This window comes from Xenia sp. Carnegie-2017, unplaced genomic scaffold, assembly GCF_021976095.1.
Source record: "Xenia sp. Carnegie-2017 unplaced genomic scaffold, XeniaSp_v1 HiC_scaffold_24, whole genome shotgun sequence".
NCBI classification, from domain to species: domain Eukaryota; kingdom Metazoa; phylum Cnidaria; class Anthozoa; order Malacalcyonacea; family Xeniidae; genus Xenia; species Xenia sp. Carnegie-2017.
Window position 1 is genome coordinate 4,739,946 of NW_025813487.1, and position 287,648 is coordinate 5,027,593.

General features: G+C 35.4%; 25 protein-coding genes and 8 long non-coding RNA genes across 41 annotated transcripts; 20 read left to right on the forward strand and 13 right to left on the reverse strand.

Annotated features, from left to right (window-relative positions):
* Nucleotides 1–4,750: 4,750 nt before the first annotated feature.
* Nucleotides 4,751–9,117, reverse strand: LOC124450915. Its single transcript, XM_047001566.1, has 2 exons — nt 9,078–9,117; nt 4,751–8,844 (listed from the first exon to the last, which is right to left on the reverse strand). Exons 1-2 carry the CDS (start codon nt 9,114–9,116, stop codon nt 5,287–5,289), a joined length of 3,597 nt encoding a protein of 1,198 aa, XP_046857522.1. The 5' UTR covers nt 9,117; the 3' UTR covers nt 4,751–5,286.
* A 5,350-nt stretch (nt 9,118–14,467) lies between these two features.
* Nucleotides 14,468–37,024, reverse strand: LOC124450894. 4 transcript variants are annotated; one of them, XR_006950251.1, is made up of 5 exons: nt 36,940–37,024; nt 35,229–35,425; nt 33,679–33,875; nt 23,718–23,799; nt 14,468–15,365 (listed from the first exon to the last, which is right to left on the reverse strand). It is a non-coding gene; the product is annotated as an uncharacterized LOC124450894 (long non-coding RNA). The 4 variants fall into 4 exon arrangements; XR_006950253.1 differs by lacking the exon at nt 36,940–37,024 and adding an exon at nt 35,914–35,949; XR_006950252.1 differs by lacking the exon at nt 36,940–37,024 and adding an exon at nt 35,503–35,642.
* On the forward strand, nt 15,620–38,157 carry LOC124450895. 2 transcript variants are annotated; one of them, XR_006950254.1, is made up of 3 exons: nt 15,620–15,632; nt 24,941–24,945; nt 37,109–37,382. It is a non-coding gene; the product is annotated as an uncharacterized LOC124450895 (long non-coding RNA). The 2 variants fall into 2 exon arrangements; XR_006950255.1 differs by lacking the exon at nt 37,109–37,382 and adding an exon at nt 37,765–38,157 and having other exon boundaries at nt 15,622–15,632.
* Nucleotides 17,955–18,375, forward strand: LOC124450896. The gene is made up of 2 exons (XR_006950256.1): nt 17,955–18,125; nt 18,202–18,375. It is a non-coding gene; the product is annotated as an uncharacterized LOC124450896 (long non-coding RNA).
* A 21,460-nt stretch (nt 38,158–59,617) lies between the features above and the next one.
* On the reverse strand, nt 59,618–80,930 carry LOC124450718 (coiled-coil and C2 domain-containing protein 1-like). Its single transcript, XM_047001358.1, is given in 18 exon segments — nt 59,618–59,771; nt 61,057–61,083; nt 61,891–62,037; nt 62,437–62,527; nt 62,612–62,711; nt 63,281–63,332; nt 63,720–63,775; nt 64,011–64,084; nt 64,534–64,650; nt 64,717–64,775; nt 64,982–65,194; nt 65,678–65,911; nt 66,200–66,322; nt 66,391–66,431; nt 66,434–66,685; nt 66,838–66,922; nt 79,320–80,175; nt 80,788–80,930. Coding segments are annotated over 17 exon segments (2,427 nt in total). The 5' UTR covers nt 80,049–80,175; nt 80,788–80,930; the 3' UTR covers nt 59,618–59,744.
* Nucleotides 67,367–72,999, reverse strand: LOC124450720 (coiled-coil and C2 domain-containing protein 1-like). The gene is made up of 7 exons (XM_047001360.1): nt 72,880–72,999; nt 72,106–72,247; nt 71,879–71,976; nt 70,076–70,195; nt 68,229–68,342; nt 67,884–67,961; nt 67,367–67,657 (listed from the first exon to the last, which is right to left on the reverse strand). The coding sequence occupies exons 1-6, from the start codon at nt 72,943–72,945 to the stop codon at nt 67,890–67,892; spliced, it is 612 nt and encodes a 203-aa protein (XP_046857316.1). The 5' UTR covers nt 72,946–72,999; the 3' UTR covers nt 67,367–67,657; nt 67,884–67,889.
* LOC124450719 (protein enabled homolog) lies at nt 73,343–75,722 on the forward strand. Its single transcript, XM_047001359.1, has 3 exons — nt 73,343–73,934; nt 74,744–74,802; nt 74,907–75,722. Exons 1-3 carry the CDS (start codon nt 73,457–73,459, stop codon nt 75,579–75,581), a joined length of 1,212 nt encoding a protein of 403 aa, XP_046857315.1. The 5' UTR covers nt 73,343–73,456; the 3' UTR covers nt 75,582–75,722.
* Nucleotides 80,931–83,191: 2,261 nt separating the features above from the next.
* Nucleotides 83,192–88,068, forward strand: LOC124450783. The gene is made up of 2 exons (XM_047001430.1): nt 83,192–83,968; nt 85,202–88,068. The coding sequence occupies exons 1-2, from the start codon at nt 83,390–83,392 to the stop codon at nt 87,458–87,460; spliced, it is 2,838 nt and encodes a 945-aa protein (XP_046857386.1). The 5' UTR covers nt 83,192–83,389; the 3' UTR covers nt 87,461–88,068.
* A 1,165-nt stretch (nt 88,069–89,233) lies between these two features.
* Nucleotides 89,234–118,730, forward strand: LOC124450784 (transmembrane protein 68-like). Of its 2 annotated transcripts, none has more exons than XM_047001432.1 (8): nt 89,234–89,795; nt 90,963–91,130; nt 116,636–116,706; nt 116,778–116,900; nt 117,616–117,679; nt 117,751–117,829; nt 117,919–117,982; nt 118,279–118,730. In XM_047001432.1, exons 1-8 carry the CDS (start codon nt 89,654–89,656, stop codon nt 118,378–118,380), a joined length of 813 nt encoding a protein of 270 aa, XP_046857388.1. In that variant the 5' UTR covers nt 89,234–89,653; the 3' UTR covers nt 118,381–118,730. The 2 variants fall into 2 exon arrangements, with proteins under 2 accessions (XP_046857388.1, XP_046857387.1); XM_047001431.1 differs by lacking the exons at nt 89,234–89,795; nt 90,963–91,130 and adding exons at nt 114,153–114,511; nt 115,670–115,837.
* Nucleotides 99,079–105,243, forward strand: LOC124450786. Its single transcript, XM_047001435.1, has 2 exons — nt 99,079–99,930; nt 105,161–105,243. The coding sequence occupies exons 1-2, from the start codon at nt 99,379–99,381 to the stop codon at nt 105,215–105,217; spliced, it is 609 nt and encodes a 202-aa protein (XP_046857391.1). The 5' UTR covers nt 99,079–99,378; the 3' UTR covers nt 105,218–105,243.
* LOC124450787 lies at nt 104,542–105,251 on the reverse strand. The gene is made up of 3 exons (XR_006950202.1): nt 105,137–105,251; nt 104,718–104,938; nt 104,542–104,605 (listed from the first exon to the last, which is right to left on the reverse strand). It is a non-coding gene; the product is annotated as an uncharacterized LOC124450787 (long non-coding RNA).
* A 5,686-nt stretch (nt 118,731–124,416) lies between the features above and the next one.
* Nucleotides 124,417–126,717, forward strand: LOC124450392. Its single transcript, XM_047001049.1, has 3 exons — nt 124,417–125,000; nt 125,739–125,959; nt 126,309–126,717. Exons 1-3 carry the CDS (start codon nt 124,479–124,481, stop codon nt 126,529–126,531), a joined length of 966 nt encoding a protein of 321 aa, XP_046857005.1. The 5' UTR covers nt 124,417–124,478; the 3' UTR covers nt 126,532–126,717.
* A 681-nt stretch (nt 126,718–127,398) lies between these two features.
* LOC124450391 (mitochondrial fission regulator 2-like) lies at nt 127,399–132,193 on the reverse strand. Its single transcript, XM_047001048.1, has 8 exons — nt 131,924–132,193; nt 131,636–131,848; nt 131,191–131,458; nt 130,468–130,550; nt 129,088–129,197; nt 128,616–128,740; nt 128,415–128,506; nt 127,399–127,690 (listed from the first exon to the last, which is right to left on the reverse strand). Exons 1-8 carry the CDS (start codon nt 132,035–132,037, stop codon nt 127,634–127,636), a joined length of 1,062 nt encoding a protein of 353 aa, XP_046857004.1. The 5' UTR covers nt 132,038–132,193; the 3' UTR covers nt 127,399–127,633.
* LOC124450393 (armadillo repeat-containing protein 1-like) lies at nt 132,177–134,942 on the forward strand. Its single transcript, XM_047001050.1, has 8 exons — nt 132,177–132,362; nt 132,432–132,506; nt 132,755–132,846; nt 132,927–133,022; nt 133,135–133,213; nt 133,782–133,973; nt 134,261–134,381; nt 134,458–134,942. The coding sequence occupies exons 1-8, from the start codon at nt 132,288–132,290 to the stop codon at nt 134,574–134,576; spliced, it is 849 nt and encodes a 282-aa protein (XP_046857006.1). The 5' UTR covers nt 132,177–132,287; the 3' UTR covers nt 134,577–134,942.
* LOC124450397 lies at nt 134,899–143,912 on the reverse strand. Its single transcript, XR_006949958.1, has 6 exons — nt 143,893–143,912; nt 136,980–137,045; nt 136,327–136,392; nt 136,061–136,139; nt 135,125–135,196; nt 134,899–135,054 (listed from the first exon to the last, which is right to left on the reverse strand). It is a non-coding gene; the product is annotated as an uncharacterized LOC124450397 (long non-coding RNA).
* Nucleotides 143,913–147,944: 4,032 nt separating this feature from the next.
* On the reverse strand, nt 147,945–164,975 carry LOC124451993 (regulator of telomere elongation helicase 1-like). The gene is made up of 27 exons (XM_047002589.1): nt 164,779–164,975; nt 164,283–164,496; nt 163,743–163,830; nt 163,287–163,368; nt 163,027–163,090; nt 162,104–162,179; nt 161,929–162,013; nt 160,960–161,025; nt 158,721–158,868; nt 157,231–157,272; nt 156,974–157,049; nt 156,376–156,473; nt 155,534–155,595; nt 155,188–155,244; nt 154,706–154,783; nt 154,314–154,402; nt 152,723–152,789; nt 152,556–152,633; nt 151,620–151,706; nt 150,740–150,793; nt 150,537–150,652; nt 150,133–150,256; nt 149,406–149,598; nt 148,643–148,788; nt 148,165–148,197; nt 148,003–148,083; nt 147,945–147,950 (listed from the first exon to the last, which is right to left on the reverse strand). The coding sequence occupies exons 1-27, from the start codon at nt 164,878–164,880 to the stop codon at nt 147,945–147,947; spliced, it is 2,412 nt and encodes an 803-aa protein (XP_046858545.1). The 5' UTR covers nt 164,881–164,975.
* Nucleotides 164,976–166,004: 1,029 nt separating this feature from the next.
* On the reverse strand, nt 166,005–170,700 carry LOC124450396 (minor histocompatibility antigen H13-like). The gene is given in 13 exon segments (XM_047001052.1): nt 166,005–166,186; nt 167,147–167,347; nt 167,427–167,460; nt 167,588–167,671; nt 167,772–167,829; nt 167,938–167,992; nt 168,366–168,403; nt 168,405–168,451; nt 168,492–168,575; nt 169,013–169,101; nt 169,225–169,307; nt 169,626–169,724; nt 170,417–170,700. Coding segments are annotated over 13 exon segments (1,179 nt in total). The 5' UTR covers nt 170,594–170,700; the 3' UTR covers nt 166,005–166,056.
* Nucleotides 170,701–170,807: 107 nt separating this feature from the next.
* LOC124450395 (baculoviral IAP repeat-containing protein 5-like) lies at nt 170,808–172,618 on the forward strand. Its single transcript, XM_047001051.1, has 4 exons — nt 170,808–171,029; nt 171,099–171,208; nt 171,629–171,746; nt 172,063–172,618. Exons 1-4 carry the CDS (start codon nt 170,901–170,903, stop codon nt 172,147–172,149), a joined length of 444 nt encoding a protein of 147 aa, XP_046857007.1. The 5' UTR covers nt 170,808–170,900; the 3' UTR covers nt 172,150–172,618.
* Nucleotides 172,619–174,074: 1,456 nt separating this feature from the next.
* Nucleotides 174,075–189,121, forward strand: LOC124450672 (protein ECT2-like). The gene is made up of 16 exons (XM_047001308.1): nt 174,075–174,273; nt 175,047–175,146; nt 175,541–175,659; nt 176,032–176,094; nt 176,585–176,687; nt 176,812–176,972; nt 177,073–177,183; nt 177,812–177,880; nt 177,961–178,071; nt 178,158–178,254; nt 178,461–178,551; nt 178,665–178,752; nt 178,887–179,006; nt 187,722–187,851; nt 188,644–188,792; nt 188,865–189,121. Exons 2-16 carry the CDS (start codon nt 175,047–175,049, stop codon nt 188,925–188,927), a joined length of 1,575 nt encoding a protein of 524 aa, XP_046857264.1. The 5' UTR covers nt 174,075–174,273; the 3' UTR covers nt 188,928–189,121.
* On the forward strand, nt 180,319–181,546 carry LOC124450674. The gene is made up of 3 exons (XR_006950158.1): nt 180,319–180,873; nt 181,248–181,275; nt 181,514–181,546. It is a non-coding gene; the product is annotated as an uncharacterized LOC124450674 (long non-coding RNA).
* On the forward strand, nt 182,114–182,549 carry LOC124450673. Its single transcript, XR_006950156.1, has 3 exons — nt 182,114–182,159; nt 182,243–182,317; nt 182,454–182,549. It is a non-coding gene; the product is annotated as an uncharacterized LOC124450673 (long non-coding RNA).
* Nucleotides 189,122–191,327: 2,206 nt separating the features above from the next.
* Nucleotides 191,328–199,468, forward strand: LOC124450671 (protein ECT2-like). The gene is made up of 16 exons (XM_047001307.1): nt 191,328–192,112; nt 192,928–193,026; nt 193,420–193,538; nt 193,685–193,747; nt 193,814–194,012; nt 194,259–194,416; nt 195,110–195,229; nt 195,341–195,409; nt 195,474–195,584; nt 195,677–195,773; nt 196,012–196,102; nt 196,199–196,277; nt 196,423–196,542; nt 197,895–198,030; nt 198,726–198,868; nt 198,943–199,468. Exons 2-16 carry the CDS (start codon nt 193,002–193,004, stop codon nt 199,027–199,029), a joined length of 1,617 nt encoding a protein of 538 aa, XP_046857263.1. The 5' UTR covers nt 191,328–192,112; nt 192,928–193,001; the 3' UTR covers nt 199,030–199,468.
* Nucleotides 199,469–203,728: 4,260 nt separating this feature from the next.
* LOC124450833 lies at nt 203,729–205,890 on the forward strand. 3 transcript variants are annotated; one of them, XM_047001495.1, is made up of 3 exons: nt 203,729–203,906; nt 204,898–205,019; nt 205,718–205,890. In XM_047001495.1, the coding sequence occupies exons 1-3, from the start codon at nt 203,744–203,746 to the stop codon at nt 205,805–205,807; spliced, it is 375 nt and encodes a 124-aa protein (XP_046857451.1). In that variant the 5' UTR covers nt 203,729–203,743; the 3' UTR covers nt 205,808–205,890. The 3 variants fall into 3 exon arrangements, 1 of the variants encoding a protein (XP_046857451.1); XR_006950220.1 differs by lacking the exon at nt 203,729–203,906 and adding an exon at nt 204,160–204,560; XR_006950219.1 differs by lacking the exon at nt 203,729–203,906 and adding an exon at nt 204,161–204,344.
* A 2,615-nt stretch (nt 205,891–208,505) lies between these two features.
* On the forward strand, nt 208,506–216,621 carry LOC124451084 (serine/threonine-protein kinase ICK-like). The gene is given in 12 exon segments (XM_047001714.1): nt 208,506–208,838; nt 208,841–208,865; nt 209,882–210,058; nt 210,290–210,369; nt 211,309–211,441; nt 212,043–212,214; nt 212,640–212,699; nt 212,909–213,808; nt 215,037–215,074; nt 215,147–215,400; nt 215,741–215,867; nt 216,215–216,621. Coding segments are annotated over 12 exon segments (2,058 nt in total). The 5' UTR covers nt 208,506–208,765; the 3' UTR covers nt 216,234–216,621.
* A 20,010-nt stretch (nt 216,622–236,631) lies between these two features.
* Nucleotides 236,632–243,308, forward strand: LOC124450800 (ethanolaminephosphotransferase 1-like). 2 transcript variants are annotated; one of them, XM_047001450.1, is made up of 9 exons: nt 236,632–236,662; nt 237,560–237,628; nt 238,095–238,333; nt 239,370–239,592; nt 239,936–240,044; nt 240,290–240,338; nt 240,951–241,131; nt 241,669–241,845; nt 242,155–243,308. In XM_047001450.1, the coding sequence occupies exons 2-9, from the start codon at nt 237,599–237,601 to the stop codon at nt 242,212–242,214; spliced, it is 1,068 nt and encodes a 355-aa protein (XP_046857406.1). In that variant the 5' UTR covers nt 236,632–236,662; nt 237,560–237,598; the 3' UTR covers nt 242,215–243,308. The 2 variants fall into 2 exon arrangements, with proteins under 2 accessions (XP_046857406.1, XP_046857405.1); XM_047001449.1 differs by lacking the exon at nt 236,632–236,662 and adding an exon at nt 237,376–237,488.
* An 8,050-nt stretch (nt 243,309–251,358) lies between these two features.
* Nucleotides 251,359–259,832, reverse strand: LOC124451085 (probable protein phosphatase 2C 6). The gene is made up of 12 exons (XM_047001715.1): nt 259,667–259,832; nt 259,157–259,226; nt 258,179–258,315; nt 257,382–257,504; nt 256,901–256,967; nt 256,150–256,316; nt 255,507–255,611; nt 254,760–254,994; nt 254,098–254,188; nt 253,476–253,514; nt 253,216–253,315; nt 251,359–252,314 (listed from the first exon to the last, which is right to left on the reverse strand). Exons 1-12 carry the CDS (start codon nt 259,775–259,777, stop codon nt 252,144–252,146), a joined length of 1,416 nt encoding a protein of 471 aa, XP_046857671.1. The 5' UTR covers nt 259,778–259,832; the 3' UTR covers nt 251,359–252,143.
* Nucleotides 259,833–261,891: 2,059 nt separating this feature from the next.
* LOC124450916 lies at nt 261,892–263,684 on the forward strand. The gene is made up of 2 exons (XM_047001567.1): nt 261,892–262,082; nt 263,118–263,684. Exons 1-2 carry the CDS (start codon nt 261,921–261,923, stop codon nt 263,520–263,522), a joined length of 567 nt encoding a protein of 188 aa, XP_046857523.1. The 5' UTR covers nt 261,892–261,920; the 3' UTR covers nt 263,523–263,684.
* A 611-nt stretch (nt 263,685–264,295) lies between these two features.
* Nucleotides 264,296–272,808, forward strand: LOC124451348. The gene is made up of 2 exons (XR_006950420.1): nt 264,296–264,587; nt 272,704–272,808. It is a non-coding gene; the product is annotated as an uncharacterized LOC124451348 (long non-coding RNA).
* LOC124451347 lies at nt 264,537–266,113 on the reverse strand. Its single transcript, XM_047001958.1, has 2 exons — nt 265,940–266,113; nt 264,537–265,231 (listed from the first exon to the last, which is right to left on the reverse strand). The coding sequence occupies exons 1-2, from the start codon at nt 266,048–266,050 to the stop codon at nt 264,845–264,847; spliced, it is 498 nt and encodes a 165-aa protein (XP_046857914.1). The 5' UTR covers nt 266,051–266,113; the 3' UTR covers nt 264,537–264,844.
* On the forward strand, nt 270,454–272,168 carry LOC124451345. Its single transcript, XM_047001955.1, has 2 exons — nt 270,454–270,632; nt 271,675–272,168. The coding sequence occupies exons 1-2, from the start codon at nt 270,471–270,473 to the stop codon at nt 272,077–272,079; spliced, it is 567 nt and encodes a 188-aa protein (XP_046857911.1). The 5' UTR covers nt 270,454–270,470; the 3' UTR covers nt 272,080–272,168.
* Nucleotides 272,727–274,056, reverse strand: LOC124451346. Its single transcript, XM_047001957.1, has 2 exons — nt 273,859–274,056; nt 272,727–273,347 (listed from the first exon to the last, which is right to left on the reverse strand). Exons 1-2 carry the CDS (start codon nt 273,967–273,969, stop codon nt 272,961–272,963), a joined length of 498 nt encoding a protein of 165 aa, XP_046857913.1. The 5' UTR covers nt 273,970–274,056; the 3' UTR covers nt 272,727–272,960.
* A 1,678-nt stretch (nt 274,057–275,734) lies between these two features.
* On the reverse strand, nt 275,735–277,245 carry LOC124451144. Its single transcript, XM_047001772.1, has 2 exons — nt 277,062–277,245; nt 275,735–276,378 (listed from the first exon to the last, which is right to left on the reverse strand). Exons 1-2 carry the CDS (start codon nt 277,173–277,175, stop codon nt 275,965–275,967), a joined length of 528 nt encoding a protein of 175 aa, XP_046857728.1. The 5' UTR covers nt 277,176–277,245; the 3' UTR covers nt 275,735–275,964.
* A 4,893-nt stretch (nt 277,246–282,138) lies between these two features.
* LOC124451431 lies at nt 282,139–287,346 on the forward strand. The gene is made up of 5 exons (XM_047002046.1): nt 282,139–282,962; nt 283,800–284,123; nt 285,748–285,930; nt 286,013–286,168; nt 286,322–287,346. Exons 1-5 carry the CDS (start codon nt 282,219–282,221, stop codon nt 286,883–286,885), a joined length of 1,971 nt encoding a protein of 656 aa, XP_046858002.1. The 5' UTR covers nt 282,139–282,218; the 3' UTR covers nt 286,886–287,346.
* Nucleotides 287,347–287,648: the final 302 nt, after the last annotated feature.

The window sequence follows — 287,648 nt, forward strand, 5'->3', positions numbered from 1 at the left end:
CTTTTGGTTTTGGGAACATGGGAACACGTATGTCGTTTTATTTTATGATAGAGCACATGTTCGTTATTAATCTTAAGTATAGAGTACAGGTGTTCGTTATTAATTTTAAGTGATAGGATACATGTTTTCGTTATTAATTTTATGATAGAGTACATGTGTTCGTTATTAATTTTAAGTGATAGAGTACATGTGTTCGTTATTAATTTTAAGTGATAGAGTACATGTTTTCGTTATTAATTTTAAGTGATAGAGTACAGGTGTTCGCTATTAATTTTAAGTGATAGAGTACATGTGTTCGTTATTAATTTTAAGTGATAGAGCATGTGTTCGTTATTAATCTTAAGTGATAGAGTACAGGTGTTCGTTATTAATTTTAAGTGATAGAGTATACGTTTTCGTTATTAATTTTGGGTGATAGAGTACATGTGTTCGTTATTAATTTTATGATAGAGTACAGGTGTTCGTTATTAATTTTATGATAGAGTTATGTTTTCGTTATTAATTTTAAGTGATAGAGCATGTGTTCGTTATTAATTTTAAGTGATAGAGTACATAAATTGCTATTAATTTTATGATAGAGTATATATTTCGTTATTAATTTTAAGTGATAGAGTACAGGTGTTCGTTATTAATCTTTTAAGTGATAGAGCACCAGGTGTTCGTTACACCTTAAGTGATAGAGCATGTTTTCTCGTTATTAATTTTAAGTGATAGAGTACATGTTTCTCGCTATTAATTTTGCGATAGAGTACATGTGTTCGTTAATTTTAAGATAGAGTACATGTGTTCGTTATTAATCTTTTTGCTTATTGTGATACATGTTCGTTTACACCTTTATGATAGATACATGTTTTCGTTATTAATTCATGATAGAGTACATGCGTTCGTTATTAATTTTAAGTGATAGAGTACATGTTTCGTTATTAATTTTATGATATACATGTGTTCGTTATTAATTTCATGATATACATGTGTCTGCTACAATTTTATGATAGATACATGTGTTCGTTATTAATTTTAAGGATAGATACATGTTTCGTTATTGAATTTTAAGTGATAGAGTACATGTGTTCGTTATTAATCTTATGATAGAGTACATGTGTTCGTTATTTAATTTTATGATAGAGTATGTGTTCGTTATTAATTTTAAGGATAGAGTACATGTTCGTTATTAATTTTGGTGATAGATACATGTGTTCGTTATTAATTTTAAGTGATAGAGTACATGTGTTCGTTAATTTTAAGTGATAGAGTACATGTTTCGTTATTAATTTTAAGTGATAGAGCACATGTGTTCGTTATTAATTTTAAGTGATAGAGTACATGTGTTCGTTATTAATTTTAAGTGATAGAGTACATGTGTTCGTTATTAATTTTAAGTGATAGAGTACATGGGTTCGTTATTAATTTTATGATAGAGTACATGTTTTCGTTATTAATTTTAAGCATATACATGTTCGTTATTAATTTTAAGTGATAGAAAACATGTGTTCGTTATTAATTTTAATGATAGAGTACATGTGTTTGTTATTAATTTTAAGTGATACAGCAACATGTGTTTGTTATTACTTTAAGTGATAGAGCATAAAATTGTTATTAATTTTATGATAGAGTACATGTGTTCTGTTAATATTTTATGATAGAGTACATGTTCAAGTTATTTTAAGTGATAGAGTACATGTGTTCGTTATTAATTTTAAGTGATAGAGTACATGTGTTCATATTAATTTTATGATAGAGCACATGTTTTCGTTAGTTAATTTTAAGTGATAGAGTACATGTGTTTGTTATTAATTTTAAGTGATAGAGTACATGTGTTTGTTATTAATTTTAAGTGATAGAGTACAGGTGTTCGTTATTAATTTTATGATAGAGTACATGTGTTCTTTATTAATTTTAAGTGATAGGAGTACATGTTTTCGTTATTAATTTGAGGCTAGAGTACATGTGATTTATATTAATTTTGAGTGCAATATTAAATTTTTCTGATTTGTTTGTGGTGAGTTATTTTTAAATTTGTGAGCAATATGAATGTGTTTACTTCACAATAATATGTTATAAACGCCTTAGATTTTTATCTGTTTGTTATTCGAGATGCAATTGTAGGGTTACTACAGTCATTAGTATTTTCTATTTAGAGAATACTTATAAAGAAAATGAAAACAGAAAACAATATCCAAATCAGTATTCTCTATATAGGGAATACTAATGAGACTTAAAGAATACTAATGAGTTGCTATCCATTGTTTCCTCCATCTGTGCAGCATTTTCTAGAGCCTTAAAGAAGTCATACCAATTCATGATTTGTAGACACTATGAGATATAGAACATCAAACTACAGGATGCTGATTGACGAGGGTTTTGGCCATGTTGTAAAATAATGATAAACAATTTTCATTTTTGATTGGCTCTTCATGTTCATGTCTTCTTCAAAGATACATAATTAACTTTAATGTTTTGAACAAAAGAAATACTTTGTATTAAAACTTTTTACGTCCGTTTCAAACATCGAACCTTGCATGTGCTGAATGCATTTAAAACAAATGATAATGAGGAATTTTACATTATTTTCTTTGTCTTTGCACGTGTAAAGTTCTACATTTATAATAAGGCTCCGTTTACACTATACCGAAATGCTATCGTTACAGGTTGAATTTTCTATGTATTAATATCATTGATATCGTTCAATGTCAAAAAACAAAATTAAATTGACTAAATCTACTAACTTAATAAGCATTTACTCCAAACTGTTACAACTTTAAACAAATGAAGACGTCGCGATGAGCAAATCCTGTATATAATGCAAACACAGCCTAAGCCTCAAATTTTGCAAGTTAAACCTCAATGTAACATGATTATTCAATATACAATGATGGCTCTAGGGGAGAAGAGAGGAAGGGGCAGATTAACCTCCTCCTCCTAAATTTCTTATTTTGTCCTTAGTTATCTCCCTTTTGTACAGTAAGCAAAAAACTTAAAGATTTTAAAATTTTGAATTAAAGAAGCCCTTGTAAACACAATCACCATAAATTAATGTCAATATTTACTGTATATAGTTTATCTATATTTAAAATAAATTACCACCGCATCACATTACTATCATATATGTTATAACATATTAATAATATTGTCACTAATACTGAAGGTGACATCACGTGATGCTGAAACATGTTTAATTTGAAAACTCCAATGTTTATCTAAGCAGTTTACTAATCAGTAAAAATTAAAATGAGATATGATTCGCACTTAGCTGGACAATTTAAGCATCGTCTCTGTGACCTGAAAAATCAGGTGACTCAACGGGATTCGAACCCATGACCTCTGCGTGTGCCGGTGCAGGCTCTGACCACTGAGCTTGGGCGAATACAGTGGTGAGCAGGTCAATATTGTTGGGCCATGTTTTCTCGTGAATGACATATGTGAATACGTAGTATGGTGTTTTGAATTAAAATGATATGATCTATATCTCATTTAGATCATATCTCATTTAATTTCAAACACCGCACTGGCATAAAACATTCACAATCAGTAAAAGGTAACAAAATGTACGCATGTAAATCTTATTTATTAGACGCCCCAAACTTAGAACTAGAAAAATCTGTGGAGTGTTTAAAGCACAAGATCTTTAAAATCATTAGTAAAATGTTTCTTCAGAATAGTGACCAGTGATATACTAGGCGGAAAGCAAATTCTTATTATAAATATAAAGCCCAAGGATAAGTGGAATTCACAAGAAAACTCCATGTCTGTATATTTTGTGATTGTGTGTGTTTTGTTTCTTTCTGTGATTTACATTTTACTTCATACCATCTTATCCCACTTTTATTTTCATCTTTTTCATCCAACCATGTAATTTAAGATTATGTAAATAGCTATTATATATATAAATACCTTTATACTTGTAATTCAATACTGTCTGATGATGTCTTGAGAATTAAGACCAAACGTTACGCTACTAAATAAATATTCCTTTTTATACGTCATTTTTGTGTTGAATGGCTCTTTTAAAAGCACTTTGCTGAGCTTTAGTATTCATAATAAGTAAAATGTTTATTGTTATGTTTACAATTGTCAAAATTGAAACTGTACATTTAACGTTGTATCAACCCCAACATCATGATGATAAATTTTATTTTAACCATTGAAGACAGAAAGTGAGAATTAATATTTTTCAATAACAAGAAAAATATTATCCAAAAATTTAATTCCTCAATTGAAATGAACTTATGTCAAAAACATAAAAGTTTTATTTATTTTCTCACAGTTATTGACATGACATCATGATGATGTTTTTACATACGGGAATTGTTGACAGCATATAACATTTTCTGTCTTTAAGTTCATTCGTACATAATATACGAACAAAAATGATCTCTCACATTTTTCAACTGACCATAAAACTCGAGAGCTATGATCTATAAGAGCACAGACACACGGAATTGAGGTCACAGAAAATTCCTTGTTTTTAAATGACAAACGAATGGAGAATTTATTTGAATATTTACCTGAATATATCTCTGAATGGGCAAATAAAGAAATTAAAAATGCCCAGTTGAAGTATTGGACGCATTTGAGCAAAAAGAAAAGAAAAAACCCGGTTTTCAAACATTGATTTGCCCGGCGGCTCGTGGCCACTCAGTTTTTATCACAATGACGTCATACCCGTGTATCTATAACTGTATAGACAACTGTTATTAATCGTTTGTTATCAATTTGTTAAATAAAAATAACCAAATTATCTAACCATACATTTTTATTAAAAAGTAAATCATCAACATGAAATTTATTCAGAGATACAATACATAATAATAAGTTTGACAGAGCATCTTACAGTAGTAGTCAAATCTAGAGGATGCCCTGTTTAAATGACAATTCATTTATGAAGACTACAAGTAGAATCTTAGAAAGGAATAAACAAATATTCATGATCAATTAGTATAGACGCGCTCTTTTTAAATACAAGTCATTTGTGTTATAAAAAGCAATTATACATCGTTTCAGATTATTGCAAAACATAGATAATATTTTACATTCTTTAATAGCAGGAGGTAAGATATTCCAAGAAATAGTACCGATAAATTTAAAAAAACTTTTGCAAAATTGGTCCAAATTCATTTTTGGTAAATAGAGATAATTTCTTAAAGATTGCCTGGTAGAATAAGTATACTTCTTCTGTAGAAAACTATAGTAGGTGGAAACAAGCAATCATCCTTACGACCATCAACATCTATGTACAATTTTCTCAAAAGGTTTTTGAATTTACTGTTAAAGTTTGAGTTGATGTATTTATTCAGGAACATTAAGTTTTAAAAATTGAATACTGCAATGTAAAATGTCAACAATAGCAAAAGTTCCTGTATTGGAATGCATAATTATACGAGACAATTCATAACGTATTTCGTCAAATTCAGCGCACTTTTCGCCACTCTTTAAATCTACAGCAAGCAATGACCCCAAAGACACTCCAATGCAATACGATTTGTGTACAAATAGGTCGGAGCCCAAATAAAATTTACCAACATAATGCAAATTCTCATTCACATCACCACTCTCGTGAACATTAATTACATAAATGTTCATAATTTCGTTGTCTTTGCAAAATGCTATGACTGCTTGTTTACTATCACTTATACAGCAAGTGAACTCTAGATCATTTAAAGTTATCTGTTCTAGAAGAAAATCTTCAAAGACAGCTGTTATGGGTATTTCTGCAGTATGCCAAGGTTTCAAGTAAAGTTCATTGTTGTTATTTTCCCATTTCCATATTGTGTATTCTGTTTTGTTTACAGTTAAAATAACAGAATTATCAGGTGATACAGCTGCTGCTTTAACTTTTGAACTATTGACAGGAAGTCTTTTGTTGTATTGTATCTCGCCCTTGGTAATTCTAACAACTTGAACAAAATCTAGTTCGTCAATACAAACTAAGACATCAGCAAATGTTAAGATTTCTTTAGGTTTAAATCCAATGTTAACATACTTTGCTTGAGTGGAATGTACAAAATTTTCAGACGAAGTTGATATCTTCATAAGATGATCAGAACCATCCCATATCCACAGTAAACCATCTGACCACCAACATCCTAATGCATTCTTCAGTTGCATTGGTACAGTTTGAATAATAGTGCAACGTTCAATGCTCCAAATATGAATGTTGACGTCGTCACCAACAGCGAAAGCAGCCAAAAAAGATCCATCCGGTGAAAAACAACAACATTTAATTTTAAATTTCTCAAAGATAAATGAAGGTCTCCAAAGATGATCAGTTTTGAAAATTTTAAGCTTGGAAAAATACGGCACAACGTAAAATTCCTTAAACGAGATGGGAAGGACTTTTTTCAGATTCCTATAAACACATGGACACCTAACATCTGGTAAACCAAACTCGACTTCTCCTTGATCGTTGTATTTTTTCAACAGAGTGATTTCAGAAAGCCTTCCATTCTGGCTTCTATGATAAAAAATACAATCACGATAATTGTGTGTTATCATTGGATATGAAGGTAGTGTATCGTAATTTTCTCTTGAAAAAATATCGATCGCCTTTGGGAATTGAAAGACATGGGAAGTCTCGACGAATTCTGCAACAAGGAACTCTGAATATTTATCGGTGCTTTGTAGTTTTTGGTAATCAGCAACGCAGCGTCCATCGATTCTTTGCAAATTTAATAAATTCCATGCGGTGAACACATCTTCAGAATGAAATCCATCATATCTCGCTGTAATAAACAAACCAGAATCTGAGAAAGAGCAACGATTAACGACATCATCTGACTGTAAACATAATAAGAAACGTCCATTGTTAACGTCCCACAACTTTACTTCAGTAGATGTATCACTAGTTACCAGTCTATTACCGGTAGGTGAAAAGGAGCAACAGCAGATGTTTCCACGTAAAAAACGAAATTCGCTTGATGTTGAATAGTCATAGATGTTATACAGGGACATAAATGTGTTTTCATCATCCCACTTATCCAACCTTGAATCATCGAGTGCAGTACCTAGAGTACATCTTTCTGTAAATTCAGGAAGCTCAGAAATAGATATTTGACCATTTTCATATCCTACAGCAAGAAGTTCTTCATTTGACGACACACAAAGTGATGTAACGTTAGCACGCAAGGAGACAGTCAAATGATGATGGTTTGTTAAATATGTTGAGTCTAAATCCTCAAACCAAACAAGCTTTCCTTGTTTCAATAAATCCCTTGCCAATAATCTTTTTTCGTTACTGCAATCAATTCTGTTTGCAATAATTTGTAAATAAAAGAAGTTTTTATGAAACTTTCGCAACCCATATTTATGTGTCGTAAGCAAATAAATTAGTGCTTCTTCAAGTACATCTTTTTTCAAGAAAGTACGTCGTTTCTTAATGATTTCAAACAATTCTGACCTAATGGTATCCCTGTTAATATCTTCCACAACCATTAACCTCGCACAAACCACTTTGACATCTACTGCCCAACTAAAGTCAACATTTTCGCCACATTCTATCATATGATAAATTCCATTCTTCAAAGCATATTTAATCATAGCAGTGTTCATCTGATCTTCAAAAATGTTCATCGACTTGATTTGTTCAAACACTTTCTCACAAGCATGCCATAAGAGCTTATGTCCATTTTTTGGATCAACTGTAAACTCATGCTGTTCAGAACCATCTGATTTCAACCAATGAATTAGAGACTTGTGATAAACGGTCAAATAATCATCGTAAATTGGAAAAAATTGAGATAGCACTTCACGTATTTTAATATGATCTTTAAACTTCATGTCATCAGATAAACCTAAACATTGAAATAGAAAAGACAAAGGCAAAATACTTTGATAAGTCACCAAAACTTCAAGATATTCCGTAAAGCTTTTGTCGGAAATAACGGTTTCGTGTGTTGATAAAATTATTTCTTTCAATAATTTTTTCAATCTCTTGAATTGTTCCGTGTAAAATTTACTCAAACCAGTAAGAACCAATTGTTCAATATTCTCGACAGTTTGCTCAGTTTTTTCGTTGTTTAAACTCTCTTGTGCGTGGTAAGCGTACAGAAATGATCCCTCACATTTTTCAACTAATGACCATAGAACGTGGGGACCTTCCTGCACCCGATTATTCAACTGATGTCTCAAATACTTGCGCAGGTCTTCTTCGTTGTTTTCATCACTAGGATGAGTTGTAATTTCCACAGGATTCATGTCTTTCAACTCCTTTTGAACAGGAAGTTCTGGGCGACTGGTGATGAAGATTTTAATCCATTTAGGCAGTCGGTCAAACTCTTCAGCAATCAATTCCAACAATTCACTTTTGCCATCAACTTGGCTTTCATCTAAGGCATCAATAACCAAAAGCATTGGTTCATGATCTTCCAATAAATGCAATGGATTATTTAATAAAACAAGGAATTTATCGGTGATCGATTCGTGAGAATGGTTTCTCTGTAATTCTTCAGTCAGTTTACTTTTAAAATTTGATATTGTATCACACATGTTACTAGCCAATGATTCCATCAAAATTCGAGGATTTCTATACTCTGATCTATTATATCTGCAGAAATGAGAAGCAGCAAGTTTCTTCTTTTCAGAATATCGTCGACACACCTCAGTAGCAAACACACTTTTACCAACACCTGGACCGGCAATCAAAATCATGACATTAGCAGCATCTTCACTTCTATCGTTAAACCAAGTGTCGAGTTTTTCAAATAACCATTCTCTAGTACCTTCAAGGTATTTCTTGTTAAGATCTTTTATAAGACCGTTGAAATTACACTTTCCAAGTTTCTTCAGATCTGAACATGCTTTGACTTGCAACATGTCTTTTACTTCAGCTACATCAGCTTTTGTTGCCATCTCTTGTGTAATTTCAGCTACATCAGCTTTTGTTGACATTACTTGTGTAATTTCAGCTACATCAGCTTTTGTTGCCATCTCTTGTGTAATTTCAGCTACATCAGCTTTTGTTGCCATCTCTTGTGTAATTTCAGCTACATCAGCTTTTGTTGACATCACTTGTGTAATTTCAGCTACATCAGCTTTTGTTGCCATCTCTTGTGTAATTTCAGCTACATCAGCTTTGTTGACATCACTTGTGTAATTTCAGCTACATCAGCTTTTGTTGCCATCTCTTGTGTAATTTCAGCTACATCAGCTTTTGTTGCCATCTCTTGTGTAATTTCAGCTACATCAGCTTTTGTTGACATCACTTGTGTAATTTCAGCTACATCAGCTTTTGTTGCCATCTCTTGTGTAATTGTCAGCTACATCAGCTTTGTTGCCATCTCTTGTGTAATTTCAGCTACATCAGCTTTTGTTGACATCACTTGTGTAATTTCAGCTACATCAGCTTTGTTGACATCACTTGTGTAATTTCAGCTACATCAGCTTTTGTTGACATCTCTTGTAATTTCAGCTACATCAGCTTTTGTTGCCATCTCTTGTGTAATTTCAGCTACATCAGCTTTGTTGACATCACTTGTGTAATTTCAGCTACATCAGCTTTTGTTGACATCACTTGTGTAATTTCATCTACATCAGCTTTTGCTTTGCCATCTCTTGTGTAATTTCAGCTACATCAGCTTTTGTTGACATCACTTGTGTACTTTCAGCTACATCAGCTTTTGTTGCCATCTCTTTGTGTAACTTTCAGCCACATCAGCTTTTAATGTTACCCTTGTGTAATTTCAGCTACATCAGCTTCTTTTGTTGACATCACTTGTGTACTTTCAGCTACATCAGCTTTTGTTGCCATCTCTTTGTGTACTTTCAGCTATTATCAGCTTTTTGCTGACGCAATTTTTAATTTCTCAGCATCTGTAGACATCTTTGTTTAATATCTTCGACTGTATTTTTTATAGCCTGCAACTTTTTTAATTCCTTTTATATTTTCGTTGGTTTTCTCAGCAAACATCGATTAACTGTAGTTCTTCTTCATACCATCTTTTAACATTTCAAGATAATTTGTTTTCATGTACTGAGGGAGCTTTCTTTAATTCATCTATTTCAGTTTGTTGAATACCCAGACTAACCAATGCTTTTGAAATTTTTGCCACAAATACTCAAACTCACTATCGTCTACATTAGTTGTAGTCATGTGACCAAAAACTTGTTTCGATAAAACTTTATTCTTGCAATATTTGCTGAGATTGAAGTATTAAAACAGGAGGAAGATCATCCATCCACTATGTGGCTTGTTAGACTACATATGTTACGCATAAGACAATCAATAATGAAATATCAAAATTGCTGATTTCGGTGTACCATTTGAAGGGTAAAGAAGATCCATTGCCTTTGTTGACGACTTTTTCTTTTTTAATGATTCCAATTTCTTTCTGTGAAAACATCATTAAGTTTATCTTTTAAGTTTGATGATTGAAGCGCATAATGACTTGCAATGTTGTTTTAAGGCTCGGGTTCCTTTTATTAATTAAAAGTCACTAAACGAGATCCATTTTCGTCCATCTTTAATTTGTTAGGTTATGAAGCCATATTTTTATTCTAGAAATGAGGAATGAGTTTGTGAAAAAGGTATATTTAAAATGTACAAAATGTTCACAAAAGTTAAAGGATAAATTAAAAACAGTACTACAAGTCATTTATAAAGACTTGTAAGGCCATTTCTTTCTCTCGATAAAAAATTGTGTTCACTGCCCAGTGACATGACCCAGTATTACATCAAGGCATTAAAATAGTAGACTTGATACAATGAAAAACACTTAAAATGATATATTTTTCCAATCATATGAGAGGCAGCAAGTACTTGTGATAGTAACTCCTAGTTAATAAATAATATATCTTATTTTGTTCAACAATCGTGTGGTAAAGAGATACGTCGTTCTTTTTTAACAGGATATATCAAAATGGTTTGCGTTGTATGAATATTTGCTGATTAACATTTTGATAGGAATATATTGCTGATGATTCTGTTCAAATTTATACTTTTCTGACTGCAGTTTTAGCGTAACTGAAGCGCTTGTGAAAGCGGGCTCGTTTTGCTTGATTTTAATAGAGTTTGGGTCATGTCCAAGGTGTCCGCTAAACTGCAGTAGTTCCCCATAGGACCATAGCTTGACTTAATCATATATTTAAATTCTTCGCTATTTTTGACAATCTGTTAAATCCAAATCGTCATCATTACTAATTACAAAATAAAGAAAATTATCTCCTATCTCATTTACATTTTCCTTACCAAAACACGGAACACAGGGTGAGAGATAAATAACGTATTATATGAATAAAATAACAACAAAATAGAAGTACGGACTGCACTGAGTATCGCTCTTTGCATTTTGCCCAAACGAGATATATTTTGACTTCTGTAATCACCAGTAAAGCGTAAAAAATGAATGAGCATTTTTAGCTGCAAGCTTTTGACCATAGTCACTAAAATAAAGTGCAGATTATACGCTCTAAAGCATAGGCAATTGAAGAACAACATGAGTATTGACTTATTAGCAGTAGTTCACTTAACAATCTTTCGCTCATATGAAAATAGAATACAGCTCTAATTTTTCACGAAATTTAGTTTTCAATTCACTTAACTCGAGAATGCTCTAAAATGTGCGCATTTTGCCTCTTAGTCACGTTATTGTTAATAGCGTAAATTAAAGGAAGCAGTCGTGATCGTGCGGTGAGTTAACACATAAGATAAAATATACCAGCAGTAGAATATGATAAGATATCGTTGCATTTTATTTAAGTTTTACCATTTGCGCATGGACATGATTAAACGATTCCTCTCAGTGTTCGAGTTTCAGAAGCTAAAGTTTCAAACTACGAAATAGCAATCCATCACAGATGATTCACCATATGCTTATGAGCCGATTGAAACAGACTTCAAGACAGACGAAAGCCATGACGACTCGAGCCGTTGTAACACGAATGAAGATCAGCAATACTTGAGAATTCGCAGATACCCTGTTTTCTATCTGTTTAAATTATTAAATTATTCGCATGAAGAAATAAACAACACTGGCGGTTCAAGAGCGAAGAAGTGAATTTGAACATAAAGACAAAGACATGTGGTTATTAGTAAGTACCAATGATGGCGTTGAATGTATTAGCAAGGAAATTGCAGCACACTACCATCTGTTGTGCCAGCTGTACATTCGAAAGAAAATATTTCAATCACCGGTGTCTGAAGAGACTCGTTCATGAGGTTTTAAATCGCCGATTTAGCAATGGTAATGCAAATATTATAGCCATATTTATAAAAGTCAGTTAATGATGAATTATTAACAAATGTGTCGAAATTGGATTTAGTAAATGAATAATAAATAAATTATAATGGTTGTTAAACAATTCTTTTATTTAAAGAGGCAATATTTTGCGTTATTACTAGTGCTTTGTTAATGAATTGTGAGCAGCAAACAAAATTTTTGCTACTTTTACTATTAGAGATTCTCTTATTATTAATTATAAATATTGGTATATACATAACTGAGTTTAGATTGCTTATTCATTTTGATTTGTGTGTTAGAACACTTTGTTTGCTTTATAGATGCAATATTTTGAATAGCATGGTAAAGAATTACATATTTAAAATGAAGAGATAATTGCAAAAAGAATATGACTTACTCACCATACCGCCTACACCAATTTCTACTTTGGGAACACTCCATATTATATCACTTTTCCCTTCCTGCTTTCCATACATTGAACTTGTGCTGTTTTCTGCCAGTGCCACATTGTGGTCTACCGCAAACTTGGTTCTGGAAGCATACTCTTTATACCTAAAAGCACTTTTAATAAAGTACTTTCCTCCTTCCTCTTGTGCTTATGCGTTCCCAAAAGGGCTTGAAAATTTGGTAGCCGCTTTCAATTATGGTGAGTAAGTCATATTCTTTGTGCAAGGTATGATGGAAGATGTCTGCTGTTTTAATGTAAAATGTACATAACAAGATTTCTTTACCAGCAAACATTCCAAGAAATATTGACCAGAAAGCCAACAAAGAAAGTGTTTTACAAGCACACAAATCAAGAATGGGTAAACAGTCCCCAAAAAATAGTTATGTATATATCAATATTTATAATTAATAATAAGAGACTCTCTAATAGTAAAGTAGCACAATTTTTTGTTTTGCTATGCAAATTCATTAGCAAAGGCACTTTTTAATTATGTACACCAAAATCCTTGCATAGCACAAATAAAGAATTGGTTTGGCTTGGCCATTATAATTTGTATTTATTGTTCATTTACTAAATCCAATTTATATTTTTATTTATTAATAATTCATCATTAACGATACTTATAAATATGGCTATAATAGTTTACATTACCATTATTCATCAGCGAATTTAAAACCCTCATAGACAAAGTCCTCTTCTAGACCTGGTGGTTGAAATGTGCTCGAATGAAGCACAGCAAAAGATGGTAGTGGTAATTAATTTCTTGCCCAATACATTCCAACACCATCGAACCAGTTGCCTGTAAGCCACATGTCTTTGTCTTTTGTGTTCAGGTCCTTCTTCAGTTCTTGAACCATAGTGTTGTTTGTACTCACCCATGCCAGTCGAATACCCAATAATTTAAACAAAGATTTCGAAAACAGGATTATCTGTAATACAGTCCGGAGTATCTATTCCTCAAATTGTGCTGAGTCTTCATTCATTGTTACAACAGCTGAACTTCGTCGGAGTCGTCCATAGGCTCGTCGCTAGAGTCTGTTTCAATCGGCCTAAGCATATGGTTGAATCATGTTTTGATCGTTAATCATTTCTTCGTAGTTTGAAACACTGCTTCCATAATTACTAGAGGAATCGTTTGAGTAATCCGTATCCATTGCAAAAATAATTTAAAACTTAGAAAATAAAATGCAACGATGAATATGCTTATGCGTAATTTCTACTTTGCTAGTATATTTTGTCTTATGTTGACAACGATCACCGCGCAGTGACGTCACGACGAAAAACCGCTGCTGGACTGCGGCTTCGCTTGCATGTACACAATGGCGATCGAAAAATACACACATTTAAGGCAGTATTTCTCGAGTTAAATTTGAATTGGAAACCTAGGATTTCGCGAGAGAGGTAAGAACAATATATACTTTCATATGAGCGAAAGTTGTGTCAAGGTCAGACTACCCCTTTAAAACAATTCTATTCGTGATCGTTCGCATATGCGACTATCACCGATGACACAGCCAAGGATATCACGACGAACAAACACTGCCTGCCTCATTGCCTCCCTCAGACTTTTTTTCAGTATGGAATAGTGATTAGCGGCGCAAGCACAGCGGCTACCCACAAAAACTAACTAGTGATAAATTATATTTTTGTTATAATACAGTATAACTTGACGTCTACAACTGCTCCCCAAATTTCACATCCTAGCCACATGCCTGCTCATATTGATAACACATAAAGCGTGATTCCGTTTGAAGATGCTACAAGAATTTCTAAAAACTTAACAATTGATGAATATCTTCTGCATGATGAGATAACGTAAGAAAAGTACAAAGAATAACCAAATCATTCATTACTTTTTCTATAAACTTCAATTTTGCAATTTTCATGGGTCCAAATGGGGAGGCGCCGGCCCCTATTATATTACTGACACAAGGCAAAATGCCCCCTTGCCTAGGCCTGACAGTCAGTGAAATATCTCGACTATGTGTTGTTACACGATTTAATTCAAGTAACTAAACAAGTTAAACACGTTCGAAAACAAAACAAGTATCTTGATTTATGTTTCTCAGTGTACATGCTAAATCAAAGTTCATCTAAGACTAAATTACGTGCAAAGTGAATGATGATGAAATATGTACGTTATCTGACGTTCACTTTGACCACTTGAACGTAATCTTTACTTTACATTTATACATTGTATTGTTTACTAAAAAGTAATTATATTAAAAAATAATGATTGATGATAAAATATATACGTTATCATGAGTTCATTTTGACCCCTGGAACCTAATCTTTACTTCACATTTGTACATTGTACTGTTAACTTAAGTTTAATTTATATTAAAAAAATGTCACATGACGTGGCATGTGTGAATGTCAAGCGTATCACTGACTCAGAAGTATTTATTATTAAACCTTTCCTTCGTGTAAGAGCCGCAATTTTTATAGTGATAACTTGAAACAAACAATGAAACCTGCTTTCCAGTCGTTGTATTAAATATAGCTTTAAAAGTCACTTATAGAATCATTCAAACGATTTTCATTTGGAATGGAAATACACATGTGTTTGTTTATAGTTATACTTCATACTACGCAATGTTTCGTTATCAAATTTGTTAAGTTAGAAATGTAAATACAAAATCTCAGTTAACTTTCGTAAAATTACCTTTGTTTTAGAAATAAGACTTCATATACGACGATCATGTGGACAAAATTATGCTTGCTTTAGTTCTTTACATGTTACGTACCTAACAAAAGAAATTTAATATAAAAAACGCGACTACATACATATCAGTTAAAAATGGTGATCATAATTCATACATTATTGAAACATCAACTTTTTATCCATATAAATTTTGTTACATAAACACATTTAAATAACGAACGAAGATGAAGAGTGAGTGAGGATCTCCTTCAACAAACAGTATTATTCTATAACTAAGTATACATCACTGACTAAAAAGAACTGTTACAGAAATAAAAATACATAAATAAGAACCTCATGCAGAGTACATGTTAACATTGAGATTAGTCAAATTCCAAAGAAAAATTGTTAAATAATATAAAGTTTAACAAGTTTCAACTCAAGAATAAAGGGATCGCCTATCTAAAGTAGGATTTGAATGTGAATGATTAAGACACATTGTTTGAAACTTTAAATGGATTTTTTTACTTCGTTAATCAAAAATTCCATACATGTATATTATTGCAAAAGTTAGTTCATATTATAAAGAAGACCTTTGTTATTGAATAACCCATTGTAAATTATCAATACATTTTAATTATCAACTGCACGCAATTGTAATTACTAATGATCAATAAAAAACACTATACATATAACAGTAAAGGATGCAATGAAAGTAAACCTTAACACTGTTAAACTAGCATATGATCAAAAGTATAGTTTTGAAAGCTCACTGTGTTGCATAATTCCACATTTCACAAAAAATAGATTTGGTAGCGTTCTTCCTCTGTGTGTAAATAAATTCTTTCTGTGTTTAAAGTGCCCATGACATGTTTTCAAAAATATGATATTATAATAGTTTAGATGATTTTAAGAAGGTTTTCAATATACTTATAATTGAAAAATTTCATCTTCACGGACTTTGAGCACCTTGAATTTGCGGATTTTTAATATTTCTTCCTATTGACCGTGAGTATAAAAAGACTGGTAACAACAATGTAACTAATTGCATGTGTGACGTCACATCGGGAACACACTTGTGCTATTCGGTAACGTTTGTCTTAAAGCACCACAAAAAATATATTTTTTTAATACGTTTGCGAAAGAATTTTTTCGTGAAAATGCCACACAGATGTGTCGTGTTTGGATGTTCAAACACGTCAAATTTGAAGAAGGGGATTGCTCTCCATAGAATCCCATATGCGAATGACAAAAGATGTAATGTAATGGTGACATAAATAAAATTGTAGATTTTTGTTTAGTGCAGGTATGTAAAAATAATTTGAGATTACCTTTTCCAAAGCACTGATAATTTTTTTATACATTGTTGGATTCTTTTACCACTCTTAGAGAAATGAAGCTGGTAACAGCCCAGCAATGGAGTATCTAGCTTTCACAAAGGCACTGGAGAGGCTTTTAAAAGATGGCTTGAATGTGACAACTTTTATTTCGGATCGTCACACATCTATTTCAAAACACATGAAGGAGAAGCTTCCTAAAATTACCCACTACTTTGACTTGTGGCACTTGGCAAAAAGTAAGTAATAACTGTGTTTAGTGTTCTATGTGATTGGCTTAGCTTTAAAAGCGTTTACATTCTTTTTCTTATTTGTAAATCAGAAGTCAATAAAATTCTTAAAAAAATTGCGAAAGAGAAAGGTTGTCAGGAGCTTCTTCCTTGGGTGAAGCCATGTGTGAATCATTTGTATTGGAGTGCAATGTCAACTGAAGATGGTGATGGACAGGTCATATGGGCTAAGTTTTCATCATTCTTGGAACACATGGCCAAGGTTCATTCAAATCTTCCCAATCCCATTTTCAATGCCTGTGCTCATGGTGATGACATTGAGGAAAGGATGTGGCTTAATAAAGGTAAGACATTTGTATAGTGAACATAATTTGTGCTTAAAATGCTTTAGACGTGATGATGCAAGATACATTTATTTAAATTTTCTAGAGTCAGTTGTGTATGAGAAAACACAAGCTGCTCTTTTGAATAGCAATCTGAAAAGGGGTATCTCCCAAGTGTCACCACTTTCACAGACCAGCTGCCTGGAAGGTTTCCACTCAGTGTTAAACCATTTTTCTCCAAAAATGATTTCATACTCGTTTGCAGGGATGTATTGCAGGTACACAAGTAAATTAAGGCCAAATGAAAAAATAAATAATTTATACTTTGATTTTTACCTATCTAGACACATTTTGGCTGTTTTGCATTTTAACAATAACTTGAGGAGAGATGAGGTGATTGTGAAAGATAAGAAACAAGTTAAAGTGGTGTACCCTAAATTTAAAGTTAGAGTTCATCAAATTTTTGGTGAGATATGATTTCAATGACAACTTGTGTACGCAAGCACAGTTACAACAGACACTCATAGATGTTCAAAACACAATTTCTGTTCTTAAAATTGAACATCTGTGTGTAGATTATATTGATGAACTTTATCACACAATGATGAAGGCTACCAAAAAGCAATTTGAAAAGGCATCTGAAGAGTTGTCAAATATGTCTCCTGCACCAATGCATACAATGTTTGAGAGACAATCAAGAGCAAAGGCCATTAAAAAGAAGATCAACCGCCAGAAAATGGTAGTTGAAAATGTACCACCCACCAATGGTATGACTAAGACATTCTTTATTTAATACTTAAACTTATTGTCTACATGTCAATCACAAAAAATATAACATTTTAGTCCAACCAACAGTGTCAAATAACATCACCAGTGAAGAAAGAACTCGTCCACACTTCCAAGCATGTGGGAAAGCAATGAAAGGCCATCAATATGTCCTTGACTGTCCACGGAACAAGAATCCAAAATGAGGGTGAATATTGGCATACAAATACTAATTTATTCATCCTCAAGTTCATCATCATCATAACCTTGGAAATCTTTTCCAGGAAATTGAGTCCTTATTGAATGATAGGCACAAGCAGGCAGTGGTATCCTTTTCCTTCCTAAGTAACCATGCACCAGCTGGGTAAACTCTCGATAGGCAACACTTCTTAAATACCTATATTTACAAATTAAACAAATGTTTGTTTCACAATAATTAAATTTAACATAAGATGAAAGCACATAGGTATGTACGTACCTGTTCTCATCATCATGTTTCGCATATTTTCTTCCATCTATTTTCCTGAATTTTGGGCCTGCCATTCAATGACCAAATATCCAGACACACTGAATTGAATGCTGGATGAAGTGTAATACATTTAGGAACAACTTTCATTTCACCCAGCACCATTTCACTGTTTAAGGACTCTATGCATTCGTCAAGTTCTTGGCAACACTGACTCTCTTTTTCATTTTGAAGCATATTAGTCCTGCAATTACCACAAATGCACCTACAAATACAAAGAGCATGCATTTGTTCATGTTGTAATACAACTTGTAGTTTGAATTGATAATGTGAACAAAGAACGCTGCGCGACTGAGATAACGCTCATTGACTTCGCGTGAAGTGAATTATGGCCCTAACTTGTAAATATTTTAACAAATAAATCTACTCACCACTGCTCCAAAGGCACACGAATGTTGAATCTATCAAGCAGTGTTTCCGAAAAAAATTGACGTTCACGTAATCCGTCATGATAATTTTGAACCCATTCTTCATCAGCAACAGGCTCATCTTGATATGGCAACATTTGTGATTCAATGAAATGTTCAGACGCATCAATAGAGTCACTTAGGTGATCGACGATAACCAAACTTTCTTCGGCTCCCATCATGTACTTTGAAATCGAATCATTATCTGAATCATTTAGACTCTCAATTGAAAGCGAAGAGCTCGAAGACATCTTTAATTTTCAGGCTAATATAAAATTTAAAACTTATGGTTCTACTCAGAGTGTAATAAAATTGCGAATTTATAGCTGTGTCTTTAGTATAGTATTATGTCTTGTGTTTGATCGAGAAAAGCACTCAAAAGCGTGTTCCCGATTTGACGTCAGATCCGGCGTTATTTGTTTTTCTCGCCCTAGGCCTTTTGACATCACGAACAATCAAAAAATAACCAACTTTAAGGCATCCAAAGTCCATGAAGATGAAACTTTTCAATTATAAAATATATTTCAAATGTTCTAAAAATAATCTAAACTATCATAATATTGTGTTTTTGAAAACATGTCATGTGCACTTTAACATTTGCTTATTTTTCAAATTTTTACAGATGCCAATTTTTCCATAGACAAGTATAGTTTATAAAGAAAAATTCAGCGTCCTACATGTAGAAAATGTTCTCACGTTACTTCTCCTTTACCATGCAGCTTATTGTCAATAGTTAGAAAGTTGGTATATCAACTTAAATATGATTTCTCTTGAATGTTTAGTCATACATTATCGAGATGCTTTAGTAGCAAATTTTTTATATCAAGTTAGTAATATAGTTTCAGAATCTCGTTTTACTTTTGACAAATTAACTTCGTTTTAGAAATAATAGATTTGGTGGCGTTCTTCCTCTGTGTAAATACATTCTTCCTGTGTGTAACAATTTCTTATTTTGCCAATTTCCTTACTTTCAAATAAATGGTTTGTTCAATACAATCATCAACTATTTCAAGACACAGAGTTTAATCAAAAGTGGCGTCAGCAAAGAAGGGAGGTGATGTATAATTGTATATGTCCCCCCCTCTACATAAATTTTCATGTATTCCCATTATTTCTATAGACAAGTATAGTTTGTATAACTCCCGCACCATAAAAGTTCAGGCACCCACACGCAGTGGCGTAGCTAGCGGTCCCGCTACTCCCGCCCGGCGGGAGTAGAAATTTCCCAAAAAAATAATAAATATTCTATTTGGACATAAGATATACATTATTTCACGAACAATTTGTAATATTATGTTTTATTCGTTCATATTTACGCTTTTATTAGGTGGTTCGTAATCGTAATACAGCAAAATCTCAAGATTTGTTATGTAACCTAGCAACCGCCTTTTCTCGCACATTGCATACTCGCGCGATTCTCCACGTATTCCGCCCATCTTCAGAGGGCGGAACATACAATATAATTCTATATAAGAAGTTTTGAATTCTGGTTGGCTAAGGGACTTGACGCATGCTCAAATCTGCTGTTTTATAGTCGAACTCCCGCTATTTTAAATTGGCGGAGGTTGTAATTATTCGACCTTTTAATACGAGTACAGCGATTAGTGATTATCAAATTACGTGTCATTGTCGGTATTAATTTTCCATTGTGTTTACTCAAATTGCTATTTTGTATTTGTGTATGACACAATGGCTTCAAGTGCGACTGCGATTTGCTCAACTGATGTTGATTTAGTAAATAGCTTATTAGCTAAACCGTTCTCTGCTCGATCGTCGGTCGAACAGAATGTTATCGTTCATGAACGGCCTACTCCTGATTTAACTATCCAAAATAAGGGAAGAGCATTTCAGAGAGATTGGTATGAGGCGAAGGACTGGCTGTGTGGCAGTACAACCTTGCAGAAAGTGTTTTGTTGGCCATGTCTAATGTTTTCCCCAAAACATCGCCATCGTGGACTAAGAATGGCTACAACGATATGCGGAGTATTATGTCTGATGCTAAGAAGCATGAAAAATCTAAATCGCATTTGACTGCATTTAAGACATGGAAAACGTATGGAGCTAGTGAACGAATTGATTGTCTTATGTCCCTCGCTAGAAGAAATGAGATTCAGCGTCACAATGAGGAGGTAAGACAAAATCGAGAAATTTTAAAACTGTTACTGAGGCCGTGCTGTATTTGTCAAAGCAAGAGTTGCCATTTAGAGGTCACAATGAGTCCGAAGGTAGCTTGAACAAAGGTAATTATAGAGAGTTGCTCGAATGTTTTGCTAAGTTTGATTCTGTATTTGAGCGTCGACTGCACAGTAGACTAGCAGAATCTGATATAGTTGGTGACAGAAGATTTACTGGAGTCTCCCCAGAAATTCAAAATGGTCTTATCAGCTGTCTTGATTCAATTATTGAAGATGAAATCAGAAAGGAAATAAATGATTGCACATTTATGAGTATTCAGGTTGATGAAGCATCTGATGTCTCCACCAAAGAGCAGCTAAGTGTTATTGCTCGGTTTGACAAAGCAAGTGAAATTATGGAGAGGCAATTAGGATTTGTGGATGTAAGTATGAACAGAAATGCCACAGCAATATCACAAGTTGTCAAAGATAAACTTGGTGAGTATTCTAATATAAAAGAAAAACTGGTTTTACAAACATATGATGGTGCTTCTGTCATGTCTGGCCATATCAATGGTGTTCAAGCATTGGTTCGACAAGAGTATCCTTTGCTCATTTTGTTCATTGTGCAGCTCATAGATTGAACCTGGTCCTATGCCAGTCAGCCTCATCAATTTCTCCTGTTAAAATCTTTTTATTAATATAGCTACATTCAGCACATTTACAAGCAATGCCCCAAAAGAAAAGCTTTTCTCACATCTAACAACCTTGAGTTTCCTGCCCTGGTGAAACAAGATGGTATTATCGCTCTAGATTAATCAATGTATTGCACAAAACTATGAAAAACTTTTAGATATTTTGAGGGGTACTTGAACAACCAGCTGGGTGGGATGATGAGTCATTAAGTAAAATAAGTGGCTTACTGCATTATCTTGATAGCTTTCTATTTTGTTTTCTAGTGTGTGTTTTTTACAGGATTTTACAACAGTCCACAATTTTGTATTCCATTCTTCAAAATAGGGAAACATTTTAACTATGGCATAAGCAAGATTGACAATTTCAAGCAGTTTATTGTGTCACTCAAGACAGATCAAGCTTTCACCGAGTTTTACCAAACTGCACTAGAAAGTAGGCCCACCAGCAACCAGAGCAGATAGTAGATACAATTACAAACAGCTTTATTTTGAGATTATTGATTCATTAAAGGCATGTTAAGTGAACGATTTCAAGATATTAATCAGTTCGAGTTTTAGACCTTGTAAATCCTAAACTATTTACTACATGGAAGGGCATAGTTCCACAGGAGAAGATCAATCTTCTCAAAGATAAGTATAGTCCTCTTTTGACATCCAAACTTTGAGAGTCAACTTTCCTTCATTTACAACGACAAGGACTTTCACAAAGAGTGCAGTAATGAGGTTCTTAAATACATCTTCAAATTTAATCTCCAGTCGAGTTTAGGTCAAGTGGTAAATTTGTTAAAATTGAATGGTGTGTTGGCAGTGGCAAGTGCTTCAGTAGAGAGGTCGTTTTCTTGCTTAAAAGGGTAAAAAGCTATTTAAGAAATAGAATGGGTCAAGGTCGGCTTAGCTCTTTGTGTAGAATATCTATTCACAAAGATATCATTGAAAAGAAAGAGGAATCAGAGGTGTTGCATAACGAGGTGGTTGAAAATTTGTAGAAAACCCAGGAGGCTGGCCTTTCTTTATAAATGATGAGTATAGTATGTGTTTTGATATTTGTTCGTATAATACATGGTACTTCATTGAGAAAATTAAGCATAACTTTAAAGAATAAAGATCCCTGTCTACTTGCCCCAATCTAAACAAGTTTAAACTAACAAGTAGAATGCTAAGAAAATCTCTCTATGCACTTTAGAAGTGTCGTATACTATATTATTTTTTGCTAATACAAATTTCTTCTGTTTATGCAGGGCAGTGATGAGTAAATTATGTTTTAGGGGACAATTGTCTCCTGCGTAACGTTTCTCTGAGCCACCTTTAGTACCTTTTAACTAGTTGCAGTTTCAACGATTGCCACATTAAGAATGCAGCTAACAAAAATGGTTTTATAAATTATTGTACAACAAATAATTGCCCTCGAAATCGCAGGAAATGCTGTTTCCAAGGCTCTGATTTCAAATTTTCCGGGGAGAATGCCCTGACCCCTAGTGGGTCAGCCCGGCGCGAGATGGATTGGCGGGAGTGACTATTTTTCCTACCTACGCCACTGCCCACACGCAAGGTTTGGTATTATTGATAGTAGATGTCAACTAGATACATACAGAAAATGTACTTAGAATTAGATAGGAAATGAACAAACAACAAAAAAACAACGGAATATAAGTAAAGTATCATTACCGATTGTTCCCGTTTATATCCAGATCGCAATGATTCGTATATTTTCGATAAAGAGTTAGAAGTACTAATAGATTACGCGTTCTTAAGTTTACATTAACAACAGTATTGTTTGAATTTTGGGGGATTGGCACTAGTGTCAGTTACAGTTTATAAAGAAAAATTCAACATCCTACACAAAGAAAATACTCTCTTGTTATTCCGCCTTCCCCTATACTTTTGAACAAATTTTACTGTTCTTTACCATGCAGCTTATGGTCAATAGTTAAAAAGTTGAAATATAAACTTAGGTATGATTTCTCATGCATGTTTATTCATACTTCATCTAGATGCTTCTTTGGCAATTTGTTAAGTCGGTAATGCAGATAAAATCTCGCTTTACTTTTGTAAAATTACCTTTGTTTTACAAGTAACACTTCATATATGACAACCTCGTCGACCAAATTATGCTTGCTTTAGTTCTTTACATGTCACATACCTAACAAAAAATGAGAGATTTAATATAAAGAACGCGACCATATACATATCAGTCTAAAAATGGTGATCATAGTTCAAACCTTATTGTAACATCAATAATGTTCATTTGTTGAATGTGACAATGTGAGCAAAATAAGCTGTTCGTCAAAATCAAACTGATTTTCTAATTTCATGCAGCAAATGTTTAAAAATCTATCAAATGCCATCAAACAAAGCGATTGACACAAGTTGCTGTCCAAAGATAAAAACCGCACTTTTATTCAAAACAAATAAATATCTTATGTGTAAGAAATCCAAGCGTTTTTCTTTCTAACTTGATTCCTCTTTGATGATAAAATCCTGTGATTCTTGAAATCAGTGAATTAGTCGACTTCCATGTCAGGCATTTTTATACGAATTAAAGGATCATCAAAAAATGCAAAACACCAAAAGAAAAGGAAAACGTACAGTTTTTATGACAACGTGAACTGGCTTAAAAATTTTATCAATTTAAATAAATTTAATTGTGCATTATCATGAGAGTACTGCGTGTGCGATTGCATTTTAAATCTATTTTTACTCATCACTGTGGTAGTGTAAAATTGATGCAAATCGTTCGCGGTTGATATAAATATTATCCTATAGTCGTTTTGATAGGTAAACAGATCATTCGTGTTAACAAGATGATACGCAATTTACTAAACCAGGCATAAATATATATTATCGTATTTAAATATAAAACATAACGCCATTTAGCTTAAGCTTGAAACAATTGAGCTCCATAATAACTGGAGGGGGAAAGGGGCATGGACCCCGTGGTCAAAAACATGGCGGTAATGGCGGATTTTGGTTGTCAAAACCATTGAGTTCTATATACCTGGAGCGGCTAACTTTACTGGGGCGAGGACGCCAAAAAAATGGCGGCCAAAGGACGTATTTCCGCTGAAATGATCGCTTTGCAGAAAAATAATATTCTCGACCTCCCCTGGTGTCTATAGTAAATTATAAAGAATTTTCAAAACAACACGATATCACAGAATATGGATATCGTTAGTTCCATATTCTGTGACGATATCTTTTGGCATTTCTTTATAATGCCAACACTTCAATCGTTCAATTGTTGGATGTCGTAGTTTCCACAAAAGGAACATATCGCTTCACAGGTGAGGTAGTTGTTTGTTTTGTTAGTCCGTCAACGATTGAAAGCACTATACATGCACTTGAAAAGCCATAAATACATATTAAAGATCGTATTTTTAAGACTGACTTGAAGCCAAATATACTGATGTTTTCCTGTTTATGTTTATAAAATTTGCATACTTTTCTGTCATTTGTTAATGCATGAAATCGTAAATTTACCCATTTATTTGCTAAATAGTTTCCTAAAGCAAAAAGACCCTGCACACATTTTGCTCTGTGAGTAAGTATCAAAAGAAATGATCAGCCCCAACGGTACCCATGATTTGGAGCAGAGCTTGTTATGTTCTATTTGCTGACAACATGCAGGAAGATCAAGGAGTAAAGATGACTGGAAGATGTTATTGACCAGGCAGAGTCTTAAAAATGATAATGCTGTAAAGATAATTGATTTATTGTCTGCCCTATCCAGAGTTATTTAATTTGATCATGGGCAAATTCTATGGATGGAGATAATGGATTCACTAAGGATGCCTTGAATGCTTTGAAGTTAAAGTTCATGATCCAAAGAAAGATGGCAAGAAGGTTGTGTGTGTTTTGATGCTTAATGAAATGTCAATTCACAAACATGTAAAATGGAAGGCCATAAAGTTTGTGTCTATGTAAACATTTGTATGAGATTGATGATGACTCGATGCAGATGTGAAGCTTCAAACTGTATAAGCCATTGGGTTTTATATAACTTAATGTTTAAATCATGTCATATCTTTATCAAAATACTTTAGTTGAGTGTTGTTTAAATGTTACTAATATCTAATGCACTATACTGAAGCATTAAAGATTCAGTGATGAAACCTTTAAAGTTATTGTACTGTATATGTCTTATATATTTCTTATATTTTTTTAAGAAACAGTTTGAGCTTATTTACCTATTAGAGTACAGAATGGAGATTTATCATATTGCTGCTTTTTTAAAGAAAAGTTTTTCACTTTTCAAAGCTTTTCTACAAATTTTTGTTTATTTCTTGTCATGAGATTGATGATATAGAGGTAATATAATCCAATAACTTTCTAATTTCTAAAAAGCTTTTAAGCTTCTAGCATAAAAGTACACTATAGGTATGTAATTCATTTGGTTTTATTGCCTTGCTATGACATATCTACTTGCACTTCATCATTCTTGTATGAACAAAACACCAGATGTGGATACTCAGAGAACAAAATGCACTACCAACTGCTTATGAAATTTATTATTGAGGTGAAAACTGTGTTAATCATTCAAATTATAGTGCACTTTTATTGCAAATATAGGAAAAACAAAACAAAGTGAAAAAGAAAGGTAGAAGTATTAAAACTACAAATGAATTATAAACACCATTGGAAGCATAAGTGTTTTGATGATTATTTGCATTTTGCCCAATTCATATATCAATACAACAAAATCAAATGTGCTACAACTTTACAAGTATTTGATGCAGTTGCACTTCAGAACATCACAAAAGGTTACTTAAAGTAATTTCTATACAATATTGTTTGTTTTCATTTACCAAACCTATGCAGACTTGAGTCTTTTGAAATTTCATATGAAACTCAATTACAGAAAATCCGTAAATATCCAGAGATTTAATATGTACTTTTTAAAGAAACAAGTAAAAATCCTACAATGGCGAAAGCCATTGCCCATTGCATGAAAAGAAGCAAAATAGCAATGATAACAAATAAGCTAACTTCTCTCTCGCGAACCGTGGAGATGAACTATGATATACTTTTTTGTATAGACTAAAGAGTTTAATCGATCAAACAAGTTTGACGCTGGTAACAAAACGACGCACATCTGCATTCATACATGTGTAGCCGACATATAGGTCTTTGTCGACGATAGTTATAAATACATCCTCGTAGGAGCAGATGACTGACTACCACAGTTGACTCGCTGTTATGAATTTAAGGTTTTACCTTGATTTTCATCAAAAAATTGCTTGCCGAATCCCAAATACACAAATACATTTTCCTCACTCTTTCTTAAGGAGGGAGTGGGAAATTGTGAAATTTTCGGAAAAGCGGTCAATTTCGGTAAATCTCAGCGGCAAAGGACGAAATCCGCCATTTTTTTGGCGTCATCAGATATCTCCGCGCTTTGAGATAGCTGCCCAGTTATTATAGAACTATCGGTTAGGTCTTCTGATGGAGAAAATTAACATTGAAGTCCTAATTTCGGACTTCATTACGATGTTGATGAAATAAAATAATGCTTCAGGTTTTTGCCAGACAATGAGGTAAATCTACCGTAAATAACGCATATTTTGTCAGCAATGCTTAGCTATGTTAGAAATAACAATGCGTTATCTTCACACCGTCAATGTTGTTGTTAATGCATAATCCTACGCACAATACTTCGTGTTTTCGGGATCAGTTTGATGAATTGGTGCACCGTTTTTCTGAATAGACGGGCAAATCTTAAATAAATGTTCAAAATGAGTTAGAAAGTTAGCTATTCAACGACTAAATCTCCATGGTATATTGTTTAGGCATGTAATTTTTTGTTTTTGCAGATTCTTGGAAGCTTATAAGTCATTATGAATGATAACGAATGAGTATCCATGAAGAAAATAGAATTAGAGAAGTTAAAAGCATCCAAATTCAGAAATTTATAATTACAGTTGTTAGGTCTGCTCGTCAATATTTTAGAAACTGATTAAATATTGACAATCCTGATCATTGGATGAATGAGAACTGTATTATTCTTACATTTAGTAATACGAATTAGTATTGTTTTTCTGATAATTTTCGTTGTTGTATTTAGGTGTATAAATTTAACATTGATATCGTAGATGAAGATTTTAGCATGTTGTATAATTGTTATTGTACAGTATTATTTATAACATTATACATGTATGTATGTCAAGAAGAACATACAATCTCAAAAATGCCAACCTTCTTGCACTATTTTCTGTGTCCTTACAAATTACAGTACCTATACCAATTTTACTAAGGAGTCTCAAACAAATCCTGGACAAACTTCTTGAGGGCCTCTTAAATACTTTGGACTTTTTCTTATCTTTGTATTATAGTGATGACTTAAAATAAAGTTTGAAAATTCTATTTGGTACAAAGAAATCATATAATTTAAAATTGTTGAAGACAGATGTCAATTTTACCAGATTGCCATTGTTATTCTTTTTAATAATATCGTACTTTCATAAGATTGATAAAGCTCTTAAGCTATCGTCAAAATTTCTCTGACATTCATTGCAATAATGCATTTTATGTGAATTTTATCATTCCGGGAATTGAAATCGCATGATTTTGTTAGATGATGCAGCATCATACTAGCTTCATGCATATTATATTTTTTCTGAGCAAATATTTTCAAGGTAGAGCAAATTTGGATATTAACAAAAGTAGTTTTGATGTATTGGCTCCGTTATTAGGTCAGGCACTCATTTACAGAAACACAAGTAGCCCATTTAAAATTTTAGCATAAAGCAAGCTTCATCATCATCATGATTGTCCATAATTCGTCAATTGTGCTCAGCGCCAGTTGTTTAAGACAGGTATTTTTTATTGTACGCAGATAACAAGAGTTCATTAATAATTCAGCACTGCATTTCTGATTACAGCTCTGTTCCAATATTTGCTTAATACTCAAGAAAATATTTGTCCTCCATTTTCTGAAGGTGGGTCCTCAGTTGAAACAAGGAGTTTTAAGATATGAAGAATCTCGATAGAAAGACCAGTTGAAAGTTTTGCCAAAAGCTCAGCAAGCGATTACAGCAACAAATAAGGTTGGATAAACATAACTTAAATTATATTCAGGAGTAGCATTCACAAAATATATACATCACATTATGCAGTTGATTAAAATAAACACTGAACACTTAGCGAACATCTTACTTTGTTATCAAAGTCATGAAATGTTTCCTTTTCGTTCATTATTTACATTCAGACAAACAGCTTAGTAGCATGTTTTAAAGATAATGCTTTTTGTGCTTGGCATTGATAATTTATATAATCGCAATTGTGGTTGTCAAATCCGGGTGTGCGATAAAAATTTTATTTAAAAACATGGCGGATTTTGGTTGTCAAAGTCAGCGGAAAGACGCGGGCTCATAAAATAAAATTTTATCGCACACCCGGATTTGACAACCACAATTGCGATTATATAAATTATCAATGCCAAGCACAAAAACTTTTAGAAATTTTATCTTTAAAACATGCTGCAAACTTGTTTGGTATACGGATGCTGAAGTAATGTCAGAAAATGAAACATTTCATGATTACGGTAAGCAACGTAAGATTGTTTACCATTTAAAGTGTTCAGTGTTTTGTTTTAAGTCAATACTTGAAGTGTGATGGCTTATATTTTGTGAATGTTTTTACTCCTAAGTTATAATTTAAGTTATGTTTATCCAGTCTTATTTTTTCTTTACTTAATCGCTTGCTAGACGAGGCAAAGCAACCAATTCTTATCGAGATATGCATATATTAAAACTCCTTGTTTCAACTGAGTTTACCTTAAAGAAATGGAGGATGATATTTTCTGAAAATATGAAGCAAATATTATGAACAGAGCTGTATTAAAATCAAATGAAGTGCAGGATTAATTAATGAACTCTTTGGTACATGTCGTACAATAAAAAATACCTTTCTTAAACAGCTATCCTGGACAATTTGATAGATTATGGACAATCATAATGATGGTGTGTAAAGGTTTGCTTTATGCTAAAAATTTTATAAATGCCATCTGGTGTTTCTGTAAATGAATTGTTTGTTATAGTAAACCGGTTAGTACATCAAAACCAAGATAAAAACTACTTTGTTCAATAATGTGCCAAATTATGCTCCTACCTTGAAATATTTGCTCAAGAAAAGCTTATCATGACATGCATGAAACATTAATTATAGTACTGCATCATCTGACAAAATCCATATGTTTTTCAATTCCAGGTGATTAAAAATTCACATAAGATGCATTGGTTGCAATGAAGTTGAATGTGGAAGAAGCAAAAATTGATAGCAAAGAACTCTTTATGTCTTTTGAAGAATTACGATATCATTTGAAAAAATAAGAGTGGCAATCTAGTAAAATAAGCGACATCTGTCTTCAACATGAGACTTTTCCAATTATGTATAGTTTCTTTGTACAAAATACTATTTTAGATAAACTTTATTTTTAAGTCATTCACTGATGTTTTTACCAAAAGATGAAAAGAAAAATTCAAAGGCATAATGTAGTATAGGTAATAGTAATTTGTAAGGACACAAGATAAAAGTAGTACAAGAAGGTTGGCATTTTGGAGAATTAATAAGTTCTTCTTGACATACATTACACAAGGCCATAATATTATAAATAATGTCTGTACAATAATAATTATACAACATGCTAAATATCTTCACCTACATTTTAATTATTTAAACAGATTTGCCTTCATGCAGCAATAAGAAAAGTGTTATGTCAGAGAAACCAATGCACTTTAATTTAAGAAATAGTATTTTCAATGGGAAATTAATGTAGTTCTGTTCAGTAGTAGATCCATGGTTGTCAATGACAATCCAGTTTCTAATATCTTGGTTCAAAACAGAACCAACAACATGATTATAGAATTCCCGAATTTCGTTCTTTTGCTCTCCTAGTTCAAGATATTTTCTTCATAAGTTCTCAGTCGATTTATCAGAATATCATAATACCTTATAAGACACCCAGAATCAATCCTACCAAAAAAAACTCAAAAAAATTACATACCTACTTATAATATATTTCCAGTCGACTTAAGTCGTAGGGGTAAGCTAACTTTTTCTAACTCCTTTTTGGACATTTTAAGTAAGATTTACCCATCTATTCAAGAAAGACAGTTGCACCAAGCTGTTCACAAACAGTCAAAAACACAAGCAATGCGCATGGGATTATGCATTAAAGCTTAACGATACATTGACAGCGTAAAGAATGCCGTTTGATATTTATTTCTAATATAGCTAAAGCATTACTTGACAAAATATACGTTATTTTACAGTAGATTTACCTCATTTAAATGTGTGTGTCTATTTCACAAAAACCTGAAGCATTATTTTCAATATTTTATGCTTACGGTATCGTGGTTGTTTCGCTGGTTGTCATTAATACAAGCAGGAATAAAGATCCGGATTCAGGAGGGAGCGAATGTTAAAAATTTTTCTCAAAGTGGAAGTTTTGACAACTAAAATCCGCCATTGCCGCCATGTTTTTGACCACGGGGTCCAGGCCCCTCTGCCCCTTCAGGTCTTATAGAGCTCAATGGTTGAAACACACTAGGCAGTTGCTTCAGTCGCGCCTCCAAAGCGAATTGATGCGCACGCGTCAGTCGCTTGACAGCCAGAAACACACATGCAGGGACCATCGCGACATTTACCGTGGCGTCTATTGAACATGGCGGAGATTTCTGTTTGTTACAGACACAGACATAACTTAAACATTATATTTTGGCTTTTATTATAGCTAGTAATATATGAATATTTACTCAGTACAAACTACTATGTGGAGAAAAGAGAACAAGCCAGTTAAAACACGCCAATATGATCATAGCCCATTACGCGTATATCGTGGACAATCTTATTCTGTGCATTTAGGTTGTGCATTAGGGTTCCAGTTTGTAGCTCCTATTGTCCCTATTTGATAAGTAATATAAAAACTGAAAGATTCCAGTGTGAATTCACTATATATTGCCCTCGTTTTCCAAAGCATTATCTATAAATTCCGTATGATGCTTATGACAGGGAATATAATATGCATTTAGAAAATTAAAATGTATCGATTGGCCAATCAGTGTAAAGCGACCAAAGTCAAAAGTTCAACATGTTGAACTTTCAAAGCGACTAGATGACGTGACTACGCTACTAGCTTAGTAACCACGCAAAGCGGTAGTTTTAGGGCCTGTTTATATGGAGCCGAGTTACCCGGCTGAGCGAGTTACTCGCCTAGCCGGGTAAATCGGCCCTTATATAAAATGAATGCATTTCCCGGTGAATCGTTTATATGACACATCCGAGTAACTCGCCTTGCCGGGTAACTCGGCGAGGCGAGAAAATTGGCTCTGTTGGTACGCATGTGTACTAAGCCTTGTACTTGCAGCATTATTATACAAAAACATACACATATCATAATTTTCAATTTTATATTCACTCATTCCATTTTTGCTGCGAAACTGGGAGACCTTTTAAAATCTCGCGCCTTTACTCAAAGTTCCCATTGCCAAACTTCATTTAAGACAAATGAACGGAAGTACTAGCCGAGTTACCCGGTGCCATACAAATAGATCACTTTGTCAAACCAGGTTGAGCGAGTAACTCGCTCAGCCGGGTAACTCGGCTCCATATAAACAGGCCCTTAGACGAGAGACTAAAGCGACTGCCTAGTGTGTTTCAGCCTTTATAGTTTCGTTTAACGCTCATTTTTATTTTCTCGGAAGTTAGAATCATCTTGTAATGTATTAAATATAGTATAATATATGCTTTGTGTATCTGTGTATCTACTGAAAATGTGGATGCACAATCAATGAATCCAAGTGGACGAGTATTCTGCCATTTAGTCAAACCTTACATGTGTATCTGTGTATCTACTGAAAATGTGGATGAGCAGTCAATGAATCCAAGTGGACGAGTATTCTGCCATTTAGTCAAACCTTACATGTGTATCTGTGTATCTACTGAAAATGTGGATGAACAGTCAATGAATCCAAGTGAACGAGTATTCTGTCATTTAGTCAAACCTTACATGTGTATCTGTGTATCTACTGAAAATGTGCATGAACAGTCAATGAATCCAAGTGAACGAGTATTCTGTCATTTAGTCAAACCTTACATGTGTATCTGTGTATCTACTGAAAATGTGGATGAACAGTCAATGAATCCAAGTGAACGAGTATTCTGTCATTTAGTCAAACCTTGCATGTGTATCTGTGTATCTACTGAAAATGTGGATGAACAGTCAATGAATCCAAGTGAACGAGTATTCTGTCATTTAGTCAAACCTTACATGTGTATCTGTGTATCTACTGAAAATGTGGATGAACAGTCAATGAATCCAAGTGAACGAGTATTCTGTCATTTAGTCAAACCTTACATGTGTATCTGTGTATCTACTGAAAATGTGGATGAGCAGTCATTGAATCCAAGTGAACGAGTATTCTGCCATTTAGTCAAACCTTGCATGTGTATCTGTGTATCTACTGAAAATGTGGATGAACAGTCAATGAATCCAAGTGAACGAGTATTCTGTCATTTAGTCAAACCTTGCATGTGTATCTGTGTATCTACTGAAAATGTGGATGAACAGTCAATGAATCCAAGTGTACGAGTATTCTGCCATTTAGTCAAACCTTACATGTGTATCTGTGTATCTACTGAAAATGTGGATGAACGGTCAATAAATCCAAATGGACGAGTATTCTGTCATTTAATCAAACCTTACATGTGTATCTGTTTATCTTCTGAAAATGTGGATGAACAGTCAATGAATCCAAGTGGACGAGTATTCTGCCGTTTAGTCAAACCTTACATGTGTATCTGTGTATCTACTGAGAATGTGCATGAACAGTCAATGAATCCAAGTGAACGAGTATTCTGTCATTTAGTCAAACCTTACATGTGTATCTGTGTATCTACTGAAAATGTGGATGAACGGTCAATGAATCCGAGTGGACGAGTATTCTGCCATTAAGTCAAACCTTGCAATATAAGAGTGGCCAAACAATATTGCTTTAAAATCAATGTTTTACACAATTTTACTCACCAAATATGACCAAAACGACTATTTCTTCTTTTCCACACTTATTATTTCGTTCCACAACGTAGAGTCACAGTTTTATATTGAAATATTTCTTCAATTTTGTCTTTCTTCGTATTGTAATGTACACATCATTGAAATGTAAGGGATGGGCTCATCACGAGATCATTCTGATTCACTTCCGCACTTGTAACTGGATACAGCTGAAAAGTAGACAATAATCATGTTCATTGTTCATATATGGTTCTCACCAGATTTATGTTTTTACACAGACTATTAAAATAAATTACCAATGTAATTCCGAAAAATTATTAGAATAGAAAATTGGCCAAAATGTATCTAAATATCGATCCAAATGGCCATTTTTTATCACAGTTTGAGTTTCCAAACCAAAGATCAGCAGCTATAGTCAGACAATAGTTGGTACTACTTGAGTCAGTCATTTTCAAACGAATAAAAGGATAATTAAAAAAATACATAAATTATGTTGAATTCTTTGTGGCTATAACCATTTTGTGCTCATAAAAATTGGAAAAACTGAAAACAGCAAAAGAAATGAGCAACAGACAGTTTTTCTTTCAACGTGACCTGCTTGTCGTAAATTTTATCAATTTATCAATAATAATATGGACGATGTAAAACTTATCAGTATAAAATAGTATACGGGAAGAAATTTTCATAAATAATTAAAACAAGTGAAGTATCTTTCTCTTGCTGTAAGCATGAACATTACTAAAGAAGTAAGAGCATGGTAAAATGTGAACTATTTACGTTAAATTACGCACATGCATTTGTCATGGGAAGTTTAAAGCATTGAGTAGCTGAGGAAGACCTTCTTTCCAATCGTGGCAAAGAGGAAACTTTGTAATTTTATATTGTTGAATGTTTAGTATATATAGAGGCTGCAAACGCTGTTTCTGGTTGTTTCAATACGCATTTTTAATGGTCGCATTTTATCGACGCATTTGATTAATGCATTGTAACTCATTGAGTTGAAGTCTTGAAGAGACGAATTGGATAAGCATTTTTTGATTTTAATACTCGTGGTAATGAACCAACGTTTGTCGTCAAAAGAATCGTGATTTAGCATCCCGCACAACAGAAAGCTTAGGTTGTGCGACAATGGCACTATAAATCTATAATTACCTATCAATGTGGTAATGTATAATTGATGCAAATCGTTCGTGGTTGATTTAAATAATAAAATATAGTCGTTTTGGTTGATAAACAGATCATTTGTGTTTATATGATGAAACGCAATTTGATATACTTAGCATAAATATATATTATCGTGTTGTGCAATAGATGTCTACATCTATTGGACAACAGCACTATATAGCTTATAGTTTCGTTTCACGTTGATTTTTCTTTTCTCAGAAGTTAGAATCGTCTTATATACGGCATAATATCATCTGTGTATCTACTGAAAATGTGGATGAACAGTCAATGAATCCAAGTGGACGAGTATTATGCCATTTAGTCAAACCTTTGATACAATACAACGAGTAGCTAAACAATACGGCTTAAAAATCAATGTTTTACACAATTTTACTCACCAAATATGACCAAAGCGACTATTTCTTCATTCACACACTTATTTTTTCGTTTCACAACGTAGAGTCACAGTTTTATATTGAAATATTTCTTCAATTTTGCCTTTCTTCGTATTGTAATGTACACATCATTGAAATGCAAGGGATGGGCTCATCACGAGATCATTCTGATTCACTTCCGCACTTGTAGCTGGATACAGCTGAAAGGTAGACAATAATCATGTTCATTGTTCATATATGGTTCTCACCAGATTTACATTTTTTACAGAGACTTTACCAATAAATTACCAAAGAAGAGATCAGTTGCACGAAAGTCGAATAACGCTATCCATTAAACTGAGTAGCAACGTTTTTGAGCGCTTGAAAAATATCTTAAAAGGGAAAAATCAACAATTCGAACTGCACAATAAATGAAATACAATATTGGTTCTAGAATTACAAAGTTTCATCATCATAAACAAAATATAACCATGCACATTCACAAATTTAAAAAACTACTATCCAATGGATAACGCTATCCACGCTTCGTGCAACAGGCCCCAGTATAAATTTAAAAAAAATTTAAAGAGAATAAAAACCAAAAATTGTGCAAAAGGAAATGGCGAAACTATTTTTCCGAAATTCCAGGGTCAAAGATCAAGAGATGTATTGATGTAATAGGTACTAAGCACCGATCGGCATAACAGACCTTCATTTCTTATTGTCGTATTGTAAAGAATCTACGAAAATTTGACAAAACTTTTAGATTCAATAGATGATTAACTTCATTAAACTCCTTGAAAAATATGGGTATGTACCTCATACAGTTTTGATACATGGTTGGATACTCTTTTCTGTGATGATTTTTGTAAGTAATTTATAATAACTTCATAAAATAGGAAGTTTGATAAAGGCTTTAAAAATTAAATTAATGTCCTGTTTTTATAAAAGATCAAATTGTCTTCCGAGCATATTTTTTCTTACATTTATATAACAAGTAGCTCTTTCCCTTGAAAGAGACATCGTTCCTGCAAGTTCAATATAGTACGAGAATATTATTTATGAACTCTATGTTCTATCTGGTGTAGGTGACGTACAAGTCCAAGATTTTAAAACTTTACGGCAGGTTAATTTTAATGGAAGAATTCAAAAATTGTATCCACTCTGAAACACGAATTTTCCTTAACGAACAAAATCCTAAGACACTTAGTGAGCGGCCCGTCTTGCTGATAATTTTTCGCTTACTCATAAATTTGCAGTTAAAACTAACCCACATCCGTTTTCACAAAGAAACACTCAAAACACACTTGATGGAAAACAAACACATTCGTCACGATTTTCTTCGCGGTTTCCGAACAATTACGCACAAGGCAGACAAAACTTACAAGGCAACGGAAGTCAAACAAAACAAAATTTCCAAAGCATTGCAAAGGAAAGCAATATTAACCCGGTAATTCCCCATTTCGACAAGTAATTTGCGATTATTGCAAACGAAAAGGGCACAAAAAATCTGAATGTTATTTGTTGAAATCAAACCGACCACCATCAAGACCGACGGGAATTCTTTCAAGATCCGATCAAAATATAAACAACAAAAATAAATCTGTACACAACACCACTCGTAAGAATGCACAGGAGAATAAGAACAAAGCATTACCGCATGAAACACTACACCATAATATCACAACAACCAAGCACAAAGATTTCAGTGACAGTGATATGGAAACTTTTAAACCTTTTATTCATGATGGTAATGTCACAATCAACTCCAACCGTCAACCAGTTTACGTTCCAATTAAAATACTCCGAGATACAGGAGCTTCACAATCAGTAATATTGGGCAATACTTTGCCATTTTCCGTACAGTCATACTCAGGAAAGAATGTGTTAATTCGTGGCATAAGTTCCACTGAATACGAATCAATCCCCTTACACAATATTAAATTGCAATCTGATCTTATAAAAGGTGATGTTGTGATAGGTGTTATCAACACCTTGCCCTTTGCTGGAATTCATCTATTATTAGGCAACGATTTGGCAGGAGAAAAGGTACATGCAGGTCCGTTTTAAGCAACAAACCAGTTTTCACACAACAATCCAACCTCACTGAGCAAGTAATCCCTGATTTATATCCTTCATGTGCAATAACAAGAGCTTTAAAAAAACGACAAGAAGAAAGTCTTAAAAACACGGAAAATAATGACATGCAAATAGAAAACACGTTTCTTCACGATATTTTTGAAAACCAAAAACCTTCAAAAATTAGCTTTATAGAGCAAGGCAGTATATCTAAGTCAGATCTTATCGAGAAACAACAAAATGACCCCAACATTTCAACACTTTATCACAAGGCTTCGGAAGAAGCAGATGTCAAAAGCGATCCCGTTTGTTATTATATTAGGAATGGTTATTAGGAATGGTGTATTAATGAGGAAATGGCGACCACCACACACTTCGGTAAACGATGAATGGGCGTATCGATATCAGATAGTTGCACCTCAAGCATATCATCATGATATTCTTAGTCTAGCGCATGAAACCCCACTTTCAGGACATTTAGGGATAAATAAGACTTATAATAAAATCATAACACATTTTTATTGGCCAGGACTAAGGAAGGATGTTGCAGAGTTTTGTAAAACTTGCCATGTCTGTCAAGTAGTGGGTAAACCAAATCAAACTATTCCAAAAGCACCTTTACAGCCAATTCCAGCATTTGAAGAACCGTTCAGTCGAGTTCTCATTGATTGCGTAGGACCACTACCAAAAACCAAAAAGGGAAACGAATATCTATTAACTATTATGTGCGCTTCAACTAGATTTCCAGAAGCGATTCCTTTGCGAAATATTCGAGCTAAAACTATCGTACAAGCTTTGACCAAATTTTTTACGCTTGTTGGACTTCCAAAATCAATTCAGTCAGATCAAGGCTCAAATTTCATGTCTGGCTTATTCCAACCAGAGCCCTCTATTAGTAAGAGTTGGGACAAACGGTCTGGGGCGAGCGCGGAGCCGCCATTTTGGTTTCTACTTGCAAAGTTAAACTATAATAATACTATTGGAAATTGGGTTTATATGCAAAGGAAGAAGGCAATTTAAGCTTATTCCATGGTAGTATCAAATATATTAGGAATAATAGCAAGCTCTTTGCGTTTTTTTAACGATTTGCGGCAGACCTGATTTAATTTCATTGGTTTGAGCTTCGTTTGCGGTTTACTAGTTCGTGCTTCAAATTGATCGTGACCCATTGTAAGAAGTATTTTTCGTACGTGAACGTGTTTTCTCGGCTTAAGCTTGGTGGCAAGCGGCAATGTTATCCTGGCATCAGTGTTATCAAATACTTGGACAAGACTTTGTTCGAAACTTCGAATCATAGTAATTATGCAGTTTTGGTCCGGAGAGATTTGTGTTCAAGATTTGTAACAATTTAATGGTAGTGAGTGGTTTATGCCCCCCAATTTGATCCAAACATGACATTTTTTATTCTGAAAGATCACAAAATTTTCTTTCTCAGCAGAAAATGACAAACTTTACTTTTTAGTTATTGAAATATGCAATGATTTGACCTTAAACGATGAAAGATGCATTTGGCCTTAAACGTTTTATTCCTGTATATGAAGTTATTTCGCCTTTATCACTTTATAAAGTATTAAAGTTTATTTCTAATAAAGTTTGTTAGGGATTCTGCTGAAAATTTTGGTGAAGCATTTCTTTAAAATGAATGTATTATTTCTATAATATGAAACATTTCTGTTGTTGAAGAACAGTCTGTTTGCTATAAATGCTACTGTTTGTAGTCTTTTATACAGCATATGAGTCTGATCCAATCTTTAATTTAGCAAAGAGTTAAATTTATTGGTTGAGGAATGACAAAACTTCTATATGTGTTTAATGATCAAACAGGGGTGTGTTGGAGGGAGCTCAGCCCCGTTTGTTCAAATTCTATGCCTTGTATTGCCAGTGAAATATATATATCAAAAAGCTAGCAATATTTTAATTTATATGAGAAAGGCAGCAACAGTTGTAATATACATTAAAAAGCCCAAATAGCTGAAATTATGGAGATATGCCTCTGATCTTATAAACCAAAGCCTACAATTAAAATATCATCGACAAGTCTAGAAGAGAAGTAATGTTCTACTTTGAGCTACAGAAGTAGGGTACATTTGTACAATTCATTACCAAAAATATATTGTACTCAGCTGTTTCAGTGAATATCCTAATTATAATTACTTCGTTTTTAAATGATGAACTAAAAATAATAAATACAACATGGAAAATCATAAGAGTTTCTGTGATTTGGTGTAGTTGTTTCAGTGTGGAAGTGGCTGAGAATTGAGAGGTTTGTAGATTGACCAATTTCAGAACATAATGAGAAATCATCTTCGATTAAAAAACAAGCTTTGGAGTAAGAAAACTATTGAAACTGCATCAGCACGAACTTTTCAATGTTATTTGGCCCAAAAATGTTTCTCTACTTGAGTCAGTTAATTGAACCTTATATCAAAAGCAGTTCAGCACAACAATCACCATACGCAATCAAATTTCGTAAGTTCGACGAAAAGGCATTTCTTTAATTTTTTTCGTAATACTCGATTCTTGCGATATGTAATGACATTTAGTAGCCTTCAACAATCAGTTATTACACACTTATCCATAAAAAAACGCAATATTATCTCAAAATACTGTATTACTAGCAGCAATTGCTATATAAACACTAGCTGAAATTTCGAAACTAGGAACCAAAATGGCGGAAATTGATCAGGTGATCAATATTGCCCAATCAACGTAAGCTAAACGGATAACAATAGATGTCCCAACTCTTACTAATAGAGGGCTCTGATTCCAACAAGTTATGCATGAATTAAATATAACGCAATTCAAATCTAGTGCCTATCATCCGGAAAGTCAAGGAGCGTTAGAACGTTTTCATCAAACACTTAAGAATATGATTCGCATGTATTGTCAGGATAAAGAAAAGGATTGGGATGAAGGTGTTCATTTCCTTCTGTTTGCGGCTCGTGATTCCGTCCAAGAATCGTTAGGTTTCACCCCATTTGAACTTGTTTTCGGACACACGGTCAGAGGACCACTCAAACTTCTCAAGGAGAAACTCTTAACTGAGGAAAATAATCCAACGAATTTATTAACTTATGTTTCAGATTTCCGAAATAAGTTGACCACTGCATGCGAAATTGCTCGAACAAACCTTGAATCAGCTCAAAATTGCATGAAAGAAAAATACGATAAAAATTCAATTACGTGGAATTTCAAGGTTGGCGACAAAGTACTTGCGATACTGAAAATACAGGAACACCTCTTTAGGCTACATATTATTGTCTGTATGTTATTGAGAAGAAAGTGAGTGATTTAAATTATGTCATCATAACTCCAGATAGGCGTAAGAAAAATCAGCTATGCCATGTAAATATGTTAAAGCCTTATTTCGATAGAAAAAGAGAAAGGAAGGAGAATGTAGGAAGTGTAGTAAGTAATGTATCTGAGGAAGAAATTTCATCTTTAACTGACACTGCGAGTAAGCTGAGCAACTCTGAAATCTTGAAGAATATTCCTTCCAAACTCACTCATCTTAATCCAACACAGAAAGCTGAAATAGAAAATCTCCTCAACCAACATCTCAAGTTATTTCCTGATGTGCCTTCCCGAAGTCACCTTATTGTACATGATGTGGATGTAGGCGATGCAGTACCTATAAAACAGCACCCATACCGTCTTAATCCTACAAAAGAAAAATACCTCAATAAAGAAATCGACTATCTACTCGAGCACGATTTAATTGAACCCAGCCACAGCAGTTGGTGTTCACCATGTATTTTGGTTCCCAAACCTGATGGCACTTATAGAATGTGCACGGAATATAGAAAAGTAAACACTGTTACTAAAACCGATACCTTTCCCATTCCACGTATGGATGATTGTGTTGACAAAATTGGTAATGCAAAGTTTGTTTCCAAATTCGATCTTCTAAAAGGATTTTGGCAGATACCATTGAGCGACAGAGCAAAAGAAATATCTGCATTCGTTACACCCAAGGGACTTTTTCAGTATAAAGTCATGCCATTTGGTATGAAAAACTCTCCAGCGACATTCCAACGTTTGATTAATCACATAATAATGGACATCAAAGGATGTGAAGCGTATATCGATGATGTAATTATCTATAGTGATACATGGGAAGAACATCTGAAAATAATGCGGCAGTTTTTTCGAAGGTTATGTGAGGCTCGTCTCACCATCAATCTTGCGAAAAGCGAATTTGGATGTGGTCACGTGACATATCTCGGACATGTAGTCGGACAAGGTCAAGTAAAACCAGTCAATGCTAAGGTCGAAGCGATCTCCAAATTTCCTCAGCCTACTTCAAAGAAACACTTAATGCGTTTTCTCGGCATGGCTGGATATTATAGAAAATTTTGCCCAAACTTTTCAACAATAACCGAACCGTTGACCAATTTGCTACGGAAAAATGTCAATTTTACTTGGACAACCGCATGCCAGAACGCTTTTGACCAGCTAAAAGCCCTATTACAACATTCCCCGGTTTTGTCCGCTCCAGATTTTCAACGCCCCTTCAAACTTGCTGTCGATGCAAGTGATGTTGCAGCAGGAGCAGTTTTGTTACAGGAAGACAAGGATGGTGTCGATCACCCGGTATGTTATTTTTCAAGAAAATTTAATACTCATCAACAAAATTACTCCACTATTGAAAAGGAATGTTTAGCTCTAATCTTGGCCCTACAACACTTTGATGTCTATGTTTCTTCATGTGGAAATCCTCTCGAAGTTTTTAGCGATCACAACCCTCTCGTTTTCATCAGTAAAATGAAGAACAAGAATCAACGTTTGCTCCGTTGGAGTCTATTATTATCCGAATTTAACCTTGTTATCAAACACATTAAAGGTAGAGACAACCTCATCGCTGACTGTCTCTCACGACCTTAGAACATTATTATCTTAAAGAAAGCTTTTTCAATCTTTCTTTTTTTTAAGGGGAAGGGTGTTACATGATAATCCATAATCATGTACATTATACTTATTATTGTTATATACTTAAATATTATTAGTTAACTAATTAGTAAAATGCCTTACTTATACATGCATGTGTATGTTAACCACAATAACAGGAAAAGCTTACGTATAGGACGTGGTCAACCTACTGACCACAGACAACGTACAGGATACATGGTTAATCAACTGACCACAGTTTACGCACAAGCGGTTAATCGTACGTCATTGTGCAATCACATATAAGCCGAGAATCGAAAGTTGTAGTTATGTTGGTGCTTAGTAGAAGTCCACATCAGAAGAAAGCTCATGTAAAAGAAAACGAACTATTTATGAAGATAACCAAAGAGTACAGATATATATCCTATCCATCAACGAAAGAGTCACTGAAAGTCTGAAAGCAGTTGTCTTAATTAAGTTTGAACATTTAAACATTTATATTATAACGATTATATCAAAATTGTTAGTATATTAAATAAATATCTTAAGAATTGACAACAACTTCTCCACAAGATTTTACTCCTTTTGTTACGAGCAATTGAACCAAAAGCGGCCATTTAATTATTAGTCGGGACGTTCGTAACAATATATATATATATATATATTGATAAAAAGAAGAAAATACACAAAAACTACAATTTCATCCCGACAAGCCTGTTTCGTGATTGCTCACTCTTCAGGGGATTTAATGAATAAAATACTTAAATGCTTAATATATATATACAAGATGATGACGGAAGTTAGTGTATTAATGAAGGTGTATAGTTTCAAGTTAGATGACGGAAGTTAGAGTATTAATTAAGGTGTATGATTACAAATTACATAGGAGTGTTTTGGATCTATGGCGACAAGAGGAAACAAGTTCGTTGCGTTTATTGAGGGATGATTTGGATGGTTGGTAGAGGATGAAGAATTTTTCTTTGAGGCAAAGGTTGCATCTTTTACTGATGCTGTTGTATGGTTTGCTGTGTGTGATGATATTCCATGAGATGTCGTGGTCGATATTGCTGTCTTTAAGGGTCCAAATGTGCTTACTGAGCTCGGTCGAGTTTCGTAGTTTTTTGTGGCGGAAAGAGGCAGTGTGATTTCTATGTCTAGTCTTAAATTCGTTTTCTGTAAGTCCAATGTACGTCTCAGTTGTGTTATTGTCTTTGCGTTTTACGGTAGCTTGGTAAACAACGGATGACTGCAGGCAGTTTCCGTTAAGTGGGCAGTTTTGTTTTTGTCGGCAGTTGCATGTTTTTGTAAGTGTCTTTTTGTTCGTGGTGTTGTCGTTAGTTTTGTCTGATGTTCTCAGTATATGTTTGTTATGGTTGTTGATTATTTGTTCGATATTGTTCATGCAGCTGTAGCTGAGTTTGATGGTGTTACGGTTGAATATTTTCCTGAGTTTATGGTCTATGGGGAAGTGTTTGTCCATTAATGAAAGGAATTTGTGGTCAATGTTTGTGTAGACGTTTTGCTAAATGGAGGGTTGTACCAAAGTATATTTTGTCGAAGTCTGTTTTTCCGTTTGGTAGTAATGTCTGAGTCGAATTTTAGTGTGTATCGGTATCCGTTTTCGTCGAGTGCTTTTTGGTATGGTGCAGTTATTTGGTCAAATGATGCTTTGTCGGATGATAGTGAAGATAGACGTTTGTTGATGGCGTCGGGTATGTTCTTCGTTATGGTTGGTGGATGGTTGCTTTCGCTGTGGACGTATTGCAGAGAAGTGTTGGGTTTTGTGTAAGGGCGATAAGAAAAATTGTTAAGATTGAAGGTGATGTCAAGGAAGTCGATGATTTTTTTGTTTGCTTCAATAGTTATGCGTAGTCCATTGTTGTTGAATATCCGGCATATTTCCTTTTTAATGTTCTCTGTTTCTCGTGGTGTGGTGTTTGAAATGGCAAGTCCGTCGTCTCGATAAAGTCCTATGTCTGTTGTGATGTTTTGTAGTTGAGAAAGGAGGTAGCTTCCTACGAGTTCGCATGTCTCAGCTCCGTCGAAGCTACCCATTGTGACGTCGAATGTTGAGTTATATTTCTTTTGCCAGGGTTGTTGGTTGTGTATAAGGAATGAGTTCTTAGCGTGTATAATGATGTTTTTTTCGGCGTTTGTGATGTTGTCGTAGGTTGAGGCAAAATCCAGTGCTTTGTTTAGTAGGTCTTGATTAATGGATGGATAAAAGTCTACGATGTCGAAGGATATGAAGGTGACGTTTTTTTTGTGTTTGATAGATTTGAACCACTGGATAACAGATGATGAGTTTTTCCATTGGTTGTATGAGGTTGTTTTTATGATGTTGCTGTTAATTCTGTCCAGTATTTTCTTGCTGATTTTACCAACTTCAGATTTTGTTGGGTTGATAAGTCGGCAGGTTGGTTTATTCGTAAAGTTTGGTTTATGGTCTTTGAGTGTTATGAATGCATTTTTATGGGCAGTGGCTTCTACTCTGTCAGATATACCCAGTCGTGATGTGATATTTTTGTCTTCGGTGTGGATGGCTTTTATTGTGTCGGCGTTTGATTTCTTGTATGATTTTGTGATGTTTTGTTCAAGGAGGTCGTAGTATGCTGGCTTGTCTAGTTTGTAGAAATTTGTTGTTTTGTCGGCAGCGATTAGTAGCTTCGTTTCGTGTTTCATGGTAGTGGTGTGGTCTTTCATTTTGTTAAGGAATGTGCTGTTCACGTCTTTAAACTTTATCGATTGTTCACGTCTTTAAACGTCTGTTCACGTCTTTAAACTTTATCGATTAATCCTTATCATTATCATATATATATATATGATAATGATAAGGATTCTCTGGATTTGTTTTAAATTTTTTATTAAGCTTTCAACTCGGTGCTTCGAGCCTTCGTCAGAATGTGACAATATATTATTTACAAAGATTTTTGTAGGCGTTTGGAGCGTCTGATTGGTTGGTTAGTAGTTGAGTTGATATTATTGGATGGTATAAGATGCCAAAATCTTATAAATCTTTGTAAATAATATATTGTCACATTCTGACGAAGGCTCGAAGCACCGAGTTGAAAGCTTAATAAAAAATTTAAAACAAATCCAGAGAATCCTTATCATTATCATAATATGCTGTTACCAATTTTCAAATATATATATATATATACATATATTTGAAAATTATATTTATTATATATTGTATATACACTTTGTATATAGTTGATAAAAGAAAGAATATTGTTAAAATTGTTTCATTTGGATTGCAGCCAGAGCCACTTTTCAGGGATTAATGAATAAAATACAACGCTTAAAATACATACGAAGATGACACTGGCGTATAGTTGCGTATAAGCCAGATGATCGATATTCGGCGGTGAGCGATTACCAGCGAGCAGTGGAGTCTTTATCGGCAAAGGAAATAAGCATTGAGGACGATTTTGATGGTTGAGATGAAGAATTTTCGAGGCAAGGTCACATCGCCGGTTGCTTGTTGCAGATGATGTTCATGATGTCGTGGTCGATATTCAGCCACGGAAGGGTCTTCAAAGCGAGCAGTGATTTCAGGCGTTCAAGTTTTCGTGGGTTCATCGCATGTCAGTTAAAATGTTCAACTTTGGCTTTAGCGCAGGTGCTGTAACGGATGACGAGCAGCAGTGCTTTGCATCGAAGCTGCATGCAGCAGCGTTCTTTTGTCAGCGTGCTGTCGCTATTTTACACATACCAAGAACACCGCATCAAAACCAACGACAACACCGCGAACAAAAGACACTTACAAAAACACGCAACCGCCGACAAAACAAAACTGCCCACTTAACGGAAACTGCCTGCAGTCATCCGTTGTTTACCAAGCTACCGTAAAACGCAAAGACAATAACACAACTGAGACGTACATTGACTTACAGAAACGAATTTAAGACTAGACATAGAAATCACACTGCCTCTCTTTCCGCCACAAAACTACGAAACTCGACCGAGCTCAGTAAGCACATTTGGACCCTTAAAGACAGCAATATCGACCACGACATCTCATGGAACATCATCACACACAGCAAACCATACAACAGCACCAGTAAAGATGCAACCTTGGCTCCCCAAAGAAAAATTCTTCATCCTCTACCAACCATCCAAATCATCCTCAATAAACGCAACGAACTTGTTTCCTCTTGTCGCCATAGATCCAAACACCTCTATGTAATTTGTAATCATACACCTTAATTAATACTCTAACTTCCGTCATCTAACTTGAAACTATACACCTTGATTAATACACTAACTTCCGTCATCATCTTGTATATATATTTTAAGCATTTAACTATTTTATTCATTAAATCCCCTGAAGAGTGAGCAATCACGAAACAGGCTTGTTGGGATGAAATTGTAGTTTTTGTGTATTTTCTTCTTTTTATTTATTTAGCTTGCTCGGTATCGAGCACTGCTTATATGAAATCATAAATTATAAACTTCCTACACTTTGTATATATATATATATATATATAGGAAGTTTATAATTTATGATTTTCTGTATAAAACAGTGCTCAATGCCCGAGAGCAGAGCGTAAAAGATTAACGTTTATATATATAAAAGATTAACGTTTCTCCGGATTTTTAAATGATTTTTATTGAGCTTTCGACTCGTTGCTTCGACTCGTTGCTTCGTTGCTTTAAAAATCCGGAGAAACGTTAATCTTTTATATATTCAATGCCTGGATTACAAATTTTCAAACTTATATATATATATATATATATATATATATATATATATATATACAAAGTGTATAACAATGTGCCCTCCCGGCTATCACCATAGTAAAATGGTGACTCCTGCACTTGGGACACAGGACCATAGAATAGAGAATAATAGAAGCGCAACTCGCAGGTGAAACGCGTGGCATATTTTCTGTGCGCATGCGTTAGGTCCGCCATTACTCTGGCCAGTAACTTGACGCTGGCGTGCTATAAAATAATATTGGAAAAGTGTGATTTTGGGATAATAATCGCCTAAAACGCAAACTGTTTTGGAAGATCATAGAATTTTGTGACAAAACGTGAAAGAAATAAGGTGAGAGACCATTATTTAATTCCTAAAGTCCGTAAAGGTTTTTATTGGTAAAATTACATAGTTTCAATGTAGGGTGTTTATGTTACTGCCTATAGAGTCAGTATGTAAGGTGAATAGAAACCAGAAGTAAAATCTCTGCGTTTTCGTTCTTCTGAATTATAAATTTCAAACTTTGAGGTGTTATTATAAATGTATTATTTAAACACAAACTTGTCAGAGTTTTACTTGTACCAACGCTGTAATATTTCAGGTTGCAACTTGCCAACTTGCTGAACTATAAATCAAGTTAATCAACCAGCTAACCAAGTAATCCAATAATGATTCATGATGCTTGTGTGTGAATTATAACTGATAATAATTTGCAACATTCAGTTTCAAACCATGGAGGGTTTGTTTATCATTTTAAGCATGAGTGAAATGTTAATATGTTAATAGTTGGGCATTTTTAATACCAAATGTAGTTTTAGTGAGGTATACACTCTGTTTGCCTTATTTATAAATTTTGCCTTGTTGTGATTTGTGCTCTATTAGATTTATTGCAAATAGTTATGATTTATTTTCTGATATTTTTTTCCAGTTGTTATTTTGGCATTCAGTGCTCAAGTGAGGATTATGTTGCAAGTGTCTTGTGTTATGTAGTTTTAGTATGTTGGATTAGATTTTAGTGGCTGCTTGTTGCAGTAGCATGTTTAACTTTGTTTGTTAAATTCTATTACGTTTTTATTATGATTGGGTGGTTTTTGTAAGGGTGCTCTATTAAACATTGATCACAATTTCTTCAGCTTAATTGTTTAGTATAACCAATATTTATAGAGAAATTAGTGATTTCTTCTGCACCCCATCTAGCTTAAGCTAGAGGGCTGCACACCCCTCTCTTATATCCATCTCTGAATAAAGTTGTCATTAAATTTTAAATGTAAATATGTACTGAGTTGCTGTATTTTATTCTTGTATATTCTATTGCATGAAATGCAATATCTAAATTTAAATTGTTTTGTGTTAAAGATTTTGTGCACCATGTAAATCTTTAATGACAAAGACATGTTTTAGCCTTGTAACCATTAAGAAAATATAATATTTATTATATTGCTGTTATTTTGTACATATTTTTCACTCAGAAATGTCTTTATCAAAATAAGTTTCCAATGTTATTCAATTCTCAAGTCACCCAAAGCATTGTATATTGGGTTTGCTGTGGATCTTTCTCACGTGTGCGTCTCTACTGCAACTTTTTGATTCGAGATTATAAAGTTGTACTTTTTCCAAAACTATTTTTAACTGTTTTCGAATTACAAGGAGCCAAATGTTGCTACTAACATAATGAGGGAAAATGCCATTGCATATGTGTCTGGTTTAATCTAATGAAGAGTTTCAAACTCCACTCTTGTCTGAAATGCACCAATGCTCTTTCATCTACAGAACTGGATGATAGCAGAAAGTTCTTCTGCCACTTTAAAGCATTCGATGAAAAGAAATCTGATTTAGGAGGACTACAATCACCATCTTCTCCTTATCTGGAATACATCATCAAACTTGAAGACACATTGATTAAGACGTTTTCTGTCTACACAAAGAGCGAAGGTGTTGGTCGAAGTATATTAGACACCGTCAAGTCCATACCAAAGGAATTTGATTGCTGTACGGAATTCTATTTGAGTTCTTGCAGAAACTTTTGTAAGAATGCGTATTTATTACGCCATAAAATTAAGTGAACCGCATATTCGCAACAACTAAAAAGAAAGACACAGAGTACATTAAAGTCGCACACCTTTGAGGGCTTTGTGCATATAATTTTTGTCCTTTATAAAACTAAATTGAAAAACAAAAGCTTTTATATCACCAATATATTTAACATGTAATACATCCAAGTTCATTTAAGTCATCAAGACTTGTGAACCTCAGAACCTGTTCAAGCTTTCCGACTGAATTTCGCTATAAATATATTAAATAAATGCATTTGTTAAATGATATATACAAAATACTTGCCTTTTTATTTCAATTTCTTTCAAAAAGATGCCAAAAACAGCCAACAGCTCAAAAATCTACATTTTAACCCACTTTACGGCTTCCACTCCATTTTTTTCATAGTAAATGTTGTACACTTTACTGGCCAGAGTAATGGCGGCCGTCACATTTCCGGTATGCGCGAAACAAACTGCGCGCCACGCTTACATCAAAGGTTACCGACGCGAGTTGCGCTTCTATTATTCTCTATTCTATGACAGGACGTACGGTTACACATTGTATGGATTGTATTGTAGAGTCACCAGAGCGCTCAAACCTATATAGGTGAGCAATGCATAAAGCGAATGCGGTGAACGTCTCTTTATGAGACTCTCTACGCAATCCGAGAGCGCTCAAACTGCGCAAGCGTTAAATATATAGGAAGTTTATAATTTATGATTTTCCGTATAAAACAGTGCTCAATGCCCGAGAGCAGAGCGCAAATATTAATACGAAGAAAATAACAAAACTACAATTCATCCTGACAAGCCTGTTTCGTGATTGCCTACTCTCTCAGGGATTTAAATCACGAAACAGGCTTGTCGGGATGAAATTGTGGTTTTGTGTATTTTCTTCTTCCTCATCAATATATATAAATATATATATATGTAAAATATATAAATAATAATAATAATATATAATATATATATATATATAATATAATAAAATGAACTAAAATAAAATAAAAATAAAATGGACAATTGTTGCTGTCGCTACTCAGAGTTTCACGCCGTAGGGCGATCTTCAGGCAACCGATTAACTGACTTTACGCTCTTCTAATATATAGAATATTGAGCGCTCTTTATCCAGGAATATTATCCATAATAATAATATAAAATATATATATATATTTACTAATTATAATATATATATAATATATAATAATATATAATAATAATAATAATAATATATTATATATATTATATATAATAATATATATAATATATAATATATATATATATATATAAATTGAATAAACGAACTAAATGGACATTGTTTGCTGTCGCCATCAGAGCACGCCAGGGCGATCTTCAGGCAACTGACAGATAATATTGATTTGCTGACTATATAACATCGATTAAAGGTGAAGTTACATGACGGCATGCACAACAGAACGGGAACGTTCTTTTACGTCCTTCAGGATAAGTAGACTTTCTTCAAGCGGCAGGTTCTTTTGGTTTTGTGCCTGGAAGGTTGATGAAGTCCATTTAATGTTGTAGTTACGTTTGTTTTTTTCAGTGTCCACTTGAAAGTTCTGTCTCTGTGCGGTATTTAATGTTCGTAACTGATTTAATGTGGTTTGATATCGTGTCTAAAGCGCATGCAGCGGGTTTTGTTTTCATGCTTAGTCGTTGTCACGTCGGCTTTGTAAATCACGTTAAGCCGCAATTGTCGGGCATAGATGTTTCCGGCAGTTACATTTCGGTGTTCTGTTCTGGGTTGTCAGTTCTCGGCAACAACTGTTGTGTCTGGTTATGAAAGTCACGCCGCAGCTGTAGCTTACGCGTAGTTTCGGCATCTTGGCATTTGTCTGATTGCTGTGCGGGCATTTATTTTCACGTTTGCTGTATGGTGGGTCAACCAGCGACGTTACGCTTTCTGTTGTACGTGGTGCTTACTGAATATCGATGTACTGATGGATTAAAAGCTGCGGCGGCGTAAATAGCTTACATTGCGCACGAAGGTGCTTTGCAGATGAGAGGGTTGTCTGTTGTTGATGTGCGTTGGTTGGCGTCGATGGTACGATGGTGGTGGAGATCTGTGAATGGTCGTCGCCGGGGTTTTCATAAGGTGCGAATACAAAGTTACGTCTGGAATGGTGCGTTCCCGGGCGATCGCTTGATTTTTCCAAGCTCCAAATAGTGTGAGACTCGCATTTACATCGCAGTTCGTCACGGATCGCCGCTTCCGTATCGCCGTTGCTGGTCGAAAGAACAAACCCGCCAAGCCGGCCCCGATGGAGGAAGTTTGCGAGCTTGTAGGGCTATTCTTACTGACCAACTACAGCAGCGGTACGGAAGCAACGTCGGCTTATACCGTGACGATGGCCTTGCAGTCATAAATACGAAATCTGGAAGACTCTGCGACAAAGAAAGAAAACCTCTCACACCTATTTGACGAGCTTGGACTAAAAATCACAGCGATGACAAAACCATGAACGCACCAACTTCCTTGACGTAACATTTGACCTTAGCAACGACACCTACAAACCATATAGAAAACCCAACGACGAGCCCCTCTACATTCACAGATCTTCCAACCACCCACCATCAGTATTACGCCAACTACCCACATCCATCAACAACCGAATTAACACACTCTCATCTGACAAAGACACCTTCGAAAATGCCGCACCAATTTACAACCAAGCTCTTAAACAAAGCAACTTCACCACCCAACTCACCTTTAATCCATCAAACATCAATGTAAACACCACGTACAACAGAAAACGTAACGTCACTTGGTTTAACCCACCATACAGCAAAAACGTAAAAACTCACATCGCCCATGACTTCCTACAACTTATCGACAAACATTTCCCACCAAATACTATACTCTCCAAGATATTCAACCGACACACAATACGCGTAAGCTACAGCTGCGGCGAAAACATGAAAACTTTCATAACCAGACACAACAAGACTATTTTAAAAAGACTTAACCCAGACACAACCCAGAACAAGAACAACCCACCAAAGAAATGTAACTGCAGACAGAAACATCTATGCCCGACAAATGGCAATTGCCTGAAACCCAACGTGATTTACAAAGCCGACGTGACAACGACTGACAAAAACGAAACAAAAACTTACATAGGTGTTACTGCATGCGCTTTAAGACACGATATCGAAACCACATTAAATCAATTACGAACATTAAATACCGCAACGAGACAGAACTTTCTAAATACGTGGACACTGAAAGAAAACAAACGTAACTACAACATTAAATGGGACTTCATCAAACAACTTCCACCTCCGAACAAAAACCAAAGAACCTGCCGTCTTTGCCTTGAAGAAAGGCTACTTATCCTGAAAGGACGTAAAAAGAACATTTTAAATAAACGTTCCGATATGTTTAGTGCATGCCGTCATGTAACTTAACACCTTTTAGTCGATGTATATAGTCAGCAAATACAATATTATCTGTCAGTTGTTCGAAGATCGTTCTACGGCGTGAAACTCTGAGTAGCGACAGCAAACAATTGTCCATTTATTTTAGTTCATTTTATCTTACGCTCTTCTAATATATAGAATATTGAGCGCTCTTTATCCAGGAATATTATCCATAATAATATATATAAATATATATATATATATAAATATATATAGGAAGTTTTGTTTATTTGAATCTCCGTAAGTACAGTGCTCGATGCTTAAGAGCAGAGCGTAAATATTGATGAGAAGAAGAAAATACACAAAAACTACTTTTAATATTATCCCCTGAAGAGTGAGAAATCACGAAACAGGCTTGTCGGGATGAAATTGTAGTTTTTGTGTATTTTCTTCTTCTCATCAATATAAATATATATATATATATATAAATATATTTGAAAATTGGTAACCCAGGCATATTATGATAATGATAAGGATTCTCTGGATTTGTTTTAAATTTTATTAAGCTTTATGACGCTCACAACCGCTTACGAATCTACAGACGAAAATTAAACCAACATCGAGAAACTGTCACGAATCACATCACACAAACAGATGCCAAATCCATTGACGAAACTATCAAAGAAACAACAAACGCGTATCGAACAAAACGACACAACGAACTCCAACGAAAACTACAAAAATCGAGATCATTTAAGGAAATTAACACCGACACGCATTCATGGGTCAAGAACATATCAAGCAAACCACTCACCGTACAGCAGACTAAAATTTTAAGCAAAGGCTTAAATTACAACATCAAGGACGCCGACAAACTAGACTTCGTTGCCGATCTAGAATCATCACTAAAATTCACCAACTTAAATGATGAAATCAAAGAAGACATTCGCCACAAAGTAACAACAAACCTCTGCCTCAAAAGACCAGTCACGCTTAACAACGAAGAACAAAAGCTATCAGAAACTTACGAAACGACGAAGACATAGTCATACTACCAGCCGACAAAGGACGCAAAACTGTAATCATGGACAAATCAGACTACATCAACAAAGCGACGACCCTCTTACAAGACACCAACACGTATGAACCTCTACAAACAGACCCCAACAAACCACTACCAACCGCATCAACAAGAAATTAAAACAACTAATAGACAAAAGAAACTTAACGAAACCGTCTACAAAAGAATCCGACCCAACGACTCCTCCACCGCCAAATTCTATGGACTTCCAAAGATTCACAAAGAAAACAACCTGCTATGACCAATTGTATCTCTTCCTGGATCTCCCACGTATGAACTTTCAAAATATCTTTATAACATTCTGTATCCATTAGTCAAAAATTCACCTCACACCATCCGAAATGCCACCACTTTCCTCGCCAGTATTGAAAACATTAAACTACGACCAGACGAAATCATGATATCCTACGACGTGACATCACTCTTCACATCCATACCACTGGACATTGCCAAACAAATTACAAACGAACTACTCACAAACGACAAAACTTGGCAAGCTACAACACAACTAGACAAAAATGACATCCTAGACTTACTCAACCTTTGCCTCGCCACTGAATTCACCTTCCAAAACACATACTACAGACAAATTTCAGGTACACCAATGGGATCACCACTATCCACCTTCCTCGCTGAAGCTGTCATGCAACACCTCGAAACACAATCAGTCACAAACAACACAAACATCAAACTATGGAAAAGATATGTCGACGACATCTTTGCCATAGTCAAGAAAGACAAAACTGAACAAATCCTACACACCATAAACAATACCACAAAGAACATTACCTTTACTAAAGACGAAGAACACGACAAACAACTTACCTTCCTCGACATCCTACTAACGAGAACAGATGACAGTACACTAAACACACAAGTATACCGCAAACACACACACAGACCAAATACTCAACTTTAATAGCAATCACCCAACACAACACAAAATTAGTTGCATACGAACTCTCTTTAACAGGATTAAAACACACTGCAATACAGAAGAAGCCAAGAAGAATGAACGCAACTACTTATACTCTACATTCATAAACAACAATTACCCACGAAACTTTATCAACAAAGTATTAAACAAAATACACAACAAACCACAAACTGAAAAACCTAACGAAGATACAGACGAACCAATAAAAATAGTGACATTACCATATATAAACGGAACATCAGAAATGACATCAAGACTACTCCGACCATTCAAAATAAACATCGCACATAAACCAACACACAAACTCAAATCATACTTCACTAAACATAAAGACCGAACAACGACATTCGACACAACCAACGCGGTCTACATGATACCATGTAAAGATTGCCCCAACAGTACATAGGACAAACGTCCAAGAAAAATTGAAACAAGACTCACTGAACACAAGAATGCCATCAAACGACGCGACCCAAAATCACTACCAGCAGAACATACCTACGATACCAACCACACATTTGACTGGACAAAACACAACTTCTGGACGCGCACAGACAAAACACGCACGAGAATTCAAAGAGGCATGGTACAGCAAAGACAACAACACAATTAACAGACATATTGACATCCCCATCATCTATTCACAACTAAAGACAAAACCAAAACAACAAACTAATAACACAACGACTAAAATAAAACACTCGAATTTCATTAACGTAATCGATACACCCGAAACCATGACAACGCATCTTATACCATCCAATAATATCAACTCAACTACTAACCAACCAATCAGACGCTCCAAACGCCTACAAAATCTTTGTAAATAATATATTGTCACATTCTGACGAAGGCTCGAAGCACCGAGTTGAAAGCTTAATAAAAATTTAAAACAAATCCAGAGAATCCTTATCATTATCATATATAAATATATATATATATGTAATGGTTATATATATATATATATATAACCGTACGTCCTGTGTCCCAGTAGAGTCACCATTTTACTATGGTGATAGCCGGGAGGGCACATTGTTGTACACTTTGTATATATATATATAGTAATATAAAATACGTTATTACCAAGATTGTTAGAAGTCTTAGCAGTCAACAACATTGAATTCAATCATATGTTCTTCTGTGAAACATTGATCACATCAGCTCTTGTACTGCTAAATATTTTTCTACTTTCATATATGAAGAACTCAAATGATTCCTTTAAGGTAAAATCCTGTTGTATGTGTGCACTATTTAAACCATAAAGAGTGTTGTTGAAGATTGTGGTTAATATACTTCTGCTGGTTAAGCAATTGATTAGCTGTGAGATTATAAAGTAAATGGTTTGAACCAGGGAGAATCGTTACATGTTTGTAAATATAGATAGTCCAGGTTGGTATAGTCCTGAGAAGGACTGTTTTTGTTGTTGTTGATCACGTTTCGACCTTGGGTAGTCATCTTCAGAGTCAAATGAGGAGTACGTCAGGTTAGCCGTATTTGTTATCTGGTTCCCCACAGGAAATGTAAGTATTGTCATTGCAGTGTGGAAGTGTAATGAGTTGATCGTTTGTTTGTATTGTGAATACGTCGTTTGTAAGGTGCCGGTAATTGCTGTGATCTGTTCAGGGCGGTTTGTTCCAAGTTGGTATACCAACTTTCTAATGTAAGCCGTTGTCTATACTCAGTACTGTAAGTAATGCATTTTGCCGAGTCCCAGTTAATGTTGTGCTTTGTGATTCGGTGATGTTCGGCGATGTGATTAGTTTTGTCTTGTTTCTTAGTAGCTCGTTTGTGTTCAGTAAGTCTTATGTTTAAGTTCCTGCCAGTTTCCCCAATATAGGAGGCGTGGCAGTCGAAGCAGTTTATTTTGTAAACTGCACCTTGTCGTTCGTTGGGTTGTTCTTTGTCCTTTATGTTCGTTAGTACTTGTCGTAACGTTGTAATTGGTTTATGTGCGACACGTATGTTGTATGGTGGTAAGATACGCGAGACAGTCTCAGACGTACCTTTGATGTAAGGTATCGTTGCTGTTGTCACTGAGTTGTTCGTTTCGCTGGGTTCGTTGGGTTTGTAAGTGTTGCGTTTGATAAAATCAGAGTTATAGTTGTTTTTGTCAAAAACACGTTTGAGATAGTTGTTTTCGTTGTGTAGAGCTTCCGGTGAATCACATATGATCTGTCCACGTCTTGTTAATGTTATGATTGTGGTGGCTTTGTGTGATGTAGGGTTGTAAGATGATTGGTCTAGTAGTCGGTCAGTATGTGTTGGCTTGCGATAAACTGTTGTTCGTAGTTTTTGATTGTCATGTTTTACCAAACAGTCGAGAAAAGGAAGAGTTCCGTTTTCTTTGACATCTTTGGTAAATTGTATGTGGCTGTTCTGTGTGTTGATGTGAGTGTGAGTGTCAGTGAGTTTGTTGATGTGAGTGTGAGTGTGCTAACCTGACGTTTACTCCTCATTTGACTCTGAAGATGACTACCGCTAAGGTTGTCGAAACTTCAGTCAACAACAACAAAAACAGTCCTTCTCAGGACTATACCAACCTGTGATATTATGTCAAATTTTTAGATTTAGATAGCCAATGTTATTGAGAGAAGCTTATTTGAAGACATAAATGTATTTTTGAAGGTCTTGCAGCACCGGTCGGCATAATGAATCTTCACTTGGAAAGAATCTACGAAAATTTGACAAAACTTATTGATAATTGACTGGATAAAACTCTTTGAAAATTATGGGTATACGACATCATGGTTGGATAACTTTTTCTGTTGCGATTTTGGTAAGTTAATTACAAATATTAGAAGAAAGTCGAAATATCTACGTGGTATGGTAGTCCATTGTTACCATAGCAATTTTTATGACATATTTTTATAATGGCAAAAAAAATTATAATTTTGAATATAAATAAAAAACATAAAAAAGTTTAAACATAAATTTTTTAGCAATATTAAAAACATGTCTTAAAAATGCTTTGGTAACAATGGGATGGGCCACCATAGTTGACTCCATTTTTTGGTGTAGGTAATCCTGATTTTTTCATATATAGTATATATATTAATATAAAATATGTTATTACCAAGATTGTTAGAAGTCTGAGCGATCAACAACATTGAATTCAATCATATGTTCTTCTGTGAAACATTGATCACATCAGCTCTTGTACTGCTAAATATTTTTCTACCTTCATATATGAAGAACTCAAATGGTTCCTTTAAGGTAAAATCCTGTTGTATGTGTGCACTATTTAAACCTTAAAGAATGTTGTTGAAGATTGTGGTTAATATATTTCTGCTGGTTAAGCAAATGATAAGCTGTGAGATTATGTCAAATTTTTAGATTTAGACAGCCAATGTTACAGAGAGAAGCTTATTTGAAGACAACATTAATCACACATTTTATGGTTAGTATTGAACTATGATCTTTTATAATTACTTGACATAGAAATGAAACCAAGATGATTTTGTAGTGGACCTGTGCTCTAGTTTAGATAAGATATTGGTGGCAACTTGGTAGAGGTTGCCCTGCCACATCAGACTATTTATCTTAAACTTTGTAAGGAGGGGGGAGGTGTGGAAAGTGCATTTACTGTTATTTTGAGTGTAAATTATTGACAGCTTGTTGAACGCATGATGGTGGAAGTAGACAAGAATCAAAATCAAAATATAAGTTTATTTCACAGAATAGATTTACAGAAGCTCCATTTGCATGCACATGGTCAACGTAATTAATTATCAACTTGATACATAAATGATACTACTAGAACGGTCAAATGAAAATATCCTGTGACAAAATTCACCATTCAGTATAAATTAATGTTTATCCCAATGCAGCTAGTCAGCCGTACCAAGTTAGTGAGAAAACTCAAATTTTAAACTAGATGACTAATAAAATGACAAAAAAGATTTTGCGCATTAAGTTTTTTAAGAATTGCATCATGTTACAAGCACTAGGCTGGTCAAAATCACCTTCTTGCACAGTTGAACATAATGCTTTGAGGTAAAATATACTTTACTAGAAGTTACCACACATTGAGGTAAAATATACTTTACTTGACGTTACCACACATTGAGGTAAAATATACTTTACTAGAAGTTACCATAAACTGAGGTAAAATATACTTTACTAGAAGTAACCACACATTGAGGTAAAATATACTTTACTAGAAGTTACCACACATTGAGGTAAAATATACTTTACTAGAAGTTACCACACATTGAGGTAAAATATACTTTACTAGAAGTTACCACACATTGAGGTAAAATATACTTTACTAGAAGTTACCACACATTGAGGTAAAATATACTTTACTAGAAGTTACCACAAATTGAGGTAAAATATACATTACTAGAAGTAACAAAAATGACCATTAGCTGCTAATATTTAAACAATTTTAAATATTGTTGATATAGATGTAAGGGCACATTTGATTGTTTTCGCATTTCACCTTTGCAACAATATTATCTTTCTTCTGTTTTACTTCAATAGACTTACCATTGTTTTCTTTATCAATTTTCTTGAAAAGAGGGGTACATATAAGTGACAGGTGCACAGGAAAATTTCCCTGTGACGTTATAGGTCAGTCCCCCCCTGTTTACATTAAAAATGTTCAATTATCATACCATTAATTTTTTGGGAAATTTGTATTTCTATATTAACGTGCGACTTACGTGTAAAGTTTGTAGTGCATTATTTTATCATTAATACGTAGCTATAACAATTTTTTATTTTTAAAAACATTGAAACATTTGTTTGAAAATTTACATGCTAGTGTCAGAGACACAAATGTTGTTAATGATTACATGAGCTTTATTTTTACTACATTAACAACATATAATCGATTACATTCATTTCATGTAATCAACTACATTGAATAAATTGGCTGCATTAACTGTGGGTAATTGATTACATAAATTGACAAAATTTGACTGCATTTATTGAAATGTCGTTCATGCCATCTCTTATAAAATTACAACTCTTTTAAATATCGTTCTTGTTGTCTCTTATTAAATTACAACTTTTGGAAATGTCTACCTTTATGTCTACCTTTATGTCTACGTTTATGTCTACCTGCTGTTGTATTTGTTTCTGAGGTTGCAGTACATGAAGTTGCAATTACTACTGCTGTCCTAGTGTAAAATGCTGATTTTTTTATAGGTAAAGTTTCAAAACTGTACAGTGTCATTTTTTGTACAATTTATTTTAGAAAAAACCTTTCTCTGTCTTTCACATATGCACTCAACCTTAGAGCAAACAGAATTTAAGTACAAAAAGACACAAAATCTATTTCTTCTGTTGTATAATGACTCGATAACGTCAACATTTAAACTCTGAAAGTGTATTTATACATTTAAGTATAATATTTACAACTTTTTCAATATAGTAAATGTCAACTTTTAATGAAATTGTCTGTGAATTAATTTATAATCAAGGCGACAATAAATTCCTTTTAATACAACGAACGATGATTCACATTCTATAAAACGAATAATATTACTAAAAGTATAAAATGAACTTAAGGCCTGTTTCAAAGGTCGAACTTTACATAAACCAAACGCCTTAAAGACGAAAGAAAATGAGATGAACTTCCTCATAATTTTTTGTTTTAAATACGTTCGGCTCATGTAAAGTTGGACGTTTGAACTAGACCTTAGACTGTCTTAACTACTTTAGAGCATATTACAAAATCACGAGTTATTTATGTTGTGGATTTTAAATTAGTTACGAGGAAATAATCCAGATAAATATTCGACAATTTCATTTATGAGAGTTAATGTTGAAATGACACGAAATAAATATCGTAATAAATATCAAAATATAAAAAGTCTAAATTAGAAGATTTTTACACTTTGTTCATATTATTGAAATATATTAATTTTAAAAAGCATCTTTATTCAATTGTACAAACTTTAGATCTAAACAGAAAATGTGAGAAGAAAAATTTTGTTTAGTTATATTATAGTTTACTTTATAATTTAACTTTGTATTAAAAATTTTAGTTTAATCCTAAAAAATTTAGATTATTTCTGTGATAACTTGGAATCATATAGTGCCTAAAATAAAAGATAATTAATGCACTTACTGGTTTGAATTTTGCTTTTCTGCCATTTTCTGGATTTTTAAGCTGTAAAAACACATTTTGAATCATTTTAGAAACAATCCGAGTTTAAAAATAGTAAATTATTAACACAGAAAGACGCAGATCTTTCAAAGAAAAAAGGAAGATAGAAAACATTTTGTCATTAACTGATTGATACATTGATATGTATAATATATGGATAGTATTCATTGTTAAAAATTTAACGCGAAGTTGTGCAGAGTGTATTCCTCACATTTCTTTAAATATATATTGACGATGCGATCATTTTCTGCTTTCATGCGCTTTATATGTTTCCTATCGCTTTTGTTGATCTTGACATTAAAAACATGAAGTGATACTTCTAGTGAAAAATCAGATCTGATTCGTGTTCATACATAGCTACTGAAAGTGGGATGTATAAGTTTACAAGCCGAGAAAACATAACTTAAGGGTTCAAATTCTCTATCGGTCTTCCTGTAATTGATAAAAATTTTGCTTGAATCAATGCTTTGTAAAAGGAATAAAACGCGAAAACTGTGATTTTCTACTACAAAGTATAGTAAAGTGAGTCCTACAGCCCCCCACGAAGGTCATAGGCAAATGTCACACTTCCGGCTTCAATTTTCCTATATTTTATACATGATGCGCTATCCATATATTATACATATCAAAGGATTTATACCTTACTTGTTGACGAAGCACTGATTGGCTAAAAAATTAAGAAAGACAACCAATTGCAAAGTATTTTATAACAGCCAATACGCAGCGGTGAACATTTAACGAAATACGAAGGAGGGGAGAGAATGAGAAAACATGTGACTCAGTTATATGGAAAGGAAAAAATGTGCTTTTGAGTTTCTGTATCCAGAATATATATTTATCTATAGTTTAACTCATGTACTTCAAATGTTTTATAGATAAACTAAAACGTCCATTTCAATATAAGACAGTTTCATTGTTGCATACAGTACATATAACATTTTAATCAGTTTAAAAATCCACTATTCAGTGTAACGTAATTATGGTTTCGTGCTTTAAACCATTGAACTAAAATACATCTGGAGCGCTACCTGTAATAGAAGTCTAATAAATTCTTGAAGCTAAATTTTACACCCAGACACGTGTGTGTAGTGAATCAATTTTCAGAATCTCCAAACACTAGACACGCGTGTCTGGGTGTAAACTCGCGTGTCTGGGTGTAAGATTTGGCTTCAATTATTTGCTTCAATAACAAGGACAAGCAGACAATTTCAAATAATACAAAATAAAACAAATTCCGAAGAGGGACATCTCGTTTTCTTGATATTCAAGAAAAGCACATTATTTTGTAGCACATTATTTTGTTTCAAACTCTTGTAATATCTTGAATATCAAGAAAACGAGATGTCCCTCTTCGGAATTTGTTTTATTTTGTATTATTTGTTTCAGGTAACGTTCCATGTATTCTAAATCAATGCAACAAACACAACCCTGTGAAAACTATATATTTATACACAACTTAACTTTATATACTCACTCTATTTGTTGGTGCTACAAATGCATCTATGACCAACCATTTTTGCGTCAAGATTTCAACATCTTTATCTGTCAGAGGTTCACGAATACGTAATTTGACTTCAATCTTTCCACCAATTGCCTTGCGACCTTTCTCGGGATCCATAAGCTGCAATTGTAATTAAGTCCATTTACGACAGCAATCGTTCTTACGTACGTAAATTTTGAATCGAGATAACATGTATTTTAAGTGACATTACGTATGATGTGTTTATCAAATAATGGAGGTTTAACTAAAAACTAGTTCTAGTCCTTTTTCTGCCTTTACAGATCACGTGGCAGACATTAAGAAGATGGTGAAATCTGAAATGCTACATTGGGTAAACATGGCTATATTTGTACAAAGCTTATACTATACGCGTATAGTTCGGCATTTCAGCTTAACGAAATGTTGTCTTCAAATTTTAGCGTGTGTGTGGCCGTCCAGTTATATATAGTTCAATGGTTTAAACACAGCTTCTGCAATTATTAATTCATAAAGTTCAAAAAAATACCACACATTACTTACATTAAGACATTCGTGAATTTCACATCTATTATCAAACGGTGATAACTTAAGAGAAGCTTGACCCAGCGTCTTGTCACCTTTCAGAAATCCTCTAAAAGGTTTGAACATTTACTGACGATAAAAAATATTTCACATAATGTAAAACAATGAAACATCCATCTCACGTACGACAAACCTGTTGTATTTTATTTCAAATTTCACACTTTGTCGTCGAAATATTCTCGCCAACGATCGGTTTTTTCTGTCGATAGATATCTTAAACTTTTGATCAAATTCTATACGAAAAAACAGCGTAATTAATCATCGATGTAGAATAATGAATTTAATGAGGGGGGAAGGTTCTAGCATATCAAAATAGCTTACATCCACAACATTGGATATTATTTACGTCTCGAGAACTGAAGTATAAGGACCATTCTGTCTCTTGGAAAAATACTCCTCCCCAGTCCCCATTGCATATCCAATAACCACAACATAGGATATTAATGACGTCATGAGTACTTAAGTAACACGGCCATTCTGTCCATAGCATTGAACAAAAATACATGGAACGCTACCTGTAATACAAAACCTTAATAATTTTTGAAGCCGTGATTTTACCCCAGACACGCGAGACTTTACCCAAGACACGCGTATTATTATCATTCCGCGAGAGAATCTCGAAACACTAAACACGCGTGTCTGGGGTAAAATCTCGCGTGTCTGGCGTAAGATATGTATTCCACGTATTTTAGTTCAATGGTTCATAGTAAAGAAACTCCTCCCCAGTCTCCACTCACCCCTCAACACAAGATCATGCAGGGTCCAATGCTGTATGATATCATTCATTTCGAATAAAACTTACCAGGATTAATGTTGTGTTTGATGGTTTCCGTGAAGCCAGTTTGAGGTTGATCCTAAAGTTGAGTAATTTTAAAATTTAGTGCAAACAAATAATATTGATTTAAGAAAAAGTGAGAAAGTGAACAATCAAATCAATTAAAACAATTAATCAGTCAAAGAGAATTTGCAAATCTATCATGAATACATTTTAGAAAAAAAAATTAAAATGTTTGTCTTTTTAGCATTATTATTTTATAAAAGGAATAAAAAATGCTTTTCGTGTTTGCACAGGCTTATGCAAACCTCGGAGACGTTTGTGAGAACTCTCGAGCTTGTGCAACCCTCAACCTTCGGTCTCAGGCTTGCACTGATCTGCTCTAAAAGGTCTACTTGGTTTGCATAAACCTGTGCAAACACAGTAAATATCTTTTATTTCTTAAATGAAACATAAACCAACTTACGTTAGGAAAGGGAAATTCATAGGACACATACACTTTCATATCGTCTTTGTTGTAACCTTGAAGTATATTGAAATTTTTTAAAGATTGATTTTTAACGTTTATAGATGTATGTATCAGATCAAATATCCATTGTTTGACCTGACACTTATTAATCCTTTAGACACCTTATTAATCCTCTAGACACCTTACTAATCCTCTAGACACCATATTGATCCACTATATTTTATCCTAAATCCTTAAGCAAAAAGATTTTAATCCAATTCAACAATAAAGAAGAAAAGATATATTTACCTGAAGGAAGTGGAATATTGATGCATTTGACGATTCTTAATTCACAATCCTGGTCACCCAAATCTGTATTCGATCTATCAGGTTGAAAACAAAATAAACATAATACAGTAGCGTAGTCATTCTTCGAATTTAGTCACTCTAACCAAATGTTAGAACATTATTATTTGTGAACTAAATGTTGGGGTGTTGATGGTTTAAGTAGGTAAGAAAGAGTTGCACATGGTTTAGATAGGTGAGAAAGCGTTGCACACCATCACGATGACTCTTCTCCTTCCACACCCTAACAAATCCCTCACCTTAAATATTATCAAAACCCTATTTATCCTAACCCCACCCCACAGTGTCCAACACTGAAAGAAATTACGCCAAATTATGAAATCTCAATTGACATTAAGAGCCGAATGTAAAACGCTATTTCTAGTTCAAAATTTATTCAAAATCCACTCAAAATAAAAGAAAAGAGAAAATACATTCATTCAATGGTTTTTAAAGATTAAAATAAACACAGTAAGATAATAATCACCTGACGTTATGAAATGTTCTGTTTTCATAATGATAACGTGGAGGAGGATTACCATGTTTGAAAGAACTTTGTAAAGAATCGTAATCATGTCGACAGTTTATCGCCAATTTCTCAAACCTTAAATAAAAGTAAAAATAAGTACAAAATATCTTTTGGTCGAATACAAAATTTCCTTTTAAAAACCTTTTCGAGTTTTCGATATCGCCCATTTTTGAATAATGCTGAGTATTGTTCTTACACATCTGTAAAGATATCATAGATTAAGAATAAATATACATTCTTCATGAAGTCTTGATCTAATATCATTTTATGACCGCTGACCGGTATGTTCGTAGGTTGATGTTTATAACATAGATTAAGAATAAATATACATTCTTCATGAAGTCTTGATCTAATATCATTTTATGACCGCTGACCGGTATGTTCGTAGGTTTATGTTTTAACATACCTCGTATTGAGATTTAAGTGCTTTCTCAAGATCTCCAAATATTTCGTCACGGTCACGTGTCTCAGGGGTACAATCACTTTCATGTACGACTACAAAATCACCTGCAGCAGAGATTGATTCTGGAAGATGAGATGTCACAGTTGGAGGTTCTGGTATCTTTGACAGATCAACACGTAGTCCATTTCTAGCTGCTTCTATCATTGAATCAAATCCCTGTAATAAGAATGAGTTACTAACATCGAAAATATTTATTTACTTTTTCTGGAGTAACCTAATGTTGAAACTTGAGTCCTTGTACACTCCAGTCTAGTGTCTTCATCAGGAGTGATCTGATGTTAAAACTTGAGTTCTTATATACTCCAGTCTGGTGTCTTCATCAGGAGTGATCTGATGTTAAAACTTGAGTTCTTATATACTCCAGTCTGGTGTCTTCATCAGGAGTGATCTGATGTTAAAACTTGAGTAATAAAATACTCCAGTCTAGTTTCTTCATCAGGAGTGATCTGATATTGAAACTTGAGTCCTTATATACTCCAGTCTAGTGTCTTCATCAGGAGTATCTGATATTGAAACTTGAGTTCTTATATACTCCAGTCTAGCGTCTTCATCAGAAGTGATTTAATGTTGAGCTACATTTAACTAAAGAGTAAAATCTTCCTAAGGAGGAAATTCTATCATTATTATTGCCTTCCATACCTTGGATGTTCTAAGATGATTTCTAGCCGTATCAATATCGCCTTTTTTCTTTGCTTCAAGAGCAGCCTTTTGAAACTGTTTTTGTCGATCAAGTAAGAACTTCAATTCTTTTTCGTTTCTTCCCTTTGGAGGAGCAGGTTTTGGGGGTCCTTGCGAGATTGTAGGTCGTTGGACATCAGTCTTTGCAGCGGGTTGCGGTGGCCTGTGCGGGTTGCTGGCAGACTGAGCGGAGGCCTGGAACATAAGATTGAGAACTGATAAGTTAGTTCTATAAATGTGAATGATTTTTTATCATCAAAAACTTCTACAGTTGAGAAAGTCTACGCTAGAGAGACTGAAAGCACTGGAGAAGTGTTTCGTATAAATAGCCCCTCTCTACAAATTTCCGCTAACTCAATTCGATAACCCCCCGCCCCACAAGGCAGTTTGTTCTCAACAGGAAGGCAAAGACATATGAGTATGATTAGGTATAAATAAATAAAGATTTATAACTCAACTTTTTAATGAAAGAGAAACCCTTACCGCTGTTTGAGTAGAAACTTTAGGGGTATCAACAGGAAACGGAGGATAACCGGGGGGTGTTGGCAACTCATCAAGAGACACTGGTTTCTTGGCCTTGTGGTTGCGAATGGCATCTTGGTATTGCTAGAAAAGATGTTCAAAAGTATAGATCTACCATCAGTCAATACACATTCTTTATAAAATCATCTAACCTTGACTATTCTTTTCATTCTCCTTGCTTTGCTGGAATTCCTTCTTTCTCGGCATCGTTCACTCCAGATTGATACTTTTCAAGTCTCTGTTCAAGTGCCTCTAAGATAGTCTTTGGAGCAGATGGTTGGCCTGGTAATGAGCCTGATTCTTCAGATGTAGAGGAGGTCTGGGCACCAGATGGTTGAGGAGGTATGGAGGAGGTCTGGACATCAGATACTAGAAGAGCTGTGGAAGAGGTCTGGGCACGAGATACTTGAGGAGCTTTGGGATATGTTGACGTAACTGGCTGACCACCTAAATTTTACGTAACAGATCGGTCCTTCACTCGACATGGTAGATGAAATAAAATTTAAAGTTTATAGTAAAAAATTGCGTTGAAAGTTTTACATCAACCCAGAACAGAACTTTGAGCTTGTATATCAACCCCCCGGTTATCATTCTTGTACCTGGAAAGCCAGGGGGAGGTGGAGGGCATTGTGTGAGATCAACATCTTTACCATCCTTTACAGCTTGAATGACAGCATCGAAATCCTAAACAAAAGTTTTAATAAATCAATTATGCAATAAATAGAGCTCTAATTCAATCTCCAACATCACGGAAATAGCCTACTACAATGAGATTAAGGATTAGGCTTAGGGATTAGGATTAGGAATCAATTTCGCATATTTGTAGAACACCATAAAAAGACTCGTGGAGAATGCATGATAATGCTTCCACTTAAATTTCATTTCCTTTCCTTTAGAAATAACTCACCTTCGATATAATCAAATATTTTTTTGCATTTTCTTTGTCACCACTTCTGTTACAATTGCGAGCAGCCAATTTATACTGATCTCTCTTTAAAGTAAGTCCTTTTAATGTCTCTTCAAGTTTACTATCATTCTCACGCTGGGGTGGCATTGGAGAAACCGGTTGTGTTCTTGGAGGAACTGTTGGTGTTCTTGAAGGATCTGGGGGTGTTCTTGGAGGAACTGTTGGTGTTCTTGAAGGATCTGAGGGTGTTCTTGGAGGAACTGTTGGTGTTCTTGAAGGATCTGGGGGTGTCCTTGGAGGAACTAGGGGTGTTTTTGTAGGATCTGGGGGTGTTCTTGGAGGAACTAGAGGTGTAATTGGAGTACGTACTGGTTTAGATGGTACAGCTGGAGGTTGTTTAGGGTCATTGTTAGTAGCTTCACTAGGGACTCTGGAGGAGGTTGATCGAGGAGTGACCATAGGGGGTGTTTCAGATACACTGGATTGTGTTGGTGCTGCTGGTTTAGAACCACCTGAATAAAAAATCTCACGTCGATATGGCGCAGTGAAAAAGTTTAGAAAACAAAGGTATTTTGAAAGATGTACTATACAGTCACTATAAATATATAACAATTTCCGAGAAGAAAATTTGTTGGTGTGATAAACCATTTTGAATTTACTACTTTAGAGTATATTCAGTAAACACATACAATAAAACCATAAAGTTTAGTACATAACGTTAAAATGGAAAAACCATACCTGTTGCTACTTGTGGAGGCAGTTCGTCCATATTAACTTCTTTACCACTTTGAGCGCTTTTAACATTTTATCAATTGTCTACAAACAGAAATCGATATTACACATCCACAGTCAGTCGCGTAGCCAACCGCAAGGTTCGTCTTGTTACGTAGAAATTTCATAACATTAGCATATTTAATTTGTTTGAAACTTAATTATTTTTACAGTGAGAGAACAACAAAATATTTTCATCGACGACCAAGCTCACTGGCTGGCTACGCCGCATTCAAATGTATAAACTTTCAAAACACGAGAAGTTGAGCTTTCTTCCCGACTCTTCTTCCATTAAAATGTCATCTCACAAACCTTTAAACCTCTTTTAAATCTTCTAGCCTTCCCACCATCGCCAGCTTTCTCTGCATTAGCAATAGCAGTTTCGTACATTGCCTTACGTTCTGTGATTACAACTACATCACCACCCTAGAAATAAATAGAATGTAGAGCATGATTACGTATACAGTGATGGATTCAGGATGATTTTGTGTATGTGTGTGTGTGGGGGGGGGGTTAGATTTTGTTGACTCCTTTGTGGTGTCTTTATGTCATTCACATGTCAGATTTTTTGTAGGTTTGACTTGAGAACCTGGGAAATATGTAGTTTGACAGTTGCGTTAGCTTGATTGGTTGGTATAATAATATTTCGTTGGGAAGTGTGCACCCCCTGCACCCCTTCTAGCCGAGGTTAGAAATGGTGTGCACCCCCCCTCCGGACTCCTCCCTCCCTTACATCCCTATAATTACACAGTTGTTGTTTGAAGTGGTCATTAAAACAAAGGATATTAAAAATTAAAAGGATGAAGGCATTCGAGTTGTGGATCAGGAGAACTATGGAGAGAGAAAAGGTGGACAGACAGGGGGGGAAACGATGAGATGAAGATATTTTTCGTTGAAAAGAAAGAACTGTTGGAAAGAACTATTACAACGAAAAAGTGACGCATTATTTGTGCACATATCTTTTTTCTTTCAAAGAAGTAAATTCGGGGAAGAGTTATGGGTAAAGCCTCGTTCACACGAGTGAAATAAAGATAAGCACAAGCGCAGACAAAAGATAAAACAAAGATAATCAACGAAGAATGTGACATAAGCATCGACATAAGCGCAAGCATAAGGAGAAAATTCAAGCATAAGCTAAGAGAAGAACAAAAAGAAAATTTGACGAAAATCCCAATGTCTTTGTCTTTGTAAACCTCTAGAGCAACAAAAACAAAAGTCTCGACGTTTGCGCTTATTTTACTCATGTGAACCAGGCTTAAAAGAAAGCAGGGAAGAGATACGTAAGAAAGCTAAATGATTTGAAATAGGATGGTTATGGCGGCATGAAAAAAACAACTGAAAACAGAGAGACCTGGAGAAGATGGATGCCAAGAAAGACATCTCAGTAGAGAAAATACTCGACACAAGTAAATATTGCTCAAGGAACCATATGTTATTGTTTTGTACGATTCATCACAAGGTGCGAAATAACGACCAATTAACGAACATTTGTCCTGCAAAATGTTTCTGTGACGAAACTTTAGGTTCAAAAATATTTTGTACGTACTGCATCAGAAATGTCCTGGCAAAAAATGGTTTCCCGGTAACTCAGCCTGCCCCAGCCTGCGCACAGCAGGCTACAGGTAATCCTGGCCTCGTTCAATTTTTCGTGAACTATTAACATCTAGATTTTTTTGTATCTAACAAATATTCAAGTTTTATGAAAAGGACTTCGTCCAGGGACGGCGCTAGAACGATAATTGAGGGAGGGTGTATACAGTGCTGTAGAAGTGGGGAGGGGCGCTTGGGGAGGAGTGATTACCTTTGAAATGGGTAATTTTTCATAATTTTATGGCTTCAGTTTCGTCAAGAGAGCCCTCCATCTGATAAATTTAGTTCTACAGCACTGGGTGTATATTCATATATTCAGTTGTCGGCGAGTGATTTCTTTTGAAAGTGATTTGGTTTTCTAAAGAAATTAATAGGACACAACTGAATGTATGAATATACACCACTACCCCACCCCCCCCAACTAGCGTTCTATTGTAGTGTCGTCTCTAACTTCGTCCTATTAAAATAATAGACTTCATTACCAAACAACATTGCAAATTCTCATCTAGCTCCCCTCTAAGGCTAACGACATCAATAACACGTCATCCCATTAAATACAAAATGCTTACCGATTGTTTTGGCAGTTCTTTACCAGGAACTGCTTCCCTTCTTGCTTTAGTTGGAAGTAAAACAGGAGTGCCATCTAAAGATGGAGTACTCTCCAATGGAGTAAGGCTGTCAAGTTCTGCCTATGAGTAAAGAACTTTTATTAGTAGTGGTATAAAATAAAAACAATAAAACATGAGTGCTGATTTGTCTACAGTTGAGTTTGCATTAACCTGTGTGTATGTCGATCATCAAGCTTAATGAATGAATCAATTAATCAAATAGAATTTGCAAATCAACCATGAATACAATTTAGAGGATGAATTAAAACATATTATTTTTTTATCCTTGTTACTTTATAAAAGAAATAAAAGATGTTTTTCGCGTTTGCTCAGGCTTAAGCAAACCTCGAAGACATTTGTGAAAACTGCGAAGCATGCGCAAGCCTCGAACTTTGGTCTTGTGCTTGCTATGTTCTGCTCTCAATTCGCAACAGGTTTAATGAAGAAATGTGTTTATGAATATGTGTATGTAAATATGTGTATGTAAATATGTGTATGTAAATATGTGTATGGAAATATGTGTATGGAAATATGTGTATGGAAATATGTGTATGGAAATATGTGTATGGAAATATGTGTATGGAAATAGTCGGTGCAAAAGTTAGGAATTTCACTAAAAACGTTTTATGGAAAACTACAATTCCTAAAGACAAAAGTTAGGAATTTCACTAAAAATATTTTATGAAAAACTACTATTTCCTAAAGAAAAAAGTTAGGAATTTCACTAAAAACATTTTATGGAAAACTACTATTCCTAAAGACAAAAGTTAGGAATTTCACTAAAAATATTTTATGAAAACTACTGTTACCTAAAGCTAATAAAAGAAAACATATATATTCCAAAAAGCACCATCTTGTTCACACAACTGATTCAAATGTAACAAGACAAAAGATTTTCAATATTTAACTTGAGTAATCATCTCAATAATACAACTCAAATTTTTAGTTTACAAGATGATGAAATTTGAGGTATGCATCTTTTGTATTAAACATATTTCTTTTAAATTGTCAGCTGGAATCGTTCTTTTAAAGCTAATAATATGTTATTATAGTGATGTTATACAAATAATGAACAAAGTTGAATGCCTCTAGACAAAAAAATAAACTAATGCAATTTAACTAAGGAAATTATTAAGTCATTTTAAATGTTCTTTGAAATGTAATATAAAAACTTTGTAATAAATTATTAGGAATTATTCGATTGGAGTTTCGGTAAGCCATAGAAGCGTGAGGGTTGAGAACCTCTGGAGAAGATTTCATTGTAAACTTTGTTGTTGATAGAGTCTTTCTTTAGAAGCTTTCTTAACAGTCGTTGCAGTTTGGCTTCATGTGATAGTGTGACGTCTTCATTGAGTGGGGTAAACTTTGCTGTATTGTTAATGATTTTAAGACAGGAATCATTTTTAGGAAGGAATGACTTTAAGGAAGGCCTTAAAAATCATTTTAAGAAAAGAATGATTTTAAGGAAGGCCTTAAAAATCATTTTTAAGAAAAGAATGACTTTAAGGAAGGCCTTAAAAATCATTTTTAAGGAAGGAATGATTTTAAGGAAGGCCTTAAAAATCATTTTTAAGGAAGGAATGATTTTAAGGAAGGCCTTAAAATCATTAACAATACAGCAAAGTTTACCCCACTCAAAGAAGATGTCACACAATCACATGAAGCCAAACTGCAACGACTGTTAAGGAAGCTTCTGAAGAAAGACTTGATTAACAACAAAATTATTTGATTATTTTTCTGAGAAATGAAATAAATCTTACTTACCAGTAAATCAGGATCATTAATATCCTCATCTTCAGTGTAGTCAATGTCCTTCATACACTCGGCTGCCATCGCATCAATTGAGGATATATCCATAAGATCTAAAACACAGCATATGGCATTAAAACAGAACAAAAAGTCACAATTAAAATTTGGGTGAAATAATTTCCCATTGATCCATGATGCATTACAAAAAAACCACAAGACTATTGCCTTTGTGTCAAACTAACTTCTTTTTGGTCTTCTTTGTTTCTGCTGTGGCTGCCCACCCCGAAGAGCTGCTAACTCTGCTTCAAGATCATCGTCATTTTCATCTCCATCACCAAACATTGTCATTGGATCAATACCAACATTCATACCCAATCCACCTATCTGTATAAGTAAATAAAACCATCAGTCCAAACTGTTGGAAAACTAGGTATGAATAGTTGCAAGTGAAAATAATCATCTGTAACTACAACTTGTACTCCAAAATAAGCTGCGAGCTTTCTTCCACAATCAAAATTACATCAGTTCAATTACTGGTGGGATTCAAGTTTTGCTGCAGTTTGGCAAACAAAGCAAAGTTGAAATGCAAGATACAGCAATAAATTGTTGTGTAGCTTGAAAAGAGTGCAAGTTTTCCAAACCTGTGTCATAGTTATTAAGGCTGAAATGATTTCTTCAACACAAAGACCAATGACATAAATTTTCAGTTATGCAAAGAATTCAACGCGTATGAGGTAAGAAATTATGATGAAGTAGTGAATAAAACATTTGACTTCATCGGTTTACCCCGAGGACTGTTTGTTGACAAAAACTTTACAGGTGGTGTGGCCTAAACGGCCTAACTACTATGAAAATTTTGACGCTTTGTTTAAATTGTTAACTTAACAATGAATCGTCACATCGAAAATAAACTTTCGCAACAACAATGTCCTTCGTATGACAATAAACAACAGCCAACTTCCTTGCTTTGTCATAAAATTCATCGTGTAGAACTGAAATAAGCTTAATATTCTTACCATATCTAAATCGCGTTTTTTCGGCCCAGAACTTGGGCGAGAAGAAGACTTTTTTTGTTTAAACATCGCTGCTTAGTGCTAAACTGAAAAGTTGAAAACAGTCGTGATGTGTAAGATTGGGAAGGGGGGAGGGGGAACTAAGACAGAAATATACCACTACCCCGGGAATATACAATAAAGATTATATAAGAATGTTCTGTCAATTTCTGTGCAAAAAGACAGTGGTTTTGGTCGAAATTCAACTGAATACTAATATATAATATAGAAAATAAAGATAAAATTCAAAACGTCCGTCCAAATAAAGTTTTATGATTTTTTAGTTTCGATGTACTTGTGTTGATAACATGATAAAATATGTGAAGACCGTCAAAGAGATTGAATACAAATATGTCAAACTGATGGGGAAATTTACCACAATTTTTTAAAGAATGTAAATCAATTGACAATAATTTATTGCTAGAGTCGTAGAGTTGTACAACAGTTGTACTTTCTCATTAACATACCTTCCCCGGGAAGTTGAGAATATCGTGAATTGATAAGTTGACATAAAACTTTCTGCCAACTTTTGCTGTTAGAAATGCCAAGTTTAATTACGTATGAAAGAAAGAGTTTGACAGACTCTCAATATCATGCATTGGGAGTATATTTCACGAAGAAAAGACAACGAGAAAGAGAAAAGAAACGGGAAAACGAAAGCTCTTCACTGGAACAACCAACTACCTCAACTGAGACTACTGAGTTAAATGACGAAGAGAAAATTGACAGTCCTCCAAGTGCTAAGAAGCCAACTGCTAAGGAACGTCGTGAAGAGATACAAAAAGACCTAGACGACGTCGAAAAGCAGCTGGAGGAACTAGAAACAACACTGGCTTCTCTTGAGAAACAAAAACACGAACTGTTTGAGGAGTTAAAAGGCCTAGTACATAACAAAAAGCACGAAGAGAAAGAAAAACAATTCAGTACTGCACCTTCAGGACTTCCTACCTTCACCACACAACAGCCACCAGGCTTTCCTCCTGCTGGTGAAGGACTGCCAGCTGTGTCTTGTTCACAAGGTATTCAGCACATGAAGATATTGTTATTATATGGAGCAATTCATTGTTCAGCTGGCTCAGTTCAATGTATACATGATAAACATGTCAAATTAATGTTTCAGGCTAATATACATAGATCAGAACAACATCATTACTTGTTACAATCATGTCATGTGACTTCTTATCAACTCAATACACAAGGTCCAACTACAGTGACAGCACGTTAATACTTTGGGTTATAACTGTTCAAACCTCTTCATCATCATCATCATCTTGCGGCCTCAGCCAAGATTGAATGCATCACATCTTTCCAGTATTCTCTATCTTTCATAGCTGCTAACAGATTTTCCTTAGGAATTGTTGTGTCTCGTCTTATCCTATCTGGAAAGGTTAACTTGCATGATGTATTCTCAGATGATGGGTGTCTCCAAAGTACAAATGATGACACTAGTTCATCAGTTGCACGTGCACAATGGCCTGCGAACTGAACACATCTCGTACAAACTTCTTCTGCTGATCAGCAATGAGAGTTTCCTCCCTTGAGTTTTGTAATCACAATTTAAAGATTGAAATTGACAAGTCATTGTACCAATAACCTAGTCTCTGTTCACACCAGAAATAATCTAGCACAAATTGAAAAGGCATAGTACTAACTTTATTTAACTGCAGCTTATTTTTGTGAAAATGGTATCTCTAAAGACTTAAATGATATGTTGAACACAAATCTTCATCATAAACTTCCATTTTATCACATAATACCAAAGTTCAAAATCTTATTTTTGAAAATGCATGCCTAACTAATGATTATATTATGCAATTTTTACATCTAGCTCTACCAAAAACTATTAGTCGATACGAAAGTGCTTTACCAAACAATCAATTACCATTGGTATGTGTTCAATCATGTGTCAAATGTTTATTGAAAGTACCATATTATCATGTTCTCCAAATTTTACCTTTTCAAAATTCAAGTCGTTAATATTATTTTGACAGAATTTCCAACATCGTGATGTTCACCGTCATTTCATTGCTGGAACTCAAAGTAATCCATCACCCTATCCCTCTCAACCCTCTTTGAATCCATTTGTCCCTCATGATGTACCAAGAAATCGTCAACCATATCTAGCTTCTAATACTAACCCTGAAACACTACCCCCACCCCCACCACCACCACCATCAGGTCAACCACCACCTCCACCTTCTGGTCATCTACCCCCACCACCCCCTCCTTCAAATCAACCGCGACCTTCATTCTCTGGTCATCTACTTTCAAGTAAACCTCGACCCCTACTACCAAGATACCCAACATTACAACAAGCTTCACATACACCATCAAGTCTAGCACCACACATACAAGGTCAAGCTTCATCTTCTCATGGTACTCACTTCATACCATCCTCTAACAAACCCTGGCCTCTTCCCCTGGTTCATCCACCACCCCCACCATCAGGTCAACCACCTCCTTCTCTGTCTTCTCATTTTCGTCCGCCTCCTTCTGGTGTTTTCCATCCTCCACAATCAGTTCTCCCAAGTTATGGTCAGGAGCCTAGATCAACCCCTCCTGCAATACCTCAATCATCACGTTCGAATCAACCTCCGCCACCTCCATCTGGTCATCCACCAAGGAAGAAAGATATTTGGTCCACATCACGATCCAGATACCACTGATCTTTGTTACTACATTAGCAATGTAACGTGAAAGCGCATGCGTAAATTTCACTGAGACAATTACTTCTAAAGTTTATTTGAATTCTATAAAATTAAAATGTTCAAAGTCAGATTAATAATTAAAAGTGTGATCTTTGTTGACAATGCCTAAAATTGTTTCATTTCCATTTTCCTCTACATTATCCAATAATTTTCCACATAATCGGCCTTTTCACGTTTTTCTGTTTCCGTTTTTCTTTCTACTATTTCCGTTTGAATTTGAACCAAACACCGACTTTAGATATCTTTTCACGAAGCTTAACAAAATCACTAACCTTCCTCAGCCACTAATTATGACACTACTCGAACACATCTCAGCGATCATTATGAAATGATTACATCCAATCAATAAGGATACTTATTTAAAACTAAGGATAACATTATCAAACGAACCGAAATTGAGGTTAATCTCCAGTGCGTGGTCGACAAAATGAAGTGATTGAAGTCATGATTCATTGGATAATCTGCTCTGAGCTATCGCCTGTAGTGTTAAATAAATTGTCGTGCGTTCTTATGACCAAGTTTACTCTGATTGATGCCATATATAACTTTTTTTCCAAATTTAATCGGATGAACACTCACCCCCTATTCTGAACTACACGACTATGTAAAACAGGGGGAATGGGCTCATAAGACCAAATTTAAAAAAAATTTGCATGTATGGTACCATGGTCCAGTTGCTCAGTCACCATAATCGTAAACGAGGATATATAAAGTAGACTCCCAGCCTGCAAGTAAGGTCGTGCTATACCATTGCTATACAGGCTATACCTGAAACCATCCCGCAAGAAAATCGTGTTATACTGCGATGTAGATTTCAGATCAATAGTAGATATTATGTATCTCTTTAGAAATCTACTATTTTACATTAAATAAACACTCAAATACTTGCATTGCATGACCCAACTTGCGGTGGGCTGGCTACGTTTGAAGTACAAACTTACAATATTCGCTATGAACACAACTATGATTTCTTTAGGTTCAGTCAACACCATCAAGTTACTTGTACAAATTTTTATAACCTAGATCTTAGGACGCCAGCCACCGATAAAACGCATCAACTTGTTACAATGAAAACTAGTTACGTTTAAAGACTCCAGAGACTCCTTATCCATAGTAATCAACAATGATCCATCGATCATCTCTGCCTTAAACGTTTCAACATAATCCTTCATACCTAAATATGAGAGTAGACGACCGACATCACTTATCTTAAGATCAGACAAATCTTGAGGATATTTTGAAAGCGCTTCATATAATGCACTGTCTTCTTTTGGAGGGATATGACTGGGTAGAGGTGGCGGTGATGGATATTGATTTGCAGGCAAGGGTGGGAGAGGAGTATCTTTTATTGTGGGTTTATGTGACACCGATGGATGTTCATCAACAGGCAAGGGTGGCAGAGGTAAATCTTGGATTGTGGATTTAGAGGACACCAATGGATGCTGATCAACAGGCAAAGGTGGCAGAGGAGTACCTTGGATAGTACCTTCAGGGGACATCAATGGGTACTGATTTACAGGCAAGGGTGGCAGAGGAATATCTTGAATTGAAGATGCAGGACTTTTCTGTAAAGAGAAAATAAGCAAAAATTAAGAGCTATTTATATGAACGTTTAAAATGCAGTCAATACGCTCATGGATAAAAAAAATCAAATCACAGCCTTACTCGGACGTCGGTTGGCTTTAGACTGAAATTACATTGTTTACTTGTATAGTATGAATCAAAAATCACAGCCTTACCCGGACGTTGGTTGGCTTTAGACTGAAATAATATTGTTTACTTGTATAGTATGAATCAACAAATCACAGCCTTACCCGGACGTCGGTTGGCTTTAGACTGAAATAACATTGTTTACTTGTATAGTATGAATCAACAAATCACAGCCTTACCCGGACGTCGGTTGGCTTTAGACTGAAAAAACATTGTTTAGTTGTATAGTATGAATCAACAAATCACAGCCTTACCCGGACGTCGGTTGGCTTTAGAATGAAATAACATTGTTTACTTGTATAGTATGAATCAACAAATCACAGCCTTACCCGGACGTCGGTTGGCTTTAGACTGAAATAACATTGTTTAGTTGTATAGTATGAATCAAGGTCAGTGTAGTCTTCATAGTCATTTGAATCATCAGAGAGCGGTTCTTCGTAAACATCCTCCTTTTGCAAAATATTCTTGTATCTTCCATTCGATTGTTCTTGATGTTTTATGCTTTTGCGTTGCCCACTTGTGACGATTTAGCCGAATCATTAGAGTCCTTCTTGCCATGAAAAAATTTACCAAAGACACTCTCTTGTTTTGTCGTTTTCACAGTTTGCCGCTTCGGCGGACGTGGAGGAGGAGTCTGGGCAATAAAAAACAAATCTATTTTAGTACAACGCCAGTGCAACCGCTGCAAAACGGTTACAGATCAACATGAAAACTTTTCGCTAATTGTAAATCAGTATTGGTCATAATGACTAATTCTACCTTGACACTTGAGGGTGAACGATCAGGAAGTTTAGGCGGTTCTTCGTTTGTCACACTATTTTGAGACATTCGCTCACGAAGAAGCTCCATTGTTTCCAAAGATGCTTCCTCGATCATAGAGACACCAGCCGAGTTGTTTATTGTTTTCTGGACAGCGTCGATATGCTTATCCACATCCAGGTTTTTGAAAGCTGTAAGATCAGTCTGCTTGAACTGCTTGTCCAGAGTGTTTACGACACTTGCGTAGGTTTTGTTCCCCTCCAGAAAACCATTAGCGACAGTGACTTGTATATCAAGTTTTAAAGGAACCTTGAAGCAGACCTAATGATGTAAAATACAATTTTGGTGCAGATGAGATTGATGGTTGTGTTACACTAAAATAGGTGGATTCAAAAGTGATGAATGAACAACAAAGAACGAGAACAGTCTTTACACTATCTAATATATATAAGAAGTAAGATAACGTATGTTAGTGTAGGTAGTGATGAATGAACAACAAAGAACGAGAGCAGTCTTTACACTATGTAAAATATATAAGAAACAAGATAACGTATGTCAGTGTAGGTAGAGATGAATAACAACAAAGAACGAGAACAGTCTTTACACTATGTAAGATATATAAAAAATAAGATAACGTGTGTCAGTGTAGATAGTGATGAATGAACAACAAAGAACGAGAACAGTCTTTACACTATGTAAGATATATAAAAAATAAGATAACGTGTGTCAGCGTAGGTAGTGATGAATGAACAACAAAGAACGAGAACAGTATAATGAAATAAGTAAGAAGATGATGTGGAATGAACAACAAAGAACGAGAACAGTCTTTACACTATGTAAGATATATAAAAAATAAGATAACGTGTGTCAGCGTAGTTAGTGATGAATGAACAACAAAGAACGAGAACAGTCTTTACACTATCTAAATATATACGAAATAAGATAACGTGTCAGTGTAGGTAGTGATGAATGAACAACAAAGAACGAGAGCAGTCTTTAAACTATCTAAATATATACGAAATAAGATAACGTGTGTCAGTGTAGGTAGTGATGAATGAACAACAGAGAACAAGAACAGTCTTTGTACTATCTAAATATATAAGAAATAAGATAACGTGTGTCAGTGTAGGTAGTGATGAATGCACAATAAAGAACGAGAACAGTTCTACTGTCACCAAAAATGTATTTAAGAACTTTTTAAAATCAATTAGTTTATAATTTTCTTACCTTTTCTTCTTCTACGTTTGCACAAACCACAGTCACAATTATATCTTTTTCTTCGATTTCACCAATCACCGTCATTTGACCCAATCTCGTTAACTTTGCCGTAAATTGTTCTGAATCAGGCGGAAGATTTCCAATATTATTGTTTCTATCAACGAATCTTATCTTTGCGGGAAAACCATGCTTCGCTTTGATTCCAGCTAAAGTGTAGAGGTTTGGGTCCAACAATGCGACAAAAGTAGATGAGTCATGTGATGATATGTAAGAATCGTGATTGGCTGATAGATTTTTACATCTAATTCCCGCTGAATTCGACTCAATTTTCTTGATTTCAAGGACATCGTTTCTTTTGAACGACTTACTCCAATTTGCATCAACTTTCAAAGCACGCACATATTTGATGTGGCGATGCGTTTCAAGCAAATGTCGCACACTCAAAGTCATCTCGTGGCCTTCCAGCGGTAGCAATTCGGCCAGGGATGAACAGAATGTTGGCAAAAGGATGTTTTTTCTGTATTCAACTTGACAAACAACCTTTGGAGTAACCCAAAGTCGATGTAGTGTTAAAATTTGATCGCTGCTAAACGTGGTTCGTTCATCGTTGCCGCAGTAACCATCCTTCACTAAAACGACTTGAGGTAGTGGAAAGTTATCAACAAATTCCTTCAACTTATATTCTTGGTTGCTCCATATTAGTGTTTGGGCCAGTTTATACTCCGATGATTTGGTCATGTTAAATACGATAGTCGTTGAAATAAAGGACTTTTCGATTTCGTCTACAGTTGCAATCACTTTTGTAGGTTTCGATTTCTTTTTTTAAATGCAATGTTCTGCTTTCATTTCCTTTACATGGGATAACCTAATTAAATATTTCGAAATTGTCGGTGTCGTTCTTTTTGATGATTCGCTACAACCAGTTAATGATGTTTTTGTTAATTTAAATACCAACGCACGAGATTACTTCGAAACCAGAAACATCAAACAAACCGTGGACGTTGTTCGTATCAAGCGAGATCACAAAATCTGGTCTAGCATTTGACGAATGATTAAACAAACAATTGCTGATCTAGTGTTCATATTTACCCATGCTATGTTACTGTGTTCTTGACTGCGAGCATAATAGTTTATTATTTGAAACTTACTGAAAAGGATTAAAATTTACACGCTGGCCATTCAAATGTAAACAAGGTTACATTAAATAGAAAGTGTATTTCACAGCTAAGCGTGGTTATATTGTATTGTAATGTGTTTCCGGTCATTCTTGAAACAGTTTTCTCGTGTTTGGTCTTCTAGCCGAGGCTAATTAATGTAACAGGAGCTTTATATTGCTAGGATTTGATTATGGCATTAAAATTTCTGAAGACAAGTCATGCACTAAGCATGAAATTTGACTATATGACATACATACAAAGGTTAATCTTATTTGATCGCTATACACTCATAACAAAGAGCAACAGGTTTATTTACGTACCCTCTAAGATGTAGAACACCTTATTTCTGTCCTCAAACTATCAGAGATTCATCCTATTTGTGCCTGCCAGGTAAATTCTTTGATAATAACGAGCTCACCAACTTCCTTGTTGTCAAATAATTCGTGTGAATACAGTATTTGCATTTTCTTTGTGATGCAAAGATGCGTTTCAAAATAAGTGGCCTGGGCCCGGGAAGAATAAAGCGCTTTTATGTATTGCAGTATAGTTTCGAAAGAAGCCGCCCAAAATCTTTCGATTTCCAAATTAGTTGTCTCAAATGGAAGTTACTTCTGAGAGAGTGATTAGTTTCAAAGAATTCTTATTTCTAATAGTTGTTTTTAGCATTGGCTAAATTTTAATCCATGCAATATAATAGGTATTTTTTAATACAGTAAGTTGCATATATGGTTACGGCATAATTTTTTACAACTTTGAAAAGCTGTATTTTTGAGAGTTTCTAGGTAATTTGTTTGATAATTTCTCTTAAAATTTTTCTTTACTTATATATTCAGTTGTGCAACCTGGTTACGATTGATTTCTTTTGTAAAGACAATCACAAGTAGATTTCTTATGACTTAAATTCTTCAGAATTGTGACCAGGAATATACCGGGCGGAAAGCGAATTCTTAATATAAATATCAAAGCCCAGCAAAGTGCTTTAAAAGAGCCATTTAATACAAAAATAACATATAACAAGAAATATTTATTTAAAAGCGTAACGTTTCGTCTTGACTCTGAAGACATCATCAGACAGTATTAAACTACAAGTATAGAGGGATGTATATATATATTAGCTATTTACATAATATTAAATTACATGGTGGGATGAAAACGTGATAGTAAATATGGGATAAGATGGTATGACGTGCGATAAGTAGAAACACGAAAGAAACAAAAAAAACACAAACTTCTTTTTAAAAACTAAATTCTTTTCAAAAAAAAAATCAGAAAAGCACAACTGAATGTATGAACCTCTCCCTCAAGACGAAACGTGAGCCCTCAATGACCGACAGCTTTGCAAGCAATAACAACTGAGCATGACGACACCAGGACATCATTTCAGAAGAGGGGGGGAGGGGGACACCAAATTTTCAATACGTAAGCGCAATATAAACTTGTAGTAAAGCAACTTTTTAAAATTTGATTGGTTAGTGGTCTATATTTTGAGAGATGGTGTTACAACATATTTTTTAAGAAGTTTCTCTTCCTGTCACCCAATTTAGAAATGCCACTACGAGAAAAATCATTTGAAATGCGTAGACAGAAAAAAATCGGGGAAATTTCCCATCAAGATATCGGCTCAGCAAATAAAAAGATCATTACCGTGTAAATCACCAAAACTATGATAGAGTATTCCATCATTTTAACCGAAAATTTTAGTTAGATATTTAAATTAGAAACGTGTATGACTTTTAAGAAAATTATTGCTGACCTGCATTGTGACCAAAGTCAGTGTCATACACTAATAATAGCAAGCAATTCAACTGTATCTTGTCACCACCGAAAATAGTTCTCACGTAAACTCGTTATTTGCCAGGAAGATAAAGCAGCCTTCAAACTTAAAAAAGGCACACTTCTGAGATGAGCGTATTGAAGCTGGACGACGTAAAAGGTGGAAAAAAGCTCTTGTTTGGAAAGAAAAAGATCTGCTTATTGAATAGATGCTGTCGGATGAAATAGCTAGGTGGGCGATAAAGAATTAACAAGAAGGTGCGAAGGCGTTGTTACATACAGGAAACTACTGATAAACAAAGATTACAAACCTAGAAAGTAACAGAACAGAAACTACTCAACATATGAAGATTACAATTTAAAAATGACGTTTTCTGAAGAAACAAAGAAGAAGTTTGTGATGAACAAAACACCAATGAAATCTTGAACTGAAAAATAACTTGATGTGAGTCGTATGAACGACTATCACCTCAAAAATATCAACCTTTTTGAATAAGCGTTCAAGATATAAAAATATTGCATCCTCTAGAAGTCACATCAATGTACATAGTGAGGACTAAGCTATGGCTTTATGCCAGAAAGTAAAGATTTTGAAAGACTGAAAACAATCAAGTCAGCTATAATACTATTGGATAAAGCAATAATACATTGCTTTCAAAGATTAGAAAGTGAGAGACTTCGCGTGATGTCATTAACAAGAAGGTGTCATTGACAATTACTGTTTAACAAATTCCTTTAAACTCGCTCTCCCCAAAACAAACATCGTGCTTTAAATAGCATAACCCCTTCTCCCTTGACCGTGGAATAGTTTTGACATGCCATAAGAGAAAAGTTGTCGAAATTGCTTCAATGGATTTTCTTTCAAATTGTTCTTAAACAGTTTGAGATAGAAGTGAACTTGTTCTTTGATCATGAATAGACACTTTAAACACAAATCTCACAGCTCGAGGACCTTAACGTGGGAGCGCGACTTCGTCAAAACAAGAAGTGATAGTTCCGCCATGCGGATGCTCGTCGACCAGCCACTCGAGCGCTAAAACTTTATTACAAAAAAACACGTGACAGACAATCCTCTTGTCAGAGTCTCTGCATAACTAAATAAATAGAATTGTTCTTCAAGGTTATCTTGAACCTCAATCATCCATCCAAATGGCCGAACTTTTTGGTTGTAACATCATGGATGCATCTACATTGGCTGAAAATCTAACTTGGTCTCAATCAGCGCTTACGATTCGGGAATTTCTTGATGAGTTCGGTATTCCGAATGTGGTTCGCTTGCGGAATAGCCAAGATGATTATGGCCATAGCAGTTCCTCTAAAGAGGTACTCTTGCTAAATAAGCGCTTTACGAAACAATATTTCACCAGCAAGGACTCAAACGGTAAATCGATTTTAATTCCTCAAGATTGTCAAAAGATGTTACTTCTTCGTCCATTACCAGAGCAGTGTCAGTATGACGAACTGTTGGTAGAGCAGTTACCATACGTGTTTCCGCAAGTGAAATATCTTCGAGTTTTAAATACTGGAGCTGGAGGATCCGTTTCCCCGTGTTTAAAACCAGAATCCATCGTTGAAATGGAATTCGTGGATGCCGGAAAATCGTTGGTAAAATTCAAGGACATCGATAAACCGTTAATGTTTGGCTCATGCTTGGCTTTTCAACCTCTGTTGGATTTCAGAGAATATCTCATTGAAGATGCCGTGAGCAAATTTGGCTTGCCTTTAGCGGTACGTAAGACGTTCAATAGTTTGTCAGCAGTTGGGGTAGGGGAGTAAGAAACTGTTGATGTTTGTTTTGTTTTGATGAATAAACAAAAAGTAAGATCTTTTTGTATGGATAAGTTCTCTCGGCTAATATTTATGCGGTCAAGCTTTTCATTGTTCTCTTGCAGACATTGTCGGGACGTAATGCCAGGCCTTCGTAAATACTGTTTACAAAAATCTATGATGTTGCTTATAGCATAGTTTGCTTTCAAAATATTCAAGATCTGCATAACTGAGAAACTTGACAAGTGTCTTTGTGCATGATTTTCATGCATAATTTGAAACAGAGCTTGACACGTCAAGTGCTTCACAAACAAAGGATCGCTTTTCAGAGTGCAAATGTGACGCCTTGAAGGTGATGATTTACATGAAAGTCGCAGCAAAATGTTCAGTCATTCAAACGTGTTTTTCTAAACGAGAATTTTCACCTAAAAGTTCAAACATAGAGCTAGCAAAGCTTTGAAAAATTTATTTTCAAATTATTTTTGTAGACAGTTAATGCTTCACCCGGCTTTTATTAACTCGCAGAATGATAAAATTATTCGATAAAACTAATCACTTTATACAACTATTTGTATTTGTATTTTTCAAATCAATCAATTCAGGCAGATATCAACATGAGCATGAAAATTTGATATGAAATATACAGTTTTAGTTTGTTGTATCAAAGCATGAAAATTGTTGTGATAGGAATAATTTAATATGATTAAGGAAGTGTGTCAAGCAAGATGCTCATTCGCTCTTTTGTGTGTGATACGGTAACAAAGTGCACAAAATAACACAAGTTAAATGAAAAAAAATTCCTTGACTTTGCTACAAATTTCACGATAAACTATAAGCGTTAAAAAGCAGCGTGTTTTCCAATGTAGCTATTTCACGCCCGGTGAAATGGATCAATACCCACACGTCACGGTCAAAGACGGAAAAAAGCCAACTTTGAGGCCCAAAACATCTAGGAAGATTACATTTTTGTCTCATAAATTTTTTTCCAAATGTTCTTCAAATCGTGCACTATTTAAATCGATAATTTCTCTGTAGTTGATATAAACACTTTAAAGTTTAAAGTGTTACAAAAATTGTGTATATCACAGTGGCATGTGGGTAAGATATTGAGAAGAAGGCTGAGCATCCAAATTTAAAATACCTATTATCTATTTTGAACTTCCAACCGTTGAAAACATTATATCCTTTTTACAGGTGTATTTTACAAAGCGAGCGCAAAATTCCAACATATCTGCTCAGATTTCACTAGAAAATTCAAATTCAGACGATGAAAAGGTAATCATTGTCAATCATGAGATTCAACAAGAGTTTGTTGTAGGAATGAAAATGAACGATGATGCTTTGAATCTATCGAGAGACAACGTAAATTGTCGATTGATACCTTTGGACACCGATATCAAAGTATTCCCTCCATCGGAGTGCGTCGATAATGACTCGATATACGTCGTGAATATCAGAACTATGAACAAAACTTTTTTAGATAGATATGACTTTTCTGGTTTCGATGCGTCTGATGAGTTCGTTGTTGTGGGAAACGAAGCAACGAAAGAACTTCTTAACTACGTAGTGAATGCTAAACACCAGAACAAAACCAAACCAAAGCTTCCAGTCAAGAATACATCACTCCTTCACTACAAAAGAAACAATCTGCAAATGTGCAGGCTGCCGCGGGCACATGCCAAAATACCTGGTTTCTCACGTGACTACGAGAACGATGGAAGTTATGAGCGCACTGAGAACAGTTCAAAATCGTGTAAGAAAACAGAGGGTTACTGTCTCCTAAAATCTTCCCCAACAGAGAGAAAGGAAATCCTTGATTACATGCATTATCATGTTTACGAAAGCATAAGCGATAAAGAGTACGAGGAAATCGATGACGACGGCGATGTATTTATGACTCCTGAGAAACCAAAAAAAATCCAAGGTAAAATTGGTAAGACCACGAAAAACGATTGTTCAAGTTCATCGAAAGGGAACAACGGAACAGTTAGAGACAAACACAAATCTAATGGAAGAAAAGATGCTATTAAAACGAAGACTAATAAGAAAGTGGATTCTAGAATTTCTTTCTTCAATGGAACCGTTGACCAACATAAATTGAACAAGAAAGACAAAACTCGAAATGGTGGAAAAAATCCTCCGTTGTCGAAAGCAGATCAAGCAAGGTCAAACAAACATCCTACATTGCAGAAACCTTCCATTTCTTCACCAGAAAATCCCCCCGTTAGTCCTAAACCTACACTACGTGCTGTAAAATCTACTCCCGTCACGTCAAAATCGGATGGTGACGAAAGGAAAACATCTGTAATTGCTAACTATTCGAAAGCAAATCACTCGCAAAAATATCGACAACAAGACCACATTGTAAAAACGCCAAAGTTGCAAAAGCACAATGCCAGATTACATTCAGAAGAAAATGAAACTCGCGTCACGAAGAACGACAGCATTGGTGTTACAAATCATGAACGAACCAATCAAAAGGTTAGCCCCAGTTCTTCCGACGAAGAGTACGAATTTCCATTGCTGTATGTAACAACAGACGTCTCTCCAACTGACTTAGAAGATCCATTAGCGGACGAAGTGAATAATAAAGGTACATCTGAAAGAACTTCAGGGAGAGATATTACTTCATCAGATACTTCAACAGTTGTGAGGAATGCTACCGGAGCTCTGCCAGCAGACAAAGACGAAGGAGAAAAGGCTAAAGACGCGTCTAAGACAAGGAATCACCGTCAAACTTTAACCAATCGATTGCCTAGTTCCAGACCCACATTTAATGACGAGTTAATGCGTGAACTTTCAAAAGTTTCTTTAAATAAAGCTACAGCAGCTGCCCAAAGCTCACTCGCAGAATCAAAAGATGATGAAAATGACTACGAGAACATCGATTCGAAAACAGCCAATCAGCTCGCTAGTCTGAATCCCACCACAAACATAACTATACTTACCGTTAAATCTGAAACGGATTCTTTAATTTCCACCAATCACAAATCTCCGCGAGGAAATTCGAATGTTGCCAATACCATTTCTAGGAAAACGACATCTAAAAGCCTCGAAGAAACTTTTAAGAAGCCATCCACTCAGCTTGCTAGTTCCAGTACTTTGGACAACAAAGATCCGCGTCACAATTCGATTCCTGACGCTCCACGCGGTTCACTTACAAAATCGAAAGATGATTGTAATGACTATGAAAACGTAGATTCCAAAAAAGCCAATCAGCTCGCTAGTCTCAGACCAACCAAAAATAAAAGTACCGTTACCGTTAGACCAGGAGTTGATCCTTCAATTTCCACCAACGACAAATCTGCTGAAGATAATTCAAATGTAGCAAACATTGCATCTACAAAAGCAATATCAAAAGCCCCGATGAAACTTTCCCGAAACCACCCAATCAACTTGCTAGTTCCAGTACTAACGATGATGCACGTCACGATTCGATTCCAAAAGATCTAGCATCGCTAAGCGTGCAAGGCCTTGGCCAACTTTTAAATGCTTTAAACATGTCTTGTTACGTTGAAACATTTCGTCACGAGCAAATCGATGGTGAGATTTTAAAAGACCTAGATACGACAACATTGATGTCCTTAAACATGACTCCTTTTCATGCTTTAAAATTGTTGAAGGTCGTCAAAGGTTGGCGTCCTAATTTTTAAGATAAATCGTAAACATCGAATTAAATTTCTCGTTATATTTAATTTGGAGACTTTTTGACCGCGAGATTGACCTTTGCGTTACGTAACAATCGTGTTGTTTTGTCTATGTGACATTTAATGTTTGCAAAACAATATCTCCTAAAAACTGTTTTATTTTTCATAGCAAGCAAAAGTATACTATATTTTGTATATTTCAGCAGAATTCTCACTGTTTTCCAGTCCTCTGCATCGTCCTCATTTCGGCTTTATTTACTATTTAGCATTATTCATTCTTTATTACCCATTTTTGACGGCTAACGAATCGACTACTTAGTAATGTATAAAATGACGACCTGTAATCCGAACTTTTCCTAGTCTCTGTTCAATAAACATAATATGGATCTTATAGATTTTAGAGAAAGGTAAAAATAATGTCAAAGATGATGTGCATCTAGTGGCCTCGTGAGTTTCCCCACGTCTTTAGCGCGTGGACTCGACATTCGTTAAAAATACAGTACTAATCTCTTACAGTCCCGTGTGGAAACTAAAAATGACGAAGATGGCTTGTTCACCTTGAACAGTATAATAGGCACTCCTCTCTCACACCCTCCAATTCACAGAGAAACATATCACATTTTAGTAAAGTAATACGAAAATAGTCCTAAAGAGCGCTATCGAGCGCTTTCTATTCTTATTGCCATAATTTTTCAACACATAAACGAGACCCGTTTCAGGCCCGGTTCAAACGTCGCATTTTACATGCGCCGAATCAAATCTGAGTTTTAGTCGACTAAAATAGTTTTATGCGTAGTTTGATTCAGACGTCGAATTTAATAGTCGCATTTATTATAGTTATGCTTCCACTTTTTCATAGTTTATTCATTTTCTTGTACTAATTTCCTAAAATGGCGAACAGGAAAATGTTGAGTTTATGCATTTCAAACATGATTCGTGTTAATAGGAAAAGACAAATATTGATGCATGTTACAGTAAATAAACTATTAGAAACGAGACGGCAACTTCTGCAAATTTCCCATGTTTTTCTACCGTTAATTGGTCAAAAAAATGCCTTCATACGTAGCCCTCCTTATCGATCATGTCGAAGACAAGATAGAAATTCCGGCTGGTGGAAGAAAGTTTGGAGTATTTATTCTGATTCAAAAAACATTTCGTGTATCTCGAGGAAACTTTCCTTGTACATATAAATTTTTTGCACTTTAAACAAGTGTATTTTGTTAAACTTGTGCACGAAATACAAGGGCCATTACCATCACTCGCCGCCACCATGTTTTTACAACTTTGCGCATGGCATTTAGCATGGAAATAATTTATTTTTGCTTAGAAATATCTTAAAATAAATTATGCATTAAATTCGGCTCATGTAAAATGCGACGTTTGAATCAACATCGAATTTCCGTCGAATATTCGACTAACTCAGTCGAATATTCGACTAAAGTCGCATTAAATTAAAATCCGTCGAATTTAATTGATTCAAACGTCGCATTTTACATGCACATAATTCTCGCATTTGATTCGGCGCATGTAAAATGCGACGTTTGAACTGGGCCTCAAACGTCAAACTTTTTCAAAAGAAAGCCATAAAGACCAAAGAAAGCAAGTTTAGATTCATTATATATTTTCTTTGTTTTCAAATTGTTCGGCACATGAAAAGTTCGACCTTTTGAAACGGACCTGAAAGATTACACGTCAACACATGGGAAATAAGTTGACGGAGTTCCTCGTTGTGACCCTGACATTGCTTGCCGTTGCACACCGTGCTTTCCTTGTGTCATGGCATATCAAATGACAAACATCAAACCATTCTTCTGCAAAGTTCCTTTCCTAACGCGGGTCATAAAGCTTCCTTCCCCAAACTGAAGAGGACGAGGGAACGAGTACACGGTGGTTTCTGGAAGGACGAAATGGATCCTTACAATGCTATCACAGTTCTGGCACCGGTGCTTATATTTTATCCTCTCCTGATCGTATTCGCGTTCCCCTCACGCTTCTTGCCATGATGTACGCGACCGTTTTATTTCTGCATGTTTACAAACACCGACGACGAGAGATTTACGATGCCTACTCTGAAAACTTTTGGGACGGTGCAAAACAAACCGTCGCCTCTGTATTTGATGCTCAAGCTACGAATTGGAATGGTAAGTTTGTTTAAGCTTTAGCGCATGTGACAATTTTTCAATAAGAGAAAATGAGGGCGATTTGTCACCTTGACTGATAGGAGATTAGAGGCACTCCTTTTTTACACCTACAATTAACCCCCCCAAAATAGCGTTCTACAGTTTTGTTGCAGTTAATGTGTTATGACAGATGACAACTGCTTATCACAAATATTCATAGCAATTCTAGAAGGAACCCTTCTTCTATAAGGATAACTTCTGTCACAAACCTAACACTACATGATTAGCAGAACTAGATTAAGTACATTACTTCTGCTATACTGTAGTGGCCGCTCGTTCAGTAGTTTTTGGTATAAATCTATCAAAAACACTCTATAAGATAACTTTTAACAAGACAATAACTATCTTCTTTGTCACAAAGACTTAGTTGTGGTGACAAACCAGTATACTGTCTTGAAGAGCTCATTAGGTATGGTGAACGACAAGTTTAACCTAGATGGTTCTGAAAAGAACTGTTAAAATTTAAATTAAGAGCTATTCAGCGAAAGAATGCAGTTTACAGTTTAAAGTGACAACTTTACAGTTTAAAAAAACATAATTTCTGCGCTTTGGAGTGACGTCATTATTTCTTGTTTTGGTTATAAATATCAGAACATTCTTCGTTTTTGGTAAAACAGATGTAAGCACAAATTTAGAAGTGATATCAGCAATTTAATTATTTTCAGCATTTTCATGCATCGTCTCGTTTAGTTTGTCTTTATTTCATGTTTAATTCTTCATTTCAGAGCTATGCTAAGGTTATAGCATTTAACTTTTCTAAAGTACATGAAACGCTACCTGTGGTAGAAAAGCCTGATAAATTTTTGAAGCCAAATTTTACACCCAGACACGCGTGTGTTTCGATCAATTTTCAATCCGCGAGAGAATCTTGAAACATTACACACGCGTGTCTGGGTGTAATCTTTCATGTCTGAGTGCAATATTTGGCTTCAATTATTTTGCTTCAGATAGCGTTCCATGTATTTTTGTTCAATGGTTTATAATTGTCATAACTATAAAAAATAGCTCTTCAAAGCTGTTTTATCTCATTATGTAATTCAACCAAATGCAATACATTCCTTATGTGTACAAAAACTCCTTTGAATGGTCAAGCTCGCTTTACTTATTTTTTCAATATTTCTTTCCAAGAATATGAAGTCATTGGCTTGGACAAAATCCCGGACAAAGGAGCTGCATTATTGGTTTATTATCACGGTGCTTTGCCTATAGACATGTATTATATTATAGCTAAAATGCTGTTGTATAAGAAACGTTCGTTGAAAAATGTCGTAGCAACCTTTCTCTTCAGATTACCAGGTATAAACATGCTGCATCGTTTTGTATTTTCGCGCATGCGTACTGCCCGGATCCATCGTACGGTAAAGGAATGAAATTCTTTCAGATTCACCGCACTCAATGTTAAAAACAATAAAACGCTTGTTTTGATTGGTCTATACAGTAAAGTTTGCATTAGATCCGACCTGAGCTCAACCACTGGAGCTCAGTTGACGAAATCAAATAATAAGAATTTGCAAATCAATCATTAATACATGTTATAGGAAAATTAAAACAGTTGTTTTAAATTTACCAGTTCTGCAGTAATGCTCTTTTGAAAAAGAAATAAAAGATATTTTCCGTGTTTGCACAGGCTTATGCAAATCACGGAAATATTTGTGAGAACTCTTTATTCTTCCCAAAGGTATCATCAGTTTCTATATGCCTGTGCAAGCACAAGACAAAATCTTTTATTTCTTGCATCTCTTCCATAAAGCGGATATGTATCAAAGCGAGATCGTGACTAAAACACCACACGAGTACATACGAGTACATACGAGTAACATACGAGTACATACGAGTGACATACGAGTACATACGAACAACATACAAGTACATACTAGTAACATACGAGTACATACGAGTGACATACGACTATTTTCTGGTCAACAAATGAGAAACAACCATTGAGTTCTATAATAACTGGAGCGGCTATCTCAAGCGCGGCCTTAGATATCTAATGATGCCAAAAAAATGGCGGATTTCGTCCTTTGCCGCTGAGATTTACCGAAATTGACCGCTTTTCCAAAAATTTCACAATTTCCCACTCCCTCCTGAGAAAAGAGTGAGGAAAATGTATGTGTGTATTTGGGATTCGGCAAGCAATTTTTTGATGAAAATCAAGGTAAAAACCTTAAATTCATAACAGCAAGTCAACTGTGGTTGTCAGTTATCTACTCCTACGAGGATGCATTTATAACTATCGACGAAAGAGTTATATATCGGCTACACATGTATGGATGCAGATGTGCGTCGTTTTCTTACCAGCGTCAAACTTGTTTGATCGATTCAACTCTTTAGTCTATACAAAAAAAGTATATCAGTGTTCATCTCCACGGTTCACGAGAGAGAAGTTAGCTTATTTTTTATCATTGCTATTTTGCTTCTTTTCATGCAATGGGCAATGGCTTTTTTCGCCACAATTGTAGGATTTTTACTTGTTTCTTTAAAAAAGTACATATTAAATCTCTGGATATTTACGGATTTTCTGTAATTGAGTTTCACATGAAATTTCAAAAAGACTCAAGTCTGCATAGGTTTGGTAAATGAAAACAAACAATATTGTATAGAAATTACTTTAAGTAACCTTTTTGTGATGTTCTGAAGTGCAACTGCATCAAATACTTGTGAAGTTGTAGCACATTTTGATTTTGTTGTATTGATATATGAATTGGGCAAAATGCAAATAATCATCAAAACACTTATGCTTCCAATGGTGTTTATAATTCATTTGTAGTTTTAATACTTCTACCTTCCTTTTTCACTCTGTTTTGTTTTTCCTTTATTGGCAATAAAGTGCACTATAATTTGAATAATTAACACAGTTTTCACCTCAATAATAAATTTCATAAGCAGTTGGTAGTGCATTTTGTTCTCTGAGTATGACAGAAAAGTATGCAGAATTTTATAAACAAAAACAGGAAAACATCAGTATATTTGGCGTTCAAGTCAGTCTTAAAAAATACGATCTTTAATATGTATTTTATGGCTTTTCAAGTGCATGTATAATTGATTTTCAATCGTTGACGGACTAACAAAACAAACAACTACCTCACCTGTGAGAAGCGATATGTTCCTTTTTGTGGAAACTACGACATCCAATAATTGAACGATTGAAGTGTTGGCATTATAAAAGAAATGCCAAAAAAGAATCGTCACAGAATATGGAACTAACGATATCCATATTCTGTGATATCGTGTTTTTTTTTTGAAAAATTCTTTACAATTTACTATAAAAAACCAGGGGGAAGTCGAGAATATTATTTTTCTGCAAAGCGATCATTTCAGCGAAAATACGTCCTTTGGCCGCATTTCCGTTATAGTTATTATAGAACTCAATGGAAACAACACAATTTCTTCAATACATTGATATTTACGTTTATTTTTCCTTGTATTTGTGTGGACTTTAGGGCAACCATTTGATGGATTTAAATGCTGAAAAGGTATTTTACTTTCATACGACATTCATTTGTATGTTTTAGTTGAATTTGTTATAGATATGTTGTCGATGCGATTTGCCAGTATTTGAGCGCTTTTTGACACATGTAAACGTTTTACGTAAATGTTGATATTCAAGAAATAGCGTAAGATTTATTGTTTATAGCTATAGTTTAATTCAGTTTAAATATGGTAATATTTTTTTGGAAAAAAGTTCATTTTCATCGTTGATTTTATTTTAAAAAGTGTAGGAAGTAAAAATTGCAAAACAGATCGGAGTGAGTATTTACAATGGCAAAACAGTTAACTATACTTAGCCATTCGGTGAAATTCGTGCATTTTGGATCCTTATCTATAAAGTAAATGGTTTGAACCCGGGAGTATCGTTACATGTTTGTAAATGTAGATCGTCCAGGTTGGTATAGTCCTGAGAAGGACTGTTTTTGTTGTTGTTGACTGACGTTTCGACAACCTTAGCGGTAGTCATCTTTAGAGTCAAAATGAATGTATAATCGCTTTCATAAATATGTATTTCCTAGGTGAAAGTGTGTCAAAAAGCGCTCAAATACTGGCAAATCGCATCGACAAAATATCTATAACAAATTCAACTAAAACATACAAATGAATATAGCATGAAAGTAAAATACCTTTTCAGCATTTAAATCCATCAAATGGTTGCCCCAAAGTCCACACAAATACAAGGAAAAATAAACGCAAATATCAATGTATTGAAGAAATTGTGTTGTTTCTCATTTGACCAGAAAATAGTCGTATGTCACTCGTATGTACTCGTATGTCACTCGTATGTACTCGTATGTCACTCGTATGTACTTGTATGTTACTCGTATGTACTCGTATGTCACTCGTATGTACTCGTATGTTACTTGTATGTACTCGTATGTACTCGTATGTACTCGTGTGGTGTTTTAGTCACGATCATCTATATTCAACGAAGCTTTAAAGTATGGAGGATAATTGTGTTCAACTATTTTCATGTAGCAAATACACTGCAAATCATATACTTTTTGTCTTTAATAGTTAATACGTCAAACGTTGCAAAAGGAACGTAAATGCATGAAGCTAAAATGCTCCATATTAGTGTTTGGGCCAGTTTATACTCCGATGATTCGGTCATGTTAAATACGGTAGTCGTTGAAATAAAGTATTTTTTGATTTCGTCTACAGTTGTAATCACTTTTGTAGGTTTCGATTTCTTTTTTTAAATACAATGTTCTGCTTTCATTTCCTTTACATGGGATAACCTAATTAAATATTTCGAAATTGTTGGTGTCGTTCTTTTTGATGATTCGCTACAACCAATTAATGCTGTTTTTGTTAATTTAAATACCAACGCACGAGATTACTTTGAAACCAGAAACGTCAAACAAACCGTGGACGTTGTTCGTATCAAGCGAGATCACAAAATCTGGTCTAGCATTTGACGAATGATTAAACAAACAATTGCTGATCTAGTGTTCATATTTACCCATGCTATGTAACTGTGTTCCTGACTGCGAGCATAATGGTTTATTATTTGAAACTTACTGAAAAGGATTAAAATTTACACGCTGGCCATTCAAATGTAAACAAGGTTACATTAAACAGAAAGTGTATTTCACAGCTAAGCGTGGTTAGATTGTATTGTAATATGTGTTTCCGGTCATTCTTGAAACAGTTTTCTCGTGTTTGGTCTTCTAGCCGAGGATAATTAATGTAACAGGAGCTTTATATTGCTAGGATTTGATTACGGCATTCAAATTTCTGAAGACAAGTCATGCACTAAGCATGAAATTTGACTTTATGACATACCTACAAATGTTAATCTTATTTGATCGCTATACACTCATAAAGAGGAACAACAGGCTTATTTACTTACCCTCTAAGATGTAGAACACCTTATTTCTATCCTCAAACTGTCAGAGATTCATCCTATTTGTGCCTGCCAGGTAAATTCTTTGATAATAACTATGACTGGTGATCACCGCCAAAATTAAAACATGGCATTCGGCAATGCGAACATGACATTCGGCAATGCCAACATGGCATTCGGAAATGCCAACATGACATTTGGCAATGCCAACATGACATTCGGTAATGCGAACATGACATTCGGCAATGCGAACATGAGCCATATGAACACACGGTGATTATGTACAGCAGATATGCGTAACATGAGTAATGCGAACACAAAGTTCTTTGTGTCAGCTGTAATGGAGAAAGAACGATAAGATGCTACTTCATGTCCTGATTAAGAATAAAAATAAGTTGACGATAAAAATTGGAAACTTGGCTTCAAACACTATTGTAATACTTATTTTTCAGCTTTTCTGGTTGTTTTAGTGTCATTTAATTGCTCTAATTTTGTTGAATTTGACATTTTTGAAAATTTATTTGGCTATGGACATCCGCAATGCCTGCCCACCCGGATGAATATATTAATACAAATAGTTATAATTGGAAACTCGGAATCATTTTTATGAAATGGTAAGTTTGTATTTGTTAAATTAGCATTTGAAAATAATACAATTGATTAATACCATATTTATGTAATGTTTCATCTTTTACAGTGTTTTGTTCGGACTAAAATTTTACGTTTCTATTGAACAGGAAGATACTAGAAAGATAGTCGTTAATCATTTACAACAGTCTATGCGGAAAATTGAGCACATCTTAGAAAACAATTCTGAAGAGCTCCCGGACTACGATTGCTTATCGTTTAGAGTTGATTATCTTCGACATGTTTTAAATTATTGTTCTGATACAATAAGTATACCTGCTCAAGTTCATCAGTACTTAAGCATGGTTTTTGAAATACTGAAATCATTTGAAGATGGTGACAATGGTGAATATGTTGCACCAACTGTGAAAACTGGTGGGCGTGGACGCCCAGCATACTATATCACAAAGGATCAACTTCATTTTTTGATCTCATCAGGGTTCAATGTACCACAGATTGCGTCATTACTAAATGTTGGAAAACGAACTATAGAAAGAAGGCTTCACGAGTTCAACATTTCTTTGAACACTACATTTTCCTTAATAAGTAATGATGATTTAGACGCTGTTGTTAGAGATATTCTCAATGAATTTCCAAATGTGGGTAGCATACGACTTCAAGGTTTCCTAAGAGCAAGAGGATATAACATACAACATCAGCGTGTTAGAGTAGCACTGCGAAGAGTAGATCCTGAAGGTGTTTTATTACGAGCTATCGAATTGAATGTCATTAAAAGGAAACCGTATAATGTGAAGTCTCCTTTATCACTGTGGCACATCGATGGTTATCACAAACTGATCAGGTAAGAAATTAGTTATTAACACTCATACATTTAAGTATGTGATATTTTTAATGGTTTCTTTTAGGTGGAGATTTGTGATTCATGGAGGCATTGATGGATTTTCGAGAAAAATCGTTTACCTGGAATGCCATACAAATAATTATGCAAACACAGTTTTGAATGCGTTTCTTTCTGCTGTCCTTCATCATGGACTTCCTTCGCGCGTTAGATCTGATAAAGGAGGAGAGAATGTAGCTGTTCGCAATATTTACTGGAACATACTGAACGAGGAAGTGGAAGGGGGAGTATGATCACTGGAAAGAGTGTGCACAACCAGAGAATAGAACGTCTTTGGAGAGATCTCTTTTCTGGCTGTGTCCATATGTATTATAATTTGTTTTATAGCCTAGAAAAGTCTGGTATACTAAATCCTGATGATGACATCGATTTGTTTTGCTTACACTATGTATATTTGCCAAGAATAGCGCAGTCTCTCAAAACCTTTACTGAAGGATCGAATTTTCATCCGATAAGTACAGAAAGTAATCTTACTCCAAATCAGCTATGGATAAGTGGTCTTCTTCAAATAGCTAACAGTAGTAACAGAATTGCTCGAGATCTTTGGCAAACAGATGTACGTATTTTGTGATTATGATAAGCTGAATATTATGTTAGTACAATATTCTCAGTTTCACACATAACGAGCCAATTTTCGATTTAGGTTAGCATACCCCCTTTAGGCATATGTTGCGCGTTTGACAATTTTTCTTGCACTAAGGGTGGGGAATTTGATCATTAAAAACGGAATGAGGCACGCCGGGAAGGATGTTACAGATATGTTAAATGGTGCATAAGTAACTATATATTTAGTGTTAACCACAGTAAACTTGCGTTTAACCTAGATCCGAAGCTGATTCCAGTTTGTTCACTCCTATGGAATAGAAAGCTTTACGTTTTTGTTGTATAGGAATTTTATGGAGTCGACTGGAATGGCCCAATCTCAAGTGACTCAAATAATGTCATACTTGATGTTCCTCAAACAATGAACCCGTTATCTGATGTGGAGTTCAGTACTTTGACGAATGTGGTTGATCCTCTTCATTCGAGTAGTACTCTTGGAACAGATGTCTTTATGCAGTGCAAGCAGTATGTTCATGACAGAACAGATCTTTTGCCAACTGATGTCAAACATTGCATGATGTTAACGGTCTCTATAACAAAACTATGAAGGGAAATACGCTATGCAACACAATTTGTTGTCGAGAAAAGTGTACTTTTTGTCGTTTTCCCCCATTTTTTTAAATACATATTTACGCTCTGCTCATTCTGCACTGTGACACAGAATGAAAACAAACTTCCTTTAGATATCATGATGTTAAATGCGTGATGCAGAGTTTTTTGGAGAAGCAAAGAGTAATCTACGAACCAAAAATTATATAATGTGTCATTTTTGTTAAATTTTTATGAAAAAAGGTTTAAGACCGGACACTTCAGGAATAAAAGTGCTTTCAATCGCCACTGAAGAAGAGGAAAAGATATGGTTTGAGACTGATACAATATTCACATACAGCTTATTTGTAAATTCTTGGCAGTGTAGTTTTAAAACTATATTTGCTTTTTCACAGAATAATCTAATAACTGTTATTACGTTGGACGGATATGCAATTTTTGCCTTTTGTTAACATTACATGGAAGACATGAAACTTTTAATGAAATCGTATCACTTGAGCAAAAAATCAAAAATTTCAACCGTGAGAAAAAAAAGCAACGACGGTACCTAATATATAACTGGAACAATTAAAACCTTAGCAAAATTCTAACAAACAAAATGGTCAATTTGAACTACCTTGAACCAGCAAATGAGCACGATCCATGGCGCAAACTTGCAAACATGATATTATTAAACTTTTCATAATCTTCATATATAATCGTAAGTTTTAAATGATTGAAGCAGCTGTCGGAGTCAACCATAGTGAGATCTTCCTTGCCAAAGAGCACTTTTATTTTTGTTTTCAAACCAAGTGGGGGGTACACTAAGGTTGGATGTGCAAAACTTAAGAAGAAGATTAAGAACAGAGATTAAGAACACGAATCGCATCGACAAAATATCTGTAACAAATTCAACTAAAACATACAAATGAATGTAGTATGAAAGTAAAATACCTTTTCAGCATTTAAATCCATCAAATGGTTGCCCCAAAGTCCACACAAATACAAGGAAAAACAAACGCAAATATCAATGTATTGAAGAAATTGTGTTGTTTCTCATTTGTTGACCAGAAAATAGTCGTATGTCACTCGTATGTACTCGTATGTTACTCGTATGTACTTGTATGTTACTCGTATGTACTCGTATGTCACTCGTATGTTACTCGTATGTACTCGTATGTACTCGTATGTACTCGTGTGGTGTTTTAGTCACGATCTAGTTTAGACATGCCATAAGAGACAAGTTGTCAAAATTGCTTCAATGGATTTTCTTTCAAATTGTTCTTAAACAGGATGAGATAGAAGTGAACTTGTTCTTTGACCATGAATAGATACTTTAAACACAAATCTCACAGCTCGAGGACCTTATCGTGGGAGCGCGACTTCGTCAAACAAGAAGTGATAGTTCCGCCAAGCAGATGCTCGTCGACCAGCCACTTGAGCGCTAAAACTTTATTACAAAAAGACACGTGACAGACAATCCGCTTACCAGAGCTCGGCATAACTAAATAAATAGAATTGTTCTTCAAGGTTATCTTGAACCTCGATCATCCATCCAAATTGCCGAACTTTTTGGTTGTAACATCATGGATGCATCTACATTGGCTGAAAATCTAACTTGGTCTCAATCAGCGCTTACGATTCGGGAATTTCTTGATGAGTTCGGTATTCCGAATGTGGTTCGCTTGCGGAATAGCCAAGATGATTATGGCCATAGCAGTTCCTCTAAAGAGGTACTCTTGCTAAATAAGCGCTTTACGAAACAATATTTCACCAGCAAGGACTCAAACGGTAAATCGATTTTAATTCCTCAAGATTGTCAAAAGATGTTACTTCTTCGTCCATTACCAGAGCAGTGTCAGTATGACGAACTGTTGGTAGAGCAGTTACCATACGTGTCTCCGCAAGTGAAATATCTTCGAGTTTTAAATACTGGAGCTGAAGGATCCGTTTCCCGGTGTTTTAAGCCAGAATCCATCGTTGAAATCGAATTCGTGGATGCCGGAAAATCGTTGGTAAAATTCAAGGACATCGATAAACCGTTATTGTTTGGCTCATGCTTGGCTTTTCAACCTCTGTTGGATTTCAGAGAATATCTCATTGAAGATGCCGTAAGAAAATTTGGCTTGCCTTTAGCGGTACGTAAGACGTTCAATAGTTTGTCAGCAGTTGGGGTAGGGGAGTAAGAAACTGTTGATGTTTGTTTCGTTTTGATGAATAAACAAAAAATAAGATGTTTTTGTATGGATAAGTTCTCTCGGCTAATATTTATGCGGTCAAGCTTTTCATTGCTCTCTTGCAGACATTGTCGGGACGTAATGCCAGGCCTTCGTAAATACTGTTTACAATAATCTATGATATTGCTTATAGCATAGTTCGCTTTCAAAATATTCAAGATGCTTCACAAACAAAGGAACGCTTTTCGGAGTGCAAATGTGACGCCTTGAAGGTGATGATTTACATGAAAGTCGCAGCAAAATGTTCAGTTATTCAAACGTGTTGTTCTAAACGAGAATTTTCACCTAAAAGTTCGAACATAGAGCTTCCAAAGCTTTGACAAATTTATTTTCAAGTTATTTTTGTAGACAGTTAATTACGGTGGCCCGTATGTGCAATACACGAATAAATATATGAGCGCACTAACTAAAGTTGAAATGCATAAATAAATTTTTCAGTACAAAATTCAAAATATATTCTCGCATAAAGAAGTTTAAATGCACGAGAAAATTGGAAAATACACAACTAAATATTTCACAATATACCAACTCCTTTTATATAAACATTAACATAAATACTTTATGCACAAATATATTGTTCTCAATACATAACAAAATGTCGCATCTGTGAACATCAACGATCATAAGGGAACACTTTACGAATAGTCCTGTTACTGCCATTTATCAATAAAACGATTGCAAAACGAAGAAACTACTTAGATTAATTACAGTTACAGCGTATAATGCAGCGTTTTCGAGCGCATTTTATTTTGGAGAATGAATAGTCAGAGTCGCGCTGAAAATCTATCTTGCGAAGAGATTATAGAGCGTTACTTTAAACAAGGCTTTGATTACCAAAAGATACTTTGTTTTTTGTCTCAATACCATGGCATCAGAATTTCTTTGAGAACCTTAAATACAAAACTTCGCTATCTTGGGCTTAAACGAAAGAACATTGACTATAACTTAGACAGGGGCGGATCTAGAGTATGTCAAATCCGTCGCGCGACTGATGTTTGAAATTCAAAAATTACGAATTCATATTAATTAAAAATTCATTAATTATTCTTACTTTATTATCGCATTTACTTCGTGATAAAAATCCAGCTTTATTTATTATTGAAAACTAATGACTAATCCAATGAATATCTCGTTGGTAACCAGATCAGTTGAATTTTAATTGACCTGGAATAACCGACTGATAAGCGGGGTGGCTTGACTGGTTCAACTGATAAAGGAGTCTATGAACGCCAAAAACGCTTATTTCATTGGTCAATAGCCAGATCAGTGGACGATCTGGAATAATCTCGACCGATAAGCGGGTGGCCGGACCTATAAGGGAGTCCACTTGCTATCGTGTAATTGGTTCGTTTAAATTTTTGTCTTACTGTGATTGGTTTGACCGATTTCGACTGATAGCCAACTGAACTAACATAGTCAAGCTAACTAAATTAAATAAAGATATGATCTTCGCACTTTGCTGGACAATTTAAGCAATCGTCTCAGGACCTGAAAAAATCAGGTGACTCAACAGGATTCGAACCCATGACCTCTGCGGTGCCGGTGCAGTGCTCTGACCAACTGAGCTATGAAGTCACACAGTGGTGAGCAGGTCAATATTGTTGGGCTGATGTTTTCTCGTGAAAGGAATGTCGTATGAATATTATATGCAGTGCGGTGTTTGAAATTAAATGAAGATATGATCTTCGCACTTTGCTGGACAATTTAAGCAATCGTCTCAGGACCTGAAAAAATCAGGTGACTCAACGGGATTCGAACCCATGACCTCTCCAGCCCAACAATATTGACCTGCTCACCACTGTGTGACTTCATAGCTCCGTTGGTCAGAGCACTGCACCGGCACCGCAGAGGTCATGGGTTCGAATCCCGTTGAGTCACCTGATTTTTTCAGGTCCTGAGACGATTGCTTAAATTGTCCGGCAAAGTGCGAAGATCATATCTTCATTTAATTTCAAACACCGCACTGCATATAATATTCATAGTCAAGCTAACTGTCTGAATTGAATGTTTGATCGTTTCATAGTAATTTTCTAAAGCATGATAGAAACTAAACTACAATCAGATGGAATTTGTGGAAATCTTTTACAAATTCATATATTGACATGAATGCTGCTGTCCAAACTGGGAATTTTTTCAAGAGGGTGAAAAATTTATGGATGAATTGTAAATGCTTGGCAAAGACGATCTCGCGAGCGACATTTCAGTCATTGATGTTCAAATCAAGCCAACATTGTTTAGAGTTTTATCAGCAGAAATTTACATCCAAAATCGTAAGTAAAGGACAACTGAAGTGTATGCATGAATGTAATATATCAAAGTCAATTTATGCGAGTGTGTGATGCGATTTATGTTAATATGGCGTATGGTAAGCAGATTGATGCTTCTAAAATTGTTGTTGCCGAAGGACTTCTAGCTATGATTTCTTTAGTGCTTGGGGAATCGTGGCCGTTATATGGCAGCGAAATCCTACATTCCTGCAAATATATTTCAATGGACAAAAAATCTGTAGCCATAAGGCGCCATACTATTATTTACTTTATCATAAATGTTTGGGCTTTTCAGTTTATGATCATTGATAATTCAATCATTGGACAGTTATACTACATATTGTTTAAGATTTGAGAAAACTAACATTGATTACATGAGAAGCTGTTTACTATAACCTGTGATTTTGAGTCTTCTGATCCATGAAGCTTTTCATTTTGACAATTTGACTGGAATGGTATTAAGGTTATTTCAGATTTACATTTAAACGAGCTTTGATCATATGAAAAGATATTTATCATAACCAGTAAGCATGACACATGAACCAATTTTAACATTCATGTAATTATATAATTAATGACATGTTGGTTACATTCTGTTTGTATTTGATAATACAATGCTACTAGTGATTGCTATATAGCACACCTTGCAGAAGATAATAGTCTAGTGAAATGCCTAATAAACATTTATGGCATTAAGCTGTCTTTAACTGCAAATTTTCACTCTGATAATTTTTGCTTAATCTTTGGTAGAAAAAAATTTTGAGTTTTTTCTCAAAAAGTGAATTTGCTGGCAATGATGTGGAGATGGGTAAAGGGTTACAATAAACTTGCATGGTTTGAAGTCTGAACTTTTTTTTCTATATCTATGAACTGTCACTTGTAGTACCAAATTTCTAACTTAACTCATTACATAGAGGTTTGAATGGGGGTCTCTAGGGGGGTCTATGCCTGACAACTTGGTAGAAATTTTTAAAGACTATATCTGTTTTTGAATACCATTATTGTAAAATAAATTTTACCTTCCTAGACATGCTAATGAGCCATATATTTGGCTAATAATGAGCCTAAATATTTGGCAAAACATTCAAGTATTGTTGACTTCATTTTTTTTTTGAAAAAAACGTAAGCAAAATGTGTTGTTTTTACGCAAAAACGATGCCCATAAAATACATTTTGCATTGCTCTAAAACGCTGAAAATAGCATTTTCAAGGCTCTGAAATTCAAAATTTCTCCGGGGAGAATGCCTCAGACCCCCCCAGTTGCAGAGTGCCTTCGACGTTTTATGACTGATGTTTGAAAAATCCTAGATCCGCCCCTGAACTTAGATAATGTTAAAACTCGTATTCAGCAAGAGCTTGACGATCCTGGCTGTTCTGGCGGTTATCGCGCGGTTTGGCATACACTGCAAATTGAAGGTATGCAGGTTCCACGAGATGTCGTTAGAGTTATCCTAAAGGAACTTGATCCTCAAGGTGTACAACAAAGAAAGTCCAAAACTCTTCGTCGTCGAATTTATCACACCCCATGCCCAAACTATACATGGCACGTGGATGGATATGATAAATTAAAACCTTATGGTTTTCCAGTTCGTGGGTGCATTGATGGCTACAGCCGCAAGGTCCTGTGGTTTAAGGTCTGCAGAACTAACAATGATCCTGCAGTAATTGGACACTTTTTTTTAAATGCTGTGAAGGAGTTTGGAGGTTGTCCCACTGTACTTAGAACCGACAATGGAACTGAAAATACAATTTTGGCTGCCATTCAATCTTATTTTCAATGTGATGGGGATGATGAATTTGCTGGTGAGAAATCACACAGGTATGGCACTTCACCCTCTAATCAGCGTATTGAATGCTGGTGGTCCTACTTGCGCAAGAATCGTTCCAGTTGGTGGATGAATTTTTTTAAAGACCTTGTTGAAATTGGTCAACTTTGCCTATCAAATCAATTGCAGAAAAAGTGTCTGTGGTTCTGCTTCAGTGAACTTGTTCAGTCAGATTTTACATCAGTCCAACTACACTGGAACACACATTACATACGGAAGTCTAGGTTTGAAACTGTTGCTGGACGACCAGATGAAATGTTCTTTTTGCCAGAATGCACAGGTGTTCAAAATCATATTAAGTGTATTTCTGATGAAAAATTTCATGATATGTCAGAATATTGTAATTGATATATAGAGGAAAGCCTTTATCAGGAATACTTTGCAGAGATTGCACAACAACTCAGCTTTGCCAAACCAACCAAATTTCCATGCACATTCCTTCCACAAGTTGTCAAGTTCCACTTGGGATTTTGCTGAATTTAACTAAGAGTAAAATAAAGAAAGTGTTCAATGTGTTTGATAAACATTTAACTTTGATGGAATGAAATAGCTGATTAAAAATGTCCTAATTCTTTGTCGACACATAATTACACACCTCCTTTAGAGATGTTCGAATGTTGCTATTTGGAACTTCATCAACAATGGGAAATGCCTCATCAAACCCACCCTGAATATATTGACATACACCAGGGCCAAAGATTTGTGGTAACTCTCCTCCCTGTACAATCATAGTTGCCAACATCTTTCCAACCACAGCAAATGCACCACTTTGCAATGCCTTGAAATTAGCTCTTATAACATGGCCTTCTGGTGTATCTAAATCAAAAAATCTTGCTATCTAGTTAAGTTAATCATAAGTTGAATAATACAAAATATGCATAAAATTGCAAACAATGATGCATAAAATTTATGTTTAAATTTTGGCTATGGTAACAAAGCAGTTATGTACAACATACACACTGACAATTATATATGCCTGATGAATAAAAATTGTAAGCAATTCTTATGACGCACTTAACAAGGTGCCACTTTCTTTAGATATTGCACCAAGGAGCAGATGAAAAAACTCACGACGAGGACCACCATTATCGATAGCATCCTCTTGCTTCTCAAATGAAATGAAAGTGACACACAGGAAACTATACTTCTCCAGGAATTTTTTCCTTTCAAAATAAGGTTTTGCTGTATCCCACATGTTTAACCGGCTTACTACCACACTACGAGGTTCCCCATGAACAACTGCAGCTGAATGCTCCTTTATCAACCTAATAGCATGTTCATAGTCCAGGCCAACAGATTGATCATTCAGTGACACTATATCCTCATTACTTCCAAGTTGTTGGATGCTTTCATTTATAGCTTTTTGGACAGCCATGTTCTCATCTAAACCAACAGGCCTACAATAGAAATTTGGTTGAAACAAAAGTGAATTACTGAAAACATTACAAACTCAAACTAACATAAAAGGACAAGTACTCACAAGAAATCAGCAACTTCAAACAGTGGAACGGAATGATTACATTCAGCTTTGTTCAGATTAATCGATGGTTGATCAACATTTTCACTAGATTTGCCAATTACATTATTTGATGATGGTACATTGTTGCAGTCAATCCAGTCATCATCAGAATCACAGCCCATAGCTCTCTCTATCGCACGAATCTCATTTTCTTCATCACTTAACCAATTTGTAATAGGTAGCATACTGGTCTCTTTCTTTTAAGTTGCTGGACAAAGATACAGAGTAATTCGGCTATAGCTTTTAGCAAGGCCTTTCTTGTATTTTCTCAAAGTGAACTCTTCACAGCTGCCAGGTATCTTTTTAGCTATTTTTCCATCAGGAAAAACCAATACGTAACCCCAGTCTCGGCTGAAGCTTCTGTCATAGTCTTCCCACTTCTTCACTGATCTTTACCTTACTTCGTCATAGCTCATGTCTTTGGTCAACTTCACAGGAAAAGATTTGCCACGTTGTACTTTCGCCTCACCATACTCGTATTCCATTAAACCAACGTTGATAATGACCTCATCTTTTGACTTGCGTGTCCCTTCTGCCTGTCGATTTCTTTTATTAGGTTTAAAATGGGACTGCCTCTCAATCTCTTTTTGTTTTTTAAAATCGGCGAACGTGGCTGCTATTTATGGCGTCCCACTCGTGAATTGATTATTAGTACTGGAAGTAGAAGCTGAGCGATCTATCTCGGCGTCGGCACCACTTGTTTCACTTTTTTTTCGCCCACATGACGGGCAGTAGACAAAGCTGTCTTCTAATTTATGCCCACAAAAGCAACAATACATTTTGCGTGATTTTGTGGCGTCTGAAAGGAGTTAGCATGCAAGTTTGTCGGAAATGAGAATATCACTCAATGGAGAATACCCAGTGAACTCTACAGCAACTGAAAGGCTAACTCATTATAAAAAACCTAGACTTGTTTGATGCCAAATGGAAGCTGATTTGCCGCTTCGCGTGTATCTCGCGTGGACTGTTTTATTTGCGTGACGGATTGTTTTGCAAAAACTGCTAACTTGGGAATAGAATGCTAGCCTAAATGCTTTATTTTTTTCAAAACCGTTAGCAAAATTTTGTTATTAATGTGTTAAGATGCATTGTGGACGTTCCAAGACATGTTTTGTATACGTAACGCTGTATTATATAAAACATAAAAGGGAGAACACACTTCGAAATATGAATTTCTCATTTGTCGTCGAAAGACCAAAAATTTAAGATAAAACTGATAACAGGTAGTCTGTATCTTTGAATGCTGTGCAGAATACACACAATCCACTTAATATAACATGTTTCATAACAATTTTATTGCTTTCAAAGTTAGACTTGCTTTGTAAGAATTTCACATGCTCTTTTTGTAATGTGTGAAAGTGATGATTTGAAATTTTGAATTGTGGGTGATTGTTGGTTCTTGTCATTTACTTCTCCCACTTCTTAAGAACTGGTGGAAGATTTGACATGCATTCATATTTGTGTATTGAGCATTTTATCAGCAAGTTCATGCTTATAAATAAATAGCCAAGTGCACACTATGACAAGTATTGCTAATATAACCTGCTCTACATAAATGTCAAAAAGCAACCCTCATCCTCAGTGGTTTGAAACAGGTTTTTAAAATGATTATAAAGCAAGCAAAGCTATATCATATATCAAAATTTTATAGTATATCATATTGATTGTAAAATTAGTTCTTCCTTGTAATACAGATGATGATAAATGTATATGTAATATATTAAATTTTAGGATGTGTGTTTAAAATGTTTGGTCATATTTGTGAAAATATATGATTTTATAATATTAGACTAATAATCTTTTTCATACTTGTATTACATTACAATTTTTACTTAAGTGTTTCAAAAGTTATGAATATGGAGTGTCAATTGTGTTTTTGTCTTTTTTTAAGTGAGTATTGACTCTTCAATGGTGCAATTAATGATAACAAAATAATATGGCATAACAGTTTTTTTTTAAAACTAACTCAAAATATTTTTTTGCTAACTTTTTGAAATATTTTGCAAAGTGTTTTTCTTTTTGTTTATGCTCTGAACTTTCAAAAAGGACTGGGGCGAGCTAATTTTGCTCAAAAACACTTAAATTACCGAAAAACAGCGTTTTTTCAATAACAGCTTCATTTTCAAAAATTCAAACAATATTTTAAGGATAGACAAGTGTATTTTACATCCTTTTCATGAAAAAAAAACGAGGGGTGTCAGTTTTGTATTCAAGTTATAAGGCATGTTTTCACGTGCCAAAACAAAGTTCGCTTTTCATCCTTCTAAAAAGAAGCTTAAACATGTACAAATGTCGTTCAAACTTGTTTTATATTAAAGTCCAAACATTGTTTAAGATTTTTAGACATTAAGCTGGCTCGAAGACCACTGTTTTTTGCAAAAAATCCGGCAATTTCGAAGTGATGTATTTCGCCTCCGTACCCTCAATGGCGGCGCTCATGCAGGCTTCAAAGATGGCGTCCAAGTTAGCCTTCCAGTTGTTATCATTGAGCTCTATAAGACCTGGAGGGGCAAAGGGGCCTGGACCCCGTGGTCAAAAACATGGCGGTAATGGCGGATTGGTTAGCACTATTTTCCACCCAGCAAACCGCCCTTTACTTTGAAATATAATATTTTAAACAATATAATATTTTACACAATCTAATATTTTACACAATATAATATTTTATATAATATTTTACACAATCGTCGAAAAACGACATATTTTCCAGCCTGGATTATAAGTTTATAACTTAAGGTGGTTGCATGAAAATTTATACTGCAACATTTATCTGTAAATATTTAAATATGTTGATATTAAAAACTGTATTATAAAAATATAAAATTACTCGCCATCTCAAAACGACCTAGCACCAGTGCATGCATGGTTTCCTTTTAGCTTTTGGTTCTTTCCCATTAGCCGCCATCTTTAATTTATTGACGATTGTGTGAAGTAAAGGGCGGTTTGCTGGGTGGAAAATAGTGCTAACCTGGCGGATTTTGGTTGTCAAAACTTCCACTTTGAGAAAAATTTTTAACATTCGCTCCCTCCTGAATCCAGATCTTTATTCCTGCTTGTATTAATGACAACCAGCGAAAACAACCACGATACCGTAAGCATAAAATATTGAAAATAATGCTTCAGGTTTTTGTAAAATAGACACACACATTTAAATGAGGTAAATCTACTGTAAAATAACATATATTTTGCCAAGTAATGCTTTAGCTATATTAGAAATAAATATCAAACGGCATTCTTTACACTGTCAATGTGTCTTTAAGCTTTAATGCATAATCCCATGCGCATTGCTTGTGTTTTTGACTGTTTGTTAACAGCTTGGTGCAACTGTCTTTCTTAAATAGATGAGTAAATCTTAGTTAAAATGTCCAAAAAGGAGTTAGAAAAAGTTAGCTTACCCCTACGACTTAAGTCGACTGGAAATATATTATAAGTAGGTATGTAATTTTTTTGAGTTTTTTGGTAGGATTGATACTGGGTGTCTTATAAGGTATTATGATATTCTGATAAATCTACTGAGAAATTATGAAGAAAATATCTTGAACTAGAAGAGCAAACGAACGAAATTCAGAAATACTATAATCATGTTGCTGGTTCTGTTTTGAGTGAAGATACTAGAATTTGGATTGTCATTGACAACCATGGATCTACTACCGAACAGAACTACATTAATTTCCCATTGAAAATACTATTTCTTAAATGAAAGTGCATTGGTTTCTCTGACACAACACTTTTCTTATTGCTGCATGAAGGCAAATCTGTTTAAATAATTAAAATGTAAGTGAAGATATTTAGCATGTTGTATAATTATTATTGTACAGCCATTATTTATAATATTATGGCCTTGTGTAATGTATGTCAAGAAGAACTTATTAATTCTCCAAAATGCTAACCTTCTTGTACTACTTTTCTCTTGTGTCCTTACAAATTACTATTACCTATACTACATTATGCCTTTGAATTTTTCTTTTCATTTTTTGGTAAAAACATCAGTGAATGACTAAAAATCAAGTTTATCTAAAATAGTATTTTGTACAAAGAAACTATACATAATTAGAAAAGTCTCATGTTGAAGACAGATGTCGCTTATTTTACTAGATTGCTACTCTTATTTTTTCAAATGATATCGTAATTCTTCAAAAGACATAAAAAGTTCTTTGCCATCAATTTTTGCTTCTTCCACATTCAACTTCATTGCAACCAATGCATCTTATGTGAATTTTTAATCACCTGGAATTGAAAAACATATGGATTTTGTCAGATGATGCAGTAGTATATTTAATGTTTCATGCATGTCATCATAAGCTTTTCTCAAGCAAATATTTCAAGGTAGGAGCATAATTTGGCACATTATTGAACAAAGTAGTTTTTATTTTGGTTTTGATGTACTAACCTGTTTACTAGAACAAACAATTCATTTACAGAAACACCAGATGGCATTTATAAAACTTTTAGCATAAAGCAAACCTTTACACATCATCATTATGATTGTCCATAATCTATCAAATTGTCCAGGATAGCTGTTTAAGAAAGGTATTTTTTATTGTACGACATGTACCAAAGAGTTCATTAATTAATCCTGCACTGCATTTGATTTTAATACAGCTCTGTTCATAATATTTGCTTCATATTTTCAGAAAAATATCATGAAAACACCCTCCATTTCTTGAAGGTAAACTCAGTTGAAACAAGGAGTTTTAATATATGCATATCTCGATAAGAATTGGTTGCTTTGCCTCGTCTAGCAAGCGATTAAGTAAAGAAAAAATAAGACTGGATAAAACATAACTTAAATTATAACTTAGGAGTAAAAACATTCACAAAATATATGCCATCACACTTCAAGTATTGACTTAAAACAAAACACTGAACACTTTAAATGGCAAACAATCTTACGTTGCTTACCGTAGTCATGAAATGTTTCATTTTCTGACATTACTTCAGCATCCGTATACCAAACAAGTTTGCAGCATGTTTTAAAGATAAAATTTCTAAAAGTTTTTGTGCTTGGCATTGATATTTTATATAATCGCAATTGTGGTTGTCAAATCCGGGTGGGCGAAAAAAATTTTATTTTATGAGCCCGCGTCTTTCCGCTGACTTTGACAACCAAAATCCGCCATGTTTTTGACCTCGCGGCCGCGCGATAATAATTTATAGTAATTTTGTTGACGTTTCCCCTCCAGTTATTATAGAACTCAATGGTTGTTATGGAGTTCATTGAGAATACCAGAGAACACACGTGTGTGCTTTGGTTGTTGAAAGCAAGCCAAGTTGGGAACATGTGCCATTGACACCTAACGCCCCACATAATCCATAATCTTTCCACATGCAACTTTGTATTTTGTATTCAAAATATTTTAGTTGATTCTACATTTCACGCAAGTGAAAGATTTAGTAGTGTTTTTGACAGCTTTTTGTCGCGTATTATTCAATAATTAACACTTAATAAACCTTATTTACTTGTATCTAGTAGTTTGATTTGTGTTATGATTATTTTGTTGGAGATTTATAATTTTTTTACGCACTTACATATTTATTCGTGTATTGCACATACGGGCCACCGTAGTTAATGCTTTACCCTGCTTTTATTAACACGCAGAATGATAAAACTATTCGATAAAACTAATCACTTTATACAACTATTTGTATTTGTATTTTTCAAATCAATCAGCTTAGGCAGATATCAACATGAGCATGAAAATTTGATATGAAATATACAGATTTAGTTTGTTGTATCAAAGCATGAAAATTGTTGTCATAGGAATAATTTAATATGATTAAGGAAGTGTGTCAAGCAGGATGCTCATTCGCTCTTTTGTGTGTGATACGGTAACAAAGTGCATAAAAAATGAAAAATAAATTCCTTGACTTTGCTACAAATTTCACGATAAACTATAATCGTTAAAAAGCAGCGTGTTTTCCAATGTAGCTATTTCACGTCCGGTGAAATGGATCAATACCCACACGTCACGGTCAAAGACGGAAAAAAGCCGACTTTGAGGCCCAAAACATCAAGGAAGATTACATTTTTATCTTATAAATTATATTCCAAATTTTCTTCAAATCGTGCACTATATAAAATAGATAATTTCTCTGTGGGTGATATAAACACTTTATAGTGTTACAAAAATTGTTTATATCACAGTGGCATGTGGGTAAGATATTGAGAAGAAGGCTGAGTATCCAAATTTAAAAAACCTATTATCTATTTTGAACTTCCAACCGTTGAAAACATTATATCCTTTTTACAGATGTATTTTACACAGCGAGCGCAAAATTCCAACATATCTGCTCAGATTTCACTAGAAAATTCAATTTCACATGATGAAAAGGTAATCATTGTCAATCATGAGATTCAACAAGAATTTGTTGTCGGAGTGAAAATGAACGATGATGCTTTGAATCTATCGAGAGGCAGCGTAAATTGTCGATTGATACCATTAGACACCGATATCAAAGTATTCCCTCCATCGGAGTGCGTCGATAATGACTCGATATACGTCGTGAATATCAGAACTATGAACAAAACTTTTTTAGATAGATATGACTTTTCTGGTTTCGATGCGTCTGATGAGTTCGTTGTTGTGGGAAACGAAGCAACGAAAGAACTTCTTAACTACGTAGTGAATGCTAAACACCAGAACAAAACCAAACCAAAGCTTCCTGTCAAGAATACATCACTCCTTCACTACAAAAGAAACAATCTGCAAATGTGCAGGCTGCCGCGGGCACATGCCAAAATACCTGGTTTCTCACGTGACTACGAGAACGATGAAAGTTATGAGCGCACTGAGAACAGTTCAAAACCGTGTAAGAAAACAGAGGGTTACTGTCTCCCAAACACTTCCCCGACAGAGAGAAAGGAAATCCTTGATTACATGCATTATCATGTTTACGAAAGCATAAGCGATAAAGACTACGAGGAAATCGATGGCGATGGCGATGGCGATGTATTTATGACTCCTGAGAAACCGAAAAAAAGCCAAGGTAGTCAAGAACGAGCCAATGAAAAGGTTAGTCCCAGTTCTTCCGAAGAAGAGTATGAATTTCCATTGCTGTATGTAACAACAGACGTCTCTCCACCTTCATGTTCCCCATACGTTATAAGTCCCACTGACTTAGAAGATCCATTAGCGGACGAAATGAATAATAAAGGTACATCTGAAAGAATTTCAGGGAAAGATATTACTTCAGTTGATCCTTCAATTTCCACCAATCACAAATCTGCTGAAGATAATTCAAATGTAGCAAACATTACATCAACGAAAACAATATCAAAAAGCCCCGATGAAACTTTCACGAAACCACCCAATCAACTTGCTAGTTCCAGTACTAACGATGATGCACGTCACGATTCGATTCCAAAAGACCTAGCATCACTAAGCGTGCAAGGCCTTGGCCAGCTTTTAAATGCTTTAAACATGTCTTGTTACGTTGAAACATTTCGTCACGAGCAAATCGATGGTGAGATTTTAAAAGACTTAGATAAGACAACGTTGATGTCCTTAAACATGACTCCTTTTCATGCTTTAAAATTGTTGAAGGTCGTCAAAGGTTGGCGTCCTAATTTTTAAGATAAATCGTAAACATCGAATTAAATTTCTCGTTATATTTAATTTGGAGACTTTTTGACTGCGAGATTGACCTTTGCCTTACGTAACAATCGTGTTGTTTTGTCTATGTGACATTTAATGTTTGCAAAACAATATCTCCTAAAAACTGTTTTATTTTTCATAGCAAGCAAAAGTATACTATATTTTGTATATTTCAGCAGTATTCTCACTGTTTTCCAGTCCTCTGCATCGTCCTCATTTCGGCTTTATTTACTATTTAGCATTATTCATTCTTTATTACCCATTTTTGACGGCTAACGAATCGACTACTTAGTAATGTATAAAATGACGACCTGTAATCCGAACTTTTCCTAGTCTCTGTTCAATAAACATCCTATGGATCTTATAGATTTTAGAGAAAGGTAAAAATAATGTCAAAGTTGTGCATCTAGTTGCCTCGTGAGTTTCTCCACGTTTTTAGCGCGTGCACTCGACATTCGTTAAAAATACAGTACTAATCTCTTACAGTCCCGTGTGGAAACTAAAAATGACGAAGATGGCTTGTTCACCTTGAACAGTATAATAGGCACTCCTCTCTCACACCCTCCAATTCACAGAGAAACATATCACATTTTAGTAAAGTAATACGAAAATAGTCCTAAAGAGCGCTATTGAGCGCTTTCTATTCTTATTGCCATAATTTTTTCAACACTTCAACGAGACCCGTTTCAAACGTCAAACTTTTTCAAAATAAAGCCCGAAAGATAAAAGAAAGCAAGTTTAGATTCATTATATATTTTCGTTGTTTTCAAATTTTTCGGCACATGAAAAGTTCGACCTTTTGAAACGGACCTGAAAGACTACACGTCAACACATGGGAAATAAGTTGACGGAGTTCCTCATTGTGACCCTGACATTGCTTGCCGTTGCACACCGTGCTTTCCTTGTGTCATGGCATATCAAATGACAAACATCAAACCATTCTTCTGCAAAGTTCCTTTCCTAACGCGGGTCATAAAGCTTCCTTCCCCAAACTGAAGAGGACGAGGGAACGAGTACACGGTGGTTTGTGGAAGAACGAAATGGATCCTTACAATGCTATCACAGTTCTGGCACCGGTGCTTATATTTTATCCTCTCCTGATCGTATTCGCGTTCCCACTCACGCTCCTTGCTATGATGTACGCGACCGTTTTATTTCTGCATGTTTACAAACACCGACGACGAGAGATTTACGATGCCTACTCTGAAAACTTTTGGGACGGTGCAAAACAAACCGTTGCCTCTGTATTTGATGCTCAAGCTACGTATTGGAATGGTAAGTTTGTTTAAGCTTTAGCGCATGTGACAATTTTTCAATGAGAGAAAATGAGGGCAATGTGTCACCTTGACTGATAGGAGATTAGAGGCACTCCTTTTTTACACCTACAATTAACCCCCCAAAATAGCGTTCAACAGTTATATTGCAGTTAATGTGTTATGACAGATGACAACTGTTTATCACAAATATTCATAGCAATGCTAGAAGGAACCCTTCTTCTATAAGGATAACTTCTGTCACAAGCCTAACACTACATGATTAGCAGAACTAGATTAAGTACATTACTTCTGCTATACTGAAGTGGTCGCTCGTACAGTAGTTTTTGGTATAAATCTATCAAAAACACTCTATAAGATAACTTCTAACAAGACAATAACTATCTTCTTCGTCACAAAGACTTAGTTGTGCTGACAAACCAGTATACTGTCTTGAAGAGTTCATTAGGTATGGTGAACGACAAGTTTAACCTAGATGGTTCTGAAAAGAACTGTTAAAATTTAAAGTTAAGAGCTATTCAGCGAAAGAATGCAGTTGGTGACAACTTTACAGTTTAAAAAAACATAATTTCTGCGCTTTGGAGTGACGTCATTATCTCTTGTTTTGGTTATAAATATCAGAACATTCTTCGTTTTTGGTAAAACAGACGTAAGCACAAATTGAGAAGTGATATCAGCAATTTAATTATTTTCAGCATTTTCATGCATCGCCTCGTTTAGTTTGTCTTTATTTCATGTTTAATTCTTTATTTCAGAGCTATGCTAAGGTTATAGCATTGAACTTTTCTAAAATACATGAAACGCTACCTGTAATAGAAAAGCCTGATAAATTTTTTAAGCCAAATTTTACACCCAGACACGCGTGTGTAGTTCGATCAATTTTCAATCCGCGAGAGAATCTTGAAACACGACACACGCGTGTCTGGGTGTAATCTCGCATGTCTGAGTGCAATATTTGGCTTCAATTATTTGCTTCAGATAGCGTCCCATGTATTTTAGTTCAATGGTTTATAATCGTCATAACTATGACAAATAGCTCTTCAAAGCTGTTTTATCTCATTATGTAATTCAACCAAACGCAATACATTCCTTATGTGTGCAAAAACTGCTTTGAAGGATCAAGCATGCTTTACTTATTTTTTCAATATTTCTTTCCAAGGTTATGAAGTCATTGGCTTGGACAAAATCCCGGACAAAGGAGCTGCATTATTGGTTTATTATCACGGTGCTTTGCCTATAGACATGTATTATATTATAGCTAAAATGCTGTTGTATAAGAAACGTTCGTTGAAAAATGTCGTAGCAACCTTTCTTTTCAGATTACCAGGTATAAATATGCTGCATCGTTTTGTTTTTTTTTGCGCATGCGTACTGCCCGGATCCATAGTACGGTAAGGGAATGAAATTTATTCAGATTCACCGCACTCAATGTTAAAAACAATAAAACGCTTGTTTTGATTGGTCTATACAGCAAAGTTTGCATTAGATCCGACCTGAGCTAAACCACTGGAGCTCAGTTGACGAAATCAAATAATAAGAATTTGCAAATCAATCATTAATACATGTTCTATGAATAATTAAAACAGTTGTTTTAAATTTACCAGTTCTGCAGTAATGCTCTTTTGAAAAAGAAGTATAAGATATTTTTCGTGTTTGCACAGGCTTATGCAAATCACGGAAATATTTGTGAGAACTCTCTATTCTTCCCAAAGGTATCATCAGTTTCTATATGCCTGTGCAAACACAAGTCAAAATCTTTTATTTCTTTCATATCTTCCATAAAACGGAGATGTATCAAAGCAATCATATATATTCAACGAAGCTTTAAAGTATGGTTGTGTTCAACTATTTTCATGTAGCGAATACACTGCAAATCATATACTTTTTGTCTTTAATAGTTATTACACCCAGTAAATAAGAAGTTAAACGTTTCAAAAGGAACGTAAATGCACGAAGCTAAAATGTGAGCAAGGAAATGAACGTTACTTCAAAGAGAGCTAACAGACTTTCATTTTTGTGTAGAAAAACCCCCATTTTTTTGATGTGCTTGACATACTAACGATCCTGGAGACAGTATTATGATGACAACGTGTAATCATGGTTTTAACTTTTTATCTCTTTACAGGATTTAAGATATTGCTTGATGTGTTCGGGGCATCTTCACCTACAAGAGACGAATGTGTTAAAATGTTGAAGGTTTAAAATACTCAACACTATGGCGTTCATTCTTTTTATTGAAATAAACTACATGCTCTCATTTTTTCAAGAGAGGAGAACTTCTGGCCTTATCCCCAGGTGGCGTTCGTGAAGCCCTGTTTTCTGATGAGCATTATCAACTCGTATGGAATGGTAGACTTGGCTTCGCTAAAGTTGCTCACGAAGCAGAAGTGGTAAGAAATATGCTCATCAATGCATGCGTTTAAATAAAAAAGACAAGTTGACAACTCACTTTATCGTTCTTTTGAGCAGTCTGGTCTCAAGAGTGCTTACGGGGAAAAAAGGGAGGATATAAGATATTTTCGCACATGGGATAGAGAGGGAGGATGGGGGATATTTTCATACTAAGGGATAGAAGGAGAGGATGGGAGATATTTTCATACTAAGAGATAGAAGAGGAGGATGGGAGATATTTTCATAATAGGGGATAGAAGGGGAGGATGGGAGATAGAAATAAAGGATGGAAGATATTTCCCTTCCGACAGCAAATCTCCAGGCATTTTGAAGGGAAAGCTTTATAACTTTAGTTCATATTCTCTTTTGTGACAGCAAAAACTCTTTGTTGTACTAGTTGTTTCTACTATTTGCTACAGTTTTTTCACAAATCTGCATTAATCAGAGAAGGGCATGGAAAATTATTCAGTATTCAAATAATGAACGTCTTCGGACAAACATTGGCAAAATGAATTACTTCAACTTATTGATTGGTTGATATTAATTCTGTAGAAATTCATAACTAATTACTTTTGTACTTAAGGTATTTTATATTTAAAATTAGCGGTTGTTATTTGTTTTGCCTAACCCTGGATCCGCTACTGTCTACGAAATCTACCGACCATCCTCGATACTTTACAAATCTTAAAGTAATGAACGAAATTCCTTTTGCAGACAATCATACCTGTCTTCACCCAAAATGTACGTGAGATGTTTAGGACAATAAAAATGGGAAGAAGTAAGACAATATAATTCACCATTCAATTATCTAAAGTAAAAATATATTTAGCATGCAGCTTTTTTTTCTAGGAATATTACAACTGCTTTATGAATTTACGCGATGTCCATTGGCTGCTCCAATATACGGTGGTTTTCCAGTAAAAATGAGGTCAGTTGTGGCGTCTTTTTGTAGTTGCTTTTCATTTTAGAAAAAACATAATTTGTTGCTTTGCTTTATGATTATGCTGAATTTTTTAGAACTTATATCGGTGATCCAATACCACATGACTCGAGATTAACTCCAGAAGAATTGTCAGAAAAGGTGACTAAATACTGTATCTTAAATCTATTAATGAATAGTTTTCTCCTAATGGCGATAGTAGATTGGAGTGTCTAACGTTTGAAGCGATGAATCACTCTCGAAGAAAAAACAAGACTGGAGTATATAAGGGCTCAATTTTCAGCGTACGATCACAGCTGATAAAGACACTAGACTCTAGTATAAAAGATTTCAAGTTTTAATTCACATTAGATCACTCTTGATGAAGACACTAGAAAGCTTTAAGTTTATATCATATACATAGCATTTTGCTCATTTCAATTCGCACTTTTATCCAGGTTCAAATGGCGATAAAAAATCTCATCAAAAAGCATCAACGAGTTCCAGGTTCCATATTACTCGCTCTAGCAGACAGATTTTCCAGAAAGAAAGGAGTTTAGCAAAATTAAATCTAACACATATAACCAGGAGAAGATGGGATAGCGAATGTTATCTCTTTACAATGAGATCTCTCTATTTCTTCAGTAGGAGGGGTAATCTTTGGAAATATCAAAAATCCGTATAGTCAATGGATATGCATCGGAATCAAAGACTTGGGAGCACACGTCCGCTGTCTTTAAATCTATAACTGCCAAAATTCTTTACTGCACAATTGTATTCATATCAAAAGTTCCCATATTATCTGCTATGTACAATTATAACGCAGGCGCACTTTGCACTGTACTTTTGTTGCCGGCAATGTAATACGAGACGATTATGTCATCACAAATATAAAATGGCTAAATCTCGATATCGTTCTACATTTTGTAGTTGTACTAAAATGAAATTTGCCCGTTCACGACAACATTATACACTAATAAGGGTTTCAAACATGCATTGATATGAAGTTCATCACATCCAGTGAAAGATTTCTTTGATTTGACTAACGAACCGTATATTCTCTTAAGCCTGTATTGAAGCTATGTTAAGCTACTCCGTAGTAAATTTTAAATGATTTGATGGTCAATTCATGGTACAATTGAAAAGAATTAATGTTTATAAAATCCAGAACATAGTCAACCATTAAAATACTTTTGCATTGTTCTCCATGTGAACTGTGAAGTATGGTAACTATAGATCCTATATAATTTCGCTTATCCAAATCTATAGAGAAAATTGAATACGATTTAATGTCGTTTTTACTCTGCAGTCTGCACACTTAAAAAAAGCAGCTTGTAAAACAAACCTGTAAACGACCTGCCATCTTCCCTCTGTAGATATAATATTTCCAAGTTCTTAGACGCTAACAAAACAACATGTTGTATAATTTTGTTGAAATCTCACAATTCTCACTGTGCCATGCATGCATCATCTCTGACATCTCACAGTCTTTTCACATCAAGCTTGCTCGTAGAACTTGATTAATTCTTAATTTGCAACAAATCTCTTGATATTTACCAAACTATAGCATTCACAACAGCATTGATTAAATATTCTTTTACATGACATCTTGTTTTTAATCCCTCTCAACTCGTGCATAAAAATCGTACTCACCAACCATGATGTAATCTATTAATCTCATTAAAAACTCTAAGGGTTTTACAAATTCTAATATTTAAGTATTTCCATTGTTTAAAAGCATTGAAGGAAAGCATTGAAACTTTTTGGAAAGATGTCAAGCTTCCCGAGAGCCAATCACAAAGAAAAATATTTGTCATGACGTCAAGTGATGAGTGTAAAAGTATTTAAATTCGCGTGTTCGTACTCCAACCATAAGATATTGGGTCGTTTAAACGTTGTAAAGATGAACTCTGTCTGTTCAAAGAAGAAGTATGCGCTTGATTATAGATAACTAAAAACCTAAGTAAAACGGCATCTGTAAATTTGTGAAAAAATTGAGAAAAAGTTTCTGTGCTGATGATGAATTAAGAAAATCCTGGTTGATCTACATCAATTGTGAAGTTCCCCATGAACGAATGAAGAACGTTGGTGCATAAGTACGGAGTTTTCAAACGGAAATCAACAAGTTGGTCGCAGTGACTCGTTCTGCAAAGTCTAACTCAAAAACATTTCATTTACATTTTTTTCTTATTTCTTTGGTGACCTCCATGTTATGACAGCTTATAACCATCTGTGCCATTCACTTCAATTACTCTTACTTGTTTGTCAGCTTATAACCATCTGTGCCATTCACTTCAATTACTCTTACATGTGTCATGGTGATTCATGGCCAAAAATGTTCATTTGTAGTTTGGATTCTTTGTGGATGTCAGTTGTTTGTGCATATAATGATGATGGGCCCCATTGTTATATGTGCCCACTTTTGGGTTGTCAACTGACGTTCACATGGGATCGATTCTACAGAAAACATTCTTCGAGCGATTATTAAACTGGGGTAGTGAAATGTTTCCATTCCCATCTGGCTTTGCGTCAGTGGCAGTCATCACGTGAGTACGCTTTGAATTGTGAGCTTTTAATCACTGTATGTTTACAAGGACACGATAATTTAAGCACATAAAACAAGCAAAAAGAAGCTTTTGTTCAGAACTTAAAACTGTGTTTAACGAGAAATATGCTGCACAAACATGACTTGTAAAACTGTTTTACCCACGCTGGATAAATATCTTCGCGCGTTGATAAATCGAAGAATTTTCTTCTCTGTGTAAGATTGAGACGGATGGGAAAGTCTGCAAGCCTGTCTTAAGTCATCCTTTCCTATTGAGGTTTCTGCATGTATATTTTATACAAGATGTTTTATTTTAGAACCAAAACCGGTGCCATTTTATGAATTCCCGTATCGTCTGATCAATTTGACACCAAAATTCAAATATAGTCTACAGGGCATGTTCGAGAAAGAGATGTTAATAATATCTGTTCTTTATTGGTTATAAAGCAGTTCGATAATCTATGTATGGACAATAAATTGTATAAAGTTACTGAAAGAACGTTGTATGACAAAATCATGGTTGCGAAAGGACAGTTGGTGATATCTGTTTACTGGTTAAAGATGTTCGTTACTCCATGTGCGGAAAAGAACGTTGTGTAACAGCCTATGCGCGTGTATGGAAACATTCGCACTAGATCATGAAAACGGGCAGTACAGGACGAAGAGCTAAAGGAGGCCATTATGGAACAACATGATCGCGGTATTGTGGTTCGTAAGTTGAGTAGATAAGTGTTGAAGTTAGTGCGCATGAGTACGATTTTATGAAAAATGGATCCCGATGGTCTATTTTGACAATTGATTAACGAAAACAATTTCAACTCAAATATTAGGATTTTTGGGAGTGAATCTTTCCATTAACGTTTCTTATTTAAGGAGGTCACGCGTTGCGAGTAAATAGCTGGCTTTCACTCTTTACTATTTTGAAAAATGCATGCTAAAATGTTTCAGGATGTTGATCGTCGTTTTCAAACAGCATTCTTTAACATTTTGAGAGAAAAATGATCGATAAAGTTTTTAATACAAAAAAACAAACTAAAATCCACCAACTATCTAAGTCACCAGGGCTCAGATTAGTAAGGACAGCTTACGAATAACAGGTAATGCATTTTATTTGTATTTCAAATGCATTTAATTTGATTTCTACTCTAGCTCATTCACTATATTGACGTTTGTGACGTTTTTTTCGAGTATGTTTGTAGGCCCGCTTATAGGACGAAGGACATTTCAAGCTCGGAATTTGACTATCGATAAACAAGCATATTGGACAGAAACGCCTAGAAGAAAGCGTCCTTACTAAAAGAGTTTCTCTGTGACTTTCGTTAGGCAGAATGTGTAAATTTCCTTCTTAAATACTTTCGCTAAACATTTTGATAAAACCGATTTTTCACTAACGTTAAATTTTCTGAGAAAAATCACGAGTGAAAACCAGCTATTAACGATGCTCTAACTCAAAAAGATCTAGAAATTTTGAATAGAAGAAAGTCAAATTGCGACATCGAAGATGATTTTCGTTTTTGTCATGACGTCACTTCGGTTATTTAATTAAGTTATTTTGTGCTTTTGTATTTCGTAAATATGCATGTACGTTTTGTTTATTGTGTATATTACGGCATATAATTTGTTGTTACTTTCCTTTTTCGTTTGTTTGATCAATACAAAAGTCTGTTTAACATTATGCGCTGGTTTATTTCATATTCTCCATCGAAATTTTTTATGCATGTATCAACGCCAAAATTTGTGGGCAGGCGAAGTAAAAAAGAGTCTTTTCTTTTAAAAGACTCTCACGTGTAAGCTAGCTACGTTTTCGTACGCTAAAATAGATCATTGGGATCACAAAAACCAAAGACAACAAAAATCAAACATCAAAAACAGAAATGAAATTTCTTGAACTTTGGACTTTCTTTTGTTGGAGGGTTTTTTACTGGATCCGCCAGTTTTCCCTCAGTTTCGTTTCGAAGCAAAAAAAAACAGTATCCGTATTTGCAGTCAAGCAAACTATTATCATTTTTCCTAACATATAATTATCCTATGTTCGTAAATATGACAAAAATTGACCTTTCATTTCTAATTTAGTTTCTTGGCTTTCGGGTGTATCTCCCGAAACACTGTGTTAACAAGATACGAACAATGCACTTTTTTGGTCAGTGATCACATGTTTATTTAACTTGATTTAAGTTCTGCTTTGTTTTTTTTTTAATTTTTTAACGTTCAGTTTCCTTTTACAGTCAGAGTCATACGTCACAACTAATTTGTAACAGTCATCGTTATTTATCATCTATAATTTGCCACTCGTCGATATAAAATTTTTCGAGAGCAATTTTCAAATGTTTAACTAAAAGGAATTCTTTAATTTTTTTAGTAAAATTCCATTGTTTTTATCGGTATTATGAAAATGATAAAAATCTTTCGTTGATTTGAATTTAAATAACGTCAACACTATATTAAAATATTAACTGAAATTGTGGTGGATGTATAGAGAACCAATACATTTTCCAGCTTAGCAAAATGCTTTAAACTTGTGAAAACTTTCAAACCAAATATCTTGTACGCAGAGTTTACTTTGAAGTGACAACTTCCATATTCTATGTAGTGTGTTTGCATGTGACGTCAAGCGGCCATGTTGGGGGAGCACATCGAAGTGCCGATCGCGCAATGCTCAACAAAGCATGAAATTAACATAAATCTTTATAACATGGCGACTGATAAAAAACACTGTAGACGACCTGCATGTTTGGTTTTTTTGCTAGCCGGCAGACTAATCCGAAGAGAGGTTAACCATTCTTGATGGTGTTGTCCGAAAATAATTGACAAAACGGGCCTGCCAGCAAACCGTAAACAATGCAAGTCATCTATTTGAAATTCAACACCATATTGCATCTTTCGTCATTCTCCTTAAAAAGCCTAGGCCACACTATCGTCTATATTCACGAAAACGAAAACAAAACGAAAATTCGTGCACGAAAACATGCCAGACACGACGTAAAATTGCAAGCATATTTACAAAGATCAGCTAAAACGTAAACAGTATTATTGTTGGATGTGTCTTTGTAGTAGCCGTTGTGCAGTAACAAAACAAGGAAAAAAGAAATGGTGTCTTCCTCTTGCAAGAAGTTACTCCTTCTGAAGTTGAAAGGAAGCATTTAGCAAGACAATCAAAGGCCGATACTAGATTCACCCAATTAATAAACGACGTGATCGACTTGGATTATTTAACAATTTGATTAAAGAGTTACGAGAACAGAACAAAGAAAACAGACTCATAAAATACTTGCGAGTGACGACAAATTGTTTTTTCTCGCAACAGATTTATTAATACTTCACGCAACCCCGCCATCTTAGTGTAGTTAAGTTTTAGATTATAAGTCAATTGCATGCGTTTTCGTTAACGAAAAAGGTCAAAAGTTCAACTCTTCCTAATATGCACGAAAACGAAACTTTCGTTGCGTTTTCGTTCAAGATTTTCGTTGCGGCAGTTTTCGTTCTAATTTTTGCCGATATGGACGATAGTATGGCCTAGGCTTAACTGACCAAATATTGTGGGTTTATTTTAACATATATTCCATCAGATTTATAAATATTTTAAGGGTGTTATGATATTGATCCAAAAGAATATGTTGTTTTAGTTGGACAAACTAGAGCTAGAGTTAGCCTTAGAGTCGTAAACGCACTTGAATATGAATAATACATACGCATATTTCAGCTAGCTTTTTTGATTAAAGAGTTAACTAATAATCACGAAAATTTACCCGTGCATTTACAAGAACGTATTTTTTCGGAGCAAAATGTCTTAAATTGGCATCAGCTCTTCCTGCAATTGTTGCAGGATAATACTTGTGGTCGATTATCAGTGGGAATATTCTACAAAAAAGAAAATATTCGAGCTTTGTCATTTATTATACTTGAAGTAAAGAAAGCACCAGCGTTATCCCTTTAGCTATAAAATTATTTGCGTTGAAGACTTCCGCTTTCACGCAATCATGCAAATTACGGATTTTCGGATATGGTTTTGCAACAGTGACAATATAGCTGTATAGAAGGTAATTGTGATATTGAATTCTGTGCATCTTTCCAGACAGACGTGCTGAGAGCAACTTTATACTTCACTGAAAAATAATGGCACATTCTTATAAAGAAATAATTTTGCTTTTTCTTCTACAGACGTTACTTATCGATGTCTCCTTGTGCAACATCGTGAAACGAAAAGCGCCCGATGGAAAACTTTATGTATTTTCGAAAAGAGAGGGATGTGTTTCCGTACAAAGTGCAAGTCCTTGTACATTGAACTGGACATTGAATACGTACATCGCCAAAGTTTACCAACAGCGAAACGACATCGTTTCACAAGCACTCAATTTCTATCGCCAAACAGGTTATTTATTTCCATGTATAAATGCTCTTAAAGAAGCCTTATGTTCACAAGTGACCCCAAGATGTTCAGAAAGCGATTACAGTCGAAATTATGGTGATGTCAACAGGCTGTGTAACAAAGTTTACTCTCGTTGTCCTTCAACACTCGTCGATAGTTTGATGAAGAACAACTTTTGCCCAAAGTTAATAAAAGGGAAACGTTCAAACAGTCGATGTGTTGCAAATAATGCATACGTTAGAGGTGTTTGTCCACAGCCAATGTTTAAGGTATGTAACCACGTGTATGAATAATATATAGCTATTTGTGATCGTGCATTTGGAATTTACAAAAAAGGAATGAAAATTGTTTCTTTTCTTCTAATTCTCTGCTATAAATTATCTTCGTTCTAGAATAGGAACAGATCGATTGAGAAGAATTAAAAGACTTATAACTTCGTTCTTTCTAAAAACAAGAATTTTCGATATAGTTGTACTTTTTGAAAATAGACCATGAAAATTTTACCTTGAACTGAAAACATGTTCGTATGTATGTTTTTCATTTTTCTTACATGCCGTGACAATAGAATTTCTTGTATTATTACAAGACCGTTACATTCTTCCAAAGCCTATAATATAATTTATATATTCTCTGATGATGGGTTTGGAATAAAGTCGAAACACGGTGCCATCCAGTAAACTGCTATAGTGACGAGAATCTCTCGTCCATACGCAGTTTAAAAAGAGATTTGACTCGTTTCCCATCCCTGTGGGCTTGGTAGCTCAACAGGTAGAGCGGCGGACTAGTATTCCGAAGGTCGAGTTCAAACTCGTCCAAGTCACATGTTTTTCACGTGCATATAAAACCGTGTTAGGATTAATATATTATATATAGACCGCTACATGCAACACAAATTTCTTAAAATGATAAGTTAATGAAATTATTGAGACGATCAGTTTTAAACATCATCAGAAATTAATGTCATATTAGATACCGTTTCTGTAACGATATTTTCAACTTATTTTTAGATGCCAGCGGAGTTCCTTGACGATTATCAAAGAAGGTCTCTCACATATCAAACGTCAGTTTTGCGCAAAGCCCGATACAGCAATGGAAAAAGAATTCTTTCAGATGTTTGTGTTTCACAAATAGCTGAAATCCATTGTGAAGCAACATACTGTTCAGCAGACGAAACTGAGCTCTTGATAAAACTGGATAAACACGATTGCCATCAAGTAATCCATGACTGGTAAGTCATATTGATATATAAGTACTGTGCAACCATTTCCTTGAAGTGAAAGAACAATGAAATTTACACGTGACATTGGCTTTGTAAATGAGGAAAATGCTTTATTAAAATCATCCAGCATGGCAACCATTACATAATGTGCACACCAAGATTCTTTGATATTATAATTTATATATACATATTACAATAGTTTATTATTTTTTCATTAATGAAATCAGTTTCGGATGTATGGATTGAAATTCATTGAAGATTGTGAATTGTCATTCATAGTGACTCAGTTATTCTCATCCTCCCCTTCAACTGATTGTGCTGTCCACTTTTATAGTTGTTTGAAACTTTTATATTTCAGTCTTGACAAACCAATCCGTACATTGTCACACTCGTCTAATTGGAGGATTTTGAACACCGTGAGAAATCAACAACGATCGTGGTGTGACACCTATCCTTCGTCTTCGTCCGACCTGAGACCAGAACCCCCCCGGATTGCCACATACTCCTCATCAGGTCATAGATGTAATGGATTCTTGTCTATCGTCATATTTTCACTCTTGAATTTGTTTTTAATGCCTTAAGCTAGAAGCAGCAAATTGTGGACTTTTTGAATACTTATATACATGTAGAGAAAAAAAGATGCTCGCATATAAACAGACATACATCGTTTTTCATGTAAGAACACTATATCTTGGTTTCCAATGTTTCCATTCGTAATGAACTATAAGCTTATAATTAATAACTCAAATTTTTTGAACGTGGTAAAATCTTCAGTTTAGATAACGTCTTAAATCTATTAATGAATAGTTTTATTCTAATGGCGATAGCAGATTAGAGTGTATAAGGATTGAAGCGATAAAATCACTCCCGAAGAGAACAGTAGTGTATAACAACTCAAGTTTCAACATCAGATCACTTTTGATGAAGACACTAGACTGGAGTATATAAGAACTCAAGTTTCAACATCAGATCACTTTTGATGAAGACAATAGACTGGAATATATAAGAACTCAAGTTTCAACATCAGATCACTCCTAATGAAAACACTAGACTGGTCTATGTAATGGACTCGCGTTTCAGCATCAGATTTGATTCATTCAGACATTTTTGATAACATAACGACTCATGCTTGAAGACAAAACGTCTCATCAAAAAACATCAACGAGTTCCCGATTTCATATTCCTGGCTTAGGCAGACAGATTTTCCAGACAGAAGTTTAGCAAAATTAAATCTAACACATATAACCAGGAGAAAATGGCAATGCGAATGTCTATGATGAGAAATGTTTAATCGATTCACTAAAGTTGACGCAGTTGTCAGTCTTCATTATGATGGGATGATCTTTCAAAATATCCAAAGTCCGTATAATCAATGGATACGTACATGTATAAATGTCATAGACTATGGGACACACGTCTCTGATCTATAAATATATAACAGGCCAAAATTCTTTTACTGCACAATTGTATTTATATCAAAAGTTGCCAAATTATATGCTACGTATGTACAGTTATAACGCAGGCGCACTTTCCATCGTACTTGCGTGGCGCGCAACGTAAAATGCAGACTGTTATTTAACCATCAAGATAAAATGGCCAAATCTCGATATCGCTCTAGATTTTGTAGATGTATTAAAATGGAATTCCCTTCCTGTTCGCAATAATATTGCACGAAGAAGAATTTTAAACACGCATTGGTATGGAGTTCACCTCATCCAGTGAAAGATTTCTTTGATTTGGCTAAAAATAAATATTTATCACTGAATCCAACAATGAGATCTTTATTAACCCTCCCCTCAGTTGCAGTGGTGTGCACATAGTTGAGACGGAGTAATGATGTATTTTTCTAAAGCCCGAAACGTTGTTCAGTTAAAACTAAAACTCCGGTTGTGATTATATGCGAGAGTTGTGAGAGTTAAGTGAAACTCCTATTCAATAAATGTGTAAAAACTCCGACAAAAAGATAAAGAAAAAATCGGTAAATATTGTCGAAGATAAAAAGTAAAAACTTAGGTACTGCTACAATAACAAATGGCCGGTGTTGCACAATTCGCACTTCCAATATTTCGTTTCCTCCGTCATCAGATAAGACAATGAGAACCAAATTGTCATTATTAACCCAGACATTAGATAACGTAATTATCTAACATCTGAGAGCGTTTTTTCTCTGGCGGGAAAGTGAGGAGCAGTGTGTTAAAAGTTGAATTTTCGGACTTGAAAATTTTGTCGGAGCTGACGCTTGTTTTTATGGAGCCATAATTATTTTGAACGGAAGTGTGAGGGTATTTAGATTACATTTTGGTGGCTACTTCGGGAGGGTTGCCGTTCAATTTCAAAATTTTTCTAGGTTGAAAACACATACGTAGGCAATGAGTAGCATATTCGAGGCAAAATTTTTGTATATGTATGTCGTAAATGTAGAGAAAACCATTGAAGTAACTAACATGAAGTACATGTGACATACCTTGTTTGAAAGTGGTTTTTTGAATAACGGCTGTGGACTTGGTGTGTTGTTAAATGAATTTCCTGGACTGTTCATATTTTGGTTCTCCTTGTCTTAAAGCAAAAAAATTATCTCAACACATGAGCTCCATATTTAAGATACGATGTACTAACACATGAATTCAACATAAAACATAACGGCAAACAAAGAGGACAAAAATACCTGGTGAGTAGGTAGCCATTCTTGACTTGGCAAACTTGTTTTTCAAAGCATCGGCGATAATAGATGCTGGATCACTTTTCTTCACTTTAAGCGGGGCTCGACGTATAGGTGTACCCCCAGGTGATCTAAAATACAATGAACAACCTGTAATGTACGCATGCGCACACGACTTAAACTAATTGAAATGTATTTTTCGGTTCTACGTATAGGTGTACCCCAGATGATCTAAAATACAACGAACAACTTATAATGCACGCATGCGCACACAACTTAAACTAATTTAAATGTATTGTTTCGGCTAAATGTAAAAAAGTGAATGATCGTTAAAAAAAGAGAAGCGTTTCTCATCCATTTTTCGAAGTGACTCTGAGCTTAATCGATTAATGCAAAGAGGTCATTGGCCAATGAGTCGAAGATAAAGCCACAATCAATGCAGTATCTTAAAACACCGGTAGTAAATTTGAAAGTTTACCGTTCAACTGCTTTCAATTTCACTTGATTCAAATCTTTTAGTATCGTAGCCATGTTTAGGACACCCTTGTCTTTATTCTTACGGTTGTCAGAAATTTTCTCAACTGTGTTCTAAAATAAAACCAAAGAAATTTTACAATGATGCAGTGCCAGTGTTGCACTTTCAAAAAATATTTTTCATATATTTTTCATACAGACGTCAAGTATATATATATGTATATATATACACTTTGTATATGTTATATATATATATATATACACATGCAGTCAAAAAACTTCTTTTCAAGGAAAACTGCGTGGTACCACTTAACGTTTGTATACAAATAAAACCTGCTTCTTAAACTGGTTATATACATGCTCAACCAACAGTGACGTAGGTGGTGGTCATGGTCGACCAACGTTGACGTAGGTGGTGGTCATGGTCGACCAACAGTAACGTAGGTGGTGGTCATGCCCGACCAACAGTTAAGTTGGCGGTGATCATGGTCAAACAACAATGAAGAAGGTGGTGGTCATGGTCAACCAACAGTGAAGAAGGTGGTGGTCATGGTCAAACAACAATGAAGAAGGTGGTGGTCATGCCCGACCAACAGTTAAGTTGGCGGTGATCATGGTCAAACAACAATGAAGAAGGTGGTGGTCATGGTTGACCAACAGTGAAGAAGGTGGTGGTCATGGTCAACCAACAGTGAAGAAGGTGGTGGTCATGGTCAACCAACAGTGAAGAAGGTGGTGGTCATGGTCAACCAACATTTAAGTTGGCGGTGGTCATGGTCAACCAACAGTGAAGAAGGTGGTGGTCATGGTCAACCAACAGGTTAAGTTGGCGGTGGTCATGGTCAACCAACAGTGAAGAAGGTGGTGGTAATGGTCAGCCAACAGTGACGTAGGTGGTGGTCATGGTCAACCAACAGTGAAGAAGGTGGTGGTAATGGTCAGCCAACAGTGACGAGGTGGTGGTCATGGTCAACCAACAGTGAAGAAGGTGGTGGTAATGGTCAGCCAACAGTGATGTAGGTGGTGGTCATGGACGACCAAGAGTGACATAGGTGGTGGTCATGGTCAACTTACAGTGAAGGTGGTGGTGGTCATGGTCAACCAACATTTAAGTTGGTGGTGGTCATGGTCAACCAACAGTGAAGAAGGTGGTGGTCAGCATTAACAGTGCTGTGCCTAATGGTCATTGTAGACTGAGAGGGGTGCCGTAAATAGTTATTGTAAACCAACTTTGACACACCTAGAGATCATAATCTTCAAGCATTTGACCAAAAATTATATTCAACAATTTGGATATTTCATTCTACTGTAAAATATGTTTTTGTATGTCTAACACTTCTAAAAACAATAAATTAAAACTTTAAAAGACAATCATGCTCTGTACCTTTTGAGGAGTGGCTACTATGCTGGTGGAAGTTGGTGCAGGTGGAGGAGGTGGGGGTAGCGGAGGTGGTGGTGCCATGTTACCTATGAAATATAAAAAATGAAACATTAATAAAAGCTTATAGTGAAATGTAACTTTTGTTACAGCTAGCATGATGTTGAATGGTCATGTTGGAATAACGACCATCTTCAATAAAATAGTCAAGCAATGGTAGGTCAAACAACCCTTAATATTTTGACTGACATTAAAAGGACTAGGTCGAGTATAATCATGAAATGAAACAGTTGAAAAGGTCAAGGGTTTGACGAGCAACTCTAGGGAGGTCACATGGTCAATCATGTGTTTAACATTTGAGATAACATGTGCAACTCTAGGGAGGTCACATGGTCAAGTCATGTGTTCAACATTTGAGATAACATGTGCAACTCAAGGGAGGTCACATGGTCAAGTCATGTGTTTAACATTTGAGATAACATGTGCAACTCTAGGAAGGTCACATGGTCAAGTCATGTGTTTAACATTTGAGATAACATGTGCAACTCTAGGGAGGTCACATGGTCAAGTCATGTGTTTAACATTCAAGATAACATGTGCAACTTTAATGTATCATAAAAAGCAACACATGCAACAAATATTAAAGCAAATTCTGCAACTCAAGATTGCACATGACATTTTTTTAAGTACGACTATCATTTCTAAACATTTGAAACATAACTTTCATACCAGGAACATCATTTGCATCTTGTTTCAAAACAAAGCCAGCAATCTGTGCTCTCAATCGACTCAATTCATCTTCCAATGCTGTGATTTTCTGCACAGTATCATTAGAAATTGCGAAAGATACATGACGAGTATCTTCATGATCATCAACCATACTGTCCCATACGTCACAATCAGGAGTGATTAATGTATTACGACATGGCGTGCTGTGAATAAATCTTTCACTTTTTAAATTCATCCCATGTTGTCCCACACCAGCTTGATGAAGCATCTGTAATCAGAAATTTGGACATTATTGGACGTTTGGTGAAATTATTGAGTTGACATGATAAATTTGGCAAAATTGTTCATAAAATCAGACCTAATGTGCTGTAAACTGAAAGAAGTTTTACAAATTTAAAAATGCGAAAGTTTAAAATTAAAATGGCAAACTGACGCAATAACTCACATAAAAATATGGTCGTTTGCTGGGTTGAAGAGGTAGTCTCGTGGCAATTTTGCGAATGAAACTTTTCCTCGTCATCATGTGCGCCCGAATACTTCTTGAATAGGACCATAGCGGATCAAAGGCGAAGAAAATGGCAGCTGGTAGTTTATTGCTAACGTATCGTAACACGCTCTTTTTTTCACCATTTTTTCGAAGAAACAACGGTTTCCATCTCTGATAAATGGAGGATAACAATTCCATGAATGAAAGAATTTTAACATGTTATTAAGCAAAATAAAATATAAGTACCATAAATATAGTTTCCCCTTCGTCTGTTTGCCATAGCCGTCGAAGTATCTCGGATAAATGGTTTAAAATATGCAATATTTCCTCGCGAATATTCAAGTCACCTTCGGGTTCCATTGTGTTTGAATTTTCGTGGCTTTTGAAATTTGATGTGTGTACCGTTTGAAATCGTGCGTGGCGAGGGTGTTTTAATATTTCAACCAATCACAAATGCTATTTCTTTTCAACGACCAATCAAATCAAAGCGAGGTATATTCAATTTTCGTATGTCCGTTTGTTCATCACAGAGCAAAGAAAGCATTCATCATCTTTAAAAAATTTCGCTTTTTGAACAACTATTGTTGCCGAAATTACTTTATTAATTGAAATGGAAGCAAGAGCTCTCGTCGACCATTTGAAACAGTTGTCTGATGATCCTCAAAACAGATCAACGATTGTCAAGGTAAGGTGAATGAAAATGCAATGTTTATCTTTTCATTTAGACCGTATTACACTGTCTGTTATATTGTAGGACAGAGGCTGTCTTGCCGGTCTAGTGCTATTCCTTGATAACAGTGATACGTATGTGATTACAACAGCTTTACAGGTACTTGGATGTTAAACTGAGGGATGATGGTAGATGCATTTTCTCATGATAAATAATAAACTTGGTGTACAAACATGTCTTCACATACAAGCTCCACACAAGCAATTGTAATAATTCAGTCAAAAGATTTCTAGAAGTTCTTATTTATCTTGACTCACTACCAATTTCATGAAACTTTTACTAAAATAACTTCTATTTTGCCAGTTGAGCTAAAAAATTAACTTCATCAATTTTTAAAACATATCAAGGCTTTGAAGAATCTCTCTGAACACAAGCCTAACAGAAATGCTATGAAAAAAGAACTGGGAATGTTAGAAAGCTTGAGAGCCATCATGCACAGGTACAAAAGTATGAGGTTTTCAGTTTAAGCAAGCAATAAATTTTAAACTTTACCCATTGAATTTACCTGAATGTCTTCAGGAATGATGTTAAAGCCAAACAATTAGCCACAGAAATCTATGGCACCTTGAACCATTCACACCAACAGCAAGCACGACCCACAACCAACATTTCAAGGTAATTTAATGCAACAAATATTTGTTTGTAACCATAATGTGACCAGAACTGAAACCAATTTCTTTAAAGCATATCACAATTGACAGACAACTCTTCTTTCAACAATGTTTAGTCGTCCACCATCAGTCTTAGGGAACACGTCTCGAAGAACAAAAACATATACCATACAGATTAAAGGCCTCACAAGTCAGGTTGGTGCATTTGTTTATGTACAACAATTCACTCCATTACATGTTTGTAGATGTAGCTCGTCCAGGTTAGTAGAGTCCTGAGAAGGACTGTTGGTGTTCACTGATGTATAGACAACTGCAGTCATCTTCAGGGTAAAAAAAAAACACTCTTTGACTCTGAAGATGACTACCACTAAGGCTGTTGAAACGTCAGTCAACAACAACAAAAACAGTCCTTCTCAGGACTATACCAACCTGGACAATCTACATTTACAAACATGTAACGATACTCCCTGGTTCAAACCATTCACTTTACTTCACTCCATCTTGAAAATCGATCTTGAATATTAGAACAATGAAAAACGCTCAATTTTTAAATTGTTTAAACCTTGCCTCAGGCACTTATGTCTTTGTAAATTGTAATCATAAAGTGTGCTCAAGTTTCTATCCGAATTAAAATAAGGTCCAAAAGTAATCAGAGGTTTTTTCCAAACCCCCATTCAATTAAAACGTGAACCTCGATCGCAATTATATCGAAGAAAACGGAACGTAATATCGACTTATTTAATGTTATTTCGATATTAACTAGATAACGAAACGTATTTGCGAAGAACAATTGCTCACTGTCCGTGGCCTCGTGAGTTTTACCTTTGACATGACCAAATCACGTTGTATAGTTCGAGCAAGACCAGAGACAACAGCGGAGACAATTTGTCAGACCATAAATAAAACAAAATTACTCACAGCACAACAAATTGTGAAAAATGAACAAGGCGAAGAGGTAGGAGACTTGTAATATGTTTTGTCCATACTTAGTTCTTGCTTCTTTGAGAAGATAAACTATATTTTGTTGCCTAATTGAAGAATCAATCTGGATACAGTTAAACTTAGACGTATCGTTTTTACAAGTTATTTGACGAGAAACTGTGTTGAAAAACTGTATAGGTTGAAGTGCTTTCGAGGCACCATCCCCGATATACGTCGAGCTAATAAATTTCACCGACAATTTCTCAAAATTAGTTAAGGCTATCGAAGATGTTATGCTAAAGCCACCTTGTTTGATTTCAGATGAATTTGTGTTTCAAGTCGGTTAGTCACAACAAAAGCCAAAACAAAAGCTACGCTCTTGAGCAGTCAAAATCTTCCCGATTATCTTCCAGAAGACGACGAAGCTCCAGCAACCAAAACGGTATGGCGCGTAAATCGCCAAATCATAAATTTTTTAAACTAGATAAAAAATGCTCAGCAGGACCCTCGTTTTGCAGGCATTGGCTCGAGTAAAAAAATCGCAGGACAAAGAGAACCAAGGCTGGTTCGGTTCCGTCGGCAGTTTTATAAGCAAAACGCTTTATTGGTGAAATTCTTATGCTATGGAATTCCATAGCTACAAATCTATCAAGGAACATTGTAAATTTGTACTGCAAAGGTTAACACAAACCTAGTGTAAAGAGAAAGGTTTTATTGTTTATGTGGTGCCAATGCAACCGTTGATTCAACATTTTGTACAAAGGCAAATGTTCTAGGAAGCGTTTTGACAAAATGACAAAAAGCCATACTTCGTTGTAATTTCAAAAGTTTAGTTAAGCGTTTTCTTCGATGGCATGTATACAGATACACCGTTTATTTGAAACGGGCTTCAGAGGGCGAATCCCAAGCAATCTGTTGTATAGATTAGCCATTTTTTTGAACTATCTTTAGAAAGAGCATCACAGTATTTGAAATTCATTAAATCGCCTGAAAAATTCTCTCAGCTCGTGTACACGTATGTCAACTAAGTTTACGTATTTTTGTAGAAGAAACGTCCGGTTCAGGCTCTTGTGTAGGTTCAGATCTCTTTCTTTTTTCATATTCATCCGGTACAGCTGAAAATTTTTAGAAAGACAATTATCAATCGGACATAAGTTCAAACGTTGATGAAGACAGACATTTTACCTTCGCCAGTAATATCAGTGAATTTCTCAAGAAACTTTGCTCTGTTTGATCCCCTTAGATTCTCAGCAAAACCTAGAAGAAAATTAAGGCACAATTTTGTAGATGATTCGTGAAACGATTAAATTCTTAAGGTCAAATTGGTAGTATCCAAGTGTCTAAACAATATTGTTGGCAATAAAGTGCCAGGCGGGAAACGGATTCTCAATATAAATATTAGAGCACAACATATAATTTTAAACAAAGTCATAAACAATTTGGCTTTATGAATTTTATTAAAATAAAGACGTTTCGTCGTTACTCAAGACATCTTCAGACTAATAAGGAAGTTAAGAAGAATTATAGATCTATATATAGTTATTTACATAGCTTGAGGTATCAGATTACTGTGAATGTGTGATGTGATGTATTGTTAGGGTGAGGTGTTGAGACTAGAAAAGCTTAAGAGGGAAGGAGCTGCCTAGGGTGTTAAGTGAAGGTTTTAGTTTGGAGATGAGGAGACTTTCGTGGATCATGAGGTCGAATGTGTCGGAGCAGGATGAGATGATTCTAAAATCATCTCATCCTGCTCCGACAGGAGTGTCTAAACAATCTTAACACAAGCTCAAGGCCCTACCAAACATTTAACCATGTACAAACAACTGGCGTTTCACACATCATAAACGCTGTCATCACCTAATCAAGAGTTTGCACATTGCAAAAGCAATGAAATCTAAGCCTTTTCCAGGACATTTTTAAAAATTTAAGGACAAGGAAAACCTTGAATTGCACACAACGCACAACTAAAGCGGGAAATCATTAAAAACAACATAATTAAAACAACAGATCTTTTTCTCACGAGTCAATGGCAAATAATGTGTTCTCATCTCGACCTTGAGGTCTACTCTTGGTGTTATACGTACAAACAGAAATACTCACGTAGCTGTAATGATGTCTTACCCAAAAATAATTCATAAAACTTCTTTTCTTTGAGCAACATTGTCATCATAAAGAACAGAAATCTTTCAAAATCATTATTCTATATCGTCAAAATGAAAGAGAATAATTTAGTTGATTTGCGGGTTGATGTGGTTATGTTGGTGGTGACGTGTGTTGTCACCACCAACCTTGGGCAGGTTTGGTAAAGATCTTGTTAACGTGTTGCAAGATCTAAAAGTAAAATGAAAAGACTCCATCCCCCCGTAGAAACACACCAACAAACTTACCTGTTTAAATTGCTTTATAGCATCCGATAATTCGCTAAACTTTTCCGTTCCAAGAAGCTTTAATGCCTGTTGTAGAAGTTGATGTTTAGTACGAGACTAGGGGTAGATAATGATAGCAAGGTATAAACATAAGGACAAAGGATGAGCAATGAAATAAGCGTAAGGATACCGTTGGATAAACAGGAAGGAATAGAATAAACTCTTGGAAAGGAAAATATAAAAGCCTCCCGTTCACACGGGTTTGGTTGCTTGTTTAGACGGTCCGATAATTTTGTTGATGTATATATTCGTTTAGATATTTAAAGTCGTGTGAGCAACCGTTTGTGCTATCCAGTACATTTATCGATATATTTTTTGTATCTTTGTACTTGTTTCCAAGTCTTGTTTCAAAGTCTTTTTCAAATCTACGTAATTTCACTTGTCGGCTTCCTTTGATCTTGCTGGATGAAAATAGAGCAAATTCTATTTCTATGTGATCTATTTGATTGAAGAATCCGACTGTCGAAAGCTCACTTTATACGTGTTCAAACGATCTATTTTTTTCGGATCCGACAAAATGGGATCGTGTGAACGGGCCTTAACAAGTATGTATGACAAAAAAATGATTTTAACATCCCACCATGAAACGTTTTAACAATGAAGTGATTCGATACCTTTTTAAGATACGCTGTTTTCTCGGCAGCTTTCGATGATTTGCTAGAAGCAGTCGATGATCGATTCTAATCGTGGAGAAAAGCGGTTAATAAAACTTAAAATGGATGTAGGGGGTACAACAATTACACATTACATGAAATGCCACTCTCAAATATCACATTCTAATCGTGGAGAAAAGCGGTTGATAAAACTTAAAATGGATGTAGGAGGTACAACAATTACACATTATATGAAATGCCACTCTCAAACATCACATTCTAATCGTGGAGAAAAGCGGTTAATAAAACTTAAAATGGATGTAGGAGGTACAACAATTACACATTATATGAAATGCCACTCTCAAACATCACATTCTAGTCGTGGAGAAAAGCGGTTAATAAAACTTAAAATGGATGTAGGAGGTACAACAATTACACATTACATGAAATGCCACTCTCAAACATCACATTCTAATCGTGGAGAAAAGCGGTTGATAAAACTTAAAATGGATGTAGGGGTAAACAATTACACATTACATGAAATGCCACTCAAACATCACATTCTAATCGTGGAGAAAAGCGGTTGATAAAACTTAAAATGGATGTAGGGGGTACAACAATTACACATTACATGAAATGCCACTCTCAAATATCACATTCTAATCGTGGAGAAAAGCGGTTGATAAAACTTAAAATGGATGTAGGAGGTACAACAATTACACATTATATGAAATGCCCCTCTCAAATATCACTCAAATAGCGAAGCAAGCACATTAAAAAAATTGCACGACTTGGCGTTAAAAATGGCATGCATTCAGATCGGCTATCTCAGCAGACACTATAGGAATAAGATAAACTGCTGCCATTTGCTGTTCCAAAAAGTATCTAAAAATCAACCTTTCCCTCGGTAAACACACGCGTCAAAAATACGAGATCAATTCGGACAATCAAACGGTCGGACATAGTATTGTATATGTAGAATAGTGGCAATAAAATAGAAAGAAGATGCTCTTGGGGCGTTTGTAAATCATATTTTAGAAATCTACAACGACTAATTATAAAGGCAGAAGGTGTTAGAGTAAATAAAAACATCTCTAACGCTGTCACAGATATTGCAAGAGCCATAACAAAGTATTTATGGGTTTGATTTGCATTTGTCAAAACAAGCAAAAATAAATGATTGAAAACTTGATAAGCGCATCTAAAAGCGCTAATTTCAAATTAATTGAAAATGCATCTAAGCATCCGTAGTCAACTCCACCAACTCTCCATGTTCATGGTTATGGCAACGACTAATTGGATGTAGTAGCACCAATTAATGGAATAATTAGCTCGCTCAGTCAAAAAATTTTCAGATCAATCATCTGCGCATGCGCAGTTTTCTTGAGCAAGTGCAGTCCACTTGACTAGCTGCCCAAGTTCGTGGTCATGACCATTGAGTTCTATAAGACCTGGAGGGGAAACGTCAGCAAAATTACTATAAATTATCAGCGCGCAGCCGCGTGGTCAAAAACATGGCGGATTTTGGTGGTCAAAGTCAGCGGAGAGACGCGGGCTCATGAAATAAAATTTTTGTCGCCCACCCTGATTTGACCACCACAATTGCGAGTTTAGAAAATATCAAAACTATTTATTTTCCTAACATAAACACTTTATTAAAATTTTATTTATTAAACTGCCAACTTCTGTGGTTTGCGGATGCTGAAATAGCGACAGAAAAGGGAACATTTCTTGACTCCGGTAAGTAGCACAGTATTAGTTTTACTATTTTGTTTTTAACACGATACTTGAAGAGTGTTTCTACTACTAAGTTTTAATTTAAAGTTATTTTGGTCCAGTCTTGTTTGTTCTTCACTTAATCGCTCGCCAGACATGTCGAAGCTGTCAATTTTTATCGAGTTTTGCATCCATCTTGTATCATGTTCAAGGCATCAAGCTAAACTCTCCTGATTTGAATTGAGTTTACCTCCCAAAATGGGCATAATTTGTTCATGTTTTTGAAAAGATGAAGGGAAAGTTTACAACAGAGTTGTGTTGAAATTGAATGCAGTGCCATGCAAAATTAATGAGAACTATGGTATATGTTGTATAATAAAATAACTATTAAACTGTTTGCCTGCTCAATTTGACTGAATGTATAGTGTAGACAATTATAATGGGTTGGAAAGTTGGATTTATGCAAACAGTTTTAAAGTACTACTTAGCGTTTCTGTAAATGAAGTATTTATTGTTATAGTAAACTGGTTACTACTTCAAAACCAAGATAAAAGTAGTGTGTTGAGCAATGTGCTAAGATTTGTTGCATATTATGATTATATCAATATGCATGAAAAATTAAACATATTATTGTCTCATCTCATCAAATCCATACTTGTTATGATTCCAGGTGATCCACAAATTCACATCGGATGCATTGGTTACAATGAAGTTGGATGTAGAAGAAGCAAAAATAGATGGCAAAGAAATTCTTTGTGTCTTATGAAGAATTAGTAGAAATTTATAAAAAGAATTCTTTAAACAAATTGTAAACAAATTTAAATTTGCTCATGGTCAAGCAACCTAGTCAAAGAAGCAAAGTCTGTCTTCAACATGTGACCTTTCCAATTATTTAGTTTCTTTGTACAAAATACTATTTTCAAGAAACTTGATTTGTAAGTCTTTCATTAATATTTTTTTACCAAAAGATAAAAGGAACTAATTCAAAGGCTTGATGTAAAATACAAAGATTTAACAAGTTGTTTATCATTTAATTCCCAAATGTTAGTTTGTACATATAAATAATTAGTATTGGTAGCTGTAAGTTGTTTAAGCAAAACAGAAGAGTAGTAGTGCTCGAAGGGGTTAGCATTTTTGAAAAATTATATCTTGTTCATGACATATATTACACAATTCCAAAAAACTGTAAGTAATGCACAATAATATCTATAGAACTTGATAAATTTCTTCACCTACACTGTCAGATAACTATTTTGCCTTCATGCAGCAATAGACAGTGTTTTTGTCAGAGAAACCAATGCACTTTAGTTTCCAAGTTTGTAATTTCAATGGAAAATTAATGTAGTTCTGTTCAGTAATAGATCCAAGATTCTGCCAAGCTGTTTACAAAATACAAATTACCAAGCAACAGTGTCATGGTGTTTTGAATTTTTTTCTTTTTTGTAGCTCTTCTAGTTCAACATACTTTCTTTATGAGTTTTCAGTAGATTTATCAGGTAATGACAATACACTTATGATACTTAACCATGGTAAATTTTTAGTTGACTTATGTCGTAGGACTGAAGCAAACATTTTCTCGCTTCCTTAGGAGCATTTTTACACAGATTTATCCATTTGAAGCAAGAAAATAGGTGCACCAAACTGTTGACAAACAGTCAAACACACAAAAGCATGAAATAATGTATAAGTTTGACGAGATTGACAGGTCTAGTAAAGAATGCCGTTTGATTTTCACTTTTAAAAGGCTAAAATGTCATAAAATAACTTAAATGTTACATCCAAAATATGCGTTTCTCTACCGTCGATCTTCTTTATTTTGATGTGTCTGTACTGTGTTTTTCACGCAATGCTGAAGCATTATTTTCACATGATATGCTGTCGGTATCGTAATTGTTTTTTTTTCTCACTTGTTTTCGTCCATACAAACAGTATTAGAAATCAGGAGGGAGTGAATATTGAAAAAAATTTTTAAAGTGGAAGTTTTGACCACCAAAATCCGCCATTACCGCCATGTTTTTGACCACGAGGCCCAGGCCCCTTTGCCCCTCCAGGTCTTATAGAGCTCAATGGTCATGACAACGGACCAACTACATCTATTAGTACCAGTAAACTCTACAACAACTGGAAGGCTAACTCATTATAAACAAACCTAGTCATGTTTGAAGCCACATAGAAGCTGATTTGCCGCTTCGCGTGTATCTCGCGTGGACTGTTTTATTTGCGTGACGGATTGTTTTGCAAAAACTGCTTGCCTAAATGCTTTATTTTTTTCAAAACTGTTAGCAAAATTTGGTTATTAATGTGTTAAGATGCATTGTGGACGTTCCAAGACATGTTTTGTATACGTAACGCTGTATTATATAAAACATAAAAGGGAGAACTTGTTTCGAAATATGAATTTCTCATTTGTCGTCGAAAGACCAAAAATTTAAGATAAACTGATAACAGGTAGTCTGTATCTTTGAATGCTGTGCAAAATACACACAATCCACTTAATGTAACATGTTTCATAACAATTTTATTGCTTTCAAAGTTAGACTTGCTTTGTAAGAATTTCACATGCTCTTTTTGTAATGTGTGAAACTGATGATTTGAAATTTTGAATTGTGGATGATTGTTGGTTCTTGTCGTTTACTTCTCTCACTTCTTAAGAACTGGTGGAAGATTTGACATGCATCCATATTTATGTATTGAGCATTTTATCAGCAAGTTCATGTTTATAAATAAATAGCCAAGTGTACACTATGACAAGTATTGCTAATATAACCTGCTCTACATAAAGGCCAAAAATCAACCCTCATCCTCAGTGGTTTGAACCAGGGTTTTAAAATGATTATAAAGCAAGCAAAGCTATATCATGTATCATAGTATATTTTATAGTATATCATATTGAATATAAAATTAGTTTTTTCTTGTAATACATATGATGATAAATGTATATGTAATATATTAAATTTTAGGATGTGTGTTTAAAATGTTTGGTCATATTTGTGAAAATATATGATGATTCTATAATATTAGGCTAATAATCTTTTTAATACTTGAATTACATTACAATTTTTACTTAAGTGTTTCAAAAGTTATGAATATGGAGTGTCAATTGTGTTTTTGTCTTTTTTTTTTTAATTGGGTATTATCCCTTTCGACTCCTTAATGGTGCAATTAATAATAACACAATAATATGGCATAACAGTTTTTTTTAAAACGAACTCAAAATATTTTTTTGCTAACTTTATGAAATATTCTGCAAAGTGTTTTTCTTTTTGTTTACGCTCTGAACTTTCAAAAAGGACTGGGGCGAGCTAATTTTGCTCGGACACACAAAAATTACCAAAAAACAGCGTTTTTTTGCCCTGACAGCTTCATTTTCAAAGATTCAAGCAATATTACAAGGATAGACAAGTATGTTTTACATCCTTTTAATGAAAAAAATCGAGGGGTGTCAGTTTTGTATTCAAGTTATAAGGCATGCTTTCACGTGTCAAAACAAAGTTTGCTTTTCATCCTTCTAAAAAGAAGCTTAAACATGTACAAATGTCGTTCAAAATTGTTTTATATTAAAGTCCAAACATTGTTTAAGATTTTTAAACATTAAGCTGGCTTGAAGACCACTGTTTTTTGCAAAAAATCCGGCAATTTCGAAGTGATGTATTTCGCTTCCGTACCTTCAATGGCGGCGCTCATGCAGGCTTCAAAGATGGCGTCCAAGTTAGCCTTCCAGTTGTTGTAGACTTCATTGATTAGTACCGATTTTGAAGTAAATAGCATGCTTAGTAACAATTTAATAAAGAAATCATCTGCGCATGCGCTTGAGCGTGCGCAGTCAATTTGACTAATTGTTCATAGTCATGGAAACGACCAACTGTAACTACCTGCACTACCTTTGGGCTAAATTGCTTACTTAGTCGCAAATTATTAAAGAAATCATCTGGGCGTGCGCAGTAGTGACTTTAATAATACCACAACTATTGTGAGCCTTTGAATTTATGTAGATATATATAAAGCTAATATGTTATATAGTAGATGTCAACTAGCAGTGGAAGCTGGGTGCGATATAGTATGCAGTGGCTTAGGGGCCCAGACTTCGGTCGCGACCGCACTCTCCCTGCGTACCCCGAGCAAAGCCTATCGCAGGTGATCTCGGGGTCCGATGGGCGGAAGCTTGCTACGTATTGGCATCCCCAAGTAGGATAGCGCGGAGGGGCCGAAATCTCTTATCGAAACGTTAACATGCGGCGTTCTAGTGCCTTAGGCTTAAGAAGGTATCGGGAAGCATGGACCGAAAACGGGGTTTTTTGCTTTTGAATTTTATCTTTTTGTGTACAAGAGTTTCTTATAAAAGAAACTAGAGCATTCTAGCATACTGCAAAGTTTCAAACAATTTCTGCCTTTTTTACTTGTAATCTTTACAACGTAACTTTCTCATAACTCTCTCGTGATGAACGAGAGCCTCCTTATACAATATAACTCTCTCCTCATGAACGAAAGCACCCATAGACTTCATGAAAAAAAGGGAATGTCTACTTTTTCATAATAGTTTTTACAAAGATAACATTTAATAAGCCAAGCAATTCGTATCGCTTAAATAGAAGCTCGCTTTCAACCCTTATGTTACAAATTTTCATTCATTTTGGATAGTAAATTTCTTTTTTCTTACAATATTTTCATGATTCAATCTACAAAGTAATTTCTCTTCTCGAGTAATTCTGCAATTAAACAGTACACTTTTCGGATTCAAAAGAATTTTTTGATCGCATAGAGACAGCCGTCTAAATTTATCACGTACATGCATGTAGTATGCATTTCATTCCAAGATCTGATTTTAGCTGCTTCTAAAAGTCAGGCCTTAAAGGCCGTAACAATCCTTACAAAAAAGTCATTAGCGCGACAACATGCCAGTATTCAAGCTTTCCTTTGATCGTTATGTTTTTTAACGCAAAATAGTTCATGCTTACTGTTGTGCCTTATGCCTTTATAAATAATCGTTCTAAACAGCTGGAATCAAATTCACAAACAGCCCAAAACTCAAAAGCATCTCCTAACCATTTTACTGCCACCATTTTACATAAACAATACTATGACCGACCATTTGAATGTCCGAACTTTGCAGTTTCATCTCGTACTTTTGACACGTGTGTCTACCGTCGGAAAGGTGGTTTGGTGTATCCATTTAGCCTCATACATATAAAGTCACGTGACAACATTAGAATAAGCTAACCTTAGGTTCATTAGCTTCCTACGTGCCGTGAAAGTACCGTGAAAAACGTGCCCCAAGAACCACTCAAGTACTGAGAAAAACTTGCGACAACAACCACTCAAGTACTAAGAAAAACTTACGCCAGCAACCAATCAAGTACTGAGAAAAACTTGCGCCAACAACCAATCAAGTACTGAGAAAAACTTGCGCCAGCAACCAATCAAGTACTGCGAAAAACTTTCGACAACAACCACTCAAATACTGAGAAAAACTTGCGCCAGCAACCAATCAAGTACTGCGAAAAACTTACGCCAGCAACGAATCAAGCACTGAGAAAAACTTGCGCCAGCAACCAATCAAGTACTGAGAAAAACTTGCGCCAACAACCAATCAAGTACTGAGAAAAACTTGCGACAACAACCACTCAAAACTGAGAAAAACTTGCGACAACAACCACTCAAGTACTGAGAAAAACTTGCGCCAACAACCAATCAAGTACTGAGAAAAACTTGCGACAACAACCACTCAAAAACTAAGAAAAACTTGCGACAACAACCACTCAAGTACTGAGAAAAACTTGCGCCAACAACCACTCAAGTACTGAGAAAAACTTGCGCCAGCAACCAATCAAGTACTGAGAAAAACTTGCGCCAGCAACCAATCAAATACTGAGAAAAACTTGCGCCAGCAACCAATCAAGTACTGAGAAAAACTTGCGCCAGCAACCAATCAAGTACTGAGAAAAACTTTCGACAACATCCACTCAACTACTGAGAAAAACTTGCGCCAGCAACCAATCAAGTACTGAGAAAAACTTGCGTCAGCAACCAATCAAGTACTGAGAAAAACTTGCGCCAGCAACCAATCAAGTACTGAGAAAAACTTTCGACAACAACCACTCAAGTACTGAGAAAAACTTGCGCTAGCTACCAATCAAGTACTGCGAAAAACTTACGCCAGCAACGAATCAAGCACTGAGAAAAACTTGCGCCAGCAACCAATCAAGTACTGAGAAAAACTTGCGCTAGCTACCAATCAAGTACTGCGAAAAACTTACGCCAGCAACGAATCAAGCACTGAGAAAAACTTGCGCCAGCAACCAATCAAGTACTGAGAAAAACTTGCGCCAACAACCAATCAAGTACTGAGAAGAACTTACGCCAGCAACCAATCAAGTACTGAGAAAAACCTGCGCCAACAACCAATTAAGTACTGAGAAAAACTTGCGACAACAACCACTCAAGTACTGAGAAAAACTTGCGACAACAACCACTCAAGTACTAAGAAAAACTTACGCCAGCAACCAATCAAGTACTGAGAAAAACTTGCGCCAACAACCAATCAAGTACTGAGAAAAACTTGCGCCAGCAACCAATCAAGTACTGAGAAAACTTTCGACAACAACCACTCAAATACTGAGAAAAACTTGCGCCAGCAACCAATCACGTACGGAGAAAAACTTGCGCCAACAACCAATCAAGTACTGAGAAAAACTTGCGACAACAACCACTCAAAAACTAAGAAAAACTTGCGACAACAACCACTCAAGTACTGAGAAAAACTTGCGCCAACAACCACTCAAGTACTGAGAAAACTTGCGCCAGCAACCAATCTGGTACTGAGAAAAACTTGCGCCAGCAACCAATCAAATACTGAGAAAACTTGCGCCAGCAACCAATCAAGTACTGAGAAAAACTTGCGCCAGCAACCAATCAAGTACTGAGAAAACTTTCGACAACATCCACTCAACTACTGAGAAAAACTTGCGCCAGCAACCAATCAAGTACTGAGAAAAACTTGCGCCAGCAACCAATCAAGTACTGAGAAAAACTTGCGCCAGCAACCAATCAAGTATTGAGAAAAACTTGCGCCAGCAACCAATCAAGTACTGAGAAAAACTTTCGACAACAACCACTCAAGTACTGAGAAAACTTGCGCTAGCAACCAATCAATACTGCGAAAACTTACGCCAGCAACGAATCAAGCACTGAGAAAAACTTGCGCCAGCAACCAATCAAGTACTAAGAAAAACTTGCGCCAACAACCAATCAAGTACTGAGAAAAACTTGCGACAACAACCACTCAAATACTGAGAAAATCTTGCGCCAACAACCAATCAAGTACTGAGAAAAACTTGCGCCAGCAACCAATCAAGTACTGAGAAAAACTTGCGACAACAACCACTCAAGTACTGAGAAAAACTTGCGACAACAACCACTCAAGTACTGAGAAAACTTACGCCAGCAACCAATCAAGTACTGAGAAAAACTTGCGCCAGCAACCAATCAAGTACTGAGAAAAACTTGCGCCAACAACCAATCAAGTACTGAGAAACACTTACGCCAGCAACCAATCAAGTACTGAGAAAAACTTGCGCCAACAACCAATTAAGTACTGAGAAAAACTTGCGACAACAACCACTCAAGTACTGAGAAAAACTTACGCCAACAACCACTCAAGTACTGAGAAAAACTTGCGCCAGCAACCAATCAAGTACTGAGAAAAACTTGCTCCAACAACCAATCAAGTACTGAGAAAAACTTGCGACAACAACAACTCAAGTACTGAGAAAAACTTACGCCAGCAACCAATCAAGTACTGAGAAAAACTTGCGCCAGCAACCAATCAAGTACTGAGAAAAATTGCGCCAACAACCAATCAAGTACTAAGAAACACTTACGCAGCAACCAATCAAGTACTGAGAAAAACTTGCGCCAACAACCACCAAGTTCTGAGAAAAACTTGCGACAACAACCACTCAAGTACTGAGAAAAACTTGCGCCAACAACCACTCAAGTACTGAGAAAACTTGCGCCAGCAACCAATCAAGTACTGAGAAAAACTTGCGCCAGCAACCAATCAAGTACTGAGAAAAACTTGCGCCAGCAACCAATCAAGTACTGAGAAAAACTTGCGCCAGCAACCAATCAAGTACTGAGAAAACTTCGACAACAACATCCACTCAACTACTGAGAAAAACTTGCGCCAGCAACCACCAAGTACTGAGAAAACTTGCGCCAGCAACAAATGAAGTACTGAGAAAAACTTGCGCCAGCAACCAATCAAGTACTGAGAAAAACTTGCGCCAACAACCAATCAAGTACTGAGAAAACTTCGACAACAACCACTCAAGTACTGAGAAAAACTTGCGCCAGCAATCAAGTCAATTGCGGAAAACTTTACGCCAGCAACGAATCAAGCGACTGAGAAAATCCCAGCCAGCAAACCACTCAATTGAGAAAAACTTGCGTCAACAAACCAATCAAGTACTGAGAAAACTTGCGACAACAACCACTCAAATACTGAGAAACTTTGCGACAACAACCAATCAAGTATTGAGAAAAATTGCGCCAAACAACCAATCAATTGGAGAAAAAACTTGCATAACAACCAACCAGTCAAGTACGGAGAAAACATGCGACAGCAACCACTCAGCTCACTGAGGAAAACATGCGAGCAACCACTCAAGTACTGAGAAAAACTTGCGCCAGCAACCAATCAAGTACTGCGAAAAACTTGCTCCAACAACCAATCAAGTACGGAGAAAAACATGCGACAGCAACCACTCAAGTACTGAGAAAAACTTGCGCCAACAACCACTCAAGTAATTGAGAAAACTTGCGACAACAACCACCTAAGTAATTGAGGAAAACTTGCGCCAGCAACCAACTGGTACTGCGAAAAACTGTCTCAACAACCAATCAAGTACGTGGAAAACATGACAGCAAAACCACTCGGCACTGAGAAAAACTTGCGCCAACAACCAATCAAGTACTGAGAAAAACTTGCGCCAGCAACCAATCAAGTACTGTGAAAAACTTGCTCCAACAACCAATCAAGTACTGAGAAAAACATGCGACAGCAACCACTCAAGTACTGAGAAAAACTTGCGACAACAACCAATCAAGTACTGTGAAAAACTTTCGCCAACAACCAATCAAGTTCTGTGAAAAACTTGCTCCAACAACCAATCAAGTACTGAGAAAAACTTGCGACAACAACCAATCAAGTACCGAGAAAAACTTACCCCTACAATCAATCGGGTACGAGAAAAATTTGCCCCAACAACCAATCTACGACTACTGAGAAAAAATACCTTACATTTAAACTCATGCAAACTATAGATCTCACCTTTAATTTCTTTTTCATCACAGTCGGTTTTTTTACATCCGAAGAGGAAGCATACAGCTCTACATTTGAGCTCGAGGGAAGCTGGTAATGTGCATACGAAGAGTTCCTTTAAAAGTTTTTCAAGCACGCGAAAATACATAATCGAATATTTATTCGTCCTACCGTTTTTCTCACAGCTACGGTTGCTTTCTTCGCCTAAAATTCAAAAAAATATTCAATGATTCAGTTAATTGGTTTTATTGCCGCTCCACTCGTTTAAAACTATTATCTTCAACAAAATGTGGCTGTGGCTTCGGACTCTTTTGGAGACCTGAGGACAATATTTTTCATCGAAAAAGCAAAGCAATTTACATTATATGTTTCATCCTCCAAAAAAAATTTCGTTAGATGTTATGTTTGTTAATTTCAACTTCCAAAATGACAATTAAGATGAAATTTTACTGAAATAATAACAAAGTACATTTCGTCTGAGATTTTAAAATCCTTCAGTAGAGTTGTTCTTCTTAAAAATTTATAACATTGAAACCTTAATAACAAAAACATAAATTATGTTTTTGTATTATTACAATAAATTATGAACATAATACACATAATTTAAGCGTGAAATTCGGTTGCATGAGAACAAAGTAAATGGACATACCTCGTATTTTTGTAAGGAGTCAAAAAATCCATTCGACATCTCGCTAGTGTTTGAAGTCGTTTTCTTTGAAGTGTTTTCCTTCCCATCATTTGACGATGTAATTTCATATTGAATCTTAACGGGAGTTTCAGGTAATTCGTCAAGATCTATGGGAATATAAAAAAAAACACACAATTAAAGGACCTAAAATATCTAATATTTAGACGATATATTGTGGTTATATGGGTAAAAAAGATGCTGCCACAACTAGGGTAGTTTCCAGGCTCTTGGGTTAAGATACTGTGGGGGGAGGGAGGGGTGTATTTTGATAGGCAGGAGTTGTAGAGATAGTAGAACTTTACACTTATGTTTATAAAATGGTATTCTGCATTTCTGAATCATAGAGATTACGTTGCAGTAAACGCAATGGACTACATGATGGTAAAGAAATATACTTGAATTACAAGGATTTAAGGAAATCTTCCTATATTGGAGAGTTTGATGTAAACACAAAAGAATTGAACACTAAGATAAAAGAAGGACAAATAATGAGATGATAAAGATATTCTTTAGTCTATTTGTCTTTCATGTGTGTTAAACAAGGATTTAATGAAACCCTCTCATATAGAAGAGTTTGATGTAATCACAAGAAAATTGAACACAAAGACAAATAAATGACAAATAATGAGATGATAAAGATGGTCTTAAGCCTGTCTGTCTTTCATGTGTGTATGACCAGTACTTGAAGAAATCTTTATACTGTAACCATTGAGTGTACACTTACGAATTTTCGCACGATTTTTGTGAAATCGAGCTGGAGGAATGTTTCTCGGAAGAACTCCTGCTGAATGATGGCTGACAACAACGGGACGATATTTCTTTTGTAATGAAGCTGGATTGACATGAGATAAAGTCTCGACGTCATTTACAGTGACGTCATTGGTCTGTTTCTTCACTTTCATAGAGGACTCATCGCACTACAAACGATAAAATCAAACCTCAAAAGTAGGACAGAAAATGATAGGAAGAAAAACCTTGTAAAAAATGCGGCGAGTTGAATTTATTTGTTAACCCACAAGTCGTAGTAATCCAGTCTGCTCGCAAGTTTTGTACGGTCAGTGGCGTAGACAGCCCGATTATTTAGTCCTGTTATTTAATTTTATCACTTAATGTAGCTAGAAACAATAGATTTCTATGGAAATGAATAATGATAATGATTTGAAATTTACATAGCAAGACCAAAAACTTCTAAGTCTGGCTTCTTTACTGTGCCCATCAAGACAGGACTGGCCAAGCAGAAAGGGAAAGTTGATGGTAGTTCAATGCTCAGCTTGACAGATGATTTCTGTCAAGATGTAAGCCGCAATTTATAGGGAACACAAAGTATAAATACCATCGCGTTCTTGTAAACAAAGTAAATTTCTACAAAAAATGACAAATGTTGGCCCAAAGCTAAGCTACAAGCTGCTTTGAACAATTGAAGATAAAACTTTTACTGACTATACACTTACCAGTTCAACGGCTCGTCTGAAAAATGCCAGCAGCTCTTTAAGAATTGATCCGAAGTTTTCAAATCCACGAATATACGGCTTCATCCATTTGGGAAGTTCAGCCGTGTGCATGGGAAACGCGAATCTACAAATAACAAAAATGTATTTTAGTCTGAAAGCTATGAAATTAAGTAGTTTTATTTACAATTTCAAACTCCTTGTTTTTTAATTACCAAAACCTTGTCAGCTGTCAAAAGATTTTGTTATTTAAGACTATCTTTCGCTCCACTGACTAATCTAGTTCATTAAGCAACTTTAATACAATGACCAGAATGCTTTTCGAACGTGCAATTGTATTGCAAAGCATAATGGTAATTGCAATTCAGTAAATAGCATTAAGAAGATCGATTATATATATTTTCAACCTTTCATCGCAAAAGATAATGGCGCCAAAATCTTCCTTATGACGTAACACACGACCCACAGCCTGATTGACAGCCCGTGACGCCTGCTGTTGATACCACTGTCTGCCCGTCAGACCCTAAATGAAGGCAAAATACGTTGAAACACCCGGAAGTAAAAGCTGTAATCGAAAAGAAAAACGGACATTCAAAGTGAAACGACAAACCACAAATGATTTTTTGTTTTTAACTTCATCCAGAAATTGCTGCTTTAATTTTACCTACAATGATAAGTTAATTTAGTATGAACCAGGGTTCGTACAATGCTAAGATAGTGAAATTCAAGCACTTTTCAAGGATATATTTAAAAAAAATTAATGATGAGAAAGACCTTGCATTGCATATAAAGCACAACTACCGTAGGAAATCATTAAAAACAAAATTAAAATTAAACTTGCACATTTCCGTCATTACGTAACTGTTCAAACTATTTAAAATTTCCCTGGTTCCAGGTGCCCGTTCAATAATTTGAAAATTTGGTATACTTATCATAAACGTTGAAGTGAGAAGCTAAATTTGTGGGTGTTCTTCCTTTAAGGTACACCCTCACTACAAAATTGTAGGTGTTCTTTCTTTAAGGTACACCCTCACTACAAAATTGTGGGTCTTCTTCCTTTAAGGTACACCCTCACTACAAAATTGTGGGTGTTCTTCCTTTAAGGTACACCCTCACTACAAAAATTGTGGGTGTCCTTCCTTTAAGGTAGACCCACACTACAAAAACTGTGGGTGTTCTTCCTTTAAGGTAAACCCACACTACATAATTTGTGGGTGTCCTTCCTTTTTGGGCTGAAAGCTCGTTTTTAAACATTCGTGACGAAATTCAGCTTTAATAATACATGACTACAATGATTCTCACTTTAGGAGTGATAAGGAAAGAAGGAAACTTTTGGTAGACTTGGGTAATTTTTTTGACCATCAATTTATTTGGAAGGAAGATAGTTCAAACAGCCCAATTGATAAAGATACAGAAAATCTCATCATCATATCATAGCATCGCATCATCATATCATAGCAATGACAATGGTAATATATGTTAAAACTCACTCGGGCATCGTAAGCAGGGGGGTATGGTAGACCAGTTATGACAACCGCACGACCGTTGATGTCACTGAAATTGACACCTTCGCTGACCTACAACGACAAGAATTACGTTAAAATCCCGTTTACAAACGACTGAGATTTGTAGTTAGTACGTCGACTGAGACCTCTAGTTTCTTTCATATCTTAATATCACAGATAATAACATAACGTTGTTGTGATGTACTCTGGTATAGTAACAAGATAATTATTGTTTGAAATATTCTATCAACTAAACTACAAGATTATAAAAGACCATATAAGACCATGTATCTGTAGCAAACTAATACGCAAGGCCCACTTAGAAACATTTGATCTACCACATTTTATTAAACATACTGATCATGGATTTAAGATCAGAGTCATTAAACGAATGTGGAGCAATCGGTAAGGAGGGGAGAGGTGAGGAGTTTCTTGTTTGCAAGTAAAGGGAATCATACTTGCTATTATATTTAAATCAATGCCTTTAATGGCCTATTTGAAATCCATCATATCCGTGATTTCCGTTACCATGATATTTCAACACAGTTCTAGTTTCTTCATCTCGTATCATAGACATTAACATTACGTTGTGGATGTACTCGGTATAGCAACAAGATAATCATTCTCAACACCAACTGAACTAACAACACTCACATTGAATTATGATGATCTTTCAAAACACAGTTCTAGTTTCTTTCTATACTTTAATATCATAGATAATAACACAATGCTGTTGTATACCAGGTATAGTAACAAGATAATCATTACTGCAATGTTCTATCAACTTAAACTACAGGATTAACTTGATCATTGTCTTCAATGTTCGATCAACTAAACTGCAAGATTAACTGTGGACTATAATATTTATAAAGAAAGCTAGTGCTCCAAAACATTGTATCGGACAATATTTGCCTCACATACCTTTCCTCTGCATACAGCCAAAAACATCGCTCCTTTAAACTCGGTGCTTTTCACTTTTTCATAAAAGCCATCCATAGTCTGAAAATACAATATTAGAACTAATTATTAATATATTATAGCACATCTGAGACGATCTGAACAAATGAAAATCTATCACCTCCGCAAACCCAACATTTGTTCTGAGGTTCGACGAATATAGGTTTACGTTGTTCAGTCTTGACCACCATCTTTGGTCTGTAAGGTATAGATAAAGAAAAATGTATATGAGACGATGTGATCAATAATACATATGGATTTATGAAAAGCGATATTCAGGACCTTCCAGTTTTAAACAGCGACCTCAAGCGAGGTAGGGATGGAAAACACCAACATTCCATCAGACAATGTCCAGCAAAGTTTACTGAAGAAAAGAAAAATGTTAAAGTTAGAGTACTCTTCAACAGAGGGGCTACTAACTGTAGAAAACTTTACAAAAGAGGGTCTACTCCCTGTAGAAAACTTTACAGCAGAGAGGCTACTCTCTGTAGAAAACTTTACAACAGAGGGTCTACACCCTGTAGAAAACTTTACAACAGAGGGTCTACTCCCTGTAGAAAACTTTACAACAGAGGGTCTACTCCCTGTAGAAAACTTTACAACAGAGAGGCTACTCTCTGTAGAAAATCTTAGGTAAATACTTTACCCAATGCGTTGCCCAAACTAGAAAGGTATCTTTCATTGTTCCTATAAAAACATCACAAAGTTTTAAAAGATTTGAAACAGATAAAAAAAATCATTTTTGCTGAGGAAACTCAAATGATACAACATGAACATTGAACAATGCAACATACTACATCTCCTGCCCACTATACACCTGAATTGGTAAGTACCAAGGCATTGACCGTAATAAAAAGCACACCTGTTTTATAAGATGAATTTTCGAATTTGATAGAATCAGGTCCAACTTCTTCAGTACACCAACAAACATCTGATGTTTACTTATAATCGAGGATTTTCCAGTCCACAGGAATGTCTCTGTATAGATACAAGGAATTTTAGTTTGTCATGCAATACGCTGTTGGATGAATCATTTTATTCAGGATGAGAAAAAAATCTAAATGATCAAGCATCATGGTTGGTTGAAAACACTATGAAAAACAATACGCTATATGAATGTTAATGGCTGTAGTTTAACCCTGACGAAAATTTCACATTTGATTTCATATATGAAATGATACGTGAAACTTATGTGAAATTGAAACACTTCATACATGAAATGTGTCTATTTCATTTATGAAATCAAATGGGAAATTTTGATGGCACCGTGTTTCGACTTTATTTCAAAACCATCATATAAAAACCGTGTTAGGATTTATATCATGTATAACCTCTGATGGCTTTGGAATAAAGTCGAAACACGGTGCCATCCAGTAAACTGCTATGGCGAGAATCTCTCGTCCATAAGTAGTTTAAAAAGAAAGACTTGACTCAACTACATCTCCCGCAGGTAGTCAACAGGTAGAGCGGCGGACTATAATGCGAGTTTTTAAACCGTCTGCGTTTTTCGTGCAATAAAACCGTGTTAGAATTTATATTATGTAATACGTACGTAGGTATATGCTTTCTGGAAAACCTACCGTTTCTTCTAATGCGTGAATTTCTCAGTCTTTATTAATTTAATTTCTATAGTCAAGTTATTAAAAAAACGCAGAACAAAATATACACTTCAGATGCCAGCTGTTAATCTAGAGTATTCTAAATCTCTACTCGTATTCTTACATTTGTAGCTCGGCTTTGAATGATTTTAAAGGTGTCAATGTCCCGCTGGTTAAAATCATCGATCTTAGTTCGTGTTTCACCAAATCTTTCTACCGTCTACCAATGAGGAAAAAACACCAATATCCCAGAGAATAACTCCGCACGAATTGGGGTGAATGGCAATTTATATACAAAGACGTGGAGTGTACTAAATACACAACACAGGCTATAGGGATAATGGAGTTCAAATACCTTAAATATGCAACTAAAATAACGTGTCGGAAAAGAGTAAAGCGCCATAAAAATATATGGTGAACCAGAACACCAATTTCTTTGCGCCACACACGATTCGCTGTACGGGCAAAACCACAAGACAGGACAGGCCAACAAAATATGACAATGATCACCCTTTAAACGGATGTCTTACTAGTTGACCATACATCAATTTGATTTCTTCGGTAATTTAAAATCTCTCGAGATTGAATATGAACCTAAATAAACAAAGCACAAGATAAAATCTACTACTTAAACTGTCAGTTACAGAACTGTAAAACAAAGACTCGCATGGTTGTTGTTTACAAACATAAGTATTGCTTTGAGCAGCGTATTTGTCATGGTGAATGATAATCAAGTAGTTCTTTTGATAACCAAAATAAAGATAGCTATAAAATTACTTTCTCGTCGGAGTGATGTCAAAATAAAGATAGCTATAAAATTACCGAAAATGCATCGCGTCATTCTATTTTATAGCTACTTTTATTTTGGTTTTCAACAGTTCTTTCAAAAACTACTCAATTGTCATTTTACACCTTAATAATCTGGACAGAATAAAAAAGCTTTCACCTTAAACAAATCCCTCTATGGCACTGTAGGCGAAAATTTTAGTATAATCTACCTTATAATGACCGGAGGATTTACCCGAGTCACTTGGAGAACTTCCTTGGAAGATAATCTAAAGAGGACAAATGAAATTTCCGAATACTATTGTCTAAGCCCGATATATGATCGTGCCCACGAACATTCCGGACAGCGGCACATGTAAACATGAAAGCCGTAAGCTTTCATGTTTACTGGACTAAATGCACGGTTTGGACATTCATTAGTTTGGACGGTTGACCTGTTTTGTTGACCTCTTTGCTGAGCCCTCTGTCGTAGCCACCCTCCCCCTCGTTTTATTAACGTACACTACAAAGACGACATAGGAATATAATTTATTGACAAAACAACAATTTAAAACGTACTTTTAGAGCGTTGGAAAACTTGTCGAGTAAAAGTTGTTTTGGCTTCATACCGTTATTTCCATCTGAAATTTGATAAAATTTTAAGTAAGTTCATGAAAAGTGGAAAGTCACACCGGTTATAATTTGACCATGCAAAGCTGCATGTCTTCCCAGGACACATACATGTGAAAGAAGAACGGTGCTGGTAAGATGGGGGTTTTTTTTTAGGGGGGGAGGGGAGCGGAAATAGTAAAAAAGCCCACTTACATATTTTACTTAGACATTTCAATTGTACAAAATAAGGACCAAAGTATTGAAATATTATTATGAAGAAGAGATTGCCCAAGACGTTCACCTCTTGCCAGCGTAACTGAGCGAAAGGTGTTTACAAAAGGATTGTCTCGCCCTCGAAACATGCTATTTCCAACACTGTGCCTTAATTATTTACTTGTTTACAAAAGATTGTCTCGCCCTCGAAACATGCTATTTCCAACACTGTGTCTTAATTATTTACTTGTTTACAAAAGATTGTCTCGCCCTCGAAACATGCTATTTCCAACACTGTGCCTTAATTATTTACTTGTTTACAAAAGATTGTCTCGCCCTCGAAACATGCTATTTCCAACACTGTGCCTTAATTATTTACTTGTTTACAAAGATTGTCTCGCCCTCGAAACATGCTATTTCCAACAATGAGCCTTAATTATTTACTTGTTTACAAAAGATTCTCACGCCCTCGAAACATGCTATTTCCAACAATGAGCCTTAATTATTTACTTGTTTACAAAAGATTGTCACGCCCTCGAAACATGCTATTTCCAACACTGTGCCTTAATTATATACTTCGTTTCTTAGCTACGTACTTGCCACAAGAAATGTGCAAATTTTCTCGATCTGATCAACAACTTGACTTTGAGTGCCACGAGTTATCTTCACTTTTTCCAACAGTTCAAACATGTAACTGAAAATGTATGAAATATTTGTGAATTCATTTACAACTTGATAACGAATAGAAATATCATCTTCCACCTGACATATGATTCATCGAAACGTATCGAAACATTTTTAAATCAAAAGTTCTATCAACTTCTAAGTTAAAAGTTGAGTTTTTCTTTCCGATACACGAATCGACATGCGAGAATTTTTCGTTTTTCTGCCAGCCGAATTTCAAAATTGCCAGGTTGGGTAGCTGTACTTAGAAGGTTTGGTAACTCGACTTAGATTTGACTCCGAAGTCTCTGAAGATTACTACCGCTAAGGTTGTCGAAACGTCAGTCTACATCAACATCAACAGTCCCTCTCAGGACTATACTAACCTGGACGATCTACATCCACAAACATCTACTTAGATTTGTTAACTCTACCTGCCAGGTTTTGTGATGCCTTCAGCAGTCTCGGAAATTATTTGACTGAGTTCTTCCTATAGCATTAACAACATGCACTTAGATTTGTTAACTCTACCTGCCAGGTTTTGTGATGCCTTCGGCAGTCTTGGAAATTATTCCACTGAGTTCTTCCTCTAGCATTAACAACAGACCTTGATAACAAAAGATATTTATCAGCTTACACATGCAATAGATGTTGATTGTGTTGTTTAAGTTTTTCACGCTGACATCAATTTTTGAATCTCATGGTGTAGTTGATGTTGCCGAAATTCCTCTCAGAACCAACAAAATGCATTGAAAAACAAGTCTTAAAAATAAATTCGTCTGTATAACCTTTCATAAAGGCAATCTCCTTTTTATCCAATCCAACATCGTCTACAACAAAAGAAAAATATTTTAAAAAAATTGTGTATGTTAAAGACTAAATGACGCGAGCATCACAAAAGCAAACAATACAATGGTAGCTAAAACACGAATAAGACGGCTTGCAAACTTTAGTGAAAGTTCGAGCGTTAATGCTTTTATTTGTAGTTCACACAACAATTTCACGCAATAAAAATCGAATGCGAAAGTAAACAAGCCGATGTTCCGATAAGCGTACGAAACGGGAGCGTGGGGGTGAGCTGCCTTACAAGAAAGTTTGAAGATTGAAAAGTCGGATAAATTTTCTACCGTTAGTCAAATTTCAACTACAAAAAAGGAAGAAAGAAACTCTAACGAGCAATCTGAAATCAAAAAGAACAGTATTCCAATTTGAGTTGAAAATATAGTAGAACCTGTATTAAGCGGCACCGTATTAATGCAAAGTCCTGAAAATTTCATAGTATAAATACTATTAAAGTGATCTTTATTAAACGGTCACCTCTATTAAGCGGAGGCGGTCACTTTTTCCTATGTCCCAAACTTAATTTTTCATTGTTTTGAAACTGTAATTAACGGTCAGGTTAAGTAAATACATGCCATAATAAAATATATAATTAAATATTTTTTCTGGAACACGTCACTTATATTGTATACATGTCTTTATATGGTATTTATCTTCCGTAATGACTTAAAAGAGCGAACAATATTTTCTGTTTGTGTGGACGAATTACACCAGAAATTTAAACTTTTCTTACGTTCCTTCAGCCACTGACAAGAAAACATATCTCCAAGAAAGGGACATACACATGGAACTTATAAGTTACAAGCCACCTTCTCTGTTGACACGCTTGCCATTGATTATTTTTTAACAGTTTGAGCCCAGACATTTTTATGTATACTATTTTTAATTTCTAGTTCAAGCTAAGAAAAAATTGTTTTATATATAGTGTTGTTATTTGGCATATATGCTAAGGAACAATACCGATTGGTTCAACTTTAGTTGTATGAAATATTACACGTAGCTCGTCTGGAGACCTGTATTAAACGGTCAACCTGCATTAAACGGTCACACGAGAAATCCCCAAGGGTTACCGCTTAATACAAGTTCTACTGTATATTACTACCTGGCAGAAATGATAGCTACCGTAGCCTTAGGATGCTTCTAAACAACTCCACAACTCTAATACAATAACCGATAAGCAGAACTTAGAAGTCGGCAAAAATAAATTTTATGTGAATTTTTTGTTAAACTACAGCAGATCTTTTGAAAAATTGCAATCACAACTTTTATACATTTTTCTCTATCCCTGAATATCTACAAAAGCCATTTTTATATACGTATATTCAAGGATAGACAAATCGAGAAACCTATTTTATTTGCTTTTACCCTGCAATCTTCAATCAACCACATCTTATGATTAAAATTCACAACCCCACCGTTCATACGCAACACGTCTTACTTGAATTTCCGACGTCGTCAACTAATGCAAGGGTTCCGTCCTCTTCCATCTGAGTCAAGATGTCAAGACATCTATCTAGATCTTCAATACAACTCGCTATATCATAAGACGTTAGATCGAAAGACATCGCTTCCTCACATGATTGTTCCTGGGAAATTAAGAGATTATAAGATCTTGCTACATGTTAGGGGAAAGAATGTTCTTTGGATGTGTGGGAATTTAAAACATCAGTGAAAGCGACCGCTTTTAGATGACCAGTAAAATATTAACATGAGATTCATAAGCAAGGAGCCGCAGGCGGAGCTGGGTACGAGACCCCGTGTGGTTAGCACGCAGTATTTAGATAAAAGAATACAGCAAAAGGGAAGTCATTAGCGAAGTACGCTTGCAGTGAAAACAGATACATTTTTTCCTTTTTCACCTAATAATTCATGTGACCAGATGAACACTTGTAGGGGTCATGTTCTTAAGAAGTCAGTTAAAGGATGAACCTGAGCTCTAAAGGCTAATTTCCACGGAACTGCATTTTATGCATTGAGTAAAATGCTCGGGCGCATGTTGAAGGCTTTTTAACGTGGCGGAAATTGCACTGGTCCGCTTTTTGTTGAGAAAAGAAACATGGCTGCTGTCAATAAAAGATAGTTACTTCTCCAATGCTTGAAAACACCGTAATTTCTGTCTATTTACTTTGTTGAAGAAGAAGGGATAGGATTCCTATCAAAACAGGGATTTTGAATGAGAAAATCACCGCTTTATTGCAGTGATCTTGAAGGCTGGAGTTTGAGAGAGCAAAACAACGCATTCAAAAACAGAATGAATTCAACTTTGCTGGGTGCGATATAGTATGCAGTGGCTTAGGGGCCCACACTTCGGTGGCGACCGCACTCTCCCTGCGTACCCTGAGCAAAGCCTATCGCAGGTGATCTCAGTGTCTGATGGGCGGAAACTTGCTATTGGCATCTCCCAAGTAGGATAGCGTGGAGGGGCCGAAATCTCCTACCGAAACGTTAACATGCGGCGTTCTAGTACCTTACATATAAGAAGGTATCGGGAAGCATGGCCCGAAAACGGGGTTTTTTGCTTTCGAATTTTGTCTTTTTGTTTTCTTCTCATAAAACAAACCAAGCAATGTTTCAATTAACTTCTTATGACCCTGTGCCTTTTTCTGACATTTATAATTTAATACAACCTTAAACATGTTTTATACATTTTTGATTGGTTTATATCTTTCTTGTGTAACTCTCTCATTTACCGTTTCTCATGTATCACGAGCAAACCCTCCATGGGCTTCATGCCAGACAAGATTATCTGGTTCCCTTAATTAATATGAGACGCTCTAGTGCTCAACTATCTCGGGGTATCGGGAGGCATGGACCGAAAACGTGATATTTTGTTTTCAAATTTTGTCTTTTTTCGATTTATATCTTTTCGTTTACAAGAGTTCTTCTCATAAAAGAAACTAAAACATCCGAGGATACTGCAAAGGTTCGAACAACTTCTGCCTGTGGTGTATACGTTTTTAATTGTCACCTTTTACAATAAAAGTTCTCGTATGAACGAGAGCTTCCCATCATGAACGAAAGCATCCATGGGCTTCGTGGAAAAAAAGGATTATCTACTTTTTTATAATAGTTTTTACAAGCCATTTGTATCGTCTAAGTTGAACCCTTATGTCATAGAGACAGCTGTCTAATTTATCACGTACGTGCATGTAGTATGCAATTCATTCCAAGAATACCCAGATCCGATTTTAGCTGCATTTAAGTCAGGCCTTAAAAGCCCGTAACGATCCTTACGAAAAAACATTTGCACGACAACATACCAGTATTCAAGCTTTCCTTTGATAGCTATGCTTTTTTCTAACGCAAAATAGTTCATATTTACTGTTATGCCTTCTTTCAAAATTCACAGATACCCCAAAACTCAAAAGCATCTCTTAACCATTTTATTGCCACTATTCTACATAAACAATACTATGTCCGAATTTTGTGATTTGATCTCGTATTTTTGACCCGTGTGTCAACCGTCGGAAAGGTGGATTTAGTTCTAATCTAAGCAAAGCTAGACTATTTTGATCATAATCCTTAAACTTGAATAATTCTGCGGTGGTTATGATTTCGTATTAAAGGTTTGTCAAAATTTATAATCTAACCCATTGAAGTTTTGAAAGAGAAAGAAAAGCCGTGACAGACATATGTATATGTGTGGATGATGTATGCAAGGAAGAAAAACGTCTTACTATATTGTGAGCTTCGTCAAATAAAATAATGCTCTTGGATATTTCGATACCGTTCATGTTTCTAGCCTGAAATGAAAGAATCAAAGTATGAAATTCAATCCATTACAATCCCCACTGGTATCTATATATACCCCCAATTCTAACCAAGACGTTATCAATCTCAGAACATTATTACTTTTGATTTCATTAAAAATGTTGCTGTTCTCTATTCTCGAAGTAAGTGAGCGAATAATATGCACAGCGCGACTAAATAAACGGCTGGCTACGTCATTTAAGTATTTCGTTCCTCATGAACCCGAGTATAAACAAGAGTATAATAAATTCTTAACGTAAACAAGCTTTAGCTAACTTTAGTGATCATCTCGTGAAGTTACATCTTCAACTATCCACTGAACTATATACAACGAAAATCAACTTCAGATCACAATGTGAAGCCAAAACATGCAACCCACTCAGAAGATTTCATTAGATGATGAAAATGACATCTTGCTAAATTTTCATTATCTTTGCGCACCAAGACGCCCGATTAGTAAAGTGAATGGTTTGAGCCCGGGAATATCGTTAGTTACATGTTTCTTGTTGTAGATCGTCCAAGTTAGTCGAGTCTTTAGAAAGACTGTTGGTGTAGATGTTGACTGACGTTTCAACAATCTTAGCGGTAGTCATCTACAGAGTCAAGTGAGAAGCAAACGTCAGGTTAGCCGTATTTGTTGTCTAACCATACATTTACTCCTCACTCAACTCATGACTACCGCTAAGGTTGCCAAAACATCAGTCACCATCAACACCAACAGTCCTTCTCAGGACTGAAATAATCTGGAAAATCTACACCTAACAAACACCTAACGCCTGATTAGGGTGTACGAGGGCTGAGGTTGACGTCACACATGTATATAGTTCAGTGTCAACAGTTTACAAATGGTTTACAATGATGAAAAATAACACATTTGTTCAAAGTTAAAAACCAACCTTGCTATCAATTAAGTAATTATATGGCATAAATATTATATCAGCAGATTTCTTCTGTTGACGAGATAAATAATACGGACAGCAACTGTCAAGACATGTTGAATAAAGTTTTAAAGACAGTAATAATAAGGAAATGGTAAAGTCGAACTAAAAGAGAGTTTAATGACATAAATACCTTTGTTTTTTGCCTAGACTAACTAAATCTTCAATGTCCAATATATCTGAAAGATATTGTTTGCTATCGCTTTCCTCTACAGAAAAAATCAAAATTATGCGTTAAGAACAGTGAGCGAATTAGTTGAGAAAAAACGATGTGCAATTTTTTTTGACACAAGTGTTTCTTTAGAGGCATAATCAAATTTGGCTTCTTTTTCTCACGTTATCAAAATTCCCTTTAGTTTATTTTTCAAATTTGGCTTATTTAAGTCTTTTGTCGTCTTCTAAGAATCAAAATCAAAATATTTCCTGATTTTACTGAAAATACTCAAAATAGCTATGATGCCAAAAACAGTACGTAACGGTTTACAAAACAACGCAAATGCAAAAATTGACATTAATAATGTGTTACATCCCTATTGTCATAAGCATATAAGCACCATGTATGTTGACTGTTGACAGACTTCCAAGTCTCAAAGTGACAACGTCTTTGAATTTGATGACATTGTGCCAACATGGATTTTAATGTCGTGCAGCACACTCATAAAGTAAAGATCAGTAAAGATTAAGCTTGAAAACTTTTTTCAATTTATATGGTAGTAATAAATAAAGACGTTTTTTGCAAATCTTTTGAAAAAGTGATGTGCAATTGTTTTCATTTTAGCTAAAACGATGTGCAAATTGCACATTGCACACCGTTAACTCACACACTGGACTTATGAAGACAGTACAGTTCTAGTTTCTGTCATACCTTAATATCATCGTTAATAACATCACGTAGTTGTTATGTACTCAGGTATAGTAACAAGATAATCATTGTCTTCAATGTTCTACCAACTGAACTAGAAGTTCAACTGTGGACTATGATGATATTTTAAAACACAGTTCTACGTAGTTTCTTTTAGCCAAAAACTCTTTCATAGTTTCTTTTAATCTTTTTACCTTTTTCTAAATTATTATAGTAGTGACATTTCTTGCTTTCAACTTTAGCACGACACAACTGCATCTGAAAAGTTTGAAGAGATACAGAGAGTTGCACATTTAAGCATAATTCTTGGATACAGGCAGAGTGTCTTGATAAAACAAAGGTCAGATGGCCACAGTATCTTAATTGAGACATAAATGCTAATTAAATGTACATGGCAGTATTGAGAGTAAACTGAAATTAATAACCAACCTTGGACTACTAACTTTTAACTAACCTTAGCAGAATGGGTTTCTTGTTGTACAACTTGTGGATGAATGCAAAGTTGTTCTCTAGATCCCAAGACACAAACTTTAGGTCTAGAAAAGCAACAACTAATGAACATTTCATAAACTAAACATGTTTGTAAATGTAGATCATCCAGGTTAGTATAATCCTTCAAAGACTATTTTTGTTGGTGTTGACTGACGTTTCGACAACCTTTGCGGTAGTCATCTTCAGAGTCAAATGTAGAGTAAACGCCAGGTTAGCCGTATTTGTTATCTGCTTACCAACATGGACGATCTACATCTACAAACATGTAACAATACTCCCGGGTTCGAACCATTTACTTTATAAACTCAACAGTTAGACTGAATCATTCTATAGTTTCAAAATAAAACAAACAGAACCAAGATTTGGAAGTTCAGACATGATGCCTGACAAGAATGCATACAGGAAAATTGATACTCACTTATAAATGGTGTTTTTGAGTTCTTTAACCGCCTGTGTAAGCTGAGAATGTGTTCTTGAGGTATATATGATTTTTGGCACTTCGTAGTCTGAAAACAGGTTGAAATGTTGAAGGAAATGACTAAGGATACACAGAGTAAAACAGGTGAATTGTTATTTGTAAACATTGTCAAATTATACACAATACATGGTCACTTTGAGGTTATTTAGGCACCTTATCCCAAAAATTCCCATTTGTATAGGCTGTAATTTACCGCACACACATATATACATATCATTGTAATATAACGACAGGAACTTCAGCAATCAGCCATTTGTAAAAGTTGAAACTTTAAAAACCTTACGGTCATACAGACAGAAAGTTTGTAAACCGCACACCTGAGATTGAAAATGTGCACATGTAAAACTATTTTCTCAAAGTTGCACATTCTATGTGCCCAATACAAACCTTCCAGTCTAGATGGTCATTCAATATGAAGATCTTAATATGAATATGTCAAACTGGGAAAGTAAGAAAAATAACACAAACTAAAAAACCAACCTGGGTTTCCATCATCATCATCTGACCAACCAATAGCGGCTTGACCTAAGTTTTCCTTTAAGTTTTCATAAAACCTGCCATTTGCTTTTTTCTGTTGTACTTTGGTATTCAGTTGCAAATGTGCTTTGTATGTGTCACGCCAAGCCAATGTTGCACAGAGCAAGCACAGTGTTTTACCAGTACCAGTTGGAGATTCGAGAATGCCATTCTTACCCTGAAATCATTGAATTTGAATGAATACATGCAAGTCTGGAAAGTATGCCATTCTTTGACAAGATCTCCGGAGGGCACAATGAAATTATTGGTGTGCTGGTGTGAAAATTAAATTTCATGGTGCACACACAAAAACAATCAAAAAATTTATGATGAGCAATATATATGTGTTTGTGAAATACTTGAAATTTTGTCGTTGTTGACTCAATGTTTTCTCAGAAATCGTTTTTTACTCCAATAAATCATCGTTCATTACGTAATTACGACATTGTCAAACTTTTACCTCTTCCAAACACTGAATGACCTTTTCCATGTACTTTATTTGACAATCGTAAGGCTTAAACGGAAAAGTAATTTCCACACCACGAATATTTATCACTGACATTTCAAAAGCTAAATGAAAAGGCTCACATTTTCACATAAATACGGTTTGTATGTCTTCGACTACAAAGAGCTTCAAAATTTACCGCCATTTTGAAAAACACCAAAGTTAGGTCACGTGATGTGCTAAAATAATTTAACAAATTGATTTAAGCGCATTTAAACCATTGAATTAAATAGTTCTATTTAGTTCAATGACTTAAACACAATTAAATTGTAAAATAACCAGAAAACTGTTCGTTATATTTTGTAAAATAACCAGAAAACTGTTCGATAAGTCTTTCCCCATTTCCATCAATCCTGTTGAAACATTCTATCAGTATACGACCTTCAGAATAATTTATATAATGGATGACAATTTACTATAAAGGAATAACAATTTATACGTAGCAGTTGATATTAATAACGTATTAAATCTCACTTCATGGTAGAGTTTAGTTCATTCCCCAATTTGAGTGTCTAGTGTCTACCTATTTTTGCTGCGCACATGACATGGATGAGATGTTTTTTATCGGTTGACTTTTTTTTTGAAAAACACATACAGCGAAAAAAGTTATGTTGATTTCAAGGTTCTGTTGAGCATCGGTTCTTTAAAGTAACCTAACAAAATGGCCGCTTGGACGTTACATGAATGTTGAACGATTTTGAAAATAAGGATTTTCCTTATTTACAAAGGAAATTCTCATCCAACAAGGCAAAAATTCCATTGTTCTTCCACTCGCTACCCTCCCTATACATATACTTCCTAAAGCTGAGAAAAATGCATAGAGAAAATAGTTGTTTATCGGTATGGTCTGATCATAGGTGGCCCAAAAAATCACATAGCTAGCTAAATGGTATAAATAAACGATAACTCTCTCCCATTTCATTGCAACAGACCATAACATTGAAACAGAAGTTTGCGATGCGCGGTCTGTTACGATGAAATGAGGAGAGTTTAATGTATTTGTTTAAACTAAATGATTTTTTGAGACGCCTATGGTCTGATTGACCAATTGGAAAATCGGTCATATTACTAAGTACTATTTAGTGCCTGACTGCCCTCCACCCGCCTCATCTCACCCCCACCCAACGGTAAAATACTTTTGCATTACACAGATTATATCGTTTCAAATTTCAAACTCTATATTTTGCCATAGCATTATTTTCTGACTTTAATATTCCACGTGAGAAACATTATTTACAATGTTTTCTTTACAGAGCTTTCATCGTTACTTTCCAGCACATTGCTATCGGATTCTTTGCCATCTCTTTTACTGGCATCATCCTCAGTCTTTTCCTTTAACTTTTCTTCTGTATGATCTTGATAGATACAAAAAACAGATGATATAAATCATACAACAGCATAGATAAAGCAATTTTGCCCACGTAGAAGCCGAATCGTCAATACGCATTTAATAAACATGACAACGAATATTTCAACATCTTGTGATGTCATCTTCAGTACAGCTGAAAGGCTGGAAAAAATTGCTTTTGAGGGAACTATTTCCAGTTTTAGTAAAACACTACTAAAAATAGCACTTGAAGTTTAGAAAAAATATAAATAGTTTAAGTCACAATGAGCTACTTTAGCGGAAGATGAAACTTCGTAGTCACTCATAAAGCGACCCCACAAAGTGACGGACTAACGTTAACGTAGTTACGTACTTGCAAACAAAGTTATTCACAGCAATGAGTATTTAATGCGATGATATTACACATGATACTAGCTTTAAAGACGTATAATAAAATAAGAGGTTTAATAAAACATCTATTTTTAATTCATCTGTCTCGAATTACTGTTATTTTGTAAAAGAAATAAAAGATGTTTAATGTTACATGTTTGTAAATGTAGATCGTCCAGGTTAGTATAGTCCTGAGAAGGACTATTTTTGTTGTTGTTGACTGAAGTTTCGACAACCTTAGTATTTTCATTTGACTCTGAAGATGACTACCGCTAAGGTGGTCGAAACGTCAGTCAACATCAACAAAAACAGTCCTTCTCAGGACTATACCAACCTGGACGATCGACATTTACAAACATGTAACGATACTCGCGGATTCAAACCATTTACTTTATTAGATGTTTAATGTGTTTACACTGGCTTATGCAAATTGACGGGCGCTTGTGAAAACTCTGAAGCTTGTGCAAGCCGCGACCTTTGGTCTCAGATTTGCACTGATTTACAATCAAATTCTCCCAAAGCTCTCCTCGGTTTGCATAAGCCTGTGTAAACACAGTAAGTATCTTTTATTTCTTAACTATGATAGAGATCAAGGTTAAAACTTACAGAAAAAGATTTTTGATATCACCCCTGACAAATGCAAGGAAGAGTGGTGTTCCAAGGCATGCGGGCACAAGGTAGAGCAATGCAGGTTGTGCAGCCTTGAACACGTGCATTACAAGAACAGTTAATACCAAACGGAAAAAATACGCGATCATTGTCAGGTAGAAATACACAGGACTCTTGGATTCTTGGCTAACATTTCTAAAAGTTATAATATTTTCAAAAACATTAGATTTGATGAACATTTAGCTAAAATACAGTAAAGTAAAACAACACAACATTACGATCGAAACGTAAAAGTAATGCAATAAAAATTCCTATATAAAAAATTGACATGGACTTGTGACTTGAACTTTCAGAAAAAAACATCACTTTTCCAAAGGACCGGGGATCATTTGTTATTAAGGGGGGAGGGTAATTTTTTCCACTGATCTTTCAACCAGCCTGGACTAACAATGTCACCCAAGCCAAGCATTGCGAAATTCTTAGCTGCCAAACCACGTTCCAAAATATCCATTGGGAATATTACTGTCAATTTAAACAACAAAAAACAAGATTGAAGAAAGGAACTTCATGATATAAAGAACAATATCTTGCAATAATATAAAAATCAGTCAAAAATACAAACATTTAATTAGAGCTTCAATGGATTTTGCTACAGTGACCATTAAATCTGTACCAAAGACCTAAATTCAAACTTGAACACTTTTTAACCAATCAACTCTAAATGGCTGTATTATTTCGACGTACAAATATACACGTTAAGTTGTGGTCATTTTGACTAGTAATCTTACCTAGAATATGTCATATACAAACAAGCCACCAAGCAATATGCATCCAGTTAACACGCTACGGAAAAAATAGATCAGTTTCAGAATGTAATCATTATGCAACTTTGGATAAATTACTTAAAAAATCAACTAGAGACCATTTCAGTCTACGTACATGTTTACCGAATGAAAGGCATTACCCAACTCTGGATGTACATTCCCCCCCCCCCTAAACCAAAAGCATTTTCAATTTAAATGCTACCCCAACCATCCATTTCTACCTACAAACAAAAACTCCAAATACTTTGATCTTGAATGAGTTCTAAGGAAACTTTTCTATAGATGTGTAACTATCTAAGTATATTTGTTCGCCGCAAATACGGCTGCAGTTCTTTGGGCCATGATTTGAATTCTTTACTTAATTTGCAAAGAATTATTAAAACCCATTTGACCTATTTAGTTGAAGAATTTCAACTCCATTAACAGCAAATTCCCCCTCCTATCACATTGTTTGCAATCCAGTGCTAAAAGTAAAGGACTATTTATTAACACTAAAAATGCACAAAAGTTTTGTAGACAAAAGTCTTCATTCACAAACAAGCTCCTACGCACTTTTTGAATACATACCTGATCAATACGATCAAATTCAAAATTCATTATTTCTGATCAAAAAATATGAATAATTTCAGATGACATAAATCTTGTAAGAATGGTCACTTGAAATCAGTAATTGTTTGTTACTTTGTTAGTATAATGTGGTGATTGCAATGAATGGGTATGTGTAATTCTATATACATACACATGATAGCAAAACTAGCCAATATTTCTAGCCATTCCCTGTCAATTCCAGTTATCAATTCCAGATATCAATTATTTGCATACGTAAGTTTTGAAGCAAAAAAAACTGGCAAACCATGCCACTGTACACACAGAGTAAACCCAGTTGCATGCACTGGGTGAATTTTGCATTAGACCACCCATTGAGGAGTCATAAAGTCTTTGAACAATGATTTTTATCACTAATAATTACGTATTACAGAGCCTGCAACGATTTAAGTTCTGAACACATTGTTAGTGAAATCTAATACAAGCAGCTCACCAACTTTCTTGTCTCCAGTCCCCTCAGTGCATGTCAACTTGTAAGGTATATTGGGTACAAAAGGCAATAGCAATGGCTCAACATTGGGTCTATGAAAAGAATAATGTAAGGTGCCTACATTGGGAAAAAATGAAACAGCAATGGCTGAACATTGGTTTATGAAAGGAATTACAAGACCTAAGTCAGTCTAAAATTTTATGATCATTCAATACCTTAACAAGTGTGTCAACGCCAGGACACCAAGAACAAAGAAATATAGAGCCAATAAGAGATTAAGATAGTCTTTGTTAAAAATCTAAATGTAGAAAAAACCATCAAACTATGTAATAATTAACACCTGTATAGGGTAAAACATAGGCCAACAAATGAATACATCTTGAATTATTTTTTCATATAACTGATATCTTAAGTTTGCAATGTGTCTTTGTTTATCAGAATAAAGTAACATGTTATATTTTTTGAAAATCATCGGTTGGGAAAGGATTTTGAGCTACGTACATAAACAAATAAAGATAGCGCCTTGTTAAATATCGCATGAATTTAACCAAAAATAAAACAAGAGCTGGACAGCAAGAAATGGTGAGCAAACAAGCATATGTGTCATTTACATTACCTTAAAAACAATATACAATCCAAAAAGTGCTCCACTTGCAATAATTGGAAACATCATGGCATCCTTATGTGTCATGCTTTCTGGCTTTTCACCACTCTCCTATATCAAAAAAAATACATGAAGTATTAGAAAAACATTTGGCTTATTCCAAATTATCTTATTGACATGAAGTGGTTGCTATGCTACTTCCTAGAAAATCTTTTGATTTTTTAATAACTGTTTCCTAAAAAACCACCTCCAGAGGCCTATGGACAATGGTCCTACGTGTGTACAGCTTGGTAACTTCCCACTGTGCATGCAGTTCTAAAAATTTTTAGTGCTTAATTAAATACACCAAAGCCACTTGTCTATCCATCAAAAAGAAAGTTCTTTGAAGATGGTATTTACTTTCTTTGGTTGTAGATAACTGATGACAAACCGAGTATATTAATGTACATATTAAATACATTATTTTAATCATGATCAATATATCTGTATGGGACAGCTGTCTGCTGGGGGGCATTTCGATAAAAAATGCTCGCAGACAGGTGTATTAAACAGAAACTAAACAATTCTATCTAAGAGAAGCAAAAAGGACGCTCTACACATCATGTATGGCAGGATTTTCAAAGGAAATATTCTTAAATTATCAGTTGATTATATGCAAAAGTAAACACACGTGTGTGTCTTCAAATTACAAAAATATTTTACCGTTTACTCAAGATTTGAAAAAAATCTCAAGTAAAGACCTCGATTGATTATTGTTCTCATTTAATACACACAGTTTTCATATAACGACAAAACGAACTGACCTTCTGCTTACGATAGTGTAACACTGACCGAAAAGAGCCGAAAAATATCGGCAAAACAGCCATGATTATCAAACTTGAATATGCCACAAATAGGCCTTGTGTCGTTGCCGCTTCTCTGCCTGTCGCATTCTTTGCAGTCTCGTTTAACGTGCCGTTTACTGTAGTGATGTTCTCCATGATGAAAGGGATTTAAAAACTGCACTTGTGTATTTACAAACTCAATTTTTATTGTGTTTATTGTGTTGCAAGTTGCAAGATACAACAATTAAAAAGATCAGATTGTTGACGATGTCATCCGAAGCTTTGTTCTTGGCGAAAGCTCGGGACGTTATTGAACCAATCAGAATCCGACAAGTATTCCGGAGATTGCGCGGGATGAGACCGAGCTTTCACGGCAGATATTGCGTGATCCAACTTTATCATTTTCAACAGTTTGGAAATATTGATATTTTTTGGCGGTAGAATTCAAATTTCTTGTAGAAAAATGGCAGGTTTTACTCGATTAGACAATCCTGAACTTTCCAAAATGTGCTTGCAAAAGCATCGCCTGGCTTCCTTTCATAATTGGCCATTTCAAGATGAAGGACAAGAACATATATGTACAGCTCAGAAGGCAAATTTTTCATTAAAAGCGTGTTGTTATTTAAACCGTGCTGTAAAACAGACTTATGTATGATTTCAGATGGCCGAAGCTGGCTTTTACTCCTGTGCGACGGAAATTTCACCAGATTCCGTACGATGCTACGTTTGTTTCAAAGAACTTGAGGGTTGGGAACCTCATGATGATCCATGGTACTTCATTTCATTCTTCACCTACGAAGTTTATAAGAGTATGATTAACACCCTCCCCACGATCCCCAAATCTCATTTAGTTCATTATGGTACAAATAACAATGCCAACTTGCTAAACAACCTTCCCCCAACATAATTTGTGTATACTTTATTTTTGTACAATTGACAATGACAAATTGCTAAACAACCCCCTCCCCTCCTGAATCTAACTTCACTTTCCAGTCGGCCACACTTGCAAAGTCTCATTTAAATGGAAGATAAAATTGAAGAGCAAAGAATTTACCTAGCTGCCAAAATTTGGCACTTATGTACATCACAATTCACATCTTTACATTCTGTATTGTTCAACATTACAATGTAGAGACACATTCTTGTCTTAATCTTCACAAACAATACTCTTAATGACTCATATTTACCCAGGGAAGAACATCGAAGCCATTCACCAAACTGCTCATTTGCAAAGAAAGGAAAAGTTGAAGGAAAACTTACTGTGGAAGAATTTATCAAAATGGAAATGGAAAGTCAGCAAACAAGAGTGGTATGTAAGAGAAACAATGCTATAGAATTATTACTAAAGTATATTGCAATATATTTCCAATACTTTTCCTTAAAAGTGGCTGAAACATGCTTTCTTTCATTATACTTAATGGTTAATGAGGGAAAAATCTGTCTTAGTGCAGTGAAAGTAATGGAAAAGTTAATCATTGCAAGATTTTTTAATAAATAACCATAAAATAATTTGTATTAGGGATATCATGAATGTCCTACAGTATTTTTCATACATTTTAATCAAAGTTTGTCATTTTGATAAATTATTTTTTCACATTCCACAATTTGTTCATCTTTCAATGAAGGAGAAACTGATGTTGGAGAAATTGGAAGAGTCTGAAAAATTTTCCCAAGATGCCCTGGAGCAACTGAAAAAACTGCTGAAAGTGTAGATAATAGTGAATTGTCTTTTTTAATGGATGCTACACTCTTGAATCAATATCCTAGGAGGTTGTACCCTATGAGACTGTACACTAGGAGTTTGTACCTTAGGAGATTGTTCCCTAGGAGACGGAACCCTAGGAGACTGTAACCTAGGAGAATGTACCCTAGGAGAATGTACCCTAGGAGACTGTAGTCTAGTTTTGTAAACATATGCCTTAATTTCAATGCAAAATCTTTCGGAAATATGTGACCCACCCAAAGATAGTTTACAATTTTATTTTTTATCATGACTGATAACTGCGGCCATGTTTTATATCCAATTGTTCGTAAGTCAGTTGCGAAGTGTTGTTGTCGAATTATAATTTTCTTCTAGGCTTCTCAGTACTTCCATATTTTAACTGTTGTATATTAACTCTAGAGCATTTTGTAATATTTGAATGTATTTAGTTACTCAAGAAACCATTTGAATCTCGTCAATATTTTCATCCATTGCTGTGTTTGATAGCATTGCTTTCGGTCTTATGGCCATTTTTGTCGGCAAAAAAATCGAGAGTATTTACCATTTCTTTACGTTGTAGCCGCTTGGGACGGGGCGGGTGGCTGAATGGTTAATTTCGTGAACTGTAAGCCAGATGGCGCGGGTTCAATCCCGGCTCGTGGCACATTTGGCAATGTGTCTGTAAACCTAGCCCGGGTTGACCAAAGCCATGTGAGGGAAATTTGGTAGAGGAAGCTGTGTCCTCGGATGGATTGTATCTGCATCTGCAATGTTGCAGCCTTTGTATCAGCGTTGTGGTTGCGTGAAGGGTACGAGTGATTGTAGTCTGGTCAGCTGCCTTCACTATAAGAGACCCGGATGTTCCACTTTGTGGAACCCTCATACGTCGAAATCGACGGAGTCTCATCAATGTGTGCATATTTTTCAACTATAACTTCCTTGTTTAACTTTCAAATAACTTCATACTCTTTTGGCAGGTGTAAGGGGCCTGTCAAAAAATGAACAAATTGTCACGTCCCTGACCAGCCTGCTCCTAAACACTTCTTTAAGGAAGATATCAGATTTTGGCCATGGCTAATTCTACAGTTGTTTATATTGAGAAAGATAAGAAGGCAGCTACTGGCATAAAGCTTATTTCAGTCGTCAGATTTCTTCCAGGGCTTTTGTTGAACGTAGTTCGTCTTTATTGCAGAAAATTTTCGTTATTTAACTCCGGTGGAGTTTGATTTCACTTGGAATTTGAACAATTTGATTTGCATTGCAAAAATTTTGAAGCCGCGTTTCTGTTGCAAACTCGCAACAATGCTCTGTGACTTTGAACCATATCCTTTTCTCGTTTACAAACGAACGCTGAAACGTTCGTTTAAATGCTTGCCCTGAATGACGAAAAAAGCCAGAATCCATTTACTATGAACTAAATTTAGCGTTAAATGTGTAAATGCTACGTCAAGGAACTTTTAATCAACTAAAGCCATCAACTAAAGCCACCTGAACTGCTCGACATACAATGGAAATAAGAATGTCCTTATCAAAAGGTTTTTGCATTCACTAGATTTTAAGTACAACTTAAATCCGTGAGCAAAAACGCAAAGTTGTAAAATCTTGACAGATCTTACTAAGAACAGTCATATACTTAAAAACAAAACACTTTAGCTTTCTGGTTAATTACTTCAACAAATGCTGCGGGGGAGGGGAGGGGGGTAATTTCGCAACAACACGCAACAAGGAAAAGCGCTTAAATTTTATTGATCTCGACAAAATGACATCGCTTGCTCTTACTTTAGTAAAAGATGAAAAGATTATATTGGATGCTTTGAGAGTTATATAACTGCTGTAACATAATTCATTTACACACAGCATGCAATGCTAGAACAAAGACATTTTTTCCATATTTTACATGCATTTAATACGTAAACACAGTTAAAGATAGTTTGGAGAATGTTGTAATTCCACTCGTTCATTACTATTCTTATTGAGTCGTCGTTTACTTTGTATTTTGTAAGAACATAACTAGGGAAGAAACGTCTTTATACTTTATAAGATATAAACAAAGAACTCGATTAATAAAATCAACTCGATAAAACTTCCACAGCGCTACCTGGAAAAGTGATTCAGAAACAAGTAACGCGTCGAAGTAAGTATGTTCTTCATTTATAGTACTTTTGGTATAAAGTCAATCATGATGGTGGATGCTTTTAAATAAGATTCAATAAAATCTCTATTGATAAAGTTGTAACCTAATTGATATTTTCCCTTTAAACTGCTCTATCAAAAGCCTAATCAATGCTAATGCAAAGGTTTACAATGTTTTTCTACGAAACTCAAAATATTTCATCGCTCTTTGAATCGTCGCATAGTACGTAGTTGTCGTTTTAAAAAGTGCAAAAATTTCCGAATACCAAACAGCTCAACAACTCGAGCTCGGTTAACCTGACTTTCTCACAAACTCGAACGAATTTCAGATGTAATTCAAAATTTCCCCGTATATTGATACTTTGACGCAATCAAAAAATCTACTTCCGCGTCAATATTGATGCATGATTAGCACGTTACAGTGACGTAGCTAGCTGTACTTGCCAGTCATGCTAATAATGACTAAAAGTTTTCATTGAAGTTATTTAATCATTAATAATATAGTCATTTTAGATTGTTATGACTGATAGTCTTTTATACATTTACATAAAAAAACCATTTGATTTCGGACGAATTGCAACAAACAAAATGTGTTACGCGTGTGTTGTTTTTTATTTTACTTTATGTTGCCTCGCAACATCTTGTAACACATGCTCTAAGAAACTTCGTCGCTTAAAATATCTTTCATTTCGGCATCGTTGGTGTTCACCATTTCTTTTTACTTCTTGCTCACTTTCGTGTTTATTTTATATGAAAATTGTCACGTCTTTGCAGATGGAACAAAAACTTCCGCCATTTTCTAAGTGCTGCTTCACTTTTGTGGGATTTTCAGAGGAAGAGAAAGCTCGCATGGAGGAAAAGGCTATTCAACATGGTACCGATAAAAATTGCACAGCAAATATTTTGTTTCTATCAATTTGCCGATCACGTTCTTACCTACAAGCTACTCATGAATTTAATTTGTTCAACTAGTGTTAGATGAATTACTAATTATTTATACGTTTAAGTTTATAAACACGCATGATAATAGTGACACATTTTAGACTTATTTTGTGACTTTTTGTAACGGTGCATGAAGAGATCTATGCCATGACTAACTAACAGTCACATTTTCTCATTAAACACAACGAGAAAACACGGGTTGAAGAAAATGACGACGTTTTATCCAAAAATCGCCTGTTCTACAACACAAGAAAACACGAGGAAAGAAAATGTCGTATTTATGTGATTATTTAGTTGATTGAGTGTTTTTCATCCATATTCTTCAGGAGGGAAAATCTGCAATCTTGAAAGTAAGAAGTTTACGCATATTGTTGTGAAGGGTAGCGATAAAGAGATTCCTCAAGATGCGTTGGAAGTGAAGAATGTAAAAATTGTCAAACAAGAGGTAGTTCATTTATATATTTAGTCTCTATATATGCAGCAATTTGTTACCATGTCACCTACGTCCCGCCTCTCGGATTGCCTTTATGGGTGCATTTCACTTGAGTAAGGTGCACTCACTTTTTCGTACACGATACTCATGTTTTGAGTAAGCCTTACGTCCAAACTCATGAACAAACACTCTTCATTTTGAGTGGCGTTTAGTCAAAAATATGCGCATAAACAACGCTTATGTTTGAGTCAGAATAACGCAGAATCATGCAAGAGTCACTATGGGTGCTGCTGTGTACATTTACTCAGTATTTTGAGTCCCATACACTCAGAATTTCTTGCAGTGTAAGTAATGATTTTCAAATGTAGCTACTCCCTGTTTTAGTTGTTTCGGGCGAGCATTCAAGACGATGCACGTGGTGATTCGGGCTCGTCCCTTCTTAAAAAGGTAAAAATTTTATCTGTTTGAAATAATGTATGTGAATGGTTTGAACATGGGAGTATCGTACATGTTTGTAGATGTAGATGAAGCAAGAAGCAAGAAATAAACAAGTAGAACATGTTTAACAACTTTTTTAAACAATACAATCACATAAATTTTCATTTAAGTCAAACTTAGTTTGACATGAAACATTTGTCGTAGATCATGAAACATTTGTCGTTTTTGGCTGCCTCACTATTTAAATCGTCGTGAATCGATTGTGCGCTAAGTTTAGCAAGCTCATCTAGCAATTTTTTATCTTGCAAATTTGCAATAGGGATTCTTATTGTAGATCGTCCATATTAGTAGGTCTATACTAACTCAACTGTTCAAGTCAGTAAGACTTTACACTAACTTGGAGATCTGCATCTACTAACAAATGATTAATGCATGCGACGTTTAATTATATAAAACATGTCTCATTCAGTTAACCTCTGACACAACATCATTGATCTAGCGAAATAATCGAAAACGAAGTCGAGAAAAAGAAACAGAAGATTCTTCTTGTCACCCACCTAAAAAAAAGAGTAATGATATTTTATCAGAAAGTTCATACTCAGGTTTGTTACCTAAGCACACAATGGCATTTCTAGGTACACTACGTGAAGATATAGCAAGACAAAACAGAATTCTTCGTGAAAAACTGAGCCCTAAAGACTATGAGGTTTCTTGTGCATTTTCTAGGCATGATTTCTCCGCCAACAAATGAATTGGTGTCACAAAATAGACATGCTGCACCAGTGAAAGACGTTTCGCCTCCGAAACCCAAGACAATGCGCGAAAAAGTTGCTTTAGAATTGTTAAAAAATGAACAGGACTATGTGGAAACACTCGATACAATTATGGTACCTTAAAACTTTTGTTGCGCGGGATACTTTTGGTCTATTTCCCAGTAAGATAATTACACTCAGTCTTACACACTAATTATTATTCTGGGATTTTAAGAGTGCTTTGGAACAAAGAGATGCGACAGATGGAGCAATCTTGGCACAAGGGAAAATCGATAGAATACTTGGAAATTTACCCCATATCAAAAAAATTCATTATGAAATGATGGTTTGTATTATTTCCATAATTTCTTAAAAGCACTATATTGTCTATATATATCAGGTATTTCAAGTGAACGACAATTTTTGTAAACATGTTTCGGCATGCTTATGCCATCTTCAGTACAAGGAATTATTATGATATCTATTTACAATTTTATTTATATTATTTAAGTGAAAGTGTATTGAATTACTAGGTGATGAAATTATTTACAAGTTGAATATCGTGGTGATGTGATGTATTTGTTTATTGAGGTCGAGTTTGAGTTTTTTTTATGTAGAGGACTTCCTTGAGTTTCAAAGAGAAAGAAGAGTTAGCGGTGTCTAGGATGCGAAAACAAGAATGATTGTTATTGTTTTACATTGTGGGGAAGTGTGGAGGTGTTTATAAATATGTGAGTTTTTGTCGGAATGTGTGTGCTCTTTGATGCGTGTTGAGAGATGACGAGCTGTCTAACCTAACGGGAATTACATCCCGCACACGAATTTGTATGATATTATATTTACGTATTATATTTGCATTATATTTACGTAAATACAAAAATTTATTTTATCAGGTACATTGATTGCGATCATTATGTATATTTTAAGCAATATAAGTTCATGGCCACAGCTACGATAGATGTTTTCAATTGTAGGTTGAATTGCAAAATCTAATATCGTCTTGGACAGAAGATATGTGTATTGGAAATGTGATTTTGAAACATGTAATAAGCTTCTGAAGAAACAATTCAAGATAATGAATGATTCTAGTGGATATTTGCATTTATTGTATTTTACCTTTTAGGTTGTTGAGCTCAGGAATGCCTACCCTGAATATGTAAATTCCTTTCAAATGCGAAAAGAAACTGCTGTGAAATGTGACAAAGGAAATCAAAGATTTAAGGAATTTCAAAAGGTACTGTTCATTTGTTATATCATCGTTGTGTTTGTGCACAAAATTTGTTTGCATTTCTTTCACGACTTATCTTTAACGTATTTTAGATATGTCTCAGTCAACCAGAATTTGGTCGTCAGAAATTTCCAGAACTTCTTATCAAACCCGTTCAAAAACTACCGAGCATGAACCTCATTTTGAAAAGTAATTAATGCATACGCGTACACTATTTTGCTTATGTTATGGTACATGTGAAGGCATATACGTATAGCTATTTGCCAATGAAAATGTAGAGTTAAAGGAATGATAAAATTTCTATATTTGCTTTTACATCAACTGTACATTTCTTTTCATCATTAAAGAAATGACTACAGCTCATTGAAGTAGCTTTTTTGTTACTTTTTTTATAGGATTGCTCAAGGAAACAAGAAAAGCAAACTCAAATAATCCAGACATTGTTCATCTAGAAAAAGCGATTGAAGCTCTCGAAAGTGTCCTTACGTTAGTGAATTGTGTCTTTGGTGTAATAACTGTGTTTCACGAGGAACAAATCATGCTAACATTGAAGTTGAAAGTACATTTTTCCCATGTAACTGTTAATGTATTGTTTTTAGACATATTAATGAATGTAAAAAAGAGGCTGATAGTGAAGCCCAAATGTTCATTTTGTCTCAAATCATGCAAGACATTGAAAACTGCCCGGTAATATAAGAAAACATTATTTGATAAATCTCAAAATTAGCTTGACATTGCAATCTATCTGACAGTACAATACAACATACCTTTTTGTGTGTTTTCAATTTTTGTTTGACCTTCTCTGTTGTTATTCTATATAGCAAGACATTTCAAGTAATGGTCGGTCTTTTGTTGTAAAAATAGATGGATTCAGATTAAGTGATGAATTTGGTGAAAAAGCACAACCTGTAACATTGTTTTTGTTCAACGATAGTCTCGAGGTTTGTAAAACTATCTTCATGATTTGATTTAATGTTAAGAGATTACGTTATTTGTGTTTGAGTTCATGTAGTCATTGAAGTTAATGAGTTATAGCTACAATGTGTTTTATTTTACTTATCGATTCTGAATCTTTTATTCTGTATTTTATTTACACTCCACTAACGCAAGAAGCTGCGTTTTGCCATACTGAATTCACCTTAGCGTACGCCGAGGGTGTCTCCTGAATTTACGTTTTGAAGAAATTTTGTATGATTATTTTGCAATAAAATTTGCAATCTCACACCGCCCAATAAATCACTTAGCTAGCTAAATTGTATAAACAAACGATAACTCGCCCCATTCCATCGTAATAGACCGTGCGCCGCAAACTTTGTATTAATTGATTATATATATATCATATATATTTACCAAAGGTAGGCAACTATTATCGCAGTTACGAACACATATTTTTATATAAAGTAATAATACGTAAAAAAACAAACATGAACTCAAAATAATAATTATATCACACAAAAATAAGATAATTTTTCTACATGAATCCGTGCTTAGCTTTTAAAAAAGAGGATGAAATATCCGTCAAATACGCGTGAACTTTTCAACTTGTTTGAAAAAATTAAAAGATTAAATTAGCCAATTACAGTTGAGAGTCTTTTTGAAAATAATGGCGTATGCACCACTTCGATGCATCCAGCATGGAGACAGAAAAATTTTTCAAGCAAGTTGAAAAGTTCACGCATATATGTCGGGATTATCGTCCTCCTTTTTAAAAGCTAAGTATGGATTCATGTAGAAAAACTATCCTATTTTTAGTGATATAATTATTATTTTGAATTTATGTTTGTTTTTTAGGTATTATTACTTTATATAAAGATATGTGTTCGTAACTGCGATGATAGTTGCCTACCTTTGGTAAATATATATAACATATGTATAATCGTGGCCAGAGATTTGCCAGGCGGAAAGCGAATTTTCAATATGAACATAATAGCCCAACATAATACTTTTAAAAAAGCCATCACAATAATAAAATAGAGAAGGATTTATTAATTACGTTTCGTCTTTAACTTAAGACATCTTCAGATTAATGAGTTAATATATATACACGAGGTTTTAAATACAAGCATATAATATGGGGTGTTAAATTACATGTGAGAGGAGTAGGAAGTTTAGATGACGGAATTAAGTGAGAATGGCGGTATATTAAAGAAGGTGAAGGGGGATTGAGTTGCCTTGGGTGTTAAGAGAGGGTTTAAGTTTGGATATAAGAAGGCTTTCATGAATCATAAGGTCATAATTGTCGGAGGAGGAAGAGAGAATTGAGAAATCATTAAAATCGGCAGGGTGAGATGTATTTCTTATATGAGAAAGAACTGCAGATGGTGGTGGACATAAGGAAGGCTTCCCTATTAATTATATCTCCCTCCAGACTGGAAAGTATGTCTTGCGCAACCTAGATCTAGCTTGCGCAATTTCGGGAGAAATGCGCGTCCTGACGCGCAAATTTTAAAAAATTTCTTGTTCGCCGCGCATTTGTGAAATTTGCCGCGCAGCGCGAGAAATTATTGCGCAATATCAGCACATGTGCGCTGCAGCGCTGTTGTTTCCGTTGAAAAAAATTGTTGCCTGTTGAATGTCAATCTTACAAGCTGTTTTGACAGGCAAGTTCCGTTAATTGGTTGGTAAGCCAATAAGCGTTTGATGACTAGAAATATGATATCTGAGCAGATTAACTACACATTCTTTGCTTTCGTTTTCGAGCTTTCTCTTTTTAAGTGACTTCAAGGCAAACCATATCGATTCTTCGGTGTATTCTACGGTGATACGTGATATTTAATTAAACCAACTTGGGGTGTTCAAATTTGTAAGGTGAGTACACGTAATGGTTTAGTAAAATCAAAAGTACTGATACAAAATTACAAATGATAAAAATTCTGAAAGCATTAACGCTTCTAACACTAAACGCTCGGGAAACAAGTTATTATTTAACAGTTATGTTTTTTGTGTAACCTAAAAGTAGTGGTACGAAAGGATTTCTTGTATTACAAACTACAAAGCATGTTTTAATACATTTAAGGCAAATAAAATTCACAATCCTTACATAAAACATATTGATAAATGAAGCAATTTATAATTAAAACCGGTTTGCTAACGAACTAACAGGGCTTAGCTCGCTATTGTTTGGTGATAAAGCGAGATTTTTTGACAAACTTTTTATCTAATTGTTTATTTATTTTTACTAGATGGCTGAGATTCAAGCAGTTAAATCAGGTAAATTCACGCGTTACAATAGCCGAAAATTTTCCTAACAACAATATACACAATATATATCAGCCATTGGTTGATTGCAGGAGCTGATTCGGTGATTCCTCGACAATATTCACTTCTCACTAAGAGTACCAAACCAACATTTGTGTGTTGCTAAAACTAGTGCTGCTTGCCTTTGATACCAAAAACGTTCATTACATTATCTTAACTTATGTTTTCATTGTTGTTGCCTAATTACTAGTTTGCGTTTCATGCAAGAAGGAATGTGGAAGCCATTTTGCAAAGTTTGCAAAAACGTGCCACGCAATTCCGCCTTGCTCAACATCAGCAGGTGATGATGAAGGTTTTGGTGCCCAGGTCTTGTGTAGTGGCTGTGCAAAACTGAGACAGCAGCAGTGGCTAAAATAAGCAGCAAACACTGTCTAAGGAAGGTAACAGAACAATTATCTAGTGTTAGAATGTTAGTCGTGTGTAAGAGTGATCGTGTTTGCGTCACAAAGAAAAGTGGCATGACATTGTCAGTGGGTTTTATAAAAACAATAGTAAACAACCAAGATTGGCTATCGACACATTTGTAACCATAAAATTGTGTGTTATAGAGTTTCAGTTTGCCAACATGTTTAAAAGACATAGCAAGCAGCAGAAAACAGGACCAGAAGCAAAGCGAGCAAAGAGTGGACACGAGAAAACCCCAATGGGCTTTGCTTACTTTGTTTTAGGCAAGGCAAACGCAATTTTGGCTTGCTAGAGGGAACAAGTCCTCTCTAGCAAACCATTTAAAACTCACAGCGACAAGGGCGAAAAGACCTTAGCAAATGACGCTATTAGAGAAGATTCCCTCTTGCTAAATCTGCGCTACAGGCGTACAAAATGCTTAAATCGGCTAGGTAAATGAAAATCAAGTTCCCAATTCCCAAATTGAGAACTGCACTTACATTGTGTATGTTTTCTATGTTAATTGTATTTTCAGTACAAGCCAAGTGCAACAAAAGTGTGGTGGCGACGGAATGGGAGAACGGATAGAAATTATGGAAGTCGATGAAAGGTAGCTAAATTGCTCATTCCCCTGCGTGAACCATAAAATAACCGAATATCACAAACTGCATACATGTTATATAATACATTTCTTTTACATATACAGTGATAGCTTTTTTAAAATTATGAATATTAAATTGTTTCAGAGAGCTTGGTAAGGATACGGCTGGACATGCAACTGACGAACTTTCGTGCAAAATCGTTTCTGGTGTCAGTGAATCTGAAAGTTGGGAGGAAACCGATGAAAAAAGATGAGAGGTTTGTTAGTGAAATACGGCATTTTTCTTGCATTATAGTATCAGATTTTACGACATTTTGTCACGATATTTTGTGAAATTTATGCCATAGTGGTTGAAAGTGTTGACTTTTTAGTTCAAGGCTTCCAATAATTCACTTGTTCGGATAAGTAATTTCTACATTACAAATTTCTTAAGTCGTTTAATATTAACGATGAAATCATTAAGTATTTCAACGTCTTCTGTTGAATTTCTTAGTACATATACTTTTCACACAGTTTGCAAGAAAATTTTAATGTTGGCTTTTAACACTTTCATTGTTACAGCGAAGAGATTGTGAGAGTTAATGCAGTAAGTAAGACGAGTAAGGCTGCCTCTATTTCAAACACCAGCCGTCTTAGCTATCAAAGCTCGCTTGGAAGTTTTCTTCCTTCAATTTTATCAAGTGAGCAAGGCGACCTGCCATTTGATGTGGACGAACTTGCGGAAAAATTGCTACTAAGGTGGCACAAAAGTTGAGTGGTAACCCTAAATCAGCCCAATCAACAAGTTCAACAACTACATACAATCCCACATCGAGTACCGCACTTCGATCTTCCAATTTGATTGAGCTTGTGGATGAAGTGGAAGATTTTGAAATACTAAAAGAAGAGAACAGCTGGGTGCTGCAGTGTCGAACGTGTGTCGAATTTTAAACTCTTCCCGTGTTTCCTTTTCGTCATCTTTTAATCGACCTACTGGCAAAGCAGACGGATCTTTGGCATCTGGTTTACATATGTCAGATGCCTTGTATGAACAGCTAATTGCAGGCAAGTGTGAAAAATGGTACAGCCAAAAGCAAGCGTGTCATCGACATCTTCTTTCTTTGACCCACAAAACGCTGATGACCACATGAAGATGGTAAAGCAAGGGAGGTCAAGGGAAGTACTTGTTGCAAAGAATCAACTCCGTGCAGCTCTTGGTGTTGTGAAAACAAAGTCAGCTGCAGTTCATTATGAAGCACGAATTGCTGAGCTTCAAGCTGCTGGTGCGGATGTTGGTGATTTTTGTCATTCTCGAAAATTGTTTCCAGACATGATCAAAGCAGCATGTGCTTACATCGACATGAGAGCAGCCAATTTTCTTTCTACCCTCTTCCAAACACAGGAATGCCCCACATTTTATGTTACAGCTGATAAATCTACCAATCATCGCATCACTAATCAGGTTACTATCGTTTGTCCAGTTGTAAATGGTAGTCGCCGAGGCATTGTCCTTGACGCAAGGGAGGTTTACAGTAACTCTGATGCAACTGGTGGTACAGGTGATGCTCTAGCTGCATCCATTTTTAAAGATCTTGACGTGCATGTTGGTATTAAGGATAATCGGCTACTGCAAGTGCAAGGGCGAGTGATGGATGGACAATACGTCAACGAGCCGTTCATTGCAGGCATGAACGAGCCTGTATTTGAACTTTGCATGATGATCTGTCCTGCAAAGAAAGATTCTGGTGGCCTGTCCAATGGGACCCTGCCCATTGGTTAGATAAAGTATTTAGTCAGCTCAAGGACTCGCCTTTCGTTGATCGTTTGCTGAGAAGGATTGCACTTTATCATCAACTTTTAGTCGTGGTAAAATGCACAGCGTAGCGCGTCATACTGCTAAGGACTTGAATCTTCCGTTTCGAGTAACCAACGCATTTGCACATCAGCGGTTTTTGAGCTCCAGCTATCTATCTTTAAAGAATCTTGCAGATAGTTTGGAAGTGTACATCGAGACTTTCAAGGACCACGACAATAGAGAAGAGATGGGTTACAAGTTATGTGGTCAAGACTTTGTCCATGATTTGCTTGGTGTACTCGATTTGTTGTGGCCCTTGGTCGTCCTGATGCTGCAAGCGCAGGCTGAGTGGTATCCTGGTTGGAAGTTGTGCTCTCATGTTCCTTTGGTAAAACGACAGATGCAACGTTACATCGAGGAAGTATCTAAAATTGATCCTGATGACTTTGTTTGCCCAAGATTAAGCCAGCGAGTTCATGAAATTCGAGATTACCGCTTTGGGCAAAGTGAGTTGGAAACTGGTTGGTTTGTCGTTAGAGAAGGCGACGGTAAAGTGCCAGTGGATTGGGTAGCAAGAGAAATGCAGGACAGTGTTCATGATCTAGAGAAGCTGGCTGCGGATGTCATTAGTCAGATTGATGTTCGCTACACCAATAGCTTTTCTGACCTCAACAGAATGCTATCAAAGTGTTTTGACTTTGGACGACTTTTTCGTGGTTTATGCGGTTATCGTTCGGAAGAAAAAAGTCCAGTAAACAACAGGGAGTTTTCTGAACTTGAAGCTAAGGAGTTTAGACGATGTGTAAACTTTTCCTCACAGATGCCACATGTTTCTGAAAAGAATTTTGAGCTTTGTAGCGAGCTATCATCCACAGTGTTTTGGCGTCAAAAGAAAACACTCATTGCCGTTGTTTGGGGTGATATGCTACACACTCACTTCCTAATTTTTCAAGAAGATCTCTCTCGATGACGAAGGAATTTTTCCTTGCAGGATGTGGTTTTCGAGGAAGGAGTCTTTGTGACTAGGTTCCAAGAAGGTACACCAAGGCAGTTCACCCTTTCTGAGGTCTTCAAAGTGACGCTCAACAATGGTAAAATGATTGACGTTCTTTTAAAAAGAGGCCGTTATTGAATCTTTATATAACGATTCCTCATTTTATTCAGCTGTCGGCCAAGAGTTTTGTCTCGTCTTTGACATATTTTATGCGAAATGCGGAACTGAGGCTGTTGCCGAATCTTTTTACCGGGTGGTGGATAAGCAAGAAATGGATGGTGGGCAAAGCATAAAAGTGCTAATGAATCGTGCTAAAGTTGATTGAGTTTACCATCTGTACTTCAATGCGACGCAGCACTGAACGAAATGGCAAAACTTTACATCAATGGGGACAAGGAACGTGGTTTGTCCAGACATATGATTCCTGTTTTAGAGACCGACGAGCATGGCAAAACACGAAGGAGAGATGTCCAAGGTTTTGCAACGCATCATAACATCACGCCCTAAGCTACCTTTCCTCTTGTAACCTTAGTCAAGCGTCAACCAGTATGCTTCGTGCAGTTATAATCAAAAAGTTTTCAATCCAAATCTGGCAGCAGATCGTAATTGTTTATCAATTGAAAAGCTCCCTTGCTTACCATCTGCCTGCTGATTATAAACAATTATTAACTGAAAATCTTTTCTGTCCACAATCTGGCTGCTGATTATAAACAAAGATTAACTGAAAAATCTTTTTTGTCCACCACCTGCCTGCTGATTATAAACAAAGATTAACTGAAAACCTTTTTGTCCACCACCTGGCTACAGATTATGAACAAAGATTAACTGAAAACCTTTTTGTCCACCACCTGGCTACTGATTATAAACAATAATTAACTGAAAACCTTTTCGTCTAACACCTGGCTGCTGATGATAAACAATTATTAACTGAAAACCTTTTTGTCCACCATCTGCCTGCTGATTATAAACAATTAATTGAAAAACCTTTTTTGTCCACCATCTGGCTGCAGATTATAAATATTTATCAACTGAAAACCTCCCTTGCTTACCATCTACCTGCTGATTATAAACAATTATTAACTGAAAAACCTTTTTTGTCCACCATCTGGCTGCAGATTATAAATATTTATCAACTGAAAACCTCCCCTGCTTACCATCTGGCTGCTGATTATAAGCAATTAGTAACTGAAAAACCTTTTTTATCCACCATCTGCCTGCTGATTATAAACAATTATTAACTGAAAAACTTTCTACTCCACAATCTGGCTGCTGATTATAAACAATTATTAACTGAAAAACCTTCTACTCTACCATCTGGCTGCTGATTATAAGCAATTAGTAACTGAAAAACCTTTTTTGTCCACCATCTGCCTGCTGATTATAAACAGTTATTAACTGAAAAACCTTCTACTCCACAATCTGGCTGCTGATTATAAACAATTATTAACTGAAAACCTTTTTTGTCCACCATCTGCCTGCTGATTATAAACAATTATTGACTGAAAAACCTTCTACTCCACAATCTGGCTGCTGATTATACAAAAGATGGTTCCTGATTGATTTGTTTTTTTTTGACGACGTATTTGACGACGTCAGTAAATCAAATCTATTTGGTGCCTACCTTTTATCGTATCATACGCTGTGATGAAACGACGAAACAGATGAATGATAAACATACGTGGTACGTTGGTCGTTCGACTCGTTACATAATACCTAAGGTAAAGTGGCATTTTTTTGTGATTACACATGACACATCCTCACGTTGTAAAAGGAGAGTTGCAAGCTCCAACTTAAGGTAAGCTACAGCTATACACATGTATCATCTTTTATGTTATGTTTCATAACTATTTGCAATTGCAAACTATCAAAAATGGAGTGTGATACGGAAAAAATAAAACTGGCATCTCGCGAATATTTTATGGCTTCGCAGCGCAAAGTCGAAAATCCGCCGCGCAAAATTGAAAATCCGCCGCGCAAAATTTCTAAAAAAAATTGATCTAGCTTGCGCAGTTTGCATACTTTCCAGTCTGGATCTCCCTTATATCTTCCTTATGTCCACCACCATCTGCAGTTCTCTCTCATATAAGAAATACATCTCACCCTGCCGATTTTAATGATTTCTCAATTCTCTCTTCCTCCTCCGACAATTAATACCTTATGATTCATGAAAGCCTTCCTATATCCAAACTTAAACCCTCTCTTAACACCCAAGGCAACTCAATCCCCCTTCACCTTCTTTAATATACCGCCATTCTCACTTAATTCCGTCATCTAAACTTCCTACTCCTCTCACATGTAATTTAACACCCCATATTTTATGCTTGTATTTAAAACCTCGTGTATATATATTAACTCATTAATCTGAAGATGTCTTAAGTTAAAGACGAAACGTAATTAATAAATCCTTCTCTATTTTATTATTGTGATGGCTTTTTTAAAAGTATTGTGTTGGGCTATTATGTTCATATTGAAAATATGTATAATCAATTAATACAAAGTTTGCGGCGCACGATCTGTTACGATGGAATGGGGCGAGTTATCGTTTGTTTATACAATTTAGCTAGCTAAGTGATTTATTGGGCAGCCTATGGTGAAGCAGGCAAAACGACTCTCGTAAGTAACAGTCTGATATTTCTTAACTTTAGGTGACAAAACGCCGCAGTAAAGTCGCATCTTTCCGAATGAAAGGTTCAGTTCGCAGAAAGCCTTATGAACATTTGAAGTTTATTCGACTGTCAGAATTGTGTAAAGTCGTTGACATCACAGAGCAAGGCGGCAAGTATTTTTTTTCATCGTCAATTTTCTTTTCCAATGAACGTAAGATGTTTGCAAAATCGCTATTTTTACACTTTTTCGTACATGTTACGCAGTTCATGTTTTGAAATAAACTCAAACAGAACTGGTACACCCATCGCAAAAACACATAAACAAACACTGCGTTTTTGTTTTGTATGATACTGAAGTTGGCATTTTACCGTGACGTCCTTAGTCTATTGTATTTTATTTTGGGACCATTACAGGGGGGGAGTTCACCGTACTTATTATATCATTCTGTAGTGTGAATAACTGCTGTTGTAAGATCGCGGGCATCGACTTTATGCATGCATTTAATAAATGTATCAATAAAATATTTCTTCCACATGTGTCCAATTTTTGCCATCAAACTATTAACATTAGAAGGCAAATGTATATGCAAAAGTGCTTGTTCCATTGTTGTACCAACTAATCTCCAAAATATTTAAGTTCACACCTACGTTGTTTCAAATTGTTTTCTTTTACAACTCCTTACTCAATCAATTGAGAGATTTAGGAAACACGACGTATATTGTCTAAGACGCCGTGAAAATGGCGTAAATATGGCGTTGACCCAACCATATATGGGAATATCACGCCATTTTTATGACGTCTTAGACGATACGTCGTGCATGTTTGCTAAATCTCTCTAATGTCCCTAAGTAACATTTGGAGATGACAATAGAGAAAAATTTTTCGGTGGGAATGCTGTCAGGATTTCCACATTGTTGTTGCTGCGTAGAATGTGCTTAAAAGTGATTGTTTTCTGTTTAGAAAATCACAATCTATTTGGATTTATGTATTCATCAAGTGATGAGAAAAACTTTCCAAAATTTCGTCTCGAATCAAATGAAATCACAAAGGAAGAGTGGTTGGACAATTTTGTCACTTCCTTAGCTAACGTTGCTTCAGTTGCAAACAGAGTAAGGATAATTATAGCCAAAGTTAAGTGATAAATGTGATCGAATGATAACTGTTGGTTTTTTATGATATAGGACGAGTGTATTATCAAAAGGGATGCTAATGAATTGAAAATAAAGAAGAGTGATCTATCCTAGATGAAATAGTCAAAAATTGGTCGATATGTCAGTACATATGTCATTACAATTTAAAAACGTATGTGTGTAAGTGTTTTATGACACAGCTAATGCATCTTATGTGAGTACTGGATCATCTGGAATCATACCAAGTGTAGATTGTTGTCAGATAAGGCTAAATGCTAAATTAAACTTATCATGCGCTTAGTCATAAACTGTCTTCTTTTTAATTACTCGTGCTCTGAAGGGGCACGAATAGAGGTTTTGGCTTGCGGTGTCGAGAAATCGACTTTTTGACCCAGAATGCTTTGCGCTTTCACAAAAAGGGGGCTGCAAGGGGTGACAAAATATAATTCTTCGACAATACTAACAGTGAAGCCATCCTTTTCAAATAATGAAGGATGCGAAATCCATACGCACAAAAGGCAAAGCTCCGCCTCAACATAATGCATGGTGTGATATATAATTTTAAATTTCTGTATGAAAGCAACAAATATCATCGATATTCGGACTTTGTTGTTTACAACTTTTTACAGCTTCCTTTGCTTGAGAGATTATAGCACTGTAATTTAGCATTTAAGAGGATTTAGCTTTCATACTTTTGCTGATAGTACTTGTAACACTGCCTTCATGTTGATATTTAATAAAACTACTCACTGTTTCTCAGATGTGTGATCTCTTAAATGGCCGTTGGTTCGATCCAAGATAAGTTCAGTGTAAGAGATTTCATTCAAAATCCTCGTCTCTTGGTAATAATTTTGAGCTCTTTGTCCAACTTTCATGGCCCCAGGAAAGAGCAAAACTTAGCTTCTCTTTTTACTAATTGTGTTGAAGGGCATCAGAGCAAGTGCTATTGGCTGCAGTTTTATGAAAAACTATGGAAGTAAGCTTTACATCACAATCATCGTAAATATATTTGGTGCAAAGTCCCCGGATCTGCAGCTGAACTCTTAACCTCGTCAGTGGAAGCAAGTCTAGTCCGTCAGATTTTAAATTACTAAAGCTGGAAGTAGAACGAGCTCGCCACACACGACGATATAAAATCAACGCGCTTTTGATTCACCTTGGCCTGAGCCACTTTTAAATTTTTTTGCAGTGTTTGAAGATGATTTTCGTCTTCTTCTTCAACGAAGTGTCTCCTCTTAACCTTTAAAGAGCATGGTCTCATTACTCCTAAAATGACAAGATCAACAATTTGTCTCGTCCTTGGCCGCTTCCCGCACCCTTTGTAGGAGTATGTCAGATTAAAGGTATGCAGGCTTTTGTTTTTCTGTGGTCAACAACCAGATCCAAAAATTTCTATAGATATTGAGAAAGATAAGAAAGCAGCTAGTGGCAGCTAAAGTCGTCAGATTTCTTTATAGGTTTTAACTTGATGTAGTTGAGTAGTTCGTCGTTATTTTATAAATTTTCCTATTCAACTCAGGTGGAGTTCGATTTGTTAATTTGAACAATTTGATTACATTACAAAAATTTTGAAGCTGCCTTTCTGTTTTACGCAGCCCGGTGACGTAGACATATCGAGTTCATTCTCCAGAAGAATACTTAAACGGTGTTTGCGTGCCCTGAATGATGTTGCGTCCATTTGTTATGTCATCGTAAAATGCTACGATCAACTAAAGCCACCTGAACTGCTCGACATATAAAGCAAAATAAGAATGTCCTTATCAAAAGGTTTTTATCATCACTAGATTTAAAGAAGATCTTAGTCCATAAGCGACTTTTTTAATCTTTACAGTGAGATGATCCTCCGCACCATCATAGACATGGTCGGACTGAAGGTTGGCGGTGTGAATTTCAATAATCTTCGTTATGCAGATGACACTGTTTTGATTGCAACCACTGAAGAACAACTGCAAGCACTATTAGACCAGGTTGTGGAAGGAGCTGAAATGGGCCTGACTATCAATTGTGATAAAACCAAATCGATGGTAGTCAGCAAACTTGCAGAAAAGCCCCACTGTTACTTGAGAATTGGCAACGACCATATTGAGGAGAAGGAAAGCTTCAACTACCTTGGAAGTCTGCTGACGACCGATGTGAGATGCAAAAGGAAGTGAAGAAGAGAATTGCTGTTGCAAAATTGAAATTTCAAGACTTGCGATCCATCTTTGTCAACCGAAACTTATCAATGCCACTCAAAATACGATTACTCAAATGCTACATTTGGTCAATCTTGACTTACGGCTGTGAAGCCTGGACTCTAACTGCTGACCTGGAGAAAAACTTAGAAGCAGCAGAAATGTGGTTTTTGAGAAGGATGTTGAAAGTGTCATTTATTGATCACGTCTCAAATGAAGAGGTTATGAGAAGAGCCGGTGTGAAGAGAACTACTCTCCGTAATAATCGAGAGACAACTTCGTTTTCTTGGCCACGTAGTTCGGAAGGAAGGCCTGGAATGTGTTGCGCTGCAAGGAAAATCGAAGGAAAAGAGCACGAGGCCGTCAACGCATAACGTATTTGGACAGAGTTAAGAAAGTTACCGGAATCGCCAACACTGCAGAAATCTTTGCCTGTGCTCGTAACCGTCAACGTTGGAGAGACATGGTAGCCCAAGCATGCATCATGCATGGCACCTGAACAGAACAGTCCATAAGCAAAAACACAAAGTTGTAAAATCTTGATATATCGTACTAAGAACAGTCATATACTTTAAAACAAAACACTTTAGCTTTCAGGTTAATTAATTCAACAAATTATGCAATTTGGGAACCATTTAAGGAACGCTGAAACAACGACATTATATATATTGAGGGGGAAGGGGTAAGTTCGCAACAACACGCTATTAGGAAAAGCGGTTTAATTTTATTGATCTTAACAAAATGACATCGCTTGCTTTTACTTTAGTAAAACATGATAAGATTTATATGGATGCTTTGAGAATTATATGAATTGCCGTAACAAATTTCACTTACGCACAGCATGCAAAGCTGGAACAAAGGCATTTTTTTCTTTATTATAGATACACCTGCCTTCTATACACAATTAAAAGTATTTGGAGAAATACCTATCATTCATTACTATTCTTAAGCGTCGTTTATTTTGTATTTTGTAAGAACATAAATAGGAGGTTTCAAGAGAAAATGTCTTTATACTTTATAAGTTATAAAGAAAGAACTCGATCAATAAAATAAACTCCTTAAAACTTCCACAGCGCCAACTGGAAAACTAATTTAGAAACAATCAACGCGACGAATAAGACACAAGTAAGTATGTTCTTCTTTATTTATACTTTTGGCATGAAGTCATTAATGATGGCTGTGCTTATATAGATAAGATTCGATAAAATTTCATGTCTATTAAAGAAGATGTAACTTAATTGATATTTTCACTTTATATCCGCTCTATCAAAAGCCTAATCATTGCTAATGCCAAGATTCACAATATTTTTTCTACGAAATTCAAACTATTTCTTCGCTCTTTGAATTGTCGCGTAATACGTCGTTACGTTTTAAGTGTAAAAATTTTAAATAGTAAACAATCTTACAACTCGAGCTCGGTTAACCCGAATTTCACACTGAACTCGAACAAATTTCAGAGTTAACTCAAGTTTTCCCTGGTCAAATTTCTCTGTATATTGATACTTTGATGCGGTCGAAAAATCTACTTCCGCGTCTTTATTGCAGGTAGATGCTGAAAATTTGACAGTGGCGTAGCCAGTCATGCTAATCATGACTAAAAATCTTTATTGAAATTATTCAATCATTAAAAATATAGACATTTTACCTTTTTGTATGTTTACATGAAAGCATTTGATTTTGGACAAATTCTAACTAACAAAATGTCATGTTTCGTGTGTTGCTCCATATTTTACTCAGTGTTGCCTCGCAACATCTTACGACTAAATATTTTCTACGTACAAAGGCGCAACTCGCATGGTCATGCTCTAAGAAATTTTTTCGTCTTCAAAGATCTTTTCTTTTAGCAGCGTAGATGTTCGCCATTTTCATTACTTTTTACTTAATTTTCATGTTTTTCTGTGTTCGTACAATTTTACATGAAAATTGTAACGTCTTTTTAGATGGAACAAAAACTACCGCCATTTTCTGAGTGCTGCTTTGCTTTTGGGAATTTTCAGAGAAAGAGAAAGCTCGCATGGAGAAAACGGCTATTGAACATGGTAGAAATAAAAACTGTACTTTTATCAAATTGGCGTTCGGGTTCTTACCTACAAAAATTACTCCCAAACTTGATTCGTTCATTTATAGTATTATTGATGATATTATTGACTATTATTAGTATTATTGATGATTGACTAATTATTTATACATTAATCCGTGTGTAAATAGTGCATGATGACAGTGAGATGTTTTACCGTTATTTTTTGACTTTTTATACTGGTACATAAAGAGGTCTTCATTAAACACCACGAGAAAACACGAGTTAAAGAAAATGATGACGTCATAACAAAAAGTCACATGTTCTATCTACATTACGAGAAAACATGAGGAAAGAAAATGACGTCTTTATGTGATTATTTAGTTGATTTGGCGTTTTCATCCATATTCTTCAGGAGGGAAAATCTGCAATCTTGAAAGTAAGAAGTTGACGCATATTGTTGTGAAGTATAGCGATAAAGAGATTCCTCAAGATGCGTTGGAAGTGAAGAATGTAAAAGTTGTCAAACAAGAGGTAGTTCATTCATATACTTAGTCTCTATATGTGTAAAAATTTTCACGGTGTCACCTGCCGTTCAGCTTCCCTGATTTTCTTTATTGCCATGCCCCTCGTTCCCTACTATTTTTATAGACACAATAATTCTTAAATCCCTTTTTTAGTTGTTTTGGGCGAGCATTCAAGGCGATGCGCGTGGTGGTTCGGGCTCGTCCCTTCATAAACAGGTGCAAATTTGATCTGTATAAAATAATGTATGTGATGACTAATTTGTTCATACCAATCTCATTCAGTCAACCTCTAATACATCGTCACTGGTTAATCAAAATAGTCGAAAACGACGTCGAGACACAGACGAAGTCGATGAAATATTACCAGCAAATTCTCTTAGTCACGCACCAAAAAGAAAGAACAATGATATTTTATCAGAAAATTCATTTCCAGCCTCTTTACCTAAGTACACTATGACATTTCCTGGTACACGACGTGAAGGTATAACAAGACAAACATGGGCAAAGGAAGATCGAGCATTGGGAGGGGGTCTTACAATCATATATGCATGATATGCAGTGTTAAGTTCTTTTAAAATCTATTGTTTTCAAAGGATTATACCGTACATATATGAGTATTCCCCTCTCTCCCCATCATCGATCCTCTTGTACGCCATTGAAGACAAAATAAGGTTCTTTATGAGAAACTGAACACTACAAGAGCTATGATGGTTTTTTTATTTTCTAGACAGTTCTCGGCTAGAAGTACAATTAATGTCTCAAAATATGAAGGTTACACCAGTAACAGCGTTTTCACCTCCTAATGCCAAAACAGTGCGTGAACAAGTTGCCTCAGAATTGCTACAAACTGAGCAGAACTATGTGAAAAAAATTGACACAATTCTGGTTGGTTAAAGTTCTTGTTACGCTGGATCCTTTCGGTCTATTCCTCAATTAGATCCACGTAGAGTGATTTAGTGGGTGCACTTTATACAGGGTGTATAAAAAAACAACTAAACAGTTAGGAAAACGTTACTAAAGTCATCAGTTCGCAAGGTTTGCTAAAACTATTAGTGGGTATACTTAGTTGGACTTCCAATGATTTATCTGACAGCAAAAATGTAGCAAATAATAAAAATTTTTAGAATGAGAATTGTGTTACCGAGAATTACTTTTGATAGGTCGTGAACATAAACGAAGCTACTAAAAAGCAATTGCAACACATAGGGTAAAAATATGGCACACGTTGTTCAGATGGTTTTTAAAAATGGCATTAAAACAGAAAAATACAAAATTATCTGTGATTTGGATGCCAAGAATATGGCTGTACGCTTTAGCCAAATTTCTCGAAATTTTGCTAGCCCAAGCAAAATGTGCTATATATGTTACCATACTCTATGTTTTCCAATTGCAAAAATTTTACGTTGAATTGAAAAATATTGGAAGTCCAATTTACCTATTCCATTAAAGATGTTTTCTGATCTAGTGCGCTGGTAACTTTAGTGACGTTTCTTTAACTGTTCATTTTCTCTGGTAGATTTGCAGCACTGAATAAGACATCATTAAATAAACTCAGTCATACACTTGTTATTAATCTAGAATTTTAAGAGTCCTTTGGAGAAAATAGATGAGACGGATGGACCAATCTTGGAACCAGTGGAAATTAAAACAACATTTGGAAATTTACCTGATATCAAAAAAGTTCATCATGAAATAATGGTTTGTATTATAATTAAAAAAATTATATTATCAGGTATTTTTAGATCATTGTATATGTTGTATGCAGCATAATTTCATGGCCACACTTACGATAGATGCTTTCAATTGTAGGTCGAATTGCAGAATCTGTTACGGTTTTGGACAGAAGATAAGTGTATTGGAAAAGTGATTTTGAAATATGTAAGCTTCTGAGAAGTACAATTTATGTTAATGAATGATTGTCATCGGTGTTTACGTGTTTCAGACTGATGAGCTCAGGACCGTGTATCCTAAATACATAAATTTTTTTGATATGAGAAGAGAATCTGTAGTGCAATGTGACCAAAGAAAACCACGGTTTCACGCATTTCTTGAGGTATATTGTTCAATGTACAACTTTGTTGTTTTAATAGTGCGCAAAACTTGTTGATATTTCTTTCACGATGTCTTATATTTCACGTACTGCAGATATGTCGTAGTAAACATGAATGCGACCGTCAGACGTTAGCAGAACTTCTTATCTTACCTGTTCAAAGACTTCCTAGGATGAACCTACTTTTGAAAGGTAATCAATGCATACGCGCTCCTTAACAAAGATAATTTTCTTAAGTTATGATACATGTAAAAGCGAATAAGTAACTATCCCTTTATAGGCATGTAATTTTTTTCATGAAAGCACTTCTTTTCATGATTCAAAGGAATAAATAAAATTCCTATTTTTATTTTACATCAACTGTATATTTCTTTTTATCTTTTAAAAATTGACTGGAGCTCGTTAAACGTACTTTCTTACTATTTTATAGAATTGCTCAAAGAAACAAGAAAAGCAGACTTAAATAACCCAGACATTGCTCATTTAGAAAAAGCAATTGCAGCTCTGGAAAGTGTTATTACGTTGGTGAACTCAATCATTGTTGATAGTGTTGATTTTCACCTCGATTTTCACTAGGAAAAAAGTGAACATTACAGTTGAATATGCATTGTTTTTAGACATATTAATGAGTGTAAAAGAGAGTCTGATGGTCAAGTTCAAATGTTTGAAATCATGGGAGACATTGAAAACTGCCCGGTAATACAATTGGTTAATGTACATGATTTGATAGACTATCTTAAAATATAATAACTTGACATTGCATCTTTGTAACAGAACACCATGTCTTTTTGCTGTTATCAATTTTTGCTTTAACTACTTTCTCTTTTTTTATTCTATTTAGCCAAATATTTTAGCTGCTCATCGGTCTCTTGTTTTAAAAATTGATGGATTCGAAATAAGTGACGAATTTGGTAAAAAAGCACAACCTGTAACACTGTTTTTGTTCAACGATTGTCTTGAGGTTTGTAAAACTATACGTTGATATCAATGATTTGATGTTGAGAAATAAATTTTGTTGATAGGAACTATTTTATTTGTGTTTGAGTTCACATTAATTCGAATAATGTGTTATAGTTACTTTGTTTGAAGTCTTGTAATTTTTCCGAAAATAATTGTCGAAAATAAAAACAAACAGATTTAGAAACTCTTTTATTATGCAATATGCTTCTCAAGCAAAAATTTAGCTTCTAATGTTAAATCAACATCATGATTGTAAAGTTTTAATTTTTATGTCATTCAGCGTTTAGCTGAAAGATAAAATGTTTTAATAAACATTAAACATATTACATGATCTCAGCTAACAGGGATTCAGTAAAGCGTGAAACAATTTCGAAGACATACGAAGACTTATGACTTCAAGCGGCAAAATTACAACTGTTCGGCGCCACAAGTCATTCCAGTTAACGTTGTAATTCTCAAACTATGCCAAATTGGCCGTTTTCATTTTACATGTTTTGTGTATTTACAAAGTCAGAATATTGTGAAATTGCTCAAGAGACTTTTCATAAGAAACAGGGACATTGGAAGCGTGGGGGGAGGCAACAGGGGAGCTTAAGACCCCATTTTCCTTAGAAAAATGGCAGTGCCCTTCCACTTTGCATTCATATAGCAAAACTACAAAGAAAGCGATTGTTTACTAATTGTCTATTTTGACTATAAAACATATATATATCTACAATGCAGTGAGTGGACTCTAAAGAATCATGCAGGAAACTATCGCAATTTTGTTATTTGATTAGTTTATTACATGCACGATTAGGTGACAGGCTTTGCTAAAATTCAAAATAGCGTTTACTTCGCAACATGTAGTAGATTGGTACTCATCAATCAAAAAAGGCAATGCAATAAGATTGTACACGACGACACTTAGAAATTCTACACTTCTAGGTTCAGACAACATTTGTCGTTATCTTGTAAAAAGATTTTACTGCTTCTTCATTTTCGGAATAGTGAATTCAAATGGTTGATCTGTAGCCAAAAATATTTCCAGCAAAATACATCTGGGGCGGATGCACGAAGCCTGGATAGCGTTATCCACTAGATGGCAAAAATTGTCAAACTTGTAGAAAAGGTGTTATATTTTTTTTGCGACAAAAAAATTTTGTGATCTTCGAAACGATACTTTATTTCAGCGATTGCACAGTTCAAATCGTATACTTTTCTTTTATAAGAGACTTTTTAAACGTTCAGAAAAATTTGCTATCCAGTGGATAGCCCTGTCCGGCCTTCGTGCAACGGGCCACAGGCTGTTAAGTATTTCAATAGAGCATGCGTCATTACATTGCAACAAAAGAATTCATTTCTTAACTTTAGGTAACCAAACGCCACAGTAAAAGCAATGCCCTATCTTTCCTAAAGAGAGATTCAGATGGTAAAAAGCCCTATGATCATCTGGAGTTGATCCCATTGTCGCAATTGCAAAATATTTTGGACATCACAGAGCAAGACGGCAAGTATTTTTTCACCCTTGATTTTCTTTTGAATGAAGGACTTTTTAGTGTCGAAAGAAGAATGTTTGCCAAATCGCTATTTTTCCACTTTTGCTCAAACAAAGATTTCACACTAACTATACATTTTTCTTTTGTTTTCGAAAAGATTTGAATTTTACCTTAGTTTTGGGACCAGTACGGTGGGGTTCACAGTACTAAGCGCGCTCATAAGTCATTGGACACAGTTTTTCATGAACATTCTGCCTTGTAATGATTTTAAAGTGATAACAATGAGTGTCAAAAACTATTTTAGAGGAGAATTTCTTATGAAATGTTTCTGTATTCTATTAGATCACATATGGCATTTAATTTTTTTTACTCAAATACATTGTTTTTATCTGTCCAAAACTTAATAGCAGGCAATAAATTCGTTAAACATTTGACGTCTAATAACTTTTGAATTTACACTAGCAGTACAAGTGCAAACAGACCTCCTCATACATAGATGTGAATGAGGCGTCATTACCACTTGAATTTTTGGTTGACCATTCCACACCTTGGTTCTAAATGTCTTTTTTTACATCTTCGTAAAAAGGTCTTGCATTAATATTGACAATAAATTAAGATTTACTAGTCGGGATTTTTCAGGCCAATTTTTTAAGATTTTTGTTGCTGCATGAAAATATGCTTAGAACTGACATGGGTTTTTGTTTAGAAAACCATGATCTATTTGGATTTATGTATGAGTCAAGTGAAAAGATAAAATCTCCAAAATTTCGTCTCGATGGAATCACAAAGGAAATCTGCTTGGACAACTTTTTCAATGTGTTAGCTAAAGCTGGTAAAGTTGCAAACAGAGTAAGGATAATCATGCATAGTCTAGGTTGGTGATTGTTATAATTGACTGATAGCAGTTGTTTTTAATGATATAGGACGAGTGTATTGTTAAAGTGGATGCCGATAAATTGGGGATAAAGAAGAGTGATTTGTCCTTGACGAAGTCGATAATTCGTCGATAAGTCAGCATATGTGGAACTACATGCAGAGGCGTAACTAAAACGTTAATTGGGGGGGGGTGCATATTTATATATTGCGTTGTGCCCTACTGAACTTTTTTGAAAGTGAATTGATCAAAAGAAATCAGTAGGGCACAACTGATTATATGAATACACACCCTCCAATTATCGTTGTAGATACACCTCTGACTATATGTGTGTTATGACACAACTAATGCATCCGATGTAAATCTAAGATCATCTGGAATTATACCACGAGTGGATTTCTGTCCGAAGAGGCAATGCTAAATTAAACTTATCATGCATTGATGCACATAGTCATAAGCTTTTCTTTTATAAAAATAGGAACAAATTATGCCTAGTATTGCAGAAAGTGGTTCTTTGTCATGGTTTGGATGTTTATTAATCGATTTTATTTACTATATTAAAGAGAATGATTTGAGCCCGCGTGTATCAGTAGATGTTTGTAGATGTAGATGGTCCAGGTTAGTAGAGTCCTGAGAAAGACTGTTAGTGTTGAATGACGTTTTGATTTTCCTTAGCGATAGTCATATTCGAGAGCCAAGAGCATGAAGAATAGCTTTTTAACTCTTTAAGAACTCTCAATTTAGCAAGACTTATGTATATTATTTTGCCTTACATGGAATCAAGTATGAACAAAAAAATAATTTCTACGATGGAAAAATCTTTGTCCTGCAGGGTCACCTGTTTTCCCGGGTTCATCTTTACTCTTTCCAATATAAAACTGCTTAGGATTTTTATTTTATATCAATTCATATTCATTATTTCTCAGAGGTGTATTGCAAAATGTTTTAACAAGGGGCTCTCTAATATGTATTTCAAGTAGAAAACTTTTTTCAAATTCAAACAAGCCGCCGCCTCCAATCTTTTGCTGAATAGTTTACAATCCTGTTATAATATCATGGTTCAAGGTATTTAGAAACTTTCAATCAGCAATAGCATTATTTGATAGTATTTCAAATTCTGTTCTTTTTTGTACTTATTAAAGTTCGAGATATTGTCGTTACATGTACATAATAGAACTGCAAAAAGATGTTAGTAAAACACCAGCCAGCATCTTAAATTTCACTCGACGTTTAATGACTGAAAACCTGGTCAAGGTTTGTGTAGTAGTTGACTTGCATGTAGCTGTAGGACAAAAGTTAAACTTTTCAAACTTTTCAAGTGCATTTTCTCGTGTTTATGTAAATAAATAGTTTCTTTCCGTTGGATTTTCTTCATAGTAATGTGTGTACTTATACAGTTAAACATAAAATTGAATGGAAAACCTTATGATTTGGGATAGCAGTTTTCACTTGCTCTCTTTTGTATTGAAAATTTTTTTAGAAATCAGGGGGAGCGAATGTTAAAATTCATTTTCAAAGTGGAGGAATATCATTCGAAATTCCCTCAAAGTGAACTTCAATCTGTCAATGCAGTTGGTTCCGTCCAGAACTGAGCCCACCATATCTGGAGTTACAACTGAAGCAATGAATAATTTTTGTCTCCATTTTGTATGTGTTTAACATGTGCTTGATTACACTGTGATGGTTTGAATGTAATCATAAGTCATTGAAGATTGAAAGTTTGTGTGAAGGTCTTATTTTCTGTGAGCTTCTTACTCCATTACACTCCAAAATCTTCAATTGATATGCCATTTTGAGCTGCATTTGTCGTGACAAACGTGATGTATTCTTCGGCGATGTTGCGTTTGGGAGTCTGTAATTGTGGGTGTCTGGATAAGAAGTCTGCAGGGCTCGTGTCACCTGGTCTGTAAATGACTTGAAAATTGTATTGTTGAAGTCTCAATAACCATCGCTCAATCCTGGCGGGAGGTCTGGACCGAGGATTATTATAGATAAGTTGTAATGGTTTGTGATCAGTGATCAGGGTGAACGATGCCCCAAATAGGTAGATGTGAAAGTGTTCGATACCCCACACGATAGCAAGGGCCTCCTTTTCAGTTTGCGAATATCGTTGTTCTACTGAAGAAAGAGCCCGACTAGCATAGCAGATCACGTTATCGGCGTTTGTTTTAGGATCTCTTTGGGTTAATATGGCTGATAAGCCAACTGGGCTTGCATCCACTAATACCGACGTTTCTTTTGATGTATCAAAATGACTCATAACTGGACTGTTGGTTAGTGCATTTTTTAACTTGTCATAAGCTGCTTGGTGTTCCCACGTCCATGCAAAGCGCGCTCACTTACGTGTTAGTTTTCGAAGGGGTTCTGTAATGGTAGCATAATTTTGGATAAACTTAGAGCTGTAATTTGCCATCCCCAGTAAGCTTCTCACTTCGCTGACCGTTGTGGGTATTGTAGTTTTAACGAAAGTTTCTACCTTTTTTGGGTCCGGGCAGACCCCATGTTCTGAGAATAATAACCCAAAAAACTCAAGGTTCTTCTTCAGGAACTTGCACTTTTGGCAATTAAGTGTGAGATTGTGATCTTGTAATCGGGTAAGAACTTCATCCAGTGCACGGTCATGGTCTGCTCTATTACTTCCAAATACGATTATGTCGTCAGCAATGTTCTTGACCCCTTTAATTCCTAGCAATGTTCCTGCAGATTATGTTGAAATAATTCAGCTGCGGCATTAGTTCCATAGTTTAATTGCTTATAACGATAGAGACCGCAATGAGTTGAGAATGTTGTGATGCTGCGGGATGCTGGACATAGCTCTAGTTGGTGGTATGCTTGAGCAAGATCAAGCTTTGAAAATATACGTGCTCCATTGAGTTCCATGGATACAGCTTCCACAGTTGGTATTGGATGTCTGGTTCGTTTGATAGCCGTATTTGCTATCCGCATATCAACACACAATCGAATGTTACCATCACGCTTGGGAACAATTACCACCGGAGAGACCCAGTCAGTGGGCATGCCTTCAGGTATTTTCTCTATGATGTCATCGTTCTCTAATCTGTGTATTTCACTTTCCACTTTCAGGCGTAGGTGGAACGGTGTTCGTCCCTGTGGTTGTGCAACCGGGAGCACGGAGTCATCAATTGCTAGTCTAATTTGTTTATTTTTTAACTTCCCAAGTCCGTCAAAGACAGGTGCATGTTTGTCCAAAATGTGATGGAGCTTTGTATCCTTTGTTGTAAGTGTTGAGTTTTCTGGCGATGTGTTAATTTTGTTCAAGTTTATGCTTACAAGTCCAAGTTCTTGCGCTGTTTCCGAGCTGAGTAAACAGCCGCCATCGTCTGATGTCACATATATAGTAGCAACTGTGAACTTGTGTTTTGACTCCGCCAGAACACGAAACTTCCCTTCCATCTTGACTGGCGTTTTTGAGTTAAACGGGTATGCTTTCACGGATGTGGGTTCAAGCTCAGTATTTCGAAAGTTCCGGAAAGTCTTCTTGTCGATTATATTTATGCTTGAGCCAGTGTCAATTGTCATTCTGACATATAGTCCGTTGAGCGATATTGACGTTTCAGGACGTTTAGGCTTGTTGTTGTTACAAACCGCATAACAGTATTCCGAATTATTGTCGCTGCTGCTATCTTTCTCTTCATCAGCCTTTACCGGTGGTATGTCTTGGCGTGGTTTAGCGGGTGTTTTGATTTTCTGCAAGTTTCGGCTGGGACATTGGCTTGCAAAATGATTTAACTTCCCGCATTTGGCGCATGTTTTGTTCTTCGCTGGGCACGGTTTGTCTAAATGGGGGTAGTTACCTCCACAGTAAAAGCATATCTTCTGTGGTTTATCGGCTTGGGAGTTTTTATTTGTAGGTTTTTTTAGTGTATGTAAAACGTGGCTGTCCAAATGCTCTTCGATGTCCGCCGCTTGTACTTTACTTGTTTCTTCACGCCTTGCTTCAAGCAACAGATCTTTTAAGGTATATTTAGGATCTCTTAATGTTTGTTTTCGTACACGACTGGATCGTCCACCAATAATAATTTGAACCATTATTTCAAAATCTACATAAGCAAATTCACAATTTTAGATAATGAGCGCAGTCTTGTATGAAATTGGTCGATTGTTTTGGACTCTACTTGCTTTGCTTGTCGAAATTTGTAAACTTCATAAAACCAATTTTTCTGTGGTTCAAAATACTCCGTAAGAAGTATTTCCGCTTTAGCAAAATCATCATCTTCTCCCGGGTCTGGAAATTGTCGAAATATCTCTCGAATTCGGGGTCCTGCTTGATAAAGAAGTAAAGCCCGTTGCCGAGTTCTATTTGTTATATTACTGGCTGTTAAAAATGTTTTAAAATCTGCCAACCACGTGCGCCATCTATTTGCAATGTTTCTTCCGATTTCTTCATCCGGATTGAAATGTGGCATGGGAGATAAAAGTGTTGCCATGTTTGCGTTGATATTTTATTCCTCGTCGCCAATGTAATGTTTAGAATTCATCTTCTTCCTTTAGTATCTATCTATTGTGCTCTCTCTAATATCCGTTTTTCAACAACATTTCTCATTCCTATTTATATACATGTCATTGTCACTTTTAAGGGCGTGTCTACAACACTACACTTAATAAAATCTGATGGATTTTGTATAAAGGATCGTCCCCGAAAGCGTCGAAAATGTCCCCTGTAGGTTGGCACAGGAACACATATGCATATAGTTTGGTGTCATTATCACAGCAATCATGGGATTTCAGGCAAATAATTATCAATATGTTTCCTGAAATGAATTGGTGCCAGTAGACTTTCTTTGGAGAAACTTTGTTTACTATTGGTTCCCGAGAGCCTTGCAAGACGGATGTGGCTGAAGGTGAAAAAAATTGTCATTTCCTTTAAAGAAGCTAGTTACCATGATTTGCTGACACTCATCCGGCGGGGTTTGTTGAAACATCGTCGAAAGAGAAGACAGAAGTTCATTTTTTTCTTTTGCAATCATACCAAAGAGCATTTTGACTTAAAGGGTAAGCATTTTTATATTTTTATCTTGATAAAGTATGAGAAATAACTACGACACATGTGCTCGGCTTGCTGACCGAAAAAGTGCTTCAATTTCTCTTGGTATTGGAAAGATACTTTACAGTTGCATTTATTATTTATATCAATAATAAGCATAATATTTCAATAGGATTTACATAAAATTCACTCATACTGTTACCACCAAAGCAGAATTCACAGCAGGGCTGCATTGTTTAGGCTATAGCTATCTCGTGACACGCAATATCTACTTGAAAGTAGAAAGCATGCAAGATATAGCGTCTACGATGATGTAAAAGCTTTGCAATATGCACAGTAACATAGTAATGAAGACTTATGAAGAAGATATAACCATTATGTAACAAAATGGCGAAGCATGCTGCAATTATTTTACGAAGAACTCTGAGGAACCTTGTACAAAACATGTGAGGATTTCATGAAATATGGACACAACTTCAATTTGATTTCATACGGAAGAACAGTATGCGGCCAATGTGGACAACAAAATCGTTTCGATGTATTTCAGGGTATTGAATGTACTCGCTAACTAAGTTCATACAATACTCGCTGACATCTTCTCAAAAATGGCTACACATAAACCATATACTGCTATCGCTGAAGAAAACAAGTGCTTTGCTTTCGTAAGAAAAGACATCGTCATCAATTTTCGAAGCTTCCCACATAGCTGAACATTTTTCTTTAATAAAAAGTTTGAATACCTAGCAATTCTAAAGAAAATTTGCCACGGGAAACTGTATGTAATGTATTTTACAACATTAACAGCGGACAATAGATACAGTACAACTTGAATTGTACGGAAGAGGAAGACGTCATGGAAATGGCGAGCTGATGCTTGTGCTTTGGAAAATTGCGTGACCATTCATTACTTACATTTCCCTAAAGGCCAGATTATGTTTTTAACGATGGGATTTGAGTGGTTTGTTAAAGAAGAGCTCACAATCTATTATTTTCTTGTAGAAATGTCTCCTCGGAGAAATGTCTCCTTGGGAAACGAAGCGCATGGCTGCTTTCAATTAAGAGACAAGCAGGGACCACGTCCACATGGGCAGGAATGGTTCAAGCAGCAATTTTTGCATTTGGTAAGCTCGCTAGACTATTACTGTACACATTATAATGTAATTGCAAGTGTAACGAATGATTCTACGTATAGAGGACGAATTTAACTTAATATGTTGTGAATGAAAATTCTTACAAGACTGATTTTTTTTAAAGATATTCTTACAATATCACATATTTAAACAGTATCATATATGCTAACAATCAAGCACTAGCTAATAGGACGACTTTTAACAATCTATCGCTATAGTAAGATTAGACTGACCAAGATACTGGCAGTTGTATACATAGTGCCTATTTAAAGATAAAGTTTGTAGTTACAGTTAATCTGCATAAGCCTTTGCCTCCAAAATATAGCGACAAAGGCGATGTAATATCAATTAATTTTTAACATTGGTCCAACTACTATTGCCACTAATTTATTTCTCTTTGAAATGTGTCATTTATGATCTACAGAGTTATATTTAGTTTGTAAGAGATACTTAGCTTTAACACTGCATACATAAATGCCATGGTGAAATGTGTTCTAAATTCTGGATTACATAATATATAAAGAACAACTCTTCGCTTGGGTAGTTTCATAAAATGTCTTACTTTAGTTTTGCAGACATCTTTGATGATTTGCTTCTATTGTTGCTTAACTCAAACCTAAAATTGCCAAATTGAAAACACTTACTAATTCCAGCTACCATTTTAATTGTTTTTTGTTTACTTTTTTCAGTTGGTCATTCCACCAATCTTGGAAGCTAATTATGCCAGAAAAAATGTTGTTGTTCTGAATCGTTTGATTACCAATCCAAAGGAACTTTAAAACAGACAAACAAACATTTATATTTAATGTTTACAAAATATTGTTGTTGATGAAATTTTGATTAACAAACTTCCTTTGACAAATTCTTATTCTGAGTACATAATGCGAGAGTGAATTTGATATGCAATGAATTTAGTAGAGAGATTTCTTTCACAAATCCTAGTGTGCCGAATCAAGAAGTACTGATTCTGGTCTTAGACTCAAAACATTAATATCAAATGAGCAACCAGAAGATGTTGTCCAATGAGCAAAACTTAGCTTCTCTTCTTTGACTAAATTGGTTGAAGGGCATCAGAACGAGGGCTGTTGGCTCTAGTCTCTGTGGAAAAACTATGGAAAGTAAGCTTTGAAGCACGATCCACGTAAATATATTTGGTACAAGTTCCCGCATCTGTAGCTGAACATATGTAGGCTGCGTTTACACTATACTGGATTCGCTCTTCACGACATTTTCATTTACTTTAAAGGGGTAACTGTCCGGAGTAAAAGCTTATTAAGTTGATAGATTTAGTCTATAAAGTTGTTTCTGACAGTGAACAATTTAACCTGCTACGATAGCAATCCGGTATTGTGTAAACTGGGCATAAAGCTCCCCTGTGGAAGCAAATCCAGTTCGTCAGAGTTGAAATTAATAAAGCTGGAACTAAAACGAGAGCTCACCCCCCGTGACAATATAAAAGCAGCGTACTTTTGATCTACTTTTGTCTTAGCCACTTTTGCGTTGATTCTCTTGGTACTGAGTTCGAAAATGATTCATCGTCTTCTTCTTCACTTCACCTGTATTACACGACGACAAGTATGCAGTCCTGCCCTTTTTTGTACATCTTTATTTGTTGCCTCTAGTAAAGTACTTCATTTTACAAACTCTGTGTATACTTTATGATTCATCAAATGATGTGGCACAATGCAACGCACTACAAGACACCAGGGTCAAGAAACAATTAAAGCATGCCAATATTTTGCTAACTTTGAAGTTACATTTGAGTCACAAATATTTTATTGTGAGATGCGTCCGAGTATTTGCACTTATATCATGGCCAGTGCCTATTGAGCTCTAAAGTAATAGTATCTTGCAAATATTGATGCACTTTAATTACTTTTGAAAATTCAGACAAGAGTATGGAAAGGGCATTTTTAAGGCCCGTTCACACGATCCGATTTGTCGCATCCGATTTTCTCAGATCACAAAAAATGGATCGAGTGAACACATATAAAGTGATTTTCCGACAATCAGATTCGTCAATCCAAAAAATCGGATGGAAATAGAACTTGTTCTCTTTTCATCAGACAACATCAAAGGAAGCCGACTAATCAAATTACATAGATTTGAAAAACGCATGGAAACAAGAAAAAAATACAATAAATACATCAATAAATGTACTGGTTAGCACAAATGGCTGTTCAAACGAATATGCATATCAACAAAATTACCGGAGCGTCTGAACAAGCAACCGAAAGTCGGAACCGAAACAATCTGATCCGGCAAATCAGATCGTGTGAACGGGCCTTAAGACGGTTGCTGAAAGACATTTCTTCCATTTCTCCTTTAGAGAAATGTGGAACGTGGTCTACCCACTCATACAATGACTACAACTAATTGAACCAGAAGTCTCTTCTTTTACCCATCAAAGGGGCGTGGTCTCCTTACTCCTAAAATGACTACAACTAGATGAACCAGAAGTGGAAAAATTTTTTCAGAAGGAAACAGAGTTCTAGGTCATTTGAGTTCCGCTGCTAGTTTATACCGAAAACACGATAGTAGCCATAAATGTCAATTCAATGGTTTATTATGATAATTTATTTATCTACGTTCCGGTCACGTTACATTGTTGATTGTATTGAGATTTTGGCAGCAATATTTTTTCTGAAATTACAATTTTATCACATCATTAAAGTCAATTCAAGCTTCTTGACTTTTTCGCACACATTTACCCACAAACTAAGAAAGTTATAGATTAAATCGATAATTTAGAAAGAAAACATTCATGTGTGCGTGTCAAAGTATATAAAAAACATTGATTTCAAAAGAATACGGCAAAACACGTATGTAAATATACTTGCCCTGCCAATTGTCGCGATGCTTCATTACTTTTAGATCATACGAAGTCATTCACCACGTATTAATTCAAAAAACAAACGTTTTTTTCTTTCTTTATAACAAATTAAAGGTGATACTACATCCAGATCCAGACAAATACATCGATCAGTTGTTGACTATCAGTACACGAGTACACCTGCCTTCACGAATCACTGCCCCCCTCCTTGTCTCGCTCTTTGTAATGGAAATCGAACAGGAATTTGCTTTCAAGGCTTGCGAAATGTTTCAAAGTTATTTTTCGCACATGTGAAAATAGCAAAGAAATCAACATGTCGTAAAGACTACAATGTTTTTCATTCAAAAACAAGTTTCAAGTTACAGCTTTTACATGATTATACAACAATCTGAATAAATGCGAGACAGCTGACTACGCTGTCGTCCGTTGTTTTGTCGTTGCTAGGCAACAATGACCTGTCGTAGTGTGTATAAACAATTCGACGATCGCCATTTGCCGCTTTTCGTTCGTTTTACAAATAGAAGAGAAGCGTGAAGTTGTAGTCGTGTTTCTGCTCTTTTGTGCACACATTTTACCAAAGGAAAACCTAATAATGCAAGAGGTTTGTGTGGGAGAAGGCTTGCTTCCTACTATTTTAAATGCAAGTCATGTTTCAAACGTGTAATGTAAGAGTCTGATATTTTGGTCACTGTAGCCTTGACTGCCTTACAAGTAAAAGCGAAACTTATCATTCTTAATTTGTACGATCGAAGACTTGAAATGTTTCGGAGCTCATTGCGTTTTGCTTGGTTTTAGTGATGGCTTTCGTAAATTCTTTGGATTACACAAGAACTACAAAGAAATCGGGCTTCAAGTCGATCGACTTGGCTAAAGTGGATTGAATAGTATCCTTGTTAAACAAACAATGAAAAGGTATCAAACTATCAAAAATCTTGGCGATGGAACCTACGGTTCTGTGAGTTTGGCCAGGAATTGTGAAACGGAGAGAACGTCGCCATAAAACGGTACGTATTTTCATTATTTTGAGTACAAACGTTCCACGCTAAAAATATACCAAGACGTGCGCGTAAATGATTGAGTTTCTACCTGTCATTGCTAAGAAGATAAGTTGTTACAACTTGGCAGAGGAATATAAGTTTTTCCCACCTTGTTGTCGATAATTTGTTATGCACTTTGTGCAGCTTATTTAAAACTTAACAACGTCTATTTGTCAAATAGTTAAGTGCTATCGTCTACTGTTAAATGTAGCGCTGTAATATCGAGTAGCCGTGTATGTAAATAGCTCGTATTGTTTTAATACATTGAAGGCCTGACAGCTCATCGACAGATCGTTGGTTGCGAGAAAGGAACGAGGCTTCGTTAAAGGAGTTTATGCGTGAAATAAAATCACTTTAAGTGCATTATAAGTTATAAGCATTTTAAGTGAAAATTACCTCAAATGATTAATTGATTACATAGAGTCGAAGAACTGTCGCAATTCTCATTGGTTAGTGAGACATACGACGTATCTTGAACTCAGGGAAAATCGAGTAATCGACATACGAGTAAACAAATCTAGATCAAATGCTGTTGCATTATCATTTTTAAAGGCATTCATGTTTGTGTCAATGTTCTTAATATTTAAACAAATTCAAAACCTTTACATTGTTTGTGATTGAAGCAAATTTCTGATTACCGCTAAGGAAAATCCGACCTGGGTCATTTCATATATGCATGAAACAACATCAAGAAAGTTGATCAAATTGTACTGTATGTAAACAGTTTTTATTTCAAACTAAACTTCGCTTTCTTTTATATTATGTAATGATGAAAGTGTCCAAAAAATTACTTTGATTTGGTGCTGTAATACCCTTGCTCCAATCTGAAACATCATGTATTTGCCATTTCTATGAAGATTCACATCTTGGCCATTTTGCATGGCCTTTGGGTGAACTCACTGACTACATCGCTCAGACCGCAGTCTTTGCTTTGTTATTTAAAATTGTCTAACTACGACTGTAAGTTTCTTTGTTATTTTCAGAATGAAAAGGAAATATTACTCATGGGAAGAATGTGTTAATTTACGGGAAGTGAAATCGTTGCGGAAACTGAATCATGCGAACGTTGTAAAGTTGAAAGAAGTCATTCGCGAAAATGATCAATTGTATTTTGTTTTTGAATACATGAGGGAAAATCTTTACCAGATGATCAAAAACAGGTAGAAATATGTTTCTCCTCTCTATAGCAACGCTAAAAATATACGTAAGGAGTCGTATTTCAAGTGTAATTTTAGAAATGAGCGAGTTCTAGAAGGAAAAAAAATTGACCAAATTAATTTTTATCGTTTTCCTCGTAAAGCCAAAGATTGAAGTTTTTTAACCTCATACCCAGTCCCAAAAAGTATGCATTAGCTATATTTCATCACATTTTTCTCTTTCTCAACAAATAGAGATCGTTATCTGCCGGAGCAGACCGTAAGAAACATTATGTATCAGATTTTACAAGGAGTAACTTTTATGCATAAACATGGTAAGTTTCAAGAGGAACTGTTTAGATTCTGTGGGAATATTTTGTTTATCGTTTGTGGTTTGCGACGGGCGCGCTTTGTGTTGAACAAATAAAGTGCATCTGGCTATTTTTAACAGAAACAAACAAAAATATACGAAGCTTTTTGAGTGAAAAGCCGAAAAACGGATCTTGGTGATGTAGAAACCTATTCTACATTGCACCTGTTACGTAGTGTCCTAGTTTCAAATAAACTTTTATGTGTAATTAACTGATAAAGTGTGACAGATGATGGGTACTTTATGTTGTAATTACTGAAACGTTCTTCAAATGGTTTGAGTTTCGTTTTTTTCAATGATCATATAAATTATTTGCGAAAATTGCAACATTGTAAGAAATTTTTGCTTTTTCCGCTGCTAAATCGAAATCAAAGACGTTAATTAAAACGCATTTAAATATGTTGTTTATAATTGTTCCGTTCGTGTAGACGAAATGTCTGCTGATCGTAAAGATGATATCGCTTTCGTAGCATAAGATATGAAAAATAAACTTTCCTAACAAATACCAATATGGCGATTAAAAGAAACAAACAATAATTGTAATGTAGACGTTACAAAATTCGAATACAAAATTATTCAAAGAATTTCTTTTGTTTTTCCATAGCCATATATGTCATGCATTTTGTTCTAATTTTTCTTTTCTCTTTTCACAATATTTAGCTATGTTTTGATGAAACACCCACAGTCTCAATTTACGCACTCTTTGTCTTAAACTTACCATTATGAAATACTTAGAAATACTTAGTCTGTCGCTAAGTATTTCTATTCAACTAAACAACCTCCTCCGTACTTGCCCCCAGTTCCCCACGCGTATAAGCAAAGTCGTAAAATTTTAAAACTCCGCCGTATTCAAGTTTTAATGATATGTTTTTAACTAACGATATCCATCTCTACCTGTACGCAGGTTACTTTCATCGTGACATCAAACCTGAGAATTTGTTATGCAGCGGGCCTGAACAAGTAAAGATTGCCGATTTCGGATTAGCAAGAGAGATCAGATCTCGACCACCATTTACAGACTACGTATCAACTAGATGGTAAAAATTTCTTATTTTTCCGTCTCTAAGCAACATGAATAAATGGAATTTTTTTTGAAAAATTTCCTTATCCATAATAGAATAGACATTTTGCCGTGGTGACGAATCTGAAATTGTTTTAAAGATCGCAATTGCCATGGTGATTGGCAGAAATGACGTAATACTTCTGAAAAGAACTGTTTACAATGTGAATACTATTATCAGACGTTGACACCTGAGGAGTGTTCTGACGAAATGCGTCGTGTCTTTAATCTTTAAAGCAATTCATTTCAGAGCTATTTAGTTATTTGGGCCATTCACCATGGCATTTAGTACTTTTTAAATAATTTATCAGTAATCCCAAAAGTAAATCGCCAAATCTGAGCCAATCTGCACGTAATCTAATCCTATTTAAGCTGGTTATCGATCCTATTAAAGCTCCTTAATCCATTTGGGAGGTTGGAGACGAGAAAGACAATACAAATCTGTGCCAATCTGTACGTAATCCAATCTTAAGTTGGTTGTTAATCCTATTAAAGCTCCTTAATCCATTTGAGAGATTAGAGTCGTAAAAGACAATATTTTTCAGTTATACAATCACACCATCCACAATTCTTAACAGGTATCGTGCACCGGAAGTGTTGCTAAGATCAACCAATTACAGCTCGCCTATCGATATATGGGCATGCGGTTGCATCATGGCGGAAATCTACACCTTACGACCGCTGTTTCCTGGCAACAGCGAAATTGATGAAATATACAAGATCTGTTCGGTTTTAGGAACGCCCTCCAAGGTGCACAAGGATACATAGTTTGAAGTTTCTTTGATAGCGTTTGAAATCAATTTCAAAATATTTCAAATGTTTTGAGAACCGTCGATTATACCGATTGAATTGGTTTAGGTGATGGCCCTTTGATGACAACATTAACCCTAAGATCAGTACTAATACAACGCTTCATTTGGTTTAGATTATAGTCCTTATGGAAACTTTAATGAAAACACCAATTATAATCCTTTCACTGTTAGCCTTAATTCAAATCTTCATCCAAAATTTCATCATTTTTGCATTGCATGCTTCATATGTAGAGCGTTGAATTGATTGATGTGAGCAACCAGATCATATGTTTAGAACCAGGATTAGGGATTGAGTTTTGAGAAATCTGAGTTCTATAAAATCTTACCAGAGAAAGTACTAACTGCTTAACTTATACAATGTAGGAAAACTGGCCAGAAGGATATAAACTGGCTTCTTCGATGAACTTCAAATTTCCTACAATGGTAAGCATACATGTTTCAAAAAATCGTAAGAAGATTCAATAACTGCTAGGAAAGTCTTCAAATAATGTTATGTAGACCTTTGATTAGTGCTACGAACATCTTTCATCACTGCAAGGATGATCTTTCATTACTGCAAAGAATGTTTATTAAAGACAGCAATAAAGATTTGTATGTAAGTTATTATTGTTCTCTGTTATCCCTATTTGTAGGTCAGTACCCCCTTACGTCAAATCATTCCACATGCGACCACTGAAGGAATTCATTTAATTAAAGACATGTTACTTTGGAACCCACAAAAACGACCAAACGCTGCCCAGAGTCTTCGTTATCCATATTTCATGGTTGGTGTAGATTTACCACAGAATAAACCAAACCCAAAACCTGCCTCCGGAATAAAAATCGATGATATCCGACGAATGAGCGAAACAGGAAAACCTGCTAAACCAATCCCAAAAAAAGCAAATGCTTTAATTGAGAATTATGATTTTGATGCCGAGTCGAATCGACAACGACCGATGAATGACGGTTCTATACGACGCATCACCGATTCCGGGAAACCGGTGAATGCAGTTCAGAAAAAAACGAGTTCAATTTTTGACGATTTTGATCTTGATATGATCAAAGATGATATCCGTAGCAAGAAAACGATTGCTACGAAAAGACAATCGGACAAAGATCGGAGTATTCCGATCAAGAACGTTGAATCCGATAGCTTTTTAGATTATGGAGTTAAGAACTTTAGCAAATCTCGCCGCGATAGCAGTAAACGGATAAGCGGACTAGCAGATGACGAGGATGTAAAAAAAGTAATGAAACCCAAAGATTCGAAACTTTCCTTCTTGGAAAACGTTCCTGGAAATTCCAATAAACAAAATAATCTCAAAGGAAATCACGAACCCACGATTTCGAACAGAAACTTTGGACGTGAAAACTTTCACAGTAATATTGCCAGTAATAGTTTGACCAAAGCGACACAACAGAACGGAAGCACTGTTTTTGGTAATGAAAGAAGAAAATGGCAGACATCGTCAAAATGGTCGAGTAACGAAAACGTCTTTGACGATTTTATGGACGATATTGTAAATACCAATTATAAGACACCGTCAAAGGTAGGAAAATTTTGTTTATACATTGATGTTCAGTTAAAGCATGTGCCCGACTGAAGTTCATTTGTGTTGTGTTATTTTGGTGTTGTTTTCGTTTGTGTTAAATTCATGTTGTTTTGTTTCATGTTGTTTTACTCTGTATTGTTTTCATGTTGTTTTGCTTTGTGTTATTGTCACTTTGGAACAGTTTGGGTGGTCTTCTGTTGTTTTCATGTTGTTTGCCTAGTGTTATTGTCACTTCGGAACAGTTTGGGTGGTCTTCTGTTGTTTTCATGTTGTTTTGCTTTGTGTTATTGTCACTTTGGAACAGTTTGGGTGGTCTTCAGTTGTTTTCATGTTTTTTGCTTTGTGTTATTGTCACTTTGGAACAGTTTGGGTGGTCTTCTGTTGTTTTCATGTTGTTTTGCTTTGCTTTATTGTCACTTTGGAACAGTTTGGGTGGTCTTCTGTTGTTTCATGTTTTTGCTTTGTGTTATTGTCACTTTGGAACAGTTTGGGTGGTCTTCTGTTGTTTTCATGTTGTTTTGCTTTGTGTTATTGTCACTTTGGAACAGTTTGGGTGGTCTTCTGTTGTTTTCATGTTGTTTTGCTTTGTGTTATTGTCACTTTGGAACAGTTTGGGTGGTCTCTGTTGTTTTCATGTGTTTTGTTTTGTGTTATTGTCACTTTGGAACAGTTTGGGTGGTCTTCTGTTGTTTTCATGTTGTTTTGCTTTGTGTTATTGTCACTTTGGAACAGTTTGGGTGGTCTTCTGTTGTTTTCATGTGTTTTGCTTTGTGTTATTGTCACTTTGGAACAGTTTGGGTGGTCTTCTGTTGTTTTCATGTGTTTGCTTTGTGTTATTGTCACTTTGGAACAGTTTGGGTGGTCTCTGTTGTTTTCATGTGTTTTGCTTTGTGTTATTGTCACTTTGGAACAGTTTGGGTGGTCTTCTGTTGTTTTCATGTGTTTTGCTTTGTGTTATTGTCACTTTGGAACAGTTTGGGTGGTCTTCTGTTGTTTTCATGTGTTTTGCTTTGTGTTATTGTCACTTTGGAACAGTTTGGGTGGTCTTCTGTTGTTTTCATGTTTTTTGCTTTGTGTTATTTTTATGTTGTGTTGCTGTGTGTTATTTTAATGTTTCTCTTCTGTTTTGGAATAATTTTGGTTTACAAATTCTCTCCTCCCCCGAGTCCCTACCACACAATCTCCGCTTACTGCGTTGTGCTCTTAGAGTTCTATATTTTTGCAGAGTCAAGCAAAAAAACGTCGCGATAGTCACTTCGAAAAGTAAGTATTTTTCGCCGTATTTTTTCCTTCCGTATTTCCGTGTGAAAGTAAACAAACTTTGTTGACTTTCAGTGTTTTTGGTGGTACTTCGCTCAAAGAAACCGAATCACACCGCCGAAATCTCCCCAGCGCTAAAGAGCATTACATGAGGCAAGCGAGATACTTCCCCGGTCAAAGTCCGGCCTCAGCTGCCGGGAGCAAATTGCCGGTAACTAAACGATCTTCAATCGGAATGGGTTTAAGTCCATCCTACCTTTCACAGTTTCATAATCAGTCGAGACTTGGTGGCGGCATCTCACTTGCTGGAACTTCCGGTACTTCTGTAGGTACGTCATTTCCGTGAAAGTGTCTGCTAACATCATCGTGAAATTCTGTAAAATATCGAACATTAGAAATGTTTAAGATTAATTAGAATCACTTTCTTTTCCTTTTCTACATTATTGTGAATGCGTACTCCTTCTCAAACTAACATCAACTCGTCATTTTTCTTGACGAGTTTAGTTTGGGTGTGCGCAAAAATTCTTATATCACAATTGGTCTTGTTCAAAATTCACTTGCATCATCTTTTCAACAACTACGTCGTCGGTTAAACTCCAAAATTGGGTTCAAAGACTCCAAGGTGAACGGAATTATCCTTTAATGACTAACATTTTTCTATCGTTGTAGGGGTGGGAGGCTATTGGAAACCGTCTTTAGGTCGACAACCAAGCGGACCTGTGTACCAGCCACCTGGTGCAGCCAAGCCTGGAAAAGTTGGCGGCGCAGTACATGGTCGAACAGACTGGAGTCTAAAGTAACTCATTTTTTTCCCTTTGTTTACATTATAGTTAAATGGATAAAACCTTGTTATAGAATGTGCTTATTGAAATACATTTGTGTATATTATTATTCCGAATATCGACTTCAAATTGTAAAGCCATGTCTATTAGGGGAGGTGGTGCAGGCAAAAGAGACGATTTTTTCCCGGCTCACGGCGGAATGCGGTGTCTTAAATTGCTGAAGAGAGCTATGGGTATGAAAAGAGCCATGTACCCCCCCCCATAAAAGGAATTTGTCAGGGACAAAAAATGTCTCTAGTAGACATTCTGTGACACTGTTTGAGTAAAAAAAATTTTAAAAACTTTCTCGTTTTCCTTTTAGGTATGGTGGTGGTCGATAATTCCAATCTCAGCGGAATGACTCGTATAGAGACATGTCAATAACTTACTTCAATTCACTTGTACAAATACGTCATATAAATATAAATATAAATGATCACCACACATGACGAGCGAGTTGAACGCTGACTGCCCATCCACATTTCAAACTGACATTGTTAGAAAGTAAATATAGTCTATTTATATTTATTTATTTATTGCATATCCCGCGTTGGTTGCAATAAATGGTTTGGATGGATAGTCATTGACACTATCCCCAGTCCATTTTAATCACCACCCAACGTGGCACTTCTTTAGGTAACTTGTCCATTAGTTAAAATGAGTTTTCTACGTCACAATCCAATTTAGTAAAATTACATTGTATTGGATTCAATTATTGAATCATATTAAGAGGTGAAGTGAACATTTCATTTTGACCCGTCATTCCAACTAGCGCTTGCTGTAGAAACGGGGGAGGGACAATTGTCTTCAGGAATAATGGCCAATGATTTACTGCGGGTGGGAAAAAAATTCGTATTAAAAAGACAATTTTCTAGCATTATATTTAAAGCATAGCCAATTGAAAATCAAAAATTTTCAAGCAAGATATCGTTTATAAAAAACAAACAATCAGAAGAGAGAAGAGAGAAGTGCCTGGAGTGCATTGGAGAACTAGAATTTAAATAAAATCGATAACTGAAATAAATTTGAAATTATAATCAGTTTTAAATTGCAAAGAGTTCAAATGGACCTTGCTAAAACAAGTAGTTCCTCCCAAGATTATTAGTCTCTTTGTACGAATTCTTATTTTGCCCAACTTGATTCTTTAAACATTATTTAATACCAATTACTTTTTCTTTAATTCACAACAATATTTATAAGTCTTGCAAAACATCTTGACACTGTTTAAATGTTTTATTTCGTTGCAGCAATACACAGTGTTATGACAGAGAAGCAAAAACTCTTCGATTTCAAAAGTTGTAATTATAATAAAGAATAATTTCGATTCATGTAGGTCTACTCTGCAGCTTTTCAAGGATTGTACTAAATAGTTAACTATCCTATTGTAATATCTTGGTTGAAAAGTTTCCAACTTAAAACAGCATTATATCACACAGATTTAAGTTGAATTCTGTTCTTTTTGTGGTTCACCAAGTTCAAGGTATTTTCTTTACACGTACTCTGTAGAACTGCCAGAATATCTGAATAGACATAAGCCAGTATTGATAAAATTAACCCAAAATTTATCGATAGCCATAGGCCATACTTAAAAACTTTGTTGACTGTTGCCAAGATTCGAGAATAAAGTTTTAACAAGACGTCGGGGTTTTTCTCAGGTCATTGTGTGCATACTTTCTAACACTTGTAGATCTAATTGATAAATATATTTTTATCAAGCTCTTTACGAATACATATACTGATATGCAGAGAGCGAAGTTTGTATATAAACTTTAAGATATTTTATATTTATGGTCCCACTAAGGAAATCCTTCTACTGTTATTTTTAATCGAAATTGTTATTCGAGTATAGTTGAGGTTTCTTTACCGAAGATTTTCTTCGTATAATTGCGTGTGTTCTATAAAACGCTAAAGCATATCTTGGCATCGAAAGCATAATAGTTCTTGAGTTTTAAACACTGGTAGAATTTGATAAGTTTGTTAGAAATCAGGAGGGAGTGAATGGCGAAAAAAATTTCAAAGTGGAAGATTTTCATCCAAAATTTCCTATTCGCCGCCATGTTTTTCCAGGCCCCTTTTCCCCTCCAGGTAATTTAGTAGAACTCAATGATACTAAGCATTTTTTACGAAGGAGATAAATTATTAAAAAATGTTTCGAATGGTTTTATGTTACGTTTTAATTGTGCCAATCAAAGCGATGACGAATAGAAACATAAGCGCTCCCTTGTGGCAAAAAACAATGTTAAAGCCCGTATAAATTAGATCCACTGCATTAAATAAATGCTTTTCTATCATTATGACATCTATAAGCAACTGAGTTCCAAAGTTAGGGATCGCTGTCTATTTATGAATAAGAAAACACAACAGAAAATTTGTCTTTCCACCGTTAAATGCTCTATATATGCTTGCTTTTGGAACATTAATGGCGGACGCTACGCAGTTTTACTTCCGCCGTCCAGACTCTTTTAGTACAGGCTCTGCTCTCAATCTCTGTTGATAATAAAGCACAATCAACATGACGTACATCTCTAGATGTCTTGCCATGTTTACGTTTTGCTGGCAGACAGATTTGTTCGAGTGCATTTACACAATACGAGCAACAACGGTTAACCTCTCTTGGGATCAATCTCCCTGACAGCAAGTCAAGTCATACACCGCAAGTCATAACAACAGGGTGTATCAAAAAAATTCGAATTGAAATTTTGGGTTCAACGACGCAGAATACATTTGACAATGTCGTTTGGTTTTATCACCTTTGTTATCATATGTTAATTTATTTATCTTTCAAATGACATGTTGTACGAATCTTTCAGTTGCAAAATGAGGAGTATTTCTTCTAGATAAAGTTAATAAAATTCACAATTTTCTGCCAATCGGAATTGCAATTTTTTCTTTTAACTTTAGTCCCATAAGGCCTTAAAATGCTAATCATCACTGCAAACTAAACAGGGGCGGAACTAGAGTATGTCAAATCCGTCGCGCGACTGATGTTTGAAATTCAAAAATTATCTATTCATATTAATTAAAAATTCATTAATTATTCTTATTTTCTTATCGCATTTACTTCGTGATAAAAATCCCGCATTATTTATTATTGAAAACTAATGACTAATGCAATGAATATCTCCTTGGTAACCAGATCAGTTTAATTTTAATTGACCTGGAATAACCGACTGATATGCGGGGTGGCTTGACTGGTTCGACTGATAAAGGAGTCTATGAACGCCAGAAACGCTATTTTATTGGTCAATGGGCAGATCAGTGGACGATCTGGAATAATCTCGACCGATAAGCGGGGTGGCCGGACCTATAAGGGAGTCCACTTGCTATCGTGTAATTGGTTCGTTTAAATTTTTGTCTTACTGTGATTGGTATTTATGACACCAAATTTTACCATAATATGTTTTGATTGAATTTTAAAGGCAATTTAATATAACTTGATTACTTCTTTAAAAGAACTTTTTTAGAGATATGTAAATTTTTTTCAATATGCAAAGGACATCGTTATGACATCACATTGCATATTTGGCATTAGAATAGAGAATTTTTCTGACATTAAGCATCAAACTATTTATTTTTGGCGTCTTTACAAATAATTACGTACACGTGTTGTTTATATGGCAAGCGTCACTTCCGGCTAAATGATGCGCTTTGATTGGCTCAGAAACATTTTTGCCGGTCAATTATTTTCCCGTTATCGATTATGGTCCAAAACGCGTAATTTTACAGTGAAATGTAATCAAACTGTTTAAAGTAAACAGCAAAACCCAAAGTAAACAAAACAAAAAAACATTTACGAATGTGATTCGAAGGTAAAACACTTGGAAAACAGTTAAACTATCCAGACGATAAAATTTGAAACGATTTATATTTTATGGACGAAAACTAGAAAAGTAAAAGCCAACCCGTAAAAACAGCAAGGACGAGAAAGATGCCATATAATAAACCTTTTATAATCTCCGCTTTCTCGGTCTTTACTGAGAAATATCGGACCTCTGTCTGTGTACAAACCTCGTCCTACAGGCTCGGTCTGCACAAAAACACCTCGGTCCGTTATTTCTTCGTAAAGACCTCGCGATCGGTCATTAAGGGCTTAATAAAACATTTTAAGGATATAAAAATTGATGATTTTTAAATTTTCATTATACTCTGTGATGTCATAACAATGTCATTTGCATAAAAAAGGAATATCCCTTGAAAAAAGTACAATAATTTAATTTTTCTAAAGAGGTTATCAAGTTATTTTACATGCTCTTCCCAATGCAATTGAAAATAAATTATTACAAAATTTCTTGTCGTGAACACTTTTAGGAAATTATTAATAGTCAATTCTATAAACTCTTTGAAAAACAAAAATTTAATGAAGCATTCCTGGATAATTTTATGTCATATTTACAAAAAATATATAGGTTGTAATTCATATCGTACACTAATTAAAAGCCACTCCATCAGATTCTTTCAACATATTTATAAAAAAAAAAATTCATGAGACATTCGCCAAAATGTTAAATACTTTTTCTGAGTAAATTAATGTTGAAGATATTAATGCTCAAAGCGGATAACTCGCATTTGTCATAAAATTTACATCTTTAAAATAAAATTATTTTATATATATTTAGTCCTAAATGCGCGTTTCTATATTACACAAGTGTACACATTCAGATGTTTGTCACTTTAATGCAGCTAGCAAAGAAGAAAGATGTAATGGATCTCCATAACAAAAATTCAATCTCTTGCACGTGCAACAATGGGAAAGTACTTAATGTTATATATGATGTTGATAACAGTGCATTGGGAATCGAACCCAAAGACTGAACTGTACCGCTCTTTAAAGATAACCGAACCGGGCTGTTTTTTCAGATAGTTCAGAAAATTCTGGCTATTGAATATATTTTGGATTTTATATAGTTTCAAAATTTGATCTTTGTAGAATTTTTAGGCTCAAAGTTGGCAAGTTATTGCTTCGTAATAGAAAAAAACTGGTCAAAAGCCTTGTCGTTCAAATACACTTCACAATTTATTGTCACAAACAATAAACAATTGTCAGCTTTTTTATACTGCCGGTTCAACATTTAACTGCTAAAAAAGCGTAAGTGCTTACACATGACGCTGGTGTTTTACGGAATGTGAAAACGGCTGTAAACGTATATTATAGACTCTAAGCTAAGAATATATAAACTTCGAATTGAATTTTTGGTTCCATGGTTGTTTATAATATGAAGTAGTACAAGTTTAGTCTCACACCAAGGTCACTGTTTTTTTTGAAGACTTAACCGAAATAAAAAATCCCTAATGGAAAACCTGAACGGTATAAACTAAAACCGAACACAAAGGCACGAGAATTTGGAGAATACTGAACAGGAAAAAACCACCAGGGATTTCAGCCGAAGTTCCGCGCACCGGGGGACCCTCTAGAAACAATAAACTTTACATACCTTTGAAACGATGAAAATAGCCAAAAAATAGAAGAAACCGTCAAAACACGCACTCAAGTCCAAAAACTTTTTTAGTCTTTTTTTAAGACTCGCCATTTTATCGTACATATGTATTAAGCCATAGTAAACCGACAACCGAACTGAACAATTTTCTTGTTTGCACGAGAAAATTGTATAGTTGATGGGAATTTCTTGCAACGTGTGTTATTTTTATCTAATCCACAACCAACTCAGTCGCACCTAGCGCCACCTAAGCGTCCCTATTTTGCACCGTTTAATTCAGTGCTTTGCGCGCCCGGTGCCACTTAAGCTTAAAACTGGAGCAAGCGCTGACTGTATGACAAGGATTAGATTATAGGACTTCAAGATAGTTTGTACGGACAGACGTAATTTAATGTTCTTTGAAAATATCAATTTATTTTCAAGACAAAATTTTAACATCAACTACTTGAAGAAACACATGTTAAGTTTGGTTAACGAGGAAGTGGCGATAGTTGCCGGCAGCATATATATATAAGCCGGCAGCGCTTGATTTAAATTATGTTTTAGTTTGACGATTATCACATAGTTGACTTTAATAGGAACGCGACTGGTGTACATGGAAACCTTCATGTAACTTTTAAGTAAAATATGTGACAACATCTACGGGTTGTTATCATAATAACCATTATAAAAAACAAAACAATGTAACTTTTATCAAAACGATGTTTTCTTTTAGGTTATTGTGAAGTCATTCCGCATACATAGACCTGGTGTACTAATTTAGTTAAATGCCCGCTTTCGCTGTGGCTCTTGCAGCATTGAAATTCCCAGGAATGAAGTTTTCTTTAATAGAAATCAACATATCCCTTTACTCATTTACAGTACTTGCCACGCCGCCCCTAAACTGTAAATGTCTCAACAAAATAAATACTTTTCTCGAGTATCTATTTGTCCAATTAGGAATGACTGACAAGATTGAAAGTTTTCTTTCAACCACTTAAAATTCAGTCATTTCTCTTGATGTTGAGGTTTATCCTTTAAATTTAAAGGTACCAAAACCCCACGCTCGTCATCTGAACGTAGCAACTCCCCGACGAAAACTACAGCGCACGCCTAAGCTATCTAAAACTTCCTACCTGCGCATGACACCGGAATTCCGCCCTGAAAAGGAATGCCCCTTGAAGGAGGTAACCCATCATGCCCTTAACTTAACCTAACCTAGTGCATGTTGCACCTACGGATGACCTCCAACAGGGGTGGGTTGAACTACTCATGCATTATAGGGGATCCAAGAGTGCCTTAATAGTCACTGTAGAAAGCCGTTCATGAAATTGGCCAACTACAACGACTGCATGCTCTTACCGTACTAGGGGAGAGATATGTTTTCTTTCCACCAAAACCACCATCTTTCCTCGGTCTTCAATAGGTCTTGCTCGCTTGATCCAGTCTTCAAAGGTCTTCTTACAGATGCGATTTGCATCCTCTACGCTAAGGTACCATTTGTACCCACTAACCCCAAGTTGAAGTTGCCTTTCTTTGGCCAAACTTCACTTGCATTTCCGATTCTAAGCTATGGTCCTGTCTATCCTTCTGCGAAGCAACAGCCGCTGCGAGCATGCGTAGCTCCTTAAATCAGTATATTCACACAGAGGTATTTCGAAGGTAAATTATATAGAATAAACGCAATTGCATATCAGTCACAGACTTGAAACAGTTGATACAACTTCGCACTTACTAATATACAAATTTTAACACTTAAGCAACACCAAAAAACACAATTGGATTATTTCAACCATAAGAACACTTTTTTTGCCTCTTAATCAAGACTATTTTTGAAAATGCAGATACAAATTTCTTTAAATATGTTTATTTGCTCTCCTGCATTAAGAAAAATCGCCTTACAGTGGAATATACTGAGCACCAGGATTTGTTGTGGCTATTGCTCGAATTTTATTGAAGATATGACCTGTTAACAGGCTTAACTAAGTAAAAGATGTATTATTATTACACTCACGGTTTTCGACGAATCCTTGGCAGTTCGACGAGAGACTCTTATTAACGACGAATCCCTTGCCAATGATGAAGGTGAGATGATCGGACGCTGAGCACGGACAGCCACAAAAAAGCCCAAAATAATATTTTGAAAAATTAGAAAATTGATGGTGAAACCATCGTATCCAATTTTCAGGCTACCTGACAAACATTTCCGGTTTCATGTCGACGACGGCAAGCAGAGAAGCAAGATTGGCCATTTCTTACAACTGTGTATGTCGTCTACGGCATAAAATCGGAAATATCGACAGTCAGTCGGAAAACTAGGATTTTTGGGTTTTGTATTTTCATTTTACAGAAATTCCATGTTTTTAATACCAAAAATTTTTAATTCAAAAATGTTGAAATTTGGGCGTTCCACGTGTATTAGAAACGGCCATAATATTGATTTTTCCATGTAAACAGATGTTAGGCTGATGGATGGATTGCTCAAGAATAGTGTTTCGTGTTTGCATTCTTTGTAGAGATGGCCTTTAGGACAACAGACGTCACGAATCTTTCAGCTTCATCAAATATATTGTCCATTTTGACCATTGTTCAGAGGATTTCATCAAAGTATATTGTTCATTTTTGATCATTGTTGAGAGGGCTTCATTAAGGTATATTGTTCATTCTTGATCATTGTTCAGAGGATTTCATTAAAGTATATTGTTTAATCTTCATCATTGTTCAGAGGACTTCGTCAAAGTATATTTTCATTTATGGTCATTGTTCAGAAAACTTCATCATTCTTGATCATTTTCCCAACGTGATCACTGTTCAGAGGAAGGATATTTCATTAAAGTATATTGTCCACTCTTGTTCAGAAGCTTTCTACATAGAATAAAATTGAAGCCAATGTCAGTTCACGCTATACTTCCATAAATGACAAACATTGATAGCATAAAGTAAATGGTTTGAACCCATTTACAAACATGTAATGATAGCATACTTACATTGAACATTTTAATCATTTGTAAAGTACTCCATGAGAAAAAGCATTTCAACCGAATAACAGATTTGTATTGCACAAATTGTTTATTCTTATGTTTAGATGGGCGTCGAAGGAATGGTCAACTACAGCCACAATTGTCTTCAACCGCCGTGAACAATGACCACTTTCTTCAATTATCGGATCTACCATTATGGTGAATACACCAACATTTGTTCGTTGTTTCTCAATCTCATTTGATGACTATTTGTCGTTTGAGAGAAGAACGTTCGTGTCTAAAATCAAGCATAGAGGAAACATAAGTTAGCTACAAAGAGGACAACTTTATGGAAAGGCCGCACCGCACTTTGCATGAATGAACATCACAAGCAGTGTCCAAATTCAATGTATATTTAGTGAAAAAGAACATGAAAGAACACACTTACCTGAACATTTTTTAAAGCACTTTAAGAGATACTTAACCGATCGATAATTTCAACTTCGGCTAACTATTCTTCGTGCATCTACCGACTTACACGTTTAAATGGCATGTTCTTTCGTAGTCTTAAACTATGGCCCAAGTTTCATGTGCGTGTTGTGTTCTGATTGGTCAGTGACTAGGTGTGTCGTAAGCATTTTGTGTTCTGATTGGTCATTTGCTAGGTGTGTCGTCAATTGTACATTATGCCTATGCAGAGTGCCTCAAAAAAGTTGTTCATCTTTGAAACCAGCCGAGATATAGAATTTGCATGATTCATCATTTAGAAATAATTAATCCACATTAAGCGGTAAATGCAATTGAATACAATATAAAGAATTACGTATTCTGGACTTGAAATTCAGCCATGTCGGTAGTGTTATACAAAAAAACATTTTATCAGTGTTATTGTTGGCACCATCCGACGTGCGCGAGCAACATTTTTTGTAAATCTCAAGAGAATGATTGCAAGTCAAGAATATTTCAGCTACTTTAAATAGCAAATCCCAAACATTTAGGCATCTCTTGGTGAGCAACTACAGTTGAATCATGCTAATTCTAAATATCGACTGCTATTAAAAATGATTTGAAAAACCCTGAAGTTTGTTAATTGCATCTCACATTAACGATAACATTTAATTCCTTTTGATTAACATTCTACAAGGTGTACATAAAAAATAGTTTTTGGCAATTAAGGCCCCGTTTACACTATACCGGATTGCTATTGTAGCAGGTTGAATATTCTTTATATTAAAAGGCAGTGAAATTGCTCAACGTCAGAAACACAATCAACTAGAATAAATGTATCAGCTTAATAAGCTTTTACTCCGAACAATTAACCCTTTAAAGCAAATGAAGATGTCGTGATGAGCGAATCCGGAATAGTGTGAATGCAGCCTAAACTCTTGTAAAATTTCAAAGGCCGATCACTGTGCTAATATCAAACGTGCATTATATTTCCAATGGGGGAAAGATTTTGTGCTTGCATCAACGTACTAGTAGTTTCGTATGGTATTCACACCTCCATGTGTGTCTCATGAAGCCAGCAGAGATTGGAGGTGTGGTTCTGAGAGTTCAACATCGACGTTCACGACTACAACGTGATGATCCAGGCGCAGGGGATCAACGTACTAACAATATCTTATGTACCTTTGGGCTTGGTGACATACATTGAAATTATACAAAAGTCTTCAAAGGTAAATGAAGGCTGACCAGCTAGTTTTGCAAACATAAATTTAAACCTAAAAACTCAAAGGAATGAATCGGACAGAAAAATATTATTACAATGCATTGTTCTATTTTCCATTCAACTATCAGCCGGTATTATATGTTGTCTCTTTTAAAGAATTTTTAATCTTCATGCAACAATACATTTTCAAGGTAACTATTTGTTCCGAATCTTTCCAAATTTTACCACTTCAAATCTTCACTTGAAATCTTACCAATTTTCAAATCTTACCCTCTTCACTACTCAAGAGTCGTTGCATACTCTCAACATTTCATTTATTATATGTAATCTTCTTTTCGAAAATTCATGAACAAAAAAAAATTAAAAAATGAAATGACATCAAACGCTCTCATGGTGACCCCAGTCGACAAAATTCAACGCTATTTACAATAAAAACTTTAAATAAATGCGCATTCCTTTCTCCTCTCTCAACAATTCTTGGTTTAAAGTAAATGGTTTGAGCCCGGGAGTATCGTTACTTGTTTGTAAATGTAGATCGTCCTGGTTAACGGCTAAACTGACGTTTACTCCTCATTTGACTCTGAAGATGACTACCGCTAGGGTTGTCGAAACGTCAGTAAACAACAACAAAAATAGTCCTTCTCAGGACTATACCAACCTGGACGATCTACATTTACAAACATGTAATTCTTGGTTTGCAAGGTACGTCATAGCCGCCATGTTGGATGATTTTAACAAACATGGCGAGCATTCTATTGTTCTCTAACTCCCAATGGGATTGTTGCAACCCACCAATTGTAACAGCCCCTACACGTAGCTGCAACAAAAAAAATTAAAATATTATTCGATTCTGTAATCTAATATTATCTTTTCGGTATTTTAAATGTCGTTAATGTTGACTTTTATACTAATGAAAAATGTCCTTTATGTTCTCAATGCGTTTTGTATTAAATCTTTGAAATAAATATCTTAGTATAAAAACACTTTAAATTTAAAACTAATTTTCACTAGAAGGTCGAAATTCTTGCGTGAGACCAAGAAATGCTCGAGAATGTTCCAAGAGGGGAACGTCTCTCAAAGTTTCCAACAACTTGAGGAGGTATTACGTCACTAGAAGGTCGAAATTCTTGCGTGAGACCAAGAAATGCTCGAGAATGTTCCAAGAGGGGAACGTCTCTCAAAGTATCCAACACCTTGAGGAGGTATTACGTCACTAGAAGGTCGAAATTCTTGCGTGAGACCAAGAAATGCTCGAGAATGTTCCAAGATGGGAACGTCTCTCAAAGTTTCCAACACCTTGAGGAGGTAACACGTCACTAGAAGGTCGAAATTCTTGCGTGAGACCAAGAAATGCTCGAGAATGTTCCAAGATGGGAACGTCTCTCAAAGTTTCCAACACCTTGAGGAGGTAACACGTCACTAGAAGGTCGAAATTCTTGCGTGAGACCAAGAAATGCTCGAGAATGTTCCAAGAGGGGAACGTCTCTCAAAGTTTCCAACACCTTGAGGAGGTATTACGTCGCTAGAAGGTCGAAATTCTTGCGTGAGACCAAGAAATGCTCGAGAATGTTCCAAGAGGGGAACGTCTCTCAAAGTTTCCAACACCTTGAGGAGGTATTACGTCACTAGAAGGTCGAAATTCTTGCGTGAGACCAAGAAATGCTCGAGAATGTTCCAAGATGGGAACGTCTCTCAAAGTTTCCAACACCTTGAGGAGGTAACACGTCACTAGAAGTTCGAAATTCTTGCGTGAGACCAAGAAATGCTCGAGAATGTTCCAAGATGGGAACGTCTCTCAAAGTTTCCAACACCTTGAGGAGGTAACACGTCACTAGAAGGTCGAAATTCTTGCGTGAGACCAAGAAATGATCGAAAATGTTCCAAGATGGGAACGTCTCTCAAAGTTTCCAACACCTTGAGGAGGTATTACGTCACTAGAAGGTCGAAATTCTTGCGTGAGACCAAGAAATGCTCGAGAATGTTCCAAGAGGGGAACGTCTCTAAAAGTTTCCAACAACTTGAGGAGGTATTACGTCACTAGAAGGTCGAAATTCTTGCGTGAGACCAAGAAATGCTCGAGAATGTTCCAAGATGGGAACGTCTCTCAAAGTTTCCAACACCTTGAGGAGGTAACACGTCACTAGAAGGTCGAAATTCTTGCGTGAGACCAAGAAATGCTCGAGAATGTTCCAAGAGGGAACGTCTCTCAAAGTTTCCAACACCTTGAGGAGGTAACACGTCACTAGAAGGTCGAAATTCTTGCGTGAGACCAAGAAATGCTCGAGAATGTTCCAAGAGGGGAACGTCTCTCAAAGTTTCCAACAACTTGAGGAGGTATTACGTCAATAGAAGGTCGAAATTCTTGCGTGAGACCAAGAAATGCTCGAGAATGTTCCAAGATGGGAACGTCTCTCAAAGTTTCCAACACCTTGAGGAGGTAACACGTCACTAGAAGGTCGAAATTCTTGCGTGAGACCAAGAAATGCTCGAGAATGTTCCAAGATGGGAACGTCTCTCAAAGTTTCCAACACCTTGAGGAGGTAACACGTCACTAGAAGGTCGAAATTCTTGCGTGAGACCAAGAAATGCTCGAGAATGTTCCAAGAGGGGAACGTCTCTCAAAGTTTCCAACACCTTGAGGAGGTATTACGTCGCTAGAAGGTCGAAATTCTTGCGTGAGACCAAGAAATGCTCGAGAATGTTCCAAGAGGGGAACGTCTCTCAAAGTTTCCAACACCTTGAGGAGGTATTACGTCACTAGAAGGTCGAAATTCTTGCGTGAGACCAAGAAATGCTCGAAATGTTCCAAGATGGGAACGTCTCTCAAAGTTTCCAACACCTTGAGGAGGTAACACGTCACTAGAAGGTCGAAATTCTTGCGTGAGACCAAGAAATGCTCGAGAATGTTCCAAGAGGGGAACGTCTCTCAAAGTTTCCAACACCTTGAGGAGGTATTACGTCACTAGAAGGTCGAAATTCTTGCGTGAGACCAAGAAATGCTCGAAAATGTTCCAAGATGGGAACGTCTCTCAAAGTTTCCAACACCTTGAGGAGGTAACACGTCACTAGAAGGTCGAAATTCTTGCGTGAGACCAAGAAATGCTCGAGAATGTTCCAAGAGGGGAACGTCTCTCAAAGTTTCCAACACCTTGAGGAGGTAACACGTCGCTAGAAGGTCGAAATTCTTGCGTGAGACCAAGAAATGCTCGAGAATGTTCCAAGAGGGGAACGTCTCTCAAAGTTTCCAACAACTTGAGGAGGTATTACGTCAATAGAAGGTCGAAATTCTTGCGTGAGACCAAGAAATGCTCGAGAATGTTCCAAGAGGGGAACGTCTCTCAAAGTTTCCAACACCTTGAGGAGGTAACACGTCGCTAGAAGGTCGAAATTCTTGCGTGAGACCAAGAAATGCTCGAGAATGTTCCAAGAGGGGAACGTCACTCAAAGTATCCAACACCTTGAGGAGGTATTACGTCACTAGAAGGTCGAAATTCTTGCGTGAGACCAAGAAATGCTCGAGAATGTTCCAAGAGGGGAACGTCTCTCAAAGTTTCCAACACCTTGAGGAGGTATTACGTCACTAGAAGGTCGAAATTCTTGCGTGAGACCAAGAAATGCTCGAGAATGTTCCAAGAGGGGAACGTCTCTCAAAGTTTCCAACACCTTGAGGAGGTATTACGTCACTAGAAGGTCGAAATTCTTGCGTGAGACCAAGAAATGCTCGAGAATGTTCCAAGAGGGGAACGTCTCTCAAAGTTTCCAACACCTTGAGGAGGTACGTCACTAGAAGGTCGAAATTCTTGCGTGAGACCAAGAAATGCTCGAGAATGTTCCAAGATGGGAACGTCTCTCAAAGTTTCCAACACCTTGAGGAGGTAACACGTCACTAGAAGGTCGAAATTCTTGCGTGAGACCAAGAAATGCTCGAGAATGTTCCAAGAGGGGAACGTCTCTCAAAGTTTCCAACACCTTGAGGAGGTAACACGTCGCTAGAAGGTCGAAATTCTTGCGTGAGACCAAGAAATGCTCGAGAATGTTCCAAGAGGGGAACGTCTCTCAAAGTTTCCAACACCTTGAGGAGGTATTACGTCACTAGAAGGTCGAAATTCTTGCGTGAGACCAAGAAATGCTCGAGAATGTTCCAAGATGGGAACGTCTCTCAAAGTTTCCAACACCTTGAGGAGGTAACACGTCACTAGAAGGTCGAAATTCTTGCGTGAGACCAAGAAATGCTCGAGAATGTTCCAAGAGGGGAACGTCTCTCAAAGTTTCCAACACCTTGAGGAGGTATTACGTCACTAGAAGGTCGAAATTCTTGCGTGAGACCGAGAAATGCTCGAGAATGTTCCAAGAGGGAACGTCACTCAAAGTTTCCAACACCTTGAGGAGGTATTACGTCACTAGAAGGTCGAAATTCTTGCGTGAGACCAAGAAATGCTCGAGAATGTTCCAAGAGGGGAACGTCTCTCAAAGTTTCCAACACCTTGAGGAGGTATTACGTCACTAGAAGGTCGAAATTCTTGCGTGAGACCAAGAAATGCTCGAGAATGTTCCAAGATGGGAACGTCTCTCAAAGTTTCCAACACCTTGAGGAGGTAACACGTCACTAGAAGGTCGAAATTCTTGCGTGAGACCAAGAAATGCTCGAGAATGTTCCAAGAGGGGAACGTCTCTCAAAGTTTCCAACACCTTGAGGAGGTATTACGTCACTAGAAGGTCGAAATTCTGCGTGAGACCAAGAAATGCTCGAGAATGTTCCAAGAGGGGAACGTCTCTCAAAGTTTCCAACAACTTGAGGAGGTATTACGTCAATAGAAGGTCGAAATTCTTGCGTGAGACCAAGAAATGCTCGAGAATGTTCCAAGAGGGGAACGTCTCAAAAGTTTCCAACACCTTGAGGAGGTATTACGTCACTAGAAGGTCGAAATTCTTGCGTGAGACCAAGAAATGCTCGAGAATGTTCCAAGAGGGGAACGTCACTCAAAGTTTCCAACACCTTGAGGAGGTATTACGTCACTAGAAGGTCGAAATTCTTGCGTGAGACCAAGAAATGCTCGAGAATGTTCCAAGAGGGGAACGTCTCTCAAAGTTTCCAACACCTTGAGGAGGTAACACGTCACTAGAAGGTCGAAATTCTTGCGTGAGACCAAGAAATGCTCGAGAATGTTCCAAGAGGGGAACGTCACTCAAAGTATCCAACACCTTGAGGAGGTATTACGTCACTAGAAGGTCGAAATTCTTGCGTGAGACCAAGAAATGCTCGAGAATGTTCCAAGAGGGGAACGTCACTTAAAGTTTCCAACACCTTGAGGAGGTATTACGTCACTAGAAGGTCGAAATTCGTGCGTGAGACCAAGAAATGCTCGAGAATGTTCCAAGAGGGGAACGTCTCTCAAAGTTTCCAACACCTTGAGGAGGTATTACGTCACTAGAAGGTCGAAATTCTTGCGTGAGACCAAGAAATGCTCGAAAATGTTCCAAGATGGGAACGTCTCTCAAAGTTTCCAACACCTTGAGGAGGTAACACGTCACTAGAAGGTCGAAATTCTTGCGTGAGACCAAGAAATGCTCGAGAATGTTCCAAGAGGGGAACGTCTCTCAAAGTTTCCAACACCTTGAGGAGGTAACACGTCGCTAGAAGGTCGAAATTCTTGCGTGAGACCAAGAAATGCTCGAGAATGTTCCAAGAGGGGAACGTCTCTCAAAGTTTCCAACAACTTGAGGAGGTATTACGTCAATAGAAGGTCGAAATTCTTGCGTGAGACCAAGAAATGCTCGAGAATGTTCCAAGAGGGGAACGTCTCTCAAAGTTTCCAACACCTTGAGGAGGTATTACGTCACTAGAAGGTCGAAATTCTTGCGTGAGACCAAGAAATGCTCGAGAATGTTCCAAGAGGGAACGTCTCTCAAAGTTTCCAACACCTTGAGGAGGTATTACGTCACTAGAAGGTCGAAATTCTTGCGTGAGACCAAGAAATGCTCGAGAATGTTCCAAGAGGGGAACGTCTCTCAAAGTATCCAACACCTTGAGGAGGTATTACGTCACTAGAAGGTCGAAATTCTTGCGTGAGACCAAGAAATGCTCGAGAATGTTCCAAGATGGGAACGTCTCTCAAAGTTTCCAACAACTTGAGGAGGTATTACGTCAATAGAAGGTCGAAATTCTTGCGTGAGACCAAGAAATGCTCGAGAATGTTCCAAGAGGGGAACGTCTCTCAAAGTTTCCAACACCTTGAGGAGGTAACACGTCACTAGAAGTTCGAAATTCTTGCGTGAGACCGAGAAATGCTCGAGAATGTTCCAAGAGGGGAACGTCACTCAAAGTTTCCAACACCTTGAGGAGGTATTACGTCACTAGAAGGTCGAAATTCTTGCGTGAGACCAAGAAATGCTCGAGAATGTTCCAAGAGGGAACGTCTCTCAAAGTTTCCAACACCTTGAGGAGGTATTACGTCACTAGAAGTTCGAAATTCTTGCGTGAGACCAAGAAATGCTCGAGAATGTTCCAAGAGGGGAACGTCACTTAAAGTTTCCAACACCTTGAGGAGGTATTACGTCACTAGAAGGTCGAAATTCTTGCGTGAGACCAAGAAATGCTCGAGAATGTTCCAAGAGGGGAACGTCTCTCAAAGTTTCCAACACCTTGAGGAGGTATTACGTCGCTAGAAGGTCGAAATTCTTGCGTGAGACCAAGAAATGCTCGAGAATGTTCCAAGAGGGAACGTCTCTCAAAGTTTCCAACACCTTGAGGAGGTAACACGTCGCTAGAAGGTCGAAATTCTAGCGTGAGACCAAGAAATGCTCGAGAATGTTCCAAGAGGGGAACGTCTCTCAAAGTTTCCAACAACTTGAGGAGGTATTACGTCAATAGAAGGTCGAAATTCTTTCGTGAGACCAAGAAATGCTCGAGAATGTTCCAAGAGGGGAACGTCTCTCAAAGTTTCCAACACCTTGAGGAGGTAACACGTCGCTAGAAGGTCGAAATTCTTGCGTGAGACCAAGAAAGGCTCGAGAATGTTCCAAGAGGGAACGTCACTCAAAGTATCCAACACCTTGAGGAGGTATTACGTCACTAGAAGGTCGAAATTCTTGCGTGAGACCAAGAAATGCTCGAGAATGTTCCAAGAGGGAACGTCTCTCAAAGTTTCCAACACCTTGAGGAGGTAACACGTCGCTAGAAGGTCGAAATTCTTGCGTGAGACCAAGAAAGGCTCGAGAATGTTCCAAGAGGGGAACGTCACTCAAAGTATCCAACACCTTGAGGAGGTATTACGTCACTAGAAGGTCGAAATTCTTGCGTGAGACCGAGAAATGCTCGAGAATGTTCCAAGAGGGAACGTCACTTAAAGTTTCCAACACCTTGAGGAGGTATTACGTCACTAGAAGGTCGAAATTCGTGCGTGAGACCAAGAAATGCTCGAGAATGTTCCAAGAGGGGAACGTCTCTCAAAGTATCCAACACCTTGAGGAGGTATTACGTCACTAGAAGGTCGAAATTCTTGCGTGAGACCAAGAAATGATCGAAAATGTTCCAAGATGCGAACGTCTCTCAAAGTTTCCAACACCTTGAGGAGGTAACACGTCACTAGAAGGTCGAAATTCTTGCGTGAGACCAAGAAATGCTCGAGAATGTTCCAAGAGGGGAACGTCTCTCAAAGTTTCCAACACCTTGAGGAGGTAACACGTCGCTAGAAGGTCGAAATTCTTGCGTGAGACCAAGAAATGCTCGAGAATGTTCCAAGAGGGAACGTCTCTCAAAGTTTCCAACAACTTGAGGAGGTATTACGTCAATAGAAGGTCGAAATTCTTGCGTGAGACCAAGAAATGCTCGAGAATGTTCCAAGAGGGGAACGTCTCTCAAAGTTTCCAACACCTTGAGGAGGTATTACGTCACTAGAAGGTCGAAATTCTTGCGTGAGACCGAGAAATGCTCGAGAATGTTCCAAGAGGGGAACGTCACTTAAAGTTTCCAACACCTTGAGGAGGTATTACGTCACTAGAAGGTCGAAATTCTTGCGTGAGACCAAGAAATGCTCGAGAATGTTCCAAGAGGGGAACGTCTCTCAAATTATCCAACACCTTGAGGAGGTATTACGTCACTAGAAGGTCGAAATTCTTGCGTGAGACCGAGAAATGCTCGAGAATGTTCCAAGATGGGAACGTCTCTCAAAGTTTCCAACAACTTGAGGTATTACGTCAATAGAAGGTCGAAATTCTTGCGTGAGACCAAGAAATGCTCGAGAAATTTCCAAGAGGGGAACGTCTCTCAAAGTTTCCAACACCTTGAGGAGGTAACACGTCACTAGAAGTTCGAAATTCTTGCGTGAGACCGAGAAATGCTCGAGAATATTCCAAGAGGGGAACGTCACTTAAAGTTTCCAACACCTTGAGGAGGTATTACGTCACTAGAAGGTCGAAATTCTTGCGTGAGACCAAGAAATGCTCGAGAATGTTCCAAGAGGGGAACGTCTCTCAAAGTTTCCAACACCTTGAGGAGGTAACACGTCGCTAGAAGGTCGAAATTCTTGCGTGAGACCAAGAAATGCTCGAGAATGTTCCAAGAGGGGAACGTCTCTCAAAGTTTCCAACACCTTGAGGAGGTAACACGTCGCTAGAAGGTCGAAATTCTAGCGTGAGACCAAGAAATGCTCGAGAATGTTCCAAGAGGGGAACGTCTCAAAGTTTCCAACAACTTGAGGAGGTATTACGTCAATAGAAGGTCGAAATTCTTTCGTGAGACCAAGAAATGCTCGAGAATGTTCCAAGAGGGGAACGTCTCTCAAAGTTTCCAACACCTTGAGGAGGTAACACGTCGCTAGAAGGTCGAAATTCTTGCGTGAGACCAAGAAAGGCTCGAGAATGTTCCAAGAGGGGAACGTCACTCAAAGTATCCAACACCTTGAGGAGGTATTACGTCACTAGAAGGTCGAAATTCTTGCGTGAGACCAAGAAATGCTCGAGAATGTTCCAAGAGGGGAACGTCTCTCAAAGTTTCCAACACCTTGAGGAGGTAACACGTCGCTAGAAGGTCGAAATTCTTGCGTGAGACCAAGAAAGGCTCGAGAATGTTCCAAGAGGGGAACGTCACTCAAAGTATCCAACACCTTGAGGAGGTATTACGTCACTAGAAGGTCGAAATTCTTGCGTGAGACCGAGAAATGCTCGAGAATGTTCCAAGAGGGGAACGTCACTTAAAGTTTCCAACACCTTGAGGAGGTATTACGTCACTAGAAGGTCGAAATTCGTGCGTGAGACCAAGAAATGCTCGAGAATGTTCCAAGAGGGGAACGTCTCTCAAAGTTTCCAACACCTTGAGGAGGTATTACGTCACTAGAAGGTCGAAATTCTTGCGTGAGACCAAGAAATGATCGAAAATGTTCCAAGATGCGAACGTCTCTCAAAGTTTCCAACACCTTGAGGAGGTAACACGTCACTAGAAGGTCGAAATTCTTGCGTGAGACCAAGAAATGCTCGAGAATGTTCCAAGAGGGAACGTCTCTCAAAGTTTCCAACACCTTGAGGAGGTAACACGTCGCTAGAAGGTCGAAATTCTTGCGTGAGACCAAGAAATGCTCGAGAATGTTCCAAGAGGGAACGTCTCTCAAAGTTTCCAACAACTTGAGGAGGTATTACGTCAATAGAAGGTCGAAATTCTTGCGTGAGACCAAGAAATGCTCGAGAATGTTCCAAGAGGGAACGTCTCTCAAAGTTTCCAACACCTTGAGGAGGTATTACGTCACTAGAAGGTCGAAATTCTTGCGTGAGACCGAGAAATGCTCGAGAATGTTCCAAGATGGGAACGTCTCTCAAAGTTTCCAACAACTTGAGGAGGTATTACGTCAATAGAAGGTCGAAATTCTTGCGTGAGACCAAGAAATGCTCGAGAAATTTCCAAGAGGGGAACGTCTCTCAAAGTTTCCAACACCTTGAGGAGGTAACACGTCGCTAGAAGTTCGAAATTCTTGCGTGAGACCGAGAAATTCTCGAGAATATTCCAAGAGGGGAACGTCTCTCAAAGTTTCCAACAACTTGAGGAGGTATTACGTCAATAGAAGGTCGAAATTCTTGCGTGAGACCAAGAAATGCTCGAGAATGTTCCAAGAGGGGAACGTCTCTCAAAGTATCCAACACCTTGAGGAGGTATTACGTCACTAGAAGGTCGAAATTCTTGCGTGAGACCGAGAAATGCTCGAGAATGTTCCAAGATGGGAACGTCTCTCAAAGTTTCCAACAACTTGAGGAGGTATTACGTCAATAGAAGGTCGAAATTCTTGCGTGAGACCAAGAAATGCTCGAGAATGTTCCAAGAGGGAACGTCTCTCAAAGTTTCCAACACCTTGAGGAGGTATTACGTCACTAGAAGGTCGAAATTCTTGCGTGAGACCAAGAAATGCTCGAGAATGTTCCAAGAGGGGAACGTCACTTAAAGTTTCCAACACCTTGAGGAGGTATTACGTCACTAGAAGGTCGAAATTCTTGCATGAGACCAAGAAATGCTCGAAAATGTTCCAAGATGGGAACGTCTCTCAAAGTTTCCAACACCTTGAGGAGGTATTACGTCACTAGAAGGTCAAAATTCTTGCGTGAGACCAAGAAATGCTCGAGAATGTTCCAAGAGGGGAACGTCTCTCAAAGTTTCCAACACCTTGAGGAGGTATTACGCGCTCATTATTTGGACTGTATACTAGCTGAGAAGAAAATACTCGATTACTGAATCATATTAAAAGGTAAACCGAACAGTTCATTTTGACCCGTCATACCAACTAGCGCCAGTAGTGGAAACTTTGAGAGGAGGGAAGAGGGTGTAGACAAGGCTTTTCCAATATTCCTTAAAACAACAGTCTTCAGGAATAATAGCCCGTGATTAGCCGCGGATGAAACCGATTCGTATTAAAAAGACAATTGCCCAACATAATATTATTGATATTAACTAGTCTCGTTGACCACATATTAACAAATGCACCAGATAAAGTATAGCATAGCTAATTGATATTGAAAGAGTTTCATTCAAACACTTCGACTTAAAACACGGCATCATCATTAAAAAAGAACGAATGACGTGTAACAGACTGGTGAGCCGCTACCCAGCCCCCTTCAGAAGATACGCGCCATGGTTCTGACTTAAACGTGATTACCAAATGATGTTCATATTTTCATATTTTTGACAGTGGTCATCTGAAAAATTTTAGTGAGGGGAGGGGGCGAGTTTGTAACAAAGTGACCTTCGACAAAGTAAAGACCTAAATTTAGACGCAGTCTGGTAGTGTAGCCACCGAAGGTAATGTAGAAAGTTGAAACATTGCCTAGAATAGAAGCGAAATGTCTCGCTTCCGCCTTAAAAATAGAAGCGAAATGCTTCGCTTTCGCCGCCTAGGAGCATTTTGTAGCCACCGGTGATAGAGGACCGGAGAATTTACCCTTATTGCGAAATACGTCATTACTGTAGTGATCAGTTTACGGAAAACGGGGAAGAAAATAATAAATAAATCCTTGGAAAATATGAGCGGTTCTTATTTAACGAAAGAACAACGAGATGGATTTCAAAAATACAAAGTAAAGCTGCTCACGCAAAGTTGATAAATTAAATCCCACACAGTGCTAAAAAAATCTCTTTGTTTGTATAGTACGCATCTAGAGATACGAGCCCATTGGCAGTATATTTGATGCATCCTTTTTGGAACAGAGCTGTGAAGGTACGTCAATTTAGTCATCATTTTTACGACATTTGGATTTGTCACTACTGAGCAAATTGTACTATGGAGAACTTCTATCTCGGTAATCTTCAATGTTAAAGTGGCGTGATTTTGCATGCTGGAGTTCACATAGTACTACAACCGAAGGATCAAATATCAGTAAATAGAATGAAAGTGCTTTTTTATATTCTCCTTTCGGTTTTTGGTATTATGTTGAATCACTTCCAAGATGCACTAGAAATTTTAGAGTATGTCTTTAAACGATTTTTTTAAACGATCTTTAAGAATACGTGAGAAATCAACCTATTAATTATTAACACGCACCAAAGATCAAGTAAAAACTTCCTACTACAGAGAGTACTTTACGCTTGTTTTTCATGTAAGCACAAAACACTGTCCTTAATACACCGAATCATGTATCTCAAACTAGTTTAGCTTTTTTCCTCAAGCAATATTTTTTCCTTAGGTATTTCCAATGTGGCTTGCCCCCAATGTCATGACCTTCGTAGGATGGGTGCTCACTGTGGCAATCTTCCTTGTACTGACGTTTTATGATCCATTCTTGGTTGCGGCAGGTTCAGATGATAAGTCACATGAGAAATATAACATACCACAGTGGATATGGATTTTTATAGCTATAGCACACTTTGTTGCTCATACACTAGATGGCTGTGATGGTAAACAAGCTCGAAGGACAAACAGCAGGTGAATTCAATGTTTACTACAACACTGTTTCTCCAATCAACTTGCATTATTGTACATAGCACCATCATCAAGACATGTTCAAGCATTATCAATATACAACAAATATGAGTTGACAATCAAACTTTCCTTAACTTGAATGCAAAAGATATTGAACTATCTTCAAAAGGAAGTCTTACTTACCAATACATAAAATCAAAAGTTATATGATGATCATTTTCAAGTGTTTTGCTTGGTTCATCCAATTTCTTATTGAGGCATATTTTTGCAACAAACTTCTCTGTAAATCAGTTGGGTTTAAATATGCCATCTGGTGTATTGGGTTTGGGCATGGCATCTGGTAGATTGGAGGGAATTGCATCTGGTGAATTGGAGGGGATTGCATCTGGTGTATTGGGGTTGGGGAAGGCATCTAGTGGATTGGAGGGATTGCATCTGGTGTATTGGGGTTGGGGGAAGGCATCTAGTGGATTGGAGGGATTGCATCTGGTGTATTGGGGTTGGGGGAAGGCAACTAGTGGATTGGAGGGATTGCATCTGGTGTATTGGGGTTGGGGGATGGCATCTGGTGTATTGGGGTTGGGGATGGCATCTGGTGGGTTGGGGTTGGGGATGGCATCTGGTGGGTTGGGGTTGGGAATGACATCTGGTGAATTGGAGGGGATTGTATCTGGTGTCTTGGGGTTGGGGGATGGCATCTGGTGGATTTAAGGAGATTGCATTTGCTGGATTGGTGGGGATGCAGTGCCATATTTGCTAGACCATTAATTATGATTGTTTATTCAGTTACACCCAACTGATTTATTTTGAAAATGATTTGGCTATCTGAATAAGTCAGTCAAGCACAAATAAATATACCAATAAACACCCCATCCCAAATAGACAATTTAGCCACAGTCCTGAAAGAATGGCACCTAGTTCATCAGGGTGGGGGAGCTTTTTTCAACATATAGCTTCTATTTCCATGCACACAACAAAAATCAGATGCTTAGTCTTGCAAATCTCATCATGTATTTTGACATTTCTATCAACTTTTCAGTTCACCTTTGGGAGAGTTGTTTGATCATGGAATAGACAGTATGGCAATATGGTTGATAACTGTTTGCGCTTACTCCTTATTTGGTCAGGGTCCAATGTCACTCACAGTATGGGATTATCATTGGATAATGATTGTCGTTCTATTGGGTTTTTATATGGCTCACTGGGAGAAGTATATAACTGGAGTGTTATTTCTTCCATGGGCTTATGATTTTAGTCAATTGGTAAGAAAATGGTTGTTTTGGATGTCAATAATTTGCATAATTATGACTTGTCTGCATTTGTCTCTGAAGATGACTACCGCTAAGGTTGTCCAAACGTCAGTCAACAACAACAAAAACAGTCCTTCTCAGGACTATACCAACCTGGACGATCTACATTTACAAACATGTAACTATTATTCATTGTATTATGGTTGGTCAATGTGATCGTAATATAATGTGCAACGGGCATGCGTAAGTAGGTACGTCACTGATCGCAATACCAAACTGGATGTTTTGGGCTGATGGATAAGTATAGATAGGTTTACAATCCATACCAATCATGTGAATATTTCTTTCATTGCAGATACTACTTGGAATCTATTTGTTCGTGTATATATTTGGTCTAGAGTTTTTGAAATTTCCTCTTTATAAAGATATCCGTCTAACACATTTTTTTAAATGGACGACGCATTGTAAGTTGAACCGTAGATAGTTCTTCTCTTGTGAACGCGCATTTAAAACACCGAATAAAAATGCATAAAGGTTATTTCCGGTGATTTTTTGTGTTTAGAGGTAAATTTTTGAATTTATCTGTGGGAAGGGGGATTGTCAAAAATCAATGGAGACCACCTTTTGTATGTTAGCATTCTGTGATTATAACAAGCACATTCCATTATTTTGTGCCATATCTAATCAATTTAATGTCTTTCCATTTCAGTATGTTTTTTCTGTATCTTTTTCCCTTTATCCTTACGCAACATATACAAGTAAGATTTCTTTAGTTGTTTTTATCTAATAACCGTTGCAAGTATGACGCCACGCAATGCATTTTGGACCGTCAAAAAATTGAGCCACGTCAATAGGTAGATTTGGCAAGCAAATGTTTCAGTTTGTTGCCAAGCAATCGCGTCATCAGATCAGTCGTTTTCCTAGTTACTACTGTTCTACAAGGTGACCAAGCTTGTAAACTATGTATTTAGATGAATTCAATGGTTACGATTAGAAGCAAATGTTAGCGCCAATTTTGTCTACATCCAGGTTAAAACTACCGTAATTTAGTATTGTTTTATATTCTAGTATAGTTTCAAATATACAAGGAACACCTCGATTAAACAACAGATTGCTTTAAGGAGTTAAATCTTTAGTTATGCTTTGCAACAACATCATCATCATCACTGGTTCAGGCTGTGACAATATTGTTAAAAATTTTTGTTTTTGGTTCAGAAACAGCCTAAAAATTACTCTACGCGTGATTTACATTAACTCGTTCAATCATGCATTGCGTGACGTCATCTTTTTCCCTTATTGCGTCAACTATAATTAAATATTGGAATGCCTTACAAAAACTTGGTCTTTTCTTCATTTTTTCTTAACAACAGATCTAAAGTAGAGAAGACTGATCGTGGGTTATCATTGGTCGAAGCTTTGAAGCCTGGTGTACCGTTATTTAGCTGTTTTGCATTATTCACAATCTGGGCTTATTACTCATCAAGTAATATCCTACAGATCAACCCTAGATTATTTTTCACGTCGTTTGGTATAGTTTTTTCAAATATTACGGTAAGATCTAGAGCTATTTGCATACATATTACAGTAAGTTACAGCTTTCTCGAATGTTACGGTGCGGTATACGGTTGTAAATACTGATGACATGCCAAATCAATCGCTTAATGTATAGATAGCAGCGCTTTTGATGGCGCCTGCTTTTCCTATATGCATTAAGCGTAAGGTTTATCTGCAGTTCTCCATAAGAAATCGCAAAAGCAACAAGAAATGCAATATTTGCTTTGCCATATGGGTTGGCTTTAACCTTGAGCAAAAATCATACATGTGTCAACTATGACAACAGTACTGCATCACTGTCTTTAAAACGGCCAAGGTTCTATTGTTGCTGAAAAACCTTATTTTTTCAACTGCTCACTTTGACGTGTTTATGATTTCCACTCGAAGTTAAAACCAGTTAATCATCCAGAATTTTTCCTACATCCAACGAAATAACTCCAAACCCTGATTTGCCTTTCGGCTTTGCTTGGTTGCCTAAAAAGAAATGCCGATGTATTGTTCAATGTGTCAAGTGAAATTTTTACTTTATTTTAGTGCAGTCTAATTGTGAACACGATGAGTCATCAAAAATGTAAAGTATTCAACAAAATGTTCATTCCTCTAATAATTATCGATGTTGCACTACTGGTGTTTCGTTTCAACGAAGTGTACGTCCTAGCTGTTTATACGTTCGTCATTGGTTGTATTCATGTGGATTACGGTATTGGTGTGGTAAGTCACGTGGGTTTTTTCTTATTTGTCAGTGTGTTTGAGATTGGGTAGTCGGGATGTGATGTATGAAGCATGAAACCTTGTTTTAATTGAGTAAAACTCGTGATAACAGTTCATCCTTCATATCTTTATTAGACATTTTGCTAGAATTACTTTCAATCTAGTATTGGTATGTTTACTTCATGAACCGCGAGACAATTTTCGCACCATTAACCGTTTCACCACTTTAAGAATATATGAAATTCTCTATTTGAGATGAAAGCGTTGTTAATTTAGTAAGAGTATTGATCAGTTTTTTTTCCATTTTAGGTTAACGAAATGTGTGATATGTTGAAAATACGTTGTTTTTCGCTGGCGCCTTTAAATTAGATTAAAATAAACACACAGTGTTCCAAATAGACCAGTTTATCCTCTGCTATATCCACAAGTCCCTTTGTCACATAAAATGTTTGATAAGTATGAACAGTTTGAACGTCACTACACACGACAATACCCAGTTTTTTGTGTGAAAAATAATCCATTTGTTCACTTGGCATTCCAAAAAACGTATTTGTCAAAGCACGACAGTAAAAATTATGCACTTGCCAACTTTTTACGGATTAGCTGTCGTATTTGATCAATCGAATAACAAGCCTTTCAAAACAAAACGATCTTCGGGACTTTAAAATAAAGTTTTGAAACTGACAGTGAAATCAATGTTCGAGCACAATTTGAACATCTTTTAAAGTTAAATAGTGATTTTTCTTTACTCTGTAATAATGTCCACTTGCATCAAACACTTTTCACGAGAAAAGGATTTGTGAAAATGTCAACTAAATTATTCATTTAGCTGTTGTATTGTTCACCAAAGCACCAATCAAAATAATTGTTTACAGAACCGTTTTTCTCATTTTTAACTGGATTTTAGTTGTCGTTTTTTGTCTGAAGCACTTCACAATAAATAAATTTATTGCTCATAAGAGGATAATGAATTATTGCATTTTATATATGAGCCCTGTATTGTACATCAACAACCACCAACGACCTCCTACTACGTGTACCCTGTATTGTACATCAACTACCAACGACATCCTACTACGTGAAGTGTGTTAATTCCGTGTAGCTACTGCAAATACGTGAAATTGATCCCCAATCCTAGCTTATAATCTCATAGTACTTGGCTGGAGGCGACATACTGGTTAAAGATTGGTTCAGGGATCAATTTTGCGTCTTGTGGAATACAGATTTATAATCAGAAAATTCTGAGTAACAAAGTCATCGCGCTCTTTTAACTACGCATGCGTAGTAGCAGTCATAATATGGTTATAAATTATGCAAATTTTCTTTAAATTCCAATCGATTTCAAACATCGACTCTTTGTGACCTGCTCGCGAGAAGATATTTATACCGAATTTAATTGTGAATAATTGGTAAAACAATTGATGTAATATTTTTCCAAAATTAAATGTTTTACCACCAATGTATTTCAAGATTGTTGTTGATGCAATTATTTGAATATTTACCTAGATGTATTCGTTAATGGACAAACGAACATATTAAAAAGATCATATTCTAGCTCGTGACTCAAGCTAACCAATCGCATTTCTTTAATCCTACAGATCATATACACGTGATAGTTACAAAATCTCGACATTTTCAATTTTGCGGTGTTGGGGAAAATAAAAACTTGTCCGCCAAATCGGATAGTTCAGGCTACTTTAATGATATATTTGTGATATATTTTATAGTACGAAAGTATGATGGATTTTTGGCACTCGTAGTTGAAAAATTTACCATTTTCATTGTTAGACCGCCGCTCGTGTAATTCCAAAACGTCCTTTATAGACCCCTCTTCGTCTTCATCAATTTCATTGTGTTTTTTAAGTTCATTTTCACGCATTTTAGGACGCAATGACGTCGCTCCTCCTCGTGGTTCTTGTAATTCCAAAACATCATTTATAGACCCCTCCTCATCAGCATCATGAGTCTCAATTGAATTATCTGCAGTCACAGTTAAATTTAGGAATTTTTTTCGATTTCATTATATAAAATAAACAAATTATATTTCACCGTTTTCTGTTCAGTTTTACATTAACGATTAAGACGTGATTTGTGATGTGAACTAAAAAAGTAATTAGTGACATAAGTTACTGCTCATTGTCATTATTGTTGGTCATCTGTTCCTTAAAACTTATGACTAACTTTGGAGTTTAACCACAGAATAAGAATGTACAGAAGAGTCACTTGTATCGGAACCTTTTGATGTTTTTGTCCTCGCGCATGTCGTGTCGCGCATGGTGGCCGCCATTATTCCAGCCAGATGATTATGGTTTTTGACTTTTTGCCAACCTTTAAAATATACTTGAATCATTATTAAATATTGACGTCATGTAATTTTAACGGTAGGAAATAAGTGAGAAATCCTAATCATCTGGCTGGAGTAATGGCCGACATGAGGACGCGTTGTACACCTGAGTGACCATTTTGTATAATCATTATTCTGTGGTTTAACCATGAATAGCATATTGCTGCTACCTATGACTGAGGAAAATATCAAACTTAAGTTTTATTGTAAAAAAATACGTGTAAAAGCATGCGAAGCTTCTCGAATGATTAATTCGTGCTCGTATATATAGCAGTTGCTTGGTTGAGTTTTTACCAGGCCAGCGAAACGTAATGCCAGCGGTAATATTTTAAAATGGCGACTTTGTTTTACTCAAACAACTTTAAAAAATCAGCCGTCTGAAGATTTAAATCAAGCTCAGTTGTAAGATATTGTGAATATTGAATAGAAATAGAACAAAATTCGCTATACTATCACAAATATGAAATGACAACTTCTCTTATTCTTCAACTCCATCCCATCATTGTACTTCTCTTATTACCAACTTCATTCCATCATTGTACTTCTCTTATTATCAACTTCATTCCATCATTGTACTTCTCTTATATCAACTCCATTCCATCATTGTATTCTTCTTACATCAATCCATTCCATCATTGTTCTCTTCCATCAACTCCATTCCATCATTGTACATTCCATCAACTACATCCCATTCATTCCTCTTAAATCTTCATCCATCCATCATTCTTCCTTATTCTTTCATTCCATCATTCATACTTCTCTTCTTTATCCTTCATTCCATCATTGTACTTCCATATCAACTCCATTCCATCATTGTACTTCTCTTATCATCTACATCCCATGATTGTACATCTTAAATCAACTCCATTCCATCATTGTACTTCTCTTACATCAACTACATCCCATGATTGTACATCTCTTAAATCAACTTCATTCCATCATTGTACTTCTCTTACATCAACTACATCCCATGATTGTACATCTCTTAAATCAACTTCATTCCATCATTGTACTTCTCTTATATCAACTACATTCCATCATTATACTTCTCTTATATCAACTACATCCCATCATTGTACATCTCTTATATCAACTACATCCCATCATTGTACTTCTCTTATATCAACTCCATCCCATCAATGTACTTCTCTTATATTGAGCCTTATCACCGTAGACTACATTATGCAATGATTTGTTATTGATTATTTGAAAGGAGGACACGTTTCAATAATAGCAAGGAACTGAAATATCTATCAATTGTTAAATTTTAAATGAATTGAGCCTAGTTACAGAATGAAAGTTATTCGCAACTTAATATCCCACGCGACGCTTCCATGTACTGCCAGCAGTATTTTATACATTCTGTTTTACTTAATTTTTGTTTAGTTCTTGTCCAAAACATTAAACTGTTAGATAATGTAAATATCATATAGAAATGGCATAAAATTCGCAATATTATCACAAATACACACACATTAAGTACAAAATGTACACAAACGCTCTGATTGGTTGAAACCAAAATACCTCCCTTGTCGAGCATCGATAGTTCATTGGTTATCAATCATGTGACAATGGTTTTCTTGGAAACAAATAGCGAAACGAAAGATGCTGAGTCAACCTGAGCGGCTATGCTTTACTGATAAAAAACAGTCAGCAAACACTTCGTTAACATCAAGCAGCCTTTGTGCAGTTTCAAGCGTACGTAGGAAAGAACGACAACGACAAATGGCTAGTAAACTTCAACATATCGAAAAAAGTGACATAGAACGAAGTGAGGACCCACCACCGACTAATTTTACAGCAAGAGCTAAAGTTGTTAAAGTCAACGACGGCGATACTTGCGACTTAGTTTTTACAAAGAACCGACGTCTTATGCGATACAAATGTCGCCTAGCAGGGATTAACACACCAGAATTAAGTGAACGGAAAGGTCTAAAAGCTAGAGATTTCCTGGTATGGCTATGTACTGGGAATGATGCGGAGGATTTCAATCGTAGGACCAAGCCATATGACAAAGAGACCATTCAAGATATGTTAGACCAAAGCCAAAATATTGTAAAAGCTGAATTTGGAGATGTGGGTTACTACGGTAGACCATTGGTGACCTTATCGAACGGTACAGGTGAACCTACCTTCAACGATCAACTTATACGTAGTGGTTATGCAAGCGTTTACTAAAGATAATCGAACAATTAACAATGTAACGTTTCACAACACAGATTATCGCGATGATGTAGCGTATCTTTAGAAACAATGAAATATGTACATTTTAACTGTAAGCTCGAAATTATATTGTTATCGTAACAAACGAGGGAAGTGATTTGGGGGTCTCGATATGACATTTTGTATCGTGTTGTCTGAATATGTTCAGTAATGTAATTAGTGTAGTGACTATAATAATAGTAACGGCTTCAATGATGAGGAATTTGAAGATTGATCGATACTTAAATCATGAAAGAGTAAGTCGAATTAATCTTATCGAGTACTGTCAACAAAAATTAACAAAACATGGCGTGTGATATGATTAGATAAATGTTCAACATCACTGACCTTTGTCTTTAAACTTTCTCAGCTTAACAATCATAGTAAATTTAGGCCCGTTTACACTATACCGGGGATTGCTATCGTAACAGGTTTAATATTCTTTGTATTAAAAAGTACTTCTCTTATATCAACTACATCCCATCATTGTACTTCTCTTATATCAACTACATCCCATCATTGTACTTCTCTTATACCAACTCCATCCCATCATTGTACTTCTCTTATATCAACTACATCCCATCATTGTACTTCTCTTATATCAACTACATCCCATCATTGTACTTCTCTTATATTGAGCCTTATCACCGTACACTACATTATGAAATGATTTGCTATTGATTATTTATTTGAAGGGAGGACACGTTTTAATAATAGCAAGAAACTGAAATATCTATCAATTGCTAAATTTCAAATTTCAAATAAAATATTGCTCTTGGTGCCAGCGTGAATTGAGACTTGTTACACAATGAAAGTCATTTGTAACTTAATATCCCACGTGACACGCTCATTCATGAAAAATTAATTTAAAACAACGCTTATTCCTGGAAAACGAGTCGAGCTAAAAACGAAAGTTGCTGAGTCACAAAATTCAAATTTTAAAACTACCCACCGCTAAACAACATTACGTCATTGCTCATTATCACATTATAGAAGCAGTTTTGAACTGACGGTAAATAATAAAAATATCGAAATGAGTTGGAAACGTCTTCAAGACATAACGATTAACGACGTACCGCGAAGTACTGAATCACCTCCAACATATTTTACAGCGACAGCAAAAGTTATCAGTATTCATGATGGCGATACTCTTGACTTAGTGTTCAACAAGAACGGACAATTTCAACGCTACAAATGTCGTTTGCTAGGAGTACAAGCACCTGAACTAAGCACAGGAAGACGAAGACCTTTAAAAGCAAGAGATTTCCTTAAATGGTTATGTATTGGTAAAAGTGCAGCGTCCTTCCCATCTCAAACCCCGCCATTAACAGTACCAGAGATTCAAAACCATCTTAATTACAGCAAGAACTTGGTAAATGCACAATTTCATAATATCGGTTACTACGGTAGACCATTGGTGACCTTGTCGAACGGTACAGGTGGACCTACCTTCAACGATCAACTTATAAGTAGTGGTTATGCAAGCGTTTACCAAAGATAATCGAACAATTAACAACAATGTAAAGTTAAACAACACAAATTATCGCCATGATGTAGCGTATATTTAGAAACAGTGAGATATGTACATTTTAACTGTAAGCACGAAATTATATTGTTATCGTAACAAACGAGGGAAGTGATTTGGGGATCTCGATTTGACATTTTGTATCGTGTTGTCTGACTATGTTCAATAATGTAATTAGTGTAGTGGCTATAATAATTGTGACGGCATCAATGATGAGGAAGTAGAAGATTGATCGATACTTAAATCATGAAAGAGTAAGTCGAATTAATCTTATCGAGTACTGTCGACAAAAATTAAACAAAACATGGCGTGTGATATGATTAGATAATGTTCAACATCACTGACCTTTGTCTTTAAACTTTCTCAGCTTAATAATCATAGTAAATTTAGGCCCGTTTACACTATACCGGGGATTGCTATCGTAGCAGGTTGAATATTCTTTGTATTAAGAAGTACTTCTCTTATATCAACTACATCCCATCATCGTACTTCTCTTATATCAACTCCATTCCATCATTGTACTTCTCTTATATTGAGCCTTATCACCGTACACTACATTATGAAATGATTTGCTATTGATTATTTATTTGAAGGGAGGACACGTTTTAATAATAGCAAGAAACTGAAATATCTATCAATTGCTAAATTTCAAATTTCAAATAAAATATTGCTCTTGGTGCCAGCGTGAATTGAGACTTGTTACACAATGAAAGTCATCTGTAACTTAATATCCCACGTGACGCTCATTCATGAAAAATTAATTTAAAACAACGCTTATTCCTGGAAAACGAGTCGAGCTAAAAACGAAAGTTGCTGAGTCGCAAAATTCAAATTTTAAAACTACCCACCGCTAAACAACATTACGTCATTGTTCAGTATCACATTATAGAAGCAGTTTTGAACTGACAGTAAATAATAAAAATATCGAAATGAGTTGGAAACGTCTTCAAGACATAACGATTAACGACGTACCACGAAGTACTGAATCACCTCCAACATATTTTACAGCGACAGCAAAAGTTATCAGTATTCATGATGGCGATACTCTTGACTTAGTGTTCAACAAGAACGGACAATTTCAACGCTACAAATGTCGTTTGCTAGGAGTACAAGCACCTGAACTAAGCACAGGAAGACGAAGACCTTTAAAAGCAAGAGATTTCCTTAAATGGTTATGTATTGGTAAAAGTGCAGCGTCCTTCCCATCTCAAACCCCGCCATTAACAGTACCAGAGATTCAAAACCATCTTAATTACAGCAAGAACTTGGTAAATGCACAATTTCATAATATCGGTTACTACGGTAGACCATTGGTGACCTTGTCGAACGGTACAGGTGGACCTACCTTCAACGATCAACTTATAAGTAGTGGTTATGCAAGCGTTTACCAAAGATAATCGAACAATTAACAACAATGTAAAGTTAAACAACACAAATTATCGCCATGATGTAGCGTATATTTAGAAACAGTGAAATATGTACATTTTAACTGTAAGCACGAAATTATATTGTTATCGTAACAAACGAGGGAAGTGATTTGGGGATCTCGATTTGACATTTTGTATCGTGTTGTCTGACTATGTTCAATAATGTAATTAGTGTAGTGACTATAATAATTGTGACGGCATCAATGATGAGGAAGTAGAAGATTGATCGATACTTAAATCATGAAAGAGTAAGTCAAATTAATCTTATCGAGTACTGTCGACAAAAATTAAACAAAACATGGCGTGTGATATGATTAGATAAAGTTCAACATCACTGACCTTTGTCTTTAAACTTTCTCAGCTTAATAATCATGGTAAATTTAGGCCCCGTTTACACTATACCGGATTGCTATCGTAGCAGGTTGAATATTCTTTGTATTAAAAAGCAGTGAAATTGTTCAACGTCAAAAACACAATCAAATAGACTAAATCTATCAGTTTAATAAGCTTTTACTATGAACAGTTAACCCTTTAAAACAAATGAAGATATCGTGACGAGCGAAACCGGTAAAGTGTAAACGCAGCCTAAGTTTGAGCACCGACATATTAAAATACCGCCAATAACGACGCTAGAAGTTTGGATGTATGTTTTTATTGTTTGTGAGCATGATAACTCAAAAGATACCAAACACGTACATACAAAGTTTTGTGAATTCGTTTAACACCAGTCAAGGAAAAAAGGATTACAATTTGACTGTATTTGGGTTAAAAATTGAAGAAGGATTTAACGAAATAGTTTTCGCTTTTCTCGATCAAATAAGCAAACTCACTTAATGCGTAATAACGTCGTGTTTAATTTGGTTTGTTTATTGCTGTACGTACCAGGTTAAAAGATTTCATCTCGCTAATTTATTGCGGAGATATGAAGTTGCCGACTGCTTTCAAGAAGAACCGATTATCAAAAAGAGTGCAGTCTGATATAGTATTGTCCTGCAATGACGCCATGTTGTGATAAAAATCAAATAATGTAGTTTTGAATAAATTAACCGTCGAACACATCAACCAATCACTTTTCAATTAATGTAAGCGCTTTGAAATGAATTGTAACTGTATTTACTTAAAGAACGGATATTAATAATAGATAGTGATGTCTACAAACTGTTACGATTTTGAAATTCAACTAACACTGTTTTTCATGATGGTTATCAAACTCCACTAAACCAGAAAGGGAGACAAGTTTCAAATGAAAGTTATCGCACGTCAATCGTTTGTATATTACAAAAATTAACGAAAAACAAAGACATTCCTTTAAAATGAATTGAGAAATAAAGAAGCATGCTGAGTTGAAAAAATGTAAATTCCTTAGCTACCTGTGTAGCATAGCGACAAAGGCCTTCTATAATATCGAAGTATTAAGTTCGAGAGAGCTATTGCATCAAAATAAACAATACATAGAAATGAGTTTGAAACGTCTTCAAGATTTAACAATCACAGATGTACCGCAGACCACTGAATCCCCGCCAACATATTTCACAGCAACAGCAAAAGTAGTTAGAGTTCACAATGGCGATACTCTTGACTTAGTATTCAAGAGAAACGGACAATTTCAACGCTACAAATGTCGTTTAGCAGGTGTACAAGCACCAGAATTAGACACGGGAGGACGAGTAGCTTTAAAAGCGAGAGATTTCTTACAATGGTTATGTATTGGTAAAAGTGCAGCGACCTTTCAATCTCAAACCTCGCCATTAACAGCATCAGAGATTCAAAATCAACTTAATTACAGTAAGAATTTGGTGAATGCTCAATTTCAAAATGTCGATTTCTTTGATAGAATACTTGTGATATTGTCGAATGGTACAGGTGAAGCGTCCTTCAACGATCAACTTATTAACTACGACATTGCAAGTGTTTAGTAATAAGAATAATTATGTAACATAGTAATAATAACATGAAGTATCATATGATGTAGAGCACATTAAAATAATTTAAAATAAAAGCACACAAAACACACGTTAGTACATTTTTAACATGTTTAAGATATGCACAGATTTACCAATTGTGAAAAGCTTTGTATTTAACATATTTTGTACAGTGATGTCTGAAAGGCAAGATGCGCTATTACTTGAAGTGTAATATTTGAGATCTCGATTCGAGATTTTGTATAGTGTTGTCTGAGTTCCCATATTAATCGACTGCACACATAATTCAATAACCAAACCTGATCATTGCATCTATTCATGTGCTAACTGGAGTAATGATTCCAGTGTTATGAGCGCATCAGTGATGACAAGATTGAAGACTAATCGATAATCATAGATAATCATAGATAATTATAGACAATCAAAGTCTGTCAATCATTATCGAATGTTGTCCCACAAATCAAATCAAAGATGGTAGGAAAAATGATTACGTAGTTATTGTTCATTGTTACTGACTTCCATCCTTCAAATTTTTTTTGCCTCCCACTCAAAAAAACTTGAGTAAGACAACCGACATTTTTAAAATTAGCGGCGCTTTTGATAACACGCATGCGTGGTCGAATACATTCCGAATGTTCAGTTGTGGCAAGCTCATAATATGGCACTGGGTCAAAAGATACGAATTGACGTACCTTTCACAAAACTCAATTCCCACTTTTCTCTTCACGGAGAACCTTTTGAGCGATGTAAAATAGCAAAAGTACGAAACAACACTTGACGTTGCCGTGAAAATAACGCGATCTTAAGGACTTCGCATCGCTCAAACTGTTATTAAAAAAATAGAACACCTAACGTTTACTGATATGGCTTACCGCGCACTACTCGCTTTTCAATTTCTTTACTTCGGAAGTCTCCGACGCATGCTCGGCTTTTCGTTTCCCCTTGTGAATAAAGTTCTTAGCGTCAGACAGCAGCACGATAATCGCAGTCATGTTATCACAACCGGTCCCATCTCCTGAAGTATCGCTTGCCAAACAACTGTCCAGCAACTAAAGATAACATTACGCATATTATAATTATATACAACGACTCACAATACAAATGATTAAGCCTTTAATGACCGAAGGCGAGGTCTTTTTTGGAGAAATAACGGACCGAGCCGTAGGGCGAGGTTTGTACAAAAAGACAGAGGTCCGATATTTCTCAGTAAAGACCGAGAAAGCGAGGTTATTAAAACGATTATTATATGGCATTATTTGACCTGAAACGAAGTTTGCTTTCTTTCTCGTTCTTGCTGTTTTTACGGGTTGATTTTCTAGTTTTCGTCCATAAAAAATAAACTTGTATCAAATTGTATCGTCTGGACAGTCAAACTGTTTTCCAAGTGTTTTTCCTTCGAATCACATTCGTAAATAGTTTTTTGTTTCGTTTATTTTGCGTTTTGCTGTTTGCTTTACGAATATGTTTACATTTGACAGTAAAATTACACGTTTTGGACCGTGGTCGATTACGGGAAAATAATGGACTGGCAAAAATGTTTCTGAGCCAATCAAAACGTGCCATTTTGCAGGAGGTGACGCTTGTCATATAATAAATATAAATTAATACTTTTATGTAGGTAACATTAGATAAGGATTTCAATGTGTGACTGAGGGGTTGTAAGCATATGGTTGTAACCAGTTCCAATGAACCAAAATACTTCAAGTAGGTGTACATAGATTTGATGAACATCTAAGATTAAGTAGGTTTCATGCAGGATCTCATAGTAATTGTGTCCCCTTTACGTATCATTTTGGCAAACATGTTCTCGTCGACTTTTGAAAGTCATGCATCTTCATGTTACCTTTATAGGCAACAGTAGACTTTTATACAGCCACTTTTGCATTATTTTCATAGGTTTTTTCATTGTTACAGATAAAACGAAAGATCAAAATGACTAAATCTATCTACCTCTTCACAAATTGCCGATAATGATACGTTTTCCGAGTCACTTTGAGCCTCCAGTCTTTCAGAAACAAAATCCACAACCTCCTGACTGGTTAAGACATTCCTAAGAAGAAAATGACAATCGTAAGTCAACGAAAAATGAGAGATGATGCTTAAGAAGAGTCTTAACAGAAGAATTTGAAGTCTATAATTTTAGGTATTAACTTTTTTCTTCAGTAGAGCGAATCTTGCAAAACAGAGCCAATAGTCTAACGTTTACGTACCAAATTCCGTCACAAGCCAAAACCATAAACTTGTCTGCGCTACAAATTCAACCAAATGACAAAATATTAACAACAGAGTGCATGCAAAAATTGATGAGACACGTAATGTTTAACATCACGGAGTTGTATGTTTCATATAAGACCATGTATCTGTAGCAAACTAAAACACAAGGCCCACTTAGAGACAATTGATCTACCACATTTTATTAAACATACTGATCATGGACTTACGACCAGAGTCATTGAACGAATGTGGAACAATCGGTAAGGAGAGGGGAGGAGGGGGAAAGTCTGGTTTGCTATTTATACTTCAATTAACACTGCTGTAATGTCTTATATCATAGATGAAGACATCAAGTTGTTGTAATATACGTACTCAGATATACGTAGTAAGAAGATAATCACTTTCCCTAATGTTCTACCAACTAAACTAAAAGATCAACTGTGAACTAACATCAAACTGTTATGAAGTTCTAAAGTACGCTAATAAAGTAATCATTGAGTTAAACGTTAAACAGATATTTATCCTAAGCTAAGAGTTCACGACCACTAATCACGATGAATAAAATTACTAAGATATAACTCAATATAAAAATTTTATCGACATTGAATGCAGACTTACTCGCTAATTTCCGTTTCTTTGACATCAGGAAATGCCGTAATCTGTTGTTCATCTGGACCAAGATCAGCTTTACCTTTATACCTATGATCACCTACAAAAACATAAACACATTGTCACACAGGAGCCATTGGCATTAGAGCTTTAACTTGCACCCAAACCTTTGCTAAATAAGCAATTTTAAAAGTTGCTTTAAACCCGAGTTACAAAATGCTACGTATCACTGGAATCATTAAAAATATTTTCTCGCATCCAGCAGGAATAAAGCGCTAGCTGTAAACCGCTAGCCTGACTTTATTCTATAATATAAAGAACTGAAGCGGCGTACTCATATAATGTATTTATGACATAAGATATAAAGCAACAAAACTGTTCACTGTAGAGCATATTTACGTACAAACAATTGATATGGTTGGCGGGAAATAGCACATTATAGCTTGAGAAAGCAGCAACTAAATATTCTGCCAGCAAGCTTAAACATTTCCCCAAAAAAAAACACTTCGATAGGAAACATTAAATAATTCGACAAGACAACTTGAACATTGCGGTACAAAAAATCAAAACATTTGAGTCTTAAAACTTCAATACGAAAACTTTAACATTTCTGTGAAAATGTAAACATGTCGCCGAACTAAATCTACCTATGCATGTACGTACGTACGTACCAAAAGCTCTAGAAAGATTCAAACCACCGTTTACTCTTCCTTCAGCCGTAACTTTCCCGCCGGCATTTTGTATCCTCTTCAATTCCTTCTCATCGTCGGGTTTGTGGTCCACAGACATATCAATAGCAATCCCATTACGACACAGAACACACCTGGAGTCCCCTACATTCGCCACGATAAGTTTGTTCTTGTTCAGTAAAGCAACAATGGCAGTCGTACCGCTGTCATAACCAACCTAATGTACGTACAATAATTGAATGTCGTATTTTCATCCTTAAAATCCGTGAAAAATTAACTTTCAATAAAGTAAAACTATGGATTCGAGGATAAAAAACACTGCGCTTTGAATCGTGGAGTAAAGAAATAAAATGTTTCATACATTTTCCCCCTTTACTCCATTAGCTTAAACGAAGATAAAACATACTTAATTATATGTTTGAATACTTAGATTGATCAGCCCAGGTTTGTGGAGTTCTTTGGACTGTTGGTGATAGTGTTGACTGACGTTTGGTCATCCTTAGCGGTAGTCATCTTCAGATGTTGACTCTCGAATATCAAGACTCTTGACACAGAAAATGACTACCGCTAAGGTTGTCGAAACGTCAGTCAACAACAACAAAAACAGTCCTTCTCAGGACTATACCAACCTGGACGATCTACATCTACAAACATGTAACGATACTCCCGGGGTCCAACCATTTACCTTAAAACTTACTTGACAAAATAAAACTATATAAAAAAACTCACCTCGTCACCATCATGACACTGGTTCTCCTCTTCATCTTCATCGTCATCATTCTCATTTTCATCGCTATTTTCCTCATCATCATCATCCTCCTCCTCTTCTTCATCCTGGAAAGATGATACTTCATTTAAGATAAAAATAAAAACATAACTGCTTCAGACTGCAACGCAATCAAACTACGCACGTCATGATAAGCATGTTACGTATACAGTGTGGCCATACTTATATGCAATTTTTCCAGTATGAGAAACATGGACTCTTCCCCCACCTGTTTTATATAGTTGAAATATTCAGAACAGGGGGGAGTGCTTACTCTCATCAACCAAATCTTGTAAAAACAATTGTATAACATATATATCCACTTATATTATAAGCGCCGAGCAAAAACACAAATGATTATTTTAATCTCCATAAAACCAAATTTCATCACGATTTTTTGAAAATGGAGCAAAAACTTCACCCAATTATTTTTTGTGCAAATGCTACTTTGTAATGCTTGCCAATAAAGGATGACAAACTTGCTGAGGTTATTTATATTTTCACATTCTAAAAGTGGGCGAAAAAAATGAGATGGATGAATTTTTCTGAATTAAAAAAATTCTCTTCACCCCCTTGTTATAAATAAAGACTGGTTCCCAGGCTCACCTGATCATCAGCACCATTTTCAACATCATCTTTACTCTCGCCATTTACTGTTGATTCCTTTTCAATTTTCTCCTGTGAAACTTTCACTGATTTTTTTGCAGCTTTCTTCTCAATTTCTTTGCCTTTTTCTTCATCTTTACCAACACTTGAACATTCTGCATTTTCATCTAAAGCACAAATAGTCATCACAAACCATAACTTGAGGTGATAACTGTTTACGTATCTTGTGAAAAAAGCATCTGTTTTAGTGTGTATTGAGAAAACCATATTTTTAAACATGAAAGTGTTATAATTAACGGTCTTGTCATGAGTTTTATACCAATGATAAAGGCAATTCGAACATTAAACATATTTTTCATTGACTGAAATGCTCAGCTGTGCACAAATCTTCCATATTTTAGCTGATAACAATGACCTGGGTCATTAAAAAATGTGGTTAAAAATCATACAAGATTTACTTCCAGTATACAAGACAACATATGTGCAAAAAGGGAAGGAAGTTTTCCACAAAAGAGGATGAGAGTTGTAGAGAATACAGAGGGATGTGGTGTAGGTGCACGTAGTGGTGTTGTGGGGTAATGCACGACTCAGGGGCATGGGGTGATGTGTAGTGCATATGAGTATAACATGGGAAGGGAAGGACTGAAACTTAATAATTTAATTGAGTTGACTGGATGTTTGTAGTAAGGAAAAAATCAGCATTCATAAAATAACTGAAAAGTAAAAAAACTGAAAAGTAAAAATATTTTACCAATTTCAGGTTTATACTCTTCATCATCATCTTCAACATCATCAATATTTGTGACACTGTAACCTCCCTGGAAAAAGATGAAGAATGAAGTAACCCCCCTGGAAGAAGATAAAGAATGCTGCAATTCCCATGGAAGAAGATGAAGAATGCTGCAATTCCCATGGAAGAAGATGAAGAATGCTGTACCACCCTGGAAGATAAAGAATGCAGCAATTCCATGGGAGAAGATGAAGAATGCTGTAACCCTCCTGGAAGAAGATAAAGAATGAACTAACCCCCCTGGAAGAAGATGAAGAATGCTGCAATTCCCATGGAAGAAGATGAAAAATGAAGTAACCCTCCTGGAAGAAAATAAAGAATGCTGCAATTACCATGGGAGAAGATGAAGAATGCTATAATCCCCTGGAAGAAGATGAAGAACGAAGGTTGGAAATATCTATTAACAAGCTTTGCCAATCGATCAAAATTTATTTCATAAAACCTGTTGTAGTTTTGCCTTTAATTCCTCAATGGGTATTTCTGCTTCATCGCGCAATGCACAGATCTCGCTGTCATTTGGATTGCTTTCATTCATACCAGCCATTTCACGGAGTTTATCAAGAACCTGAAGTTAAATTAAATAAATCTTGCATCATTGTTAAAAGTATATCTCAATAAATAACAAAATGTGTTTAAGTTACTTAAAATTCAAGGTAAGGGAGCAATGGGTGATTCTATCTCTGATATTTATTTCACAAAAGAAAACCTATTTAAACATGAAATAAACATAACCATAGAGTCTCAAAAGTAGCCTCCCCTTCAAAAGTATGTAAGCGCTTTTATAATTCCTGCTTCAATTGTCAAACTTTACATGCACAGAACACAATAAAGAAAATAGAAAATGAGATAAATTTCCTCATTATCTTTTGTTTTAAATGTGTTTGGTTCATGTAAAGTTCGATGTTTGAAATGGGCCTAAAACTGACAAAAGAATTGTGAAAGTAACAATCCTCTTTTTAAGACGTTTAACAGCTATACAACATTAATACTTTTTCCAAATAAAATATTTATGTAGATTTGGGCCAGCATAGCCACAACCTTACACAAAGTTGAATCAAAATGGGATTTAACAGCAAATGCTAGTAACTTTATGGACCAATTATATAAAATTTATGAACCATGCTTCTCGGTGCTACACAGCAAAAAAATTTCCAAACAATGTGAACAAAATTAATAAATAAAGCAAATAACAAGGGGGCCAAGAACATTCTACATAATAATAGTTCTTCAAGATTGTACCTCGTCGGAGATAAGTTTTTCATCAAACTGAAGAAATCCATTAAGAAGGCAATCCTTAAGATTGCCATTTTTGTATTCATCCATGGTCTTTAAAAACTGTGGAAGGTTTTCTGCAGCATATGTTGAAACTTCAGCCCCTAAATTTTACGAGTAAGCTCAATGAACTAGTCCTTTGATAATTTAAGTGAGTCATAGACTTTTAGTTTATGCTTAATTATTGAAAATCTTTGTCATTAAAGGAAATATTTAAACACATCTACAAGGCTGTTGCGGTGTATCGAAATATCGATAAATATCAGGTTTTTTAATTATCGATGTATCAATATTGTTTTTTTTGGTATAACAAAATATAAATACATCGAATTCGAAAATATAAATATATTGAATCAAAAATATCGAAAAAATACTTAAGTATTCGGTGTTATGATATATTTAGTTATTATAGACAGTTTTTAATGATTTTTTAAGGGTTTTTTTAATAGCTTTATAGCGGTTTTTACATGGCTTTGTACACAATCTTGATCCCAATCTTAATCACTGTACGATCTTGTGCATGAGATAGTGCATGAAATGCATCTGAAATCATGATTTGCGAAGATCTTGGAGATGAAAAGCTGAAAAACATGAAACCAGTGCTGACTCAGGGATGCAAATGCACTTAAACATCTTAGTTTCTGTTACATTTTTTGTTTTTCCTATAACAACTTGAGGGGTACTAAAACTTGTTTCTTGACAAATTCAGGGGGCATAATTACCCTCCTCTGCAGTCTGTTATCAAGCAAAAGGTAGATTGTGATTTCTTCAAATACTCATCCTTTGGAAAGGCTAAATTATCAAGTTTGATGTAAGGATATACTTTAGTTATATAAGTTAATAAGTATATACATTTACTTTATTAATAAGTATAGTTATTTAATTGCTACATTTAGGTCAAAAGATTTTAAAATACATGAAAATATCCACAAGGGAAGTCCTTACCTCCATGTCCATCAAACACGGCGAACAAAGACAGATTATCATCGTAGTCCAACGTACAAGAATGAGCATCCTATATCAAAAACAACACATTAGAATAACGACCATTGTCATGAAAATTTATAACATTTTAAATGGAGAAGAGAAAAACTCAAACACGATTATACAAACAACGACTTCACTTTACGAAGTCTTTGTGTGTATGATCTCTGAAACTAAGTTAGCGCTGTATGAAGCACAGCACTATCCTAATTTCAGAGACAACGTCTTTGAAATATTGAAATAATTCGTCGCCTTTAGATTGCGAAATCTTTGAATACAGAAATATTCAGAGCAATTGACTCTCTGATTTCAACATCCAAAGGATATCATACGAAATTTTTAAACACTAATCCCAAAAACTGATAACTGAAGCTATAACTTCAATAAATTTCGTCGACAAAAAGCCAAGGCAAGTCATACAATTTTAAGACACGTTATCACTTCTCGCGTGGTCATTCAAAAACTCAATACCTCCATCGACACACGCCATCCTTGCATTTCTGACACGCCAACCTTTACAACATCATTATTTTTATCGTAAGATGTCTTTTTGGTTTCGGGTTTTGCTAAATAAGCGCCCATCTTCGGGAAAAAGTAATTGTTTAAGCGTCGTTACTTAAACTCAAGAACTATCGCCATGTGCGAACAAACCAGGAGGGGGTAATCGCTTCAGCATTTCTATAATTAGAATACCGGGGGAGTGGACTTTGGCATTCTGAGGTCTGAACGAGGTTCTGATTCTGAGAGTTCTGATTCTGAGTCTGATAGTTTCTCTCTCAAAAGCTGGTATTTGCTATACGCTAGAAAATTGAGTCGTATACAGTTGGAGGAAAACGTTGGAAATATAACGCAGAATAACACTAAGCATTTACAATTGGAAATGTGTTATGAAATTCAACACTATACGTAATTTAATGGGTGCAAAAAACTGCTACATCAAACAGTATAATACAATTTTTTGTCAGAGCGTGATAATCTAGGTCATACGTATAGCTGTAATTCTCTGGGCGATGAAGGTCTGCAACAATTACATGCAACTATATGTGAACAGGCGTTGTAATTGCTGTAGTTAAATCGCAGACAAATCGAGATCTGTTGTAGAAGTTGAATCCGGTTCAATTTCCACAACAATTACAACATTAAATTAAATGTAGATATGATCTTCGCACTTTTGCTGGACAATTTAAGCAATTGTCTCGTAAACCTGTAAAATTCAGGTGACTCAACGGGATTCGAACTCATGACCTCTGCGGTGCCGGTGCAGTGTTCTGACCAACTGAGCTATGAAGTCACACAGTTCAACATAAAACATTCTTTCAATTACAACATTAGCCGACATGAGAAATTCATGTGGGAACGCTCATCGGCGATGGTAATTTATCTTTTCTTTCAATTTCTTACGCAATTTTGGCAATGAGGAAGCTTGTCACACAAACCTAACGCAAGATTGTTTTATCAAATATTATTATCAAATATCAACGATAAGACACACATGATTTTAGTACTAGTATGCAAGTATCTTCTGAATTACAACAATTACAACTATATGGGAACGTGGTGTTGTAAATAGGTCGGTTAGTGTCGCCGATGAAGGTCTACAACAAGTACAACTAAATGGAAACTAGGCTTTACAGTTTAACTTTTCTTAACAGACGCTGAGGATGGGGAGTGGGGTGTGCGTGTTAATGATCAGTTAGCGAAATGATTTGTGTCCAAGGTTGGCAGTACTTTACAAATGGCTAGGAAATATCATTTGCTTCGAATCATATTCAAATGAATAATTACTGCATTTTCAAATGAATAATTAAAGATACCACATATATCAAAATATTTAAATAAAGTATGTTAAGTGCCATTTCCATACAGAGAACAAAGATCTTTTTGAGGAAATTTTTATTCGTGGAACTCATGAATATTATAAAATATAAAAAACGAGATATACAAACTTTAAACATTAAAAAAATACTTGTAAATGTAAAATCATCAACACTGGAGCAACAAAATTTCAGTTTGTAAACGTCGTCATTTCTAAAGCAATACTGGCTCTTTTAGATTTAGATTTATAAGGAAAGGAAATTTGACTGATTACTTTAGATAATTGTTCGCGAATCAAAACAGCTTTAAACCTAGAAAATAGAGATTGATCAACGTAGTTTTTACAAAAAAAATTCAATTCAAATTATCATTACCAAATCTCTCTTAAACCTTTTTTTACAACAGTGGGTTATAGAAAAATTTCCTGTGACAATTTTCATAACTCAATATCATAGATAATAACATCATGCTCATGTGATATACACGTGTATAGCAACAAGACAATTATTGTCTTGAACTAAAACATCATTAGTGAATTACTATGATGCTTCTGACACAGTTCTAGTTTCTTCAAGCATATCTACACAGTGACTAAATAGTTTGAGTATCAAACCAGATATTCTAAAAACAGCAAATGAGATGCTATTTTCTTATTGACAACCATTCCCAAATTAGAATCCATCTTTTTATAGAGCAACCATGCATGTCAAGAGGTTAGCTGGCTTTTCCTTAGACCGTTTTCTGCCGTTCGACAAGAATTTGTTTTCATGAGTTTTAAGAGTAACAATAGAGATCACATATTGAGTCTCCTAACGAGTCAGCGACAATAACATGACACACCTATGCATCAAACAAACAAAGCAGCGGGAATTCTATGTAAATAATGTGAAAGACATATTTCTTTTATTTTATGTTCACTAACAATAGCCACAATCATCTCGAAAAAAGCAACTTTAAAATGGCTTTAGCCTTTCAGAGAGAACAACTTGGCGTACAGTTAAAAGGAGATACTGTCAGTGTTCCCGACGATCCTAAAGCTAAACTGATGTATTATCTCAATTGCATTTCTACGGTAAGTGGACTCACTGCAGCATGAAAATATGTTTGAATCTGAAGCTAAAATATGTTTAATTCTAAGTTTTTGTTAAAGCTGGTTCGTCGATGCTTTGCTAAGCGAGCAGTTTTATAGCTCAATTCTGTCTTGTCTGATATTTTTGTTAGAAAAGCAGCGTATAGGCAAGTTCAGCATCTTGTGTTGGAGGTATTAATTAATTTGATCTTAGGAATGTTCTTTCTAAACGATTATTACAAAACACACAATTGCTAAACGTTTTTTATTACATGAATGTCCATCATGAAATAGAAATGACACTTCTTTTCTTTGAAATACACTTTTAATATTTTGTTAAACTTGCGTTCGTTAATGCCTTGCGGTAAAAAAAGGGAAATTTTATGATGTCCACAGAGTCAGTTAGTTGCTTTACTGTTTAGAAATATAAGCTTTGTTGAGTTGACGAATTATTTATCTGACTGATATTTCTACTGAATGAAGCAGCTATGAATTTCAAGAAATCAATAGATTCAATTGCTGGATTGTGTCTCTGCTATTTGTCGTTTGTTAAAAGAATGTTCAAAACTTTCGTTTTCAATTTTCGTGGAAGTGAACTCGAGGAAACGCAGAAGTCGACGCAATTTTAGTATATATATATGATTTATAAACAATTTTTGAACGGAATATTTTTAGTCGTTATCTTCCTTTTAAAAAATTTGCATATATTTTATTGTATCATTCATTTTAGCTATATGTTGCAAATGGTTTCGTTTTTCTACATTTGCCAAGTCAGCGGGATGCTCGTTGCGAAATGAATTTTTTCATTTTCTTTGAAAACTGTCTTAATACAGCACCAACTAAACACAAAGAATTCTTTTTCGTCACTCAAAACAATTTTGTTAGTAAAAATCAATTTTTGCGTCGTTTTTCTATGGTATTCATCTTTCGTTCTTCTATGAAAACGAAACTGTTTCTTTCAATAATTTATGATACACCTTGCTGTAAAACTAAGACCTATAAATATTGGTTTAACAGATAAGTTAATTGTTATTGCAGGTGCTAGAGTTGGATGACATGCCTAGTGAACTGACAGATTTTGCGTATTACTACAGACTTACTGAAGTCCAGACAGATGTCCTTCTTGAACTCTGTTTACTTCTTAAGCCGGACCTTTTGGACGACAAGTGCATTTTTGAGAGAAGTGATTTACCAAATGGGGCTTACAATAAATTTTTAGAGTTATCTTCGATTAAAACTACGATGGTTGCGACGTCTAATGTCATGATGGGTGGACGAAATGTTCGTGTCCTAAAAATCATGTTGTACAAACCAATATGGCGTCGAATCAACTTTGACGAACCAATGGCTGCAATGGCTCGAAGACTAGGCTCGCGCAAAGGCTCGCGCAAAGCCATTACGTCTGGCCGTAGACAAAAAAGTGGAGGGTGTATCATATCATAATAACCATAAGCCACAGCGTTTCTTATATATACATATGTGTCATGTAGCCTAATGTAATAAATAATTAAAGGCATTTGAACCTTAATCATCAATATTCTTGTAGAGTGTGATGAAAACATCTTTCAAAAACTACATCATTTAATTAAAAGAGTGTATATCAAAGATTGTTTATTTAGAATGTTTTATTGGTCGAAGGAAAGGTTTTCATTTTGATCACTATAACAGTACAATGGTTTTTTTAACTTTAAACCTGTGATCTTACTTTTTAAAATTAAAACAATAAAACGCGTGCTGTGATTGGTCTAAAGCCGTGTTTGCATTAGCCTGTGCAGAACACATCTGAGCTCAACCAATCAAATCAATCAAAACAATCAATCAGTCAAAGAGAATTTCGATCATGAATACATTTCAGAAGAAAAATTAAAATGTTTGTCTTATTTGCATTATTGTTATTTTACAAGAGAAACAAAAGGTTTTTTCGTGCTTGCACTGCCTTATGCAAGCCTCGGAGACGTTTGTGAGAACTCTCGAGCATGTGCAACCATCGACCTTTAGTCTCAGGCTTGCACTGATCTGGTATCGAGTTCTCCCAAAGGTCTCCTCGGTTTGCATAAGCCTTTCAAAAACTGTAAGCATCTTTTATTTCTTAAATGATCCTATTATCACCCATAATAAAGTGAGAGTCCTGAGTAAGAAGAACGAAGCTTACTGAAATTTAATTCGTTTTCATTCATTTCACTTTGCTGCGTGTCCCGTATATTTTGGATAAAAAACAAGAAATTCAAACATCAATTTTGAGAAGTCGTCTGAGGACTTCAATTTTTTAACGCTGAAGACTAAGGGTTGAATTTGCTCATTTTGGTGCTTTTGCAATCACATTGGTGGTGATGATGGGATTAAGAAGGTTGCTCAGGGAGGAATAAAAGAATCGTGATCAGGGAAAACTCCTAAGGCAAATGAAGAAATGTAAAATATTTGTTGGTAAAATACTACTGGTAATCGAAAAACACATTATTTGACACATAGAAATTTGTATGCAGATGTTTACTTTAGATTGTTATTCAGGTGATTTGTGATATACAAAAACATTTACTTTATTTCACATTGTATCTTTATTGATGAGAATGAACACTTACAAAATTTAAATGATTAAAATTATATCTAACATTACTCCAAGTGCTTTTTTAGTAGGATAACATGTTTTGGAACTACCTTTCCATCACACTTATAACATGAATGGTGATAGTAAAAGTGCATAGATTTAATTATTCATTATTATATAATCCATAAAATAAAAAGACTGTGGTTGGTGATTGGATCATTCATGATATGACACATCGACTCCTTTCTCTACGAATGCCCAAACTTGAGGCTTGGCGAGAGGTCAGTTGTCGTAACATCGCAGCCATTGGTTCGTCAAAGTTGTTGCGACGCCATGATGGTTGGTACAGCATGATTTTTGCGACTCGAACATTTCTTCCACCCATCATGATACCAGCCGCTGCAACCATCGTCGTTTTCATTGAAGACAGCTCCACAAACTTATTACTGCTGGGCAAATCATTTGCCTCGAAAATGCATTTTCCGTCCAAAAGCTCCGGGTTAAGAAGTAGACAAAATTTGAGAAGGATTGTTGTCTTATCTTCACCCAGCCTATGGTAGTTGTGGTAATCTGTCATTTCACGCGGCATATCGTCCAATTCTAACAACTGTAACACCAATGAAGAAGTGTTTAGCTGACGTGTAAGGTTTCAGTTTTTAATATGTTTTAGTGTGTGCTTCTGTTATATCAGAGCAAAATAAAGTTTTGTTTTTTTGAAAATGCTCTGACAAAAAAAAAACACTTATAAATTCGTTAGCAGCAAAATATTAGCATATTAGAGTTGCATGCATTCAATTTTATTGAGAATCTAACATTCAGCATCCAGCTGACACATGTAATATCCAGTTAACTGTATGTGAATTTAAGGTGAACAAGGACTAAATATACGCAAATAATTTGTCAATAAACCATTTACAAACCACGCATCGACATTTGTTTCGTCCAGTTCCGCGAAAAATGAAAACGAAAGTTCTGAACTTTCTTTTAATAAACAACGTAGCACTTTTTTGTCATCCTGTATTAAGACAAACATTCAAAATTCAATTCATAAATCCGAATGGAAGATTTAGCTACAATTTGTCTAGATGTATTGCTTCTTTTAGTAAAAATATTGAATAACTCAAACAAGTCTGAATAGTCATGACACGACGCAATACATATATTTCTATCTAACTGCTTGAAAACACAACAAAATTGCTGGCTTAGCAAGGAAATATATAATAAGCACAATTTTAACTTAATAGAAATAAATTGTAATGAAATGATCATGTCAATATTAGAACATATATATTTATGCTGCACTGAATCCACTTACCGAAGACATACAACCAAGATAATACATCAATTTAGCTTTAGGAACATCAGGAACACTGGCGCTAGTTCCAGTAAGCTTAATACCTACCTGCTCTCTTTGGAATAACGCCATTTTGAAGTTTCCTTTTTGAGGATTGATGTAGCTAGTTTAGAGCAGTGTAGCAAGTGAAAATGAAATGACTAAGAATATTTGTTATTGCATAATTTATGTAGAAACCCCACCGCTTCATATACGAATTAAGTGGAATGTCACGCTATCTTTATCGAAAGTGGGAATAAAAAATGAATAATCGCCATTGTGACTTAAGAAAGACAGAAAAATGCCGGACAAGTATGAAATTAACTGCTTCTTTAAAAAATTGCTAAACTTGTGATTGAACGATTTATTTCATGCATAGAATATTCAAATAATATTATTTAAAGTAACTAAAACTTTCACCAGTAATTATCTAAAGTAATCAGTCGGATCTCCTTTCTTTACATTCAAACTAAAAGTGTTGTATTCTTGTATTAGAGATGACGACGTTTATGAACAAAAATATTTTAGATTATATTTTGTTCCAAACCTTCTTTTAATGTTGTAAAATTAAACTCGTCTTTACTTCTAATTCATAATATTCAAGTTCCAAGAAAAGATATCGTTAATAAAAGGATTTTTATCTACATTATGTAAATCATTCATTGACGTTTGCATTGTAAATAAGGAAAAATCATCCAGAATGATTGCAAGGATGTAGCTTGCACACTAAGCCTTGAATTTAATGTCGGTTGCATTTGATATATTTCATTAACTACAAACGTTAAAATTGAGTACACACAGGAGCAAAAATAAACCTAGCTATCTTACTTTGAAAGATTACAATAACTTGAACAATTCAATTATGAATGCTGAATCTATTTTCCATTTCAAATCTTTACTAAAGCCAAGCAGTAAGTCAAACAAAATATATATAATGTTTGGATGTACATGTGTTCATCAATATCAGTAGATATTAATGGGTATTGTGGGTATTTTTAGAATTTTAGAACGCAGGATCCCATTGAAAATCACTCAAGTGATGTTGGTATCCCAAATAAATATAAATACCTCATATGTTAAATTTAAACAACTCGTTATTCCCAATGACAGAAAGTATTTACGCATATTTTCAACCCCTAATTCATTAACAAACCAGTTTATGACTTAAGAAGAGTGAAATTTCATACCATAATTACTTTAATCAGGGCTTGGTTGATTTCATCGTGTTTTCTTTTGTTTATACCTGTTCAGATTATTGTTCAAGCGATGCGATACCCTTAAACTGAGGAAAAATCATTTACCAAATCTTTATTGATGAAAACAAATGTATTCTTATAGTTAATTATTACAATTTAACGTTACTTGAAGTGCTTGTTTCTATAAGATATGCTAAGATATACATTTCCATCTTTTTGCTTGTGTACATTAATGATATAAATGTGCAAATTATTCCAATGAGTCTATATATTTATACAAAAAGGCTGTGATCTATAATTGCATCTTTCATAATACAATACACCCTCCACTTCTTTCTCTACGGCCAGAAGTGATGGCTGGACGCGAGGCTTGGCGTGAGGCTGGACGCGAGGCTTGGCGTGAGGCTGGACGCGAGGCTTGGCGTGAGGCTTGACGCGAGGCTTGACGTGAGGCTAGTCGTCTTGTCATCGCAGCCAATGGTTCGTCAAAGTTGTTGCGACGCCATGATGGTTTGTACAGCATAATTTTTGCGACTCGAACATTTCTTCCACCAATCATTACACCGGATGCTGCAACCATTGTAGTTCTCGTCGAAGATAGCTCTAAAAACTCATTCGAATAATTCGGCAAATCACTCGCTTGGAAAATGCACTTTCCGTCCAAAAGATCGGGGTTAAGAAGTAAACAAAATTTGAGAAGGATTTCTGTCTTGTCATCATTCAGTGAGCGGTAGTTCCTGTAATTTCTTAGTTCGCTCGGCAAATCATCCAATTCTAATACCTGAAACAAACAAGAACAACTTTTAACGGGCATTTTAGGTTCCCGTCTTCATTACAAATAAAATGTTTGTTTTCTCAACTATATAAAACGGTGAACGCTTTGAAGAAAAAACGATGTAGCTAAAATTTTGTGTTAGCCAACAAGATTGAATGTTAAGAGTGACGAAAAGAAAAAATTTGTCTGATCTTGAGTCGCATTCCGATAATTTTGAAAAAGAGTTTGTAGCAGGCAACATTGTTTTTTTTATGATGATGCAGTCACTTTCAATGACACAGAAATTATCTATAGAAACTATCTTACAGACATTCTTTACGCAGCAGAATCCGACTGATTTACAAAAGGCATAAGAACGAAACAACTTCATGTAGAGAACACGTTCACTCCATAGCTAAATATGCTAACCTTATGTTAAAAAGGACAATTTATAAACCATAATTTATAACCTTTTTATAAATCATACATCGACTTTTTGGTTTTGTTGAGTTAAGCTCCGCGAAAGTAGAAAACGAAAGTCAGGAATTTTTTGACAAACAACACATAGCATTGCTTATAATGCAACTAACCATTATAGACACCATAAAATTTCTCGTTTAGGCATGCTTTAAAAGATTATTAATGTTTTAAAAAATGATAATGTCATATTTTCATACTGCACTGAATCCACTTACCGTAGCAATACAGTCTAGATAATACATCAGTTTTGCTTTAGGATCATCAGGAACAGTTGCAGGTGTTGATGTAATAACCTTAACACCAACTTGTTCTCTTTGAAAAGCTAAAGCCATTTCGAAGTTTGCTATCGACGACTGTTGTAGGATTGTAAGTGAAAATGAAAACAAATATTTAGTCTACGCTATTTATGAAACAATCCCCGCAACTTCGAATGAAGCGGATGTTGCGTTATTATCTCGATAGAATCGACGAATAATTGCCATTGTAAATTTTAAAATAAGAACAATAAAACAATTTCGCTGATTGGTCCCAGAGAATTCGCAAATTATCGATACAATTTAGAAGAAAATCAATACAATTGTTGCAGAACACGGTCTCTTACGATGGAATGGGGAGAGTTATCGTTTGTTTAAACAATTTAAGTCATTTATTGGGCTGCCTATGTTGTACATTCTTTCAATTACAACATTAGCCGACATAAGAAATTCATGTGGGAACGCTCATCAGCGATGGCAATTTATTTTTTCTTTCAATTTCTTACGCAATTTTGGCAACGAGGAAGCTTGTCACACAAACCTAACGCAAGATTGTTTTATCAAATATTATTATCAAATATCAACGATAAGACACACATGATTTTAGTACTAGTATGCAAGTATCTTCTGAATTACAACAATTACAACTATATGGGAACGTGGTGTTGTAAATAGGTCGGTTAGTGTCGCCGATGAAGGTCTACAACAAGTAAAACTAAATGGGAACTAGGCTTTACAGCTTAACTTTTTTTAACAGACGCTGAGGATGGGGGGTAGGGTGTGCGTGTTAATGATCAGTTAGCGAAATGATTTGTGTCCAAGGTTGGCAGTACTTTACAAATGGCTAGGAAATATCATTTGCTTCGAATCATATTCAAATGAATAATTACTGCATTTTTAAATGAATAATTAAAGTACCACATATATCAAAATATTTCAATAAAGTATGTTGAGTGCCATTTACATACAGAGAACAAAGATCTTTTTGCGGAAATTTTTTATTTGTGGAGCCCATGAATATTATAAAATATAAAAAACGAGATGTACAAACTTTAAACACTAAAAGAATATTTGTAAATGTAAAATCATCAACACTGCAGCAACAAAATTTCAGTTTGTAAACGTCGTCATTTCTAAAGCAATACTGGCTCTTTTAGATTTAGATTTATAAAGAAAGGAAATTTGACTGATTACTTTAGATAATTGTTCGCGAATCAAAACAGCTTTAAACCAGCAAAATAGAGATTGTTCAACGTAGATTTTACAAAAAAATTCAATTCAAATTATCATTACCAAATCTCTCTTAAACCATTTTTTACAACAGTGGGTTATAGAAAAATTTCCTGTCACAATTTTCATAACTCAATATCATAGATAATAACATCATGTTCATGTGATATACACGTGTATAGCAACAAGACAATTATTGTCTTGAACTAAAACATCATCTGTGAATTACTATGATGCTTCTGACACAGTTCTAGTTTCTTCAAGCATATCTACACAGTGACTAAATAGTTTGAGTATCAAACCAGATATTCTAAAAACAGCAAATGAGTTGCTATTTTCTTATTGACAACCATTCCCAAATTAGAATCCATCTTTTTATAAAGCAATCATGCATGTCAAAATGTTAGCTGGCTTTTCCTTAGACCGTTTTCTGCCGTTCGACAAGAATTTGTTTTCATGAGTACTGACAGTAACAATGGCGATCACATATTGAGTCTCCTAACGAGTCAGCGACAATAACATAACACACCTATGCTTCAAACAAACAAAGCAGCGGGATTTCTATGTAAATAATGTGAAAGACATATTTCTTTTATTTTATGTTCACTAACAATAGCCACAATCATCTCGAAAAAAGCAACTTTAAAATGGCTTTAGCCTTTCAGAGAGAACAACTTGGCGTACAGTTAAAAGGAGATACTGTCAGTGTTCCCGACGATCCTAAAGCTAAACTGATGTACTATCTCAATTGCATTTCTACGGTAAGTGCATTCACTGCAGCATGAAAATATGTTTGAATCTGAAGCTAAAATATGTTTAATTCTAAGTTTTTGTTAGAGCTGGTTCGTTGATGCTTTGCTAAACGAGCAGTTTTATAGCTCAATTCTGTCTTGTCTGATATTTTTGTTAGAAAAGCAACGTATAGGCAAGCTCAGCATCTTGTGTTGGAGGTATTAATTAATTTGATCTTAGGAATGTTCTTTCTAAACGATTTATTACAAACACACAATTGCTAAACGTTTTTTATTACATGAATGTCCAACATGAAATAGAAATGAAACTTCTTTTCTTTGAAATATACTTTTAATATTTTGTTAAACTTGCGTTCGTTAATGCCTTGCGGTAAAAAAAGGGAAACTTTATGATGTCCACAGAGTCGGTTAGTTGCTTTACTGTTTAGAAATATAAGCTATGTCGAGTTTACGACGTATTTACCTGACTGATATTTCTGCTGAATGAAGCAGCTATGAATTTCAAGAAATCAATAGATTCAATTGCTGGATTGTGTCCCTGCTATTTGTCGTTTGTTAAAAGAATGTTCAAAACTTTCGTGTTTTCAATTTTCGTGGAAGTAAACTCGACGAAACGCAGAAGTCGACGCAATTTTAGTATATATATATGATTTATAAACAATTTTTGAACGGAATATTTTTAGTCGTTATCTTCCTTTTAAAAAATTTGCATATATTTTATTGTATGCATGGTTCATTTTAGCTATATGTTGCTAATTGTTTCGTTTTTCGACATTTGCTAAGTCAGCGGGATGCTCGGTGCGAAATGAATTTTTTTCATTTTCTTTGAAAACTGTCTGAATACAGCACCAACTAAACACAATGAATTCTTTTTCGTCACTCAAAACAATTATGTTAGTAAAAATCAATTTTTGCGTCGTTTTTCTATGGTATTCACCTTTCGTTCTTCTATGAAAACGAAACTCTTTCTTTCAATAATTTATGATACACCTTGCTGTAAAACTAAGACCTATAAACATTGGTTTAACAGATAAGTTAATTGTTGTTACAGGTGCTAGAGTTGGATGACATGCCCAGTGAACTGACAGATTTTGCGTATTACTACAGACTTACTGAAGTCCAGACAGATGTCCTTCTCGAACTCTGTTTACTTCTTAAGCCGGACCTTTTAAACGACAAGTGCATTTTTGAGAGAAGTGATTTACCAAATGGGGCTTACAATAAATTTTTGGAGTTATCTTCGATTAAAACTACGATGGTTGCGACGTCTAATGTCATGATGGGTGGACGAAATGTTCGTGTCCTAAAAATCATGTTGTACAAACCAATATGGCGTCGAATCAACTTTGACGAACCAATGGCTGCAATGGCTCGAAGACTAGGCTCGCGCAAAGGCTCGCGCAAAGCCATCACGTCTGGCCGTAGACAAAAAAGTGGAGGGTGTATCATATCATAATGACCATAAACCACAGCGTTTCTTATATATACATATGTGTCATGTAGCCTAATGTAATATATAATTAAAGGCATTTGCACCTTAATCATCAATATTCTTGTAAAGTTTGATGAAAACATCTTTCAAAAACCACATCATTTAATTAAAAAAGTGTATATCAAAGATTGTTTATTTAGAATGTTTTATTGGGCGAGGGAAAGGTTTTCATTTTGATCACTATAACAGTACAATGGTTTTTTCAACTTTAGACCTGTGAACTTACTTTCATTTATTTCACTTTGCTGCGTGTTATGTATATTTTGGATAAAAAAACCCCGAAATTCAAACATCAATTTTAGAAGTCGGCTGAGGACTTCAATTTTCTAACGACAGCATTTAACTTCAATTTTCTAACGCTGAAGACTAAGGGTTGAATTTGCTCATTTTGGTGCTTTTGCAATCACATTGTTGGTGGTGATGGGATTAAGAAGGTTGTTCATGGGGTAGTAAAAGAATCGTGATCAGGGAAAACTCCTAAGGCAAGTGAAGAAATGTAAAATATTTGTTGGTAAAATTTGTTGGTAATCGAAAAACACATTATTTGACACATAGACATTTAGATGTTTACTTTAGATTGTTATTTAGGTGATTTGTGATACACAAAAACATTTACTTTATTCCACATTGTATCTTTATTGATGAAAATGAACACTTACAAAATTTAAATGATTACAATTATATCTAACATTACTCCAAGTGCTTTTTTAGTGAGATAACATGTTTTGGAACTACCTTTCCATCACACTTATAACATGAATGGTGATGGTAAAAGTGCATATCTTTAATTATTCATTATTAAATAATCCAAATCACAAAAAGACTGTGGTTGGTGATTGGATCATTCATGATATGACACATCGACTCCTTTCTCTACGAATGCCCAGACTTGAGGCTTGGCGAGAGGTCAGTTGTTGCAACATCGCAGCCATTGGTTCGTCAAAGTTGTTGCGACGCCATGATGGTTTGTACAGCATGACTTTTGCGACTCGAACATTTCTTCCACCCATCATAATACCAGCCGCTGCAACCATCGTCGTTTTCATTGAAGACAGCTCCACAAACTCATTACCACTGGGCAAATCATTTGCCTCGAAAATGCATTTTCCGTCCAAAAGCTCCGGGTTAAGAAGTAGACAAAATTTGAGAAGGATTGTTGTCTTATCTTCACCCAGCCTATGGTAGTTGTGGTAATCTGTCATTTCACGGGGCATATCGTCCAATTCTAACACCTGTAACACCAATGAAGAAGTGTATAGCTGACGTTTAAGGTTTCAGTTTTTAGTGTGTGCTTCTGTTATCTCAGAGCAAACTAAAGTTTTGTTTTTTTGAAAACGCTCTGACAAAAAAAAATCACTTATAAATTTGGTAGCAGCAAATAAATTAGCATATTAGAGTTGCATGCATACAATTATATTCAGAATCTAACACTCAGAATCCAGTTGACACAGGTAACATCCAGTTAACTGTATGTGAATTTAAGCTGAACAAGCGGTAAACATCCGCAAATAAATTGTTTATTAACCATTTACAAACCACGCATCAACATTCGGTTCGTCGAGTTCAGTTCTGCGAATATTGCATGAAAACGAAAGTTCTGAACTTTCTTTAAATAAATAACGTACGTAGCACTTGTTTGTCATCCTGTATTAAGACACACATTCGAAAAATAGTCATAAATTTGTAATAAAATGATCATGTCAAAATTAGAACATATTTTCATGCTGCAGTGAATCCACTTACCGCAGACATACAACCAAGATAATACATCAATTTAGCTTTAGGAACATCAGGAACACTGGCGCTAGTTCCAGTAAGCTTAATACCTACTTGCTCTCTTTGGAATAAAGCCATTTTGAAGTTTTCTTTACGAGGATTGCTGCATGTAGTAGCTATGGTGTTGTAAGTGAAAATGAAATGACTACAAGTGTTTGTCTACGTATCTAATTTACGTAGAAACCCAACGGCTTCATTTGAATTAAGTGGAATGTTACGCTATCTTTATCAAACGTGGGAATAAAAAATGAATAATCGCCATTGTGACTTACAAAAGACAGAAAAATGCCGGACAAGTTTGACATTCCGAGGAAATGTTTCTTCTTTAAAAAACTGCTAAACTTGTATGGCCTAATCAAACGATTTATTTTATGCATAAAATTACCTAAAGAAACTAAAACTGTCACCAACAATCATCTAAAGTAATCAGTCGGATCTCCTTTCTTTACATCCTAACTAAAAGTGTCGGTTTTGTAATAGCAATGACGAGCGTTTATGAAAAAATATTTTAGATTATATCTAGTTCCAGATATTCTTATTAAAACTTTTCTTTACTTCCTATTTATAATATTCACGAGTTCCAAGAAAAAGATTTCATCAATATACCAGGAAATAAATAATAATATACAAAGAATTTTTTCACAACATGTAAATCATTCATTGACATTTGCATTGTAAACAGGGAAAATCCTTTGTTAAAATCATCCAACATGGCGGCTATGATTTAGCTCGCACACCAAGCATTGAATTTAATGACACCTGCATTGATATATGTTTCATTACAAACGTTAAAAGTGAGTACACATGCACTGCGGCAAGAATAAACCTAAGGACCTAAGCTACTTTGAAAGATTACAATAACTTGGAAAATTCCATCACGCATGCCGAGTCTATTCTCCATTTTAAATCTTCACTAAAGCCGAGTAGTAAATTGAACCAAAAATATATTATGTTTGGATGTATGTGTGTTTATATATATATATCGGAAGATATCAATGAGTAATGTTGGTATTTTTAAAATTTTATAACGCAGGACCCCCTGAAAAATACTCAAGTGATGTGGGCATCCTGAATAAATATAAATACCTAACATGTTAAATTTAAACAACTCGTTATTCCCAATGACAGAAAGTATTTGCCTATATCTTTAAGCCCTTAATAACCGAGTGCGAGGTCTTTAAGGAGAAATATAGGACAGAAGTTTTTTTGTACAGACCAAGCCTGTAGGGCAAGGTTTGTACAAAACACAAAGGTCCAATATTTTTCTCTAAAGACCGAGTAAGCGAGGTTATTAAAAGGTTTATTATATGGCATTATTTGACAAGAAACGAAGCTTGCTTTCTTTCTCGTCTTTGCTGTTTTGTACGGTTTGGCTTTCACTTTTTTAGTTTTGTTCGGTAAAAATTAAGTCGTTTCAAATTGTTATCGTCTGGATAGTTAAACTGTTTTCCGTGTGTTTTTCCTTCGACTCACATTCGGAAATGGTTTTTTGTTTCGTATATTTTGTGTTTTACTGTTTGCTGTATGAAGTTTGTTTACATTTGACTATATATATACGCGTTTTGGATCGCGGCCGGTTACGGAAAAATAATGGCCGGCAAAAACATTTCTGAGCCAATCAAAACGCGCCATTTTTTTCCGGAAGTGACTCTTGCCAAATAATAATAACTCTTAATGCATTAAGGAGGTTAAAATTTCAGACAATAAATTACATAATTAGAGTTTGGTTGATTTTATCAGTCCTGTCTTGTCATAACTTTATCTTGTTTTGTCTTGTGTATACCTGTTCAGATTATTGTTCACGTGATGTGATGCCCTGAGGTACAAAAACATTTACTGGATCTTTATTGGTGAAAACAAATGTATTCTCATTTTTAATTATTACAATTTAACATTACTTGGAGTGCTTGTTTTTATTAGATATGCTAAGGTATACATTTCCATCATTTTCCTTGTATATATTAATGATTAATGTGCAAACGTCTTTAATTAATTATTCTAATAAACCTCTTTAAATTAACTATTCTAATGAGCATATTTATAAAAAAAGGCAGTGATCTATGGTTGCATCCTTCATAATATGACACATCCTTCACTTCTTTCTCTACGGCCAGAAGTGATAGCTGGACGCGGGGCTTGGCGTGATGCTTGGCGTGCGGCTAGTCGTCGAGTCATCGCAGCCAATGGTTCGTCAAAGTTGTTGCGACGCCATGATGGTAAGTACAACATGATTTTTGCGACTCGAACATTTCTTCCACCAATCATCACACCGGATGCTGCTACCATTGTAGTTCTCGTCGAAGATAGCTCTAAAAACTCATTCGAATAATTCGGCAAATCACTCGCTTCGAAAATGCATTTTCCGTCCAAAAGATCGGGGTTAAGAAGTAAACAAAATTTGAGAAGGATTTCTGTCTTGTCACCATTCAGTGAGTGGTAGTTCCGGTAATTTCTCAGTTCGCTCGGCAAATCATCCAATTCTAATACCTGAAACATGTAACAAACATGAGCAACTTTATCAACTGTTTTTGGTTTTCGTTTTCAATAAAAAATAGAATTTTGTTTTCTCAACTATAGCTACAACAAAGAACGCATCGAAGAAAAAACGATGTAGCCAAAATTTTGTGTTAGCAAACAAGAATGAATGTTAAGAGTGACGAAAAAGAGATGATTTTATCGGTTTCTGAGTTGCATTCAGACAAAAGAGGTTGTAGCAAACAACATTGTTTTTTAGACAAAAAGCACGCACTTTTCGATGATACAGAAATTATCTACAGAAATTCATTACGCAAAAGAATCCAATTGATTTACGTAAGAACGAAACAACTTCATGTAGAGAATACGTTTACTCCATAAATATGTGAACCTAATGTTAAAAAGGACCCTTTAATTATAAACCATTACTTATAAACCATTTACAAGTCATACGCGAACTCTTTGTTTCGTCGAGTTCAGTTCTGCGAAAATTGAAAAAGAAAGTCTGACGAGTTTTGATAAACAACATATAGCATTGCATTAATGCAACCATAAGATGCAACTAATTCAACTAAACCGTTATAGACACCATAAAATTTCTCGTTTAGGCATGCTTTAAAAGATTAGTAATAAGATTTAAAGAATGATAATGTCATCACAAGGATGTATTTTCATACTGCACTGAATTCACTTACCGTAGCAATACAGTCTAGATAATACATCAATTTTGCTTTAGGATCATCAGGAACAGTTACAGGTGTTGTTGTTACCTTAACACCAACTTGTTCTCTTTGAAAAGCTAAAGCCATTGCGACGTTTTCTTTAGATGATTGATGTAGGGTTGTAAGTGAAAATGAAAACAAATATTTAGTCTACGACGCTATTTATGTAACAACTCTGGGATTCATATGAAGCGGATGTTGCGTCATCATCTCGAGAGAAGCGATGAATAATCGCCATTGTAAATTATAAAATAAAAACAATAAAATGCGTGCGTTGATTGATCTAATAAAGTTTGCAAATCATGAATCATTATAGAAGAAAAATTAATGAAGACGTTTTATTAATTTGTCTTTTTCGCATTATTGTCATTTTACATATCAAACTTATTGAATACAAATGCCTATTACTCATATTTCAGGCTTCTATTTCACTGAATTGTATGCCAAATATGCTGAATTTTGAAGTTTTTTTGCGTTTGCTCTTTGTTTGAACAGGTTGACAATAACTTCCCGAGATATATGAAAAATTCCTCATATAAGCTTTATTCAGAATGATTGTTGGTGGAGAACAGATGTAAGTAACGTCCATCATTTCCTACTTATAATGTGATAGAGCCGAGATTTTTATAAGGAAATTATACAATGCGTACGGTTATGGAGTGGGGATTGGGGAACTGTAGCATTCAAATGAACATGTTCATTCAGCTCAAGAGTTAGCGCTACATTCAAAGAGTCCGGAAAGAAAGCCATCTTTTGATGCCAAATTAAATGTGATTTAAGGCATTTTAGGCCCGTCAAAATGCGATTCAATTTACCTGAATGTATGTTTTTATGTATGTAATTTACTATTGATATCTAGCTATAATATGGAAGTAAACTAGGCTGGAAACGACGAATAATGACCAGTTGAAAGCAAAGCGCAATCAGTAAAGTTATAATTACTTGAGTTGCGAATATTTTTTGCAAGTGCCTATTTTTCTATTAGCTTATTCGGTTGATTGTTTGGTTAATGTAGGTTTGTTATTTATGCGTTTGTTATTCCACAACTTAGCGATCCACAAAGCACAAGCGTGTTGCAAATGGCATACATTACACAAATGAATTATGTAATATATTGTATAATACGTCATTTGTATTCTATGTCCTTTTGAAAGCAAAATATCAAAGATTAAATCGGCGTGCAATGGACAAGAAATAGCAGTGGACTTGTATGAAAGAGTGGCGGTTTACGAGTACGCTTCGTTCTTTCGGCCATACAAGAATTTAAGTGAAATGGCGCGCATAAAAATTTCAGTCAAAGGACCTGAACCCTAAATTAGCAAATGTTCATTTTACAAATACAATGTTTGATATTGAAAAAAAATAAAAATGTTATTCGTGTTTGAACTGGCTTATGTTTGCAAATAAAACAGATAAAAATATAATATAGATACAATCAATTAATACAAAGTTTGCGGCGCACGGTCTGTTACGATGGAATGGGGTGAGTAACAGTTTGTTTTACTCTATTTAAGTGATTTTTTGGCCTCCCATGGTGTATGTATGCTTTTCACAAAGCTAAATTGACTTTAAGATACGAAAGGCAAAAAATCATTAGATATCTATGAAATGAAACGATTCGGGTCTATTTCCTTTGCTGGTGCATCAATTCATCTAACATGTGACGGGTATTATTTATTTTATCTTTTAAAACCAAATCTCATGTAGGTTTGTACTAAAAATTGTGTTGTTCTGTAAATTTGTAGGGTCAACGAAAGCGCATTAGCAATACGTAACTGTTTTGGGTGAAATTACATTTCCAAAACTGATGTTTGTGTAAGATTTTATTTGTTTTTTTTTGTTGTATGAAGTTTTATAAGTGTCTTGCGCATAATATAGCTACTCGCTACTATGGAAAAAACTGCTTTAGTTTTTGACACATTTAGACATGGCTTCGAAAACAAACAACTATAGCAAAATGCCTACCAGTTAAAGTTGGATATTGCTAACTTCACAAAAATGTAATTGTTAAAAAATTGGCGTATAGTTGATGTTAATTCTCATTCGAAATGTTTTGTTCGCCAAATTTAAGAAAAAGGATTTGTGTTTTGTTTTTGGAGCTTCGTAGCTAGTTCGTACAAGTTATTTTACACTTCTGCATATTGGCCGTGTGTTTACATTGCGTGGGAAAAACTGGACTCTACTGCCATCAAAATTTCGACTGACGTAGCTGTCCATTGATTTTAATTCAATCAGTGCTGCCAGATTGTGAACAAAGTTCATAGATTTATGAACTTTTGATTTTTATTTTGAATCTTTGTGAACCAAACACAATTTTGTGAACATTTCATGAACCTTAACTAAAAATTAAAAACTTTTTATGAACTTATCAGTTATAAAGGACAAGCTTGTTTACAATGAATATACACTGGTTTAGAGATTCGAGACAAACCATAATTCATTCTTCAATGTTGATGTGAAGATAATTTTTCTTCTGTGAATGCAATCAAAACTAAAGGAAGAAATAGGTTGCCCACAAAGTCAGTGTGCGCTATTCTAAAAGTTAAGCAAGGAGTGTAAGAGTCAGCCAGTCAAATATTCTACTTCGACCAGTGCTTTACGTCGTATGACATCCGACATTCTTTATGCTCAAAGACTTTGACTCAAGCGAAGAATCTGAATCGAACTAAATAACTGTTTTTCATTGTTATTTTTTTTTTGTTATTTTGTACAAATGTGCAATGTGCATCAATATAAATTTACATTTAACTTATTTCATTCATTTGGTGCAAACTACGCAATTTTTGTTGATTAGTGAACATTGATGGATAATATGTGAACTTTTGAACATGCGGACATGAACTTATTTAAAATTCATCTGGCAACACTGAGTTCAATGTTCCCGCATGGCCAAAGAAAAAATGCAATAAAAATATGTAAACATGCCTATGTAAACACGTATTAATATGTAAACATGGATGTAAACTGCAGTAGACAAGTGAAAAAGTTTGCATATCCACTGCAACATTTAATAAGCCAAAAAGCCTCTTCTTAAACATATCTTCAAATGCACTAAGAAACTTTGTGTTTAGTTAAAAAAAGTTTTATCTAAGTAGAAAATGTCGCTATACAAGTTCAAATAGCAAAGTGATTTCATAAAAGCACTTAAAATTCCAAACAATATATAACACTTAATTCCGTTTGAAGATTTTTGATGCAGTTATAAATTCCGAAACTGCAAATACAGTACATCAAAAGGATCATGATTAAAAGTAGCCCAAGTTGAGCTATTTCCTTTATAAACTTTAAGCATGTCGGAATCATCAGTGTACAATTTAGCACAAACTATCATTTGGAGTAATCAGAAATACATGCTGAAGGTTTCGTAAGGGGGTTCAATCTTCCTCAAGTCGTCTTAGTGAAGGATGGCTACTGTGGTGATGACGAAAGAACGACATTTGGTAGAGATCAAATATTGACACTACATCAACTTCGGGAAACAAATAAAATCGTTCGTCAAACAGCAAAAGAAATGTTATACTTTTGCCGTCAAAATGTGAAGTCAAAGCACAAGTGTTGTCGATGAATTTCAAGAATGTATACATAACAACAAAGCAGTTAATTGTAATATATAGAAAGGTTAAATATGTAAAAGTGTTCAAAGATGCACAAAAATGTAATTGTCAAATGTAATTGTACACTTTTGCACATTGGCTGTGTGTTTATATTGCTTGGAAAGAAATGGGCTATACTGGAATCAAAATTTCCACTGACGTGCCTTCCATATAGTTTAGTTCAATAATTCCCGCAAAGCAAAAAAAATTCAATAAAAATATGTAAACATGCTGCAGTAGACTTGTAAAAAAAATTTGCATGTCCACTCAAACATTTAATGAGCCGAACAGCCTCTTCTTAAATATATCTTCGAATGCATTAAGAAATTTCGTTTTAGATAAAAAAAGTTTTATCTAAATAGAAAATGTCGCTTTACAAGCTCAAGTAGAAAGACTTCCACAGGAGCGCTTCAAAGTTCAAACAATTTGCAGCATTTACTTCCGCAGCAGGTTTTTGATACAGTTATAAATTCCTATAGCGCAAATACAATACACGTCAAAAGAACTATAACTTAAAGTAGCATATTAAGCCACTTCCTTCAAGAAATTTAAGCATGTCGGAGTCATCAGAGTACAAAGTAGCACAAACTATCATTTGGAGTAACCAGAAGTATTTACTGAAAGAATTCGTAAAGACTTTCAATCTTTCTCAAGTGGTGTTAGTGAAGGATGGCTACTGTGGCGAAAAGGAAAGAACGACGTTTGGCAGAGATCAAATTTTGACACTACATCAACTTCGGGAAACTAATAAAACTGTTTGTCAAACAGCAAAAGGAAAATTTATACTTTTGCCGTCAAAATGTGAAAAAAATTCAATAAAAATATGTAAACATGCTGCGGTAGACTTGTAAAAAAAATTTGCATGTCCACTCAAACATTTAATGAGCCGAACAGCCTCTTCTTAAATATATCGTCGAATGCACTAAGAAACTTTGTTTTAGATAAAAAAGTTTTATCTAAATAGAAAATGTCGCTTTACAAGCTCAAATAGAAAGACTTCCACAGAGCGCTTCAAATTTCAAACAATTTGCAGTATTTACTTCCGCAGCAGGTTTTTGATACAGTAATAAATTCCTATAGCGCAAATACAATACACGTCAAAAGAACTATAATTTAAAGTAGCATATTAAGCAACTTCCTTCAAGAAATTTAAGCATGTCGGAGTCATCAGAAAGAATTCATAAAGACTTTCAATCTCCCTCAAGTAGTCTTAGTGAAGGATGGCTACTGTGGCAAAGACGAAAGAACGACATTTGGTGAAGATCAAATTTTGACACTACATCAACTTCGGAAACGAATAAAATTGTTTGTCAAACATCACAAAATACATAAAGAAAGTTTTGCAATTGCTTAAGACTCTCACAAGATTATTTAAAAATCCAAACAATTTAGATCATTTGTTTCCGGTTTTTGCAACATAAGACACAGGTAAATTTCAATAGTCTATAGATAATACACATTAAATGAACTTAATTTAAAATAGCCAAACTCGATCACATAGATCGCTACATGATTTCCGTCGAAAGTTATCATAAGCATGTCTGTATCATCAGACTATAAATTGGCGAAAATTAAAATCATTTGGAGTAACCAAAGGTATTTACTGAAAGAATTCGTGGAGACTTTCAATCTCCCCCAAGTAGTCTTAGTGAAGGATGGCTACTGTGGCGAAGATGAAAGAACGACGTTTGGCAGAGATCAAATTTTGACACTACATCAACTTCGGGAAACTAATAAAACTGTTTGTCAAACAGCAAAAGGAAAATTTATACTTTTGCCGTCAAAATGTGAAGTCAAAGCACAAGTGTTACCAATGAATTTCAAGAATGTATACATATCTGCAAAGCAGTTAATTGAAACATATAAAAAGATAAAATATGTAAGGGTGTTGGATGTTGGTAAAAATTGGTGCAATGATCCGAAAAATTTATTGCAAGGAAACGATACACTTGAAATTAAAAAAATCGAGCCGAATGGAACAGGATTCCATTGTAAAAATTTATCTGCAAGTCACGACTCGTACGTACCGTCATTCCACGTAGCAAAGTTTGTCCCTTTGTCAGACCCAAAGTACTACACACTGGCGGAGATTAAAGCAAAGTATGGCTTCCCAGCTAAAATATGGTTCACAGATGAAGGCAATAATGACGTAACTTTTTCCTCGCCCGATTCAAGACATTCCAAAACAAATTTATATCAATTGGAGCAACTGACAGTTGTTGGAGAAATCCAAGAAAACGATGTGATTGTCACTACAGTATGTTCAAGCCTGGAAGAAAAGGTTGGTGATACATTAGCTGTGATTGATTATAAATAAACGTACATTTAAATAGACCAACTTACGTAGAATCAAAATATTTGAACAGAACATGTCATTAGTTGTCTACCCAATATATTAGAAAGGGCTTCAAATTTCATAAAATAATACGGTTAGTCTTGTCAAAACGTTTTTGTGAGAGAAAATTGTTGATGAATAAACAAGTCTGTGAATCAAACACTCTGGGATAACAATATAAATTGTGCGCCCGTTAATTCCATAGAAAATATATCAATTAAAATTCATTAAAAGATATGTATTCTTCATACAAATAATTATACACTTCACATGTAAAGTGCTCCTGTCAGCAAAATCTTTTTATTTACAATATAAAAACTAGGTGTAATGTCTAAAGTATTGGTAAAATTTGGTCAAATCGTTTTTTGTCATGGCAGTTTAAATTAGCTTTTCAATGGACCTATCTTGTCCGTTGTAGCATGAAGTCTGGCTTCTGCCAAATTATGACGTCATCCCAGGTAGTTAGTGCATAGATATTGTATTGAGAATCCCTTGCATGACGTCACAAAGGTAAGTCGCTCCGGAGTTTTCCTACAACGGACAAGGTCCATTAAAAGGAGCACTTAATCCAACTTTTTAACAGTATTAAAAATGGAACAATTCAACAGACTTTTTTCACTGATACGTTGGAAATCACACCTAAAGTTAACATCGCAATTAAAATTTTTTTCTGAAAGGGGCACTTTAATTTTACATACAACCCACAACCGACTCATCATTAAACACTATATGTAGTCAGTGCTTTTTTAAACAAATTCCTATCAATACATTATTCTACTATAGATTTGTCTGAACATTCCGACAAAAGTCGACATCAAAGTTACAGTTGCTGAAGGATTTCTCAAAGGTAGCAAGACATATGCCACAGTTGTTAAAACTTTGGACAAAGAGCTATACAAGACTGATCTCAATGCATTTAAAGACCTGGACGTTTATCAACATGTTCATGCCGTAAAGAAACATATGCAGGACAGTACAGTTATAATCAGGGAAGCATCTTCGGAAGACATCGAGCGTGCACGTCAGCAATTGCAAAAACACGAAAAAATAAAGACTGATAAAGTACCAAAGCTTCAATCTAGCACTTCATCAATGTCTTACGACACGGTATTTATGTTTGTTTATTTTTTCGACAAGTGCAAATATTTTTTCATGTTTGTGTGATACTGTAAACAAAACAACTATGATCATTTTTGCTTTAGAGGAGGGTAATAATTTTAGAGCTATAGAACACAATATAATCATGAAAAGAAATCCCTCTTTCATCGTCAGAAAACAAACATATCATCGTTTATATGACGTATCAATCATGAGCAATGTAACTGTATACACTCATATCATTGCTCATCCATAATGAACAACGTAATCTTCAAATGCACACACTCATATCATTACTTATCTATAATGACAACGTAATCTTCAAATGCACACACTCATATCATTACTTATCCATAATGAACAATGTAATCTTCAAATGCACACACTCATATCATTACTTATCCATAATGAACAATGCAATCTTCAAATGCACACACTCATATCATTACTTATCCATAATGACAACGTAATCTTCAAATCCACACACTCATATCATTATTTATCCATAATGAACAATGTAATCTTCAAATGCACACACTCATATCATTACTTATCCATAATGAACAATGTAATCGTTAAATGCACACACTAATATCATTACTTATCCATAATGAACAATGTAATCTTCAAATGCACACACTCATATCATTACTTATCCATAATGAACAATGTAATCTCCAAATGCACACACTCATATCATTACTTATCCATAATGAACAATGTAATCGTCAAATGCATACACTCGTATCATTACTTATCCATAATGAACAATGTAATCCTCAAATGCACACACTCGTATCATTCCTCATCCATAATGAACAATGCAATCTTCAAATGCACACACTCATACCATTACTTATCCATAATGAACAATGTAATCTTCAAATGCACACACTCGTATCATTACTTATCCATAATGAACAATGTAATCCTCAAATGCACACACTCGTATCATTCCTCATCCATAATGAACAATGCAATCTTCAAATGCACACACTCATATCATTACTTATCCATAATGAACAATGTAATCTTCAAATGCACACACTCATATCATTACTTATCCATAATGAACAATGTAATCGTCAAATGCATACACTCGTATCATTACTTATCCATAATGAACAATGTAATCCTCAAATGCACACACTCGTATCATTCCTCATCCATAATGAACAACGCAATCTTCAAATGCACACACTCATACCATTACTTATCCATAATGAACAATGTAATCTTCAAATGCACACACTCATATCGTTACTTATCCATGATGAACAATGTAATCGTCAAATGCATACACTCGTATCATTACTTATCCATAATGAACAATGTAATCTTCAAATGCACACACTCATATCATTACTTATCCATAATGAACAATGTAATCGTTAAATGCACACACTAATATCATTACTTATCCATAATGAACAATGTAATCTTCAAATGCACACACTCATATCATTACTTATCCATAATGAACAATGTAATCTTCAAATGCACACACTCATATAATTACTTATCCATAATGAACAATGTAATCCTCAAATGCACACACTCGTATCATTCCTCATCCATAATGAACAACGTAATCTTCCACACAAATTCAAACCAATGTTTCTTCATTACTTAGACAAGTGTTGCGCAGAAGTCAAAACAAAAAAAATCGAAAAAATCTGATGATTTACCACATAGTACGACAGGAATTTACACAACAAGAAGTGAAAAGCTACCGAATTTACATAGTGCGGACAAGTATACTTCCTTAAATCCTCACTATTATTCAACAATCAACGACGCTTATGAAACTCTACAGGTAACATAACAAGAAAACATTTGAGAGCAACATCATTTATCCTCCAAACCACTCTCTTACATTTTTATATCTTCATCAATAGCCAAAACAAGAATCTTTAACAAAAATAAGAGAAATACAAAAACCAAAATCTCTACAAGGAACAAACTCAGAAGATGGAAATTACGCTGTCTTTGAAAAAGATTTCACAGAAGATAAACATTCATATGAATATATTGAACACAAAAAACTGCACAAGGTAAGGTACACAACCAGCTTTGAAAATAATTTTTTTTTCATACTTTAGCTTGTCTGGCGAGAATCTTTATCATTAGCTGGAGGAGATTGATCGCATGATCACATAAAATGCGCTTTTCTAATAATCTATTTCATTCCCATTTTTATTGCTAAGACTGACATTCCATCAAAAGTACCAAGGAAACCAAAGAATTTGGAGATGTGGCAAAAACGAACAGAAACCGATGGATCACAAAACTATCCAGGGAAGCCGACAATGCCAAAAAAATCAGATGTCCGTCGCAAAGGATATGGCAACAAATCAGATATTCAAAAAATGCCTTTGCCACCGCTGCCAGTAAAGTTACCCACAATTATCCCACCAAATCAAACGAAGGAAGATGACAAAACAGTTGAATACAAGACTGCGTTCTCCACAAACATCTCCTCAACAAACATCCCCTCTAATACCCCAGACGAAAACGACAAAGAAGCAATATACGAGGCGATATCACGATATCCTCAAGATCTGTCCAGTTTAAGTGTAGCAGACGTCAGTCGATTACTGAAATATTTAGGATTGAAAGATTATGTTGAAACATTTGAAAATGAGATGATCGATGGATCAATGTTGATGACTATGGATGCGAAGTCTTTGGAGTTTCTAAACGTAAATAGTTTTTATTGTAATAAGTTGTTGCGTTTTATTGGTGGCTGGCGTCCTTATATTGGTAAATAAAAAACTCTTCAGTGTTGGGTAGTTAAGTTAGCGGTTGAATATTCATGTTAAATCTAATTTTTCATACGACTATTTAAATAGAAAAGAGTATATTTTGGACGTGTTTTAGACTGTTCGAGTAGTTTCCCAGTCCTCCATGTTCGTAGAAAAACCATGCTAACAGTAAAAAAATCACGGTAATTTTATGTTCTGTTGAACATTAGTACTTTAAGTTACATATTCGTGGATGTAGATCGTCCAGGTTAGAAGAGTCCTGAGAAGGCCTGTTGTTGTGACGTTTCGAAAACCTTAGCGGTAATCATCTTCAAAGTCAACACCATTTACTTTGAAGTAAGTTTCGACGAAAACACATTATAACTGCATAATCAACTGACATACAAAAGCCACCATCATATTATATTTATCAGATCATGTCATATAAACAATAAATTAAAAGTAAATAAATCAACAAATAAAATCAAGTGTAGTTTGATATAAGAAGTTGTTTTTCTGTAATTCACTGTAAAGTTGCAAGTTGCAACTGAACTTTGGTTAATTTATTTCTCCTAGTGTAACTTAAACTTTCTTAACTATATCAATGTCTTATCAAAAGTGCTGTTCAGATACGGATTATATATGTTCGGTTTTATACGCGAAACATAAAAATACTTTTTTGCCTTTTGAGAAAAGATCTCCTCTTTATATAATCACACACGGTGGGATAAACAAACAACTCAAATTTATGTCCCAAACTTAAATATTTTCAGCAATTCCAAAATCCGTC

What these genes read in the sequence shown, in the direction of transcription:
- LOC124450915 (XM_047001566.1), bottom strand. Translation starts at nt 9,116, where the DNA reads ATGGCAACAAAAGCTGATGTAGCTGAAATTACACAAGTG. An exon ending in TAGCTGAAATTACACAAGTG is followed by an intron (nt 8,845 to 9,077) that starts ATGTCAACAAAG and finishes ATTACACAAGAG; the next exon opens with ATGGCAACAAAAGCTGATGT.
- LOC124450720 (XM_047001360.1), bottom strand. Translation starts at nt 72,945, where the DNA reads ATGTTTAAACAAAAAAAGTCTTCTTCTCGCCCAAGTTCTGGGCCGAAA. An exon ending in ACAAAGAAGACCAAAAAGAA is followed by an intron (nt 71,977 to 72,105) that starts GTTAGTTTGACA and finishes GCTGTGTTTTAG; the next exon opens with ATCTTATGGATATATCCTCA. An exon ending in TTAATGATCCTGATTTACTG is followed by an intron (nt 70,196 to 71,878) that starts GTAAGTAAGATT and finishes CTTTACTCATAG; the next exon opens with GCAGAACTTGACAGCCTTAC.
- LOC124450719 (XM_047001359.1), top strand. Translation starts at nt 73,457, where the DNA reads ATGCCAAGTTTAATTACGTATGAAAGAAAGAGTTTGACAGACTCTCAA. An exon ending in AGCTGTGTCTTGTTCACAAG is followed by an intron (nt 73,935 to 74,743) that starts GTATTCAGCACA and finishes TTTTACATCTAG; the next exon opens with CTCTACCAAAAACTATTAGT. An exon ending in CAAACAATCAATTACCATTG is followed by an intron (nt 74,803 to 74,906) that starts GTATGTGTTCAA and finishes TTATTTTGACAG; the next exon opens with AATTTCCAACATCGTGATGT.
- LOC124450783 (XM_047001430.1), top strand. Translation starts at nt 83,390, where the DNA reads ATGGCCGAACTTTTTGGTTGTAACATCATGGATGCATCTACATTGGCT. An exon ending in AATTTGGCTTGCCTTTAGCG is followed by an intron (nt 83,969 to 85,201) that starts GTACGTAAGACG and finishes TCCTTTTTACAG; the next exon opens with GTGTATTTTACAAAGCGAGC.
- LOC124450786 (XM_047001435.1), top strand. Translation starts at nt 99,379, where the DNA reads ATGGATGCATCTACATTGGCTGAAAATCTAACTTGGTCTCAATCAGCG. An exon ending in AATTTGGCTTGCCTTTAGCG is followed by an intron (nt 99,931 to 105,160) that starts GTACGTAAGACG and finishes CACTTTCTTTAG; the next exon opens with ATATTGCACCAAGGAGCAGA.
- LOC124450784 (XM_047001431.1), top strand. Translation starts at nt 114,277, where the DNA reads ATGGATCCTTACAATGCTATCACAGTTCTGGCACCGGTGCTTATATTT. An exon ending in TCAAGCTACGTATTGGAATG is followed by an intron (nt 114,512 to 115,669) that starts GTAAGTTTGTTT and finishes TTTCTTTCCAAG; the next exon opens with GTTATGAAGTCATTGGCTTG. An exon ending in CTTTCTTTTCAGATTACCAG is followed by an intron (nt 115,838 to 116,635) that starts GTATAAATATGC and finishes ATCTCTTTACAG; the next exon opens with GATTTAAGATATTGCTTGAT.
- LOC124450392 (XM_047001049.1), top strand. Translation starts at nt 124,479, where the DNA reads ATGGCACATTCTTATAAAGAAATAATTTTGCTTTTTCTTCTACAGACG. An exon ending in GTCCACAGCCAATGTTTAAG is followed by an intron (nt 125,001 to 125,738) that starts GTATGTAACCAC and finishes ACTTATTTTTAG; the next exon opens with ATGCCAGCGGAGTTCCTTGA. An exon ending in CATCAAGTAATCCATGACTG is followed by an intron (nt 125,960 to 126,308) that starts GTAAGTCATATT and finishes TTTATATTTCAG; the next exon opens with TCTTGACAAACCAATCCGTA.
- LOC124450391 (XM_047001048.1), bottom strand. Translation starts at nt 132,037, where the DNA reads ATGGAACCCGAAGGTGACTTGAATATTCGCGAGGAAATATTGCATATT. An exon ending in GCAAACGACCATATTTTTAT is followed by an intron (nt 131,459 to 131,635) that starts GTGAGTTATTGC and finishes TTCTGATTACAG; the next exon opens with ATGCTTCATCAAGCTGGTGT. An exon ending in TAGTAGCCACTCCTCAAAAG is followed by an intron (nt 129,198 to 130,467) that starts GTACAGAGCATG and finishes GTTTTATTTTAG; the next exon opens with AACACAGTTGAGAAAATTTC.
- LOC124450393 (XM_047001050.1), top strand. Translation starts at nt 132,288, where the DNA reads ATGGAAGCAAGAGCTCTCGTCGACCATTTGAAACAGTTGTCTGATGAT. An exon ending in CCCACAACCAACATTTCAAG is followed by an intron (nt 133,023 to 133,134) that starts GTAATTTAATGC and finishes AACAATGTTTAG; the next exon opens with TCGTCCACCATCAGTCTTAG. An exon ending in TTAAAGGCCTCACAAGTCAG is followed by an intron (nt 133,214 to 133,781) that starts GTTGGTGCATTT and finishes GATATTAACTAG; the next exon opens with ATAACGAAACGTATTTGCGA.
- LOC124451993 (XM_047002589.1), bottom strand. Translation starts at nt 164,880, where the DNA reads ATGTCAGTGATAAATATTCGTGGTGTGGAAATTACTTTTCCGTTTAAG. An exon ending in AAGAAACCCATTCTGCTAAG is followed by an intron (nt 163,091 to 163,286) that starts GTTAGTTAAAAG and finishes CAAACTTTTCAG; the next exon opens with ATGCAGTTGTGTCGTGCTAA. An exon ending in AGTCTAGGCAAAAAACAAAG is followed by an intron (nt 162,014 to 162,103) that starts GTATTTATGTCA and finishes ATGTCTTGACAG; the next exon opens with TTGCTGTCCGTATTATTTAT.
- LOC124450395 (XM_047001051.1), top strand. Translation starts at nt 170,901, where the DNA reads ATGGCAGGTTTTACTCGATTAGACAATCCTGAACTTTCCAAAATGTGC. An exon ending in ATATATGTACAGCTCAGAAG is followed by an intron (nt 171,030 to 171,098) that starts GCAAATTTTTCA and finishes GTATGATTTCAG; the next exon opens with ATGGCCGAAGCTGGCTTTTA. An exon ending in GAACCTCATGATGATCCATG is followed by an intron (nt 171,209 to 171,628) that starts GTACTTCATTTC and finishes ATATTTACCCAG; the next exon opens with GGAAGAACATCGAAGCCATT.
- LOC124450672 (XM_047001308.1), top strand. Translation starts at nt 175,047, where the DNA reads ATGGAACAAAAACTTCCGCCATTTTCTAAGTGCTGCTTCACTTTTGTG. An exon ending in CATGAACCTCATTTTGAAAA is followed by an intron (nt 178,255 to 178,460) that starts GTAATTAATGCA and finishes CTTTTTTTATAG; the next exon opens with GATTGCTCAAGGAAACAAGA. An exon ending in TTGCTTCAGTTGCAAACAGA is followed by an intron (nt 188,793 to 188,864) that starts GTAAGGATAATT and finishes TTTATGATATAG; the next exon opens with GACGAGTGTATTATCAAAAG.
- LOC124450671 (XM_047001307.1), top strand. Translation starts at nt 193,002, where the DNA reads ATGGAGAAAACGGCTATTGAACATG. An exon ending in GAAAAGTGATTTTGAAATAT is followed by an intron (nt 195,410 to 195,473) that starts GTAAGCTTCTGA and finishes TACGTGTTTCAG; the next exon opens with ACTGATGAGCTCAGGACCGT. An exon ending in GCTCTGGAAAGTGTTATTAC is followed by an intron (nt 196,103 to 196,198) that starts GTTGGTGAACTC and finishes CATTGTTTTTAG; the next exon opens with ACATATTAATGAGTGTAAAA.
- LOC124450833 (XM_047001495.1), top strand. Translation starts at nt 203,744, where the DNA reads ATGTGGCTGAAGGTGAAAAAAATTGTCATTTCCTTTAAAGAAGCTAGT. An exon ending in AGAGCATTTTGACTTAAAGG is followed by an intron (nt 203,907 to 204,897) that starts GTAAGCATTTTT and finishes ATTTTCTTGTAG; the next exon opens with AAATGTCTCCTCGGAGAAAT. An exon ending in AGCAGCAATTTTTGCATTTG is followed by an intron (nt 205,020 to 205,717) that starts GTAAGCTCGCTA and finishes TACTTTTTTCAG; the next exon opens with TTGGTCATTCCACCAATCTT.
- LOC124450800 (XM_047001449.1), top strand. Translation starts at nt 237,435, where the DNA reads ATGAGCGGTTCTTATTTAACGAAAGAACAACGAGATGGATTTCAAAAA. An exon ending in ATGGATTTCAAAAATACAAA is followed by an intron (nt 237,489 to 237,559) that starts GTAAAGCTGCTC and finishes TTGTTTGTATAG; the next exon opens with TACGCATCTAGAGATACGAG. An exon ending in TAGTTTTTTCAAATATTACG is followed by an intron (nt 241,132 to 241,668) that starts GTAAGATCTAGA and finishes ACTTTATTTTAG; the next exon opens with TGCAGTCTAATTGTGAACAC.
- LOC124451085 (XM_047001715.1), bottom strand. Translation starts at nt 259,777, where the DNA reads ATGGGCGCTTATTTAGCAAAACCCGAAACCAAAAAGACATCTTACGAT. An exon ending in TAAAGGCAAAACTACAACAG is followed by an intron (nt 256,968 to 257,381) that starts GTTTTATGAAAT and finishes ATCTTTTTCCAG; the next exon opens with GGAGGTTACAGTGTCACAAA. An exon ending in AAAATGGTGCTGATGATCAG is followed by an intron (nt 255,612 to 256,149) that starts GTGAGCCTGGGA and finishes TCATCTTTCCAG; the next exon opens with GATGAAGAAGAGGAGGAGGA.
- LOC124450916 (XM_047001567.1), top strand. Translation starts at nt 261,921, where the DNA reads ATGTTCACTAACAATAGCCACAATCATCTCGAAAAAAGCAACTTTAAA. An exon ending in ATCTCAATTGCATTTCTACG is followed by an intron (nt 262,083 to 263,117) that starts GTAAGTGGACTC and finishes TTGTTATTGCAG; the next exon opens with GTGCTAGAGTTGGATGACAT.
- LOC124451347 (XM_047001958.1), bottom strand. Translation starts at nt 266,050, where the DNA reads ATGGCGTTATTCCAAAGAGAGCAGGTAGGTATTAAGCTTACTGGAACT. An exon ending in ATCTTGGTTGTATGTCTTCG is followed by an intron (nt 265,232 to 265,939) that starts GTAAGTGGATTC and finishes TTGGTGTTACAG; the next exon opens with TTGTTAGAATTGGACGATAT.
- LOC124451345 (XM_047001955.1), top strand. Translation starts at nt 270,471, where the DNA reads ATGTTCACTAACAATAGCCACAATCATCTCGAAAAAAGCAACTTTAAA. An exon ending in ATCTCAATTGCATTTCTACG is followed by an intron (nt 270,633 to 271,674) that starts GTAAGTGCATTC and finishes TTGTTGTTACAG; the next exon opens with GTGCTAGAGTTGGATGACAT.
- LOC124451346 (XM_047001957.1), bottom strand. Translation starts at nt 273,969, where the DNA reads ATGGCTTTATTCCAAAGAGAGCAAGTAGGTATTAAGCTTACTGGAACT. An exon ending in ATCTTGGTTGTATGTCTGCG is followed by an intron (nt 273,348 to 273,858) that starts GTAAGTGGATTC and finishes TTGGTGTTACAG; the next exon opens with GTGTTAGAATTGGACGATAT.
- LOC124451144 (XM_047001772.1), bottom strand. Translation starts at nt 277,175, where the DNA reads ATGGCTTTAGCTTTTCAAAGAGAACAAGTTGGTGTTAAGGTAACAACA. An exon ending in ATCTAGACTGTATTGCTACG is followed by an intron (nt 276,379 to 277,061) that starts GTAAGTGAATTC and finishes TACATGTTTCAG; the next exon opens with GTATTAGAATTGGATGATTT.
- LOC124451431 (XM_047002046.1), top strand. Translation starts at nt 282,219, where the DNA reads ATGTCTGTATCATCAGACTATAAATTGGCGAAAATTAAAATCATTTGG. An exon ending in ACGCTTATGAAACTCTACAG is followed by an intron (nt 285,931 to 286,012) that starts GTAACATAACAA and finishes CTTCATCAATAG; the next exon opens with CCAAAACAAGAATCTTTAAC. An exon ending in AACACAAAAAACTGCACAAG is followed by an intron (nt 286,169 to 286,321) that starts GTAAGGTACACA and finishes TTTATTGCTAAG; the next exon opens with ACTGACATTCCATCAAAAGT.